At 45.9% G+C, this 225,615-nt stretch overlaps 6 protein-coding genes and 1 long non-coding RNA gene across 10 annotated transcripts; 3 read left to right on the top strand and 4 right to left on the bottom strand.

Annotated features, from left to right (window-relative positions):
• Positions 1-3,347: 3,347 nt before the first annotated feature.
• Positions 3,348-97,841, bottom strand: IGDCC4 (immunoglobulin superfamily DCC subclass member 4). The gene is given in 23 exon segments (XM_063412579.1): positions 3,348-7,333; positions 7,335-7,846; positions 9,422-9,586; positions 16,451-16,685; positions 17,568-17,673; positions 18,139-18,276; positions 18,782-18,952; positions 19,159-19,286; positions 19,948-20,131; positions 20,448-20,555; positions 24,783-25,016; positions 25,619-25,792; positions 27,226-27,363; positions 28,368-28,532; positions 29,234-29,644; positions 30,174-30,329; positions 32,778-32,912; positions 48,499-48,632; positions 53,592-53,733; positions 59,603-59,932; positions 89,467-90,464; positions 93,300-93,507; positions 97,627-97,841. Coding segments are annotated over 21 exon segments (3,897 nt in total). The 5' UTR covers positions 89,576-90,464; positions 93,300-93,507; positions 97,627-97,841; the 3' UTR covers positions 3,348-7,311.
• An 8,795-nt stretch (positions 97,842-106,636) lies between these two features.
• Positions 106,637-131,427, bottom strand: DPP8 (dipeptidyl peptidase 8). 2 transcript variants are annotated; one of them, XM_063412401.1, is made up of 20 exons: positions 131,271-131,427; positions 128,987-129,256; positions 127,410-127,522; positions 126,353-126,526; positions 125,289-125,457; positions 123,989-124,099; positions 123,519-123,647; positions 122,035-122,096; positions 120,901-121,001; positions 119,431-119,608; positions 118,132-118,291; positions 117,291-117,370; positions 116,755-116,907; positions 116,055-116,190; positions 115,128-115,273; positions 114,472-114,618; positions 113,905-114,057; positions 112,138-112,280; positions 111,368-111,479; positions 106,637-110,810 (listed from the first exon to the last, which is right to left on the bottom strand). In XM_063412401.1, the coding sequence occupies exons 1-20, from the start codon at positions 131,422-131,424 to the stop codon at positions 110,688-110,690; spliced, it is 2,814 nt and encodes a 937-aa protein (XP_063268471.1). In that variant the 5' UTR covers positions 131,425-131,427; the 3' UTR covers positions 106,637-110,687. The 2 variants fall into 2 exon arrangements, with proteins under 2 accessions (XP_063268471.1, XP_063268472.1); XM_063412402.1 differs by lacking the exons at positions 106,637-110,810; positions 111,368-111,479 and having other exon boundaries at positions 112,142-112,280; positions 113,921-114,057.
• A 1,404-nt stretch (positions 131,428-132,831) lies between these two features.
• HACD3 (3-hydroxyacyl-CoA dehydratase 3) lies at positions 132,832-143,917 on the top strand. The gene is made up of 11 exons (XM_063412715.1): positions 132,832-133,000; positions 133,450-133,492; positions 134,536-134,609; positions 136,537-136,701; positions 137,606-137,657; positions 138,025-138,135; positions 138,755-138,882; positions 139,383-139,495; positions 139,997-140,103; positions 140,881-141,012; positions 141,931-143,917. The coding sequence occupies exons 1-11, from the start codon at positions 132,914-132,916 to the stop codon at positions 142,005-142,007; spliced, it is 1,089 nt and encodes a 362-aa protein (XP_063268785.1). The 5' UTR covers positions 132,832-132,913; the 3' UTR covers positions 142,008-143,917.
• A 163-nt stretch (positions 143,918-144,080) lies between these two features.
• On the bottom strand, positions 144,081-153,846 carry INTS14 (integrator complex subunit 14). The gene is made up of 12 exons (XM_063412714.1): positions 153,563-153,846; positions 153,191-153,463; positions 151,940-152,047; positions 149,849-150,004; positions 148,749-148,867; positions 148,180-148,322; positions 147,389-147,481; positions 146,751-146,895; positions 146,364-146,497; positions 146,143-146,261; positions 145,725-145,790; positions 144,081-144,894 (listed from the first exon to the last, which is right to left on the bottom strand). The coding sequence occupies exons 2-12, from the start codon at positions 153,410-153,412 to the stop codon at positions 144,643-144,645; spliced, it is 1,557 nt and encodes a 518-aa protein (XP_063268784.1). The 5' UTR covers positions 153,413-153,463; positions 153,563-153,846; the 3' UTR covers positions 144,081-144,642.
• A 37-nt stretch (positions 153,847-153,883) lies between these two features.
• Positions 153,884-168,858, top strand: SLC24A1 (solute carrier family 24 member 1). Its single transcript, XM_063412716.1, has 11 exons — positions 153,884-154,017; positions 155,212-155,368; positions 156,898-157,929; positions 158,598-158,660; positions 159,150-159,258; positions 163,750-163,833; positions 165,463-165,563; positions 166,157-166,357; positions 166,723-166,812; positions 167,681-167,847; positions 168,469-168,858. Exons 3-11 carry the CDS (start codon positions 157,015-157,017, stop codon positions 168,716-168,718), a joined length of 1,980 nt encoding a protein of 659 aa, XP_063268786.1. The 5' UTR covers positions 153,884-154,017; positions 155,212-155,368; positions 156,898-157,014; the 3' UTR covers positions 168,719-168,858.
• Positions 168,859-169,661: 803 nt separating this feature from the next.
• DENND4A (DENN domain containing 4A) lies at positions 169,662-217,982 on the bottom strand. Of its 3 annotated transcripts, none has more exons than XM_063412711.1 (32): positions 217,453-217,982; positions 209,449-209,534; positions 204,718-205,047; positions 203,905-204,154; positions 202,837-202,906; positions 201,138-201,307; positions 200,233-200,471; positions 198,218-198,284; positions 195,207-195,265; positions 194,419-194,563; positions 193,684-193,859; positions 193,084-193,184; positions 191,584-191,802; positions 191,192-191,337; positions 188,004-188,137; positions 187,026-187,161; positions 186,301-186,507; positions 186,097-186,225; positions 185,708-185,852; positions 183,722-183,841; positions 182,111-182,251; positions 180,143-181,230; positions 179,153-179,363; positions 178,307-178,401; positions 177,356-177,531; positions 177,100-177,246; positions 176,461-176,671; positions 175,963-176,217; positions 175,320-175,437; positions 174,508-174,670; positions 173,540-173,604; positions 169,662-173,326 (listed from the first exon to the last, which is right to left on the bottom strand). In XM_063412711.1, the coding sequence occupies exons 3-32, from the start codon at positions 205,023-205,025 to the stop codon at positions 173,190-173,192; spliced, it is 5,628 nt and encodes a 1,875-aa protein (XP_063268781.1). In that variant the 5' UTR covers positions 205,026-205,047; positions 209,449-209,534; positions 217,453-217,982; the 3' UTR covers positions 169,662-173,189. The 3 variants fall into 3 exon arrangements, with proteins under 3 accessions (XP_063268781.1, XP_063268780.1, XP_063268783.1); XM_063412710.1 differs by having other exon boundaries at positions 204,718-205,050; positions 217,453-217,981; XM_063412713.1 differs by lacking the exon at positions 209,449-209,534 and having other exon boundaries at positions 204,718-205,050.
• A 542-nt stretch (positions 217,983-218,524) lies between these two features.
• Positions 218,525-224,686, top strand: LOC134558644 (uncharacterized). Its single transcript, XR_010082386.1, has 3 exons — positions 218,525-218,956; positions 221,836-221,967; positions 224,339-224,686. It is a non-coding gene; the product is annotated as an uncharacterized LOC134558644 (long non-coding RNA).
• The last annotated feature ends 929 nt before the right edge of the window (positions 224,687-225,615 follow it).

Raw genomic sequence — 225,615 nt, 5'->3', positions numbered from 1 at the left:
AGTCTCACAGATCTTCCCTCATGCGTTTCGCTTCCCAGCGCGCCTTCGCGTTTCTCCCCTCAAAGGAGCTCTCTCTTCAGAACCCCCTCACGGGTCTCCCCTCCCTGGTGCCACTTCACGGGGCTCCCTTCACAGGGTTGCTCTCACCGGTCCCCCCTCCCGGGTTTCCTCCACACCGAAGCCCTGTCACTGGTGCCCCCTCACGGGTCTCCCTTCACTGAGGCAGCCCCACAGGTCTCCCCTCACCGGAGCTGCTTCAGGAGTCTCCCGTCACAGGTCTCCCCTGGCGCGTCTCCCTCACCAGCGTCCCGTCAGGTTTCCCCTCACGGGATCCCTGTCACCGGAGCCCCCTCACAGATCTCTCCCCTCACCGCTTTCACTTCCCGGGGCTCCCTTCACGGAGCTCCAGGGATTACAGGGATACATCAGGGGCTTCCCCTCACCTGCCTCCCCTCACTGCGGCAGCCTCGCAGGAACACAGGAGAGCTTGGCTTGTCCCACCTGTGTGCTCGTGATTTTAATGCTCTCCCAAGTGACTCACCTGAGTCAGCAATGCAGGTGTTGGACCAGCCCGCTCACCGTGGCAGAGGCCCCAGTGAGGAAGGACCCAGTAAGGGATGAGCCTGCTCCTAAATCCTGCCACAGCAGGTTAATTTTTCTGCCCTCCTGGCATGAACTAAGGATAAAGTGTCCTTACATGGCTCTCAGCCCCTGTGCCCACGCAGTATTTTGTGCCTTCCAACTGATCCTACCCTGTCCCTTGGCCCATGTTCTCTACAAACATAACTCATGTCACCACCGCCAGCAGCAAAAGCCATCTCTGCAAGGACAGCTCAGTGTTTTGTGGTGTTTGCTTGGCAAAAAAGAACTGAAATGAAATAAAAGTTGATCCTAACGAATTTCTTTCTTCAGACTAAAACCAGATTTTGTGGACTGGGTTACTAAACCCTGTAACCATTCCTGGCAATCTGGTGAAAAACCCTTTGTGAAGAGGAGCAGTGCGAGGCTCCCCTGGATGGTGCACCCTGAGTGTGTCAGAGTCTGCTAACAAGGAAAGAAGACGTCACTACATCTGCTCCACATTAAAGCTTCCTTCATTTAGTGGAGGGTTGAGCTGTATGATGCTGCTTTCGCTGGGGAAGAATTTGCTCTGGCTCCGCCAGCCTCTCGGTAACATCTGAATTTCTGTGCTGTCCCTGACCTTTTGGCACCAGCCGTGCTCTTGCTCCGACTCCCTGGCTCCTGCCATGGGGCCCCATCAGCGTTTCTGTAACGCTTGAAGCCATCATGGACTTGTGGCTGCTGTCACTGAGGATGGCTTGTGGGAATTAATAATTCCAAGAGAAATTGAGCACTGTGTGCTTTACAGGGCTGCTTTCCCTGTGAAACGCAGATTTTGTGTGCTTTTTCTGCCAAGTGCCCTGGCAGGACCCAGGGGCTGGGGGAGGTAGGTGCATGTTTAGGGTATTACCAAGTTCATCCCAACATCTTGCAAATGACACTGGTGACACATTCAGAAATCATCAACTGCTGCCAAACAATAGGACTTATATGAAAAACCATAAAAAATTTTAGGGAATAGGCAGGTTTGGGGCTGTTGGAGCCACCTAAGAGCAGGAATTCAGAGCACTCATGTTTTTCTATGCTCCGTAAGCATGAGGGCTTAGAAAAGTTGCTTTGTACTGGAGGCAGGAATTTGCTTATCACACTGCGAGCAGAAATCAGAGCCTTTGGAAAAGCAGCAGGGTTTACAGGAGCGACAGTGTCCAGCCCAAACTGAGGCTCCAAACCTTTCCTGCAGAGCAGTCAATAGGTCCATTCCTCCATCCCTCTTGCTGCTGAGGGGCACAGGATCTGTCTGTCCATCCTCCAGGTTATCCTCCAGGAGAGCTGCCCTCCGAGGGTATCATTCACCCCTCCCTCCTTGCACAGCAAATTTCCATCAGCTCCAATCGTGCTTCTGATTTACACCAATTAACTGCAAACTGAGGTCCCCAAGACACCATTAGTAGTTTCAGTGGATGAAGTGGGAGATTAACTTGTCTGAATTCACTCCATTTATTATTCTATGTGTAATTGTGGTTACCCTGCTCGCTAACAGCCTGGCAGCTTTCCTCTTATGTACATACATGTGGGGTTTTAGCATCTCCTTCATGGTCAGTGAGCAATGGGGAGTGGGAGCCAAAACTGCGACACCCACTTTGAGGCACTGAGCCCAGAACCATGGCAGCAGTGGTGGGATAACCCCAGGGGCTGCTTCTGGAAGCTGTTTTCCTCAGCAGAAGCTGTTTCCTCTGTGTCTGTTGAGAATCTGTGAAGCAATCCTGCCCACCTCACTGCCTCACACGGCCCCTTGTCTCGTGCTGTGCCACGTTCCAGAGGGCTGAGCTGCACTGTAGTGGCATTTCCAGCTGCATCCTTGCAGTGTGTCGGGGTGATAAAGGTTGGGAAGAGAAAGAAACACAACCAGATGCTTTTTGCTTCTCTCCTGTAACTGCTGTGTCCAGCCATCTCTGTCATCCATTCCATCTCCCCATGCCTCCTCTCAGCAGCCTCCCATCAGCACCCGATGCTGTAAACTGCGAGCTGCAAGAGTGATTTGCAGTCACCCATCACCCCCTCCAAGGTCCTTCCTTGCTCGTTTGTGGGGTTACCTATCATTAGGAGAAAGACTCATCAGAGTTACACAGTCTGACAGAGTTCCCTTTAACCACTATCACAGAACACTGCTAAGTGCAGATTTATTACCTCTGTAATGCAGATAAAATGAGATTTTATGGCTCTGTAGTCGTGGCAGCATAAAGTAATAATGGAAACTATGTACTGAAGTAGGGAATGCATCCCAGGAAGAAGAGAGATGCACAGGAGGTTAATAGTGTGTCCTTGGGCACTGGCAGGTATCCTCTCACCAACCCTGCTGGACACAAGCCACTGAGTGCTCAGCCCAGTGTGTCACCCAGGAGAACTCTTACCACTCATCTGCTAGATGCCTCTGCTTATTTTTCCCATTAAAAAATTCCCCAGAAAGATGAAGCATGAAACTAGACAAATATTTTTTTCTTACAGGAATCAGTTCAAAACTGAGAAAGGAGCAAGCATCCAGAAATGCCTAATGAATCCAAACTCTGCTCATGTCTGAAATTCCAGAAGAATCCCTAAGGAACCAGGTACCTACAATCATCTCACAATCCCAACCTTCAGAGATGAGCTCTGGTACTGAAGTGGTGTGAGCCTGAATGCTGCATTCTGCTCCCAGCACTGCTCCTGCCAGCGAGGTACAGCCTCACACAGCTGAACTGTGAGACAAGTCCCACTCTTTTTTTGAAAAGTTTTTATTAATAACCCATTAGTTAAGGAATATAAGGACAATGTCTTCTTACACTTTAACACTAAAGAATATTTGTGGAGTTAAGAAGAGTCTCTGAAGAAAGAAAGTTATAATAAAGTACAGCATGGAACCAAGCACAGACACAACCTTCAAACAAGATCAAGTTCTGGTTACACATATTTATGCACTGTGCAGAAAATTAAATTTAACTTGAAAATACAAGCAAGGGAATACAGTAACAGAAGTAGATGGTAGATTTCTGCTGGCTAAACACTTCTTTTCTAACAAAAGCATTGATTAGAAAAGACAATGATTCCTTCAAAACACCTATTACTAATGAGATCAAAACCATATACAGTGTTCTAGTAAAATGGTTGTTTTCTTACACAGCAATATTTCATGGTCTGAATGTTAGCTAATAATGTAAAAAAATTCTCAACCTCTAAATTAAAAGTTATCTCATTTGAACTATTTAAACCAGAACTCTGCTGCCTGTTAAGTAAGAAGTCAAGTCAACAAAAAGCTGATAGAGGTTTTTATCTGAGTTGCGTGTTTCATGTAACAAGAAATGAAAAGAAATAAAAGGATGAGAATCGTGACTCTCACAGCAGCATGGGGAATATACAGTTGTGTAGCCAAACAGTAACATTAATACTACAAAATTATGCCAGTGAGACAAAGCTGACATTTTAACAATGTAAAACAATATACACCAGCAAAAAAGTTGAACAGCAATAATCTTTAGTGTTACTGAAAGGAAGAAAATAGAGAAAGGAGCCTGGTGTGCAGGAACAGGTATTAAGAATGACGGGTAATTAAAGGTATCAGCAGTTTGTGTGCCTGTGAGAAATATGCAAGAAAGTTGCTTATTTCATGATAAAAAATTATATGCACTGGTTGTTTCAGCTTTACACATCAAATGTGTATTGTGTGTCTCCTTCGATTCACTTCCAGCTGAGACTGAAAGGTCAGGGCAGGGGGACCTGGGGCACAGCTGAGCTGGGCAAGGACACTCAGCACTCTGTGTGGATGTGTGTTGGTCCAGGGACAGCTTTGGTGCTGCTGGTCAGTGGTGACCCCTTGGCTCCAAGGGAACTGTCTGGATTTCTGTAACTGAGGTCTGGCCTACAAGCCCATGGCCACCACAGTTCTTGGACAGCCAAACACTGCCACCTTCACAGCCCAGTACAGTTTGGTGAAGTGTAACGAGATCAGAACAAGCCTCAGCATAAGGTGACAGAAGTGTTTTGGGGATGCATAAACAAAATTGTTTGTGGTCTGCTGCATCTCCTCGAAGCTGTCTGAGCCTCTAACTATTGTGGTGGTTTGGTGGTTGGCCCAAAGTGATCCAGGGGAATAGTGCCCCACTGTGCCTGTGTGGGCTGCAGGGACACGCAGGGAGAACTTTCAGGCAGCTCAGGGCTGTAGGATTGCTGAAGGCAAAGGAGGGGGTGCATGTACAAGGGAGTGCCCCAGAAACTGTGGCACACTCCTACATCAGCCTCTGTCCCTTCCCCTCTCCCTGGATGGAAAGTGGCAATGGCAACGTGGCTGGGTTTGTACCTCTGCAACTGCATCTGCCCCCAGAGACCTTATTGCCTGCAAAAACACTTCACTGCCTTATCTGTAACCCTGCCAAGTCATGAGTTTCAAAGTCTTGTGGCAGTGGGTTCTGGAGGTTATTTACACTCTTCCTCTGCCCAGGTATGTTTCCTTGCCTTTCTAGCTTCTTGCTTCAGTAGCACACACACATAAACTCCTGCCTTTGCCCGCTCACTGGCACTGATTTCCAGTCTCTGTTGCAGTATTCCAGAGTCATGGCTATTCAGAGCATGGAACAGCATTTCTGAGACTCCTCAAGACACCAAGCAGCAGCTGGAGAAACAGAGCAATCACAGTGACTGGAAATACAGCTGGTCACCAGAAGAGTGTGTCATACTGGGAGGAGATGCTGCCAGCTGGGGAAGCAGAGGAAGCCCCAGGATCCTTCCCATCAGGGTACGTGGAGCCTCGGAGGGTCTCATCTGCTGAAGTGCTGGAGGTAAAAGGGTTGCAGGGTGCTGGTGAAGTGAGGCTCTCCATGCTGCAAGCAGTGGCCCCTCCACCCCATCATCACCAGGAAAAACAAAATCTAAAGTCTTGTATAGGATCCCAAGTTGGCACGCAGTTTCCCCATATACCCTGGGGAGAATTTTGGTAAGAAAAGAGGAAGGTGGACATCTTTTCCTTCTCTTTTTAAACAAATGGTGAGATGTCTGAATCCTCCAGGAAGGCAGACCATTTACCAAACACCCATGAACAGAATTACTGATCTTCGTTAACTCTGAGCAGCTGGTCCAATCTTGTAGCATCCACAGTCAAACCCTGCAAGCCTGGAGCAGGACAGAGACAAGCTACAAAAAGTAGAGACAAGAACTCCCCCAGCAGGCCCAGGCTGAGAGACATGTCAGCAGTAAGCACACAGCATCATCAGGAGGAGTCACTGGGTGATTTTCAAACCAGACTGACTGGTAGGAGACCAAAGATTTCATTTTCATTTTAAAGCCCTGGTGATGCTCTGGTGTAATAAAAAAAAAAAATCCACCTCAAAGCACTTTGGCCAGGACTATCAGAAATGACTGGAAAATTTAAATTGTTCATCCAAGGCTTTCAGCAAGTCCACTGCTTACAGAAGGCTCAGTGCTGCTCTCTGTAAATCAAAACCATCTGAGATGCCTTCACACAGGCACCCAAGAAAAGAGAAAAGAAACACATGTCCCCAGTATCACAGGTTACTTCTGCAATTGCTGTTCTTCTATTTGTTAGTATAAGCTTGTTGAGGAAAGATGGATCGATATCCTGCCAGCTGAAGCAGTCTCCTTTGGCAGCTCTGCAAAACACAGTCCTACAGAGAGACACAACCCAACTCTCTGGCTGTAGGGAAGGTGTCAAGAAACAAAGCAAGAGAGACATCAGATCTGCAGCGCTGTGTGTTAAAGAAGGGTCAACAACCAGTGCGAACGTATTCTTTAGAAAAAGGCAGTATAAGAATAAGTTAAAACCTATAATGGACTATAACAAATGAGTAGATCTACTGTTTTTTTTTCTCCAACAGACATGAGGTAGTTGTGTTGTTAGGGAGGAAAAAATAAAGAAAGAGAGAAGTAGTAAAAATGCTACTCTATACCACACACTATTCCACTTTATAAAATTAAATAATATAAAGATGTTCCAAGGAAATAAAAATACATGTTGTACATTAAAAGGACAGATGTGTACCTAAAATATTAGGTACAAGAACCTACATAAAACAAAGCCCAGGCTGGTGAAAAGACCCAGACGCTGCAGAAGGTTCTATATAGTACAAGTTGTTAGAGGCACTCGTAGAGTGTGTAATAAAAGGCCACTACATCAGCCTGCTAGTAGTAGTTACAGCGGTAGCGCACACAGAGAGCCTGGTAATCCTTCTAACCACGGGAGGGCAGAAAAGGCTGGTGCTTACAGCCCACTGCCTTTGTTTCTGGGCCTTCCACCCCTCCTGGGACTCTGTGCCAGAATTCACCCCAACGCTGCCAGGCAGTCAGTGGTGCCCGGGCACTCCCCGGGGCAGAGGCAGTTGAGAAGGATCCCTTGGTGCACTCTGCCCCTCCCAGTGTTAAAGGATGTCTTGCCAGTTGCCTCGAGGGCTATGGTGAAGTGACAGCCCCAGCCTAGTGTGGGAGGTTCTGTTCCACCGTGGTTCTGTGTCAGACTGTGGCAGAGGGCTCAGTCCTGCTCCCACCAACACCCAGTTCCTCACTGGCTGCAGTGGGTGGGTGCAAGATGGGCCCTTACCAACCCACCTGGCTTCCAGAAGGCCTCTAGAGCTGACAGGTCCAAGCCCTGCTGGTGAGATGCTGCACCTGCCCAGCTCCTGCTGGGCTCAGCCAGCCGGGGCAGGCAGCACCTCACAGGGACAGGCTCTCCTCGTGCTTCAGCTCTGCTGTGATCAAAACCAGATCAGTTCATTCTCTGTGATTGTGGACACATGTTCTCAGATGCTGAGGATGGACTGGTTAAACCAGAGTTACTACAGAGCAGGGCCTCCTCAGGTGCTGTGGAAAGCAACTGGCACTTGACTGGCTGCACATCTCCCCCGCCTTCCAGGATGGAGTCTGAATCTCCACTCTCCACCGAATCCAGACTTTCTCCCTGCCTGTGGAAGCCATTGGTGAGCCCACAGACACAAACAGCCTCAGGTTTGTCAGTCTTTGTGTCGGTACAGAGCAGCTCAGCCTGGGCCTGAGCCTCCAAATCGTCTGTGCAGTCCACCACCAACACTTGGCCAGTGTCCTGCTGGGAACGGGGAGAGACAGGAAGAGCCAGCTCTGCTGAGGGGAGCTCTTCGGGCTCCTGGTCCTCCATTTCTGTCTCTTCACTCTCCAAGGTGTGCAGCTGGGAGTCGTAGTCTCTGTCAGAGGCTGAAAAATCAGAATGGACAATGACCTCTGCTTCTACTTGGTGGAGGCTGGCTGGCAGGTGGCTTTTCTTTGCTTCATTCTGTTATCAAACAGGAGAGAAATTAAAAAAAGAAAAAAAAAGGTAAAGTAACTGAAATCCAGATAATTGAGGCTGTGACCAAAGCAAGCACTAAAATATATTTATTTTTAATCCCACTGAGTGCAATGGGATGTACATATGCCTCTATTAAGCATTATCTTGATATGTTTCTCGGGGCTTAACGTTTAAGAAGCAACTCAAATCACTTCAGGATTATTATTTCTATTTTACGTTTGAGAAAGCAAATCTCAAGGGAGCAAAATGATTTGCTCACAGTTTCTTGGCAGGCTGGAGCAACCATTCCTCCAAGCCTCTGTCAAAGACCACAATTTTCAAATCTCACCAGTCTGTTTCCATATTAAGGGCCAGATTTTTAGAGGCTGAGTGGAGGCAGCACTGTAGGAAACTGGTTTCTGATATGGATAAAGGGGCTCCCTTCACTTTCCTCATTTAATTTTGGCTACATATCACAAAGTGTGTGTTAAAGCCCTGGTCACAGCCTGCAAAAGTCTGTGTAAATTCAAGCACTTTAATTCAGAAGGAAAACAATAAGTTCTGCTCCACAGTGCTTGAGTGGAGCTCAGGCTACAGATCTCCACAAATCTGGCTGACAAGCAGGTCATTTTGTGAGATTATCACTCAATAATTTACCAGACAAATTATTGTAGAGGCTCACAAAGAGCTCTCCAGGCAATCAGTGCTCAGATTCTGGGCTGAGTGTGATGTAGCAGGCAAGAAGACAATTCAGAGTATGGAAGTGATATCCCACGTGTAATTTTTGCTTTCTGTTGAAGCCAACTTTGAGCATCATTTACATATTTTAACACTTTTCTCTTTTGTTGACAAACTCTGATGGGTAAGCTGTGCTGTAAATGCTGCCCTGTAATTGGGCTGTAAAACATTGTCTTAACTCTATCACAATGTTAATTACATCCTGTGTATAATTGATTTTCACACCACTGTCTAGGAAGGAAACATAGGTAGGTTACTCAGAAGTATTTGCTGGGGGGGTGGGTGGGGAATGAACCTTTTCAAAGAATAACCCAAGAAATCTTCTGGTACAGAGTCAGCCTGAGCAGGTGTCAGCTTGCTTTGCTCAGACAGTTGCACAGATGCACACTCTCCCAAACACAGGAGTGCATATTTATTCCAGTGATGCCATATCAGAAATAGGATTTCCTCCCAGAACACGAGTGCGGGGAAAATTGCTCTGCCCTATCTGGAGAAGGGAGTTTAAATCAACCCTTGATCTTTGACTCCTTTTACAGCCAAAAATGCAATCCCTGTCAGGCAAGCACGCTGTAGATCTTGATGACTGTGCTGAGCACTGCAGCTCCTGACTCACTCAGGCTGATTGCTGCTCAGCCACAGCAAAGACTCCAAGCAGGCTGTTGGTGCCTGCGAGGCCCTCAGGAACCAGAACTGCCACAACCCTGCTGACAGCTGAGCTTCTGACCCCACCTGGCCATCACCAGATGAACAAGCCCACAAAAAGTGACTGCAAAAAGGAGAAAGGGAGATGGAGAACATAAACAGAAAACCCACATGAGTCAACAAAGCACCAAAGACACCCACCATGACAGCATCATAAACCAGGGCTTGTAAGAGAAGCTTCTGCCCCGCGCTGGAGGGGAGCTTCAGTGACCCATTGACAGCAGAGAGAGGCTCTTTGGTGATGGTGTCCCCATATCTGCTGATGCTGTTTGTCCAGGCCTGGTTGGCTGATTTATTCCATGAAGACTGCAGGAGAAAAGAGGCAAGAGAAAAGATGCAGTTATCACAGACACGGATTCTTATCCTCATGCACCTGAAATGAGAGGCAGCTTGAAAAAGGAAAATGCAAGTTGGGAAAATACCATAAATGTGGAGAATAATTCTGATAGCATCAAAATAAAAATGCTCTGCAATGGACTCACACAGTCCCTGCCTTAGAACTGGCTTTATTGCTGTTACATGGGCTGATGCAGAGCACAGGGATAAAAGATGCCAGATGGTTCAAAACTGGTTGCATAAAGGGCTTTCCACTGATTCTCAGATTGTGAGGCCAGCAGGTAAATCACGGCACAGACATCATTTAGAGGTCCACTGGAATCAACTCCCTGCAAAGCTGCAACAGCCCAGAGCAGAACGAGCCTATTGAAAAATACCACAGAGCTGGGAATCTCTGGAGCTGAGTGACCACAATCTTTGCTTTGGCACAAGTGATGCCAGAGAAGGACCCTGACCCATGGGCAGTGCCCTGTGTCCTCCAGTAAGAGCTGGACATTCTGCTAAACCACTCACTCTGCAGCACAAACAAGAGATCCTGCTCCAAGCTAGGACTTGGGAAAACACTCTGTCATTCCTCATCAACACAGAGGCACAAAACTGGGGGCCTTGATTTTTTAATTTTTTTTTTTTTTACAACAGACCACCAAGCAATTCTTTGCTCAGCTTTAAATCCCCTGGGCAACCAGTGTTACCTTGTTTGTAGATCTAATTAAATTATATGGGCTGAACGCAATTTGTTCTGGGTTCTTTCAGCTTCCCCTTGCAATAAACCATTGAATGCACACCTCTGTGTATGGGAAGTGTGTGTCTTTAAGAGCTGAAGTTATTTAACAGCTCAGACTATTAGTTCACAGGCAGAAAAGTATTTTCTTTCCAGGTTTTGATTTTATTGAGCTGTCCTGCATGTACCTGAGCTGAGCCTTGCTAGTACTCACATACGTATACACGTCCATGCATAACTCAGATTTAAGGACCACACATTATCTCCAGCTTTGTCCCACAGATGCTACACATTGTGTGGGTACAAGAGAGGTTGATGCAGAGAAGAGGAGGAGAAAATCCTGACCTGATGACAGCGAGTGCACACACGCACAGAGAATACTGATGGTGCGAGCACGATGGCTGTGTAGGGTGAAGATACCCTGCATATCTATTCAAACCCACTGACCCTCTACTGCTCACTGCCAGCAAGAGAAGCCCAGGTTCCTTCTCTGCATATGTGGCTGCTCCTTAGCCCAAATCTATTCCAACCACCGCCAACGTAGCGTGAGTCCAGCCGAGACAGCGAGGAGATTTCTGACATCAGCCTGACCTTGGGTGAGTCATTTGACCTCCTTGTGCCTCGGTCCATCTGGCTGAAAATTAGGTAGAAATACACGACCAGATGTTGTATGTGAGCCAGGCATTCCTAAGTCAGCTATTTAGCAAGAAGCAAATGCTACCTCGTGCTGCCAGGGCTGGCAGAAGGACACTGAGGCGCCTGTGCATGCGCTGAAGGGCGGCTGGAGCTGCTCTCAAGCCCTCTGTCCACCCTCACCCAGGCACCCAAATGGCTCCACACCTTGTGGGAGGCAGAGCCATGTTACATCCCCGCACCACCCCCAAGTCACAGAGGCTTTGCTGCTGCCTCAGGAGCAAATTTTTAGCAAACAAATAGTGAAAGGCCTCATTGATATGCCAACAGCCTGCAGAACTGTGATGTCCAAGCTCAGCACTGTGGCTATCAAACATTTGCTAATTTAGATGTGGACGCTTGAGGCAGTGTCTTTTCCATTTCTCTCTCTGCAATCTCAACAATATATTCTGAGCCAAAAGCCTTCCCTAATTGCTCTGTTTCTAAGTGGACAATCATTAAACTGCGCTTTAATAGCGAGAAATCAACCAAGCGATCACAGGGAGCTCACAATAAGGAATATCTCCGCACGCGAGCGCTCAGGGAGCGCGTTCAATTTGCTTCTGCTGCCATCCGAAAGGCTTTCTGCAGCTCCATCCCTGACTGATGGCTTCTGTGCCTCTTCCAAGGAACATACGTTACTGAGCAAATAGTGCCTGGAAATTTCAGCGCTGAACCTACACAAATCTGCACACATGCACCAAATGTGTGTCCTGTTAGAGATGCCTGCGTGCATATTTGCCATCAGAGAGATCTGAGCATCATACGCAGACACACACACAGAGCTAACTCGAAAACCTTCTTGCAGGCATCTTGTGAATACCAAAAAACGTGGAAAGAAACAGGCAGCTCTACTGCAATCCCCCATGGACCATCTGTTAGCGGAAATGTCAATCTGCCATGTTTACATAGGTTTTGATGACTCTGGGAACAGCCTGTTCAGCTCTGGCTGAAATTGGCTGCAACGAAGAACAAACTTGTTTTGTACCAGTTTGCAACTTTCAACAAACAGAAAAAACCATCAGCCACACAACATGGCCTGTGTCCCACATGTTGTTCGAGCACATTATGTTTGAGAGGGGAAAAAAAAAGCAAAAGACAAATCCCTCTTGGGGCTTAGTCTCTAAGGCTGGGCAGCAGCAATTAACTCTAGGACTATTTTCATCACAGACCTGAAGAAATCTTGTATGCCTGAAAGCTTCACTGCTTTTTTAAGCAGCTTTTTTTTGGTGTAATAAATGATACTATTTCTTTTTACTCAAGGGGAGCTAGTGGGTGGCTGAAAGAAGGAAATATTCTCTTGGTTTTTACAACACAGTAATGAAGGCAAGAAGCAAGGAGTGTCAGTCTAATACTAATATAAAGAGGGAAAAATCTCTTTGTCAGTTCACTGCAAATACAAGAATGAAAACTAATAAAAACATCTTCCAATAAAAGACATTTCCATTACAGCTAAATCCTTATCAAAGCAAACAAGCCTTTTCATTTTAGCCTTTTTATAGAAACTCCAACTGGTAAAAACGTGCCTAGATCGTGTTACCTTCTCAGTGACAAGTCATGATTTCATGCAAATATATGAGCTGAGAATGAACACGTAGCAAAAGTTCAACGCGAAACCTTCCCTGTGTTTTCAGGGTGGTTATTTAAAGTAGCTTGAAGTCCTGTGCAAAACGAGGCTGGGGATGTTTCATATGTACCCAGCTTTTGAGAGTGGTGCAGCAGAGGGAAAGGATTCGTTGCTGAACAGCAGCGGGTGGGAGTGGGAAAGCTCCGTGTCACGCAAACACAGCGACATCCCTGCCTGCAGCTGGGATGCAACACAACACAGACCTCTCCCCAGCAGATAAAGGAGTCTCTGCTCGCTGTCACCAGGAGCACAGCTCTCGTCTGAAGCTTCTCAGAAAACACTGGGACTTCTTTTCCACGCAGAAAAATTTCAATACGAAAATGACAAACAACATGGGTAGATCCAAGTTCCCTGATGTGTTACAGCTTGTGCTCCCCCAGTCACAGGGATGCTTCACGGGAAACGCAGTCCTGTGGGATGGAGGCCCACAGGGAAGGAGAAGGGCAGCAAGCAAGGAAGGCTCCAGCTCACAAGAACAACAGCAAACATTTCCAAACCAAAGTGTTGGGTTTGGCTTCATTCAATGAAAAGCTGAAGTCTTCCATGGAAAGCAGATGCTTTTTAATGTCCTCCCCCACCCTTTAAAATTGCTTGGCCCACAAGCAGGAGTGACAGAGATGTCTGGAGCAGAGCCATTTTATCATCCTCAGTCCATCTGCCAGAGGAGACAGAGCTGCATCACCACAGCCCGTGCACCACTGTGTCATTTATAACAGGGCTACTGAGGGCACCAGGCTGGGGGTGCTTGCAAGGGGAAGAATGTAGGAGAGGAAAATCACCTGTCAGTGTATTTAGAAATCCTTGTATGTGACCGCTGGAAACACAGAAAGGAAGGAAAATGAACACTGAACGGCCAATTGTACTCCTGCCTAATGGAGCTGTGAGCATCCAGAGGGGTCCTGTGCTGACACCTTGGCTGCAGTAGCACCTTGCTGTCCTGCAGGCAGGGACAGGGGGTCCAGAGGTTCCTCTGGGACTGTCCCACCTTCCACTTGCACCATGCTGTACCTCCAGCACTATGTGTAACAGCTCAAGAAGAATCACAGCCCTAAATTTGAAGGAACTGATGATCTTGACCTGAAAATGACCAAGGGGACATCTCACAACCCTTGCCCACAGTTCTTTGCAGGAATCAGTTCCAACCTCAGAGTTTTTAAAGACTTCCTGCCCTCAGTCTGTTCTCCAGTCCCCACACCCGTAAAATGACATTCACTCACTTCTGACTCCATATGGCATGGAGACAGTCCCTTCTTTGTGTCTATCTAACATGGAGCATCCAATCTCCACTGGAACCTCAGGGTCCCACAAGAATAAAAACAATAAAGAATAATCCATGGAATGGTGAGTAATGAGTCAGCACGGGAACAACCTGCAGGCACAGAGCAGCCAATGCAAGTGCCAACCAGCCAACACAAACCAGGTTTCAGGAGAGTAACCTGAGGATGGAGGGACAAGCAGGCAACTGGAGGTCACAGCTACACAAACTGCCCTGCAGTGCCAGCAGCCTCAGCCAAGGGTCTGCCCCAGCCAACACCCCCAGCTCTGTGGTGACATGATATGCTGCTAAACAAAAGGGATCCTTGAGGCATTTCTCACTCCCTCTCTTCTTTGAATAGGACTGCAAGTCATAGTATTCAACCTAGAACACCCTGGGGAGCTTCCCCTTGCCAGGCTGGATAGGAATTTCCTTCCACAGTGATTTTTTCTTTCCTGTGGCTCTCTTGGATTCCTTGCCATGGATTTTCACAGCCCCAACTTCACACAGCACGAGAGAAGAAAAGAGAAGGCAACAAAGGCAGCTGGTCACTGCAGGGTGCAAAGCTCCCACAACACTCTGTTCCAGGCAGGGTCCCTGGGGGTTTCCAGCTTCCGTGGATGCTGGGGGAAGCTATTTGCAGCACACAGGACACCCACACCCACTCCACAGCTTTGACTAGTGGCATTTTGTGTACAAGCAGGGAGATGCACACACTCACAACTGCCCCTGACTTGGTTTACATCCACTGTGGGCAACAGGCACCACTCCAGCCATGTACCTGAGACCTGCCCAACTCCCTGACTCCCCAGCCAGGTAACAACATCACATCACCATCCAGACATGGGGCCTCTTGGCCGTATTCTTTTCACAGTTGATTATACACGTCGGGGTACAGAAAGGAAGCAATGGTGCTCAGGTGGCACTTCCAGCAGCGACGGGGCAGTGCAGGGAGCAGGGTCTCCTGCGTGGGATCACATCTCCCTCCAGTGCCCGCTCCCAGCAACAACAGCCTGTTGCTCCCGGCCACCACTCGATCTTCACCTGCCAGGTCACCCTCCTGGTCGGCACGGGTGACAACGCTCCTCTCCGGGTGGCTGCTTCCCAGTGACCCTTGATTCCCTAGCCACATCCATCAAAAAAAAAAATCCTCAGAGAATTTATCTCTCAGTGGCTGTTCCCCATCCAATTACGGAAACCTGACTGCCAGAGCCATCTCCCCCAAGGCTCTGGTCTGTGAGTGTAACTCTGCTGCTGGGCACTGCCCACTCTGAGGGCCCCAAGCTCTCAGGCTGAGCCCCACGTGGCCAGGCCTTGGCACTGCTCTCCCCAGCCCCACTCTGCACATATCCAAATCTTGGTAGAAGCCCTTACAGGCAGGATTGCTCCTCTGGAAGAGAGATCTGGATATGCTGCCCTCAGAAAGGCCTCACCAAGAAGGGAAATTCCCCCTACCCTGACCTGTTCTCAGGGGTAAGTCCCCATCACTGAAAACATTTGTTCCTTATTTAACTGGAAGAGCTTTAGGAAATTCCTCACACTCTTTGGGCTTGGGTCCAGACAGGCAACCACATTCCCCCAAAATCCATAGATGTGGCTTGGCTGCAAACAAACAGCCTGTCCTTGAGCTGAGTGCTGATCTGCCACAGCACGCAGGGATGGCCACGGGCACAGCTCCAGCTCATGGGGCTAGTAAAGCCAGCAGAAGACTTTGTGTTTCCAAAAGATCACACCTGCACTGCCTCAGCCAGCACGGACAGGGCTCGTGTTCAGCCAGGTACCTGAACTCACCTTCCCTCCAGTGACACACAAGTGCATCGTTGATGCAAACCTGAAATAAACCTGAAATCCCACGTGCTCACAATGCATTTGTTTTACTGAACCTCCTAATTACTTTACATGCTCTCCCCGGGCTACAAAGAGAGACATAAACAGATTAACTAAATTAGGCCAATTAAAGGTTCCCTAATGGAATGAAATGTTTCAGGCAAGCTTGAAAGAGGAAATGGGCAGGGGGGAATGAAAGACAATGCAGTGTCAGGCAAACCAAGCAGGGCAGGAAAAGACTACTTCAAAAAATAAGGTTAACAAAAACCCCACAATTTCACCTCTTGTTTATCTTCAAGAGTATTCCAGTGAACACACTATTTATGGAGACAGCTCCTTTCAGTCCAAGCAAAAGAGAACCCTGCAAGGCCACGTGTCTGCTCTAGACATCACACTTCCTCCCACCATCCACATGCCACAGCAACATGAACATCACTGCTTTCTGCAGCACGAAGCTTGGCAGCAGCTTCTCAGATTGGGGGGTCACTGTCTCAGGAGAGTAAAAGGGATGGTAGATGCACAGGGATCCCAAATTAGATCCAATAGCCAAGGCTGAGCCAGTCACGTTTTACAGAGAGGGGAAATGTGTGACTGCCCAACACCAGCCTGCAGCCAAGACTTCTGGCACTGCAGAGCCAGGACAGGATCCCACCCTGGCTTCCAGCAGCCACACACCAAACAAAGGCTCTTGCCAAAGGTGGGAGCCCAATCACCACGTGCATGGGTCCTTACCTTCCTCTTCCCATGGAAGATGTCCTCAGGGAGGCTGGTGTGCACGAGGCTGTGCACTTCTGCCAGCTCTGTGATGTCCCCCAGGGGCACGGGCGCATCCTCTGGGAGCGGGGACATGAGGGACTCAAGCTCATGAGAGTCCAGGGTGGCACTGGGAGAGGCCACCCCTTGCCTGCTCCGGTGGTAGTACGTGTGGTTGCCAGCAGCCTGGGAATCCAGGCCTGGCAGGGCCTCCCTGAGGGAAAACAAGCAAGAGTTGACATCTCAGCTGGTCCCTGTGCAAGTGACTGGGCCCAAGCCCTGCTCTGCCACTCCTGGCAATATTCTTTATCATCACATCCCATTGTAACACTTTTTGCTGCAGATGTATCTCTGCACCACCTTGGTTAGTGCCAAAGCTCAGACAAATCCTGCTGTGGGATGCAAAGCTGTCCCTCTGCCAGCAAACCCCAAGGGCAGGAGACACCACGAGTCCCAGCACAAGCAGGTGCTCACCCATCCTGGTCCATGGGGAGCTGTGTCACTCCTGTCACCTCTGCTTTACAGGTTAGAGATGAAACAGGACAGGACAGTTTAGTGGCCACGTTAGGATGAGACTTCAGAAGCTGTTTGTTCCAAGTCCTGAGATCTGCTGTGAGCTCAAAGCCCTTCTGAACAACTGAGTTGTTTGCTGCTCATGGTCTTTCCAAATGTGGCTGGATTCAGACCCCTGGGATAGCAGAGGCCTTTGGGCTGTATCCAATCCTCCTTAAACCAGCCTGTCACTCACTGGGAAGTCTTTCATCATTTTCCCAGATGGAAGTTAAACCATTTCCAAACATCCATAGAGCTGTCCAACCTCAGAAGCAAAATACTGCTAACACTTACACAGGTAATAAACTGGTTCTTTCATTTTCTGGGCCTTTTTTTTCTCTCTCTCTGAAAAAACCTCTACTAGTCTATGAATGCAAATTGAACAGAAACTAATAAAAAATAATCAGTGAAAAGATTATTCTAAATATACTCCTTATCCATCCACAGATCCAAGCTGTCCCCTCCACCACATCCCAAGCAGCTCAGCTGAACAGGGGATGCAGCTCACAGTGCTTTTGTCTCCTTTGCCTGAGGTGCCACCCACCTGTGCTTGCTGTTGCGGAAGCTGGCACACATGCAGAAGAGAATGCAGAGCAGCCCCAGGCACACCCCCACGATGATCCCTGTCACAGAGTGGATATCCAGGACATCTAGGAGGGGAAGGAACAACAGCCACATCATTTCACTCTGCTGGGTACAGTGTCTCATGTTCAGAGGAGCACCAGCTGTACTAAACCAAACAGGTTTAAAAAGCCGTCCTAACCCAACCGTTCTGTGGTTCTGATTCTATACATGTAAAACAATAAAATTCCTTGGCAGTGACAATTTAGGGCATCTCTGCATATTCATTAATGTCATGCTACAGCAAGATGCAGGTTGCATGTGCCCTTCCAGAGGAACCAGCATGGGGAAGAGATGAAGTCTGGCTGTGGGAGGGGTTCTGAAGCTGCACATTTGAGGGCCCTGCTGTGACTCTCTGCACTGCCCTGCAGAGAATCCCACCTCGCATCCTCCACAGCGACACCAGGCAATTGCTTGGCAAACAGAAATGTCACTGCTGAAAAATCAGTCTCCAGCAATGCAATTCCTGCCCTGGGGTAAGGAGCAATTCATACCAGACAGCTTCTCCCGGAGGGTGTGCACATCCTTAACATTGGAATAGGGACCGGATCCCACCACTGTCTTTGCTCCCATCTTGAAGAAGTATCTGGTATCACTTTCCAGGCCATGCACTTCAGTGCTGAAGATGTTTCCTGACCAAAAGCAAATCAAAAGAGATTTAAATGTTCTGTTTCAAGAGTATTTAGAGGCTTCAGCAAAGCAGCTGTGGAATTGCTGGACTCTCAGAAGTGAGGGATTTTTTGACATATTTGTGCATTTCATACACCTCTTCAGTAATAATGAACTTCCTGCTTACAGATCCAACAACAGAGATTGCGTGTGATGCTGCTGGCATACATATTTCTAGGAATTACTGGCTGCCAGGCTGCATCTGAGGGATATTTCCTGGATGATAATGGCTGTTTCAGCCCCAGATATGCATGATTTCATGTCTCTCAGCAGCCATGTCCCTGGACTCTCCACTATGACTATGTCCAGCATATGCTTCAAGAAAACTGCCAGGATGAGCTCTTGAATATTTGTCTATGCACAAAGTGAGGCAGAAATCAGGGCAGCAGGACTGAGCAACCAGAGCTCCAGAGACAGGAAAGGAGGCAGGAGGACTGTGGGGTATTACAGCACCTGGAGGAGGCTCACCTTCTCGTGTCAGCAAGGTCCACATGTCATCTGGCTGCGTGTTGTTGGCGTTGTACAGGATGAGATACTCCACAATGATGCCATTGGGCTCCACAGGCGGGCACCAGTGCACCTGGACAGCGTAGGGGTTGAGAGGGTGCAGCCGCAGGTCAGATGGAGGAGTGGAGGGGCCTGGAAGAGACAAATAAAGACCCAGCCTGAGCAGCAGGAAGAGGAGCAGAGCATTTACCCCCAGAGGGGCTCCCAGCATGTGCTCAGGGTTGTCAGAGCTTCGAGGGGGTCTGAGATCACATCTCTCAGGGGCACAGTGGGAGGGATCTGATGGAGACTCAAGGAAAGCCAGGAGAAATGGGGATCTGGCTGCCATGAACACTCACGGTCGGGCAGGGTGAAGCGCTCCACCACGCTGCCGAAGGGCCCATCGATGCCAACGCCGTTGGACTGCACAGCAAACTCATACCTGGTGTAGGGCTTCAGCCCACTAATGAGGATGTCTTCATCTGAGCTGGAGAGAGAGGACACAGCACGAGGCCGTGAACACCTGAGGGTTCTCCCATGTCACCTTGACACCTCACCAGGAACACTCTAGGAGATTATCCTAACTCTGACAGTATTTGATTTTTCACCTAAAGCTCCATCTCCTGCAGCCATGTGAATGCAGGAACACTCAGCTCCCTGGGGCAGAGCAAAACAGTTCCCAGTTTCCAAGGCCATTTCTGATGTATTTGCAGGGAAAAGTGGAAAACAGCCTGGTTAGAGGCTAAAAATGGGCACAAGTATTCAGATGTAAAATACATCTCCAGATTATTAAAACTGCTTAAACTCTAGCAATTTATAGACCAAACTTGAGGGGACCATCCTGCAAATCATGAATGCACAATTGCACCTGGCCATGTTGTTAACAAGTGTGTAAGGTCCAACCACCGCAAAAAAGATGCAGAGATCAGTAAATGATTCCTCAGTATTCAAGTCAAGTCCCACTGCCACATCTCAGCAGTTCTGAACATTACCTGTGACCATGGCAGACATGGTTTTCCATGCACATTTCCATTTCCAGCACAGGAAAGACCCAGGATTTTGCTAAGTCCTGGAAATTTCATGCAACTTCCTCCTGCCTCATGTTCACTCCTGACACAAACAATGCATGGCAGATGAACCCCCTTTACCTGGTGTAGTACGTCACAAGAGAGGCGTTTTTCAGGCCCCAGGGGCTGAAGCGCACGGTGTAGTTGACAATTTTGACTGTTGTGAAGTCAGGCTTCTTCCAGCGCAGCCAGATGGAAGTTGAGCTGTTGGACTCTGCATAGACTTGGACTGGAGGCAGTGGAGGCCCCTTCTGCACAGGGGGATCTGCAGTGCAGCACAAAAAGAGATGTGGAGGTGTACATGACAGCAATGCCACTCACACCCACCAGAACAACCCTAATGAGAAAGGGATATTTTGCTCCTTTCTCTCCTTCCCAATTCCTCTAACGCATTTTGCAATGACTGTTGAAGTTCCCTTGTGTTATGACCTTCCCTATTTTGGTATTGTCCTTTTTGAAGTTCATCCTCTGTACTGCCTCTCCCCTTCCTCTGAAGAAGGAGAGAGGCAGAAGAGCAGAACAACTGAAGCAGAAGCAGTAGCCAAGCAGAAAAGACACAACAATCGAAGGGCGTTTCTCACCTACTGCTGCCGCAGGTGCCTTTTCTGTTTTGCCCTTCCAAACGGCTGCGTACCCATCTTCGTGCTTATTGAATGCCACCAGCTTCACCTCGTACAGCTTCCCAGGAGCTGGAAAAATCAATCAGAGGTGGCCTTGGGTTATTTTTGTCACCAACCCTCCCTAGTCAGACACATTTTCCTTGATCCCGCCTGTTTTTCTCACCATCCAAGAAAGTAGCTTGAACATAATAAATACATTTTTGTTACCTTATACTTAAGTAAATATCAACTAATACCCCAATTACAGCAGGGAGTCCCCCTTTCACTTACAGGCTTCCCACACACAAACACTGTCTCACAGCTGGTGTATGTTATCAGCACAGCTGCTCTTTGGTTCTCCCCTCGCTTTTGACAGAAATTAGCAGCAGGAAATGGACTTGCCCCAGGCCTCAAGGGTTGACCAGTATCCTGGATTCTAGCACATCTACTCAGGATCTCTAGATCTTCTTCTCTTACAAACTACTGAAGAAACCTCCACATGCTGACTCCTCGCTCCACTATGGAAGTGACTGCACTGCACTGTTTATTCCTGAGGAGTGAGGACATTCTCTCCTCCCCCAAAATGCACCTCCTGTTTCTGAAGTCCTTTCTGATTTATTCACTGCTGTGAGGATTTTCCTTCCAGCAAGTCCTCAAATGCCCTGTTAAGTCACTGGCAGCCTTTGTTGTATGGTGTCTATTCTGCCTCCACAGTAGAGCTTCCCTATTTGCAATTAGAAAAGCAACAATGCACAGAAAACTCACACCAAAAACCTGAGGGTCCTCATTGCATGCTCTTCCCATCAGAGAGCCTCGCAAGAGCTGCAGGACGAGGCACTCTGTCTCCAAGCAGGGCTGCCCTGGTCCAAAATCCACCTCCCTCTTTCCTCCAGCCTTTCATCAGCTTCTTCATTTTTAATGGAGGTGTTTAATCAAATAAACAACTTGGGAGATATAAAGTTCTCAAAGAAGACATTCCCTGCAGCAGCCAGCCCCTTCAGGAGCTCAGCCAGAGCAGTCCACACTGCTTTTGTTGCCTTGGCTGCAGCACATTGATGAAGTTTGTTAATTTAGTACATGCCTCTTCATTCCCTGCCCTCACAGATCACTGCACTCTTTGCCAGACAACGTAAGCAGAATGAAACCTTTCTTATTGATGCCAATTTTATTATTACTGCCCTGATTACACTCCTAGAGGCTGATGGTACTAATTACCAAAGGCTTTTCTCTGCTCCACAACACACGCTCGCGCTCAGAATATAAAACCACTTCAGCCACATTTTTCTCCCCCAAAGAATCCCAAAAGCAAACAGAGTTTTGTCTGCCTCCAAGACAGCCTGATCTGCATTTCCACACTCTCCAGCTGCAGAAAAATGTTTCAAACCCACAAAAGGGGGATAAGGCAAAGGGCACTCAACCTCCACGGGCTCAGTGGAACAAAGAACCCCCAGCCCACCTCTTGCCAGCACCACACTCTCCTTCTGCCTGAGTCTTGGGCTGGGCTTCACTGGGACACGAGCACATCGTGGATGGTGCGATCCAAAACGATGAGGAAAAGCTCACAGATGTGATGCAGCTGTGGGCAGCTCCTGTTGGAGAATGGAGTGAAGGAAAGGACAAGTCCTCCATCTCCATCCCTGGGCAGGATCAATACAGCAGCTGCTTACACGTGACACCAGGGGAGCTCGACTGCAAGATCAAGCACCTCACATCCTGAAAATAGGGGTATTTTGGATTTCTCAGGCAGAGGATTGGCTTCAATTTTTATACACGGGCCCAGATGTTCAAGCTCTTAGAACAGGCAAACATAAAACTCTATCAAGCTGTCAAGAAGCTGGTAGGCAGCATGAAAACAGATGTATTTCACTGCATTCCATCATACATTAAATATAAGCAGAATAATCTAGTCCAGATCATTTCAAATCACTAATCTGGATGGCTGCATAATATATCCAATATGCTAAATATGTTGCTTCACTCAGCATTTCAAGGTGTTCATTTGGCCAGGTGCCAGAAGCCATACTTTCCTTTAAATGGAAAAACACTCTCATTTCCAGAGAGTTACCTCCAGAGGAATGCAATCTTCCCTCATGGGAATGTGGAAGACAGGATCAGATCCCTGCAATTTATTTTTCACATACATTATGGCCCTGGTAGTTGCACCTCAGTACAGAGTGTAAGTGCTAGAACATTGCTGAAACTCACTAAGAATTTCTCAGGGAAAATCCCTCTTGGTGATTCAGGAAAGCTTCCTTCTGATTTTGTGGATCATGAAATTGCTGGATTTCCTGTGTGCCTTTGGCCAGCTGCCCACCTCTCTCACAGGACTACAGCACACACTACTCAGATAAGACACGAGGTACCATTACTGATACCATTCTAAGGAGACACAGTTTGCTCCAGAGATTAGCATAAGACGGGAGAAGTCTTCTATTTCAAGCCACACCTCGAACCAAGGCAAGGGTCAGAGTGCTGGCTTCAGTGACACTATGGGGCTGTGGAGCCAAGGGACATGTAGTGACCGCTCTGGACCTTGTCTGCACTGACATGGAACACATCAAATATGAGCTCAGCCTGGTATGCCCTGTGCTCAACCTGGGACTTCCTAGAGAGATGGTCGATGCCCCAAGCCCGTCAGGGTTTAAATGACATTTGAACAGAACTGGCTTTCATTTTTGGTCGACACTGAGGTCCCCAGGCAGTTGGACTCAGTGCCTCTTGGAGATAATCACAGGAGACATGGTTGGATATTTGTTTTTATAGAGGGATCTTAGGAGAGGCTTCCAGTGCTGTGTTTTCCAGGCAGATATGCCTGATCTGGGAAATCCCACAGCTAATTCCCCATCAGCTCAGATCATGTTAGGGCTGCCAGCCCTTCCTGAGACCACTACCCGCTCTGCCTAAAGCTGCGGCCCCAAGTACTGGCACGGGGCAGTTCTGCGCTGTAAAACCAAACCCTTCTAAATCCCAACCACCCCTCCTTGTTTCATGTGCAGACCCCCTCCCCTCCTCAGCACAGCCAGTTCCTGACCCTTCCTTTACTGTACGTGTGCAGGAGCTCATTGTTCATCAGCACAGGGGGAGCAGAGGGAACATCCTGGGCTGGGAGAGACCCGAGCCTGCGCTCCTGACACGGCGAGAGCCGATCCACAGCCGCCAAATCATACGGAAACCATTAGGGCTTGACGGATGCCCAAATTCAAGGAAGTAATTACAGAGGAACAAGCAGCCTTCTCAGCATCATCGTGCCAGAGCATTTGGAACCAATTCAGCCCACTCCCAGCCCCTGCACCGACTGACTTGCCAGTGGTTGGTGCAGTGCGTGATGATGTTCACATGTGGTTTTCTCTGCGCAATAATTACAGACCCAAATTCTTTAGAGAAACTCATCACTGTTAACACTCTCAGTGGCAAGATGGCTGTGACAGAGCTGGGAACCCCACTCAGAGATGGCACGAACAGTCCTCCCAGGTGCTGCAGCCTGACCTTTACACTGTGCATAATATATATGCTATAAGTGTAAGATGAACCAGCACGACAGACACGTGCCCTACAGTCTCCACTCGCTGGTCAATAACAGGGAGAAGCATAAAGTGAGGGATGGAAGAAGTCTAGGGACCAGAAAGCCTCTTTCAAGGATGCATCTGCCATGACTCTCTTCTCTCTCCATCCTGTACCAATGGGAAAATCAATTAATTAATACAATCAGATGTTAGGAACACAACCCCTTGTGAGGAATGCCAAGCACAGTGAGCTAGGCAGGCAGGTCTCACTAATGCTCAGATCTTCTCCAGTCATGGACACTCACTCTTCCATCCCTTTTCCTTTAGTGGGACGTGGAGAAGATTTAGTGGGCTAAAATTAGTATGCTGTAAATTATCCCATCTCTGTATTTGAATACAGAGAGATTTCAAACAGCATGCAATCATGGAGCTCCTTCGAAACAGACAGGGAAGGAGAGATCATTGTCCTGACTGGAGACTTCAATCCTGGCACACTTTATAGTGATGCAATAAAAACACTAATTAATTAAGAACTGCTTATTAGCATATATTAAGTATATTGGTAACTTGGTTAAAATCCCTGCTAAACTGGCATTAGAAGTTTCTGTGCTTTAAACTGCTCAACACAAGCCTCAAGAGGCCCACTCCAGAAAGGATTTTGGATGATCTTAAAACAACTCAGTTGGTCCTGGCCCTATGTATCTCCAGTCATGCAAACAACTGAGACTCTTGGGAGCATCCTGGGATGCTACAAAGGGCAAGAGACAGGCCCTGTTTTTCCACACCAAATGCTAGGAAGATGCAGCTGGCTAACCTAGTCGAGTCAGCTCGTACTGCTTCACTTTCTTCTTTAGTTTTATGGGTCCTACATCCCAGCTCTCATCTTCAGCACCATCCAAAGGGCTCTCATCACTGGACTCCTCTGGGCCCACCTCTCTGTAGTAGAGCTTGTAGCCAGATATCTGGGCATGGTTTGCTGGGGGCTGCCATGTTATCAGGAGAGACTCCATCTTCGCTCGGACTTTCAATTCTGTCGGGGCAAATGGAACTGGAAGAAGAAGACAAGAGAAAAAGACTGAGCCACATGTCTCCGTTTCCCTGGTCCACTGAATATTCCTGGTACTCAGTAGTGAAGGAAGAGTGTAAGGAAAAGGCTGTCCTGAGTGGGATGTCTCCACTCCCTGACACAGAGAGTGGGACAGTCACACTCTACCACTGACTTTCCCAGCTGGGTGACACAGGAAACAATGATGTCACAAGGCCACTGTGAGGATTTCTCAGAGTATTCTGAGGTATCACCATCTTTAACCACTGCTGGAGCCTGGCATGGGCTCGACTCTGTTTGGCAGAATTGTCCATTCACTCCCAAATGTCATAACATTGGGATCTGGAGTTCTGTTTGTTTGTTTCCTTTTCTTTTTTTTTTTTCTTTTTTAAGAGCTTTCCCAGCTGCACATGTTGGGCACAAAGCTCCACTGCCCAGGCAAGCAGTGAGCTGTACAGAGGCTGCTGAGCAGCAAGGTAAAGGTGAGCACTTTGGTCTGACCAAAACCAATGGTTGCAATTCCCACAGCAACACAAGTATCTCTGAAGATGCCTGAAGTTCCTGCACCCCCTGTCCCAAACCCCAGGCATTCCCCAGGCTCCTACCATGTGTCTGGTTGTCTCTGTCAGGAGTCCGATGCTGGGTCCACTCGGAAGGGGCCCCGTACCCCACGCTGGTGCTGGCTGCGATCCGCACTTTGTACACCTTGTTGGGATGGAGCGAGTACAGCGTGATCTGGGTCTCGTTTCCACCCACTTCGATGGAGGTGACCTGATCTGCTGGAACCAAGGGGACACCACTGAACACAGGGATTTCCCAGCCAAAGGGAAGTACAGCTGAGCAGCCACAAGCCTCGTTACCCCCTCATGGTCTGCACACCCCAGGCTGGCTTGGCTTTGCCCAGAGCAGTCTTATGCCACCAGAAGAAAACTGTAAGGCTGGGCAGAGCTGATATTCTGACTGACAACTCCCTTCATCACATCCCGAACTGCAGGTTGCCTTTAGCACCACAGAGCCTGCCCAGAGGGAGCTGTCAGAAACCTCGCTCTGATGATGTGATGGTGGAACATGAGCACAGCTAATGGGAGCTGATGGCATGTTCCAGTGCTTCTCACTGCTGTATTTAAACCTTCACCTTAATGTGAACCAGAACTGTCCAGCAGCCCTGCTTTCTGCAAAATTCACACCCTCATCCACGCCAGACAGAGGTTTTACTGCTCCCTCTTCGGCCCACCCATGTTCATAAGGGTGGTAACAGCAAATTTAAACTGAGAATAGCCTGGGATTTTCACTGTATCAGCTAACTGGTTTTGTTGAAGATTCATGTGGCTTGTTTAGAGTAAACAGAGGTCTTGATTTCAGCTTCCCGTGGTGTTAACTCAGCAAGGAGAACTGTCCCTGCTATGTAACAGTGTATTGCTGAGTGTGATCCCTGGATTTCAAGTGTTTCCAAGGTTTAACGATGCCACTGAGCCATGTGCAGGCTCCAAGCAAAAGAACCAGAGCCAGGAGTCACAGCACAAACTACTAATCCAGTTGAAATACATGGGAACGTGTCCAGCACCTCATCACACTCACCATCCTTCTCTCGGGAAGAATCATGACCCTGGGAAGTGAGAAGCTGCAGAGCTTTGACAGTTTTAAGAGCAAATACCCAGAAGGATTTGCAAAGCAAGCACACGTGGAATTGGAACAGCCACAGCCAGGAGAGGTAAATGTTACCATCCCTGCTGAACCCTGCTTAGCGTGTCTGACAACATAAACAAAATTGGATAAAACTCGGCAATAGAGCAACAAAAACCTGGCCAGGGTAGTTGTTTTTTTTTTCCACAAGGACCAATTTGATTAGACTCCATTTTAAGGAAATCGAAAGCATTTACCCCTCTTCCCCAAGCAGCATAAAGCTCTTCCCCCAAAACACAGTGCAGATGGCAGTGAAAGGCTGCTCATGCAGACATTCCTGGGACAGCACAAACATGGGTCAGGCCACTCTCCTGGGGACACAGCACCTCCGTGATCACAAGAAAAGGCACCTGGAGGTGATGTGAGGTAGCACTGCCATAACCACCAGACAGAGCCAGGCTATGAAGGGGTTCTCCTCCCTTGGGTAAAAGGGGTCCCTGTTTTCAGCTTTGCATCACCTCCCCTTCACATCACAGGCTGTTAACACCACTAGAGAGACAACACAACCCCCAAATGGTGTTTCCCTCACCTTCCTTGAGGGTGCAGTAGTCGATCTTGTACTTGGTTATCTTGCCGTTACTCAGCTCGGGCGGGGGAGGCAGCCACGTCACACGGATGTCACCAGGAGTCATGCTCGACAGGGACAGCTGAGGGGCTGCACTGGGAACTGGGTAAACAACCAAGAGGGGTCAGCAAAGACCAGAGCAAGACCTCAGCACATCTCTGCCAGCTCTCTGCAATTCTCTGTTAGTTGGAGGCCACTACCTTGGCTCTGCCACAGCCACTGGTGACTTGGTGTCTGTGCTGGGGGAACCAACACCCCACAGCCCTTCAGGGGTATCTGAGGATGGGAAATGCTGGACTGCTCCACTTCCAGGCTGACCAGAGCCTGTGGCCCCAGCCACACTGCTCCCAGGGACCCATGTCCAGGGCAAACTGGGCAGGGTGGCACACCCAGCTCCCAGCTTGTGCTGTGCTGTGGAGCACGAAGGAGATGAAAAAGCAAATGGCTCACAGATCCAAACTGCAGCCTGGGAATCCTCACTCCCTTGAGAACTACAGCTCTGGGCTGTGGGCAGCTTTCATGCTTTCAACTCAGCCTTTCAGGCTTCAGACGCACACTTGGGACCACGCAGGTCACCATGTCAGGAGCATTAAAAGCACATAATGCACACAAGGTCTGCCAAAAGCATCTCTGCTTGCCTCTGTCCTGCAGCCTGTTGAAAGCTGTGCATGGCCTCCCGTTGGGCAGCTGTGCTTCTGGCACTCTGCCTCTACTGCTCACAAAATGCTATGTGATAAATGGTAAAATCAACACAAACTACTGGCTCCTAAGGGGTCCGACCTCAAGGCTGCTCCAACCCCTCCAAATTGCAATAGATGTTTCTTCTGACTTGAAATCCAGTCTGGCCCAGAGTGAAGCTTAGAGCAGTATCACATGGGTTAGGTGAAAGCCCTTAGGAGCTGACTGCCATTCTCAAAGGATTCTCACAGGCCCCACCATCAGCCAGGTTATTTTCACACCCTTCATCACCCAAGCTGATGATGGGACCAGGGTGCAGGTTCAGCTATCTAGGAGCTGCCACTACTCTATGTAGCACACTCAGTGTTCACCATGAACCAGGCCAAGGACATTCCTAGGCACCAGTACCCATCCAATTCTACACGCACCATCCTCCAGGGTCTGGACGACGATGGAAGAGGACGTCCGGCTGGCTCCCAGCTGGGAATAGGCAACTACGTAGAAGACATAGTTGGTGTTTGGTTCCAGGTCCTTGACTTGCAGCTCCGTTGTGTCATTATTGACAGCAAACTGGTATTCCACGTTATCTGTTCCTAGAGCCAAGGAAACACTCATCAGCAGGTCAGTGAACTGCCAAGACACTCCTGAAAAAAAATCACTTAATTCACAAGGTCCACAGACTAAATCCACATTAAAAATCACTGTATCTTCTCAAATTTCCCCAGCACCTGCACAGCCTCAGCTCTTATGTGAGTTTTTTGGGCAGAAACTCCAATGCCTCAACATTAATGTCTCCATTTTGACTCAAACTCCTTAATCCATGCTGAAGCAGCTGCAGTTACCAGTTTAATTTTCAGAGAAGCTCTGGCAACAGTTCAGCAGAAGCATTGGCTTGCTGGCTTTTTGGGAAGACAGACCCCAAGAAAGCCGGTGCCTCACTTCAGATGCTGGGTGTGGATAATTCAGTGATTCCCCCTGTACACAATGCAGCTGGTTAATAATGTTAATTAATCACACTCTTTGCATACAAAATCAATATGTATAAAACCAGCAGTGCCTGGTCCCAGAGAATCCAGACAACTCAGCTGTGTGGACACACTACTGCCAATCAAAAAGTTAGAATATGTTGGCTAATCCACAGGCACTGTCACGGGCTGATTCCGACTCCAGGAGAAAATCCTTTTACCTGCAATGAAAAGGGAATTGCCTCACACTTGTCACTAGCTGGGGAAGAAGGTCAACGTGTGCCTTGTACCTGTGACACAGCTGTGCTGCTCAGGGAGGTGACACGTACCCACAGCCCGCTGGTAGTGCAAGGAGAAGCCGATGATCTGCTCGCTGTTGTGCTCCGGCCGCTCCCAGGACACGAGAACGGTGGTGCTGGAGAGGGACACGGCCGAGACCTTCTTGGGAGCGCTGGGCAAACCCTCGCGCACGATCACCGAGAGCTTGGCCGTGGCACAGGCCATGCCCAGGCTGTTCTCAGCCACGCACTGGTAGTAGCCAGCGTCCTCCAGGCCAATCTGGTTGATGACGAGGCTGCCGCTGCTCTGCACCTTCACACGCCCGTTGGACAGGATGGGCTCCCCGTTCTTCAGCCAGTGGATGGCGGGGGCCGGCTCTCCCTCTGCCTTGCACACAAACCTGGCCGTGCTGGCTCGCGTGCGGGAGATGGTTTCAGGAGCCTGGGAGATGCTGGGGGTAGCTGGGAGGAGAGAGGACAATTTAATGCAGCAAGGAGGAGGAGAAAATAGCAAAGCAAATCCCTTCTCCTCCCCGCTCGGTGCTATGTTTTATTCAGTAGCAGCTTTGCTTACAAGATGGGATTTGCCAGGCAGACTCTAGAGGCTTAATTTAGACTCTGTCCAAAAGGAAAAATAAATTCTGTATCAATCATGTGCTGCATTCCCTGATCCTACGCTGTTCTCCCTGCTGGCTTCCAGGATACTGAAAGTTAATTGCTGATAGAGATTTCCAAGGGGGAACCCTGGAGAACAAGAAGAAGGCATAAAATAGTTCAGTAAATATCAGGAACTAAACCCCAAATTAAAGACATGACACTCCCACTGAGAGCTATCCCAACTCGGGCCTCCTGGCTCTAACCTGGCTCCCATTTTACCCAGCATGGGCCACAAAGGCCACAAACCCTTGAGGATCTCCTGGATGTTGATCCATGCAACCCACAGCAAGCTGGTCAGCATTTGCACCTGAGAATCTGCCTGCCCTCTACTCACCGAGGATGCGGAGCTCGGCTGCGGCAGTAACGAACTGCCGCGTTTGGGGTTTGTTGGCTCGGCAGACGTACACCCCAGAGTGATGGGGCTGGCTGGAAGGAATCAGGAGGTTTGTCCGGCCCAGCACAATCACATCTGTGGAAATGGACTTTCCATCTGCAGGAAGAAACGTGCACAAATGTGGGAGGGAGCCCCAGGCTGCCCTTTATGAGGGCTTGTAAACAATGCCAGGATCGCAGCTGGGGAGAGGAGAGATCCCCAAACCCCAGCCCAGAGGAGGATTCCTGCTGGGACACTCCTCAGTGCTTGACAGCCAGCTCAAGCCAACATTGGCTCAAGGTTTAGTTTAGCCTGTAATAATACAAAATGTTATGGTTTGGATCAAATCAGTCTCTGATGCCGGGTGTGCCAGCTATGAGAGCCCTAAGAACAGCACATTCAAGGGAAAGCTGAAAACTCCCATCACAAGCACAGACACCTCCTCCCCTCACTCTTTCATGCAATGTCAGCAAAATTGTTGAATCACTGACAACTCTGGGGTTCCTCCTCCCCCTCCTGGAGGTAAACCCAAATTCACTGAGCTTCCTGATCCACTCCTCATTCACAGCTTGGATGTGAGGTGTCACAATGACACCTGGTGCTCCCTGGGACTCTGGTGTTTATGTCAGAGACGTGGGTCATGAGCTGCCTTCTCCCAATTCTCCAGGCTGGCTGCTCAGCACTGCTGAGTAGGGAAGGAGGAAAGGGCAGCTCGGTGTCGCTGGCCAGAAGCCAAGATGTCCTTCTACAAATTCAAATAGCCCTGGGCTCCACAGCATCAGAGACAGGGCAGAGGCTGATGCTGGGCACTGCACATTCTCAGCATCACTCTGAGGTGAGAAACTCAGCGATATGGCATTGGTACCTCTGATGGGAGACAAAGCCAAGAGCTGGGAGCAAGCTGAGGAAAGGCTCAGATGGGAGGTCTGGCACAAGTCTGCAGACTGGGAGAACCAGCCAATTTGTGCAGTACCTGTGCACCACCAGACCTTGTCTCTCTCCACCTGCAGGTGCACTGCCTGCCTTTACCTCTCAGCTTCAGCTGAGCTCACACAGAACAAACTCCCCACTTCCCCTGTGAACAGCTGCACTGACTTAGCACCATCAGCAGGGAATGTGGCTGAGAGCAGATCCTGTGTCCCCTCCCTGCCTTTTGGGGGTCTTTCCATGGCCTCACAGTTCAGTGGCTGCACACTCAGAGCAGCCAATCTGCACACCCCGTTTGCACTTGAGCGCTTGGTTGGAAAACTGACTGCAGATGGTAGCAATTAGCTGACACCACCAGGGCTGGCAAGAGCCACACTGGCAACCTGGAGGTACATCCTCGGTGTTCCCTACATGACTGATGGTCCAGTAACCCAGCCTGCTCCTTAATGGAGGCTTGGAAATAAACTTGTGTAACTCAGAATGACTTGCACTGTTACTCCATCCTTTTAAATTGAAGAGTCCACACAAGGAAGGAGACTGGGACCAAGCAAACACTTGAAAATAAAGCATGGAAAGAACTGGTTCACGAATTCTTCCCCCTCCGCTGTTGTCTTCCTTCCTTACAAAAAACTTTTGTAATGATAATTAGCTCTAATATTATTTACTTTACGATGGGCATCAGCAGCTCTCAGTAAAGCAGTAAGTGATCTAGCACGGGAATGCTGAGCATTTGTAATTATAAAGTGCATGGAATAAACTAGAAACATTTCTGCCATAACATCTCAGCCTTGCTCATTTGATTTCCAAAGTGGTATCCTCTGAGGTTTTTTTGCTCCTTTTTTGTGGGGAAGAGGAAATATTTTTATATGCTAAAATCACTGCCTGTGGACAAATCTGGGCTGAAAACCAACCACAATAAATGGTTACAGGGGAGAGAAGTCTTAAATTGTGACCCGCATTTATGAAAATGACTGAGAGCCTCTTCTGGAGAGAATCAACCTCTGAGCTGTGAATGTCTTCAGTCAGAGCCTCTGAAATACATTTGATGGATGTGACTCTCAGTGAAGTGACACTGGCATCCAACTCATGACTTTGGCTATCAGCCCTGGGTAATAGCTGCCAGCCCAGCTCATTCATACACCTCTGACAAGACCTAAGCAGCTCCTCATCCTTCCATTCAACAAAAACCTCCTAGTAACAGTCCCAGTCACTCCAAGGATTAACAGATCTTATCAGGTTATATAATCCTGCAAGATAATACAAGCAATTTCTCCAGTGCAATGGGAGATTCCACAGAATCTCCAGTAACCTTGGAGTCCAGGGAGCAGTAGCATCTGACCCCATCTCATGACCTTTACTGCTCCAGTTCACATGAGAAAGACTAATTTAAATCAAAAGGCATCCAGGCACAGGTCAAACAACTATAAATGGTACTGTGTGCTTTGTAACCTTCAAGATTTAATTAGTAATTCCACTTTAGCAAGGACACCCCACACTGTGACACCACCTGTGTCATTAGGTGTCATTGTTACAAGCACCCTTCCTGTCCCAGATTTTTCCTCTCTTAAAAGATTGTTATAATGTAGTATCCACAGGTTCCTATGGACACAGAAATTTAGTCCTGTCCCTCATACTCACCTTGTCGTATCCAGGAGACAAAGGGGGTGGGATCAGCAGCTGCCATACACTCCATCACCACGCTCTCCCCGGCCACCACCGTGGTGTTCTCCGGAGCAGCAACGATGGTGACATCTCCTCCTGCTGGCTGGGAGCCTAATGTCAAAAATTAAAAAAAAGTCTGTTCTTCCAAGATGCAAAGTTGCCAGAAAAAAAGAGCATGTAGAGCCCTGGCTCCCTAGCTGTGCTTCCCTGGGCAGTCTCAAGTGTGGAAATGGCTCAGGCTCAGTTGGGGGAGAAAAACAGGTCTTGCTTTTATATGACTACAGAGTTTTACTAAAGAAACAAACAATCTGCCCAGCAAAATTTACTCTAATCATGTGGATCCTAATAATAAGATTTTCACATGGAAAACAAGTAGAATTTCAACCCAACACCTTCCTGAACTGTTGCTACATGAATGTTTGTTCATTGGATGAAACAAGACACTGCTGTCCTCAGACAGAACAACACCAACACTCACCTTCCACCAAGACATTGGAGCAGCTCAGAAAGAATCCAGTCACTTGGCTAAAGAAATTCTAATAGCCAGATGCTGGACTGTAAACTGCAACACAGAAAGGTCATGGCTGCGTTCTGGCCTTCACCTGATGGTGATCAGTCATCCCACATCTGGAGGAGACAGTGCTGTGCAGCTTGTACGTGCACAGACCTAGAGCCAACACTTAAATCAAGCAAGGTTTACAGGAAGGTCTCCAGGCTGCATTGCACAATGCCTTGAGAATGGGATGGGGATATTCTGCTTGAAATGAGCCTTCTGCCTGTGTCTGCCCACTGCTGAGCAGAGGTTAAGGGAAGGTTAAGGAAATGCCTTTGCAGTGGCCAAATTTATATTGTCAGATGAAAACAACCGGAGCACTCTTGAGCAGACCAGACTGTTCATGACCCTCACCAGTTCCTCCAGCTCTCTCAAATATCACTAACTCTGGGGGACACTTTAGTTGTTATCCTCATGAAGGGAGAAATAACTCCTATGTAGAAGAGTTATGTAGTACCAGTAATACTTGGCCTGCAATGAAAGTTATTCGCAGCAGGTCTCAAACAAATAAAAGCAGGACCTTTCTGAACTCAGTGTATCAAGATGCTGAAGTTCAAAACCCAAAAGATTCAGACAAGCTTATAAAGGACACGTTATCAGGACTGTTAAATATGGTCTCATTAGAGACCCCAGCCCAAAATGTTCCTGACTGGGATACTCTGACTAGGACCCTGATTGTCAGATGCTGAGGGAGATGTCCAAGGAAAGCACTATGTCCTCCCTGCCCAGTTTCATTATGTGCTGTCCTCTAGCACCTGCTCTGGTCACTTCTGGAGATCCTCACTGGCCATTCATGTGGCATCCAAACAACTCACTCATATCTGAATTCCTTGGGGATATGGGCCAGAGGAGCTTCAGCCTCACAGGCTGAGCTGCCTGCTTGGCCGGAGGCCACACCGGGCTGCACTGAATGTGCTGTGCTCAGCCCAGCCCCAGGCTTGGTGCCAGTCAGTCTAAGCAGGGCAGCCTTGCCAAAGCCTTGGTTCCACGCTGAAACGTCCTCGCAGTCCATACGTGCGTGAACAGGATTTCCATCTCTGTGTTACGTGAGCACAGGCAAAAGGAGCCAGCAGAATCCCTGAGGCACCCAGGGAAAGCAGGAGCGAGCAGGAGCCAGTGCTTGTCCAGCAGATGGAAGCAGAGACCAAGGAGCACCCACAGTGCCTGACCTGGGGCAGTGGCCGGACCAGGCTGACCTGCAACCCCAGCCCTGGGCAAACACCAGCAAGAGGAGCTGCCCTGGGGCAGGGAAGAGGCAGGCCAGCTGTCCTTCCAGTGGAATGAGTACCCGACACAGAGGGGTTGGTGTAGACAGGCAAACCCAGTCTCCTCCTGGGCTGGCCAGGGCTTTGCTCCTTCACATCCGCTGCTGCTCCCATTGTCCACATCCAGGGACACCTTTCAGCCTCACAGCCAGCACACCTGGCTGCAGCAGGACAACTTGGGGAACGGCACAGGGACAGGAAGAAAACTCAGCAGATATGGATTCTGAGAACTCACTGACAATCAGATCAAAATCCTGTTCACTCTTAACTACTGAGACAGAAAATGGGCTTAATCCAAAAACCGGCATGAGAGCTTCCACCCCAGGCACATAAGCTCAAGGATCAGAGAAACTCAAGGCTCTCTGCAACAGCAGCTTTCTTTTAACTCCAGATTTAGCTCAACAAAGCACTAAAATCCACAAGTAATCATTAGTCCTGCACAAGAACTGAGCACAGAGACTCCAGTGAGGCCCAGCTTGATGGGTGAGGCTGCTCAGCACATTGTTAATGCGAGGTCTCTACCCCATACGGCACAGAGGGATGAGGCAACGTTGGAGAAAGAACAAGGAGAAGGAGCTTTCCAGCCAGGATTTGGAAGAAAACACATGAAAAAGCATCAGCAACAAAGGCAAAGGGTTTTACAGCAGCCATTTCTGGAAAGACACTAGAGAACTCAACGAGTTGTGATGAGTGAACTGGGGAAAGTGGTGCAAAGGAGCCAGGTGAGGAGCTGCTCTGTGCTGAGCAGGGCTGGATATGGTCACACATCTCCACACAGCCCAGGCTCAGGCCCAGCTCACCCTGCACAGAGCTCAGTGAGCCCAGTCTGCCCAGCCTGGACACCAATCACTGCCTGCAGGGCCATGGCAGCTTCTGATGAAGATGAGCAGGGCAGCAGCCGACACCACACGTCCTGGGAGCAGGAATATCCATGGTAGAACTTCCAGCCTACCCTGGGAGGGAGATTCTTTACCCAGCACCATGGGCTGCCACATACCTGCTGGGCAGGACGTGGCTGAGACACGTCTGTGTGCAAGAAGCTGTCTTTTTCTGCACTGCTGGGGAAAAAAAATAAATCTAGAGTAAAAAAATAACACCAGCCAGATGGTAATATATTCCCTGCCAGATTTCCAAGCAGCTTTGTCTACCAAGCTTAGAGCAGAGAAAGAGAGAAAGCTGCTCAAACCTGACTTAAACACTCATCTGTTCCATCAGGTGCATGGGCCCAGGTGCTGAGTGGCAAAGGCACTTTACAGGTTACAGAAGCTTCACCTGAAGGTTCTTGTCCTGTATCACTTGGTCCCTGACAACTGCCTGGTAGTGCTGTCAGTCACTAGGACAGGGGTTTTACCTTAGTTTCAGCCTTGAAAAACTATTGGGAAAACATTACTCCAGGCCCTGCATCTGATTATTACTGAAAATTATATTACAAACATAAACAATTCTGCTTGTTTTCCCAGTGCATTCCTGGGTGTGTGCATGGATGAATGCCCCTTACACTTCTTGCACACACAGACACATTTCTCTCCAGCTTTGTATTACATTGTGGGTCACTCAGAGCAAGTCCACAAGTCAAGTTTCTCTTCAAACTGAGCCCCTTTGGAGCACATTTTTCCCTTGCCACCTCTCTAGGCTAGTTGGACACAATGGATTGCAAGCTCACCCCTGCAAACTGTGTTTCATTGAGGAGTTCCCAAGAACAGTACTCAGCTAACCAGGGAAACTTCCACACAGGGGATTCCAACACACATCAAAGAGTAAAACCAACGTGAGGCTTTTTGTCTCCACTGCCATTAAGACAATTTCAGGTCAAGAGGGAATATTGTCAGAACCAAAGGGAAAAAAGAGCTGCGGTTTCCAAGACATCTTTCACTGCCTGAATAAAACAGGTCACTGAATGCACCTGCACTGTGCTGGCCACTCTGGGGCATTAAAAGCTTTCACAGAGCTGCTATTTAAAACTTGGGCTTTGAGATTTCTCCCCCTCTGCCAGCTTTGTTTTGTCTCTCCAAGCAGCAGAGCTGCTCCAGGCAAAAGCTTTGCACAGCCCAAGACACAACCCATGGATTCACATCAAAACCATCCATCACTGAGGCCTTTGTGGACTTTCTCCCCTTCTGAATCAGATGGATCAATTTTACCCTCTCTTACTGGAAAAAACACCTATGGAGTGCCAGGAACAGCTCTGGGATCACTGGAAGTAGTGCACAGGACTGGGGGAAATTCTCAGGGCTCTGAAAGAATTTGAGAAGGCAGCTCTCTTCCTGCACAGTTCATTAATCCCTGCACAGGGAGACAACAAAGGTGCTACCACAGACCAAGAGCCCAGACTTACTGATCAGCCGCAGAAATATTTCAAAATATTGCCTGCACTTTACTGTTTCCAAATGACTCACTACAGAGGACTTCTCAGTTTATGTGTTTTTCTACTTTCCTATCATGAGACAGGGGAGTCAGGCCAAACCTGTGTGCTCCACTTTGTTGCACCACTGCTCTCACAGGCATCCCTCAATGCCTGGAGCTAGGTTCAGGGCAGGCACAGAGGAAACACAACAAAGCATTTATGATGATGTGTGTTAAAAATCCAAAAGGAGGTGGGGAGGGGAGCACAGGGAACCTGTGAGTGAGTGGCCAGACATACCTCAGCATACTCCCGAGGCTGCCCAATCTCTGCAAATCCAATTGTGTCATTTCACAGCAAAGGTGAACTCTGAGAAGGGATGTCAAGGGAGGCACCAAGGGGAGCTCTGCTTGGGACAAAGCTCAAAATGTTTATTTGAGCTTATGGCTTGAGTTACAACATCCATCGGTGATTTCCAGTTCCAAGAGTTCATAACTTGGCTCTGTTTCTAATGCATCCATAATTCAAGAGTGATCCTCTCCCGCCTCCCTGCTCTTGTTAGTGCAGAGTATCACCATAGAATTCAGGCAGTGCAACAGGAGGAAAATGCTTTTTGTTCAGCCAATTTGTGATGGTTGTTTGCAGTGACAAGAGGATGACTTCTTGGATGGGAACTAACACCTCTCTCCTGATTCCATGAACACCCTACCTTGGCAAAAGTGCTGGAAGGTTAAACACGACTTGCATGGCAACACATTCAGCTCTCAGCTGTCAGCAGGTCAAGATTTGGAGATCTCTGACAATCAAGCAACAGTCTTCTGTTCTGCGAACTTTCTCACCCTCTCTGGAGGAGGAGCATGAAACCTTATTCATCTCTGAGAGCCTCCTCCGGGAATAGATCCTAGCACTGAGCAGCTGTTCATTAGAGAAAGTCAATGCTGTCACTGCTGTTATTCTGCAGACAATAAAGGAGCAAATTACCCATTGCAAAGCACACACCTTCAAAAATGTGGGCGCTGTGTTTGCAGAGCGTGTCCTACTCCCACTCCCCAGCTCTCTCCCTTTTCTTGGATAACTCACAGACCTCCTGGACTGTTAGGGAAGAAGCTGACAGCAACTGTGGAGGAGAAAAACATCCTCCAGACCTGCCTTTCTCCTCCCTTTACACTGCCCTGGAAATTTATCTGTAATTTATTTCTACCTCAGGACAGGATAACAAGCATGTAAAATCTCCAGGCAAGACTCTTGCCTGGTTGTATCCAAACACTATGGAATATTTGCTCTGGGGGCAATATAAACAATATCAGATCTCATACTTGAGCATGTTCAGCAATTTCTTCTTTTCTAACTGTTCTCACCTGAAAATGGCAAGCCATAGATTTGTAAACAGGAAAGTAAAAAAGACTGGCACAAGGGACTTTTCATAAGTGACTAGAGGAGGTGAGTGGTGCCCTTTTAACACCCTAAATCAGGCATTCCCAAGTGTCCTAAGTCAAAAACTGCCTCTTCTTATCCCCAAATGCAAGCACATATCCTATCTGAAACTTACCATTTACTTCTGGGGGTTTTTTCTCCCACCTTTGCTATATCAATGCCTGCAGCAGTTTGGATCCAAGATCTGTTTTCCAGTCATTGAAGGATGGGATCACTTTTGGTTACAAGATTATGAACTCAATTCCCCAACTTTAGTGCTCTCAGAATTCCTCCTCTGCAGGTTTTGGTTTTAAGCCTTGCAGGATCTTTTAGGTGTGTGCCTAAAACCACAGAAACCAGAGCACGGACAGTGCTGGGACTGCAGAGGTTCTCCCAGTACAATGTGTCAGCACCAGTGCCCACAGAAACATTCTTTCCCTTTCCTTTCCCTTCCTTGGCACCTGTGGAGTATCTAGGTCAGGAAGGGAAGCTGAAAAGGAACTCAGCTTCCATTGCTCAGTGTATTGGAGTAACAGGTTATTTCTGCCCAATAATACAGATGTGCTCAATAAATCAGTTTTGTATTGTCTTTTTACCTCATTCATGTCTTCCAAACGTTTTGTAAGCAATTATGCATTTGTCAATGCAAACAGTGAACTGAAAAGCTGAACGGGGAAGAATTTATCTCCATGTTTTGGAATGGGGAGTCTCTCTTCCTTCTTACTAAGATGGAGCTGCAGCAGAGCAGTGACACATCCTGTCATCTTTAAAGCAGCACACAAAGAAACGTGTAAGTGATTAAAACACAGAAGTTCAATCGCTTTTTAGTGCTATTAAAAGACCTCCACACACAGCACTTGTATCTCAAACTATGATCCCAAAATCCCCAACAAAGAAGTCGCAAACAGATGCTAAAATATATGGTCCAACCTACACTTCACAAAACTGCTCCTCTACTGTTTGCACATACATGAAAAAAAGAGAATTAAACAGATTAAGTACATGTCTTAGATTAAAAAAAGATGCAGAGAGATTAATTAGTTTGGATGAGGAGTGTCACTCCTCAGACCATCACCTGCCACAGCTTTTGGGTCTCTCCACAGAGTGTGGCAGGAAAAGCTGCTCTAGGAACAGCTTCTCATTTGGCTTGAAAAATAGCCTGTCCAACATTTTCCCCAGTTCCACGTCTGTGTCTGGAAGCCCTGGGAGCACATGGATCCCACTCCAGACAGGCAAAGGGGCCATCAGGCAGTCCTCTTTCATTCCTCTCAACTTTCTTATACAGCTGACAGATTTCAGCTCAGAAATTAAATCCTTTAATGTACTAGCTCAGCCACAAGCTGACACCCTGAACTCTCTGTAACCAGAAGCCCAGAAAGAGTGGCAGATTTCCAGGAACTGCCTTGGGTTTTTAGGGGGGCTTTTCCCCCACTCCCCAAACCCTTGATCCTTCAGGCCACGGAGTTTTGTACGTCCAGGGTACATTCAGCTCCGCTGCAAAGCAGTCGGAGTGTGCTTTGCCCACCACTCCAGCTCCTGTAAAGCTGTCAACATTGGCTCTCTGTTTGCGTACACGCATTTGGAACTGCTCCTCATCACGCCAAGAGGGCCGGGAGCCAGCCAGACTGCACGACGCATTCCTGCTCGCTTCCCCAGAGCGCTTGGAAGCGCCTCCATTTGCACCGCTCCGAGCCGGAGCCAGGCAAAATAAACAGGAGGGGCTGTGCCGGCAGCTGCGGCCAGGCGGCCCCACTGCACACAGCCCTGAGAACTGCGGCTCTTCTGCCACAGGCCAAAGGGTTGCACACCTCAGGCCTTCAGGCATCTCAGTCCTCACAAGCCTGAGGATACAGCACAGAGAGTTTCTGAGGAAGCAGCAGCCTGTGGAGCTGGAATGTGGCAGAGGCAATAGGAAACCCTAGCTCAGGGCACGGTGGATGCTGAGACCTAACAGGAGGACTGTGCTGGAGCAGCACTGATAGTGTCATCATTTTAGATAGTAACTACTGATTAATAACCGTGTCTTGGCACATTTTCACAGACTTTTGTGCAAACAAATTCCCTATAAGAAGGTCACTCAGTGTACAGAGGGAGTTGAGCCTCTAGATCAGGTGAGAGGCCAAGGAGAAGTGAAAAAAGGAGCAGAGGTACCTCAGTGTCTCTGTGTGGAGAACAGCAGAGCAGCTTCCCTGTCCTAACCCTAAGAACCACACAGCTTATGTTGCTGAAGCTGAGCCCTTAAAGCACTGCAAGCTCCAGCCATTTTCATGCAGCTGCCAAAACTAGGGACTAGAAAAACAAGGGCTGCAAGAGGCTGTTTGGTAAAGTCACCACTGCAACAGGAGCCTTCACAGTACACCAGGACATCCCATGGCTGACACCCAGTCCAGATGATGTCCCAGCTTCCCCAGGCTCTGGTCCAGTGGTTCAGGACAGTCTCCCGTGGTTTCTGTCACTAACTCACTCTGCTGCTCTGGGCACATCTCTCAGCGTCTCTGGGACCCCATCTGCTCACGGTTCATAACACAGCTATTCACAGAAGTGAAGGTGCAAAAGTAATACCAGAGAGCATCAGAAGACCCTTAACAAAATCCACAGTATCCATGATTTAAATATGAACACCCCCAAACCAGTAAACATGAAATGGCCCTGGGGATATGAGCTTGTCAACCTCTGGGATTCAGTGGGAACATCCTCATGCCTTTTTAACCATCATTACACCAGCTCTGTTTGTCATTATCCTAGGGCAGCACACCACCTTGTAGGATGATACATGAGGAACCTCAAAGGAAAAAAAAAAAAGCTGTAGGGCTTTTTTTTTTTTACCTCCTGCAGAGAAATGACACAGAGATGTGGTCAACACAAGACCATTCTGGCTCACCAGTCACCCTGAAACTCCTCCTTACCTTGCCTTAGTGACTGGAGCCATTTCACTCCAGTCACTTCCTCCTTGTGCTGTGAGGCTGATGTTTCCCAGGGGCTGACACCTATTTCATCAGATCCATTTGCAATTCAGATTTATTTGTAACATCAGATCCATTTGCAATTCAGGCACATCCAGCAGCAGCAGAGAGGGACGAGACTGGAGGCCCTGGACCGTGCAGGAGGGCACAACCTGCTTCCTCTGTGACCACAGCTCCTGCTCTGCCCCATAGCCTCTGCCAGAGCAGCCATGCACAGTCCCCAGAGCTTTGCAAAGAGGAACATTTTGGGAAGGGATCTTGCAGTGTGGTCTCCCTGATGCCAGGTACACACAATGCTTCCCACAAGCGCCACTGCGAACACACAACACGCTGGGAGCCCACAGTAACACAGTCTGGCAGCAAACTGAGACTGCCAACTTGGAAGGGAGAAGGAAAAGCAGATGGATGCATCTGCATTCACTCAGGACAATGCAAATCTGTTTTTCTAGGGAAAGTCCAGAAGAAAAGCTGGCTTTCCATGGGGAAAGATCATCACTGATATCTACAGATTGTGTCAAAGTCCTTTTGCTGGGTGCCACAGAGAACCCTGATCTAAGGCTGTGCATTAAGACAGTGTTTGATAACACCACCTCCCCCTCCTTATCCCATCCCTCTTCTCTCTTCATACTCCTCATTCTTGTCCTCAACCCACTTGGCATTGCCCCTGGCTGCCCCAGAAACAGAGTTGGGCAAGAGCATTTCTGATTCTGAAGGCAAACTCCCAGCTGTGTCCTGAGCCATCCCTGGCATCCAAGATAGCCAAATGAGGGCTCAGAGCAGCCCAGCGCTGCTCCTGACTCAGCCTCCCCTGTGACCCAGGCCCACTCCTCCCATTCCTGTTCCTCAGCACCCCTGTAGGTCCTGGTGGGTCTTGGACACAGGGACATGTCTGCCCCGTGTCAAAAGCAATGGGATTAGACACCACCATGAGCTCTGCTATGCCTCAAGACACTTCCAACATCTCACTCCAGCTGCTGGATGCTGCCAGTGCCGGAGGGCACCGCCAACCCTCGACCTCAGAGAGCTGCTGAGGCACAGCTCTAACACCAATAATTAATAATTAACTAGTGTCATCAGGAGCCCAACCACATCAACCTTCCTGTCCCACAGCCCACTGCAAGCTGCTGACCTAATTATGGTCTCTATTCCTAGCTCCTTTCCAGCCCCCCCATGCAGGCACAGGCTGTCCCACAGCCTCCAGGACAGGCTAGGTGTGATCCCTGTAGTGCAGATGTGCTGATGCACCATCACCAAGGGACTCTGAGAGAACTGAATGGAGCCTGCTGCTTAAACCCTGCTTCAGTCCAAGCCTTACCAAACACCAGCTATTATTTCACAAAGCCTCAAAAGTGCAGCAGACCTGGTTTAGTAAGAGATAGACATGGAGAACACCAGAGGAGCACAAACTATGCCTGAATCCAGACATCCCTTGTCTTCAGGAGCTGGAGGCAGAGTAATACACAAGCCTGGCCACATCTGACAGCTCTTAACGTCACGCACAGCTACCACTGCACGTGGATGAGACCAGCTTCCCCCTGGGACCTGCAAACAGCTCACCTATTCCCAGCCTACATCCCTTGTTCTGCTCTATTATCCTTGACACCTCTGTTGCCACTCACTTTGGTGCCATCCCCGGGCTTAGCTGTTGTGCTTAATGGGAGGTGAGGGCTCTGCATTTTGTATCAAACCCTCTGTCACTGCAGGCTGCTGGAGCTGTCAGGAGCGTGGCATATCATAGCCCCACGGAACTTCACAGACAGCTGAGCTGGAACTCCCCTTGGGCTCCCAGAGCAGGCTGCTGACACTGGAGCTACGAGCAGCTTTCCCTCGGCCGTGTGAGGAGTGTGATGCATCTTGGCCCTGTAGGAACCCCAGCCAAGCAGAGCTGTGTGGTTGGATGGGTGCCTGACACATGTCTGCACCAGCCTTTCACAAGTTTCACCCAATATCTGTGGGCTCAATCCTGTTCCACATGTGGTTGAAACCAGCAGTGACAGGCTCAGTAAAGTGAGATAAAGTTTACAGCTTGTTAGGCAGAAGGTTACTTCTAGCTTTAAAGATCTATTTATTAAGCACGAAATGCTGTGTACCTCCTCCTTGATCTTGCCATCCTCTGAATTCACACTTGCCATGGCTTGCTTAGCACCTTCTGCCACAGGCAGGAGCAACAGCATTTTACAGAATCCATCAGATGCATTATACAAACAGTTTCAGATACCTGCTTCCCAGGAAACAAGAGCTGCAAAACACTTGTAAACAGAGTCCTCATGGCTGAGCTTCTGGGATGTCAAGTGGAGAGCAGTTCCCTTCTTAACTGCTAGTGAAGTGAGAGACCACAAGGCAAAGAAAAATGAGATGCTAAAAGGAGGGAGGGAAAAGTGACAGTTCTGTGTCCAGCATAGGAGGCACACGGAACAGGAACATGGCAATTGCAGGCTGGAACTGGAATGTCACCTTCTCTAGAGATGGTGGAGCATAAATTGCTGGTTTATGCCAACAACTCACAGCAAAAATGCAACTGTGTTATCCCACCCCACACCTTCCCACAACTCATGCCTTCCAGAAGAAGTGTGCCATGCCCACACACAGCTGTGGAGAGCTCTGCCCCCACAACTACACAGGGCCCTGCTGCCCCTGCAATGGGTTCCTGCTGGAGGAAGACCACCCCAATCCAGGTGGGACCATCCCTCTGCTCTGGTTAATGCTGCCCTTCACTGTCGATGGCAGCACACACAGGCTCAACGCCCAGCTGCACTCAGGGAGGTCAGCCCAGAGCAGCACTGACCCAAATCCAAAGTCCCTGATCCCTGGCTGCCCAGTACCTGTGTTGGAAGCCGTGAGGGGAGCAGAGCACGTGGCCAGGGCTCAGGCTGAGTGCCAAGCCAGCATCCAGCACGTCATTCGCACATGCTGGACTGAAAATCCACTTGTGGTAACAGCACGTCTGTTTCTGCAAGGTGGTGGCCAACTGTGAGTGTTGCTCACTTCATCACCACCTTCCCCTCCATCCCTAAAGCTCATCCCAGTCAAGAGCCGTATTTTCCTACAGCCCTTTGGAGCTGGAACCACCCCTGTCCCAGGCTCTGTATTGGTACCTGCAAGGCACTGCAGCGCAAACACCAAAAGAACAAAAAACCTGAAGGTGCTTCAGCTGCCTCCAAGCTCTGTCCCTGTTATCACATTCATACAAATATTTGGCTGAAAAATCCATTTCCTGGGACACTGCTGCAGCAAGCTGCTACAACTGTCAGCGTAAATGATGTTCTGCCAAAGGCAATCTCGCAGTGTCATCTCTAATAACACGGCACTAAATCCCAGCTCGCGGGGGATGTGCTCAGCTGCTGGGAGACTCCTCCGTGGCTCCCTCAGCCCAGACCTCCACCCATTGCCCTGCTCTGTTCTCCAATTCCTGCATTACTGCAGCACAGGGAGATTCTGGTTCTTGCCAGCCTGGTTTGAGGCAAAGCTTTTCCCCACACGTGTCACAGCAGTCACGGCCACCCCATCTGCACAGACCAGGAACAGGGTCTAGAGGACACGAGGAGGGGAAATCCCACATCCACACCTCTCTCTGTACCTGCCCTAGGTGCCCTCCTGCACTAAATACTCATAATCACTCTCCAGACTGACCCATCCCTTCCAAAAGAGCAACTCCAAGGCTATTTATTACATTATCCCTATTTACAGAAATTTAAACATTGTGGAACTGATTCTCCTCTGCAGCCCAACAACAGAGAGGGAGAGAGAAGCCAGGAGTCCTGGCTCTCAAGCACCACGCTTTGACAATCCTTCTGCAATAACCAATAGATATGAAAAGACACAAACACTGAGATCCACACAAAGCAGCTCTGGGGTCAGGATCTCAAATTTGTTTCTCCCACTCCAGTGAGAGAAAACTATTCTATTCTAAAATTGCCAAGTTTTTCAACTTTCTTTAGGGGGACACCACACTGCTTATAGATACTCAAAGGGATTAAAAAATAAGGAGAAATGACAATTTTTTCAAGATTCCCAATGCTTTGCAACTAAAATGAATAGGATAAATTGCAGGAAAGTGAAATTTGGGTTAGCTGTGGGGAGTAGAGCCTGCTACTCTTCTTTGAGAGCTGCATTATGAAGCATGGCAACACTTCTGTGTGCATGTCACGAACCTGGGAACACGACCAGGACACACAAGGAATTAGTTCTTTATCTCCAAGTTCAGAGTAGAGCTCCAGAGCCTGCTTCCAGAAAAAGGAGCTACAAGAAACAAGACACAGCAGACCCCAAGGAAAGGCAGCATGCACAGCTGGAGCCTGGGAAAGCATCCCACAGCCAGCTCCTAATGCCCTTTTTGGCAGAGAGAGCCACAGTGTTCATTCATCACCTGTCCAGGTGAGGGTGAAAGGACAGAGCTGCCAGATGTGTTTGGCACTCCATCCGCTGGGGAGCAGTGGAGATCCAAGGGGAAAATCCAAGCTGTCCCTATTCCAGCAGCAGGCTCCGTTTCAGGGCTGCGTGACTGTATCCCGCTGTCCCGTCTGCTCTCCTCCCTTCCAGCTCCAAACGCCGCTTCCCCAGGGAAGGTCTGGAAATTTGCACCATGAAGTCTGCACAGCCAAAACATCTGCAGCCCCGGCGCTGCCTGCCCTGCCTGGGCACGGCCAGCATGTGCTCAGCCACGGACACACAGCACAGCCTGAACTCCCCCAGGATGGGGAAGTCACACTGCCCAGGGAAACGACACTTTTGGGGTTTTTAGGATGTAAATGATAGAAAGGGGTCAATGTTAATTGCTGTTTTTACTGGGAAAAGGCCTCTAATAAAGGAGATGGAACAATTCCCAGTCATTGTATAAGAAACAGGGAGGGAGGGGGGAGGAACAGGACAACTGGGCAGAAGAGCTATAGGGAAACGGATTCTTTTGCTATGCACAGCCCATTCAAATCCAGCCCTGTCTGGAAGGCAGAGGCATGAACACAAAAAGTTCCCAGGCCTGATCCTTGGAAGCATTTGCATTATCACCAGCAAGCCCCCAAAATCTGCCAGGAGCACAGCCTCCAGTACCATAGCACACCACTGCCAGTGGGCCAGCGGGTAAGGAGACACGAGGTCCCACTGCACAAACCTCTTCCAGGGACCCGGCAGTGCAGAGGAACTGAAAGGCTGGACTGTCACCTTATCTTGGCACAAAGGAGTCCCTGGCCAGGAGAAAGGAGGGAAGAAGCAGTTTAGTTGCTCCTGTCTGCAGACACACAGGAATTTGGTCCCTGAAATTTCCAAATAAGCAATGCTAAATAGCTGTATTTCAGTCTATTGTTCTTTTGTTGTCTGTTTTTCAGTTTACTTTGGGTTTTTTTCCTAGAATTCCTTGTTTTGATTTAGTTGGGTTTTAATTTTCACAATCAGGAAAGGATTTCTGCCTGACCAGTTCACTCCAACTATTATCAGCTGCTTCTGAATAGGGAGGAAAAGACTCCTCAAGCCAGTCCAGGCATCCAAAAATGTGCTCTGATGGTGAAGTGCTGAAACAAAAAAGGATCAATACCATGCCAGTCACTCACGGAGGAGTTTACAGCCTGCACAGGTCACTGCAGTTTCCCATCTGTCTCTGAGATACTTCTCCCCAATTATAAAAAACCCCAGAGATTTAACAGGCATGTTTTTCATCACTATCAGCTCAATCTGGTGAAAAACTCAACCTCACATATTTGTTTTAGCAGCCAGCGGGTGGTGTGGTGCTGCAGAAGAGAGATTTGGGTGAGAACTCCAGGCAGAAATCTGCTCAGGCCGGCTGGTGCTCCAGAAGGAACGCTTCCCATTTAACCTCTTCCATTGCCTCCATTTGCAAAGCAGATTAAACATTGCAGAGCTACAAGATGCAATTATGCAGAATGAGTTATGATGCCAAGGACATCAAATTCACCTTTGCAGCTTGATCGATATTAGTTATCAATAGCACACCAGAGCCAACAGAGGAGCTGTCTCTGGAGTGTGGCACTGCCCATAGGAAGCGCTCCCCTCGGCTCCGTGCTTCATTAAACACACAGAGGATCTGGCAGGGGCTGGCAATTAGATACAGAGCATTCAACTGCTCACGAATTCTCTGCAGATTCCACCCAGATTACCTCCACGACACAATCCATTGATCAGAGGTGTGTTCTCAGGCTCCACAGTTAATTACACTCCCTGCTGATGGATGAACAGCAAAGCCATCGCTGGGAAAATACATTGGGAGCAGAATGCCAAGCAACTCAATCCTAAACAAAGACAAAAGGGGCTGGGAAGGATTTCAGAGCTTTCAAGGTTACAGCTGCCTGCAAGATACACCGGGGGCATGAACAGGAGACAGACGTGGCAGGGGGCACTGTCCCGAGAGAAGGGACAGCTCAGCCAGACTCCCAGCCCTGGTGAGTTTGTCCACTTGCAGGACAGGGACGATGCAAAGCTGGGGAGGCAGCCAGGCATGCCGGGAAGGATGCTGGAGCCCCCCACTGCACTCACGCTGTCAGCTATGTCCTCATGTCCAGACTTGCCCACTGCACTCTTGGCTTACAAAGGAAAATGCACTCAGAGGCTGAGGCCCAGATAGGGAGGAGAAGGACAGCTCACACCCAAAGCCTTACTCCAAAGGCCTGTATCAGCAGAAATCCCAGCTGGGGCAGTTCCCAAAGACCACACAAAGATCTCTGGAGCTCAGCAGAATACCAGCAATATGGACACAGAACACAAGTTGGATGTCACCGTGCTCAGCCTCCTCTGGACTGTGCTGGGTAACCTGGGTAGACACAGCCCTGCCAGCTACTCCAGCCTCCAACTATTTCTCCCACTTCCTTGGGAAGCACCTTTGTCCATGTCAGCCCTTGTTTCTCTTGCTATCCAAGGCCACTGCAGAGAACATCACCAAAGTGTTGCCCTCCCCAAGGAACAAATGGGCTGCCTCCTCCCTTCTAATCACCCCAGAGCACAAAGGAGTCCTTCCAACAGTTTCCTTATCCTATCCCAGCAAAGAGAAACCTTCCATGAAATGCCTTCTCTGCAAGTTTTAACCAAAGCTGGCCACGTGCAGAGCCACACCAGGAGGGGAGACGGTCCCTGGTATTTGAGCCCAGCTCCCCCTGCACACACAATGATTACCTGGCAGAGCTGTGCCCAGCCCCAGGGGCTGCTGGCAGCACCTCACCTTTCACCACGCTGAGGGTGGCATCGTTGCTGTAGCGCCTTCGGGCAGCGTTGGTTGCCACGCAGTGGTAAATCCCAGCATCGCTCTCCTGCACATCCACGATTTGGAGAACACCATTGGGAAGAGTTATAAACCTGGGTAACCAAAAGGAAGAGTGTGAGACAGGCTATGCCTTACCCCAGATATTCATCACCCCAAAGCCTTTTTATCCCTTCCTTTTCTCTGTGTGCAGATCCTGGTAGTGACAGCAGAACGGGATCAGGGAACCTCTGAGCAACCCAACCCATGGTTCTCAAAATGCAGCAGGTACATCCATCACCTCAGAGTCTTCCAAATGCAAAAGCTGCTTTTGGGAGACCAGACTAACAGGACTTCGCTGACACAAACCAACTGAACAGTACAAACCAACTCCACACACTCACACTTCTACATACATATTTGTAGATGTCCCCAAGCTTGAGCACATGCTACAGCCATTTCCAGCACTTGCTTTTTACAAAAGTTTGGTTGCCAGACAAAAAACACACTGCAGAGAAGTCTGAACATCATCTTTTTCTTGCTGGACCTCAAGTACATGAAAAGGGACCAATTGATACACAGCTGCACCTCCATGGGCCAAAACATCCATGACACAGTCACCTGAACCTGCACCATTTCTGGGTTGCAGTGATTCCTTTCCTTCTTTCACAAGTTTGTGGCTTTCACAAGGTGACAAACTCACAGCTGGGCATTCAGTATCCCGATTTGCCCATGGGATGCTACTGGGAAACACGTTCATGGAGTAAAATGGCTACACTGCTCACGACATGAACACAATCCTTGCTGCATTACACTGAACAAAGCAGATGATTAGCAATTAGCATAAAAGTAGGAGCAGGCTGTCAGCATCTCCATTTTCTGCCTGGATTCCTAGATGGCAGCCTCTTTATTCTTGAATGCAAGGCGCAAAGCCTACGTGATCCTTTTTAATTATATATGAGATCCATTTTTAATTGCAAGTCTCTATAAACAGAGCTGCCGAGGTTTGACAGGCAGCTCTGGGTTATCAGTCTTCATTATGAAGAGGACACATTCAAAGGCAATTGCTAAGGGGAGGGATAGCAGCTATTCTGCAGGAACAGCACAAAGACAACTTATAACCACGAATGCCAGTCCTGCCATGCATAAAGATCACAGTTAGTCTAACTGTAGTTTCTCCAGGTGCTCAGATAGCTGGAGCGCCCTGAGTGGGGATCATGGAGCCAGGAAGACCTTAACAGGTCACTCATCCTGCGTTCAAGCCACGGTCACCAACAGCCTGCCTGCTTCTGCAGACATTTGCCTAAATCTGCACTCATGGAAACACCTCCCTTGCCCCAAGTAGTCTGTTCCAGAGACAAATATCCATCTGTGAGGCTTGCACTGATCCTGGACCTCAGCTACTGCAGCTGAGCTCATCGTGTCTTGTCCTCTTCACAGATGATAAAGACAGAGGAGCTACCAGAGCTCGTCCAGTGACCGTTCTGTCCCACTGGAACAATCCCACAGCCTGATTCATGGACACAGACTGGCTGAAGCTTCCCACGTACACAAATGCAACAATGCCTTACACCCCTAAAGCCACATGCCTGACACAAAGATATTTTGCTCAGGACCGAGCTCCAAAACACCTCAGGGGACATGATACCCAAAAGCCCTCATCAGGATGCCTCATCAGGACTCAGGAGAAAGATGACAAATATTTGCATCCTCTCAGCTCCATGGAGGGAAAGCCTCCTACTGCGATAATATTTATTTTTGTCATGCATGTGCTATTTGAGTCTGTAATTAATATCAACATATTTCAAACACCAGGCAAGGCATCTCCCAGCCACAAAAAGACGCTTCAGTGATGTATCACAGATTCACTGAGGCTGGCACAGACCTCTGGTCTGTGGCCTTTCTTCCCTCAGAGCAGGGTCCAAGGAGTTCAGGACCCAGTTTCTCTTGAGGCCACAAAACCTGAGACACTGTGTCTCTACAGAGAGCAGGAGCTGGAAACAAGGGGGTTAAATGAGGAGGCTTCATCAAAAGAGCTCCAGACAGTCCCTTCAGCACCACTGGTAGATCTACTCAGTGCAGTCCATCCTGTTGGGAAAACACGGCAGCGGTGAGGATGGCTCTGCTGGGGAAGCAAGGAGGGAAGAAAAGCAGGATTTCTCTATCCACCACTTTTCCCAGCTGCTCACAAGGCCTCCAGCTCTTCAGGGTCCCAGCAGCCCTGAACTAGAAGCCTTCAGGCAGCCTGCAAGGGCATTTGCTCCATCCCCAGGCTCCCTGCAAGGAAATTTGCCTGATGACTCAGAGCACACAGTTGTCAGAGCTCTTCTTCCACACAAAGGGCAAATCTTTTTGTCTGCTCACCTTCACCAAGGATTAAGCAGGAAACAAAAACTAAAGGACTGACAGACAAAGACCCTGGAAGCAACAGAAACGCTGGAACCTTGGCAGTCCCAGGAGTTTTGCTGTTGACAGCTGAAGGTCAGGATCACAGAGAAGCTAGCCTGGACAGGGGCAAAAGGCAAGCCCCCACCTGGATTACACTGAAGGACAGCACGCTCAGAGCAGGGCCAACTACCACAGTCCCAAAGGCAGCAAGAACAGGGCACACCCATGGAGCTCCTCCCTTCCCTGACAGCACTGAGGGGCTCAGGGCTGCTCACCAGGGCAGTGCTCAGGAATGGAAATCAACCCCACTGCCTCATGTCCAAACGCTGCAACCCTACAGCTCAGAGAATATGCCAGCATTAACAGCCCTATTCCCTTCCTTACCTTCTCCCCAGTGAATAGCCAGCACACCCTCCCTTCCCCAGCCCAAAGCACTGGTCCTGAGCACAGTGAGGAACCTGCAGCTCTGTTGCAGGCTCAGTTTGGAAGCCCTTTTGCTCACAGCTCCAGAGTCCTTTGCATGAACATGAGCCACTCCTAACACAGCACAGAACTAAATTCTACACACAGATAAAACCCTCACTTAGCCAAAATGTGGAAAAATATACTGTGATTGCAGAGCATGTAGTCTGCAGGTTATGGATTTGCTGTGCAGACCTCCAAACACCTCCAGTCTCCAGCAAGTGCTCATCTTGGCTCTAGAGAAAATAAACAGCAATTTGGAGTCTGATGTGAAACTCAGCCAGCACCTAAACCTGAGATGAGGCCAAGAGATGTTGCACACACCCCAAAGCAACTGCAATCTAGAGAAATCCTGTGAGCCACCTTTCAGCAGCTGCTGCAGATTTAAGACTGTGTTTATTCAATGTACTTCAGAGCCAGAACTGCAAAATAATCTGTGCCTTACATAGCGAATTTAGATTTTTGCCCAGAAGAGGGACAGGAAAGGTATTCCAAAACCACCAATGAGCACTTCAGTACCCTTTAGGTTGTTTAAGTACTTTTTTAAGCTCAGCTTTCAGTACCTTTGAGTTGGCATCAAGCTAGATATCTGCATCCAGGGGCAAAGGCTGAAAAGGGTGCCCAAAAGTAAGAACAAGAAAGAAAAGCAGAGGGGGAAGAGGACAAAAGAGGGCGGGAAAGGAAGATAAGATAGGGAAAAAGGAAAAGCAAATAAAGGAAAAGCAATGAGAATTTAACGTGATTATTCCATCCCTCTTAAATCACAAACACTGATGTATTAGCACTGCCCCACAGCTGTATCTTCAGCCTCCAGCCTGATTTTGCACACCCTCCCAGCCCCTCTATTCTGGAATATGAAATCATCCCTCTGACACCTGCCCAGCCAAAGGGTTGCATTTTCACAGGCTCATCCGAAGTGTGCACAGGAGGGAGCCCACAGTAATCAGGCCAGCCTGACATCCCATCCTTAGGCACGATGCAGGGAGGATAACAGAGAGCTCTGGTTGGCAGCCAACATTTCCTGGAATTCACTTAATTCCTTCGAAAGCCGGTTATATTAAATCCAACAACAACTAGACAACAACAAAAAAAGCAAATCCTTCTGAAAAAGCATATTAGCTAGAACATGATTTAAAAAGCAAGATCTGCAGACAGAGATTATGGCCTGGCTTTTACAAGGAAAACAATTTTCAGGCTGCCTGTGATGAAAGCAATCTCTGAGCAAGTAATTTCACAATATCCATCGAGCTGTCTCATTAAAAAGCCATTGTATCTATGACACACTTCTCCCTGCAATCCCTTTTTTTCTGGTTTTTTTTTTCTTCCTTTTTTATTAATTTTCTTCTCATTACAAAGCAACAGATTCCAATGAACTTTTAGATGCCACATTCCAGACACAAGGATATAAGTGGGTACTCTTATAGAAACAGTCACTGCTGCAAAAGTATTTCTAAATTTCCTCCCCTCAACACCTGCCTCTTTTTTCCCTCTTCTGCCACTTGGATTAACTTCCCCAGGAGGGAAACAGCTCCTTCTGAAGCACAGAAAAGGAGTTTTTAAGAGTTAAAGAACGATTCAGGCACTGGTCCCCCGCAGAAGTGATGTCTACAGACAGTCAGTTTATCCCCTCCTCTGTAACTGACTTTAATCAAAGCAAAAATATCATGCTGCAGGACTCCCCTCTTTTCTCCAGAAAAAGAGAATTCAGCTTCTTTTACTAGATAGTGTTAAAACATGGAAGTAAGACAAAGGGAAAAGCCTCCCATTAAAACCACAACCAAAATCAAAGAAAATCCACACCATGGAGTTCAGTTGGGTACGCCCAGGTCAACAGTCCTCACCCCAGGCCCCAAACCCCCAATGTCATTTCACACAAGAGGACAAGCAAAAGCAGTCCATGCCTTGCCATGCCCTGTCCCAGGCACATCCAGGCCTTTGCAGGGTGCAGGTTCTGCACTATAATAACTAGCACAACATCAAGGCTTGTTTTTCCTTTGTGGTTTGAATATCTGGGGGAAAGTTCATTTTATTTAGGTGTTTACAGACATTTTTTTTCTCAGCCCCTTGAACATCTCCTCTTACATCACTTCGTTATCAGGTCCAAACCTGGTCTGTCCCCTCTCTCGTCATTCTACCATTTTATAGAATGATTTCCATGTCCTAAAATGGTCAGGTTTTGCTTTGCTCTTCTTCAAGCTGACCCAAGAAAGCAACCAGGGAGTCACCTGGGTTCTGCTGGCACAGCCTCGTGGTCCTTCTCCCAGGTGATGACAGGGGAGGGCAGCCCCTCGATGCGGCACTCAAACCGGGCCATGCCATTCTCCTCCACTGTCTGTGACTCCGGCTGCTGGAAAAAGCGCGATAATGCTGGGGAAAGAAGAGGGGAAGGGAAGTTAATAACTCAATGTTTCTGCTGAGAAATGCAAACCTCTTATGATGTATGCGCTAAGAGAAAGGCTTTTCTTTCCTGAAGATAGCCTGGAATGGAATTTCCCCCTTTTCTGTGCTCCTACAGACCCTCAGCAACTCTAACAATAGTAACTGAAAGGTTTCAATGTGTAAATTTGCTCCTTACCTCATTTTCTCCTTTAAGGCAACAGTGTGAGAGATTCAGGCAATTTGGCAGTTTTAGCAGTTACCTTCCTAAATTGCTTCCTTGTCTGCTCACTTGCTCCATTTGGGAAGGACACAGAATGAGAAACAGAGGGGAAATGCCACAACCCCAGAGATGAGTTTCCCCCTTGCCTTGTAGCATTCCTGCAGCCACAGGAAATTAAAACAAGGCAAGAGGAAGAACAAACCAGATGTCAAGTTACACAAAACAACTGCCCACAGGCTGGCAGTGCTGGAGACCAGAGGCAGAGCCTATAAGGGTTTTGATTTTCCTTTTCCTGCCTGCAAAAACCAACTTCATCCTATCCAGCAGACGGGAGACAACCAAGGAAATCCAGACACCATGCTAAGAGGAGGATGGATTTCATACTTGCCAGGACACTTGTTTGCTCTCTAAGGCTCACCTCTGTCTGTATATATCTTTCCATAGTAAAGAGGCTGAACTGCATTGGAGACAAAGCACTAAGGTTTGGAATTGCTCTTGGACCACAATCCACAGCTGCCTCATCTTCCAACCCTTCCATGCACACAGCAAAACCCTGCAGCAGAAAACCTCCCCCAGGGCTGCCAGCATCTGTCCTATCCACAGCATAACCTGAAGGCATCTCAGTCACAGGAGGAGTTTTGAATATTCATGGAGGCTTCTGGATGGGGACAGAAAGCCTGTGTTCTTCTCCACCAGAAGAACTGGCTGCTGCTTTATCCATCTCTGTTAAACTGTCTCTGCTGTAAAATCCACCCTGCCGGACAAATCCATCCAACAATGCTCTAACACAAGTGCCAGAAACCCCAAACATGGAACAAGAAACATAAATTTCAGCCAAAAACCTCACTTGAATGCTGGGCTGAGAACAGCACTGTGCTCAGAAGTGACCTCCTGGCCCTAGACACAATTATGTGCTTGTCCCACCACCACTTTCCAAGAACATCCATCATTGCTTTGGATTTTGTAGGACTCCGGACTTGAAGATTTTCTTTGCATCTCTCACACACACAAACATCCATGCACACACATACATGCCTTATTGCATTGTGAGCTTGAGAAAGTATGTAGAGTTTGGAAAATGAAATGCTTTTGCATGACCCATTTTAACCTCGGCATATTCTCAGCTGTCATTAGTGTTTTTCTTTAATTTAAATAGTTATCACATGTTTCAAGCAACTCATTGCTCTCCACAGCAGCTACAGACCAAATTCTCCCACCAGCTGTCTGCCACGTTTAGTTCTTCAATTCAATACAAATGGAATGAGAAATGTTTTCCTGGAAAAATTTTAAAATACATTAATATGTAAGGCCTTAATTCAGCCAACTGCTTTAGTATTCTCAAATATACACTGCAGACCACTTTACCACAGGGTAATTTCTACAAATTACAAAACCATTTAAGTTCATGTTAATAAAACTTGCTGAATCCAAGAGTTTAAAAGAAAATCCACCAAATACCAGTGCATGTTCAGGATGGCACCATCAAAACAACCTTCTCCTGACAGCAGATCCTCTTTCACATTATTCTCTTTCCATCCTACAGGTGTCGATGAAAATATTTTGGCAGGCTCTGGAGGGTCATGTACCCAGGAAGATCATGATGGGAGGCAGGAATCCTTCTAAAAAATGAAATCTGTTGGCATTTCTGTTTCCTCCACTTCACGCAGGTCACCTGTCTCTCTGTTGTTCATTATTAAGTGGCATCATCTTGGTGTACAAAAGGTGACAGAGCCTCCTGCGCTCCCTGGGTTACCAGGCAATAACCTGTCCTGATTATTCCTAGCTATCACCTGCCAGACCTGGCCCTGCAAGCTTGAAATTCCCAGCTGAGAACCAAATCCTGCCCTTTACCTCCACCCAGCCCCATCTGCCCACTGTGCTGGAATGGGCTCTTCAAAAGCCAAGAAGAGCACCCTGACAGAGCCTCCTTAGGCTGCGGAGGAGTGTGACCAAACAGTGACCCTGCTTAGGGAGCGTGGTGTGCCTCTTGCTCAGAGCAGCACACAGGAACAGCCACGCTTCCCAAGGGGAGTCCCAGCTCCTGGCAAAGCCAGGACAGGCTGAGAGCTCTGTGTGTGCTGGGGGTTCAACCCTGGCAATGCCCAGCAAACCGGTTTGTCTGTGAGTGCTGTCTCAGAACCCTTGGGGAGGGCTTCAGAGGCTGAGCAGCTCCATCATACTCCTTTCATAGCACTAGGTTAGGGATAGTGGGGATAGGGATGAGCTGGACAAAAATAGGCTCTGAAAGAAGCAGCCTGCATCCTCCTCCTTGGAGGTGAGTACAGGGAACTTCAACTGGGGCATTTTGAGAACAGAAATTAACACCAAATCAAGGCAAGAGAAGTGAAAAAGTTCCTTTGATGCAGGACTGAGCAAGACCCCTGGATGTCAGCCCTGAAAGGGTCAGGCAAAGACAAACTTGCTGGCTGGGCTCATCACTGCTCCACAAGCATCTGCACCAGCTTGGGGCCAAGATCACAGCACACCGTGATCCCTTGTGCTCCTCCTCTCTCCTCCCCAGGAGTATCAGCGTGGAATGGATGAGGCAGGACACGTACAGCACTTCTAGTGGGAAAAAGAAATCAGGCAAGGGAGGAGAGGACTGGAGAGCAGGTCCTGCCACTTGGACATGCTGCATGGACAGTGCAGGAGAGGCTCCAAAACACTGCTCACCCTGGGCCATAGGATCCTTGGAGGGGCTGTTCTCCTCCCACAAACACATTCTGGGCTGCTGCAGAAGTGCTACAAAGTGAGAGGTTTTTCCACAGGGAGGCAGATGCTTGAGGGGAAAAGGCAAACAAAGACAACACATACTCAACATTATTTTCAACTCCTCAGCTAAGGTTTAGCTTGCAAAGCCATCCTGAGCCACAAAACACCTCCCAGCCCCGTTTCACTGATTATCCTGAACACCTTAATAGGCCACTCAGTAAAAATTACCCACTGCAGGTGAGAAGGTGAAGAGCATTACCGCAAATTGCCCCCAGCGACAGCTGAAGCACCGGGCTCTGCGCCTCCAGGAGTGGGGCAGGCAGCTCCCTCCCCGCTGACATGTTAAACCCAGCTGGAGCCAAGCCGTGTGTGCCAAGGCTTTTAGCTCCGAGCCCAGGGGTGACTGCAGGATGGTGAAACACAGCACCCTCCCCCTCTCCCAGCAGCGTGATCCGTGCAGGAGGCTGTGGGCTTGGAAAGGCTGCCAGCCAGCAACACTACACCCCAGGCAGAAAATGCAGTCTATGCAAGGAATTCAGCCTTCTGAAAGGGGCTCGCTGCTCTCTCCCACAGCGCTTTTCCCCCAGACTCTCCGCGTGCTCGTCCTCTTTGTACCTTCTACAATTATTAGGAGGTATTTCCAAGGTGGAGACAGCATCAGCCCCCACTGAGATCGCATACACCACCCAGGCCACCCCTCTCTAGACGACTCACCTCTGAACAGGCCGGGGGTGGAAGGAGAGCACGCAAAGAAAGTCGTGGGAGCAATTTGCCACGGCCCCCCGGCACAGTGCAGGCACAGCCAGCACAGCGCTCCGTCTGCGGGGCCATATGGCAGCACAGGACTGCTCCTGCTCTCCACAGGAGCCAGCTCCCCACCTACCCAAAACAGCATCTAAAGCCACGTCTAAAATCACAGATACTCCAGAGCCTGTGCATTTATCTGCAGGAAGTTTTTCTGCCCAGCATGGCTCTGCCTACAGTCCCTGGCCTTCACTCACCTATGCCCCCAATTCACAAAATAAATAGGATAAAATCTATAAAATAAATCCCTAAAGTAGGAACAAATCCTAGTCTGCCGTTCCTCAAATCCCAGACAAGCAGGGCACCACAGAGAAGACACACTGTCCACGTGGAGCGAGGATGATGAGAGATGCTGTGTGCTGATTCCTGCTGTGGCCTGTCCCTCCAGGTGCAGGAACACTCCAAACCTCTCCCGTGCTCCCTGCCAGCTGCCACGTGACGCTGGCCCATTCCCTCCAGGCACAGCAAACGTCTTCATCTGACAGTCACAATTACTGTAATTTTCTACAACCTCCCTTGCACAAAATGTTTAAGCTAAATTAAAAGCTTTAACAAATCTTCATCAATGTAGTTATTAACAGGTAGAAAGCTACACCTTCCCACAACTACAATAACGCCCCTGGTACTTCCATGTGGGAGCACGTGAGGCTCAGGAAAACCTGCAAACCCAATTTATCAGCCTGAGCAGCTGCTCGTTTAACAGGCACCCTCACACACGAGCCCTCACAGCCTTGCTCCTCCCTGTTTGCCACGGCCACCACTGCCACGAGGTGTGGATGGGGACCATGACATGGGTCCCTTGGTGGCACACAGGGTGCCAGGGAACACTGGGCAGTGAGCCTTGTGTTTATCCAGCAAAATGCCCACAAACTGAACTGCTGGACCACGGTGGAAGGATGGAAGTCATCACACAGTCACAGCCTTCACGTGCCATTCAACCTGCACCACGCTAGCCTGACTGCTCTGAAAGGCCTCCCCAGCCTGTGGGCTCACTGCTGCCCGGAGCATCCCCTCCCTCCACTGGGAAGCTGGCAGCCCTTACACAGAGGTGCCAGAGCAGCTCTTGGGGCTGTCAGGGGGAGAAGGGGACTCCCACAAGCCTGAAACACGGCAGATGACACCATCAGCACCAAACCAGTGCTGAGCAAGGCACTGCTATGAACACCCAAAGCTCCTACTTGTTACTGCAAGATTCTGTGGCACAGAGAGCCCCACAGCCCTGCATGGGAACCCCATCCCAGGGAAGGAAAGGACCTGCAGGTCAGAAGGACAAGCTCATGGCAGAAATATCACATCCCACCTGCTGAACAGGTTTTCTTCTACTGCCCCATCCTGATCAGCAGTCCCCAAGGCAATCAGCACAAAGAGTAAGCCCATCCACTCCATCCAGCTTTGGATAGACCGTGTTCAGTAACAGGGGAAAAAATGAGAAAACCTTTACAATCCTCACTTGCTCCAGCTGAATGCTAATGGAGCAAGTGCTTTTGCCCAACCCTCGTAACAAATCGAAGTGAGAGATGCATTTCATTAATCAATTCTCTCGCTGCTCCCTGCTCAGAAATGGATATGTTACGTCAGGTGCATGTGTGTGCCATGGAAGCAGCATTTTCCCTGTGCAGATGGTAATAAAAGGAGACATATGAGTACACACAAGGAAAGAGTTCACCTGAAATTCCCCATTTCTGTGAGAAACACAGAAGGGGATGGAGAGAGGCATGACCCATGTACACTCCTCTGGAAAAAATTCAGGAGGGGAGAAGGGCAGTTTAAGTCAGCCTCCCCATTCTGAGATGTCTCCACTGTTCTAACTTGTAAGACACCAAACAATAATCCCAGGACCATAGAAGAGACAGAGCCCATTGCCACTGGGCAAGAGACACAGCACACACTTCAACATAAGTCACCCCTAGAAGGGAATAAATATATCCTAACCGAGGCTATCTGCGACTCAGGCAGGAGCAGCAAAATAAATCCAGCTGGACTAATGACAGCTTTTCTACTCCAGGATTTCCACCTCCTCCCAAACAACACCTGTGTGCAGGATCCCTGACTGCATGCTAAACATTTTCTGAGCATTTTCTTCTGAAGGAAGAAAATCAACAAAACCCCCAGAACACTTACTTGAAAATCTGACTGCAGCTGTTTGACTGGTGACAGTCCCTAGGGAGGTGTGAGACACACAGGAATAATTACCCTCAGCACCAACCCCCTCGGGATATTTACTGTCCTTTGCCACAGCCTGGGATGAGATGAAGAGCGATCCATTTGGAAGCACATGGAGATGTTCCTGCTCCACTAATGGAAACCCATTCTTCTTCCATGTGACATTGAACACTTGCTCAACAGGGGTCAGGTTACAGTCCAAAATCACCACTTGGTTTGGCTCCAGTATCACCTTGGCAGGACCAGCACTGCAGCTCAGCTCCAGAGAATCCCCTTTCGACAGCCTCCCTGCAAAGAAAAGACAGTGTTGCAGTGGGGGTTACTTTCCTGATTTAATCACACCCCAGTTTTACACAGCAAAGGAACCATGGCTAGAGGTACCAGGTGAAATTCAGCCCTGTTGGGTGACCAGCACAGCCCATGACTCCTGTGCACACTGCATTCTCCATCCCCCATCCCTATGGCTGTACAACCTGCACCAGTTCTGCCATTCTCAATGGGCCCAGCAGCCACCCCTGTTGTCCACACTTGTTTCTGTGCTGGATTCAAGCAGAAAGCAGCTGGAAGAAGGTGAAGAGGTGGTAACAGTAAGAGCAAGCACAGAAGATGCAGTAAGAACCCCAATCTCCCATGGCTGCCTGTGGCAGGCTACCCAATCACCTGCACATCAGAGCCTCCTCTGAGGCTGATCAACCCCTACGAGACAATTAAGTGCAAGGAAAAGTATCCAAGCCCCATGTGGCACTCCAGTGCCAATGACCACAACCTCGTTAGAGCAGCTCCCCCTCTTACTGGCAGTAAGAGCTCAAGTCCAGCTGGGAAAGCAGCAGCTCCCACTGATGTTCATGTTCTGGGAAACACAATAAAAGAACAGTTCAAAACATCAGCTGCTGTCTCTGAGCATTTCATCCCATATAGGTGAATCCAGAGTGAGAATGGATGGATGCATTTTCCTCACTAGAAGGGGAAATTGTTAGCAGACAGTACCCAGCACGTGCCCTCAGGCAACCTTCCTGCTGCAGCCAGAGGCCAGAGCAGTGACCAGCAACAAGCTCAGCTGAACAGATCTTGGTCTGGCCCACTTCCAAACCCACGTACTCGAGGGGGCTCCACCTCTGAAACAATGCTCAGCATTTCCTAAAAGAATATTGCCATTAATAAAATGCATTTGCCGTTAGAGTTCTCCAGAGACACTAAGTCAATGTTAGCTGGCAGCGTTGCTTCCACACACCAGCAATTTCAATCTCTGCTGTGCTCAAACCATCACCATCCACTCTTTTTATGGCTCTGCTCCAAATTATTTTGTCACTGCTCCAATCAGAAATGTTTCCTGCCTCTATAACAAGTTTATCAACACTGGATATGAACCACATGGCTCCCTGCCCGTCTCCTATCGCAGAAGGCTACAGATTAATTTTATAGGAATTCAAACACCCTATTAAACCTGCTACTACCTACTGCTGATAAAAGGGCTGCACTTTAAAAGAGTGTGTGTTAAGCATGCAATTAGGGGCAATGACACGCAAAATTACATATGCAGAGAGATGGAATTATTTCAAGGAGTGTGCTGCAAACCGCAGGTGCCCCTGGAAGGAAGGGCCTAACCCTGTCCCCACACGTGGCCAACTCGGTGCCCATGGGGAAGGGAACTTGTCAGGTTTGTCATCACTGCTGGGTTTTACAACGACCACTGAGAACTTGGTGTTGGCCAGCTCTGTCCCTTCAATGATGAGGAGGCCACACAAGAACCCTGCCTGTTGATTGCCATTGTTATGGGACAGAACAGATCCTCTTCTGTCACCTTCACTAGGACATCCAGGGGGCAACCTCCCAGTCCTCAAAGACAAATTCCAGCAGGACACAGAAATGCCCATGTCACAGTCAGCACAACAGCCAGACACTGTACACCTGACAAAGGGGCAGCCACTGCCAACACAGCTACCTGCAAGTCCCTGGATTGAGGGTTTTCCCACACGGATGCTTCCACCATGCTGCCATCCCACACTCTGCAGAGAGGAAGCACAGACAGAAGCAGCAGACATCCCAAGCTCCCAGTATGTACACACCACAATGGAATTCCTGGTTTTTCAGCCAGCACAGCCCTGGCAGGTCCAGGTCAGGCAAATGTCACCAAGTGCCCTCCTGTAGGGCAACCCTGCCTATCCATGTCTCCAAGGGTAGATTGGTCCTTTGAGGATCACAGCAAGCTACAGAACTCAGTGACTCCCCAGGAAGACAGAAGCCAGGGAACACAAAGCTGAAAGGCTGCCCCAGATGTACTGGAAAGACACTGCCTCTGGAAGCCTTTCATGCAAGACAGCTGGTACTAAAAAACTGTTTGAAGTAGTGAGAAATTTAGCATGCCAAACATCTGTGCAGGTGACATGGCCAAGCACAGGAGAGGGTTAACAGCTGGAGAAAACTCAGCTGGGCTCAGGACAGGAGGCACACTCAGATGCTGTCATGAGAACCCCCATCCCTGTGAGAATCCACATCCAGGGAGGAGCAGTGGCACAGACACTTCTCTGAAGGGGTGTCCCTGTAGCAGCTGCTGGCAGCCTGTCACCGGGGCTCAGCCTGTGTGTGCACACACCACTTCTGTGGAGGCAGGGCTGCTACAGCCAAGGCTGAGGTGTGTGACACACAGCTTATTCCAAAAGACTTGAAACTTTGTTGGGTAAAGTCTTCATTCTTTGCCTTTCCTTATAATTTGTCATCTTTAGAAGCTCCTGTACATTGCTTGGGGAAACAGGCTGTGTATATGTCCTATTTTCTTGTTTCTTCAGACAGCAATTAGAACGGCATTTTGCTGAAAATACTCCTTTTCCAAAAGTGAAGTGCAAGGGGACAGCCAGGAATAGAGAAGGGATCTGCAGTGCAGCTTCCCACAGTAAGAAGCAATTATCAGCCTCTCAAACTTCAATTCCTCAAAAAGTCAACTCAACCTGCTTGTAGCAGAATAAGAACAGAACATACTTTCCATCACAGAAAAATAAGTATTTGCTTTTCAAAAACATGTGGTGATGTTTCTACATCCCTAAAGCACCTGGCTTTTTTCCCCCAAAGTCAAAACCTTCCTGGATCCAAGCTTCTACTTGGTTGGTCAAAATGTGTGACCACCCCTCCTTGTTTGTTATTTAACATAGCCTGCTGGGAAGGCCTCCAGCTGGGCAAATAAAATTCCCACCCAACACCAGACTGCTCTGACCTGTCCTGAATCATCCAGCCCTCCTTCCTGCCCTTTTGGCCCCAAAATACTGCAAGTTTCTGGTGACAAGCCATTTGCACACACAGAGGTCAAGCAGCAGGGTCCAGAGTGCAGACTTGGCATTGCAAAAAGCCCCAGTATGACTTTTGTCCCAAGATGTTCAAAGAACTGCATAAACACTCCTTGATTAAGGAAAAAATACCTTCCAGGCTCTGGAAACGTAGGAGGAGGTCTGGTTCAAAACACCGCACTAAATTAGCAAGCCTGACAATAAGATAAAAGCCTCTTCAAGGGAAGGGATCAGAAGAGAGTAAAATTAGTCCAAGTGAGATCAAAGACAAATGAAATCAGGAATGTTAAGTGCTTACAGAAGCTGCTGACTATTTCCAACCTCCATTCTTCATCCTATAGTGACAGAAATGGATCCTCTGGTTAAGTACAGAGCCATGTGCTCATGCAGCCTCTTGCTCACCTCCACCCTCTTACCTGCCAGAGGTGACGCCGTAATTAATGTAGTCAAGGTGGGCATCTAAGACAGGAGCCAGAAGGGCTTTTTACACATCAGTCCTAGGCAGGTGTTCCCGCTACAGACCTGTGCTTTGGAGCTGAACAGCTTTTTACTTTTGACTCCTCCTGGAAGTAGTTTCAGCTGCTGAGCTATTCCAAGGTGGGCAGTAACAGCTTTCAGATCATAAATGCATGTGCAAGTACACACTCACATGAAGATACACATGACGTATTTGTGAATTCACATACACAGAGTTCTGGGGGAATGCAGATGTATTCAAATGCAGAGCATGCCCTGGAATGGAGGGTCTTTGATGTAGCAAGTTAAAAGCATTTTGTTCCCATGAAAATTATATTTTCTGACCCCAGCTCTGCAGGGTTTTTTTCACTCTCCCCTGTGTTGCTAACCCCTAGGCTATATTGTGCATAAAAACAGCCCAGGAGAAAATGTTCTTTTTCTCCCATCTATTTCCTCACTTCCATCAGCCATCCATCCACCTCCGGCATCCAGGCCCAGTGAAGTAAATTAAAAAGCCTCCTGTTGAGTGGCGTAAAAAAACAGGGCGTTTCAAATGAACAAAGGTCGTCAAATCTTCAAGGCACAAAGCTGTCCTCTGCCCTCCACGGGAGCACAGCCCCTGCCAGCCCGAGTTCAGATCCAAGACAGGCATCTGAAATCCACATTAAACCAGCCAACAGCCCTTCCCCAGCCACACATCTCAGCATCCAGCCAAACCCCACTCCTATCATCTCCTCTCCCCAACATCAAAAGGAGGCAGGAATAGCCCAACGTACCACCGAGTAAACGGGAAAAAGAACACATTCTGTCAGGTTTTAATTTCAAATTTATAACTAAGCAGGTGAAGTGTGAGCAAGCAACACAGCAAGGTCTGAGAGATTCTTGACAATGAAATTACTTGGGCAGAGGTGAGACCCTCACAGCAGAGTTTTTACAACCAGGACACGCAATAGGCCAAGCCCATGGAGCTGGGACCTTTCATTCCATGACTAAGAACAGCACAAACCCCCACTTGTATCCTTGCACACAGGGTTATTTCCCTTTATTCCCTATTATCCCTTTCCTGAGGTTTAACCACTTAAATCAAGGTGGAAAAACCTAGACAAGGGAGATGCTTGTTCTGGTGAAATTTTGGCTATCAGCAGTAAACATGTCCTTGAGCTCTGCTACAGAGCACGAGCAAATAAAAGGTTACTGTTCAACAGGAGACAAATGGCTTTGTGCAGAGGAGAACGAGTAGTGGTTTAGTAATTACTGTGAAAACAAAACATTCAGGCATAAACCAAAAAGGATTTAGTGCACTGACATATCTCTGTTTCTTTTCTAGCACAGCTGAAATCACCTGATGCACAGCCCCTGAGTAAGGCCCATAAGACTGACAGAACATCTCCATCAATTCTGTCTCTTCAAGAAACTCATTCAGCTGGGGAAAGCCAAAGACACTTAGGCACACACAAGATCCCAAGGCACAACCACTCCTACAGCCCCCAGCCCACTCAACAATTCCAAGGCTCAGACCTTCACTTCAAGGCAGGGGAGGGCCATCTTTAGCACAGCTGAGTGAGGCCCCGGGAGCAGCTCAAGGACACCCAGTCCAAAGCAGCCAAACCACTGACAGCCCCCAGTGCCTTCCTGCAAAACCCCTCCAACACTCCCAGCCCTAAACAAAGAGCCGAGCCAAGCCAGACAGGACCCATTACAGTACAGGCCTTGGGAGATTAATACTTCACAGGGAGCAAAGTACAAGAGTTTCTAATCTGACACACTTCCAGACCTGACATCACTTCTAGTTCTTGGCAGGCAGAGATTTTCCTGGGGAGCTGTTGTTGTGCTGCAGGTCCCACAGCCTGGAGCCTGGCCAGCACGTTTCCTATTCCATACACATCTGGCACTTTGAAACTGGCTTGTGCACCTTGCAGAGATCCAGCCAAAGAAAACCTTCCCAGGAGCAAGAAAGTGGCTCAGGCAAGGAGAGCAGAGTGCTCGTCGTGTGTGTTCTGTGGGATATCAGGCAATACGAGGAAAGAGCTCCTCTCTCCCCTCCACATCCCACAGGAGGTGGCAGGAATTCAAGCTGCATTTCAGCCTCTGCACTGTCGCTTGCCTTAATTTATGTATTTATTTTGGATGTTGAACTCGTGGAACTCAACAGCACAATTAATCTTATTTAATTGGGAGTGAACAGCACTGAAGAAAAGTGAAGTTACTCCTTCCAAAGGGTTTTGCTACCTCTCAACAAGCCAACTACTGTGCCATTGTTCTCCTTAATGTAACCTTCTGCCGATGCTCTTCAGCGGCTCTTAGAGCTGTAGAAAATCTTTACGTTCCCATTGTCTAATTCAAAGAGTGACTGTACTTCAGTGTGTCCCCATTAAAGCAACACAAAGCTCTCTTTCTTCTTGGAAACTTTATGCATTGACAATTACAAGTCAATAGCTTGGTCTCAGTCTGTTTTTAGGGCAATTGCACTTGGCAAGTGGTGACCCAGAAAGAAATCTGGACTGAGGTCTCCGACAGTCTGCATGCTGGGTGCTCGGCAACACCGGCACTGAAAGCAGAACCGGAGGAGCCCTGGGCTCGGAGCACCCCACTCCCATGATCTCTACAGAATGGGAGGCTGAAAGAGGAGCTGGACACCTAAATCCCCTTGTGCATCACTCGTTCAGCCTCCCCACGGCACAATAAAATAGAGAACATTCTTCCACTAAACCCTAAGGAGGCATGTGAGACAGAGGGGTCAAGATCCCTACATTCCCTACTTAGTTACCAGATGTTACTGGAACTTTCCACCTTGTAACAGCAACAGGAATAAGAAAGTTACACCTTCAACACCCATTAAGCCTCTCTGGAACAGAAGGCTCCTAAAACTAATCTCCAGAGCTGCTGAAAAGACCATTTCATTAACACTTGATATCCAGGCACAGCAAAGCAGTTCCAGTGCTGAGCAGTGCTCACCAGTGGGAAGCCAACCTTATCCTAATTCTGCATTTAAGCAACCTGGATGGTTTATTTAATAATGCAGCATCTCCCACTGCTGCAGGAGTATTTATCCAGCTGGCAGCAAGGGGCTCTCAGATCATCCCCTGTCACTAAGCTGATCCCAGCCTTTCACGAGCAGCTGGGTGCCAGCCTGGCACTGCAGGCAGCAAGAGGCAGCACATGGAGAGCGTCACATTGTCCCCACGTCAAGGGGCCGAGTAGGAGGCCATGCCAGGAGCAATCCCCTCACAGCCTGCACACATCCAGCTGCAGCCATGGTGTAGGTACAGTGTTCTGGTCACTCCCCAGCTTGGGCCTGGGTGCACATTGGTGCTCCTCAAGTCCTGGCACACATACCTGGAAAGAAGAGTATCTAAAGCTGTAATTACAGTAAATAGATGTGCTGGTTTGGGCTGGGATTGAATTAATTTTCTTCACATGGGGAAGTGAATACCTTTGTCTATAAATGTAACACACACCAAGGAAAACACCAAGGAAATAGAACAGCTGAAAATGTCTCCATGAAAGTATTTTTGAAGATGCTCCTAACGCTGGAGTCAACTGAAGCTGTTCATTTCAGCCACCCAAGACCATGAAAGCCACCAACCCACACAGCCCTGGAAACTCCAGCCTAGTAAGGACTAAGTGTTCTCCTGCCTCCACAGAAGCACTGGATTTGCCCAAATAACTGTGTCTACAGATGATGCCTAACAGATAGAAACAAACACCACACCAGCTCTCAAGATCGAGCTCCTTCTCATTGAGACGTGATATTCTGATGTATCCTCTGCAACAAATGGTCCAGAGAAATGAAACAAATCAATAGCAGTAATAATTTATTCATTGTGTTGAATTGTCAGTGGCAATTATAACACTAAAGTGCTTGACTTTCACAAAGGTTAAGCTTTCTGGGGTCGGGGTATTTCCCCCCCCCCCAACCCCAGAAAGGTTTCTGAAGGCAGAGGAAGCCTAGAATTTCAAAATCCAGATTTGCTAAACTCAGCCTTTTCACATCTTCTCCCCAAGGTGCCTCACAGCAGAACAGGGAGAGATGTCCCCGTGTAGAGCAATATAAATGTGAGCCTCCCTTGCACCGAAGGATGCTCAAAGTGCCAAAGTGATGTAAACACTAAAATCCCTGAAAGCCTCTCCCCAGTCCTCACACTGCCTGATCCAGGGGGGACAGAGCTGTTCCTGTGCCTTTCCCAGCCACTCCACACCCAGCACACAGAGCACCCATCCTCAGGCTTCACTCTACAAACATCTCCCAGGCCATGTCCATCTCCTGGCCCTCATCTTTCCCTTCTTAAAAAGCCAATGAGGAACAGCTGAGACGATCCCTGCAGAAGCTGCTGCAAGCACGAGGTGCATGGGGAACTCAGGACAGAGCCCTGGGTTTGCATTCAGAGATTTACAGTGTGGAGGCACATTAAAATTACAAGCTTGAACAAGCGCACTGGAACAATAACACATCAGAGTCCTGTAATTGGGCCCTGAAATACACTTAGTGAAAAATACAGACCAGCTGCAATGCTGGAAATGCTCCTAATGCAATCCAAGGTAATTATTGGTAACAGACCATCAAACAAGTGCATTAATATGCTCTGATCAGAGAGAGAATCAGATGGGACAGTCTGGCAAAGCAGCTTGTACCTGCAAATTATGTAAATGATTTGAAAGAGCAAAGCCCCAAAGCCCTAGAAACACTAACTCTAATGAAAGTTATTAAATGCTATTTTTGTTATCTGCTGGTGTTAACATCAGAAGGCCCATTTGCTGCAGCGACTGTAATTGTGCTGCTGAGGGTCCTGGCTGAATAAGCCTGAGATTTGCAGACTAAAACGACTGCCTTGGATTTGCATGATCTCACCGACACCCGTTTAAACACATAATGACTTCCTGCATTTTTCACTGATGTTGGAAAGGAAACCCAGTTATTTTGCTTTTGTGCGATACACAAGTTCCTGATTTTACCTCATCATACATCTTCTTTATCTGCAAAGGACACAGAGGAGTCTGAAAGATGACCTCGTGTTACAACATTACCTATTTTTATACTTCAACTGTTTCAGTTTAGCATACTTTTAGGATATACTTTCATCTCTTCATGCCTGAGAAAGCGACAAGTATGCAGCATGATACAAGCTTCAGTATCATCCCTCTTGAGAATAGTCACTTAACCAGAAACTAATATTGCCAAATAAATACACAAAAATCCTTCACCTGTGGGCTACAGTTTAACAGTATTTTGTAGCTGTTTCCCCCTGGGTTAATGGCTTTGCATATTCCAAAGATGCAAATATAAATACATTAAATTGAAAAATGTTCAGTTGCAACAGTGAATATTTTATCAGTCAAGTTCTCACCACCCTACAGTATTAAAAAAAAAAAGAAAAAGAAAAAGAAAAAGAAAAAAGAAGGCAGCATACTCAATGCTAAACGTTGGGAAATATCAAACAGGAATGAAAGTGTCCCCACTCCAAGTCTTAATACAGCAGCCAAACTTCCCAGATAATGCATCCTGTCCTCTCTACCAGACAATTCTTCAGCCTTTGTAACTCAAAATTTTACACACACAAAATGCAGTGTAAAGCTGTGGAGCAAGCAGACAGAGCCCATCCTGCTCTCTCATTTTAAAGACCTCCAGAAACTTGGCCTATACTTTACAGTTTCAAAAGAAACACACCTGTAATCTTATTTTCTTTTTTTTTCACATTGCAAGACAGACACATTTCGAGCTTTAGTGGTGCACCCAAAGACTGATCCACCTCCAGTGAGAGCCAGAGGCACCTCCAGTGAGTTTCACAGCTTGGTTCACTGTCCATCTTCCTTCCCAGCATGTCACCAAGGACAGCAAGAAAGCTCGGCAGCAAAGGCAAGAGGAAGAGTGTGTTACAGAGAATGGACACAAGCCCTTTGACTCTGCCCCTGCTTGGGTGCACAAAGCTTGTGCTTGGAGTGCCAGCTCGGCCCCAGAGCCCCAGCTCACCCATCCTGGCTCTCTGCAAAGGAGGCAGGAATGACAACAGCTGCTGTAATTTATTAGTTGTGTCTGTTCATGCCCACCAACCCTCCCTAGGACGCACCACTCCCATCGCAGCCAGACGGAAACGGCGAGCGTGACTCGAGGCAGCGGGAAAAACACTTCTCCATCACGTGTGCTTTCCCCTTCACAGGCTCCACTTCCAGTTGTCTTGCCTGTCATTAAAAGGAACTTACAACCTGCTGCTGAATGATGCACTGTAATCAACACAAACAGCCACAAGATCCCCTGCAAAGGATGTGGGAGCACTGCTCAGCAGCGATATTTATGAGCGCAGGATCCCACAGACCAGAGCAATCCCAACTCTCCTGAGTATTTCCACTATTTACACTGAGATCAGAAAATTAAAATGATATTTTACGCTTAATGGTTTGAACAAGACCTGTGAAGTCCTTCTCCCGCTCCCATTTACAACACAAACGCCAATGACAGAGCAGCAGATGGTCAGAAACACTCCCCTAGAATATTCAGGCGATTCAACTTGAATCTGTGCCCAAATCATTTAACTTTAATGGATTCTTTCATTAACAACCAAAGAAAGGGAATATGGTTGCCAGGACATTAAAATCACTTTTTCAATTATACTGTTATAAAATCGAACAAATTAGCTGTAATTCTTAGCTGAAGCTTAAATGGAAGCACGACTTTAAGAAAGAAATTAAAATTGATTTGGATTAGTGGGCATCAAGGGCTTTTTAAAAATTAACAAGATTCTTATGACTTCATAGCATGGATGGATTAGCTGGAGGTTTCTCTGCCCTGTGCTTGCTACCTGCCAAAACATGGCAGCTGGCCTCACAGCATTCGTTACAGCGGGGTTTAATTAGACTGAGGGGAGAGAATGCCACGATTGAAGCTGGAAACAAAGTTCTAGAGAAGCTGGGTGGTGTCTGAATTCACCTTTTGGACCCAGCCCAGCAGGGTCTTGGCAAAACTCAGGGAAATCATAACCTCTAAGCTTTAGCAGGACAAGGTCTACAGGCCGTAGTGTTTAACTCGGGGTGGTCTTGCAAGACTATACTGGATGCTTCACAAACACAAAGAAAAAAAAAATCAAGCCCAAGATATCTGCTGTAAAGAACACAAAAAGATCCAACATATCACAAAAATCCAAAGCAGGTAAGGATTAACAATGGGAGCAGTAGAAAGAGCAATTCATAAAGGAAATGGGAACTGTAACACTGGGCACCAGGATGCAAGTTACCTACAACACAGAGCAATGGGGTCACACTAGGAAGAAAAATGTCCTTTATATTGTATAATATGAACTTAATGAAAGAGACCTTCACTGAACACAACTTGCACTGATCCTAAAGATCAGGAGCCCTAAGATGTACTTTAGAGAGTCATCCCCCTGCCAGGGAAGGGAGTGATTCGGAACTGTTGCCCAGAAAAAAGAGACTGAAACCAAGCTGGAGACTTTTATACCTGCACTGGACAAAGCCTTTTAAAATTTATTTATTAAAAAAAAGAAAAAAGCAAAAAAAAGAGGCACTAGTGGGAACAATCCTGTTTTGACCCCTGCGAGCTGGACGGGATGTTCCAGCGCTCAGGCTCCACCCTGAACAGCTCCAGGATGATGCACTGCCGAGAGCACCTGCCAGCTGGCACAACTGGCCTCTCTGTAAGGTAAATGCAGCAGAACATTTCAAAACCATTTTCATGAAATCTTGCAACACAAAGCACTTTAGATGACTCCCCTTCACGAGTCAGCATTTCATATTTAGTTATTTCTGCTCTTTATTGCAACACAGCGGGTGGCAATTTGCATTAGTAAAAGCTGGCTGGAAAAGTTAATCTTTCTTTGGACAATCCTGAATATTACTGCTTTGCCATAATCCTGCTGGTTTGTCACCCTGTATCTGGCTTTCAGATATGCCACAGAGTAATGTTCTCCAATAAATCAAGAAGAGCTTTACCCTTTGAACCAAGCTTTGAATTGTAATCGCTGTGGGTCTCCGTGTGCTTGTTAGCAGGTCTTATATTTAAGAAAACAGAAGAACACATTTTAATCCAGAACCTTTCAAGATCCACGTGTCTTTGAGTTCTTTTAATGATTTAAAAATCAGGGCACCCTCTGGTTTTCTGTTAGAACTAATGGCAAGATTTGGCCTAGTAGGGTGGCAACTATGCACACATAACACACACAGCCAAGACCTTTATCTCATCTAGGGTAGGGATCTGAAAAGCCTGGAGTTGGTAAGAAAGGAGACCCCCAGGTGAGACTGCTACTGACAGAGATCTCTCTGCAAGGCAAAGCAGAACGGGCTTCTGCAAACCAATGTTTCAGGCCGAAGGCGACTTTTGCTTTTGCACCACTGCAACGGCACAAGAGCAGGCACATCAAATTCTGCTTCTGCTGAACAGCAGCAAATGCCAGGGTAGGGAAGGGTAATTTCCAGCCAAGAGCACAGGAACTTCCTGCCCCAAACTGCCTGAGCCAACCAAGCAGCACAGACAGCAACTGCACCTGTGAAATCTGTGAAATCTGTGAAATCTGGCCTCCAGGCTCACGTTACCCCCAAGCAGGAGCAGGCAGAGGAACTGGCACTTCTCACCACACCCTAGGCACCAGCACCTCTGTCCATCAACTGTGGGTTAGAAGCACCTACAGGGACTTCTGAATATCCATTTTGACTTGTCTACGAGTAGAAGCTTATTATTATCATAATTATTAGTAACAATTATACAACTATTATATATGTTAATATATGTCAACAGAATAAGAATATTAATATATTCTCTACAGGGTATTTCACAGAATTAATGAGATCTCATAATGAGCCTAACCTCTCTGACATCTTGCTGATACTTATTTCTAAGCAAGCTACTAAATTCAGTGTGCATCTGCTCCTGCATTGAACTGGTTTGCAACTCAACTTGATACCGTAGGTGAAAAGGACGTGAATGCTGATGAAGGGAGGTTTCTGCCTTGCTGGGGGCAGCGATGGAAGAGGCAGATGTACATTTACTCTTGTTGCCTTTATTATCAATCTGGTTCCCTCTACTACAAGCAGCTCTGAGCAGCCAAGTCTTAAACCAGCCCAGCTCTTGCTGCAGTGAATGGCAGCAAGCCCCCAAGAGCTCTTTGCCACTGACACATCAGTTCAAGCACATCACAGGGCTGTCTCTATCTCCAGGCCCAACTCCTCCTCAAGACCTTCAAAGTCAACTCCAGCGTGGCTGCTGCTCACAGCACTGTTTTCCTCGTGGTCTTAGCTGGCATGCAGGGCTTCCCACCCTCTGACACCTTCCCAGCACGCTCAGGCACCACAGAAAGGGAACAAGCACTCTCCCATACACTGGGGAAGAAACCACAGTGCAGTCCTACAACCAGGGAAACGAGCCCTCAGCGTTCTCAGAGCACACCCAGGGACACACAAGGCACCTCTTGAGTTCATTTGCATCCTATCTCCTGCACAAGCTGAGATTCAGGAATAAGAGGTAACTCATTTCAGCACCAGATCCTAAAAGCCCTAATTCTCTAGTAGTCAATTCAGCAGCAAAATTCCCACAGAGAGGAGGATTTAGCCCTGGAGAGTCCAAAACAAAAGGAGCATCTGTGACTGAACCATGAGACCCACAGCAACACCAGTGTAAAAATCACATTCACATGGACTTGATGCTACCCATGGAAAACAACTCTAGAGCCTTTCTGCTGGCAGACCCCATCTCTGAACACTCTTCTTCCCCTCTTTTGTTCTTTTATAGGCTATTTGCATGGAAACAAGAGCCCTGTTTCTCAGCTGCTCATCTCGTTGTGCTGTCTGCCCTTCTTTAACAGAAGGCAGACTTTTCAGAAAGGCTGTTTTCAGGCAAATAGCCTGGAATGACAGAAGAACAGAGCACATGAGCACCTCCCAGCGCCAGTACCAAGCCAGGGATACCCCTGTGCACAAACAGCTTCTCACCCTTTGGTGATGAAAGCTGCTGAGCACAAGGGAAGAGTTCACTGGGAGACTTTCAGAGCATCTCCATGGAAAACAAGTCTCTTATTTCAAAACCATGCTGGGAAGGTCCAATTGTGTGGGATGCAGCATCAGTCACAAGCCAGGAAAAGCCCTGCTAGCTCGAGGTATCCCCAAAGTCAGCACTGACATGTGGCACCATCAATATGAGACTCAGACTCCTTCAAAAAAAAAACCAACCCAACAGTTACTGCAGGTTCAGATTCTGCTCTTGCCCCTGAACCTTCCTGTAACTTTTGCTCTTTCTTAAGCATAATTTTGTTGTTCCAGTGGGGTTGGCTATGTGGAAAGTCTAACCAAAGTGGGGGAAGCTGACAGCGACCTGCTCCATGTATCTAACTTGGAGTGTGAGCCAGACAGCGCTGTCAAAGGGCAAAGAATACACTCTGGAAACAAAACCTCTTTGTTCCTCTAATTTTGTTCCAGTTAAGTCAGTTCAGCTGTTCCATATAACCAGTCAAAAACATTCAGCATTTCCCGAAGTATTTTAAGACTTCAAAGTTGTAGGTTTTATTTTGACAGTTTTAAAGCACATAGCTTTTTTTTTCTCTACAGATTTTTTTTGCATTAAAAACAAGGCTGTTTAATAAATTAAGCTTTACAACAACCACTGCCACTCTGCTTTTATCATGGCTTCAATTAAAATATTGTTTCTTGAAGACAGCTAACGGCTTCTGAGAAAAAAAATGAGGGTGTTTCACTGAGAATGTTTTCAATAGACTCAATTTGTTAAAACTTGTGATTAAAACCAAACTCCAAGTAGGGCACGCTCAAAACTAGGGGGGGTTTAAAGCTGTCCAGGTTTCTGATATGAACTCAAAACTTCACAGCCTCAAATGTAAATTCTTCAAATTTGAAGTATGCTCAAAAATTTAAGCATACCTCAAATGTAAATTCTTCAATACCTAACAATGGAATATGTAGGAAAAAGTGACCAGTCCAACATTCACTCTGAAAATCAGAGGAAAATCACTGTTTAGAGCAGTGCCTGGCAGCTCAGCAGAGACAGGAGCTCATCAGGAGCAGGCTGTTCCAGAACAAAACCTTTCTACATAACCCAGGCAACAGATCTGACCTTTTCATCTACAAAAACCAGTCAGCCCACCAATGGACTCATTACTGGGGGAGATCTGTCCCTCAACCCTACCTTTTTTTCACAGTCCCAGGGCCAAACCTGTTCTGACACTGATTGTCTCCTGTCAGGAAAATGCTGGAACAGCTCAGGGACAAGACCTGTACTGAAACCAAACCTGTCTGAACTCTCCCCGCGTAACCTGAGCTTCACACACCCGCGCTGACATTGTCACTGCACTGAACGGGAGCCAAGAAAGCAAACGAAGGACTCGTGTCTTCAAAAGCAAACAAAAGAGGGTTATAAAAACTAATTAGCTGTTTGTGCTCACTGCTGCTCTTCTCTGCAAAGCTGTAACCACAGCGAGTACATCTCTGAGGGTTTCTCAACAGCAGCTCTGGGATGGTCTGGGCTGGGCCAGCTTCACGGTGCCAGCAGCAAAGGCCCTAATCCCACAGTTTTGAGGTCAAAGCTCCGCTCACACAGTTCACAGTACAGCCCACAACCAGCTGTGTCAGCACAACTGAGAAAGCAGGATCAAGCAGCCGTGGGGACGAAGCTTTTAAGCCTGCGATGCTGCCAAACGCTTCGTATCACAGCCCTGCCTATTTGCATTTCTGCCTTGGGCCCCATCTGTAGCTTCCCATCCACGTAAAAGCTGTCCCCAGGGAGAAGAAAGGCTACTGTCCATTTGTTCAACACATCTCAAGTGCATCCAGCTTCAAATGAAATGGGTGGAAAAACTCTTTTCCATGCAGTTCTGACTCTCTTGTTGTCTGGGGGCAGAGAAGACCAGAAATGGAAGTAGCTGGTCCAGTGGCTTCCATCAGTCAGCACCAGGCACCAGTGCAGCTCCCAAGCCCTCCTAGCCTTCCATACCAGCACCATATCCTCACCATCACAAACACTCACATTCTTAATTCTCTCCTCAACTTCCTCTTCAGATGAAGGATCCTACAAAGTAGGTCTCCAAATGCAGTATCAGTTAAATCACTTTGTAGTAACACATAGGAATATCTTTAAAATATGGTTCCATCCTGTTCCAGAAGTCTTAATGAGCCATATTTTTAGCCCAAGAATAACCTGAAAACCAGCAGAGACACACTGCAGCACTAAAACTATGTCACTGTAAAGCTATTTCATTACAAGCCACGGCTCTCTTTGCACAGATAATTTCTTCCAAGAGCCCAGCTAAGCTGTTACAAGGTTTTCCAGCAGGCACATGTGCAGAGCAGACAGAAATAAGCCTAATACGCCAGGCAAAAGTTGAGAATCAGGAGAAAGAAAGGAATAAACACAGGAGATGGGTCCCTTTCAACACACGTGTCTCAGCAGAGGTCACTGCAGTGACTGGAGCTGGAGGAGGGCCAGGGCACCATGCATGCATCTGTCAGGGATCCCACCCAGCTCCAGGCAGGCATCCTCACACACACACACGGGAACTGCAAGGCTGGAGAAAGCAGGAGCTGCAGCTGACACCACCCAGCCTCCCGTGCCTCACAAAACCTGCAGTGACAGAGTGACTGACACAGCCACAGCAGGCAGAGCTGCACGAGGAGCACAGCACATCCTCCCACAGCCATTTGCACCATCATCAACACCCAGAGCCCACAGACACAAAGACAGAGGCAAGGCCAGGCACCCCAACTTGCTCAAGCTTCATGTGAGAAGCAAGGAGTAGATGAAGTACAAACAGGATCCAGATGTGACAGTGCCAGGCACTCCGAGGACATTTCTGCTCAGGGATTTGAAGAACTCAGCAGCACCCACAGCAGCTCATTCTCAAAAGCCCTGTCCTGCACACTGCACTGCCTGGGAGTCCTGCAGGGCTTGTAACCTCAGACAGGGCTAAGGAGAGGAACAAACACAGCACCCATCATCCACAGTTCTGGGCAGAATTATCGCTCTCTCACTCCTCTAAAGAGAAAACAAGTCACAAAGACACCCCAGGCAAACGCTGGTGGAGTGACACCCTGTCTAACTCAGAAGGACAGTGTGAAACTTCGGTGGCTCTCAGGCTCTAGAGAGAAACTCTAAATTGCTTTTCTAGAAGCTGCACCTTCCCTGATCCTGGAAGAAAGCTGGGGTAAGGGAATACCCGTACACTCCTTATCTCCTTAACATGAGGAAACGAAAAATCTAAAATGGGCTTCTCCTCTGAATCAACTCCAAAGCTATCTCAGAAAAGCCACGTTATCTCCCAGCAGCCCAAACCACTCCTATTTGTTACTGAATAATAAAGCCATTACTACTGAGCAATCACACTATTACACTGTTGTTTTACATGGCTGTAATTTAACAGTTCCCCACTGTTTGCTTTAGAAAATCTGTTCTTGAAAGGTCTATAAAATTATGAACTCTTCCTCCAGTTTGAAAACATAGGCACGAGCAGGGATTTCTGTTTCCTAATAAATCACATATCCCTACTAGTAAACACCAGCTTATAAGAAACATCTTTTGTTTATTGAAAGTAAATAGCATGTGGACATTTTAAACAAAAAGAAGGTGGGAGGCAGAGGGAGACAGACAGATTATGTTTTTCACTATCATTTTGCCTTGTGTCTAAACAAACAGTTCCTAACAGCTTTGTTTTCCAAACCAACTTTCTCCCAGCTGCTATCTGGAACCACAGAAAGGGAAAACAATAATCAAGATGTACAAGATTACTTGACTTTGCACACTCGTTTTACTCAGCAATCAGAGGTCTGGCTACACAAGCCCCAGGGAGAGTTGCCAGGAACAAGCAGCAGCCTTGGAGAGACTGGGTGGCTTCACAACACATCAGTACTGGGAGGGTTCACTCAGACCCTCACGCCGTGCCAGGGGGAACCAGCATTTGCCAAGCTTTTGTGATAAGTCTCAATTTTGCCACAGGAACTGATCCGCTGCCTTCCACTGATCCACAACAGCACAGAAACTTGGAAGATGACTCTGAACAACAGCTTAGAGAGGAGGTCAGAGAAAACAGCTCTTAAAGACCCTTCAGGGACAGCTACCTGTAGCATCTGAAAACAAACTATCATCCTGATCCTTTTTAGCCATAGTTTTTACTGTTTCCATAAGGTACAGGAAGCACAGAGATACTGACCCAAGAAGGCCCAAGAAATTATACCAGGATGGAGGACATTCTAATGTTTCTGAATTTTTCGTCATCTTCAAGATCAAAGACATTAATCATCAAAGATTTTTCTCATTCCTCTGCCTTCAACTGATGATCAAGGCACCAAATATTCCCACACTCCTTTTTCTTGCCTTCTTGCTACACAGTTTAGTGTTACTTAGACCATGTCTACCTCACAAGTTCCTTGCCCACAAGAGATGTAGCAACACTTCACTAAAGTTGTAGGGTGAGGAGAGCTAGACTTAATATTTTGATTTGCTTCACTCAAACAGCAGAAGATTCCTTATATCCAGGCACAAATACAGAGATATGATTTTAAGAGAGTCTCAGAAATGATGTGCAAATACCTGGCTCCATCACAGGTCTCAATCACCACTGAAAGTTGCTATGTTTAACCCACCACTTTCTTAACTGCACATCATGCCACAACCGAACAGCCCCTCCATGGACGATGGTTCAGCACCTTCTGAGCTGGACCTTCACAAACATTACCCAAAAAAGGCATTTGAGGGGGCTCGGAGTCCAGAACGTGGTAGCTTCTCACTTATACCTCATTCACCCCACCCAGGTCTTGCAGGAAAGCACCTGAAGAATGTGCAGGCAGCCCAAGCCAGCCGGCACTGTGGGGAGCAAACCCTCTGCACGAGCCCTTTTGTGAGGCCTGTTTCTCCCACAGCAGCAAAGTCCCTCTGACAGCACATGGATTTTGCTGCTCGTCACAGTGCAAATGAGATAATTAGGTCAGAAAACTTCAAAGCCCTGCCACTGCCATAGGTAATGAGATTCTGCAGTTCACCTGAAAATAAAAATGGAAGGAGAAGGGCAGGTAAAGCTCCTTCTCTACCAACAGCCTGAAGTCTAGATAGCTGTGAAGCCATCCAGGAAACAGCTTAGTCCAGCTTCCATCAAGAAGAGGTCCTTCCTAGCAGCTGGAAAGTCAATGCATGAATATAACCCTTAAAAAAGAGGAGCATTCATACAGGAAAACCAGGGGCACAATACATTTGCCAATAAAACACAAGGAACAAGCAGCCAAACTGCCACATTTTAATCAGTGACAGCCCTCTTATCTTGCTGTGTGCTGGCTTTCTCCTTGCAGAAAGAGACCAGACCAGATCTCTGTTCTTATCTGAAATACTGTCTTCAAAAAAAGGGGTGAAGAACCCTTCTGCAGGGGTGTCACTTTGGTGACACACACTCCTCAGAGTGAGCTGAAAGATTTCACAACAAACAAAACCCCTGGCATGTATTTAGAACTACTCGTTGTACAATTCTGTCTTCTAAAGTTAAGGAAAGAGTCTCTCTTGTCTGCTCTTGATAGGCTGGGGTTCAAGTCTGGAGCGTGTCTTCAGGGCAGGGCGTAAAGTGCCATAATGCAGAGCAGCTACAGAATGTCAAAGAACAGCTCTGGTTTCAATCCTACCAGGCACACAAGGAAATACATTATAGATCCTCTCCCTGCTCCTCGTGCTTTCCAGCGCTCTGCAAACAGCCAACCTGGCCTGCAGAGCCCCTGCAGGACACCTGGATGTGCACCTTGTCACTCAGAGAGGACAAGAACCAACCCTCCCATGCATCAGAAGAAAGTCACCTACTCCCAAGAAGAGAAGTCAGCTTGTCAAACTCCTGCCAACTCTACCGCATTTCCCAGGTAATTGCACAAACCATGAATTAATAAGAAATAATGAGCCAGCACACAGGGGAAGAGAAGACAATTCAGAACAGCAACGAAGAGAACTAATGAAAAAGTAGACTTTAATAGCTCAGTGCAGACGACTGTCACTGCAAGCCTGCATTGCCCCAAGAGAGGCGTCACTTCCCTGGGACACAAGGACACACAAGCCACCCACAGAGCACGGGAACACAGGCAAAGGTGAGGGGGGCTTAGGGCAGCAGTTAATTTTGCAGAGGATCAACAGCGTGGGCAGTCCTGACAAAGCACCAGCCTGTCCAGGGACTGCCTTGTCACCACCCACCACATGTCCTTCGGGAAGTCACAAAGCCCATCTGGGCTTCACTGCCTGGCTACGGCTGCAGTGTCTGACACCAGCTCCCTCCACGGGCGTGGACCCTGCTTTATCTAGACCTGCTCTGCTTCTTTCTGTTATCACCTAACCCCACAGGTATGTTATCAATGCAGCCAGCCAGCCTTGCTGGGACAATAGCAGATAAAAGGGCAGGTTTGACAGAGAAAATAATGAGAGATTGTCAACCCTTAAGTCAAAGGGGTGCTCACAGCTAGATATGCATGATTTTACCAAGGACTTGACCACCTTGGGATTTTAATCCTCCTGGCTTAACTTCTTACCTAGTCCCTTTGAAAAGACAGTATCTGGTTGTGATCTGGAAACTCTTTCAGTTCTCATTGAAGGAGCAAAGTGACCTCTTACAGCTCAGGGATGGTGTTAGGAAAAACAGCAATATAGCAGCCATGTCTGTGAAGGTGGAGGAAAACAAGGAACAGTACAAACTTTGAACATGGTTAGAACCGAAGGGTCAGGATGGGTGAAAATCTGCCCTCCCATTTCCAAACATAAACTCAATCTATCATAACAACAGAAGGAAAATATATTTCATAACCTATTTCAAAAATGCTTCACACCTACTTGGCTGTTTAACTTTCCAGCATCTACAGTGCATTTACCCACTGTCAGCGCAAGTTTCTCTTCAGAGCACATAAATCTTTCTGTTTTCCAAAGCTGCAGCCAGCTGAAACCTGACAGTTTGAGGACAAAGCAGTAAAAGGCCCGGGTCTGCTTCCAAATGGTGAAGGACACGCTTTCGACACACAGTATGAGAGCAGCAGAACTTCTGTGGGGACTGTCACACCACTTTGGGGCCCTCCTGGATCTACAGGGGTACAGGCTGGGATGTGATGCTTCCCCCTGCCTGTCTCTGGGCTTCTGCTTATCTCACCAAAACACACTGAAAAACAACACCTGGACTTGCTTTGAGATTTCAACAAAAACTTTCTCAACAGTGAGAAAGTTTTGCCTCTGTGCATCTGACTGCTACATGAGCGCTAGAGATGGTGGCTGCTCTGGACCAACCTCATTTATTACTAAAACCAGATTTATTTCCATTAATCTAGACTAATTACTGCTGCTCCTCCAATAATGAGGTCTGTTGTGCCTCAGCACATAACACCATGAAGATGAGAAATCCTCATCTTCATAACCAGGCAATTTTGGGCCACTTGGAATAGCTCCTTCCCTACAATTAGAAACAAATGATGAGAATGATATCTCTTCCAGAGAGCCAGTTTTATTTCAGGGAATGCTCTGTGATCATTCTCACATTCAGGTCAACAACAGCCTCACAAAATCTCCTTTATCCAACTTTTACTACTGTTGAGCAGGGATTAACATTAATTGAGCCCAATCCATATTAGCCAAGGATTATTTGTTAGTCACCAGCCTATAATCACTTGCATTTTCTAGCAGAAACCTTTACATCGCTCAGATAACTTGCAGGATAATCCAAGTCACCTTTTCAATGAAATCTTTATAAAAACACACATCCACATCATTGTCTTCCTCCTTCCAAAATACACAATTAGTTCAACTTAGAAAATCCTATAAAAATTAGTTCTGTCAAATTTGCAGTCCAACAAGTTTCTGGTGAGAAGTACTCCCTATGAGGGCAGCATTTTTTTAAACCTCACAAACTTTCAAATACACAAAAAAGTATTCAGGAATTTTCATTTACAGGCCAGCACATACCACATAGCAAATACTATCTTAGCCTTTCTGTTTAAAATCTAACTGGAAGTTACACAGATGTGCCCCATCCTGATGCTTCCTCTGGTTTCCTGAATGTGAGCATCCTGCTGCAGCACCTCAAATCTGCCTCAGCAACAGCTGCTCCACAAAGAGACGCTCTTGGAGCTGAAGGTTTCTTTACTTTTCCCTCGGCTGGCTCTGATCCCATCACATCTGGAAAGCCACATCCAGCACTGAATGGCAGCTCTGCACTGAGCTGGGGGGAACTGGTGCCCCAGGGATCTGCAAAGTCCAGATCCAAGAAGTCAGGGAAGTCAGGCTCTGAACTGAGGCAGTAAAAGATTTCCCCAGCTGAGCAAACACCTGCCTGCTGAGAAAAGCAGGGCTTACTTACTACTGTTACTATTGAAGGCTGAGATTATGGATCGAAAACAGGTGAAAGACTCAAGGACCTTCATGCACTTGGCTCAGTAAAGAGCAGGTTATCAGGAAATTCAGTGAGTGTACACATCCCCATAGGGAGGCTCTTCATACCAGTACCTGTCTTCACACACCCCTATAAACCCCAGCAGGGTGAACTCGAACTGGAGGTGCACATTGCTGAGGGAGGGGTCAAACCAGCTCCCGAGGGGCTGTGATGCACAAGCACCCACAGCAAATGTTTAAGGCAGAAGAGGGTGTTGCTTTTTAAGAGATGCTCTTTTCCAAGCACAATCATTAAACCTGGAACAAGAAACGTCTTGGCTTCACACAGTACAAAAGAAGGCAGCACAATATATTGCTTGCCTTAAACATACTGAACTATCCCGAGTGCCTTCACTGGTGTAAAAAACAAAGAATGATCTGACAGCTCAGCCTCATGTCCGGATGCTGAAGTGTTGCTGAAGCCTTTCACCCCTCACTTAACTCCTCTGCTGCTAAACAGCAAATCCTGGCAGCAACCACAAGCAAGAAATAAATGGGAAGCTCTTCTCTGCCAGCAGCTGAGAGAAACTTCCATCCCTCCCCGCTTTGCATGTAAAGAAAACTCCACAATAGTACTTGTGGTAATGCTGCTCGCCAGATTTTCCACTGACAGACTCTTGAGGAAAGCCTCCAGATAGGAAGTCTGCTCTAAGGACCCTCTTCAAGTGGATGACTTTTGACTTTGGGAACGTATGGTTCATCTTCTTGAGGAACGGTTCCTTTTGTTTTCAGTACAGAGAAAAAGAGTACAAAGGAAAAGAAAGAAAAGTTGCATTTACTGTGACCTAGGGAACACAGAGCTAAATAAATTTGATCAATATTTTGATTTCTCTGACAAAAGCCGCAATCAGCACTGACACAAACAACTGGTTAGCAAGCTGGGGGGGCATGAGGGGTAAATCAAACCAGAGTTTCAAGATACTTATCTTTCCATCACAACAATTGCCACCAATGACAGTAATTTACATGGCTAATGGGCAGTATTATGTTTACAAAACCATTCTTGGGAGGGAAAATCTACACAATTTTTGCCAACCCAGCAAAGGAGCTGGTGTTGGATCAGATCCTGGGATTCTTTTTCTCCTTTTATCTTATCTGAGGGTATTTTGCCCAGACGCCTTGCTATGGAACAACACAAAGTGCCTTCAGAAGTGTCTCCGCAAGCCACACAGACCCACAGGGGATATGACCACCCTCCTGTCACAGCCTGAATTCTCCAACAGCAGGGCTGCCCTAGCCTCTGTGACAAGGGGAAACACCTATCAAGCAGAAAAACAATGGAGCCAAGCCAGCAGCCCCAGCTCCTCCACCCCATATTCTGCACCACTCTGCTGAAGATAACCTCCAACAAGGCCCTTATCTCCCACACAGGGGCTGATCCCATCCCCAAACCACACGCTGACCCCCCAGCAGCAGCCTCAGCACCTGCTGATTCTCTGCCCTCCCCAGTCCTTGGTTTGGTTTTTCTTTTCAAAACTCCCTGTCCCTTTGTTACAGCCTCTTTCAAGGCTTTGCCACAGACAGACAGGTGGCTCTGCCAGGGCACAGAAATGGCTCAAACTGGCTCAGTCCCTCTGGGTTTATGTGACTAGGAGGACTATGCTCATCGCTCCTTTAAAGGAGCACAGATAACCCCAGAAAGGTAAGAGCACATTTTCACTAGACCATCAGCTAAAAAGACACAAAGATTTCCAAAAGAATGTAAAAGCCTTCTCATATGCACAGAAATAAAAATCAGTGAACTCTTTACTAGTTTTAATATCAGAGAAAATTCCACTTTTGTCTGGAAAATACATGCACCCGTTCTGCAGCTGTATCCAACAGCCAGCCAAGAGCCACAGAGGACAGTCCTGTCCCAAGTGCAACACCTGAGGTAATTTTGGAACCTGTAAGCACTGATGATGCTTCTGAAAAGAAGATTTATCAAAGCCCTGTATGCATGAACAGTCAGATTTTGCCAAAACTCCCAGAGTATTGACAGAGTATGGGAAATCCATTTCATTAAGTAATGACCTTTTGGTCACACCAATTAACCTGATCATCTATTGACAGTCAATTTAGAACCGATCAAGGATGCACATTTCCCAGCATACAGAGAAACAAACGAAGGACTTCATCACATCCCCACTGTCAGCCTGACATCGCTTCTGCATCCCAGGTTTGCTCCACCAAGTTCTGCCATCCCAGCACCATTTTAACTGCTTCATTTCCCAAAGTGTTACATTTAACAAGGTGCTAAGCCATCCCAACTCCAACGGGAACGTGGTTCAAAGACCCGAGCAGGAAATGAGACCAGGGAAGTCCATCGAAACAAGGGAAAGAGCCACAGCAGACTGAGCACAAATGCTAGATTTTAATTCTCCCACCAACCCGGGCTGAGAGCAAACCTTGCAGATGCTCACATTTCATTAACACACCTTTAATATTAATGACCTGTCCTCAAGAACTCCATGAAAGATCTGGAAAAAAATTAAAACACGAAAACCAAGAAAAGATAGAATAAACCAGGTTATTCCATAGCTCAGCTGAATTTAATATGGCAATAACAGGCAATGGTGTTTAAAATGCTGATAAAGATTTTTAAATAATTTGAGAACATCTGATACAAAAGTTTCCCTGGAACACAGTAATTGCTTATCATAACCAGCACAAAGTATGTTTATTACCCACAGAGATAAGACTCAGCAGCTGCTGGACTTCTCAGATAAAGCAAGGCCATATCACAACAGCAGGATCACATGGATTAGGAGCAGGAGAGGATCTGACTCAAACAGAGACACCAAAGGGCATCAGTGACACGCACAAAAACATGTCCAAGGGAGAAGCACCATGACCTACACACTCACAAACTGTCCTGACACCTGCAAACACGACAGTGTTAGATTCAGACACCTGGTTTGGCTCTCCCACAGAATTTCCCTTCTCAGCAGCTGCAACTCCAGCAGATTTTTACCTTCCTGCAAGGAAACTCTGACCAGCTCTTCTTCTTTGAAGCCTCCATTACTCTTCAGAATTAGGAAATTCAATGGTGTTTCAAGGATGACTTCAGCATACTAGTGATAGTCAGACAAATTAGAAGCTCTTCAGACTTCCCCCCGTGTCTGGTGGAGGGTTTGGCAGCTCTAGAAGGGCTTGTGAAAACACAGCTCAGTGCTGCTTTCCACGAAGGTGGCAGGTTCAGTTTGAACAATTGTGGATCCTCTCACCAACAAGCTGTTAAGTCAGAAAAGCACAAGCAGCACTTGGAGGTCACTTACTCCAGGGATTTAATAAATGCAAGAAGGGTACTTAGAGTGATGGTGTTCTTCATGTTTACAGTGTGTAACAGCATCCTCTGCTCTGTGGGAACAAGTGGGGAAACTGAGGCAGAGACAGCAAGTGATCAACACAAAGACAATAAAAAGAGCCAAAGTCACAGCAGCTCCAAATCCTGTGTTTGGAAGTGCTTTCACAAAAAGAAAGGAAAGTAAAACAGACACCAAGCTCCATAACATGAATGCTGGTGTATCATAAGTCATCTTTTACAGTGAAAATACTTCAAAAATAAATAAGTGAATACAAGGACCTGAGATTGTGATTTCCTGCAGTTTTGTGTCTTGTGAGTGGATTGCCCAGTCCTACTCAAACAAGGTTCACCATCTGCTCAAAGCTCTTCCTGCTGTTGAGGCACTTCAGGTTGCTCCACAGGTGAGTTTTGCAGTGCCTCTCCTTCAGACCATGCAGAAATTGCATCCTCCTCCTCGACTTGGTCACTAATTTTCATAAACTTTGAATTCTCCATGTCCAAACTAGTTATGACTGACCAGCAGGTCTAGAAATTGTTGGGAAAAAGAAATAGAAGATGGACCCCACCCAGACAACTGGATGGGATAATTACACCTCTTCACCTTCAAAACCAGCTAAAAATACTGTAGACAAGTGGATCCAGTTCCTCTCCAGAAAGTAACAAAATTGCACCAGAGTTGATTTTGGCCCAACATGCACTTGGCAAATACTGATAACAAGGATTTACCATATCCCCTCTAGTATTACAGCTGACTATAAAACAAACATTTGCTTCCTACTGATAACAAAATGACTATGATCACTCAGGGTTTGTAAAGGTTAGGGTTTCTCTGTCACCCAAGGCAGACCTGTAATTCCCAGTGTCCATGCAAAAAACATCCTGCATGTAACACTGGCCTCAGTTTTCCCTCAGGTACCCGCTCACCTCATGCAGAGATACAGTTTGGGATGGATTCCAGCAACAAATTACAATTAGATTAAATATTAATTCCCTTCTTAATTATATAACCATGACTAGGCTTAATGGCCTTGAAGCCATTTAACCAGGAGAGGAGCGTATAAATCGTGCAAGCAGCATCTCTAATGCTGCAAATGCCCAGACTGGTTCACAAGCACCTGGATTTCTTCCCTGGGACAACAGCCTTTGGAAAAGCAGCTCCAAAGGAGGTAGGAATTCAAATCCTCTGGCAAGCAATATGGTATCAGGAGTCACAAACCCATGGGACAACACAGCACTCTGCCCTCAGGATAGCTGTGCATTAGAGTGAGAAAGATCATATATGTGCTGAATACTTATTGATGGATTTCATCCTCACCTTTGACAGAGAGAAGCATCTCCATGTTTGGCTAAAGATGGGCCATAAGGCAAGAGTAGATGAAGAAACTGGCCCAGGATAACAGCAGGATAAGAGTGGGCACTCAGGATAGATGCCCTGTATGCCACAGCCCACCCCAGCACTTCACAAACTCAGGAAGCCCTGGTGCCTCTGGTGCAGAGACACCTGTGTTGTCCCACAGAAGCTGCCTTCATCTCCAAATCAGGCTGCATGCAGGGAAATCATCTCCCTTCATCCTCAGGGAAAGGCAGACTGCCAAATATTTTCTTTTCCAATTCTTACTTGTGCCATTCCAAAGTGTCTCATGTACCACCGGCAGTCATCCACCCCCATGGGACCCCCACAGCAGATCAAACCTGCTAGAGCTGCCAGGAGAAAGTCTGTAAAAAAGGGGGATATGCCCGAAAATGAGCCCATTCTGCTTCACTTTGGATTTCAAGGCAGTGAAAGCACACCAAAAAAAAAAAAAAAAGCGCTAGGGAAAACAGGAGAGACAAGAACCAAGCCTGAGCAGTTTCTCCTTCAGCTTCACACACTAGAACAGAAACACAGAAATGCCAGCAAAAGCATTCCCCACGCTAAAGCAGCCCCTGCCTAGCCTGGAGCCCGGCTGTCACAACAGCCACGGCAACGGCAGCGAGCTCCGAGCTCCGGCACGAGAAATCCCTGGGAAACGGGACACAAGTGAAGCCTCGCCAGCCCTGCGTGCACGATGTTTGGCACTGTCAGTGTCCCCCGTTTCTTGGGGGCTGTAGAAACACCCCTTCCCTGCAGAGCCCATCTCGGTGACACCGCCACGCCGCGGTCCCAGGGCCGGCAGAGCCGCAGCCAGGTGACGGTGACATCCCCGCAGCAGCAGGGACACGCGATTCCTAACAATGGAAATGCCGGCTTCCCCGGCACAGGCTCCCAGGCAGGCAGCGGGGTCACGCCGCCACGGAGAACGCGACAGGAAGGATAAAACAAATCACAACTCAAGTGAGGTGATATCGAAAAAGGAAATCTGTTCTACAGCAAGAGAACTCAAGCACAAAACCAAACTACACAAACCCAGATGGATTTCAGCTGATCCCTCGGATGGAAAGCTCAGCGCACTTCCCACCATGTCCCCTGTAGAGAGCCCTAAGGAAAGGAATCACGACAGCCCCCCTTGCTGGAGTCAATTGAAAAGGGGTTGTTTAGTGCTTGTTTTTTTTTCCTTAAAACCCTTTCCTGCTACTGCAGTGAAAACAGGCTCAAAGTCAGCAAACAGCTTTCAAAAACACTGGATCACATCCCCAGCAAGTGTACACTGGCACTGCTTCCATCAAGTCCAGACGAGGGAAGGTTTTCCACTCCTCTCCTAGGTACTTCATACCCAGGGAGGCTTGAACTTTGGATCAAAACACGTGCGGCTTTGGGATCAAACACAGACTTTCCCAAAACCATTTCAACCCTCTGCCAAATTAATTTCAGATTGAAACAAGTCCATGTTTTTCTTTTCAGAATCAAACCCACCTGTTGGAAAGCACATCCACACATACCCAGAGGCACAGTCCAAGCACTGTGCAGATGCGCTCACGGCCTCCCTATACGAGATGTAGCCCATTGTTAGAAAACAAACAGCAACAATTTTCACTAGCTGTCTAATTGCTTGCAAGAAACACCAAGAAGCCACAACTGCAAATTCTCGCAAAGAGTCTGAAGTTTTGTAGTTGAAGTGGGTTTGGAAAAACAACATCCACTCCACCACCCCCATTTTTTTTTTTCTTTTAAAATCATTGTTCTCCGTTACAAGCCTTGGGATCCACTTAGCTGTTTGCTCAAACACTCAGGAGACACAGCTCCCACTCAGTCCAGCCTACCTTGCTCAGCTGCTGGTGGGGTCGCAGCCTGCCACCCATCTAGGAAAACCCACACTCGCTGGTGACAATGGCCATTGACATGGACCCTTATCCGTTCCACAACAGCCATCATAAAGCTGCACCAGTGTTGAATCATAACCTACCCCTAACGGGAGCTCACAAGGTTCTGAGAAAAAAGAAAGAAAAGAAAAACAACCCTGCAGCCGTCCACGTGCTGTTATTATGCTCTGCTGAACCTGAATGCATCATAAAAGGAATAAAAATGTACAATGACATAGGGATGGCTCCTCCACCACAATACCCTGTTTAGGGGGGGATTTTAAATTAGAGCAAGTCCCTGGCACAAGCTCACATTTTTTGGTGCGGTTCTGCCAGCCTATACCTTTCCAAACCTTTCTCAAGGATGAGAACAAAACCTTTTGCAGGTTGTGCACACGCAGAGAAGGAACCCCACACCCCAAGGTCCGCCAGTTCAGCTGACCCTCAATGCAAACTTCGATGGCAACCACAGAAAGCCACCAACACACCCGGCGGCCGTGTACGTGTGCCCTCGCACGGCGCCGTTTGCGTAACCATTGCAAAACACGAGTGCGAGGAGCATGGCTATTCCTGGGTCACTTCCTTGACCAACGGGACACCTGCCTGCCCGTGTGTCCCATGCCGGTGGGAGCAGGGCAAGGGAGGCGAGGGGCCCCTCCACGGCCTGGCTGGACACTTGGGCCTGCCCTGGGACACCCTGTGCTGGACAAGCGCTTCATTCCCCACCACCCTGGCACAGCCACTGTCCCTCAGGCGGAAACTTGCCACTGTCCAGGCAGAGGCCGCAGAATGCTGATGCAGCTGGTCTGCTGTCCCCCCCAGCCCATACACTGACGGGAGTTCCTGTGGGGCATATCACCCTCAAAGTATGAGGGTGTCACCCCCAATGTCACCCCCCAGATGATGATCCTAAAGGAAGCACCATCTAGGCATGGGACATGAGCACAGCTATCGTCCGACTTTAGGGGAAAGAAGGGGATGGGGAGAGAGGGAGAGCGGCCACGGAGGGACGGGACGGCCACTGAGGGGAGAAAGGAGACGACTGGGGTAAATGGCCACTAAAGGGGAAGGAGGGCTGGTACAGCGGGTGACCGGTCAGGGAGCGCATCCCCGCGGAGCCGCCCGCTGCCCATGTGAGGGCAGGTGGCACCGCAGCCGCCCGCGGGCTGGGGGGCACCGACCCCTTCCCTCCCTTCTCTCCCTCTTCACTCACCTTGCACAGCCAGGACGGCGAGGGCGGAGAAGCAGAGACAAAGCAGCAGGTCCTCCAGCGCCATGTAAGCCCCGCCGGGCGCCGGGAGCAGGGGCCGCCGCGGCCGCATCTACGAGGGGAGCGCGCTCCCCCGCCGCCCCACCGCCATCTTGTGCGAGCGCCCCGGCCCCAGCCCCAGCCCCGCGCTGCCCGCCAGGCCCCGCTGCCGGGGGCGGCCCTGGGCTGCTGCTGCTCCGCCTTTGTCAGCGGCCCGGCCGCCCCTCCGAGGGGCTCCTCCCGCCGCCCGGCAGCGCCCGCACCAACAGGTTGCTGCCAGCCCGCGGCGGGGGGAGCGGCCGCGTTCCCTCAGGGTGGGGGACGGCAGGTGCGGGGCTCCTCCGCCCGCCGGCGGCTCCATAAGCCACAAACATTTATAACATTTTATGTGGGCTTTTTCCTCAATATTTTTTTTCTTCAATCTCTTTAGTATTTTTTTCAGCTTTGCCACGGGTGAGCGTGGAGGGTACCGGGCCGCCTCCAGCAGCCGCGCTCCCCTCACGGTGCTGCCCGGGTCGCCTCAGCCGGCCCCGGGAGTGGCCCCGCTCCCTGAGGGGGTGGACGGCAGGTGCGGAACTCCTCCGCCCGCCAGCGGTTCCACAAGCCACAAACATTTGTAACATTTTATGTGGCTTTTAAAATTGAGCTTCCACCCCCTACGGCTTTAGAGTTTTTCGTCTTTACGGGTTTTTTTCCTGGTTTGCCACGGGTGAGCGCGGAGGGCACCGCGCAGCTCCCGCCGCCGCGCTCCCCTCACGGCGCTGCCGGGGGCGCCTCCCCGGCCCCGCCGCCCGTCGGGGCTGCCGGAGCTCACCGCGCCCAGCCCGGCTGGGCAGCGGGGGCAATCGGACACCAGTGATCGCATCGCCATGGCTTTGGTGGGGTTCAGTTTCGAGGCACGGCTCCCTTCGGGTGTATATCGTTCATCGGTCGTCAAAGCATAGCCTGTGCTTCTCAGCCGACTGTAAAAATAAAACAAATAAAATACATGGTGTGGCATGTCTGCACCCCATCGCTGAGGATAGAGACAGGACCTATGCACCAGCTGAGCCAAGCACTGGAAATGAGGCAAGGAGATGAGAGATGGAGTCCAAAGTTGCTGCCTCCCAGTTTGGCTTGGCTGGGTCCCAGACACAAACTCACACCACATGTGTGTGCGTAAAGCCACAGGTGCAGGTTTAATCCTGAGGGCAAATGATACCAAGTCCTTCTTTCGGCAGTGGTACCTGGCACCAAACACGGGGGCAGCCCCATCCAGAGTGGGTCTGCTTTGCTCTCCAAAAGGATAGGAAGCTGCCCAGCACACAGGCACGTTTTATCACAGCAATGTGGAATGCGGAGGGGGCTTCAGCTATGCAGAATATGAAAAAAGAAACTTTTTTATTCCAGACCCTCCTATTTATTAGCCTGTATAAATGAACTATAAAAACTTAAATGAAACCAGAAAGGCTGTGTGGTGGGAAGCAGGTTTCCCATGAGTGTGAGTTATGCAACTCCAAGTTCATATTTGGCACTGCCAGTACAGACCAGCCCTGGGAGGCAGCAGCTCTGAAGAGATGTGCATGGGGGCTGTGCCCAGCATCAGGAGGGCACTCACTGCGCACCTTGCTGGGAAGGAGTGCGTGATAAGGCCACAGCATTCCACTGGCCCCTCTCCTGCACTGTCTCACTTCCCTGTGGAAAGTGGGTAGTAACATCCATGTCCCCTTGTGCACCAGTCCAGCAGGGAGGTAAAGATTAACAACATCCACAAACCCTTCTTTCTCTCTGAGTCCTTCCCACCTGCTCCTTTAGGTGTGAGGTGCTTTTAAGGGTACTGTCAAATTGTTTTAACTAGGCTATAAAGGAATATCTACTTGTGTCTGCCAGTGGTTTCATTCAGACACAAGTAGATATTCCTTTACAGCCTAGTTTTTCTTCAAATCCCAGACATTTCTCCCTCCCTTTAAGCAAGAAAATTTCGCCTTACAGTCAGGGAAGTCTTGCATTAATATAAATAAGGAAAATTGCTAGTGGTCTACAAAACTGCACATTCTGGCTAACAGCACCTGCCTGTGTAAGGCATTGACCAAGCTCCATGTCAGCAGGCCAAGGTTAGACCAGGCTTTGAAAAACCCAGGTCTAACCCCTGTCTTTGCTCTCTACCTGATCTTAGTGTTACTCGATTCCTCTGTGGCACCTCTTTGTCTTCCTGCACGTCTGTGGAAACAGGAATGAAACCAGTATTTCAACAAACCCAAGCTTGCAAGATATATTCCTTGAATATCTGTCCCTGGGGAAAAGAAAAAAACAGCAACTTGGCAAACAGCCCCCAAACTGAGAAAGCAGCAGAAACGTCACCTGGAGCACCAGCTCCTTCACACTGACAACACCTGTGCTCTGCAGGAGCAACACCAAGTCCCAGCGTCTGCTCACAGAGGTGAAATGATTCCCTGTGGCACTTACAGAGGGAGAGCCCGGTGAAAGAGCCACTTAGGAGATTTGGGAAGGATCAGGTAACTCCCTGGCTGTCAGTCCATAAAGAACAAAGTGACAGCAGCCATGCCAAGAAAAGGGACATTCCTTCCCAGAAAATGGCACTTCTGCCCAATTACTTAGGGCAGCAACCCCCCCATTTATGTGCTGTAGACTCCCCAGCATTCCCATTCCTGTGGATGAGGCATTTCAGCCTTTCAATCGCTGCAAACATCTGACACTTTGAGAGAAGAAAGTGTTACAGGTGGAGCAGCAGCCATAGGCAGGTGTTTGTAGTTCAGCTTTTTGTTCACCCTTTGAGAGACATTATTTCTGTGCTACAATAATTTTTTGGTGAGTCAGGTGTATGGACAGTGTATTGTACACATATCTTGGTTTGTATAAGATCCCAAGAATAACAGCCACTATGGAAATCCAGCAAAAGGTGCTATAAATTTGTCTAGCTCAGCAGTAATTTTGAACATCCAAAGACACATTTTTAGGGTGTGAAGTCCCATTTTAAGGGTCAAAAGCCTCATTTTTCAGGGTTTTTCCCATGCAGGCAGCCTGTAGCCAAAGGGGATCCATGCTTCTGAAAGGCTACTAGTGCAAGAGACCTTGGAGCACAGAAACAAATTACAGAGGGTTCTGAATCAGAACTTATCCAGCCTCTGAATCCAAACCCACATGAAGCAGCCCGTGTCCACTTTCAGCTGGCAACTGTGGGATTCAGACTACCAGGATCTAATTGTACAAGTTACTAAACAAATTCAGGTAAAGAACAACACCTGCTCCAAAAAAGACACCCTAAAATAAAAGAAACCTGAAAAACAGGGGGAAGCCATTTCAGAGAGAAAGCAGTGAGGAGCAAGAAGATTCACAGATTAGGCCCTTTCTCTCCCAAACAGGATTAAATTTTCCAGTCTCAAATACAGCCTTGCTCCGTTTTCTGACCGTCCCTGACTCCAGACGTGTTTTCAGTGCTGAGGTTGACATTTTATGACGGATTTAAGCAGCTCTAATTACCAGAAGAGTTGGCTGCTCTTTCCTTTGTGACGGCATTAGTGCTTGAATGAGCCTGGAGCTGGACAGAGGAAAGGATGGTGCTGAAAACTTAATTGGCGACAACATTAACAACAAAATCAGGGCCCTGCTCCAGCTCCCTGTGCAATCACTCAGGAGTTAGTGCCAGCACAAGGAAAGCAATGGGAATAGGCAGACACAGACATGAGGAAGTTTTCAACAGCAGTACAAAGCTGGATCAGCTCAAACTCACTGCAAGGCTTCACCCTCGGTCTTCCCAGAAAAGGAGTCTCTCAGGGACCTTTCCCACCAGGACTCACTTTGTTCCCAGACTTCTTCTGGTCTGGCAGCAACTTCGATGCGAGAGGGAACGTTGACTTCCAGACGAGGAAAGTGATGGTAGCCTCCTGTTCCATATGCGTGAGCAATGCCAAACAGGAGCAGCTGGTTGCACATAATAACATGCATTGTGTAAGTGAGCAACACAATGAGCAATTTGCTCAACAACCCAGGGACATCAGGACAATTCTGTATCACAGGGAAGAAAGAAAAGAGGAAAAAAACATGTGATGACCAAACCCTAAGGGAGACTCAGCATCCTACACATCCATTTCATTACGCTTGCTCTTATAAATATTTATTACACAGCCTATCTCATCATTCTTCCAGGAATGGGTGTTGTGTTATTGTTATACCCAGGGAGGGCTTTCCTTCTTCCTCTGGTCCTGCTGCAGGCAGTCAGCAGTTGCCAAAGATAGATTGGGAGCAAGAGTGTGACATTAACTATGGAAAACGCTGCTTAAAATGGAGCTCAGGGGCAGATATTGGCAGGTGCATTGTTAGGAGGAAAACGAATGGAAAAGGCAGCACGTAATGAGATTCGGAAGCTTGTATTTAAAATGTGTTCATGGCAAAAGGGATTTCTGTGTGCAAGGGCCCTGGCTGTACAGCCAGAGCCATGGGTGAGGAGGGACTCACACCCTGAATAAACCTGCAGGGATCCAGGATGGGGAGTTATGATGTAGACGGTGCCAGGCTATGGAGCAGGAATGAGAGCAGAGTGGATTCTAAGTACCAATGTCATCCCTCTGCCTGTACATGGAAAAATATCATGTTATAATAAGGTACAAATCCTCCAGCACTTACAAAGCTTTGCACATCAAACTTGGAGTGGGTTTTTATGTCTCTTTGATTGTATTGCTGCCTGGAAGTCCCAGTGCCCTGTTTCTTGCTCTTCCTGGGACTTGCCACACGGGTGAGGCTTTGCTAAATCAAATGAGAATTTGCCTTACACAGAGACACAACGACTGATTCTGAAGGGACCTGACAAGAAAGATGGAGAGGGACTTTTAGCAAGAGCATGGAGTGACAGGACAAGGGAGAATGGCTTCATACTAAAAGAGAGTAGCTTTCGTTTAGATATTTAGAAAAAAATCTTCCCTGTGAGGGTGGTGAGGCCCTGGCATAGGTTATCCAGGGAAGCTGGGGCTGCCCTATCCCTGGAAGTGCCCAAGACAAGGGTGGGTAGATGGAGCTCTGAGCGACCTGGTCTAGTGGAAGGTATTCTTACCCATGGCAGGAGTTGGAGCAAGATGATCTTTAAGGTCCCTTGCAACCCAAACCATTCTGGGATTCTGTGATCATTCAAGACAAGTGACTTGGGTTGGGTTGCTGACAGTCCAATTCAGAAAAAAACACACCAGGACAATCCAGGCTGGGTAGTTTTTAGATTAAATGAATCTATTTCATGTCAGTTATTCTTCCTTGCTGTCACTGAGACTATTTTGTGCATATTTGTTAACCAGCTCATTCACTGTCAGCCACAATCAAATAAAAACCTACTAGAACCATCCCAATGAGCCATAAAGCAGTCGAGTGGAACATCACTGCCTTGTAAACATCCAGGACTAGGAAAAATAATATTTTCTCATAAACAACACCTGTGGACTTCTCCCTACAGCAGTTAGCAAGAACCAATAAAAGTTTTGATCCTAAATACTCTAAATTTTATCCGCTGCTATGGTACCCACTAACTGAGGCTGGGTTTAAGCAGAAAGAGCACGTGTAGCATCAAGGAATACTCTCAGTCAGTGCTGCCGTAAGAAACACCCGGCAGGCTCATTTGTAGTGGGAAATGTGCTCATGTGCCAAAAACAAGGATCTGTTCTGAAGTTTTATTGGCTCTACTGAGCTGGCTATAAAATGGCATGCGGTGAAGCAGGGAGGCTGCCTGGTGCACATCCTCATGCCACCCTCTTGTGGCTAATCCCAGAAAAGATAGTGCTGTACACCCAGGGACACCGAGTAAGTGCCACCATGGCATTTTTGGGGTTTCTTACTCACCACTGATGAGCTCATTATGGGGCAAGCAGGAAAATCCAGCCTGGTGACACTTGAAACCAGCTTAGGAGAGAAAAGTAAGGCTGAGATAAAACCATTCCTGCACTTGAAAAACCTTGAGATCTGGATCTGATCTGAGGATGGGATTTCAGCCAGTCCAACATGCTGACAGCCTGCAGATGTTCATGGATGTTTGGATAGATGTTTGATTTCCACAACCCTGGCTATTCCCTGCTCAGAAACTGGGACCGTATACCTGTCCAGTGAGATACTTTTAGCTATAAAATTCTGTCCTTGCTAATATTTCACACAGAGAACTTGATGCTTTTATGCATTTCTAAACCCTTTTTTCCTTTTACCTTCAAGTGAGTTCCCCAGATGGGCACCAGAAAGTTGACTGGGCAGTTCTCACACCCCCTGTCTCCATCAAGAGTTTACTCAGAAACAGCCAATCTGCCCCAAAAGCAGGTGGTGGCTTTCACAATGTCCTTGGTGCTCTCGTTGTATAATGCAGGCTATTCCCATCCATCAGACAGTTCTGCAAACCTAAATAGATGATGTATTTATTTATGGATTACTGACCACAAGAAAGAGAAGCTTTGCACTATTGTCAACCTCGCAGCCTTCGGTCTCCTATAAATAATGCATCATTGTTCGGTGTTGGTTTATGGTTTAAGTTCCAATGAGCGGCGCGGACCAGCAGACTCAGCAAAGATGAAGGCAGCACAGGGTATTAGGAAGAGAAATGGGACCATCTGACTAAGAGTGTTAGAAAAACAAAGCAAAAATGTAATGTTCTCCGAGTTATTTTAATGTCAACTTCAGCAGACCTGCTTTTACCTCTGAGAATGGCACAAATCTCTGCTTATCCCCTGCTTTTCACTCTGCTTTCTCCCAATTGTGAGCTAATTCGATTTCAGATAAACACTAATTAACACAAGAGGTCACTGCCGTGGCCAACAGGCACCGTTGCAACGTGGCATTCAAACACACCAAGAGATCAAAAGAGCCTCCGCTGCTTCCTTTGAACTACCCAATTAAAACTTGCACAAATAAAGCTATTGTTTTACATCTGCCTTCACCAGGCGGGAGAGAGGGCAGGCAGCTAAGAGATCATTGCCTTTAATTGGGCTGTTTTCCCTCTCTTCTTACAGGTTTCCTCCATGTGGGCTTTTTCTTCAGACCAGTGGAAGAAAATGATGGCCAGACCGTTTGCGATGCAGCGATTACACGGCAAGGCTACAGCAGACTGAAAGCAAAGCCGTGGGGAATCCAATTTCCCTCTTGTGAGCAAAAGGGCATCAGTGCCTTTCTTGGAAGGTTTGATTGATAGCCCTTAAGAAGGACTCATAAAATGTGCCTCTCTCTGGCTATTTAGGCAATTCTCTTTTGAAGATGAAGGAGAATATTAGATTAATCCAACTGCTGTAACAGCATTATCTCCTGCTTTTAAAGAAAACATATTTTATGGCGTCCGCACTCTAAGGGAAACAACCTGCGGCTGCATGAGCCCTGGGCTGGTGCTTTGCTGCTAAACATACCATGGGAGCCTTGGAAGGGGTTTTCATCCAGGTTCTGGGGAGCTGCTGTAAATACCAAACTTGTACCTCCATCCCACATGGACAGGTTGTGGACAACAGAGGAACCCAGGGTAGGGTGGACCACAGGGTCTGAATTCCACTCCTATCCATAGGGGAGCTCACTTAGACAAAGGCAAATTAGCAGGAGTTCAGAGGAAATGCTATGCAGCAAAAGCCTGGGCTCTACAGATTTGTGACATCAATCTTGAGAGATGTAAGCACAGAGCATTCTGGAAAAAATAGATGGAAACACTGTTTGAGTGTCTGGTGTTATCCACCTGGAAAAGGTTTAGGAACTGTCAATGCTGGGGAGCAGAGGGCTGCACCCCTGCCAGAGCACCCTGCAAAGTGTGTCCCACAGGAGGGTGCATTCCATCCTCTCTACAGCAGAGTCACAATAAAATCATCGTCCACTACCCAGAAACGTCCTGAGGAGGAATACTCAGGATGGGAAGGGAATGCAGAGCAGGTAAGTCTCAGGTGGGACACGTCAGCTCATCTGCACCTCTGCCTGCTCTATTCCAGGTCTGCTCCTGGCCTGGGGAATGCAGCAGCTCGTGTCTGGAAAGGTCTGTCCCTTGAGCAAGGAAGAACCAATTAATGGATTATTGCCTCCTGGAAAGAAATGTTATCTCTTCTCATTAGCACTGAAGGGAGTAAAAAATCAAGATTGTGACCACAACAGAGATCAGCCTGTGGCTTATGCTCACCTGTGTCTTAAACTCACCTTCTGAGAATTCATTTATTTCTGCCAAAGGATGAAAAAGGATCAGGATTCCTCAAAACCAGAGCAGTTGCCACGAACTTTTGAAGGTGAGCCCTTTGCCTGGTCCAGAAGCTGTGATGAGCTCTGCCCAGCTTCCAGGTCTCAGAGCAAAGCCAGGGTTTGTTTTTTGGGTTGTAGCTTCCATAGTTCCATTCTTGTCCCCTCATTCACCAGCTGAACAAAACTGACCCTGCAATGAAGAAGCTGCTTTACCTTAAAATACTTCGTTTCCTTGTGATCTACTCCTGGATACTGCAAACACTGCCTTGCTTGTCCCAGGATTTAATCAGATTAATTAAACTGCACTTGTATTAATTTAAATTACAAGTATCTGAGGGCTCAGCCAAATCAAGTGATTTATGGGCCATATCAATCTAATTAATACTACCAACTCCTAAAATAAAAACCTAATAAATGAGTTTATTACACATCTGTAAGATCAACTTATTAGCTTTGGGTCTCTAGTGACACAGCCGATTTGATGGAGGTTTTATATCCTTGTTGGAAAAAGAATATACTTTTCCTTCCCTCTTGCTGTACTTTAAAAAGTCTCTTCTACAGGGCAAAAGGAAAGAGAAAAAAACACAAGCTCAGTTATCAAAACACCAGCCAAGCCAAGAGGTCCCCAAAGTCCCGCTGTACACAAATTGTGGGGGGTTTAAACCTGCGAGTGCCCACAGGAGAACAGTTTATCTGACTTCTTGCAGGCAGAACCTGCCCTGCTCTGTGCCTTCCTGCTAAGCAGCCTGAAATTGCAGTTAGCCAGGGAATGAGGATGCAAAAGGAATAAGAGGAGAACTAAAAGCTTCTCAGAAGCAAATCTGAGCAGGAAGGGGCTGGGATGGTTTAGAAGGCACTGCTCACCAAGGTGACTTTGCTGGGCTGACCTTGCGCTGTCTGCAGCAGTGACTAAAATGCCACTTGCACAGAGACAACTTAGAGATGCCAAAGCTTCCCTTCATCACTGCAGCGAGGGACTTCAGAATTCATCACGGGATTGATTCCAGGGAATGTAGGAGGCACCTCCAGGCCACAGCCCAGTGGAAGGAGGAGTGGAGTAAAGGAGGAGCAGGGCCATGGCCTCGCCCACCGCTCCCTTAGCAGCTGGGCTCTGTGGGGATTGGCTTTTCAGCCACGCTTTCCCTTCAGTCCTGGAGTTCACGCTCGATTTCCTGAGCTGTAAGGTTGTTTCCCTTGCTTTGCAAATCCCCTTGGAGCAAACAGCCATGTGATGGAAACAGGAGCAGGCTCCCTCTCTTTACCCTTCGCTTACAAATAAGTTCTTCAAATGCATTTGTTGTATTGTGTTCAGGATAACAACATGCTCCAGCAAAGAGAAGGAACTGGGAGGCCTTTCTAGGGGAGAAAATGGGACAATTTATGGAATAATTATATAAAGACAACACCATCCTGTGTGTCTGTCGCCGTGATTTATTATAGTTACACAGAAAATTGGCTGCTTGGACCATAAAAGATGGCTGCAGGCAAACATGGACCCCTTTGCTTTCCTCTTTGCCACTCCACACACACAAACTCAATGAATTAACTCAGCAAATTTGCAGTAATGACCCATCATTTCTATTTTAAAAGAGGTGCCAGAGCAAAGGTGCTGTGTGGAGCAGTTCCTCAGACACAGCCTCACTCTCTGTTCCTGCTGCTAAGCCATGGGCTGGCTGTCCACATGGGAAACCTCTGCAGCCCCCCAGCTCCTTTGCTGACGTACAGCAGGGTCTGGGGGCACTTTGTTCCATTCCATCCAGGGTTATCTGGATCACACTGAAGGATTTTTGCAGTACCTCTTGCCTCCTCTCTGGCTGTTCCACCTTTGATGTGCTCCTGCTGTTTTCCACCCTCTTTCCATTCACTGCCCATAATTTCATCACTTTGCATTCGTCTACATCCAGCTGCTTTTTCCATTTACCACTTCACTTGGCTAAAAAAACTCCTGATCCCTCTTGTATCAGACCAGGTGGTTTCTACTGCTTTCCACACACCACTCTGCTTTGAGTCATTCCTATTTATGCTAAAATAACTATGCAACCAAAGGTGCCATTAGCTGTAAGAGCAGGGACTCTGCTTAAGAGAGGACCAGACAGGAGGAAATTTAACTTCCAGCTGCAAGGATGAGAGGATTTGGGGGCATTTTCATTCCTCCTCCACACTTAAGATTGTAGGTCACCCAGAGCTGAGAATTCATTCTTCCAGAGATGTTTTATCATGGGAAAATCTTACAGCTGCTGTTGGGCAGCTCTGTCAACTCTATACCAACCTTACCAATATCTTTTTTCCATAGCTCCATGCTCACACCCAAACAGCCTCTGTGGTCCAACAGCTACATATTTCTTCATTCCAGATCTCAGCAAGAGCTTGTAAAAGTTTATCCCTTTGGTCCATGGGCAACCTGCAGTGTATCCCATCACACAGCCCCTTGTGCAACTGAGGAACAGCCTCTGTTCCAAGGATGGGCCACAGGGAGGCACAACAGCACGGAAAGAAGGGAACTGCCGTGGGACATGGAAAAGGGAGATCCTTAACCCAACCACCATGGAGCCAGGAAAGTCTGAATGTCCCCATGCCCTTCAGCTCTGATGGCAGCTCCCACACCACCCCTCACAGGGTGGAGTCCCCTGGGTTTGTGTGGGTCAAGCATCACAAGGTACCTGGAACAGGCAGGCTAAAAGTGATCTGGAAGGAAAACAGCAACAGTGTATGGGGAAAAAAAGCACCACAGGATGATTTACAGATGATCCAGTTCCCTGCAAAGCCCGGTGGGGGAGGTTATACCTTATGCTTTCCAAAACAACTCCTTTCCAATAATTCCTGCTCATCAGTCGTTAAACTGCTGCTGATCTTGCTGAAAACAATATTTGTTGTTGCTTCAGGCTGTGGGTTGACAATCATCAGCTTCTGCTCATCAGAAGGGTAAAGAAATATCTGTTTTAACTATAGCAGAACTCATTTTTATCCTTCCCCAGAGTAAAGTTACTCATCACCACTCCATGCAGAGCAGCAGGCAGACCTCAGAGACCATAACTTGCAATGATACAGCAAAATTAATTGTTTAATTATAAAATGCTTCGAAGAGGAAATAATTTGAGGTACAAATAGATCGTATTAAAAATAATTATATGCAGGAAGAGCAGGGACAGGTTTTATCCCAGCTGTGGTTCTAGACAGCATTTCAGGGTCATCATAGCAGGGCTTTGGTAAAGCCATGTCTGAATGTGGGGCCAGTTTTCACAGAGAAATTTCTGAGTAAAAGCCTGAACCAATCCAGAAACGGTGCTAAAAGGTACAAAATGGCTGAATTGCATGGAAATGTTTGAATTTGTCCTTTGCTAATGGAGAAACTCTGCGTAATACAACTAACCTCCAGCAGAAGAGTCAGGTCTGGCCAATAAAGGATGAGAAACACAAATAGTTGTGTATAGAGAGAAAAAGTAACTTTTAGTTCAGTACAGTTTCAAGCTGCACTGGAAAGGGTTGTGTTTCCTTCTTAGATAACCTGTATATACAAAAAAGACAGCCAGTGTAATTTAGTACAAGGTCATTGTCTGGCTGCAAAGAAAAGTAAACCTTGATGTGAAATACGATGATGAAATTGGGATAATTAAATCAATAATTCTGAAAATCGTGTCTGAAAGCAAAACCAGCCCAAGGGGCTGATGCTCCCACAGTGACACACACAGGTTTGGGGAGAAATGACCCCTCTGGGATGCTTTGCCCCCTGGAATTTAGGCTCTGCAGTGGCCTGGGCTGTGTTTGCATGTGTGCGTGGGCATGAAGGTGCTCCAGCCAGAACAGAGGAGACAATCCAGGATGGAGAGGACATAGGCTGGGATCCTTCCAGGGCTGGAGAACACGCCCTGCTGGGCTGGAAAGGCTCTGGGAATGTGTTTACTGCCCAAGGCCAGCAGCAGGGCTGGTGCTGCCTTTCCTGTCCTGACTGATGCAATACCCAGCCGGAGCCGTGGACAGCTGCGGCACAGGAATGGGAATTCCTCCTGACCCAGAGAGTGCACAGCAGGGAAGAGCATAATCTCCGTGATTTACAGGCTGCAGCTCTAGTTTAAAATACATTAAACTCCAACTATTTAATTACTGGGCACTACCAAATCACAGAGACAGAGGAGTCAGTCACGTCTGCTAATGCCAACATTTATCATCCTATTTATCTACTCTAGCTTCTGAGACCCATATCGAATCACTTTCCTGTATTAGCTAATAACGGATGAGTTTATTCCTTGTACCTCTGGGCAGCCCTCGATGGATATTATCACACTGCTGGCAGCACACATCCACCTAGGGAGAGATAAACTGGTTTAGAGCATATAAAGAATCATAATCACCAGCCAAAACTCAAATCCAAATCAAAGCCTTTTTCCCTGCTGCCTCCTGCCCCCAGATACTAATTCTCACCACAGAGTAAATGCAAACAGTGCTCAGCCTCTCTGGATGAAAGGCTGAAAACCTCCTGATACTTCTGAGAAATCATTAAATACCTACATTTTATGGTTACAGACACAGAAAAATGAAGTGGCTGGCTGAGAGTGGGGGAGCTCCTGTCTTGCTCACCTGCACAGGGAGAGTGAAAATGAGCTGGTACAGGCATGGAGACAGAATGCCCAGGAAAGAAAATCAGTGGGTGAAGCAAACTTATCCAAGGAAACATACTGGGTGTTCAAGAGCAGTGAGAAGAGAGTGAGAAACTGCCAGGTGCTCAACAAAGCTGCTCCATGTGCTCAGCCTGTTCCCAGTAAAGTCCTGATCAACCCAGCATGATCTTGTTCTGTCTAATTTTCCCACTAGAAATGCTATGCTTTTTATTCTGCTGTGCTTATGCTGCTTTTCATAAGGAAAACAAGTTTAAATTGCTCTGTTTGGAAACTTTCAGCCATCTTATTTTCAGAAGAAATACTCAGAATCCTCTCAGCTTTGCAGTTGTCTGTCCTTAAGATGAGTATGAATAAGAAAAAAAAGAGGCTTTTTCCTCTTCCTAGGGAGTCCAAAAGAAAGCATAATAAAGCATATATCTTTTTATTCCATGGCAGGTTTTGTGCTTTTACTTACATCACTATGATGGTTATCTCATTATTGCTTATTTATGACAGCCTGTCATAAATATATATGAATATAATCTGGTGGTTTATTAACCCCATCACCTTCCAGCTAATTCCATTAGCCAAGCAGGTAATCCTGCCTTTTGATGCTTGACAAACCTGAACACGCTCAGCTCTGACCAAGCGGTCGTTATGGAAAAGGCAGCACACATCCTACCCAAGGAACAGGGAACTGCAGGGAAATCAGGGAAATTATCTGTGGATCTTCACAAAGTCCTCTGGAAGAGTTCAGACACGGAGCTGTCTTAATTGATAGCATGGCCACTTAGGGGACCAGTATCCATAGAAACTCCAGGGCCTTGACAAGATGACAAACAACGCCGCGAGAGCCTAATAATAGGAGGAATAATGAGGTGTGGCCAAAAAAACCCAACAACAACAAGCCAGGCATCTCATGGTATCGAATGGGTGGGCCCAGCTAATGAAAGCCTGGCAGATCTCCGTGACGGCGGGAGGGAGGCGAAGCACAGCTGGAGGAGAGGGAAAAAAAGAGTCGCCAAAGCCGGCTGGGATTCCAGTGCCAGGAAAAGCCCCGAGGCAGGCGGTGCCACTGGGGATGTGCCTGCGGGGCCATAAACCGGAGCAGCATCACTGGGAGCATCTCACAGAAGCCTGGTCGCGCTTTGGAAGAGTCACCCCATTGCCCGGCCTCGGGGTGGTGTTTTGGCCACCGCGGATGTCCAGCCAGGCTGGGGCTCGGGGAGCCCTTGGGAACCGCGGCGGGTGGTCTCAGCCCCTTTTCAGAGCCTCTCGCCGAGCTTTAATCACCTCTTGACCCAAGGCGGGCTCTTCGTGCGCCGCTCGCGGCACAACTTTCCCAGGCGCGCACGCCGCTCCCGGCCCTCGCCCGCCGCTCGGGGCTGCGCGCACGCCGCTCCCGGCGCGCATTGAACCGCGCTCCGCATTGTGCCGGGAGCTGACCTTGCTCTTAATTAGCTTAAAACCGCACAATAAAAAAAAAAGGGGGGGGAGGGGGGGGGAAATCTAGAAAAGGAAAAAAAGCAAGGGGAAAAAAAATAGAAGGAAAAAACCCCCTCGGTAAAAGCCAGTCGCAAATCAAAAGAGGCAACAGTGAGAGCAAGCAATGTGTCACCACAAGTGTCCGAGTCAATGGAAACCTTGTTAGGTGGGGAACAAGGGTCTGCGCTAACAAGCTCTTATCTGTGTTTTTGTTTTCTATTGAAGGTGCATGTCATTAGGAGGAGTGTTAACAAGAGCTCTCAATAGCTTCATATGGCCAATGGCCTCTGAATATTCATGAAGGTGTGAACAGAATGTGGGAAAGCGGTGGAAGAAAAGGCAAGAAAAGCGGCAAGAGGGCTGATTGTGCGGGGAAGAAAGGAGCCAGGGCTCTGTGGGAAAAAGGGATCCTGAATCCCTCAAACAAGAGCGTATTCCCTAGGCAAAACCTGTCCTTCAAGCTGTGGGATGGTATTGATGGAGCCAAGGAGGTGGGATTTTTCTGAGCAGCGCTGGCAAGGAACCAGCTTCTGGCATTTGAGGTGACAGTGCCCAGTTTTTTTTTAACTAAAATCACAGCAGCCACTGGTACCTGTTTTTAGAGATGTGCAAGCCTCTCTCCAGGCTTATCGGATCAGAGGAGGGATCCACAAGGGGGTTTTCCCTGGATGCCAAATACTGAAATAGGGATGAACCCACAGGGGATGGAGAAGACGGGAGGCAAAGGAGCAAGTCTGGATTTTGCTCCGGCACTGTGGTGCCCATCCTGCCGAGGGGAACAACTCATCTACACTCAGACAAAAACATGGAATCACAGAATCAGAGACTGCTTCATTTGGGAGGAACTGTAGACATCATCTCATGGGCAGGGACGCCTTCCACTATCCCAGATTGCTCCAAGCCAGTCCAAGCTGGCCGTGAACCCTTCCAGGGATGGGGCAGCCACAGCTGCTCTGAGCATCTCCATGGCCTCCTCTGGACTCACTCCACATCCTCCTGAAGCTGGGAGCCCCAGTCAGACACTGCACATCTGCTGCCCAGCACCTCCCCTCCTGCACCTCTCTGCATCCCCAGCCCGAGAGAAATCCCTCATTTGCCTCTGGCAAGAGCCCAGCAGGGCTTTCCAGGGGGCAAGGGGGAGAAGGAAAGATGCTTTTCCTACACACCACCTCTGCAGGCTGTGCAGCCACTGCTTCTGCTCAGTCATGGGGCCAGGGATTTCAGCTGGCTGGTTTAACACAGAGCTCTTGCTCTGCTCATTTTGGAGCAAAATTATACTGCAGAGTTGCCTCTTCTTGAAAGGCTCCAATCTCGCGTGTCAGTGCCAGATAAATAGTTTTCATTCAACAAATCAATGAATAGAAACAAAGTACAGCAAAATAATGTCAAGTCATTTCACTGATAACGACAGCTGCTGGGCTGCAAGGAGACAGGGAGAGCAGGAGGGGGTGTGGGGGAATAGATTAAAAAATGTAAAAAGCAATGAATCACAGCTGGGGGGAAAATCATAAAACCACAAGCCACCGCAGCTCCCACACAAACGTACACGGTATTTACTCATCTATTTCTAACAAAACTGCAAGCAGAATAGAAAGGAAGAGAGGGAGGGCAATGGTGAAAGCAAATTGTTCAAACTATCTTTGTTGGAAAAGCAAAAGGGCTTTTCTTCCAGCAGGATGCAAACAGCATTGCTCCAAGAGCTGAGGGAGGGATGCAATCCTGGCCCTGCACCACCACTCCTTCCTCCCACAGGTCCCTACCTTGCTGTTTTTGGGTCATCATTTCCTTGCTGCTGGTTTTCACCTTGGAGCAGCAGTCTGTTGCTGTTTGCTTTTACAAGAGGAAATCCTGATTTTGGGAATTCCCTGGGAAATGTGCAGCCCTGTAGGGCCAGCCCAGTCATGCTGCGTGTCTGTGCTGAGGAGCTCAACTGGACCAGCACTGGTTCTCCATAGGTCTGTCTGGCAGGAGCAGTCTGGAAAATGATTATCCTGAGAAAAGACTTGATGCTGCAAAGGAAAACACAGCCCTTTAATCCCAGCTGCCATTTGCAGTTTTGTTATTAATCCCATAAGATGACAGGAGGGTTAATTGTGCTCAGGCTGTAAATTCTCCCAGGAAAGATTTTCCTGTTGTCCTGTCCCAGACCAGCACTGTGACCCCAAACACTAAAAATACACCATGACTTCAGCCTGAAAGGACTTGCTAAATCTTCACTCCTTTCCCTCAGGTCTCAGAAGCCCCCACGGATGCACACTAAGGATTGCAAACTGGGAATCTTGTCTAGGAATGGGGCAGAGGACACCCGTCTTAAACAGGGGGTGCTTCTCTGTGGGTGAAAAATCAGGAATGAGTAAAACCATGAATTGTATCTGCCTTGAACCGCCCCCAGACCTTCTGGGATAGCACTTTGTGGAACTGGGGTGCCTGCAAAGCCCATTCTGCTCAAGGAGAGACACAGGAGTGAGCACAAGGTGACTGTGGGAAGCGACATCTCTTGCACGGCCCATTCCATTCCCACAGGTTCCTCCAGGGCCACCTCCTCTCCCGTGGCACTCGCCCCGCCTCGGCGAGGCTGCGTCCTGCAGTCCCCGGTGCAACAGCTCCGGCTGGTGGCTGCCGAGGGCTGCGAGCAGCATTCACATGGAAACGCTCAGGAGAGGGAGCATGGAAATAATGCCTGATCCTCCTGATGGGATCCATCTCCCAAACCACAAGGGACAGGAAACGTGGCAAATGCTTTTGTGGAACACCCGACGTGCATCAAACACACACCACTGCTGCTTTCCACAGCGCAACGAGGGCACAGATTTAATTACACACGAGCTCTCCTAAATCAAGGAGAGAGACAGTTGAAAATAGGGTGGAAAAAAACCCGACATTTAATTCAATTTATTTAGCAGCATCTTTATTGCAACAAAGGTTTTGTAATAAAACGCAGCAAAACTAATGTCTCCACTTTACATGATTAAAAGCCATGGAGCTCGGGAGGGGGGAAGGAGGGAGCCCAATAAACCCACTGGAGTGAGACATGCAATTTTGTTAACGCAAACAGCAGGCACTTCATGTTCTCAAATTAAACACCTGAACTTCTACTGAGCAGAACAGCCAAGGAAAAACCGCAGGAAGAGCTCTCTGCCCCTTCCAAAGGGGCACATGGAAAGTCTCTGCAGGGTTCTGGCACTCAGGGAAACAGGCAGCCCCAGGCAGGGGCCTCACCAGGCTGATGTTTCTCGTTCTCAGACTCTGTTATTGCCTGGGCAGGGGTTGGGTGTCACGGCAGCAGCAGGACAGCCGGACACACGGACACACAGCAGCAGCACAACCCACTCCTCCTGGCAGGGAATATGGCTTGGAACTCGGGAATATGAGAATTCTCCATCATTTCCTACCCAGGTTCAGGTGCAGGTGCTCCAGGGTTAAAGCATTACTACACTATCCCACTCAGAAAGTTTTTCCATAGCCTGTTTCCAAATGCCACTAGGAAGTAGAGAATGCATTTTCCATTCTAATATAATAAAGTTAGTTGTTTTCAAAGCATTGCTTGGTGCTTTGAGCTCATTTTTCCATTGAGTTTGTAAAAATTAAGCAGTTCTGGGTAGATACTAATTTTACCGTGTTCTGAATAAAAAGAGATCATTGAGAACAAAGGGAGGTGGGGGTGAAACCCGATAGCTTTGCACATCCCACACTCATGAGGCATCACTGGAAGCTGCACTAAAATGGGGTGAAAGAACGAGCTTTCACCAGGAACAAAACCAAACAACCCAACCACCTCAAAAGACACAAACTGCCTGCACCAACACACAGCAATCTCAGCACTCAGATCCCCATATTTCATCTATGTTCTTAAACACATGAAAACATTCATCTCAAAGACACCTGTGCAATTAAATATCCACCATGCAAGGAAGGCTCAGCCCTGGGCAGACACACCTGGAGGGCAGAGGGGCCTCCACAGGGATGTACCAACCTCTGCTTTGGGAGCCACAGCAAAGGCTCCTCCTCCCACCTCTCTGCTCTACAACCTCCTTTGCATGTGCTCCCCAGGATCTCATTAGTTCTGCTTAAAACTCACGTTAACCAAGAGATGTTTTAACATGCAGGAAGTGACAAAGTACAATCCCAAATATCAAACAGGCTGGAAACCTCCTTGAGTGACATTCCCATCTCCAGGACTGTCAGGTACAGCCTTGTCCTGGTCTGTGGCCACACCAACACTTCGCCATACGAGGTGCAGGGATAACACTCCCTCCCAAAAATAAGGATGCAAAGTCCCTCAGCACTAACACCTTCCTACCTCTGCAGTCTCGATCACAACGGGGCCTTTCTTCACTGGGAATTTAGCTGCACTCAGACTTCATCTAAGGCATCTCTTTTGCAAGAACTACAAAACTCTGGTGATAAATCCTTCCAGCACTTCCACAGGATAAGAGAGCACAGGGTCTTAAAGTGCTTAACTACAGTAAAAAGAAAAGAAAATGGTAGGAAAGAAAGAATCCATAATTTATGTTGCAAAACAGAGCAGTTATAGTATATTGTACTTTAATAGCTTTTTGATATATATATTTAAAACAGTGGAAGGATGCATTATTAAAAATTCTATGTCAGCACTTATAATCACATCCTGCCTCAAATCCAAACCTAGCCTGCTTTACTCACGTAATGTTTAGTTCTTCAGTCCCCCAAAAAAGCACTGTTTGATGAAGGCCATTTTTGTTCTGTTTTTTAAACAAGAGGATCAATTTCATCTTAAAAATGATATACATTTACATTCAAGGGTAAGCACCTCTAGAAAAAGAACAAAAACACCCAAAAAAGGCAAGTTAATTTAATATTGAACAAAATATAAACAACCTTGGAAAAGGTGAATACTATCCATGGGTAATTTTATACATATATGTATATATGAACAGATATAGATATATGTATATATAATACAGCATTAACACGTAGGGAACACAATGGAATTCCAGAGGAACAGCTTATTTTTGTCTCTAGCCACTGTTGTGTTGCACATGTGCTGAGGGTAGCACACTCCCCAGGGCTGCTGCCTTTGCTTCAGCCACATTTAACTGCTAAGAGAAGACATTCCTGGAGCTGGGCTCCTTCCCTGCCGCGCCCTTCCCAAAATCCACCCGTTACTGACCTGCTAATGGTGCTTTAACCGATCCATTGAAAGCACTGCGATCTGAAAGCAGCAGAGAGCCCGAACAAGGCTCCCCACTGCGGAGAGAACTCTCCCTGCACGCCTGGCTTTGGTTATCCCAAAAACCGGACCCTGCTCTCACACACGGCTCTTACACCGTGTAACTGCCCCGGCTCCCCTTGCTTTGGTGCACATGCCCAGCAGTTTAAAAACGATGCGGTTTGATCCGATGCAGCCAGACTCTGTTAAATCCCAGATCAGATTAAACCTGGGATCAAGCTGAACAGTACAAAATCAAGGAAAGTACAAGGTTACAACATGTGGAGTTCTAAGAGCGTAAACACGGAGAGTGATTCCAGATTTTCAGCAGATGAAAAGGAAATCATGCTCTGCTTCTCTCTAGCACCAAAACAGAAGGAAAATGAAGTTCTTGGGTTTCTAAGAAAACCGTTAAAACTTATCAAAGTCTCAGAGGCAAGTCCCAAAGGGAGAATTTTCTGGATTAAAGAGAATAATTTTCTATGGAATTCTATCCTAAATTACCTGTTGCCAGTTAAAACTGCCTTCACACACTTATGCCTTTCAGCCAAGCCTGCTGCTTAGTTAAAAACTCAGTAGCAAAAACACAACTGGGACTGCAATTCCTTGAGGGTTACCTGAAGCTGTACAGAAAGGGGTTCTCAAAGACAGCATCATCATTATCATGCACAGTAGTGCTGGAAAGGACCCAGGAACAGGGGACTGGACAGGGCATGAGCCCCTCAGACATGAGGAAATTCAACAGAACAGTTCATATTGCCTCACATGTAAGGTCTTGCCACATCCTCTGCAGACCTTGGAATCAGAGTATTGAATTTCTAAATTGTAACAGGATGCAAATGCCTATATCATGCTGATGTGAGGGTGAGGAAGGAGTATTGCAAACCCAGCTCCAGAGTGAACATCAGGGAAAAATCTCAACGGGATCCACCCTGAAGCTTGTTTGAAAGTTTACAGTTTCTGCTTTTTAACTTAAGTTAGTTTGCACCTCAGAATAAAAGATTGTTATGCCCATATCACAGTAAAGTATCAATTCACTTCTCCACTGAAATCAAGTACAATCAGGATAGGTTCTCAAGCTGCTGGAAGAAAAGAGAATGATTTATCCTAGGGGAGAAGGAATCAAAGAACCTGGCATCAACTGATCTGAATCCAAACTTTAAATATGTTAAGAGGCAGCTTAAAAGTCTTTCTTCTTAAAAAACAATTAACATCTAGACAGGGGATGTATCCAACTTGTGACCACCTTCTAAGGAGTGAGACACATCCCTTTCACAAAGCATAAAAGCTATATGATAGCATTTAAAATTAATAAAAGTTGTAACCATTCAGGTAAACTCTTGCTGTGTAGTGAGTAAATCATCCTGTATAATGTAATAAGATACCAAGGAACACACTGTAAAAATACATCAATTATGCCATAATGCTTTTAAAAAGTGAAGATCTGGTGCTGTAGAAGTACGTTGTTTTCAGTTTCAGCTCGTCCCCCAAGAGAACACCCATGGTACTGTATTATACCACAGACATTGGATTTTATTTACAGCTTAAACTTGGAGTTTAATAACTAGAGTTATTAGATCACCGTACTTTAATTTCCTGTATGGCACCAAATTGACTTTTAAAAAAGTGTCTGTGAGGGTGTGTACGTGTGTGTACGTGTGGCAGGCACCAGAAAGCAACGTCCCATCCTATTTTCTCTAGTTTCCTACACCTCCCTGTGCAGAGAGCAGGCGTGGGCAGAGCTCTCAGGTCAGTCACAGGGCCTTCATGGCAGCGATGCGAGAGCCCAGGTTCTCCTGCAGGTAATAGAGCAGGTGCAGCTCATAGTGCTCCCCCGACTCCGGGACCCTGATGCTGTGTCTCTCCTGAGGGTAGATCTGAAATGCAAAATAAAGCCGTCAATATCCACAGCAGCTGAAGGTGCCAGTATTTAAATCAGGCACAGAGCCGGGTTCCAAATGTCCGTGGAATGTCCCTGCATTAACTCTGCACCTGAACTGACACGCCTCATCCTCCACTGCCTGAGCCCAGGAGAACTCGCTGGGATCCAGCTGTGCTGGAGGGCTCAGCCTGGCTGAGCAGAGGCAGCTCCTGGCCAGAGCACACTCCTGTTTCTGCAGGGTGGTGTGGCACCCCTGGGCTCCACCTGCACTGAGCCAGCAGGGTTTGATTAAATGCAGAGCCCTGTTCCACGCTGCATGAACACTGCTGCACTGCCTTCCAGCTGCAGAACCTCAGGAACAGCCTTCACTGCTTATTTGTCTAATTTTCTTTTGTTAATTCATAAAACATTAATATTTAAAAAAATGCTTGGCTGAAATGCTACAATTTTATCCTAGAATTCCAAGGTGTCCAGCACAGCCATGGTACAAGTTCCAATTCTGCATTCCTCCAAGACACACACGTTACCTTTACACCCTGGTTCTGGCCTTACCTGTAGGTCATAGGGTTTCCCAGCTCTCACCAAAAAGCTGAGCAAAATACTGGTGTGTGCAAAGTGAACGTTCTCATCCAAGAATCCGTGTAGCAGCAGCAAGCGGTTTGGTCTGGCAAAAGCAAGAGACAAACAGCTCTAGACAGCATCCCACTCACTTCACAGTCCACACACATCCCTACAACAACACTCCCCACCAGACTATTTGCATTGAAAGCAGTAATTTCACAGTTGTAAACTGCTCTGGATAGACGCATTTCTTGAACCTGTTTCTTCCTCCTCTGAAAGTTCTTCCTGCACATGCATACTACAGTCAGACCTTTCATCTGAGTATCTTATTTCTCAGCAATGTTTCCCAGCTTGGACAATATGAGGTCTTAAACCTTGCTGTTGTCAGCTCTTTGGCAAGAAGTCCATGGCCCCATCTTGCTCTGCTATGCTGAGACAGTCTCAGAACATACAAAAACATCCCAATCAACTCATTTTTCTTTAGCCTAATGTGGCTCTAAAGTGGTAATCAAATTAAAAATATGTTTGTCACTTCTTTAGACACAAAATATACTATAAAAGGACTTACATGAAATGGTCTCTAATTATGCAAATGTTCATTTGCATATTAAGTTTATTAGTGTTGGGTACTTTTTTTTAAATATTATTTAAAGCATTTGTGATGAGAGAAATACCAAGAACAGGGAGATAAAAACGTGTCTATGGGGGTTGAACTTTCTTGGTAGGAAAAAGGAGAGGACAAGAGCCAGAAGCAGACTTACTCAGAAGGGAACTTCTCAGCCTGCATGGCCACAGACCCCAGGTAGTAGCCCTGCTCGTTGTGCTCCGGGTGGCCCATGTAGCGCTCCGTGTACCCCGTGTCGTAGAAAATCCACAGCGTGACGGGGGCTCCGGCTATGGCCACCTGCCAGGGCCACGGAGAGAGTGACAACACTGCCCCTGACGCGGGAGTGACAGCACTGCCCCTGACACGGGAAAAACACTGCCCCTGACACAGGAAAAACACTGCCCCTGACACGAGAATAACACTGCCCCTGACACGGGAAAAACACTGCCCCTGACACGGGAAAAACACTGCCCCGACACGGGAAAAACACTGCCCCTGACACGGGAAAAACACTGCCCCTGACACGAGAATAACACTGCCCCTGACGCGGGAGTGACAGCACTGCCCCTGACACAGGAGTGACAGCACTGCCCCTGACACGGGAAAAACACTGCCCCTGACATGGGAGTGACAACACTGCCCCGTGACACGGGAGTGGCAACACTGCCCACCCGACCTAGGAGTGACAACATTGCCCCTGACCTGGGAATGACAACACTGCCCCTGACCCAGGAGTGACAACATTGCCCCCTGACCCAGGAGTGACAGCACTGCCCCTGACCTGGAATAACACTGCCCCCTGACCTGGCCGTGTCCTACCCTGCCATGGCTTCATCCCACTGTAACTGTGGAAGGAGCAAAGCAATCCTCGCTGTCTCTGCCCCAGTTCACACACAGCACAGCTCAGCTGTGATCCACGTGTGCTGGAAACCAGGAAGAGCCCACAGGTAAATTGGAAGCAACTCTAAACATATCCTCTGCAAGGGATGCTGAGGGAAGTGCATTCTGTGAGGGTTTATGGGTCCATTTGCATGTGTAACAGAAACAGCTCCCTAGGACTCAGCAAACTGCCCTACATAGCCAGCAGTGTGCAGAGAGGCTGGTGGAAAAAAAGACTCAGAAAAAAAACCCTCACCACAAAACCACCTAAAACCCCTTTGCCAGGCAGGTGTTTGTAAAGGTAAAAATACAACAATTGTTAAGGATTGAGACAAATAATTATTAAACAGCCCAGTAATATTAAGGTTGGACTTAAAGAAAGCAAAAGTAGCCACAAAGAACAAAACAGATCTCAAGGGCAATAACCAGCTCTTCCCATCCCTCTACCCAAAGGCAGTCTGGCTGTTTACGACAGTGGTCTAAAGTCAGGCAGGCACAAGAACCTCTTTCCAGTACCTCTCCCCATCCCCAGGCTGTCCTCCTGGCTGCTTTAGCAGTTAAATGTTCTGTGTTAGCAGAACACACTGCTATGCAGCAGCACGGCAATTTGATCTGGGAATAGATCAGTCTGCAGAGGAACTACTCTCTCAGGGCCAAAAAGAGGGAGGGTGAGAAGGAGGTGTTGTTTTTCACCAGGATCGTTTCCCTTACCTGGTTCACAACACAAAGAGCTCAGCTGGCACTAAGTGGGCAGCAGTAGACACTACCTAAAGCACCTTCAGCACAGGTGCCCTGAGATAGGTAGAGCTACAGGAGCACAGCTGGCATTGCAAGCTCAACAGTCCAACAGTTGCTAGAATAGCAACTTCTCTCTGAAGTCACGCAAACAGAAGAGTCTTGAAGAAAACAGCCATTGCACTGTGTCCTAACTTGTCCAGAGCAAGCTCCAAGGTCTTTGTGCTGTGACCACCCATGAAAGTCACTCCATTAAAGGTAAAATTCTGTCTGCACCACCAGAGTAGTACTCAATGCATGAACATACCCTGAAGATATCTGACCTCTGTGTTAAAGCCATTAGGGAGAGGTAGCCTCCGTAGGACCAGCCGTGAATGCCCACTCGCTCCAAGTCGATGAAGTCGTACTGTGACGCCAAATACTGCAGCCCTTCCACCTGGTCATCGATCTCTATCTGTCCCTGGCAGGGCAGAGACAAAGTCCTGTTAGTTACAGGCAAAAGTTACATTCTCAGGATTGCCCAAGGTAACCACCTTCAGAGCTTTGGCACTCAGGAGTGATCCGTGCTCAGAATGCAACTGTCCTGCTTCATTGAGCTGCAAAATTGCATCTGTGAGGAATCACAGCCTGCTTATGAACCACCCTGTGCCAGGCTGCAGCTGGTTCACAGCCTCAAACCACAACATTTTATCTTTCCCACCTCGAGCATCTTTCCTCCCTCAACTCTCACCTACACACACTTCCTGTCCCCAAAGCCCGGGATGTCACACGGGCAGTGCTGGGCACCTGTGCCAAACCAGTGCTCCAGTGCTGGTAACACTGCACTCAAACCCACCTCTGGCTGAGAACAGAGGCAGACTCAGAGCCCACTTACCATTTTGTATTTAAAGGCTCCTTCAAACTTCAGCCCTCGGTGGCAGGAGCCCCTGTTGTCAATGACAACGACGACGTAGCCTAAAGAAGCCAGAGTGTTCAGTCGGAAGTACTTGATTCCTTTAAACCGGTTGTTCACCAGCTGTACCTGCAATACAGGAGAGCACAGAATCCAGAGGTCACCTCTTAATCCAGTCTCAGATTTTATTTATATTTACTGTCCTTTAAATGCTTTATACAATTTTATAATGTAAAGTTTTCAAGATCCCCACTCCCTGCTGCAGGATTCCCTCTCCCTGCTATGCAGTACTCCCCAGTAAAACTCAATAAAAGCCATTCTGTGTCACAGGTATGAAGAGCTGAACTGAGGTCCACTGAGACAACTGGAGAGGAGGAGGAGACAGAACTGGGAACAAGGACTACCTGATTCCCTTTTCTGCCAGTTCCAGCTCTGCTACTCCATACCTGTCCTCAGACAAGTGGCAGTGCCTGGATCCATGACCTGGGAACAGTGAATCCTTACAGCACCCTTGGCCAAGCACCCACTCACCAAACAGGCAAAGGCCACCTGCTGCCCTCAGCACAGAGCAGGCAGTGTTCCTGCAGGAGAGCACTGGAGTGACCCCTGCCAGCCCACCCCACTGCTCACCAACTCACCTGAGGGCCTCCATAGATGAAGAGCACTGTGGGGTACTTCTTCCCAGGCTGCAGGTTGTGGGGTTTGTACATCATTCCATACAGTGTGAACCCCGTGGAGCTCTCAAAGGAGAACACTTCAGGGGGAATGTAATCAGGAAGAGGACCTGCCATGGGAGGGAACAGAGAGCCTGGTTTTAACAGGAATGGATGAGTAACACAGCTCTGCTGCACCACTGTCCTGCCACCAGTCTCACTGCAATCCCAGTGGAGCTCTCCCACACTTTCCAGTGGGTGTGGCTGGATCCAGGCAGAGACTGGGAATGCCCCAGCCCCAGGTGAGCTTTCTGAGCCCCATCACATTCCCATCCCTGCTCTCCTGTCAATGACAGTAACTCTTCTCCCCTGACACAGCCATTACAGATGTCCCATCCCTTCCTAATCCCACTTAGGACTTGCTACATTAACACGTGGAAAGCACAGGACATGGAGTATGCCTCAGGTAAGGAGAAATGAAAAGCAACAGAAATCCAGTGGCAGAGATAAATCAGTGGCAGAGAGAAATCCATAGCCCAAGAGCTGTCTCATGAAGACATGAGTAGGCAGCAGAACACACTATTTAAGAAGTGCACCTCCCTCCCCAGGAGCACAGTCTTTAGCAGGCACATCACACAGAGCAAGTGAGTGCACTTAAATCCCTCCTCGAGCTAAAACTGGCAGGAGAAAATTGGTAATTTCCACTCTAAATTCCTTCATGGTCTGTTTATATCCATTTGTTGCTGAGCTGAAAATGTCCCTCCTGTACTTCACACAACTCCTCACACAAGCCTGAGTTTCAGAGACAAGACTGGTCAGTCACAACAGCAAATCTCAAGCAAGCATATGCTGGGATGTCTTTTATCCTGTGATCCTGCTTGTCCTTTCCCTCTTCCTTATCCATGCCATTACCTGCTGAATCTAAAATGGTAGCCCAGAATTCCTTAGTCCTATGAGCTGCATCATCTTCTGAGCCTGTCAGCCGGTACAGTGACACACAGTGGGGGTTCTTCTGGTTACTGTACTTGCTGATGAACATGTCACAGTCCTGGGGGGAAAAAGAAAATACCCTGAACTCCTCGGTGCAGAGCCACAAGCAAGTGATCATTTCTTGATAATTTCTTTTGCATTTAGATCTTTCAGAAGATGTTTGTGGAACAAATTAAACCAGAAATCTGAGCACTTTTGCATCTGAAACACTACAGTCCTTAACTCTCCAAACCCAAAAATATATGTGAAAATCCAAGAGTGGTATGAGGAGCCTGTCACAGACCTTCTTCTGGGCCATGAATTCCCAGCTGGGTTCCCAGAACTCCACCTAATGCTGCCCAGGCTCATCTCCTCTGGTGATTGCTCTCTAGTCCACTGCAGGCAGAGTCAGGCTCAAAGAGTTTCAAACAATTCATCCTGGCTCCTTTTGCCTGAAGGGAGCTGGAGAGCAATGCAACTGCCAGGTCAGGTCTGGTTTCCAGAGTGGTTTAACACATTGACTGTACAACATACAGCAGGGCACAACACAGCCTAAAATCTGCTTCTGTTATATATCAATACTGCCCTGGCTGCTGAGGATAAGCCTGGGCTAAGGCAGAGCAGCCCTGGCAGGCACAGGTACCTGGCTGACACAGCAGGCGTGCGAGAATCCGCGCTCTGTCAGACGCTTCACCTCCCCGGGGCTCTCGTAGTTAACAACGTACAGGTGATGCTCCAGAGGGGAGTCTTTTGTGCCTTGGAAGTACACCAGCTTTTTGGCTTCATCCACATAGATCTGCCAGGAACACAACAAACAGCACATCCTCAATACCCAGTTCTACCACCTCGAAGTCTCCCCCACATCCCTCCTGCCCTGCTCCCATGATGCTGAGTTGGAGCCCAGCAATCTGCAAGGAATGAACCAAACAATTGTTCTCACTGTTTTCCGCTCTGTCAGTTTGGTTCCAGTGAGCAAAGAATTCATCCAGCTCAGAGGGAGAAGAGCAGCACTTTGGGGACCATTCCTTCCCTCCCTGTGCAAGTTCACAAGTTACACAGGACAGAAACACTGTGTATTTTGGCTAAAACCATACTGGATTAATGGATTTATGCTGATCCCTCCAGGGGACCATCTCCCTTGCAGTGTGTGTGGCAGGATGTGGTAAGAGCAAGACTTACGTTGGATCCATGTCTGCCAAGCACTTCCCATTCCCCACTGGTAATTGCTATCTCCTCTTTGATGAGGCACTTGAAGTCACCTGCAAATAGCCAATGTACAGAGATTTTTATTTCTAAAAATATTTTGTCACTTGCATAGAAATAAAAGTTTTATACTGAACAATAGGCAGGCAAAGGAAATATGAGGTGTCAAAAATGGAGAATTTTGCAAGAACTCTGCTTTTATAAGATGATTTCATTTCCCTTAGAATGAGGGAGATCTAGCAAGAAAAAGAAGTCAGATGCATTCAGAGAAATCTAATCAACCCCAGATATAATACTGTGTGGGAAAAAGACCCACAACAGTTGCATGAAACTAGGACCTCTAATAAAATTACGAGTATTTTTTGTGCATACAGAGTTCAGTAGGGGTCTTCAACACACACTAAGTAAGTTAAACTATCACAGCATGAAACTGTGAATTTAAGAACACATGCTGTGGAAAAAAACACTCTGGGAGCTTTGCACACAGCGATTTCCTGCATCTGAGCAAGACCAAGTTCCAGCAGTGAAGAGGAAAAGCCAGCTAAGCCTCACAGTATCACAGGGAGCTTGTTTCCCATCTGGTTTTTGGAAACTTTCCCTTTAGTTCATAAGGAAGGATTGGGGTTAAAACTAAGGCATGCTGAAAACAGAACCACCCCTGCACAATTTCCAGAGGAATGACTGTACACTGAAGTACTTTCGTGGACAGCAACAGAAGTTTCCAATAAAACACTAATTCCTGCCAGCTGGAAGGACATTTATTTCCTCACTGGTCAGCAACAAATGCCCAATTAAAGCACAAGAACAATTCCCTTACTTGGAGCAGGGAGGCCTCCACAGGACCGTTTGTACTTGCTCTCCTTCAGAACCGAGGTGACCTTGTACAGGTGCCGGAAGCCTGTTTTGCACTCCGAGGCAAAAATGAACTCGATCTCATCTTCGTGGGTTTGAGGGAAGACATGGAAGATATCGTGGATCTGAGGACACAGAGCAGTGCATTATTGTTACCAGCAGGACTCGGGCACTGCAGTCACACTAAATATATTCCTTTTGCTGCTCAACACAGGCCACACAGTCCAGGCTAACTGGGTGCAGCACTGTCCCTTACTGGGAGAACCAGCTTCACCTGGAGCCACTGCAGCCAGTGCCACATCCCTGCAGCTCCAGCTCTCTGCCAGTCTAACTCTATATCCTGGTCACCAAACCAATTAAGTTTTTCTGCACCTGCCCTTCTACCTTGGACACAGAGGTGGGTCCAGCTCTGCACACCTCTATCCTGTGCTGCCTGCAAATGAAGGATTATTTAATGATGAGCTGACTCACTCATCAACATGTCAGCTCTTGCTTCAAGGGACAATCTTTGGAGGACTTGGGAGCATTTTTCTTCACAGTATGAGCTGCCAGTCAAGAACCACTTTTGACAGTAAAAATAATGGAGGAACTCACTGCACCATTCTGAAATCAAACACTCACTACGGAGAGAATGTGGTATCTAAGAGAGCACTTGCTGTACAGGGACCATTCACTGGAAGGCTTTGTGCAAGTGTTCTCTGCTGAAAGATGCAACTACGTGCCAGTGATTGATGCCCCCAGGCACACCTCCAATGGGATGTCACTGCAGAGACAGGGATCTTTCTGTGCAGCAGTGTGAGCAGAGGCAGTTTACAGCAGTGACCAGGCACACCATGACTGCCCTCAGCACAGGTTCACCTCCCAGAACATCACACCCTTCATCAGTTCCACCAGACCAGACACAGTTCAGGAGGGGTTCAGTGCCTGTTAGGTGACTCTCAGGACTTTTCACCCAGTGTTACCTTGATCCATCTTTGTGGCCTGCAAAATATTTCATCTGGTGGCACTCCTGGTGCTAACAATTGGCACCAAGAAGCTGGAGAGTGGCACAGTGGGCAAGGGGCTGCCTGGGAACACCAGAGCCCTGGGCTCTGCTCCTGGCTCTGAGTGCTGCACTGACTCAAGCAAAGCAGCTCTGTTTTCACATCCCAAATCTATTCTCTACATCTTGTTTTTACAGCAGGAAGCACTGAATATGCACAGAATTTGCACAATGGGATCACTCTCCTTGGCAGCACAGAAACACCAACATTCAGATTCTTACATTTATCCAGATGTCTGTCGTTTCTTCATAAATAATGAAAGGTGTAACAGAATCTGGTACAGCATCAATAAGTTTCTGTCTTTCCATTGCATCATCTTCTGTGGGGATGAATAATGCAGGAGGGATCAGGACTATCTGAAGCCGAGTTTGGGAGCGATCCAGCAGGATGGACCAGATGCTGTTGAGGACACAGATATTAGAGAAAATAACATGCAACCATGAGTATGACAAAAGTCTGAAAGCCTCAGTAGCACTAGGCATTTTGAGGGAGTCAAGAATAATCATATGCAGATTAGGTCACGTGCAAAATTTCACCCACATAAACAAATCTCTTCCATAACACAAGAACCTATTTCGCTTCATTTTAATATTGCATAAGCACTGCAAGTTCAAAAGTTTAACTCATTCTGTTCTCCCCAATTTGAATTGTGCTTCAAGGGAGAGAGAGAAGAGAAAAATCAGAGGGAATAATGAAGCAGAAAAAATGTCAATTGAAATTTCAGGATGCTTGTGAAAATACTATTGTTAGATCTACACCTGGAAGACAATGATTCTGGCACCCAAAGGGACCAGCAGCAGCCCCTGCCATATTCTGATGGCTTTACATGTAGCTCCAACAATAATTCTGCAAAAAGCAGGATAATATAGCAAATGTGTCCCTGGATTTCTTCCACATTTGGATGGGAAAGAAACTGAAAAGGTGAAAGCCATCTTTAGATTCAAAACCCGGAGGAGTGCACTTCTGGAAAACCATGGAATCATTTGGGTTGGAAAAGACTCTTAAGATCGAGTCCAGCACTGCCAAGCCCACCTCTAACCATGTCCCCAAGGTGTCACATCTACACAGCTTTAACGTCCCTCCAGGGATGGTGATTCCACCACTGCCCTGGGCAGCCTGTGCCAGGGCTGGACAACCCTTTCAGTGAAATATCCTTTTGGAGAAGCTTCTGGTGAGTTAGAAACACTGTACTACATCATCTACAGGGTTAAAATGACATGCAAATGTAAGTAGCACTTACAGCAGGTTTTCTGATCAGTAAGTCTGGTCAGCAAGGATGGTCCAGTGGTTAGGGCGCTAGCCTAGGGCCTGGGGGACCTGGGCTCATTTCTCTCCTCAGCCACAGACTTCCTGCGTGACCATGGCAAGGCACTTAACCTCTCTGGGCTTCAGTTCCCCATCTGTAAAATGGGGACAATAGCACTGCACTCTCTCTCACAGGGATGCTGAGAGGACACACACATCAAAGGCTGCGAGTGCCCAAACCCAAAGCAGTAGGGCCAGGGAGCAGAGAAAGACACAAGGAGGGCTCTGGTTGGCTTTTGGAAAAATGGTTCCCTCTGCACAAACAAGTCGGTAGCAATGTAAAAGTAAAAGCAGGCTTAAGCTGGAAGAAGACAGAGACCACTACAATCTGCTTCTGGCTGTAGGACCCCAACCCCTCTGAGCAGAGACAGGATTAACATACGCACTATTTTCCTTCTGGCGTCCACCCAGCTCTAGCAATGTACTCTACTCCTTCAAAGAGGATCTCGAAGGGCTGAACTAGCTCTTTATCCACAACATCTGCAATCTGTTGACAAAGCAGCAATTCAGTGACACTGAGATGAACCCCCACAACCAGTTTTTCATGCACGATGAGAGCCTGGACACAGAAGATTGTTTCTGTGCAGCTTTATGCAGTTTAGATTGTTCAGCCTTTGCAACACAGGGGACTGAACCCTGTCTGTATCCAGACCCCAGCACAGCAGGAGAGCTGCACACAGCCAGGGCTGGGACCAGAGAAATCTGGATGCTGCTCACAGACCCACCATTCATCTCACACAACTCATTTGAATTCTCAGCTCCCCCCTGTAAGGGGGAGGTGATTTGTACAGAACTGTTTTGTAGGATTTTTATGGATAGGTGCTGAACACCCTGCATGACACCCCGGTATCAATGTGGTTCTAATCCCCAAAATGCAGTGCTGCAGTCTGTCCCTGCTGGGACTGGGAACAAGTCCCAGTGGTATCCAAAGGGTCCTGAAGGCTTTCCCTGCCTTTGCTGGCTGACACCAGCATCACTATCCCAGCAGGTGACTGCTGATGGCTGAAGTAGCTCTAGAGTTGGGAGAATTCCAGTAATTTATGGCTGTTAATGTATCTGTTTGATAAGATTAATTTCCCATCTGTCCAAAGATCTTGGACTGGGCTGTGGAAATTTCGGCCTCTGTTTAAAAAATCCCAGGGCAAAAGCAAAGTTCATCTCTTTCCATATGTTCATGCTTGTGTAAGGTGACACACTGTATTTGCAATCCAATTTTCCCAATATCTGCAGCCAATCAAAGATCAGCCACATAAGAAGGTCTAACATCCACACCTACAGTACTCTGCTCTGCAGCTGAGTTCACACACAAGTGGTAGCAAAGAAAAGCACAGCCTTGAGAAATACTGCTGCACACTGAGTATCTGCACAGGAATAAGCCAAGGGCACTGCCTTCAGAGAAGCCAGGAAGCCATCACAACCAGGAAAGTTTCTTTGTACAGAACTGGAAAATGAATTTAACCAAAGAAAAAACAATCACAGCAAATAAATGTATTTGGCAAACAAACAGAACATAGACTTACTCTGCCTTCTGCATTGATTGTCACTTCAGAGATCTTGAAAGTGACCTTTGGATTTGCTGTACCTATAAAAACAGATGTTAACAGTCAGGCATCAATTGTTTGCTGTGCATTATTGTGGTGTTACTCATACAGGACTGGAAAAGGCAAACAGCAGAATGTTCTTTGATCAAACAGCCTCCCTGCATGTCTGAGAGACAGCACAGAACCAGGCAGGGAAAAACCAAACTGCAGATGTGAGGAGATTCAGAGGATGTAATCCTGCAAACTGATCAAGAGCTAGGCTGTCCCAGTCAGTCTTTCCTCCCACAATCAGGGGATCCATTTACAGGGTGGAAGTAAATGCTCAGAGTGAAGCTTTGCTTCACTGTCTGGCTGTTATCCCAAGGTGATACAGAAAGTGATCCAGTGCTCAAGAGCTTCTGTGAAAACTAAACCTAAAAACCTACTGCCATCACTAGTGCCACTATGATAATAAAGCTGCATATTGTTTAGGAGATTTGGGCTTTGGTTAGATTGTTTTCTTTTCATTGAATAGCGCCGTGGCAAAATACTCTCAGAAATCTGAGCATTCACAAGCACCAAATAACCACGAGGTGTCACCTCTTGCTTCCCAGCCTCACACCGAGCCTTTCTCTAGCCTTCACACAAGTAGTAAATCAGGAAAAGCAGAAAGCTTTTCTAGTGAATCCACAAGACCTGAATGAATTCTGCAGCTTGAGAAGGTCAGCCAAACAAAGATATTTCTCAAAAAAATGAATATTTCAGGAGTGAGGAAAGAGAGCAAACCACTGTTACCTGAGCAATGCGTCCTGCTGTGACAGCAGGGACATCTCAGAAGGGTTGAATTGCTCAGACTTGCCCCACACCTGACAGTGAATCAGCCCTCAGCAGATCTGTTTAAATCCCATTTCCCTGCTCCCAGAGGCACTCCAAGCCTGCCCTCAGCCCTTCACTGCTGAAGCCTCCAGATCATCCACTTTCTGTGCAAATGTGACACAGGTGCTTTTCCTGGCAGGCTGCAGCAGGACAGGTTTGCTGTTTAAAGTCCAAAAGCAATCCTGGAGATCAGAGTCCTCCAGAACTTGAACTGCCAGGGCACTGCCAGCAGCTAAACAGAAACCCTTCCAAACCCCAGGAGGCTGTAATTCTGGAGCTGCTCCCTCAGAAACACAGGGCTGTAACAAGAATCAACTCCTCAACAACTCAGGTCTTCCCAGAGAGTGGCTCAAACAGTGACAATGAGAGAGGGTTCCTGCCAACTCCTGACACGCAGAGCCCTCAGTAACCACACGGCTGCAGTATCAGCACAGTCACCAGTGACTCACCCAGCCTCCAGAGCAGCTCCCCAAACACATTTGCACCACCTGGACACCAGTTCAAAGAGTACCCAACACCTTTCTGCTCTGGGCTTGGAGAGTCACTGCTGTCAGGCACATGGAATAAAATCGGTGGGTTTTTTTTGATGGAAGGTTTCAGGGTCTCACCAGTTTTGGGGTACCGGAAGGAATCTGTTCTTCTTGTCTCCAGCATGGGTGATGTGACATGGATAATTTCCACCTCGGACTCATCGTTTTCTTCATAAAGAATTTGAAGAACTTTACCCCCATCCAGTGCTGTAAATGAATTAACATTATAGAATTACAGAACAGAATTATCAGTTGTTGCAGGCAGCAATACAGTCTCAGGAGCACAAGCAGATTGTAAGGATGAAGAAAAATCCAACAAAGCCTGTGATTTATGTTTCTTTAAGCAAAACACTGAGACTCCTACAACTCCCACCACTGCTGTGAGAAGGGCAGTCTCTCCGCCAGGGCTCACAAGGCCCCTGTAAGCTGCTCTCTGCTGCAGACAGCTCCAAAGGAGGCCATTCCCAACTTGCACAAGGATAAGTAAGAGCAAGGGAGAGCCCTGCACTGGTCAGAGCCTGTCAGACACGCTGGATCCCCACACTTACTGGGCTGGGCCTTTGGGCACCACCAGTAGCCAGTGTATCTGTCAAACTCCTCCTGCAGCACAAAAGTGGCCACGCCAGCAGATTTTGGATCCTCCTCAACGTTGGCCAGCTCTAAAAAAAGACAGCAAAGAATTAGTTCATGATGTACTGCAGAACCAAACCAGTTCTGCATTTTCCCAAACACAGCCCAAGCTCACCCCCAGGGAACAATTACACGATAATAAATCTGACTTCTCAGCAGATTTGTTTTCTGCTTCCAGCCTTCTCTGTTCATATATTTAGGGAGGATTTAATCCTCTCTGACATGGCAGCATCTTTTAGGAAAGGAAAGCCATTCTCTCTTCTTACTTCTACCTAATCAGGCTCTCAATTAGTCAAAGAAAGAGAATGTTTTCTCTATTTGAGTTCAGTGAATTGGAGCTACAACTCTTAAGAAAATCAAACCCCCAAACCTTTCTGAACAACTGAAACCAAACACATGAACATTCAGAAAACTGGAAGCATCAGTTTTTCATTCACTGTTCGAACCAAAAGTAACAGACTTACATAACATCTCAACATGATGACATATCCATAGGGCTTCAATATTTTTCCTGTTACCCTGGAGGTAACTTAGCAGCACTCCATAAATAATTATCTGAGAAGGAGTCATTGCTACGGCTTATTTTTACTGTACTTACATAATATTTTAATATTAAACATTTAAATAGTCTAAAGCATTATTATGAAGTGTCATAAATTTCAATTGACTGAAATTTAAATTGTATAGTTTAAATAAAAAACGAAATTGATTTTTAAAGTGTTTTATCCCCAATTTCCCATTTTCTTTCTTCCAGGATAAATACCTAAAACAGAGTTGAGGAGGGTAAGAAGTGAGAACCTAAGTTACTGAGTATGAGGGGCCAGCAGAAGCCCTAGAGCTATCCAGAAACTGCCTAAATTGTTTCTAAAATTTTCTGCAGTCTGATTTCACTGACAGAAACTTTCCTCCAGCTCTATTCCACCCACAGCTCCTCCACTCAAAAAAGGCTGTTCCAGTGAAAAGCAATGTGCTGTGCTTCAGGAGAAGAACCCCTCCATATGTATCCAACAAACAACTCTTTCTGACAGATTGCACAGAGCAGGGAAAAGAATCATCCCACAGTATCTGCACTACAGGAAGTCTATGAATGCAACAAGCAAGGTGGAATAAACAGTGGCCATTACTCCATTTCAGGAGACCCTTTAGTGCCATTGTTCAATACAGTCTAGCAAGAACTAGTGCAGAGGAGGCAGAGGAATTTAATTCAGGATGCATTACCATTGTGCACAAACGTCAGCCTCCTTTCTTCCCTGGATTCTATGTTAGATATCCAGATGTCATTGCAGTGGATAAATGCAATCCAATTTGGATCAGCTGGACAAAGTTTGGGATCCATCCGGATATTTGGACAACTGGTCTCTACCAGAATGGGTCTTAAAGGCTGTTGCTGTTGGGAAATAAAAAACAAAAAAGAAACATTGTAAGATATAACCCAGGAACACATCCACCGAGTAACCTGGATTTCAGATGACCACAGTAGAGTGGACACTGACTTCAAATACATGTTTAGGGAGGAGTCTAGCCACTTTACGCACAGAAAAATACTGTGCATATTTCACAGGGCAAGTTGTGCTTCTACCATGGTCCCACCAGGCCTCTTTCCCCAGAGCTGAGGATCAGCCCCAAATTAGAGGGCAGCTTGTGTAGAGAAGCCTGGCACACTCTTAAAAACAGCACCCTAAAAGGGGCTGGCAGAACATGCAACCTTGTCCTCCAAAAGCAACTCAAGAAACAGTAAATTACCCTGACAACAGGGTTAGACAAACACCAGGCATCTATTACAACAAAAATAAATTATTTCAGCTTTGCAGGTCAGCTTCAGCCCCAGCACAGTGAAGGCTGCTTGTTCTGCAAGTTGTACAGTCAAATGGTGTAAAAATGGTGTAAAAATGGTGTAAAAATGGTGTAACACATCCAGCACTGACCACAGAACAGTGACCTGGAAACCTGGGGACAAATGTTGTCTCTGACGTGATCTCTGACTCCATGGAAGAGCACAGAGCCTTTTGTTGCTTTTCATGGACACTGCTAGTCATGAAAAATCAAACAAATCTGGTCTCCTGCCTTGCTGCCACAATTTTACCACTTCTTCTAGCCCTGCATCTGTTTATACAATCATGGAAAGATCCCCCTGTGGATAACCCTGCTTCCAGGGTTTTCAAGGTCACTTCCTGTGCCAGTGCAGTAACTGCTGCTGATCTGCTCTTTGCTCTCACTCCAAGCCAAAGGAGGTCCTTGCAAGAGCAAAGTCCTGCAGGGAGACAGAAGGTGAGTAAACTCACGGTGAATCCATGGGGGCCTCCATCTTTCACATGATAAATCCCACTCCCTGCCTGGAACAGGAAGGTGCCACTCTCTCTGTGGTAATCATAGGAGGCGATCCCAACGGTGCCGATGCGCTTCCTCTCCCGCAGCAGCTCCTCTTCCCGCGAGTACATCCCATAGTCCAGGATGGCCTGAAAACAGCCAGAGAAGCCAATCCACACCTCTGCTCTGCATGCCTTACTCTGCTTCCAGGAGCAGATGGCTGAGCAGACATCCTCCTCCTCCGGAATCCTGCTGCCGGCTGGAAGCCACTCCTGCTTTGCCTCTGCCATCAGCACTCGTAGGTGCAGGCCACGATCAGATCCCACACAACTGTAAACTGACAGCCACTCCTCCCATAGCAAGGCCAGCATTATCCCCCATATTCCCTGGTATAGGAAAGCCCAGACTGAGGGTCTGTTATTTCTAGAATGAGCAGAGAGGCTTTGCTCACTTTCACAGACATGCAGTGACTAGTCTGGTGGGAGGAGAGCACAGCCGGAGTTTCACGTCTGGCTGACAGCCCCGGGAAATAACACGGGGAAAAATCCACCTCATTCCATGTGGGGTTTGTCCCACCTCCTCCAGCCTGCCATGCAGCATGGGATGGGATGGTGCAGGCTTGCTGTGTGCAGCAGGGAAAAGGGAATCCACGTCCCAGTGAGTGGGAAAGGGATCCTCTGCTCCAGCATGAGTCATGGAGCCACTGACTGATCCTCGGGGGAATCATCACTTCCCCTGCAAGACAGCAGGGAGGTGACTGGAGACTCCAGGCTCCTCCAGCAATCCCCGGGATCTCACAGCACAGAACTTGATGCAAATTAGCACTTTCCATCTCTGCCAGCACAGGAGTCACCCAGCACACAGACAGGATGGAACTCCAAACAGAGAGAAAGCTGTGCCTCATTTTGGGATGGCTGCAGGGTTGGCATGTACAAGGAGAATCTTCACATTTTTAAGAAAATAAATTTCAAATTTTCACACTGAAAACCCCAAATCCCACGTGCTTGAAGCAAGAAAGAAATCAGGACCCACCGGAAAAAGATCCAGAAGAGGCTTCCAGGAAAGCAGCAGGACAGCAGCTTTGTTTATGGTTTTGGGAATTTCAGAATAGAAGAGCGTGTTCTCCCTGTTCTCCCCAGACATTGCTATTGTGAAAGTGAGGTGAAAAAGAAGTATATTAGCTTTCTGTTAATAATCCAAACACTCTCAAAGGATGCCCAGTTTCCCAGGCCCTTTCTGCCAGTGGAAGTACTGATGGTCTGTGCACTGCAGCCTGACTCTGGGAATTCCCTGCTTCACAGAAGTGCAGCTCACAGAGGAGGCAGAGAATAATGACACCCAGGCTTACCCCATGCTGCTTGAAGCACTCTGTGTCTTCTTACTGCCCTTTCATTCCGTAAGCTTTATAAACCAAGGAGGCCTTTTGTGCCAATTCCCCTGTCTGGGATACACAGCCTGTGTTTCAAAGGTACCCGACCTTCAGGGAGGATTGAACATCCCTGTCCTGCTCCTCTCTCTCAGTGCTACTCAGATTTCTGAGGGCTCCTGCCCAGGCACATGGGGATCAGCCCAGAGGGAGCCAGGTGTGCTCCAAGGCAAGGCCAAGCCTGATCTACAGCTCAAGAAGCAGCACTTGGGAAACCCCAGGGGAATCAGCCTCAACCCATCCAGCTTGAGCTCAGCATCATCCAAGGACCATGACCCTCATCTTGTGACAAGAAGAAAAAGAGTAGCAGTTTTCTGACTCTGTCACTGCACAGCACATGCAAAGACCCTGTGAATCACAAACCTGAGCTTAGGCAAGAAGCCTAAGTGGCAAGCAGTGGGGCTAGAACATGGCTCTGGCTCCCAGGCCCCTGCTTCAGCCACTGCTTCTCTCCCTAATCTAGGTTTTTGTGGATTTATGTTCAGCTACTGCAGCTCCTGACAAAAGCATTCCTCCACCACAAGGCCTGCTCCAAAAAGCCAGAGGGTTGCTCACAGTATCATTTATGGTGCCAAATCACTTCTATCAAGTGAACATTAATTAGTGAAACAATGCACAAGTGAGGCCCTGAATCCAAGACAACAAACTACATGAAGTTTTTTATTATTAAGACCAAAAACGTTGAGAAAAGTATTTACTCTTTAAGCTGCCCCTGACCTACACTGCTAGTTATTTCCCACAGGACTCCTGGAAAACCTGCTCCATTGGTAGCTGAGGCACAAAGGACTTTCAAAATTCCACTTCAAATCCCTGCTTTGGATGGAAAATTTAAAGGAGAACAAGGTTCCACCCAACAGCTGTAAAAAAAGGAGATAAACCTGTATAGCTTTTGGAGAGAGTATATATACTTGGAGTGACAGAAAAGGGACTGAACAGACTTCCAGCTTGGGAACGTGCCCCAGAGGCCACTTCCCAGTTCTTTCCCAGGCCTGATGGGTCACCTCCAACCACGCCACTCCCGTGGGAGATTACCTCACAAGTTTAAATGAGACATTACGATCACAATCATGACTTTGACCAGCCAGTGTGGCCTGGAATCCCTTTTGATTTAACTGCCAGGAACACCCAGCTGGAACAGTCAATCGCCAGCAGCCCCGCAGTGACACTCTCGCAGGCAGCTCACCCAGATAGTAGATCCTGTCGGAATGAGGTCCCTCGGGATCATTTTTCTTCACAAACGTGAAGTCATGAGGGGCTTTTGCCATCATGTATCCATGATACTTCCGTGTATCCGTGAGCAGTTTCCGAAGCTGGCTCCAGGAATGCCTCTCGACATAGAAAGGTTCCAGTTTTGGCTGCTCCTCTCTCGGGACCTGCTCCTCATGACCTGCAGTCTCAAAGATTTCCAGGCCCGGCTGTTCAGTTTCCATGGCTGCTGCCATGTTGCATGTTTCTGGAAAAAACAGAACAGCAGAGCTTCAGCTCCAGCAAACTCTCACTGCACACTCCCAACACGCCCCACAGCAAAAAATGCTTTAAGAAAACCACCCTTTCACGTGGGGAATAAAACCCACAGCAGAAGGAAGAGAACTAGGAAATATTCTTCTGCTCTGAAAAACAGGCTGGCATCACTCAGCCTTTCAGAAGGGACTACAGACTTCATGGAGCCACAGATTTATTGTTGTGTTTCCCATGCCCACACATACCAACCACTCATTTTAGGTTATGAAATGGATAAATTCTTTGCCTTTAAGCTCCCACCTACTTCTTTCCCTCTGAGACCTCCACAAATCACCTCACTACACTGATTCCAGAACAGGGGATGATTAGGAGAGGAGCAAGAGCTGGGACAAACAACTGCTCAGAATAAGGAACACTGATAGCTGCTCTGGAACCATCAGGCCACACAACAGGCTTAGGCAGCTCATGTCCTTATTCCCTTTTTTCTCCCATAACTTCCTAGGTTTGTTTGTATCTCCTTCCAAACTAAGCTCAGAAGGGTCTAGCAGTGATCAACACTATTATATCATCCCAATTACAAATATCAGAAGGAGAACACGGTGAAAAAAGCATTTCTCAAATGGATTTATCTGCAACACAAGTCTTATCTGCCCCACAGGCTGTTAATGCAGCAGATATCTCTTCCTGCAGTCAGCTGGGCTTTACAAAGTGTATCTGAGCTGAAACTGTCAGCCCAGACGTCTGGCAAGAGGAAACCAAATCCTCCCACTGCAAATCCCAGAGCTGAGGGCAGCTCCAAAAGGGTCCAAGCTCTGAACTCCTGTCACACAGCTCATTCCTGGAGAGCCCAAGGTGTAGGATTGTCAATACTCGAAGGGAGGGAGGCAGTGTCTATATATAGCATGGAAAGACTGCACAAGTGTTGTGTACGCCGCTGGGGCACAGTATGTTGGCCTGAGCCTCACAAAACACTAATACAGCCTAAATAGAGCATTTCCCTCGAGCAAACAGGATCCCTGGAGCCCACGGCACAGGCTTGGGCAGCTGGCAGAGCTCTGATGGACTGCCTCTCCCATGGCTCTCCAGAGCAGCTGGGACATCTCCCCAAAGAGTGAAAAAATAGGATCTGCTCCTTGACACAAGCCATCGAAACGCAAATAGTTTACTTTCACCTTTGGCAACACAAGCCAAACAAACACGGGTCTTTCTTCTGCTCACACTATTTACAGCACGAAAATCCAGAACAAAAGAGCGCTGTCCAACTGGAAGGAGAGTCCAAGGCATGCACCGAGCAGTGCATGCACCGAGCAGTGTCAGCTGCTGACGAGACAGCGTCAGGAACTGACAACGAACCCTCAAACCTGAACTGCAAACCTCGTTTCATCTGAAGAATTCCAACAAAGAAAAAAACCTCCTTTCCCCACCTACCCCCAGATGCTGCTATTTCTTAACCCGACCTACTTCTCGCAGGAAAAGGGATAAAAACCGAAGAGCAGCAGACGTTAACGAGCCAATAGCAGCGGGAACGGCCACTCGGCACGGGAATGTCAGCCCAGGGTGATGCTCCCGGGGTCCCTCCACGGCCGGGGGCAGGTCCCGGGGGGGACGGCGGGCAGATCGCGGGGATCCCTCCACGGCCGGGGACAGATCCCGGGGGACCCTCCACAGCCGGGGGAGACCTCGGGGGGCCCTCCACGTCCAGGGCAGATTTCGGGGGGCCCCTCCCCGGCCACGGGCATATCCCGGGCGAGCCTACACGGCCAGGCGCAAATTCCAGGGGAGCTTCCACGGCCAGGGGCAGATCCCGGGGCGGCCCTAAGGCCGGGGACAGATCCCGGGGGTCTCTCCACGGCCGGGGCGGCGGCCAAGCCTGGCCGGGGGCGGAAGGCCGTGCCGCCCCGGGTCAAGCCCTCTCCTCCCGCCCACCTCAGGAGTCCCAAGGCCCCCAGGAGTCCTCCCCGGAGCGCTGCCCCCTGCCCGGCCCCCGAGGTCCCCACGGTACTCACGGCGCTCCGCGGCGGCGCTGCTGCCGAGCCGCCCCGCCGGGCCGCTGCTGCCGCTGCCGCTTCCGTTTCCGCTGCCAGAGCGGCCGCGGGCAGCGCGCCCAGCGGCGAGGGCGCCGCCTGCCGGGCGGGAGGACCACGGGCGGGGACGCGACATCCGCCGGGCACGGGGACCGGGACACGGGACACAGGAGCCCCGTGCTCAGGACTGGGATAAACACACACATACGCTGTGCACCGGGGTCAGGTCGTGTAACCCCACCAGTGCACAGCGATCCTGCAGTTCCAAAAAGCGCTTTTGTTTCCTCCCCCTACAATGCTGCCGCCTCCACACAGAGATGCTTCCCACAGGGGAAAGAAATTCCCAGCTGTAATAAGGAGTGTTAAACCCCGGGCACACCCAGGCTCCAGCAACGTGAGCCCCTCAAATAACCCCGGGCTCCAGAGCTGTGATCCCCCAGCTAAATGTTTCTATATCCCTGAATTTCCCTTTGCAAAGCACAGTATATTTCTTCAAAAGAAAAAAAAAATTTGACCCCCTATGAACCAGAAAAAAATAACTTTTGTGCAGGTGCTCCCTCCTAAATGCACGTGCAGGTGGAAGCTGTGGGTCACACTGGGATCTGAGGGCTGGTTTTCCCCACACGCTGGCCCAAAGGGTCTGTGGGGTTTGTGTTATGAAATAAACTCTCCAGGGGACCATTGCTACAGCTCACCCGACCTTCTGCGGCAGCTTCACAGCACCAGCGGCTGGCAGGGGGTGGGAGTCCTCGTCCAGGGGCAGGATGGGGCAGGGACGCGGTGTCTCCACACCAGAGATTCACACGGAAAACCCTGAGGCTGGGAGAGGCCACACCAAGAAGTGTCTGAAGGAAGATGGATTTGCACTTGGGATGAGGATGGCCCTTGTGTGAGCTGCTGAGTGAGTGGTAGACTTTTTGGAAACAAGACACTGCTGTCCTTTTTTAGCCTTAACTAATCATGGAATAGTGTGGGTTGGGTGGGACCTTAAAGGTCATCCAGTTCCAACCATAGGCAGGGTCACCTAAACCAGGTTGCTCAAAGCCCCATCCAACCTGGCCTTGGACACTTCTGAGATGAGGCTGCTACAGCTTCTCTGGACAACAGAAGGTCCTGGGGCACACAATAATGACAGTGTAAGAGTTTTAACAGGTTGGGCCTCATGGCTGCAGGATTCTAAATTCTGATCAGCCTCTCCTGTCATGGCTGAGATGGAGTCAGTCTCTTCTACCAGGTAACACGATACAGGACAAAGGAAACAGGCTTAGGTTTTGCCAGGATAGGATTAGTTTGGGTATCAGGGAAAATTTCTTCACAGAAAGGGTTGTTGAACATTGGCACAGGCTGCCCAGGGCAGCGGTGGAGAGCCCATACTGGAGGGATCTCAAAGCCGCAGGGATGTGAGGGCACGGCTTAGCGCTGGGGAACGCTTAGGTTGATTTTGGCGGGCGGACACCGCCGTCCCTCAGGGACTCCCCGCGACGAGGCCGCCGCACCCCCTGAGGGAGCCCGGGCGGGGCCGCCCCGCCCACCCCACCCCCGGCGGCGCGCGCAGGCGCGGGGCGGCCCGGCGGGGCTCGGAGCGCGCAGGCGCGGGGGCGCCGCGGCCGGTGCGGGCCGGGACGATGGCGGGGCCCAGCCTGCGGCCGCACGTGCACTGGGCACAGCGGCACCGCGAGCTCTTCCTGCGCGTGGACCTCAGCGACGTCCGGGTACGGCCGCGACACGCGGGGACACCGGGGGGGACACCTGTGGGGGCTGGGGGGCACGCTGACCTGGGGACACCCGGCAGGGAACACCTGCGGACACGCGGGCCGGGACACCTGCGGGGGGTTGGGCGTGGGGGGGACACTCACCTGCGGGACCCCGGGGGGAAATCACCTGCAGGACACCTGGGAAGAGTCACCTGCGGGACACCTGGGAAGAGTCACCTGCGGGACGCCCGAGGGGGAGACTCACCGGCGGGCGGGGAACACCTGCGGGACCCCCGGGTGCCTCCCCTGCGGATCCCCGCGGGCAGCGGCAGCGGGGGGGTCTCGCAGCGGGGCTCGGCGGCCCGGGGAGGGCTGCGCGGGCGTGGGGCAGGGGGCACCCCCCGGCTGGGTGCACTGACCCCCGCGGGATCGCGAGCTGCCGACTAATGCCTGTTCTCCCTCCGCAGAACCCGGACATCACCATCACCGACAATGTCCTGCACTTCAGAGGTAGGGGCTCCTTCGGGGGGTCTCAGCCTGGCCCCCACCCCGGGGCTGTCCCTGTTGTCCCCATGGTCGGGTGCCTGGTTGCCATCAGGGGCAGGAGCCACAGTGCTGGGCATGTTCAGATCTGTCACCCTCCCACCCACAGCCCTCTGTGTTCCAGCCCTGGGAACCACAACAGGCCCTATCTTATCTAACAAGAAAACTCCAACCTCCCATATTTAAATACCAGTGGAATTTGCATATATCCTTCCCATCCTGGGCCAGCCAAACCCCAGAGATAACTCACAGCAATTTTTCCTTTCACAAAGACCTTGTGTGCAATTCTTATCGAGCCTCCACATCAGGAACTGGTGCTCCATTTGGAAACTAAAGCAGATCTTGCCCTGAAAGATGGGTTTTTGCATCTGGCCAGCTGCACATTCCAGCACCACGGAATTTTTTAAGATGTCTCATTAGGAGCTGCTGCCTCCTTGGTGAGCCACAGCCAGGCCATTTGATAGGAGGGCGTTGCACATCGTGTTCTCTTTGGGATCAGCTTACGGCGTGCAAGGGTGGGAATTAAACAGAGTGTGCAGAGTTTTGCAGCCCTTCCGGGGACAGGATCAATGTGGGAGATGACAAATGAACCCTGATAAGTGTCCCTGTGGTGCTGGGAGGGGCTCCCCACATCACCGTCCTACACATCCAGCAGCACCCATCTCCCTGGGTGCTCCATTGAGCAGAGGCTGGATCACCCAAAGGTAGGAGATTTTCAGCTGGATTTGAGTTATCCATGAGCAGTTTTAATCCCCTCTTTTGGGAATTTGAGACGCTGCCTTCCTGCAGCAGGGACCCTTTTCCAGCATGGTGCAGACTTTAGCTGACTCCTGCATCTGCCGCTCCAGGCAACATTTTGGTGTCTTCCCTGTTATTGTGTGGTTTCCTCTTGCCTCTCAGGAAGGCAGGAAGAAAGTGCTATGAATAAGTGCTGGATATTTCTATCCAAAGCATCCTTTGCAGGTGGAGTGTGTGGAACCTCACACTCTCTGTGAATTCTTGTCTTTTAGCCCAGGGTCACGGTGCCAAAGGAGACAACATCTATGAATTTGAGATCGAATTCCTTGAGCCAGTTGAGCCTAAAGTAGGTATTTTTACTTCTCTAATTCTTGCAAAGAAACAGTAAATTTTGAAGAACTTGGAAAATGGCTGTGCATAACCTTCCCAATATACTGTTTAAAATTTTCTGATAACTCTGTAACAGCCATCTCTGTGGCAGTCCTGTGTGCCATTGTGTTGTCTTAATGCAAATCACCTCTCTGGAGCTGGTGCTGGCATGGACCAGCTTTAGTAGACGCTTGTCACTTGCTACACAACAGTTCTAAGTTTTTTAAAAGACTTAAAGCAGGAAAATAATGGGAGAATCTGTCTGTGTGTTGTCTGGTGCAATCTTGACTGGAGATCAGGGGATCGTTGTGCACTCAGGGTGGTATTTCATTGCTTCTTTTGTAGCTCGACAACAGAAGAGAGTCAGAAAAATTCATGTTTCTGTTGTGGCTCCTGTTGCAGAAATCTTTCCGTAATTTCTGTTGTAGTCTGAGTGGAAAGAGCTTGGCTTGAAGAGCCATCCCTCTGTGTTACTCACAGGTGGCTGTGAGGTCTGTCCCTCGCAGGGCTGTTAGGAGAGGAGAACTTGGGCTTTGCTCCTGGGGTATTTGTGCTGCTTATTCCTGGCTGAGTTTAAATAACTCCAGTCAGACCAGGAGCCACTGTTCACCTCTGCTCCTCAGCAGGGTGGGAGACCACTGGAGGGTGAATTCCCAGGCTCTGTCAGCAGATGTGGACGTTTCTGGTGTGGCTCCTGCCAGGTGTGGAGTGGCAGACAGTGAACAGCTCGTGGTTCCAGGGTCTGCCTTGTCATCTGCCTGGCCCACAGTGTGGGAGAGGTGTCTGTCTCTGCCTGTGCCTGTCTCCTGTGCTGGCAGACACGGGCTCTGCTGTGAGCCAGGCCTAGAAGGCAAGTCCTTGCCTCTGCAGAGCAGCCTCCTTCCAAAAGTCGTCACTCTGAGTCACTGTGGAGGGACTGGGGAACAGACTGAGCTCGGTGTGACTACAGATGGTCAGGACCAGCAAGTATCACAGTCCAGGCTTTTCTCCTTTAGTTTGATGTGCACCAGAAGTTCCCCTTGGTGGGGCCAGGCTGGCCAGCAGTGAGAAATGGAGCCTGTGGCAGGCAAGGATGAGGTACAGTAGCTGTAAATTACAGCTGCAGCCTTCAGATGTCTGAGGAGCATCCAGCCAGCCTTGACAAGGCAGAGCTGGTGTAATGTGCTCAGTGTGGAGTGCAGGTGGTGCAGCAGTTGCAGCTGGTCTGAGAGGCAGTGCCACGTGGAGCAGCCTCAGTGGTCAGAAGGGTGGGCTCCAAGGTGACAGTGCCATGGGCTCCAAGGTGACAGTGCCGTGGGCTCCAAGGTGCCAGTGCCATGGGCTCCAAGGTGCCAGTGCCACGGGCTCCAAGGTGACAGTGCTGTGGGCTGTAAGGATGGAGAGGTTCTGGGCTGCCACTCTGCAGGTGGAGAGCTCTTCTAGGGGGGCAGTGACCACTCTGCCTGGTCCATCAGCTCACCTTGTCTCCAGGTGTTCCCTAAGGCTCTTAGCTCCTTCTCTTGCTGCAGCAGGTGTCACATGGAGTCCCCTGTTTAGACACATACTTGTGGCTGCAGGCAGTGTTATTTTTACTGCTGGCTAGAGGAGGTGGGTGGCTCACAGTACCGAGTGCAGGAGGGTGTAAAGCCAAGATCAGGGGTTCTAAGGAGGCTGGCACTGGGGTCTCTGCTAGCTCTGGTGGGATGCAGTGGTGCTGTGATATGGGCAAGCTGCTCATCAAGTCCTGCAGCCATCACAGCTGCCATCTTCAAGTGGACTGTGCTTTGCTTCTGTGCCTTGGGTGGCAGAGACATGTTTGTGCTGCAGCAGTTGTGTCATCCCTCCTCCTTGACACGGGGAGCCTGGGTATCAACTCAGTCTCAGAGCTTGTTTCCTCAGACTTCTGCTGCTGTGTCTGCCCCCAGCCTGTGTGCAGGATGACCCAAAGGCAGCTGAACATCACCGTGCAGAAGAAAGAGAGTAACTGGTGGGAGAGGCTGACCAAGCAGGAGAAGCGCCCGCTCTTCCTGGCGCCCGATTTCGACCGCTGGTTGGACGAGTCGGATGCTGAAATGGAGCTGAAGGAGAAGGTCAGTCCTGTGGGCACTGCAGCCTGTGCTGCCACTTACAAAGCAAGGACAGCTGTTCTCCTGTGCCTGAATCTCCATTTTTCATTTACCAGGAGTTGCCTGGCCTGCTGATTGTTATGGCCGTTCTATATAGAGCTAGTTAAGTGTTTCAAATTGTTAGCAGGAGTTTGGAAAATAGGCACATTTCTGGTTAGAACTGGAGGCTGTATGCTGGCTCCTTGCATGTGCCCCTTGCCCAGTGTCCTGATCCAAGGAGGATCATGTCACTGTGCCATGTGGAGCCCAAAGGACTGAGTCCTGGGCATTGTTTGTCTTTGGGATTGCTGAGGCTTTCCTGAGCCCCTGCTGGTGCATTCACACCATCTGGTGAGCTTCAGCAGCTTACTGCGGTGGGGAGGTGCAGGATGGACTTGGAAAAGACTTGAACAGACCACACTGCTGCAAATCCCTTTTACAGCAAACACTGCCCTGTTCCCCTCTGCAGCCACGAGAGCACAGAGCAGAGAGGGGCACTGCAGTGCCAGGACCCAGGGGCACTGGGAAAGGCAGGCAGAGAACCTGGGCTGGATGTTCTCTGTTCTCTTCTGGTTGCTGGTGGGTCATGCAAGAAACAGCACAGTCATAACTGACAATTAACACAGAAAGCAGAGGCTTTTTCAGCAAAAGCATCTAATTACTAGAACAAACCACACGGTGAGGGCAGGATAACTGGTTAACACCCTCTGGCTTTTACTGTACTATAATTTCTGGATGATGAATGTGCTGTTTTATGCTGGTGAAAATTTAAACCTTCTAGCTACTGGCTGTTTGGCTGAGTTTTAAACCCACTAGCTTTGCAGTAGTGTAGTTAACAAATCACTTGCTAATTACAGTAAGTCTTTAAAACCTTATCCTTCATCTTAAGGAAGAAGAAAAGATTAACAAAATGAAAATAGAATCCAGAGTCCCAAAGGACCGTAAGTAACTGCATCTTTTTAGTGGGTAAAGTGGGATTTACAAAGTTTGTTCACACTGTGTGAACCTCAACTCTTGAGGAGCAGTTTTGAGTGGCTTGGTGCATCTTGCAGGGGGATCTTTGTATTGTGAGCTATGAGAAATTTAATAAAAATGGACTGAAGTTTCCAAGGAATGTCAAAAATCTGACTACCAGGAATTGAGTTCTGGCAGATGATGGCAAAAGCAGAGCCCCCAGTGCACTCAACAATGCTTTTATCACAATCAATAGCTTCCCTTTTCCTTGTAAGCATTATTCTCAGAAAGTCTGGTTTGCAGCTCTATTACCATTGTACTCTGCTCACCTGATGTGTTTATTATTGATTTTAGCTTTCAAACACCTGAAGAAGGGATACTTGATCATGTACAATCTTGTACAGTTTTTGGGATTCTCTTGGATTTTTGTGAACATGACAGTACGACTGTTCATCTTAGGAAAAGGCAAGTCATGAGCACTGTTTTGTTTATATTGGAGGGTTTGAGTTGATTTTCAGTGTTGTTTTTGAGAGTTTTTAAATAGCAGAATCTAAAGGGAGACATATTTAGGAACACAAGCATGAATGCATTGCCAAAGAGCACAGTGAAAGCCTTTCAAAGGTCATCAAAGTGTCAAGGGCAGGAAAATACAATCCCCTTGTAAATCACAGCTGTGTACTCTGTGAGTGATACTTGTGCTCTGCCAGGATCACTTCTAACAAAATCAGCTGAAGCAAAATGTCTCTGTCCCTGCAATGTTAATGTTTTTGAAAATGATCTGGACAGAATATTTTGTTTTTGAAGCAAGAACAATCCATTCTGTTGAGGTACAGCACTATTGCCTTTTTTGTAAAGCAATTACTGAAATAGCTCTTGATCCTTCTGTATGTGAAATGGAGCAGTGTTTCTGGCCCAACTGCTGTGAGTTCAAGATAAGGCCTATAAAGAACTTATGTAATTATGCATCATGTTTTTCTCAAATGCAACTAGAATCCTGTTATCACAAGCTGTGCTGCTGCAGCAGCTTCCTGAGCATGGAAATCCCATTTGTTCTCTAAAATGATTGGTTTCCTGTGTCTTACAGATTCTTTCTATGACACATTTCACACTATTTCTGACATGATGTATTTCTGTCAGACCCTGGCATTAATGGAGATCATGAATTCACTAATAGGACTGGTCAGATCACCACTGATACCTTCTGTAGTGCAGGTAATATTTTTAAATTCTTTTCCTTGCTCTTACGTTTAAAGTAAATGTTTATTTTACACAAGCGTTGAGACTCTCCTAAAATAAGTGATGCAACCTCCCTGGCACTGGACTAGAGGGTTTCTTAGTCACGAGGCAGGAATCCCTGCTGCCCACTCCTGGCTGTGGCAGGCTGTCTGTCTCCTTCCATCACCTGGCTAAGGGAGTGCAGGACAGCAAAAGCAAGAAGCTGATAAAAGTACAAGATTTTGGTTTGGTGCCAGTGCCTTTTATCCTGGTTGTGGCTGTTGTGCATAAAAATGAGGATGGGTGATTAAAGACTGCATCCTTGGATTGTACCTAAATACAGAGCAAGATCCCTACGTGTAAGAAGCAGTCACAGCTCAGCTGTGAGTTCGTTGTGCGCTCAGATGTGTGAGGATTGGATATCTTGTGTTTCTGGCAGCAAGGACTTGCCCTTTTGATGAGGAGTGAATGTCCCTTAATATGTTTTTCTTTAATAGGTATTTGGAAGGAACTTTGTTTTGTTCGTTATCCTTGGAACCTTGGAGGAAATGCAGAGCAAACCTGTGGTGTTCTTCATATTTTATTTCTGGAGTATCACTGAGCTGTTCAGGTTGGTGGGATTTTCCTCCTGCCAAGGGTGCAAATAACAAAGTGGTTGTTCCCAAGAACTCTGTAAAGAAGATTTTGATCCTTGTATTTTTTGGAAGAGTTGGACCCAGAGGGTGAAAGCTCCTTGAGTCATGGACTGTTCAAAGCCTTCCTTCTTCTGCCAAACACTGAGGCAGGGCTGGAGTCCGAAAGTGATACTGCCCTTTTGCTTTACTTCTTAATTTCTTTGTTGCTTTGAATTTCCATTGTTAAATGAGGTCTTTATCTTTGAAAATAAGTTATTTTGAAAGGTTTATTAGGCAGCCAGGCAGTTGCCTTCATCCCTGTGTTCAGACTGGCCTGAGCTCTGTAAACTGCCCAATAACCATCATCATCCTCAGGGACAATGCCTTGAATATTCTTGTGGCATTTGGGAATTGTGTTGAGCACACAGTGCACATACACAAGACTAATTCTAGTAGCAGTTTCCATTTTAAAGTGTCTTTTTCCCCTCACACTGCAGGTATCCCTATTACATGCTTTCCTGCATTGGAATTGAATGGAAACCACTCACCTGGCTCCGTTACACAGTCTGGATCCCTCTCTACCCCTTAGGGGCCTTGGCAGAAGGTATCTCCATAAAACAGTTTACTAAATAATAAATTTGAGGATGGGAAAATAATTCAATCTCTTTTTTTGGCAGCTGGACTTTAAATAGTAAAATAGAACAATAGAAATAGATTTGCTTTGAGGTGAACCAAATACAAGCATTTTGTCTTTCATAATGAATCAAATATTATTTTCAATCTGATGTGAAAAGAACTCTTCCTTTTGGAGGAAAGACTCCCTTTCTGGAGGGGGAAGTAAAGGCAACGAGGGGTTGCATGAAGAAATGGCACAAGAACAAGCTGCACAGGATCCAGTGCTCACTCCCCTCTGCTGGCCCAAAGCTCTGTCTGCTGGGCCTGACTTTCTCAGCCTGGCCTGGGTTCACGCCAGCCCCAGGTCTTGGTATTATCTTGGAAATCACTGCAGAGGACAGGCAGGGGCTTATTCCTGTGTTGCAAACCCGTGTGTGTGAGCCAGGAGGAGCTTTGGGCATTGCCCAACACGGAGCAGGGGCAGGAGAGTGCCTGTTTCATTGCTGGGGGTATTTCTGGATGGCAAATCCTGCTGCCACAGGCCCTGGGGCTGCAGCTGAGCATGAGAACAGCCTCACAGGAGAGGTTCACTGCTGCACCCCTCAGCCAGGTACTTCCCACCCCTCCTGCATCTTCAACACCTTCAGAATTGCTGTCATTAATCAGCGCTGGCAAGTGAGGAGGGACTGTGCTGAAATAGTTGGTGTGGGCTGGGTAATTACATATTTTATCTGCACTTGGTAATGATGGTGACCTTTGCTTTCAGCTGTCTGTATTGTTCAGTCCATTCCAATCTTCAGTGAAACAGGGAAATTTAGTCTGGGATTGCCAAATCCACTGAACGTCACAATCCAGTTTCCATTTGTGCTTCAGCTATATCTTATAGCCTTGTTTTTAGGTAAGTATTTAATTATGTTTCTCAGTATTGAAATAAAAAGGCCGGTTTCCCCTGAATAACTTGATTTTTCAAAGAAAATGAAATTCCTGCATCTTGGGGACCATGGAAACACAAAATTGCATTATCTTTGTGGATTGTTCATTTGTCAGTGATGGAGGGGAACACACCTCCAATGAGCTCTGATTAGCCCTCCAAAAGGGTGATCTTGGCAACAAATTAGCAGCATAAACTTGGGTTAAAGGAATAATTTTTACATGTATTTATAACCATAGTATATCTAGTTTCACCTTTTAAGGGCTATTTGAGCTTTGGCATGATGTATTTGCAATTGAAACATCATTTCAAATTAGAGTAATTTAGTTAAATGCTGAGGTATAATCACAAGTGCAATGTGAAGTCACGTTTTTCCAGGGAACAATATAGAACTCTCTTTAAATAGTACATTTAAAGAAGAAAACCTGCTTGAGACACACTGGGTTTCTGGTGTTACATTTGTAAACACAATTTAACTTCCTTGTACCCACACCCACGCTGGGTATCCACACCTCACCGCAATCTAACCAAGGATTTTAAACTGAACTTCCACCAGATTTCTCCTGCTCACAGACATTGCTTAAAGCCACCCTTGAGTTGAGTTTCACCCTGAAATACCTGGTTCATCCTCAGCTGTGCACAGCTGGTGTCACAACTTCTTCAAGGTGACAACTGACCTCCTAAGCAGCCCTTTACCAAACAGCCTGTGCAGCAACTCCTGCCTCAGCCAGCAAGAAAATACCTTTCACTGCTGTACACACCCCTAAATAATTCAATGTGTTGTGTGGTGGTTGGGTTCTGTTATTGTTTTTTTTAGATCTGGTACAGCCATTTAGCATAAGCAGATGTAATGATGTCCTACCTAAACACTTCATTCTTTTCCAGGGATATTTGTAAACTTCCGTCACCTCTACAAGCAAAGGAAACAGCACCTTGGACCAAAGAAGAGAAAGATGAAGTGAAGCAGGACTGCAATGCTTTCTTATCTCACTTGGGGACAAGATAAGCCTCTAATTCTTACGGTTTTACCCACTGTAGTGCAAAGAATTTTGTAAAATGAAATGACCACGCTAGATTTCATGATTTCATAGTGAATTCAGGTAACATTCCCTTATACTGGATTTTGTTCCCTTTCCATCATCTATGCATGGCATTTACCACAGAACATTTAAACTTGTATCTTGTCAACCAGCATATTTAGAAAGAAATCCTATTATCTGCATATGATATGCTTATAATCAGTGGAGCAGCACTAACTAGAAATAGTGTTTATCTTTTAATTGGAGATTTGCTCTTTCAATATTGCATGCAGATAGGGCTTCTGATGTGGGATATGCTCTTAGCTGGCCCGTGCTGTTCCTGGGAGGGATCTTGGTGGCAGGAGGAGGCACAGGCTGAGGCCACTGTGCAGTGTTTGGCTGTTTATCAACCACTGGGAGAAATTTGCTCAGCACATACCCCCCTCTTTTTCTTCTGCAGCATTATTGATGGTGCAGAATTAAAACTGGAAGTAGCTAATGCTGATTTAAGTGCTTCCAACTTAGCCTGTTTCTAGTTGAGCCTTAACAGAATAGGAGCTCTGGGTGGACCATAGCAATGTGTATTCCTGTAGCAACACATCCTATCGAGTCATTAGGGAAAGGAAGCTGCCACTGAGGGCTGAAATGCTTTCCTGGTGTGTAGAGCAAGCACTGAAACGTAACAAAACAAGGGAACATAGGTACCAGCTTTCCCCTGGCACGTGAACCCCAACAGAACTCCGTCCAACCCATGCAAATGGAGAGTGTGGAATTCTCATTGAGATGGGGCCCCTCTGATCCATCCTGCAGGGCTGGGGCTCCTGTGTTTACAGCCTCCAGCAAGGCAGCAAAGGCACTTTCCTACCTGCATTAGGGGCGCAGCAGAGAAGGTGGTGTGTGTGGTTTGACTGGTCCCTGGGGGGATGGAAAAGGGAGTTAAATAAACTGTATTATTTAGATAGCACATATCAAATCTTAGTAAGGGAGGTCCCACACAGGGTTTGAAGGACCCTTTTCTCTTTGCTTGCTTTAACCACCACCAAAGCAAAGCTCTCCCCACATTCCAGGTCATTTGCTGTCTCACCTGGAAGCCTCTGGCTCAACTGACTTTATTTCAACACGTCCTTCTTCACACCGAGCTTCCCGTAGCAGATCCCAGATCCCTCTGGCCTCCTTAACCCAGTTAGGAAAGGTACAGAAAGTTTACTCTGAACTGTGCTGTGGTTATGAACAGGTTGTTTCCCAACTGCCCCTGCCCCAGGGCACTGCAGAGCAATGCCAGCAATCCAGAACAGACACTGAAGCTGAGATTAGCTTAGTGCCATGTCACTCTTTATCTTTTTCTACTGTAAAACAATATGAACCCTCCAGAAAATTATTTTATATATATTAAAAGTAACAAACAGCAGAAGGTTTGTGATATGGACCCAGTGCTTGTTACTGTAAAAGAAATCCTGTTGTAAGGGGACTTTAACAAAGAAGCAGTACAAGCTCCACGCTGCATTTCACAGATTGTGTTCTGTCAACAAGAGGCGTGATACAACTTCTCTTTGGGAGAAGCACAGCCTACTTTACTCAGGAGAGTTGAGCACTATTTACACAATATTTCACTCAGCACACACTGTACCTATGTTTGAAGTTTGTGAAAGGGTTGAATTAGCTGAGTAACAGAACAGCAAGGATCACTTTCATACTTTAATTTCTCCGCTGGGCATTTAAACCTCTGTTATGAAATCTGTATGTATTCATCAGTGAAACTGTGGTACCTAGTGCAAGCTGTCATGGATCTTACACTACTGAATTTTAGTCCTTCAGAAAGAATGTGTTTCTATTAATAAAGATTTACAACCAAATTTTGCTTTAGTTGTTTGTTCTTTCAAATTATGCAACCTTCTGAGAAGTTGTATGATTTGATATTTAACTTGAGATAAGGAGCTGGCAGCTGAGCCTTCACCAGGTCAGTGTTTTGGGCCACACAGCCTGGTTGCTGTGAAAACAGAACAAATCCAATTTACATTTTCATAAAGAATTACCCTTTATTTGTATTATGTAAATAAAAATCCATATGTCCCAAGATCAAGTTACTTTCAGAAGCATAAGCACTGCAATGCAAGTGATAAGGCTCAGTACAGACTGTCTGTCAAGCTGGGCGTAAAGTCAGGGCCCACACCCCAAAATCAGCGCTGTATCTGCTCTTGCAGGGTGCTTCTCACACCTTTCTTTGGACTAATCAAGATGTTTAAAGTGTAGTAGCTGCCTTTTAGGATACTTTCACCAGTGAGCTCAGTTACATAGTAACTGCATTTTGGGGAAGCCAAAGCCCAAGAGCTGCCTCCAATGGCATTTTTTTCTCTCCTCACATGTACCAAATAATTTCCACCCACCATCCAACACCATCCCTGGGTTTGGGACACTTTCCACAGCTTCCAGGTCTGACCAAAAGTCACAAACGAGCTACGTTTGTTTAAAGAGCACTGATGCAAAACTTCCCCGTTTGGATAGAAAATTCTACAAAATAAACAGAATAAAATTTGAACCACTTGAGCCTTAATCCAGAGCAGCTCCCGAAGTGGAGACTTCACATCCTCTCAGTGCTGCTGCTGGAGAAGTCAGTCTGCAGGGGAGCGATGTTGTGGTCGTAAGCGGCGTACTCGGAGGCGCCGCTGCTGGCCACCTTGAGCTGCTGGGCGGCGTGCGTGAGCTGGAAGGCGGCGTCGGGGTGGGCGCTGTCGGGCAGCAGCGTGCACTCCCGCTCCAGCATGTCCGCCACGCCCTTCAGCAGCTCCAGGAAGCCAAAAGCCAGGGCTGCCTTCCGCAAACGATTCAGCTCCTGCAGAGACACAAATCCCCCGTTACAGCTACTCAAAGCCTTGACATCAAACTGTATCTGTGTTTAAAGGTGATGTTATGGTGCAGGTGCTGGGAGCTGCCCAGCTGCTCGTGGATAGAAAATCAGGGCTGAGGATGATAACAGTGGTCTTCCCTTGATCCTGTCCTATAAACCTCCACTTCTTCCTTCTGTGCATTCAGCTATTGTACCTGCCTGCTTTGTCTGTGTCCCAGCAGGGCTCCAGCTTAGGCTTCACTGACTGCTGCCTTTAACCACAGTGTCCAGTAAAACGTGGATACATTGATTTTTCTTCTCTATAAACTGAACAGTGCTTATGTGCACTTAGGCAGGGTATTCATTCATCAAGTCTCTGGAGACTGCAATACCAAACTGCTTCAGCACTGAGCTTGCAAGAGGAGTAATTACCTCCAGCCACAGTCTGGTTATGGATCATTACAGTGTGGCCAAATGTGCCTGGAACTTTGTCTTTCTCTGCTTCAGTTCTAGATAAAATGGAGAAGACATTCTCAACACTCAAAATGACATCTGTGTTCCTATTGCTCTCTGATCCCTCAGTTAGTTTCTGCCTGGACAACAGCATTGTTCATCATGGCAGTAGAAGAGGTCATGAGGGGCACTTGTAACAGGACACATCTGTGCCAGAAAATGCAGTGCCAGACCACAGAAATGAGACCCCCAGTCTCACCTAACCAGCCTGTAAGTTTTTGCAGAGCACTGCAAGCCTGCACAGAACACACAGTGTGGTTCCTCTGCCAAATGCACCACCATGACCACAGATCAAACTCAGGCCAGCCTGGAGTGTTACTCACTTTATAGAAGGTTTGTGTTTTTTCAGGGAGTTTCCTTGCATTTCTCAAGATCTTCTGTACATCTGTCTGCAGAACAAACAAACAAACAACTTGGCAGCTTCTGGGGGAAGCTGCAGAACAACCCCCAACTCTTTATGGATAAATTATCCTGACCATTGACAAGACTGCATCTCACAAAGGCTGAAACATAACTGGTAATTACAGTAAATCCAATAAACCAAGCCAGATGCTCCGCTGGAGACACAGCTCTCATTAAACATGCTATGCTTTCTGATTGCATTTTAATCACGACATTGTAAAGAGGCAGTGTTTATAAAAATGAAAGAAAAGCAATAAAGCAATTACATTAAATGGGCAAGACATGCACAGGCTGCAGCTCCTGCTGCTCCAGGTAAAGCAACACAACCTGCACCATTACCTGGAGGCCACTGGGTTTGATCCAGACAGTGACATTCTGAGCGTAGCTGCGCTTGTTCTTGGGCTGCAGAGGGAAAGGGCTCTTATTGTCATCCTCCCCATAGGGATTTTCTTTTGCATCTGGGAGGAAAAAGAAATGACAGACTCAGCAACTCAGAATTGTCAAGATCGTTCACACAACACTGAATGTGTAAGGGTTACTCAGAGGAGTGTGGCCAGTACCTGAAATGGGGCCAAGCTGTGCCATCTTCCCCAGCCATGGGAGGGGCTCAGGACCAGGTTCAAAGAGTGACATCATGAGGTTTGATTTCTTCTTGCTATCAGCTTGTGAATAAAGCATTCCATACCACTCTGGCCTGTGGAAAAGAGCAAACCCTCAAAGGCTGAAAATCTTCCAGCCCTCTGCCTAGAATGTGCCTCCCTCTCACTGTGTGGAGGCTCAATGTTTGCAATTTGTACTGACAGAAACAAATCTGCAATTAAAAATCCACAGCTTAGTCTAGCAGTGCAGAGTTCTGCACAGAATACAGATATAAATAAGCATAATTTATAAATAAAGCCTAAATGAGCAAAGTAGGAGATTTTTCAGGCAGACATCCAGCTCCATACCCCAACTGGACGAGAGCCACCATGCCTTCCACTTTCAGGCTGCCATGTAATAAAACACAGAAGTTGGGGATTTTCCCAGCAATCTGATTAGCTGAATTCTCATCTTCAGTGTCATCTGTGATCCCAGGTCCCACCTCATCTCCCTCTGGGGAAGAATCAAAGCAAACAGAGAGGAAACATGAGAATAAATTCAAACACAAGTTCTGTTTCCATGACACCGCCCTTTCCTGTCTGCCTGCAAGAGTTAATTAATACTTCTGTAGAACAAACAGCTGCAGAACAAACTGCTTGGGCAAAGTGGCACAATAATGACACATAAATATTCCACTGTATTGTACTCAAGGGCATTAAATATTCATCTTGCACCACGTATTTCATGGCTCATTATTATTCTGAACTGTAAGTTTAGCATGTTCTGTTAATAATGATGTTGTAAGAGCCCTGGTCCCTCTGTGAACTTCCCAAAGAACACAGTATGGAAATACAGAGAGCTTGTGGTCAAGGTTTTAATTTTAATGCAATCACACAAATATGACATCTGGTGTTTTGATAAAGCAGAAAACCTGTGCTTGCAGACTAAACCACACTCCAAGGGAAGCTTGAAGCAGTTTCTGCTGAAACAAACCCAACTTGCTCACCTCTGTTAAGTGCAATGGGCAGTACCAAGTGTCTGGACAAGACAGGAGGGCTGGAGATGTCTGCAATATCCACAAACCCAACAATTTCTAGATCTGCAGGGAGACAGATGTAAATCATATTTAAGACAGTTTAAGTCATATTTGGCAATGTATTCAGAGGCAATTTAACATCACCACTTCTTACCCCAGGTTTTCTGAATCAATGACTAAAGGCAGCACAAGAGAACCCAAGCTCAGCCTGAGTGTAGAGGTGTTAGTGAGTTAGAAATACACCAAACACACTTTTGGAAGATGACTTTCAGCACTCACAGCTGCCCAAAGCTGTGCTGCTGGACAGAACTGGGCACCTTGACATTCACATTGAGCACAGTCCATTGCTGTCTTTTAAATTCAAAAGAGAAAAATCAAGTACCTGCTGCTCATGGGAGCTGTGTCTGCTAAAGGGAGGGCTGGGAAGGTTTTTCTTTGCACAGTTGTTTTTAAAAATAATTTTTCCTCCCTGAAGCTTTTGAAGGTGTTTATGGAATGCAGCCTGTGGCTGTCTTCCAGTCTCTACCCCTAGAAATTGGCACCCTGAGCTCTTCCCTGCCCTTTAACCAGGTACACGTGGAAGAAGCAGGATGATATTTTTGTCCCCTGGTGGCACACATACACCAAAAATTTACACAAATAGAGACTGATCCTTGCAGAGACAAAGTGGATGAAACAGTAACTACACAGGATGAGAGGTGGCAGTGAAAGGACAGAACTCAAATGGGTTTTAGTAAAAAAAGCAATCAAAGATTTGTTACCTGTATTAATTGCTTTAGGAATGGGGTCTATCTCCTCATCTATAATGAAAGGCTCTGGTCTGGGAAATACTTGCACATCAGATGTTAAGTGGCCACACTTGAGGACAGCATGGAATGGTGTATAAGCCAGGTCTATTAGCTTTCTAGAACACAGTTATTAAGGAAAACATAACACATATCAAATGAAAATAGTTTGTCTAAAGCACACTCATTTAGCTCCCAAACCTTTTTAACTACAGTTAATTCAATAGTTCTAGTGTTGCTAAATTATGAAACAAAGCAGCATTATCCCACTCATGGCAAATGAACAGTAATTATGGAAATTACTGTCTTCTATCTGCCAAGCATAAACAGATGCTATGGTTTGGTTACAACGACTAAAATCAATATTGACCATAACCAGTGAAGGTCGAGATGAAATTACAGTTAACAAGATCATAAAATTAAAAAAAAAAAAAGGAGTTTAATTAGAATATCTCATATCACCAGATTTCCTATTGTATTTGTTTTCCTTTTGAGATACCACCTGGAGACCTTCCCAAAGGTCTGTTATCTCCAAGTGTGCTCACCCAAACATGGACTGCACATTCTTCAGGCACAGGGGGCCATCAATGGTGAAAATCTGCCCTTCCCCATTGTTTAAATCAATGAGCCGTTCCAGGCAGTCCAAGGAATCTGTGCTTTGAAGCTGCAGAAAAAGAAAGGGAAATATTTTTGTTGAGTGTTCTTTTTATTCTCTTTCGTACTAACCAGTATTTTTAAAGAAAATATACACAACACAGCAAAAAGCATCTGATTGGATGATCCCGTGATTTTTTTGTTCTCTCTCCTTTCCAAATAAACCAACATTCTTTGTCTCTATTAAGAGAAATAACATTCTCCTATTACTTATCAGAAATAGATGATTTATTTTAAATATTTTCTCAGTTATTTTGAGATGTAAATAGTGCTTCACCAGCTGAATCAAAAGGATCATCCTTGACAGACACCATGAAGCTGAGATATCTTATTGATGCCTGAGCAGAAAACCTTTCTGTGAAGGACACAAGAATACAGGTGTCAAATCAAAAGCAATGCTATTAATAAAAAATTAATCTAAGGAATATTAGTCAAATAGGCTTATTTTTAAGGAGTGTTTATGCAGCAGAATTCTAACTCCTGTGAAGATTTTTGAAGCTGGGATTGAAATTTGCAAGAGAAGGAGGAAGGAGGAGGAAAATTGACTCCTTTCCTTCAAAACTAAGGGAAACTGGTTTGAACACTGGCTTGGAGGCTTCAGTTTTCCCCTCTCACATTTCTACACAAAGCTACTGTATTTCAAGTGTTGAGCATCTTTGCAACATAAATCATCTATTCAAGAATTCAACTGTAGATGAAGAAGAGCCCCAAAAGCATTCAACATAATTAATGCAGTAATAATAGAAACAGAGGAATTAAAATTCCACACTATTCCCCAGGGACAAACTGACACGATTCATAAAGATCATGGTAATAACCCAATAGCAGTAGATAATAACAGTGCAATAATAAACCTTAAATTCTCTTTTACCCAATAACCAAGCACCAGAACATCAACCAAACCTCAAGCACAAGAACATCACCACAATGTTTCGTTTTTAGTTCAGAGAATGCCAATAATTATCAAATGCAACAAAGAACAAGACCTCACCTCTTCCAGGTTGGCCATGCACATGACGTAGAGCTTGGACGGGAAGGGGAAGGGCAGCGGGAACCTGTTGCTCTCGCTGCGCTGGCTGTGAGTGGCCAGCGAGTGGCGCAGGGAGCCTCTGCCGATGCCCAGGCAGCCGTCGGTGACCAGGACAACCTGCGGGGACCGGGGACACTGAGACACTTCCCGCGGCACCGGGCACCTCAACACCGCGGGAGCCTTCCTGCTCCCACCCAAAATCCCGGCCCCCACCCCAAATCCCGGCTCCCACCCCAAATCCCGGCCCCCACCCCAAATCCCGGCTCCCACCCAAAATCCCGGCTCCCACCCAAAATCCCGGCCCCCACCCAAAATCCCGGCCCCCACCCAAAATCCCGGCTCCCACCCAAAATCTCGGCTCCCACCCAAAATCCCGGCCCCCACCGGGTCTCCTCCGGCGAGCTGGGCAAAGAGCTGCAGGCAAAATTTCCAGGAAAAAACCCCACGTAAAGGAGAAACTGAAGATATTGAACCCTCGTGATTTACACGGTGTGCACGGCAAATAAACCTTTCTTGGCATTAGGAAATTGCACTAAAATTTGCATCTCATACGTTTCATTTTTAAGTGTACGCTAGAAGCACAGTGACTACACAGCCAAAAGCAGCCTCTTGCTGTTGGACTCGAGGATTCCAGGTTTATTTGTAGATGGATGATAAAGCCCATTTCTTCTGCAGAATCTGGAGAGCAATCAGCCTCCACTACAAGCCATGGAAACCTCAGAAAGGGGTAGTACTAGTGATCTCAATTCTTTGCAAATACAGAGGCAGTACGTTCACATTTTGCAGAACTACTATAGCAAAACCACACACTTTTCCATTCAGTTGCACATCCAGAGCCAATCCTTGAGGAAACCTGCACTAATTACAGTGAATAATAGGATTATTTACACTCAGCTGTGACCCAGTCACTTCCTGAGGAGTAAAAGAGCTGCTCCTTCAATGCTGCATGGCAACAGCAGGCAGGATTTCTGGCTGGTAGGGAAGGAAAATCCAATTCAATTGAAACTCCATGTGTAATTGCTACATCCAGATTTGTACTCCCCCTTCATCCTCAGTCTCTCTCACAGTCTTCTCAGACCTGGTGCTCACCAGTGATGTTTTCCACCACTCCAAGGCTGCACAGTCCATCCCCCAGTGCCCTCCACCACCCCAGCACCTGAAGTGCCAGTAAAGTGAGCTATGACACAAATGAGAGACAAAATAGTTGAGGGCTAATCTCTGCTTGGTTTTCACATCTTTCTTGTTCTTTGCTTTGAACGTTTTTTGCTGTTCCAAGGTGCCTTTTGTCCGTGTTGGATGATGAAGCACTGCCTAACCAACAAACTTCAATCCTTTTTCTCCTTAAGGAATTTTGCTTCAGGCATCTTCCCAGCTCACTGAGCTGCAAAATCACTGAACTTTAATCAAGTGTCTCAGAAAACCAAACTCTGCCATAAGAGGCAGCAGATTTGGAAGGCTGAGAGCTTGCAGGGCTGAATGGGGGGTGTGAGCATGCCAAATGACTCATTTGGGAGAGAAGTCACATCAAAACACACTCAGCAGCAGCCCCACGCTGCTGGCTGAGCTGGAATTGTTACAAGCCCTGGAAAGCATCAAGGATAGAGGGGAGAGACTCCTGCAGGTGGGACCACACCCTTTCCAATGGAGTGAGGCTCCTGGGACAGCAGGCTGCATCCAGATCAAACACCAGCCCTGCACAACAGCGCTCCTGAGCCACATTTTAAAATCCACTGCACTGCAATAACACCTTGGGCAGGAAACAGTCTTCCTTTTTTTTTCTGCTGAATCGTTTTATAAAGATCACCTTCTGCTCATATTGCAGGTTTAGCCAAATTCTAATTCCTTGTGTTTTTGCAGCACCAGCACTCCTGAGAGCATTCCAAACTTTCAAATTACATTTACATTTCTATGTGCAACTCACAGGAACAGAATCAATCACAGAATCACATGATGGTTTAGGTTGGAAGGGCTCTTAAAGATCACCAAGCTCCAGTCTCCCTGCCAGGGATAACTAAACATGCAGTGAACTCAAAGCAGTGAAATCAGCCATACCTGGCAAGGAATTGCTGCCCCCCACTCCTGCTGGACAATATTGCAAACCCCCAGCAGCGCCGACTCCAGACAGGTTTTGTCATAGTCATCCATGTTACTCAGGGCTTCCTGCAGAGACAAACACCACATCACTGCTGGGGGAACATCCCTGCCAGGAGACACCCAGCAGACACTCACAGCTTTGAAAGAACTGTAACATTATCAACACGGCTCTTTACGAGTGTAAAAACCCCTTTGTGTGTCCAAAAAAACTGAGGCAGCATCTAATGGGAAATATTTACCTGAGAAAATCCTCGCAGGTGTCAGAGCAGCTCAAACTTCTCAAAGATTCACAGAGCCCACAGGGAGTTTGTCCCACAAAAACTCTTTGGCACAGAGAGAGTAACAAACCCAAAACTCACATCTGCATCCAAAAAAAAGCTTTTCTCCTAACAGTGAAAACCCCACACTCAACACGGAATCACCAGGGTGCAGCTGTGAGATGAACTTGCTAAAGGAGCCTGGTTGGGCTCCTGGCTTGCAAAGTTCCTCAAATGAACTCTTAGGGAAGTGAAAATAAACTGGAGAGGATGCACTGGCACTCTCCTGCTACACTGCAAATGTAAGAGAGAACAGCTTTCAAATCTCTTTGCCCAATGGCCAAACCCAAACCATGGTGCCCTGTGGCAGCAGTGTGTCATTTCCTCCTGCATGTGAGGGTCAGATATAAATGTACAATTCTTACTGGATTCACAGGCTCCAGTGCCTTATTGCATCCATGTGGAATTCCCCTCTTGGACTTTCTCCTTTCCATTTCCTCCTCCCAACATCCCACCACATCTCCGAGGCCTAAAATCGCTTATTCTCACTCCTGCACTGTTTTTGCTTCCACACACAGCAGCTTCTCTCTGTCAAATCCCTCCACTCAAAGCCTTTCTAAATGGTCCTGTCGGCTGCATCGTTCTTCAAGAGCAAATCAACAGCTACAGAAGATAACAGGGACAGCACAGAGTCCATCAGGCAGCCCTTCCCTGCATCCCGTTTTAGAGTCAGCCACACCCAGTGCTCACCTGCACAGGTGCAACTGGCCAAGCTCAATGTTCCAAACCCCCTGATTTCACCTACCCTTAAAATAAGGACAAACCCACTCAATTCAAGACGTTGTGCACAGGATGATACCAAATCACACAACTTCACTGTGCTCTGGTGGTGCAATTGGCTGATTTTTTAAAAATATCGATGCTTTATTGCTTTAAGTGTTGACACCCCTACCTGGAGTGTGTTGTAGTCTCTCGTGAAGGGCACCATCAGCTCCCAGAGGGATGAAAACACCACCAAGGCCGTGAACTCCAGCTTGTAGTTGGTGGCCATGTGCTCGAAGAGCATGGTGAGCCCGTGGGCAGCCAGGTGCTTGCGCTGGTACTCCTCGGAGCCCTCCACCGCCACGGGCCGCGTCATGGACAGCGACACGTCCATCACCACCACCGTGGGCATGGCGAGCCCCCTCCGCCGCCCTCACGGACGGCACCGGCCGGGACCGCCTGCCTGCAGCGGGAGGGAAAGGCACAAATCGTTAGCGAAGCTGCATTGTGGAGCCACGCGTCTCGCCCCCTCACGCTAACCCCGTGGAGAAGCGACATTTACCCTTTTCCCCTCAGTGTGGGACCGAGCACAGATTAAGTGAATGCACGCTGAAGCCCGCACAGCATTTCCAGCCGGGTGCAGCGCAAGGCCCGGACACGGCAGGAGCCGAGGCTCGCTGGGGAAAGAGCGATCGGGCAGGGATCCAGCCCTCCCTACGAGGCTTCGCCCTCAGCGGGGCTGAGCCCGGAGCGCTCCCGGGACGGCCCGGGCCGAGCGGCGGGGCACGGAGCGGGGCGGAAGGGAAAGGCTGCTGCACACCGCCGCCCGCCGCGCCGCCATGCGTCCCGCACGGAAAGCGTCCCCCGGAAGGCGCGGCCCGCGCGGGAAGGGCCGCGCCTCACGCAGCCCGGGAGGGCGCACACCGCGCGGGAAGCGGGAATGGGGGATGTCCGTGCTGGGGGAGTGTGGTGCCCACAGAAAATGTGACCACAAATGACCGCTATGTGTGGAGAAGGGTTTGTGGATAAGCATCCCGGCTGGGCAGTGCGGCTCCTTCTCCTGGTTCTGTACTTGTGGGAGTGGGTGGGGGGCGGCAGGCGCTAAACTCCAGTGCAGAACTGGGATGTACTCCTGAAGCTGTGTGTTCAGACAACAGTTTGCTTTAAAACTAACAGAGCGTCACAGAATAGCTGGGAAAGCCTTCTAAAATCAAGTCCCAGTATGCCCCCAGCACTGCCAAGGCCAGTGTGAGCCACATTCCCCAGGTCCACATCCATACAGCTTTTAAATCCCTCCAGGGATGGGGTCTCCACTGCTGCCCTGTTCCAGTGCTGGACAACCCTTTCAGCAGAGACGTTTTCCTTAATATCCAACCTAAATCTCCCCTGGTGCAACTTGAGGCCGTTCCCTCTCCTCCTGTCCCTGTTCCCTGGGAGCAGAGCCCGAACCCCCGGCTGTCCCCTCCTGTCAGGAGTTGTGCAGAGGCAGAAATTCCCCCTGAGCCTCCTTTGCTCCAGCCTGAGCTCCCTCAGCCACTCCAGACCCTTCCCCAGCTCTGTTCCCTTCCCTGGACATGCTCCAGCCCCTCAGTGTCCCAAAATCAAATCATAATTTTCTAATTCCCCTGTGGTAAATCTGACGATTTAGGTTCTTGTAGCTGCTAAATCCTTGGCCAGGGATGTTGTTATGTAGCTGTGGATCTGGACCTTATCAGTGCCACACAAGAGCCACGGGCACAATCCCCAGGTCCCTGCTCTCTGCCTCAGTGCTCCTGGCACAGGCCCTGAGGGATTTTTCCAGGAGTCAGTGAGTTTTAAACCTCCCTCTGGCATTGCAAAGTAGACACATACTGTGGCAAAGACCAGCAGAGCTGCTTATCTGACATCTGGCCTGTCAGCCACTGGAGAAGCCCCAAAGTGCAGTTCCATGTGCGTTGTTTAGAAGTGTTTATAAATGTGATTTACCCCTTGCCAATGCCGTGAGGGTGATCCGTGTCCATGGCTGGTGCTTCAGTCCAGGAGCTTGTGAAGGGGATAATCACCTGCCCTCACACTGAGAATAACCTGTGGTAGCAGACAAAGGTATTGGCTTCAGAGATAGACCCAAATCTATACAATACTATTTAATCTTCTTAGGGGCTGTGGGTATTAAAGTGGATTGGGAATTCCTCCGCTAACATGTCCTTCACACCTGACCCGCTCTTGTTTTAGGACTCTGCCAGCAGAGGAGACATCCTGAAAATGGGATCATTTTCAGCTGCCTCTCTCTGCAACAGCATCTCTCATCTGGCTGTTAAGTACCAAAGAAGCTTCCAGCACTACACACAACCCCTGGAGCTCCCCTTCCTCCTGGACAGACCTTTGGAAGGTAGGCTGGGGAGGTTTGTTTGATTGCTTTGGATCTTGTGTTACTGAGACAGGAGGTGAGAAAAGGAGTTTATCAGCAGCTCACCAAAACTCACAAGATAGAGAAACAATTCCTCTGGTCAGGAATTGTGAAAGGCTGGAGACGTCTTAGAACTGACTGTAGCTTTGGATATCTTTCTGCTTGCAAAAAGTCTTTTAAGCTGCTCCTTTTGGAGAGGAGAAGTAAAGTCAGTGTTTAAATAGGAGTGTGTGCATGACTGTGTTCTCTCTGTGCCATCCCTTTAATTCTCCTGTCTTTGTTAGGAAGAGTTATTTTCTCATAATATGCAATTTGTTACACCTCTTGTGCAGTTCTGCCACATGTATGTTTTTTTTTTGTATGAAAAGCAAAGCTTGTATCATCTATTTATCTAAGTATTCCCATGACCCTCTCTTACTGTTGCCTTAGTGATCCTCCCAACTATTTAAATTAACATTGCCTGTTTTGCAAGAAATTTAGGCTGATAACTTCCCTGGGTGTTATGCAAGAGGATAAATGTGTGATAACTTGCATGAAGAGCTTATCTGAGAATGGTTTAGAAAACTATGATTCATATCTAAAGAATAATTCACAGCTAAAGAATAATGTAACGTGCCCACTCTGGGGAAAAAAATAATCCATGAAGAGTATCATTCTAAGGTAAAACATTCGAGCAGTGCTGAAGGATAAATTCTGTCCAGCCCCAAAACTCTGCCCCTGTGCTGTCACAGCTGCAGGCACTGTCACTCTGGCATTTACAATTTCTCTCCCTTTCTAAATGCTGTTCACATAATTATGCAAGATATGCTAATTATCCCTAATAAAAGGTATGATTACAATTCCACTTTGCCAGTTCTGATTTCTAGAGAAAGCCCTGAAAAGATGTAGTCATAGAAACAAGTGGCTGCTCAGCACCCCCAGTTTTACTAGAACCACATTTTCCTTGTGCTCTGCTCAAACTGAGGGATAAACCTCACCCTTGCTTGGATGGTTTCCTGGGGAGTGAAAGGCTGGAAAGCCACGGAGCAGCAGCAGTGGGAACTCTCAAGCACTTTTCATTCCCCTGCTGAGATTATTTTGGTGAATAATTGGTTTAGGAGGGAGGTTTGAACAGCTTGATCTTGTCTTCAGAGCATCATCTTTAGCTGGTTCCTTGACAGAAGCTGTATCCACTCCTTCTGCACAACAATGACCCAATAATATTACAGAACAACAACTGGATTCCAGTAAATACAGTCCTTAACAGCTTCTGGATATGGGCATTTGGTGGAATCAGAATTCAGCTCGGATTGGAGTGCCTCAGCCAACTTCTCTCTATTAAGTCAAACCTTTAATCAGCATAGCCTGCAGTCATATTAAAAAACAGCCTGAAATCCAGATCTAGAGCTCTCTCTACTCATTTAAGTCCATTTCTTTTTATTGAAAAATAGACAAGCAGTCAGTGAAGTGCTGCTGCCCAAATGGTGGAAAGTTGCAGTGCTTTGTTTTTCACACCAGATTTTCTTTTGCAGGATTCCCCATTTTGTGCTGTGCAGTTCCACGCCTGATGTTCCAGATCAGCCAACTGCTGAGCAAGTGAAGTCTTCAGTGGCTTCTGGACACAGTTCTGAGTTTTGAACCCTTAGGAAATGCATTTGCCACGGAGGAGGCGGCTACGGAGGAACCGAATCCTTTTCTTGCTTGCCATAGTGTTGGTCCTCTCTTTCTACCAGCTCCAGTTCAGCCCCTCTGCCCTTCCAGCATCACACAGAGCCCCCCAACCCATGGACCCTGCCAAAGTGACCTCCAGGGACCTCCCCAGCAACAAGACTGCTGTAAGAGGCAATGCCACAGCACCCCAAATAAAGCACTGTATCTATGTGGATCCTGAGCCAGCTGTGCCCACGTCAGTGGCTACACCACCACAGCAAGAAAATGCCAGTGAAAGCTCCCCAGATGAAAAACCACCCTATGAGTCCAAAGGAGAATATCCCCAGGACCTGTTCAGTGTGGAAGAACGCAGGCAAGGGTGGGTTGTACTTCACATCTTTGGCATGATGTATGTGTTTGTGGCCTTGGCCATAGTGTGTGATGAGTATTTTGTCCCCGCTTTGGGAGTGATCACTGAGAAGCTGCAGATCTCCGAAGACGTGGCTGGAGCCACCTTCATGGCAGCAGGTGGATCAGCACCAGAACTCTTCACCTCCCTCATAGGTGTCTTCATCTCACACAGCAATGTTGGCATCGGGACCATTGTGGGCTCAGCAGTGTTTAATATCCTCTTTGTCATTGGCACCTGTGCCCTCTTCTCAAGGCAGATACTCCACCTGACATGGTGGCCCTTATTTAGAGACATCTCATTCTACATTGTTGACTTACTGATGCTCATCCTGTTTTTCCTAGACAGTGTCATTGATTGGTGGGAAAGCCTCCTTTTACTGACTGCCTATGCCACATACGTGTTCACCATGAAACACAACGTGTTCCTAGAGCAATGGGTGAAGCAGGAGCTGATAAAGAAGCTAAATGCTGTGCAGGCAGCATCAGCAGAGCATATACAGAAGGTTGGTGTCCTTAGAGTTCAGAGGGCAAGTTGGAAATACCTTTCTAGTGTAAAGCACAAAGAAAAACTGCATCTCCTTCACAAAGCACATATTCGAAGCTCAGAATACAGGTACTGGTCAATAATTGTGGTTTTAGAATGAGGGAAATGCAAACTAGAGAGAGTCTAAGAAACTGGAGAATGTCACTAAAAGGGAGTTTTACCTGTGCAATTACTAAATGTCTCTTAGCTGCTTTCAAAGATAGGGATTTTGCCTACTTGGTTGTTGTAAAGAAGTTTCAGAAAGAACACCTGCAGGAACACGGTCTGGCAATAAGATCAGACAATTCTTGTAAACGGGGGAAAAGACTTCTGTCCCAGCCTAAGCCTAAGTAATGCTAATCACTGTAAAAAAACCCCAAAAACCCTTTGCACATTCACTCTGCTGGCAAATGAGTAAGGATACAGATGTTTGGAGATGAAGTCTGGGTCTGTCTGTAGCTATAGGAATCAGTTGTGAGTCTGCCCCCACTTATCTGCATCCTCACTGGGAGGCTGTAGGTAGAATTCTCTTTTTCTCAGAAACCAGTGCTTTTAAGGAGGCTTTTTTGTCCTTCAGCAGGTCTGAAGGATCATTAGGTCCTGAAGCAGCAGAGGTGATTGTTCATTTCTGTTCTTCGTTGCTTGCAGACAAGCACAAGGGCAGCTGTAGATGATGGAACAGTGAAGCCACCAGAAGTGAAGAAGCTGCAGGTAGGTCTAAGCCACTTCACAGGGATCTGAAGTCATGGTATTTTGAATCTCTGCCCATGTCAGGTCATAAATAAAGTGTCATCTCTTGTGTCAAGAAACCTGCACCAAAGCCTGTATCCTATCTGGCACAATGACCACAGTTTGCTTAAGAGGACACTTGGCTGAGTCCTGTCCTTCCAGGAATTTTTATAAAATTTAAGAGACAGCCCAGGCTTCCCAGGTGGATTTAACTAGAAGAGTGCTGCTTGTTCTCTGCTACAAAACAGGCATACAGAAATTCAAAATGTGACTCTTCTTACCTGGTGTCATGGCCAGATTTCCTCCTGGGCTCTCACAGCAGAGGCTGGAGGGGTCGGTCCTTCCCCCAAACAAACACTGAACAGCTGATTCCTCTGCTGCTGTTGAATTGCTGCCCCATGGCCTGGAGAGGCCCTGTCTGTTGTAGAGGACAAAGAAGCTGGAACTGACTGGCTTTGTGCCTCCCCACAGCCCGGGCCAACCCTGCAGCGGGGCAGCAGCTCGGCCTCCCTGCACAACTCCCAGATGCGCGGCACCATCGTCCAGCTCATGATCCACACCCTGGACCCCCTGGCAGAAGGTGAGTGGATGCTCCACACCACAGGGCCTTGGGTTCACAGCCTGGGAAGACAATCAGTGTTTTGGGGTCAGCAACTCACCCTTGGGATGCAGCTGAGAATCACAGATGGTGTCAGGTGTGGGAACTCTGTGACAGTGGGATGTGCCTCCTCTGACTGCGTGGCTGGCAAGGACAAACACCTCACGTTTTGGTCCTGCCATATCTATTTTCCTGTGCCAAGCTGGTTACTGCTGTGGCGGTGGCTGCTGGGGTTCCCTGGAAGTGGTGACATCTCCCATCTCTGCTGTCTCTCTGACTGGAGGGGCAGAAAATGTGAGTTATCAGCTTCCTCTGTCCCATAGCACATCCCATCTTCCTCCTCTATGCTCAGACCTCATCCCAGCCCTGAAACAGCAGCACAAAAAGAGGTTAAAATCTTTGAAGAATTATCTTTTTGACTGGTTAAAATCCCAGCTGAGATTCTAATTGTGATGGTGAGGCCGATTCTGTGTGATTCAGGCTGACATCTCTAAAAGCCCACCTGCACCGTGGTATCATCACTGCCATGGCAAAGCGTGCCCATAGCCCTGTGCAGGCAGTGGGGGCTCCCCAGGGCCAGGGAAGGACCAGCTCAGGTCAGAAACCCCTTTTAAACTGTCCAAGGTGCAGAGAAACCTCATGTCCAGACAGACCAGGGTCTTTGTACACAGCCTTTTTTAACATGTTGCTTTATATTAAATCTAATCCAGTCATACCGTGGAGGTTTATTTTCAAAGCAATAGTGAAGCACATTTAAAAAAAAGATTTTGCTTCCTAGCTTAGCAGATGCCCAACCCCTACACTGCCCTACTTGTTCTAAAGAGATTATCTGCTGCCCATTCAAAGAGAGACTGAAGCTAAGCAGATCAACACCTCTCATGTCCCTCACAGAGGTTACAAAGAGGACTCTCCAGATCAGAATCCCTGCACAAACTGATCGAGGAAACAAAGGAGGTTGGAGGAGGCCAAGGCAGATCAGTGTCTGCTTGGACAGATTCCAGTGAAGACACCCAATGTGTTATGAGCAGTAGCCTAACAAGAGCCAGACTCATCAGGGTTTGCTCCTTGCCTCCTGTGCCTCCAAAAGGTTGCATCAACAGCACCAGGACAGACCAAAAACCTTCCAAGAGGTTGTGCCCTTGCCTTGAGCATCAGACAGTTACAGAATTGAGGGGCTGCTGCCACTCAGAGACCTCCCAGCACCTTCTCCTCCTTCCCACACCTCTAAATGTCTCTGTGCACTATCTGCCCCCCAGGCCACCACAGGCTTGGCTTTCTGGTCCAGGCTGGGGCCCTGGTGAAACTCTGGACCCCTCAGCAGAAGAGTTGTGGGGGCTGAGGTTGGCAGCCAGGCCAAGGAGAGCCCCAGGCAGTTCAGCCCAGAATAGGCTGGTGGGAGCTTTCCATGCAGGTGCAAATCACTGTCCTTGCTGAAGAGGCTGCTGTTCCCAGGCCTTGCGAATATGGAATAAACAGGACTGGGGCCCAGTTGGGATCTTCTCTCAAAGACAACTTCTCTACTCATTACACAGAATCACAGAATCATTTAGGTTGAAAAAAACCTTTAAGATCATCAAGTCCGACTGTTCCCCCAGCACTGCCAAGGCCACGTGTCCCTAAATGCCCCTTCTAAGCATCCTTTAAATCCCTGCGGGGATGGAGACTCCCTGTGCCAGGGCTTGAGAACTCTTGGGGTGCAGAAAGTTTTTCTGATATCCAAGCTAAGGCTCTGCCGGCAGCCCGGCAGGGTGCGAGCCGTGTGCGGCAGCCACTAGGTGGGAGTGTGACCGTGTGTTTGTGGCTCTGACACCGCAGGGACCGTGCGGGCACGGGCTGCCACAGCCTCTCCAGAAGCTGCTCATTTCCCAGACCCTTTACTAATGCCACTGAGTAAATGGCAAAACCTCTGCCCCAGGTACGTGCCTGTCCCACTCAACGCTGTGAGAACAGAGACTGCGCCTTATAAAATATAACAATAAAATTACTGATATTGCAACAGCCCAGCAGTCAAAATCAAGGAGCCCATGTGACAAATCCTGTGTGCCTTGTAGGAGAAACTCATTAGCATTCCATCATTTGTTATAAGAGAATCATGATACAGAGGGGCAAAAGGAATCAAAACTTTTTTTATACTTCCACTTTTATACAGCAGAATCGCCAATCCTTCAGGTTCATGCCCAATTGTAAAGAAAAAATCCTCCCTGCTGATTGTGTTGTCAGTCTTGTTAGGCTGACTGTTAGAGCCAAAGAATGAATTAAATGTGAGAGCCAAATTCAAGGTAGAAGCTCAGCTGCCACCTGAAGTCCATCCTGGATGCTGTCAATTCATGGGACAAGAATTCTCCTGAAGAGCATCTCAGGGCCATTGGACATGTCCTGTGTGCTGGGTTCTCAGCCCTGGGGACAGAGCTGCCAGCAGTGAGAGGGACTGAGAGGGACATTGCCCTGCACAGCTGATCCAGCACAGCCCGGACTGAGCCCATGGACATCCTTCCTCCTCGTGCTGACCCGCAGATCTGGCCAGCTTAGAGCCAGCTCTGCCTCCAACCTCAGTCCCTCCTTCAGGAATTGTGTGTCAGATGAATTAACACCCTTTTGAACAAGGCTGATCTCATGAGGACTGGACAGTGGCCTGGGCCTAATCTGTTTATCCTGACAGAGATGCTCCCGGGCTCCACTCAGCACTCCCAGCCCGTGGCCTGGCTGAGGGCAGCCAGCCAGGAGCTTGAATTTCCATAATCTCAGGCTGAGCCCGACCGCCCTGACCCTGCTGACAGGAGCTTTTGCAGTAGCTTCAGGGAAAAGCCAAACAGAAGGATGCACTGCCCAGTGCTTAGAGGAGACTGGGAGCAAAAGTTCACCCCTGCAGTGAGGGATGGGCATGTGCATGAGCACAGGGGGAAGGAAGCCAACACTTCACATCCCCTCCAGTGAACTTCAGTATTGATAAGGAGATGGAAGAGTCAGGCTCTTGAGTCCCAGCCAGCTTTTCAAAGGAGAAGAAATAATCATTTAGATTAGAAATTCTTACCTGTAAGGGTGGTGAGGCCCTGGCACAGGTTGCCCAGAGAAGCTGTGGCCGCCCCTGGATCCCTGGCAGTGTCCAAGACCAGGCTGGACAGGGCTTGGAGCAGCCTGGGATGGTGGAAGGTGTCGCTGCCCATGGCAGGGAGTGGAATAGGATGAGCTTTAAGGTCCCTTCCAACCTGAACCATTCTGGTATTCCATGAGCATTTCATCCCAGTCCAGCCATTCCAGTGCTCAGTGGAAATCCCAGCTGGTGAAAGATGTTTCTGTCAGACAGTAGCAGGAATCTCACCAGAGCAGAACTTGTCCCCTGAGCTCTTCCTGTCTGACATGGGCCCAGTTATTGGACACACAGCAGAATTTACTGATTTTCACAAGGTTCAGCTCAACAATAGTTCTGCCCACGAGGCTGGACCTGCCATTTCCATTATTTCAATGTCACTGTGATTAATGAAGTGGCAGGGCCCTGCCCTTGAGGTATATGACAACAGCACCTTCTGGGTGTGTAGTCAACAACACAGTAGATTAAATCAGTGTGATAAAACTTTCAGAGGAAATTAATTCACAAGCCAAACACAGCGTTGGCCAATTCCTTCTGGCTACTGCCCATGTGCAAACCCAGTGACTCTCAATCACTGGGTGTGCAGCTCAACAGAGGACATAGATTAGAGCAAAACAGGGCTTTTCTTTGAGCCCGTTCTTGTTCACTTTCACTGAGAGTCAGCAGTAAGGTATTTGAGCAAAAAACAACTATAGAGACAGTTTCACAGTTCACTGTAATGCAGTAAAAAAGCAGCTCAGCTGAGTAAAGCAGAGCTTGGTTCAGAGTTGAAGAAGCCCTCAGCAGTCTCAGAAATAGAGCACCAGACCTGTGCTGATGAAGATCATCTTTCAGACAGCCTGGACCATGCTGAACCTGGATACCAGGAATTTAGACCACTCCAGCAGGAGACACTGGTGTATACTTAGAAAAATCAATCGTTTTCCAGGGAACTGGAACATAAAAGGTGTTTATTTTCCATTCCCATCAGGTCCCCAGGCTGTAAGCAGCACCCTAAAGCCTCCTTAAAAGCCACATGGCAGGAGAAAAGTGTCGCTTTTAGTTTGCTCATAATCTAGCCTGGAAAAAAATCAATAGTCCATTGGGAACAAGATGATATTGCACCAGAACTCCTCATCTGTTCTTTTTGCATTTTCTTCCTATGAAGTACAGATATCCTCTGTATTACTGACCTGGAAAGGATCTCTCATTCCTCTAGATTCTCTTTAAATATTTCCATGTGAAATTGCTAGTGCAGTTGCTGTAGCACTAAGGAGTTAAATACAGCAGATGTGACCAAGCAGCAGCAGCCAAAACCTGGGCAAGAGCATGGGTGTGCTGGGGGAGGCAGGTGCAGGGGCCTTTGCAGTGACAGCCTGTGGTGATTGTGTCCTTCTCACCCACAGCAAAGTTTAAAGACAGGGTTGACTTTCTGAGCAACATGGCCAAGGCCAAGGCTGAGACCCTGGAAGGACAAGGCTCCCAGCCAGGTGAGTGCAGAAAGAGCCAGCACTGTTTGCCTTGTTTTGCACTGCAAGCCCTCACCTTCCCAGCACGCAGAGCCCAAGGGCTGGCAAAGAAACCCTGGGGTCTAGCACAGATTTTGGGCTGTTGCTGGGAGCAGATGGCTGCTGTAACAATGCAGCAGAAATCAATCGATGCACGTGGGCAGGAGCAGCCATCCCCAGAGGAGCTGTTGGTGAGGCAGGGCAGGGAGAGCTACAAGGATGGACTGGAAATGGCCATGGAACAGTGCAGGAGGGAAATCAGGGCATTGCAGACAGCACCTGGGTGCTGCTGGTCTTTGGTAGACCCTGCAAATGAGGTGTTTGTTAAAACAAAGTTCCCTCATACACTTGCAGAAAGGCACAGAAGGTTCTTCCACTGTGTCTATAAGGGACCTGCGCACCCTTTCTTTAACAGAATCACAGAATCATTTAATCATTTGGTTTGGAAGGAACCTTAGAGACCATCCCATTCCACCCCCTGCCATGGCAGGGACACCTTCCACCATCCCAGGCTGCTCCAAGCCCTGTCCAGCCTGGCCTTGGACACTGCCAGGGATGGGGCAGCCACAGCTTCTCTGGGCACCCTGTGCCAGGGCCTCACCACCCTTACAGATAAGAATTTCTAATCTAACATTTAACCTAGATCTGCCCTTTGTCAGTTTAAATTTTTTTTGAGTTTTCTCTGTCACTCCTGACACAAAGGCTGCCTTGGAGCCAGAGCTGACCTGTGCTGCAACAGAGATCTCTGCTGTCAGCAAGGTTGGAGAAACCAAGAAACTTTTGTGTGGAGAGTCCCAGCTCCACACAACACAGGCACCTGAGCACCTCCCAATGCTCAGTCTCACAGGTGAATGAGCCCAAACTTGAGAAAAATACTGTTTAAAACCCAAGTAAATTCTTGGTGTGTGCTATAAACACCACACTGAACTTCACTCCCTCATTCCTGCTCTGTGTTATTCGTATTTCTGCTCTGCTCCCAGAGAGGTTTCCGTGTTCCTCCTGGCTGTGCAGGTTAATGCAGGAACAGCAGGACAGTGCAGTCATTTCCTTGTATGTGTCAGCACTTTCCTACTTGCTTTTGAATACCCACCAAACGATCAAGGATTAAAGTCTGGCAGCACAACCTGGTCATTTCTCAGAAGCCTTGAAGAGTATCAGGTCCCTGGAGAATGCCATGCTCTACGGAGGGAGGGGGGAGCTGGAGGGAAACCCAAGAAGCAAAGCTTTACAGCCTTTCTGGGTTTTGAGGGGTTTAATACAATCCTCAGAATCCAGAAAGAAACCAAGAAATGCTCATCAGCTGTAGATGAGGTGATCAGCATTTCCCTGTTACACATGTGCCCCTTACAGCAGCTCTGCATGGAAGGTCAGAGGAGCACCAAGGTCTCATCCTACTCCAGGCGGGCCAAGTTCTGCCCAGATTTACCAAACACAATCACAGCACTCAGGGAGGACACACAACAAACCTAAGCAGTCTGAGGGTGTTTAACCTGCAATGCCACCAGGGTGACAGGGAGCTCAGAGCTCCTGCTGGCCACAGGGAAGCTTAATGCCTTGAAGCCACCCGTCCAGGATGACTGAAACCAGCATTCCTTCTTATTGCTCTTGCAGAAGGGGAAAAGAAAGCACCAAGCACCGTCCAGGTAACTCCTGGCACTGACTCTGAGCCCAGCAAAGACACAGAGAAGGCAGACGTGCCCCAGGATGGACAGGTACCAAAATCAGGAGCACAGGCACTACGTGCCATCCAGGCTGACCTTCCCGTGTACTTTCCTCCTTCCCTCTCCAGAGCTGTTGGGACAGGACCCAGCCCATGTCACTGGCATCTATAAATAGGCTCTGTGTGTAGTGATTGAAGATGCTGGCTGAAACACTTTGGCTTACGAACACAAATTGGGTCCAAATTCTGACACCAAGTGATACTGGAGAGTATTGTCCTCTCAAATGACTCTTCTGAGGTCAGAGGGTACTCCAGGGTAAGGGGAGAAAGAGCACTGCCTGTCCTGTGCTCACCAGCAGACTGTTCTGCTTTGGTCCCCAAATCCATTTCAGGTGATGTTTTGCAGTTCCAATGAAAAAAGGTTTTTCAAGGACATAAAATATTTGTGTCTAAAAAGTGGTTCTAGTTAATAGATGCCCATTAGTTAACAACACACAGGTGCTGGGTCCTGTCTCACAAGAGCTGTGGCTGCCCTCAGCAGGTTACAAATGCGAGCTCTGCTCAGGTGAGGCCACAGTGAGTAACTGCAGCTCCTTGTTAGTGTGAAAATATATTGGCTTTTTGATTTTTTATCCTGAGACACAGCCCCCGTCAAGCAGTGACACATCAGACGACAGCAGCTCTGACACCCAGGAGGACAGTGATGGTGACAGCACAGAGGGTGACGAAAACGATGAGCCCTTATCTCTGGAATGGCCAGAATCAAGGACAAAACAAGCAATTTACCTTTTCCTCTTTCCCATTGTCTTCCCTCTCTGGAGCACTCTGCCTGACGTCAGAAACCCAGTAAGAATCTATCTTCCTTCTGCTACTGGAGCCATTAGCTGAGCTATAGATTTCCTCTGGGCAGGAGTCTCTGGGTCCATTTGTCCATGTCTGGAGTCCTTGCGTAGTTGAAGGGCTGTTACTGCTGCAGGGAGTGGGACAGGAGCCCCAGCTGCAGTGTAATGTCATCCCAGAGACTTAATTTAATAAACTACAAATTCTAGCAACTACAGGTCACCTAATCAAGCTGAAAGACAGCAAACAGAGACCAGGGTCCAAGTTAATGCAATCAATTGCAGTGAAGTCTTTCAGGTGAACAGTTTTCAGTGGGGACTGTTAACTTCCCTGCAACTTCTCTTTTGTTTTTTCAAACTTGATTTCAACAGGAGTCCAAAAAATTCTTTGTCATCACATTTTTTGGATCCATCCTCTGGATTGCTGTGTTCTCTTATCTCATGGTGTGGTGGGCTCACCAGGTGAGAGGTTTTGTTCTTTCTGCAAATCCCCATTTCAAAACAACTCTATGGAGAAGGGACAGTGTTACTGTGGCATTTTATCTGATGAATTACAGGTGCAGTCATCCATCACAACAGTAGAAACTTTGTTTTGTTAGAACCCAAAAGGGAATTTTTGATTTCCTTTTTTTTTGATTTGACAAAGATTCATTCATTTCTGAGAGCTTCCAAGGGAGTTTGTGCATCAGTTAAAGGAAAAGCACCATCAAGACTTATCTTAATTCTGACTTTTCACTGATGAATGTTTCTCTGCAGAACATAATTATCCATTCCCTAATTAAAATTCTAGGAAAATACAGGTTCTGATTCTGGAAGCTGTTAAATCATCTTCACTTCCCCATCTCAATGTTCACCTGGTATTCTGGGAAATAATACTTCCATCTTGTAGGATCAGCCCCCAGTCTGTATTGAGTGATAAATTGCACATGCAGAGTAGAGCTGATCATGCCATAAATCTAAGGATTGTCATCTCCAAAGGCCTTTACATCTTGCAGAGCTAAATTTATTTATATTAAATAAATATTATTAAATTTGCAAATGTAGACAACATCCAGAAGAGGACTGAGGACAGGAAAACTGCTGTAGCTGACTTGACCTTGGCTCAGTGCTGGCATCACTGTAGTCAGATTTCCTACACTGCAGAGCAAATCCAGAATCAACAGATGCAGTAAAATGGAATTTTTCAATCCTATAAATCAGGAAAATGCTGCCACATTTAAGAGACTTGAAATATTTTAACTCAAATATGGCACAAACCCTAACACTTGCACAGAGCAATTGTACCCCATGTTCCATTGCTAACAGCCCTACTCGATGTTGTGTTGATCAGGTTGGTGAAACAATTGGGATTTCAGAGGAAATTATGGGGTTAACCATACTGGCAGCAGGCACATCCATCCCTGACCTCATCACCAGTGTCATCGTGGCCCGGAAGGGCTTGGGGGACATGGCTGTGTCCAGCTCCGTGGGCAGCAACATCTTCGACATCACTGTGGGGTGAGTGCCACGTCCATTTCTGCTGAAACACAAAGTTACCTGCCTTGAAACCAAACAGGCCTCAGGTAATTTCATTTTAGCTGTAGTTAAGTGAAGGGAGCTGAGCAACCAGTTCCTTTGGAGGAAACCCAACCCAAACCCAGCCAGGAAAGAAATCTGTTATAACTCAGCCCACTATCTTCACCCAATTCTGAATCAACATGAAATTACCAAATTTTCAAGACAAAAATGCAAGAGATCTTTGGCTCATGTCCAAGCTCTATAGAGGCAGGAACCTCATCTGGTCACTCAGAGACACTCAGCTCCTGGGGAACGTCAGTATCTGTGCCTGGATGTCCCATCCTAAAGCATCAGGACATTTCCTTATTATAGCACACCAAGACTCTTAATTCTTAGCAATTATTTTCCAACCATTTTTCTCTTGGATTACATTATGATAGTGCAAGCATTATCCAAATGCAGTTTTGACAGAACAACATCTAGTTTAGATTTATGCTGAGCTATACTGAATACAATCATGCATTTTTTTCCCTGTAATAATTTGGAAAAATTGCTTAGTTATGATGCAGAAAATGAACTGCCTTAAAACATTTACTTCAATTACTTTTCCTTTCCTTGCAGCCTGCCAGTTCCCTGGTTCCTTTTTTCCATCTTCAATGGCCTCAGCCCCGTGGCAGTCAGCAGCAATGGTTTGTTTTGTGCAATTGTTCTCCTTTTCCTCATGCTCCTGTTTGTGATTCTCTCCATTGCTGTCTGTAAATGGAAAATGAACAAACTACTGGGGCTCACCATGTTTGCTCTTTACTTCGTGTTTCTGATCATCAGTGTGATGTTAGAGGACAAGATAATTTCCTGCCCAGTATCTGTATGACATGTGGACACTTCAACATGTGTGAGGATCCAGCAACATGGAAAGGGGGTTGAGGTAGCAGTTGTTGTACTGAAAAAAAGCAACCAGAATTGTAACAAACTTACTGAAAATAAGATACCTTTAACATGCTAAAAAATAAATCAATCTTAAGTGGTGTGTCAGCCTCTAGTGTTTTTCTTTAGGATCAGAACAGATACTGAAATGACCAAAATTAAATAACACACATTTAGGCACTTGTGGAAAGGCTGATACAATTTAGATGCATCAAATTTTCACTATGGCTGATCCCCTCAAGTTCAAGGAGCTGAATTTCACCACAGAATATTTACTCATTATAGGAAATTTTTAGGAACACACTCTAAATTAGTTAGTAAACTGCTCAAACTCCCTGAAATCAATGAATTTTACTTCAGTGGGAAGAGAATCAGATGTGGCTGCACCTTCATGGAACTGCTCTGCTTAAAATCCCCCTGTGGACACACAGGCTGCAGCTCAGCAGAGAACCCCCTCAAACTGCACTGAGCTCCTGCCAGATCTGTACCTGTACCTGGTCTTGCAGGGCAGAGCCTAAAATTCCTGTACAGTGCCACCAAGTACAAGCGTGATGTCACCTGCAACAAGACTAAAAGGCTCAGGGGTTAGAACAGCACATGATTTCTAACCACAACTAAAGCCAGGAATCAAATACAACAAGGAGTTGAACTGCTGAAGGTTTGTTTTCATCCTGACACTAATCTCTGACAGTTACAGTTTATTTAACCAGCACTAACTCCTCTTGTTAGCACTGACTTCAACATAGACAAGATGAAAAAATGCCACTGCCATCACCAAACCTGAGAGGTTTATTGTTAACACCTCCTGGGAGCACACAGTGTGGTTAAGAGTGTCAGATGTTTCTGTCACTCCAATCAATCTAATAAAATGTTAATGAAAATAACCAGAAAGATTTTAAGCTTTTTATTGACTCACTGTAAAACTTTTTTTTTGGATGAGACAGAAAAAAACCTTAACATTGTGAACATTGACTTTGCATATTTTAAAGGAACTACAAACCAAAGCAAACATCCAACATACTGGTTTTTGGTAAATAAAATTTAAACATTACATATTTACAAATCTACAACCATTCATTTAAAAAGTGCTGCTTGCAGACTAACAAAGTACCATTTTTAAATCCCAGTGAGATAATATCCAGAAATACCCCTCTCTATTATTATCATTTGCATCTCCCATTTGTTACACTAAGATTTTACATGCAGGAATTTTCTCTTTCTTGGGATACATATAATTTATTTTGCCAGTGGAAGTCAAATTCATCAGGCTGTAACTGTACCAACAGCAAACCTTCTCAAATGGGACACAGCAGTGTCAGAGAAACAGCACAATTTCTATTCACATTTCAGTATTTCATCTCCAATAATTATTCCAGTGGAACCATCAGTAAAGCAAAATATATATTGCACTGCAAATGTAAAACCTTTGTTTAAGGTATTGGACATAAGCATTATTTAGTACACAAAAGGAGAAAATTCAGTTTATACAAAATTTTAAATTGAAAATATGTCTCAAATATTTTATTTATTCATCTTTGTGGTATTGGAAAATATAGTCAAATTGCTTTTCTAATAAAGGACAGTGAGATTTGAAAACTGTTTCAACACTGAATTGTATGATGCTTAAAAATTATCGACCTCAGGATACATTTGGAACATTATGACTTGAATGAGGAAAATTTCCCACCTATAGTATGTTGTTATTCCAACTCTATTTTTATATATTTCTACAGTGGACTGACTTGCAACAGACTTGATAAAACAATTCATTAAGTATAATGATTTCACTCGATGAGCTACTACGTGATAGAGTAATTTAAAAGCACACCCAAATTAACATTGGCAACGCTGGGGATGCAGCACAGGGACTGTGTGCAGGCTGCAGGGACAAGCCTGTTCCCAGGGCAGCATCCACGCCCTGACAGGGCTGGGGATGTTGGAGAGAAGTCAGACTGGTTGGGTTTATGAGTCTGGAGGCAGTTGGAAGTCCTTACAAGGAGGCTGGGATGGAGGAAGGGCCACGTGTGACAGGGGTGCGTGTCTGGGGACAGGGACCGGGCTCGGCTCTTCGGCCACCCCGCAGCGGGAGTGGGAAGCTGGGTCATAGCTCAGCCCTCTGACACCCCACGGCAGCTCTGGAAAAAGCACTTGCTCTCTCTCCTTTCATGGCTTCAAGGTCCTACAGAACAGTGGCTGCCCCAGTGGCAATGGGAGACAGAACTGCAGGGATGGGAACACGACCTTCCCCAGGGCACAGCCAGCTACGAGCTGAAGTACAGCAACTACTGGAGGCAGGATTTCCATGGTGTGCAGCATTCCTACTGTACAGAGCAGAGCAGCCATGCACGAAGGGGGACTCACAGGGAATGTGTTCAAAAACAGCCTGCTTATTTCACAATAGTCCAGAGGAATGAGGAGGGTATCTCTACCGTGTACCTGGGTGAAAAAAGGAGCTCCATTTCATGCACGAGGATACTGTACAAGTGTGGCAGTACAAAAGAGCATCGCAACTTGTTAAAATAAATAAAATGTGAAAGATGTTGTGAGTGTAGCATTGCTAGCTCCACCTCAGGTGGGGGGATACTTTCCAAAAGGTCAGCTACATAATTAGCAGCATGTTAGAGAAGAGGCATTACCTGATGGGAGCTGTATCCAGGACTATATCCTGCAATTATCATCAGCACATACCTGCAGCTCTACACACTTGCAATCCTTTCTTCTCAGGCCAGCTTCTTACAACTTTACAGAGGTCTGGGAGGAGGTTACAGAGCTTCATAGCAGCATTACTTTTCATTTAAGCCTCTAAGACTCATTCTATTTCACTTAATAGAGTAAATGTGAGCTATAAAGTTTATCACCTTCCTGCCTAACTAAATATTGCTGGTTCATTATACTTGCAAACTAAAGATGTTTTTAAAAACAACACCTACTGGTAGGCAGACTGCAATATAAAATCTAATGCAACAGTTGAATAATTGGAAGTATTACAACAGCAATAACTAAAAGAAATTAGAAGTGGAAAATCATTAAGATTACTTAAAATAAAACTATTTGTTAAAGCATGATTTAAATTTGTTTAGGGTGTTTTATACAGTTCGATGTCTGTTTTCCCACCTCCACACAAGACTTCTGATATTTTCCCTGTAGCCTGCCTTCTGGTGAGGAGTTGCTATGTGACTGAGAGCACAGAACATTTTTTAAATGTCTAGAACAAGAAAACATGAGGCAAAAGCCATGACTCCACCACAAGGACTGATATAGCACTTTTCCTCAGAGGAAAAAAAAAAGTTGTTTTGCCTGTGAAATAGAGACTGAACATTCCAAGTATGTTTAACTAAGCACAACATGCCCCAATAAGTCACATTCCCTAAAATTCCCTGTAGCAAGTTTGTTGGATGTACTTGAGTTAGAAGCTTTGATGGGCATTATGTGGTTGAAGTGAGTGTTTCAAACACCACCACCAGGACTCTGAGCACTGTGTGTTCATGGAGAGCTCACTGCAGGCCGGCGTTTGCTCCATGTCACATCTGGAACGAGGCCACACTAACAATGCCAACAGCTGAGACTGGCTGATTCCATAACAAAACCCACAGGACTCCTCAATGTGCTTTCCCTTTCCTAGGGAGTGGGGAGGGAGGGGAACACGAGAGGAAGAGGTGATTTCTACACAAGTGTTTCACGGAGACATCTGAATATTTGTTAGAGTTTTGTAAAATTTACCATACCTTCCTTCTGATTGCTGTGGTAACACATTTTCCAAGTGTGCATGAGAGAAATCCTGGATCTCCAGTACTGTCTAGGTGAAGATTAACATTTTCTATTCTGCTTTAAAAACAAATCACTCTTCAAAAAGTAACTGGACAAGTTACTATAAATAGCAGTGTACTGCAAAAAAAATAAGCACTGTATTGCTTCTGCAGCAAGTCCATTTAAAATTCACTCCAGTAATTTAAAAAAATTAAAAAAATATCAACTTACTATAAACAATTTAAAATATGTATAATACAACTTTGTATGCTCTTCATAACATCATGAATATTCTATGTAAACAATAGATTCTGAAGAATTTCCTTCGCTCACATTAGTTTCAGTGCATTGTTTCTGTCCACCTGTTACTTAATTTTTTTTTTTTAAGGGAGCTGTAATACGTTGTCCCAAGTCAGAGAACTGATTTTGTTTAGAACCTGCCTCTCCACACACTGATTTGCAGAAAGGACAAGGGACAAGGGAATAATATTTGGCCCATTTTGCTCTCTTTCCATCTCCACAACCGCAGCCAGGCCGAATTTCCCGAGGCCTCCTGCCACAGTCCATGGCACACACATTCCTGAACACTGAAGACTGAGATGTTCCTTGTGACTGAAGTGGTTATTTTACACAGGGACACGTCACAGATATCACCTCTTTAGCCAGGTATATTAAAGATATGGTTCTCCAAAAATCTTCCTGCATTCCATCACGCCGGTGCTCGGCGGTCTGTCGCAGTTGTGAGTGCTCTTCACTTGACTGGCCGTGAGGCGGTCGTAGGCCATTTTGTACTCTCTGTCAAAAGCATCTGCAGGAGGGCAAAACCAGCTTCAGATAACACCACCCAAATGCCACAACAGCTGCACTTATCAGCACAAAATACCTGTGAAGTCCTTTTTACTTGGCACTTACCATAGAGTGGCACACATCTAATCTACAGATTATTTTTTTCTGGAAGCTGAACAACTAAGTTGGCATAAACTCATCATCTGTGTTCATTCAAATAGTTGGCAGAACTCACCTATATCAATGTTATCTCTTCCCAGGGCAACAAGTGAAAGAAACAGTATTTCTCTGTAAAGGCTCCTGAAATGGTGAAAAAACCAATTTATACACTGCACTGACACAGCACAAAATCTCTATTAAAAACAGATTGAAGCATTTTAAGACAACTTATTAAAGAGGGATTTTGAACATGTATCCTGCTTGTGCCTCCAAATTATTGTCATTTCTGAGCTCTGGAAATTGCCCTGGATTCTCCAAATATGGGTATCACCCATGGTAGGTCCCCTTGAAGTTGCACTAAGTGCATGCAGAGAGAAACATGCACTTAAACACTCAACAAAATTCCACAAAATTTCACCATGCAAGGAATTTGCTTTTCTGCATTTTCACATTAGCTTGAAAAAGCAGGCAGACAAACAAACACCTTGTCAATGCTCCGGCTCTTGACAAGCCTGTTGTATATCCTGGTATAAATCAGTAAATCCAGGCAAGAAATGAAAATTCACAGGAATTAATGTTCCCCAATGCCACTGCTAATAGAAAAAAACCCTGCCTAAATATGAGACATAACCTCTTCTTTTAGCTCATTTTCTGTCCTCTACTGAAGACTTAAAAACAAACCCCAAATCTACCCACACACCCCAGAAACAAGTGTAGGGTTTTTATTTTAAAACACCTACTAATTTATAAGTGACATTCAATAACAAAATATACACATATATGCACAATCCCTAGTTCCCATTGTTCAGAGGTAAGAAAAAGAGGTGGCTGTAAAGGGGAAGGGGAGAGGAAAAAGAAGAAAAAACGGAGAAACAAAGTTTGTGAAAGTTAGCTTAAAAAAAATATTACCAGAGTGATAAATTTGAGAACACTGGTGAAAAACAGTGCTTTTTTTAAAAGAAAATGCACTAGGAAAATATAATTCACGTTAATAAGCTGATTATTGCCCAACTCTGCTCCAGCTGGGCACGTTGGTGGTCTCACCTCTGTCTTTTAATGTGTGGCCACTTGTTGAGCCTCTCCAGTATCTGACTCATTGGTCCATACACATCGTTCATCTTGATGCTTTTCACCATACTCCTCAGGAGCTCCTGGTTAAAGGAGTCGTCATCCTTCTGCAATAACTGGACCATTGGGTACTTCTGGGCTGGAAAACATTAGAAAGGCTGTGAGAATAAATAGATTCTTTGTGTAGCAAGTATGGAGTTGTGAAAAAAAACAATCTGTGAAAATATTGACATCTATGGAGTGAACAAAACATCAAGTCAAAAATTGATGTAGAACACAAAAAGCACATAAGAAAACTCAACAGATGCAATGGGCCATGAGCTGTTTTCAGGTGTGTGATCCAACACCAGCAACAAAACTCTGAGTAAGCAAATTCTAAAAATAAGAGTATGAGCTAAGTGGATGAACAGCATCAATGAAATGTCTTCCCTTTCATTCCTCCCACCCCAGTGAAGAAAAAGCCACTGGCAATACCAGTCAATGATTTGAAACAGAAATGCTGAAAACTAAAACTTGTTCAAGCAGTTTACTGCTAAGCACAGAATGAAATTCCCTCCCAAAACAAGTCACCCAAACTGAGAATAGCAACACCAAAGTTAACACTCACTCTCAAACAAAAGAGTGCGATTTTGACCTGCAAGACAAAAAGCAGTATGATCAAAAATCGGTATTGTAGCTCATGTGAAGTATCCACAAAGACATCCTATCTCAACACACATGCTTCAGCTGCTCAGAATGAGAATTGTTCTTAAAAAATACCACCAAAAGGCACAAGAAAGAAAACTTACTCTGAGCATTCCACAGAATATACAGAGGCTGCCTCGGATCCTGATGCAATTTCATATTGTCCCATAGCATCTGAATAAGAACATATTTACTGTCCTCTGACATACAGTTCCGTGGAATCTGAACAGGAGAAAGCACAAAGGCATTTTATTACAAAGTCATGGCAAAGGAGTTCTGTATTTAACATCTATCTCCATATCTCTAGGTCTCAGAGTAAAAAGTTTTGCTATTGAAACTACATACAGAAAGCTAAATCTGAACAGGATCATCAGTGACATGGCCAATGAGTGTTTTGCCTATTTTCTACAGTCCTAAAATCTAAACTTCCTCCTTCTACTGCTTAGCTACTCAAATAGCAAAAAAACTGATTAGCAACTTTATCCTCCTTGAAACTGAGGATCACAAATTGCAGAGGGATGAGTAAGAGCTAAGCACTGCCCCCCACAAGACTGTTGAGCACAGAGTTTTAAATATCTGTTTCCAGAGTTTTAAATATCTTCCCTCAGCTGACACACTCTTCACCAAGTCAGGACTGGGCTCAGCATAGTGCAAGACATTTCTAAGAGTTACTTAATCATGTAATGATTTCCTATATGGGAAAACAATCATTCCTCATACATCAGTGTTTCCTATCAGATCCCATACCTTGGAGTTCTTATTGCAGTGCTCAGAAGAAAGTATTAATCCTGGTAAGTTGCTGGGCAAGTCCAGGCGCCTGAAATACCACACCAAATTCCAGAATACGATGGGGTGATGATCTACAAAGTCTGCCACTGTTATTGCATGATCCCCTTCATTTTCAAGTAAGCTTTCAAGCTCTTTCCACACCACGAGAGGACTGAGGTAAGGAACTGTTATAGGATCAGGACTAGGCAAGCGCCACTCCAGGCCCAAGGAATCCTGCAGTAACAGAAAAAATGCCATTAAATGTAACTAATCTAATGAGTGTAACTGTCTTTACAAGGCCTTATAAATGCTTTTGTTCCTGTTGACACACACCAACATCTAAAAGCTACAACTAGCATTAGTTTAAATAATGTAACCTAGTATTTACTGTAATTTAGGAAGGCTAATGCTGTTACACATGCCTCTAATCTACAGCAAACATGAAAAAATGACTTTTAAGGTAGAAAAACTACACACTGTTGGTCCTTGCAAAGTAGCAGGCAGGCTACCAGTAGGAATGATATGGCTCATCTTCTGGTTTTCCTTCTCATCTTCCTCCAAAGGACCAAAAGTACTGATGCTCCTTGCTACAGGGTGACTTGTACATTCTGACCCAGAGGCATTTTGTCTTCTTCCTGAGGGGATCTGGATACTTCTGGCATAAACATTGTCATGCTGCTTAGATTTGCTAGAGGAGAGGAAAAAAGAAAAAAGAATCTCATCTTTTTTTGTTTTACTCTGAGTCTCCAACAGGTACACAGACAGAAATAAACTGGAAATAATGGACCTGACAGTTTGAATTCTGCCTTGTTGGTCACCACACTCATTCATGTTACAGTGCAGGATTTATTCCCCTTTGCACTGATGATGAACACAAACATCCTCAAAAGAGTTCACAAAACTTGCAGAATTACAAATGCCAACGTGAATTTTTATATCAGGCAGAGAAGGCAGGATGTGGCCAGCTGAGAGACAAGGGAGAGGAAGCAGAAAGATCCTCTCTTTGATCAATCTGTCCGCTTCAAAGAATATAATATAAATTTGTTTCAGTTGATTAAAATACATGCATATGCACAGAGAAGCTGAGGGATTTCTAGGCAGGAAATGCATATTTACCTATTTGAATTGATATCCTCTTGGACAGACATCAGGGATGGAGTGAGGCCAACAGTGGCTGTGGTGTTACAGGACTTCCCGCTCTGATTGGAGAACAGGGATGGGAACTGCATATTTTCTGTAGATGGGCTGGACTTCAGAAAATACCTGCAGGGAAAGCAAAAGCTTAACATTATCCAAAAACCCTAAATCTCAACAAAAAGCACTTCTCAATATCAGCGTTTAAAATTAAGGAAGATTGAAATATTGTTATTACCGTCCAGGCCGCCGAAGATCTCGGATTTCTATACTTAAAAAAGGCAGAAATAAATTGCCACAGAAGGGACATGTGGTGTTGAGATTTGAATCATCTGCTGTCCAGCCTGCCATGATTTCTTCATCGTGGACCAAACAGTCACAAGTCCGACACCGAGAACAGCTCGAGATGAGGACCTGCACAGGGCAGAACAGAACCCTCTAGAACATGTGCCCAAAAGCTACTTTTGTGTCACAAGCACTTTAAACTACAGCTGAAATCTTTGCCCTCTGATGAATATTCCTCCCATTTGCCTACAAGTGCATCCTCTTATTGCTTCTTAAATGAAAATCAACCAGATGTTTAATAATATTTCTATTAACAATAAAATGTTATCTGTAATCTGCAAGCATAAAAGTAAAGGAATATTTATGCAGCTACATAAATTATGATTAGAATTTAAACACTCTTTTGTGACTGTCACAATTATAGAAATGGCAAAAAAAATGCAAATGAACAGTCATTAACCTAAATCCAGTGAGTGAGGGCAGGGAGCAAAGAAAAAAGTGAAGAGCCACCCAAACCAGCCTAACAGTGAAAGGAAAAATGATCTTACTAGAAGTTACACCAAGAAATAGGTAGTTCTCTCCTCTGTAGTTTTAAGTATCCAGTGCTACTTCAGACTTGGTATTTTCACTTTGAACAAGTTTATCTCCACAAGGGATTTAGATGCCTGAATTCAATTGCATCCAAAAGCAAACTCTTGAGAACCGAAGCTTTAAGGGCCAAAAGATGTGACTGAAATAAAGATCTTCCTAGAGCAGGATTTGAAATGAAATCTACTTTGTGACAGAAATAACCATCTGTCTTTCAGTGTTTTAGTTTGAAGCTCTGAACTTTACCCGAGATACAGATAATATTTAAAGACAAATGCTCCAAGTCCATCAATGAAATCAGTAAATCATCCTGTACCTCCATGGCGTAGTTCTGGAACACGCTGGTACTGCTGGTGCTGCAGGAAGACACCAACTCTGATTTGTCAGGTAAAGGGAACTTGGAAAGAGAACCTGTTAACAGAAGAAACCCAAAGTACACCAGTTATTCAGAAAATGCATTTTTAGCACCCTGTTCTCCTGCTGAAACAATACTGCAGTTATAATAAAATGTGTGATGGGAGATGCAACAAATGAGATGCGCTGGTACAGAACTGTGGAGTGTGAGGCTGCCATCTGCCCAGCACCAAGCAAGGCAAAAATAAAAGCTACCAACAAACAATTCCCATATGTTCACTTCTCTGTTAACAACAGTTGGTAGCTCGGAAACAAATTTTAAGTAATTCATAGCCACACCTTCTGTGTGGACAAAAACTAGGGAAGGACAAGAGATTTGTACTCCAAATTACATCAGAAAGTGATAGAACAGTCATGACCAATTATCCAGCACAGATTAGAAAAAAAATCTACAGTCTGTCTGATAATCAGCTTCAACAGTGGCATTTAGAAAATTACAATGGATTTTTAAAAAGTATTTTTACTACTTTCAGAAAATAGAACCACACCAATGAAGTTACCATTACAATATTTTTATGGATGTTTTCTGGAGCTGTACAACTTACACAAATCAGGTGTTTACATGAATACTCAAGGACTCAAAGGGTTCCTGTTTGAGTAAGAGTTTTCTTTTAGTAAAAGAAAAATGTACATCTTCCACAAAAAGGACTAATGGCTAGTGTGATCCTAAAGTGAGAATTATGAAAGAACACCTTTTAAAACTGGATTTGTTCACATTGAAGAATGCCATGCAAAAGCTGTCTCTTACCACACTGGTCAAATTGCTTAGCAGAGCTATCATGGGAAGCTGAGCTTTCCAGGCTTGTCTTGCTGATGCTAATTCCCTTAATTTCTGCTGTGGTGTTCTCCTGAGGAGAAGCACTTTCAAAATCATTGCAAACATCTTCATCAGTGAGAGAAGTAGATTCTGAATCCAGGGCTCCAAGAGATGAAACACTTGCTCGGTCTGAGTTTTGATCCTGAGAAAAGAAAACAAGGTCCAGTGAGAGGATGAAAGAAAAGTAAAAATATTTCCAGAAAACAAAAAGGGGCAGCCTTCTTTGTCTCAGTAAATTCCAGGCATGACCCTCCATCCTTGGGGGCTCACAGATCTGCATTCAGAACTGATGCAAGACAAGGTAAGTCCCACTCTGGGTTAAACAGCTACACCAGGATTCCTCTTTAGAGTCTCCTAACAAAAATAATTAAGTGAAATCACACCCATTTTAATCCTGTGACTTTTTCACCCCATTGCTACAAGAATTACCAGCAGCTGTAGGAATACATTAGGAGAGACAAGGCAAGTGTCTCCTCATTCCCACAGACTGGGAACAAAAGTAATTTTTGTTTGAATTGGTAGCAGCAAACAACATTATAACAAATGACCTCAGATCAAAATTAGCTTTAAATTATTTTGGCATCCATTACAACCATATTTCCCCTTATTCATAAAAGCAATAAAGACTTCAAACAAGTATTTAAGTGTTTTTTCTTTAGGTTAAAGAGGGAAGCCAGAGCAGTCTTTGTCCTGTCAACACACTTATGTTCTCCCATGAAATATATTCAGAACTCAAGCTAGACTAAAATTTTATTCAGAATATTAAAATTAGGATTCTGGTATATCAAACATGACTAAAATAATTTAATGTACATAGCCTACAACGACATATGTCATGCAAGGGATTCATCACACGTGAGTCAGTAATTAAACCTTTACAAAGTTTTTTCCTTAATTTACAGGTTCTTAATAAACATTTACCTTTGCAGATGCAGCATACATTGCAAATTTGGAGTACCACTTGCTTGCTTTCTCTGCAACCCCTTTTCCAGCAGAGAACATGCTGCTTTTCAGAACATCAAACTTGGGAGTCAGCAGCGTGTCCAGGTTGAACGATGGTGATGACACGAGTGTCAATGCACTGGTGGTGTCCTGCTCCTTGGCTGGGCTGTTTGGGGAATAAGCTGGGGAAGACCAAAGCCTGTCCCTTGGCCTTTCCTCATTTTTTGTGTGGTAGCTCTTGGATTTGGTTAGACTGGGTGGCCTTGGGGAGTTTGGGGGAAGGCTGGACCTCCTACAAGGCTGGATGATGGTCGGGCTCCTTTTATTGGCGTTTCTGTCATCGAAGGGTTTTTGCAGCTCAATGCTTGGGGCACGACTGGACAAAGGGCTGCTCATGTTGTTCATGTACATGACTATTTCTTCAGCTAAATCTCTTCTTGCAGATGGAGTAGAAACACTTCTGTCATCATCATCCTCCTCCTCCTCTTTCTGCTGCTCTGTCTCAGCAACCAGCAGAGACAATGGATCAAATCCAGTTTCAACATCTGTTTTTTCAACTGGTTTTACTGGAAAGCTGCTCTTTCTTTGCAACCTTTTCGATTTTTCACTGGAAGTTTTCACTGCAGTAGGTGTTTCAGGTTCTGCATCCAGGTCTTCCAGATCAAAGATAACAGGAGATTCTGTTTTATCTGTAGAACTGCAATCAAAGGCTGCATCTTCATCGCTGGATTCCTTCTCCAGGCTTTCTCTCTTAGACTCTAAAGAGGAAGATCTGATATTCAGAGTTTTTGGCCTTATGCTTTTCTGTAATGCACTAGACAGAATTTTGGCATCAGCTCCCAGTTTTTCCACCATTTCTCCAGGGTTTGCTTCCTGGTTGATTCTGTTTATCATGAGTCCCACTAAGCCATCTCCACTCAGGTTCCGGCTCCTGCTTTCCCATGGCACCTCCCTTAAGTCAGCTTCCACTGCACTGTTGTGTCTTTTTCTTAAGGATTTACTTTTTAGAACTTCTGCTTCATTGGCATCCTCAAAAGATGATGTAAACAGCAATCCTACAGAACTCTCTGAAAAACAGATGGAACAAGGTGCTTTATTTGTTGGCTGTCTAAATGAAAGTACAAAAGAATCCAAATTTGTCTCATCTTCAAACATTTTACAACACAGAGATGGAATTCACTGTGTTGTGCCAGAGGTTGAGATGTTGAGCTGACTATGGTCTTAAGTTTTACGAAGGCACAGAAAATAAAACACTTAAGAAGGAGTAAAAACAAACATCCTAATGAGCATTTTGAGACATATCATGAAGTCTCAGCTGTATTTACTTCCCTCTTTTGGAGACATTGCTAAAGGTTTGGAAGCCAAGGATAGCACAGGTATTGAGGAAATTGTAAAAATAAGCATCACTTTCTAACTTCACGATTGAGAAGCAGAGCCAACAAAAGGAATTCTCGTCAGAGAAATCTCCATTGTCTTGCCAGAGCATAAGGATGCAGACTTTAAAGTATATTACAATATTTCACGCATAGCTGACAGTACCATAATAATTAGATCTGACATTACTAAAGACTCATGAAAATGTCTGAAAGTGTCTCTTTAATCTGTCTGCACAGAAACTCCTTGTCCATCCTGAAAGAATTTATTACTTGCTGGAGATGGTAATAAAAAACCCAAGATTTTGGTGTTTTGTAAGATGTTAACTACAGCGAAAAAAAATAGAAAAAACAAGAAAAAAAAATCTGGAAATGCAGAATACTCCCATGCATCTTCCTGACACAGCAAATGCTGACTCCAGCCTAAACTCCCTCCCCCACTTTTCATCAGCCACTGCTATTACAGCAATAAAATACTGCAGGTTCAGTGGACAACAGAACTTAGGAACAGTGCTCAGAACTCATTAGTAACTCATTAGTAAATTGGACATTTGTGTGTTTTCCCTGCACTCACCCCTGCTCCCCTGTGCCGCGGTGTTGCCAACGGTGCCGTTGAGCCGCACGATGCTGGAAGGGGCTTTGCCATTCCCCGAGCTCTGGTAATTCAGTCTGGGCAGGCAGTCCCCACTGCCTTTTGTGCTCTCCACTTCAGACACTGCAGACAGGAAAGGACAGAGTGTTCTAGAACCCAAGGAACACCCCTTAAATCTCACTACTGGACACCTCACACAGGATTAAGCGACACCTTGTTGCTCCCATCCCATGAGGCACAGGCCGGTATCTGCCTGGGCTGAGGTTTTCACTATGGAAATTTAACTCCCAGCATTACATCTGGAATGTTCTAAAAGCTAGAAATTCCATAAGCTGCTCTATACAGAATGCAAAAATCATTCCAAAATATGTGGTGGTTGTGAAGACCATCCCTGTTCCCTTGCATAGAAGAGGTGTAAGAGTATTTTTCTCCTCCCTTTGCAAGAGCTCAGCGTTACACAGATCTCATTTCCCCCAGGGCTAAGCAGGAGAAATGAAGTAAATGTGAATATTCATATTCAACTCTTTTAGATATCAAACAAAACCTCCATTGGAGGTGACTACCCAAAATAGACAATTACTCCTTCTAAGGAATTTCAGGCAACTTTAATATTATCAAGTTGTTTTCAAAAGTGCGAAATGTTTTAGCACATCCTATTATTATAACAGAGAGCCACATTTGTCTTAATTACAGCCAAAAGTAATAAATTAGGCAAAATTAATTTTCTGCATTCTCAAAAACTTTAGCAAACATAAATAACTTGGTCTGTAATCTTACATGTATGTTCTCATGATGATGGGTAAGACAACTTTTCAAGAAAACTGAAGAATAAAATACAAGTGCTGGAAGCAAGATTGTGGTGAAAACACTGAAGCAACTTATCTAAATCTGTATTTTCTCAGACTTTTATATCACTTGACAATGGGATAGTTAACCCAAATAGTAGGAGAAAGCCCACTGAAAAACTTAAACAATTATATTATTAGGGGAACATTTACTAAGAAGGGTATTTTCCATGAATATACATGGAAATCTGTAGTGCTTATATGATTTTACTACCCAATTTGATCTTTTATGTTCTTGCATGAAGTTGATGCAGCTCAACTGCAGTTGAAGGAAACAAGAGCAGCAGATGCAAAACCTGAAGAAAAAAACCCCATTCTATTCTGAAGCATCTCCCAAACTGAGAACTCCATGGAGCTGGGTAATTTAGACCTCTCAGACTTGCAAGATTTCAGCTGCTCTCCTCTTACAGGATTTATAAAGGAACCAGACTGGTGGAAAAGGCTTTTCTGTACATTATGCCTATAAGGCAATTTCATTTTTTTAAAAGACAAAAACATTAGGCTATAATTATCATTAAGCCTTTATGCTCCCATTATCATTTATTTGAAACAGGAGAGAAAAAAGAACCGTAATTTTCCAAATGAAACCATTAGACATCCAGAAAATTACACTTGGAGAAAGAACTTCAGGCATAAACTGACATTATCACACACACTCAGTGTGAGGAATCAGCTGCCCCACTGAGCTTTTGCTGGAATCCTTATTTATCCCCAATGAACCAGATATCTGTATCCACAAGATACGTACAAGAACTGGAGTCACTTTCTCTCTTGTCCTCCTTTTGTTCTTGGATGTCTTGAAGACAAGTTTTCCCTTGCTTGGCTTCTTCTTTGAGTGATGTGTTATTGGCAGTGTCTGAAAGTCCCCCTGTCAGTGCAGGGCAACATCAGAATAAAGACAGTTATGGTATTTAATAGTGTGACATTGTTCAGAGGAATAAATTGAATACCAACAGTAATTCAAAGGCCTCTTATCAAGAACATTCCAATTAACAGTGAACATTTTATCACCCAAAAAAAAAAAAAAAAAAAAAAGGATTGGCTTATTATAGTATAAACACTGAAGTGATGCTTTAGAGAATGAAATCAAAGGGGTAATGGGAAACATTTCTTTTTAAATACTAAACTAAAGCACAGTTTGACTTTAATTCTGTTGCCTGGTTTATTTGATCAAAAGGTCACATCTTTTCAAGAGCTCCAAGAGGCATCTAAACATGCTTTCATTTTGGGGTAAAATGTTTCTCAGAAAGATAAATGTTAATGCATGTGATCCTCCTGGTTTTACTCTAGAAAGTAAAAAAAAAAAATTCAACAATGCAGTGCCAAATATGAGTTTGTCTGCAAACTGGATTTAAATAAAAACAACCAACATCACCCCCACCCCTCCTGCAAACATTCAAGCCACTTATCTGGTCACTCTCAAGCCAAAACACTGCCCAAGTGTAATTAATAGTCTCTCATCAGGATCAAGAGGGTCTAACATAATTGAAAGTTTCTCTCCCTCTTTTCCCTAAAGAGGCTGCACTGAATGGCTACAGACAGGGTAAAAACCAGGCTAAAAATAAGAAAATATTCTGGAATTTATGGGAGTGTTTTTTGGATTTCTTGAGGAGTTAGCACACATTCCAGCTAAGAGACTTCATGCAAAGTAATCTTGAAAAATCAGATGATGTCAAAAACAAATGCTATTAATTATAGAAGTGACAGTTATTTCATTAAGGATTATTTACACTTACTTAGTTTACATGGTCTGAGTTGCAACCAACATTGCTAAGCTCTTGTACAGTGCTTTGCATGGCTGGCTTTCAATAAAGTGCTTTATCAGGAAGCTCAGCTCCATGAAGAACAGGCAGAAATAAACCAAAATTGTTCAAGGCCATCCATAATGTTAATGACAGAGCCAGAAGTAGGACAGGAGTCTCTGGAGTCCAGAGAAATAACCTGGCTATAAGGCATCATATATGTTCTGTTTGTCAGGGCAAAGATTTATTTGTACACATTTGGTGTCACAGACCAGCCCTGGCTGGAAGGACTTTGAAAGTTGAGTCAGATGACCCACATACATTTATAAAAGTATGTTGTAAAGGTTTTCCAAGGTCAGCCTGAACTAAACTGAACTGATTGCTGCTTTGCATTTACAACGTACTATCGTGCTTTACTACCAGGAAGTTATAAATACTATGGAAAGTACCTTTAAAAACTATCAATTACAGGCCATATGACCATTTGATGTTCACATTATCTAAGGCTTTATCGGAAAAAAAACCAGAAGAAACCCCCAAATTTAAAGCCTCACATATTTTACTTATACTCTAGATAAAAACAAACAAGACCATTGCAGGTGGTATGCAGAACCTGCAATCAGTACTGCAAACTCAAGGACTAGATCCAGTTGCCTCTTAGCTAACATTAAAAAAAAAGAGAAAATAAAAAAGGCAAGGCTGGACAGAAGTTTCTGCTAATTATAAGCCTGGTTATTGGATGAACTAGGATAATTATCACAACTTTCAGTTTCATATTTAGTTTCCATTTATTTTGTGAATAGTTGATACAATAAATGAACAGATTAGTTCAGATTGAAGGCCAAGAAGAGGCTGCTTTTTAAAAATTTTGCAGGATCTATTCAGCTTTTATCTCTAAAACAGTTTCATTGAACTCACAAAAGAAAGACTTTTGAAGTAACTTTCTTATCAATATGAAAATATTTAAAAAAGAAAGGATGTGAATACTCTACCAGGAACAGACGTATGTGCAGTGCTTGCTGGTAGCTTCTTCAATGCTTTTTTAAACTGTGCTATTCCTAAGACAACATTCCGTATTTTCATCCAGAGGAAATAACCACCTCGATTGCTTGAAGGCCAGGTGCTCTCCAGAACAGCCTATTTTGGAAATATCAAACCAAATAGTCATCCTCAGGAACAGTCAGGTGTGAAAACTTAAATTTCAGACTGAGTTACATTGGCAATAATACAGCAGATTCCTAAACCTACAAAACCCAAACCCACAAAACGACTATCTTGCGTTTATTTATCTCACAAGAAATGACAGAATCACACCTGAACTGCTCTGTTATTTTCCTCCCTCCTATTTTCTGGATAAAGAAACCTTTCTGTCCCCCCCTACCTTGTTGTAGTAGCCGTAGGTGATGGCGTTGGGGTCGATGCCAGCCTTCTGCATCTCGAAGAGCACGCGGACGGCGAGGACGGGCTGCCCGTACTGCCCGCACAGCTGCATCAGCACCCTGTAGCACACCTGCAGACACACAGCAGTGAGCCCAGCACCTCCACCTGCACACCCAGCCCTCCTCCTGCACCCTCACTGCTCTACCTCGTCAGGGGGGTCTATCTTCTTGGTGTGCATTTTCTGCAGCACGTCATAGGCGGTTCTCAGAGCCCTGACTTTGGAGTGGCACACCTTCACGTAGGCGGGGAGGCAGATGAACCACAGGCCGTAGCAGTGACGGAGCAAACACCGCGACCACATCTGGGGGATGGAGGAGTACTTCTTGGCAATTTTGTGGGCAGATTTAATTTCCTGGAAAGAAACACAGATTACTTATGTGTTTATATCTATATCACACAAAGCTACAGGTACCATTACATCTATGGAAATTGCAACAGTAATATTAACAATATAATAAAGTGGGAAGGAATATGAAAGCAGTGAGTGATACCAAAACAGTCGCTGTGTAATATTCCACTGCTAAAACCTTGCATTTATTTAAATCTCTATTACTTTGAAAGTTGGAGTCCCTCAAAGTTCTGGGCAGTGAAAAGCAATCAAAAGTGGATGTGGAAAAATTCATGGAGAGCAGTGTGAAGAATAAGGGAAGGGACAGGGACAGCACAGCAAGCAACAATCTGTACAAGGGGCCCTTGTAGGATATGGTGCAGGCAAGAAGCACACCCAAAGAACAATTAACACAGTGACCCCACAGTCACCAGACCAGTGAAGAACTGAAGAACCATCAGGCTGCAGCCATTGCCAGCCAGGCTTTACAGGCAAACTCAAGCTGTCCCCTGCCAAAGCACCTCAAGAACACCAGCAGGTACCTGTTTAGTTCTTCTGAACATGGGTGATGGGCTGTTGGGGCTACTGGCTTTTGAGGAGAGTTTGTTATTTGGTGCTGTGAGAAATCCTTCAGGTCGTTCAAACAGTTCTAGCTTTAATACTGGAAATCCATTATAGCTGTAAGAGAAATGTGTCAATTGTGGTAAGTCAGCTCCAAAGCAAACATGTCACATAATAGCAAAGGAAATCAACTACAGTTGCACCAGAGGCTTCCCAGGAAATAAACAACAAAAGTAAACCTTTAACAACATCACTGACAAAGTGGTTCACTAATCCCTCAGCATGGGTTCATATGCCTGCACAGTCTCAACCTGCTATTCAGGTGAGCAACTTAAATTGATAAATGTATTTACTGTTGTAGCATTTTCTTTAATTAATGTGTCAAAAGCATTAGTATTGATTCTAGTTAATAAAACAAAATAATCTGTGTGGCTTAGTCCCGGGTGAACATCACATGACTGAGGTTTATGAAAATCAATAGGAACAATATCAAACTATCTAAAAGATTAAACCAGATTAGATATAAAAATACTTCTCAGAATCAATGAAGAACCCAACCAACTCATCTGACATAATTACTAAATTAGTAACACTAGCTTCCAGTGATTGTTTCACATGTACTCTCTCTTTCCAAAGAGTATCTGCAGATTGTATCATTATCTGCACCAGCACCGCAGACTGGGCCCACTAATTTCAACTTTAGGCTTAAAAGGTGTCAACAGCACAATGTAATGTGATCACTGCCAGCTTTATTAAGTATTATTGCTTCTGTGTGCACACACACAGAATTAAAACTTTAAAAGAACTGCACGACAGCCGTTTCACACACACCTTTTACTTGAGCAACAAAGGGACAGGAACAATCTGTACTTCCTGATTCTCACAAGAACCTAGAAATTAAACCCTACAAGGGCAGCTGCCAGGAATTTGGCTGGCATCCTGCAGTGTCCTTAGGCTACCTGTATTGTAGAGGGTGCTCTTCCCCGTTTGGCAGGTGAGGGATCTCAGGGGGCGTTATGAAAACTGTGTGCTCACTCTTGTAGGACTCATCCAGCTCTATAAGTCGTGTTTCCCCAGTTTTGTCCATATCTATCTGGAGGAGGAAATTAAAAGAAGAAGAAGTTACCAGGGGCATTGTATTTTCTGCTGCTAACAGCTGGATGATCATCAGGACAGAGTCTGCATTAGCTTCAAGGAACAGCATCTTAAATGCAAGGACACCTTGCATTATAATGACAATAATAAGTGTTGCATTGGTTTTGTGAACTTCATCCCAACCCATTAATCAGTGTTTAATTGTATAATCTCAATTGTCTGTTTAAGTAAACATTTTAAGTAGTATGTAGAGACTAATCCTTCTGAACACAAACACTTCTAGAACAATGTTTCCAACTGCAGCAGTAACTTGAAATTTATTTTTAAATATAAAAATAAGAGCTGTTTTCTCCCTCTTAACTACTGAATACCAAGCTTTATCAAATTGTCTGATGCACACGGAAGGTACTACCAGCACCACCCACAACTGCAGTCACTTACACAGCATTTAATGTCTTGATAGTTTGCAGAGACTGCAGAAATACAAATGCACTCCAAGAGAATGGAATATAAATGTGTGACCCTACTGAAGTTAAAGGGAGACAGGCATAGCTTTGTTTTTCTAATTTAAATTACTTTAACGGTTTAAATGGCAACCAAATCACAGCCAAATGTTAGAATACTTCAAAGAAATGAATAAGCAACCTGTGGAACCCAAGAATTAATGTTTTTTCATGTCTCAAGAGTTTGGCAACAGAGAGTTAATGTATAAAAAGAAGCATGTTCCAGTTCTCTCCCTCCAGTGAGGTACAAATATAACAAGTAGTTTCAGTAAAATTCTTGAATATTTAAAGTTTGATAAACATACAAAGAGGTGTCCTTAATTACACATTTTGCTGCATGAGACAGATGGAAAGCATTAGCAAATTGAACCAGCCAAGCAGCAAGAACATATGGCTCCTGAGAAGAAGCAGTAAACGAAACCTTACTTGCAATTTAAATACTTCTAAGGATGTAAAAATCCCACAGCTACAAGTTTTACCAGTGAAACATAATAAAGCCAGTAGTCTAAATGTGTGTCAAATTGAGGTAATTTTTGAATTCCTGGAACAATGAAAACTTGTGAGACAATTTCACTGTATCTTTCAGTTGACAAAATGGGTAATCAATTACAATCTGCTGCTGCTGTCTAGGACCAAATAACAGAGAAGAGATTACTCCTCATCTTAAACTATTCTCACAAATTATTCAGGGCAGGGCTTAGCTGATATTTTATAGATAACTAATTTCACAGTACATAAAATTTGTCTCAAGCCAGTAGTCTGTAACTACCAGAAGAAAGCACTGTATCACCTTTCAACTCATGACATCACTCTCTCATCCAAAACCCTGTCAGATACTGGTTCACCTAATAAAAGATTGAAATATAAATATTTGCTTTACTGGAACAATTCAATTTTGATATCTGGTCTTGGCTACAGCTCTAGTTGATACAGCAGTCCTTGGCACACTTCCTTATTTTGACTCTGTACATTACTGGTAAGAACAGTATCAGAAATTAGGAGAAATCAGGGAGGAGAAGCAGGAAAGAAATGAGGCAAATGTATCATTGTGCAGAGAAATCCCACATGGGAACCTGCTCTCTCCTATCAGTGAATCTCCAGTTTCACATGCAATTCTAATGGCAAATCCTGAAAGCATTGCAATGCCAGTGCCTCAGTTTCCCCTCTGCTATCCCTGGCACAGAAGTAGCTGCCCCTCAATAACCCTGAATCAAATCCTCACTGCCAGTAATGGCAGTTGGAGAAGTGTACGTGCATTCTGGAAAATTTGCTCTCACCAAACTGCCAGGAGCATTTTTTATAGTGGAAAGAAGCTGTCCAGGGCATCAAGCAGCAAAATACCTGGCACTAGAACAGACAAGTCTCTGTTTCAGCTGTATAAATGGCTACTTAACCTTTTCTAAAAGGTGAAAGCTCCAACTGCTCCACACATTACGTGCAGTCTCACAGTGACATCAGCACCCTAAGCATGACTTTTTTGAGAGAGATGTCTGAGTTCCCAGACAAGATAACTTCAGTTTCGGGCATCAACTTCAGCACCCTCAAACCATTCTATAAAATGAAATGCAACAGATAGAATCTGACACTTACACAATCATTGCATTCTGAATTAAAATCCTTTTTAACATCAGCCAGAGAACTAAACTGCAGCACAGAGGAAACCAAGTGCTGCTCAGCAGTTCAGTCACTGGCATCTATTTCTGTCTAGGAGAGCTCTTGTTTCATGCACAAATTGGCACATGGCAAAGCAAGCACTGTATGTTGAAAGGTTTCTAACAGAGCTATGGGACTGACTCAACGTTACAGAAATATTTGTGATTAATTCAATTTACAAGCCATGAATACCTGCAAGTCATGCTACAGAACTGGGAAGCAGAGTTCTGAAAACTGTTACGACTAAAATATTGAGAGTAGCAAAAGCTATAAAGAGCATTAAATATCATTATCCCATGCTTTTATTTCACTGTTTGCAGACTTCTTTTCAAAATAGCTCCTTCTAGCTCTTCTGCACTTCCATGGAAAAAAGTCATAAATAGGAACTGTAAATAGCAGTTATCAGTGTTCAGTATTAATTCCCATGGAACAAACAGCAGGTGACCCACTTTCCAGGAAACTCCAGACAACTACAGCCTGCTTAAACAGCAGTGTCCCAGAAAAGAGTGCTACAGGTAGCCAAGAAGAAAGATGACAACAAGGTGTGGAATTTCTTATAATATTCATAGAAATAGAGATGCAAGATTCTGGGTTTCAGTTCAGTCCTCCTTGCACTTCTTACAACAGGCTAGTATTTCGGAAGTTTACATACCAGTGAAGATTAGCACCTCTAATTTTTCTCATGATGTTTTATTTACATTCAAGAATTTGTAGCAAAAAAATGGAATGAAACCCAACAAAAAAAGGTAAACAGAAGGCTAAAATGATAAGAAAATATGAAAGTAAAAGCAAAAACAAACTTGCATTTCAAATACAAGTACTTGTATTTGTACTTTATCAGATAAGGCAGACAACAGCAGAAGTTAAACACTGTATTCACACTGAGACTTGCTTACTTTATCCACACAGTCATCAAAGAAGGCAAGGCTGGCATCCTTGTCACTGACAAAAGAACATTCCTCAATGAAGCGAATGAACATCTGGGTTTTGGTCATCAGGGTGTAGAACTTCTGATGGGAGCGGTCTCTGCTCTTGAGAAACCCTGCAAAGTGCAATCAGCAGCACTGTCAGAACACCCAGAATGAAACACCCCTCACCAGAGCCCAGTGTAGATTCTGTTCATGTCCAAAAGCATTCCTGCAATCTTTGCCACTACTGTGCAATTTTGCCTGCACTTACATTTCCCCCATCATTTACAACACTAACATGCAACTGTTTTTATTCTGTAGATAAAAGAAAATAAAAAATAATAGATTAATACACACAAAACAAGTTTATAACTTTTCACCTTGTAGCTCAAAGAGAGAACTTGCATCTGTGGCTGTTTCAGAGGGTGCCTCTGTTATTGGCCTGAGATAAGACCTGTAACCTTTCAGGATTGAAGCCATGAAACAGAGAAACGCTTCCTGGATCTCCAGATCTAACAGATGCAATTTCTTCCCAGAATTAAAATCATAATCATTCATTGCCAATTCCATTAATGCATCTTCTCTTGGTCGCTGTTGCACTGTGAACAAAACAACACTACAGTGAGATCACTTTTTTCCCCCTCAATACTGGCCAAAAATATTCTCTTTATTTTACTAGATTCAGTGATTACTGAACTCCATTACATTTGAAATAAGTTAAAATATACCCAAATTTAATCAGGACATGAGACAATGGATTCAGCTTGACCTTCTGTACCTCACGTATCTGTGGCTAACACCAAAAGCAGGATGCACTGGTCAGCACAGGAGTTACTACAGTAACAGAACCAGTGTGGACAGAGCTTTAAAAAGCCCTCAAAGAAAGCTGTTTGTAAAACCATGTGAAAATTTAGACAGCAGCTGATTAAAAAGCATATTTTCAGGACAAACACATGGATGGGATGTACTTTTTTTGATTGTGCCTCTCATTTCAAAAAGCAGACAACACTCATTAAATACTGACATAGACAGAAAATCACCACTTAGAGGCAAAGTGGAGCCATTAAAACACAACACTGCAAAATGCTGCTACAGACAAAATGTGGCTCTAGCAAAACCTGCATTCTTTAATTAAGTACTTGTATCAACATTTTAAAACCATCAGAACTCTAGCTGAGACCTGACTGCTACACACAGAGTTTGGTAACATTCCAAAAACATCTCAGGAAAGTGAAAGGATGGTTTCACCACTGTCTTTCCACATCATAAAATTATAGCCAACCTTACCTCGATATCATTTTTAAGCAACCTACTCTGTAATAAGATTTAAGTTCACTACAACTGTATTTTTACATGCAGAACATCAGGTTTTGATTTTTTCTAAAAAAACCCTTGCAGAAAAATATATCAAATTTCTGAAGCATCAGATAATTTTCAGATAATTATTCATTTTAGGTGAGGTACTATTAGCTTGAGTGTCAAAGTAATTCCACTTTTAATTGCCAAGACATCAGAAAACTTTAAGCAGACCTTGAAGATGAAAAAAAAAAAGTCTTTATTATGTCCTGGCCTATTCTTTGCTTTGCTTTCCTATTCCCTTCTCATAGAAACTCTGCTCTTTTTCGTTTTGTATGAGGCTAACATTAATAGGAAAGGACCTCTATTCAGTACTGCCTTCATATAAATATGAAGTCTCCTCTGTCCCAAAAGTCCCCACATAGTTTCTAAATCTCTGGATTTAGAGCAGAGATTTTCCCACTCTGTAAAAGTAAATGTTTAGTGGAACTGATAACTTTGGAACATATTGAATTTGCTACATTTATCTGTTTTTGTGGCACACTGTGCTCAGTGTAAAGCTTACTATGTACTTTCCCACTCACATTCTGCCAGTTGCTGATATAAAGTATTTAAAGTGTTCATCAGATTTTTACAAGGTTTCTTTGGTAAGATCTTCCATGCAATAGCTTTCTTGTCTCCAGTTCTGGAAAGAAAAAAACAAAGTAAGCACACACTGGAATGTGTTCAGAGCATGTTCCATCCAACCAGAGAAAGAGGCTTCACTCCATTAGAACTGGACTGAGAAGGATTGCAAACCAACTAACAAAGTCAAATTTGATTTACTGTGTGGAGATCTGATCAGAGCCATCCAACCAGTGCCCCGTATTTCAGGGTGATGATTACACTGCCACACTCTTCACACTGAAATCAATCCAGTTACAACTCACCAGAGGTAGATTAATGGTATTAAGCACCTGTTATTGCACCAGCAACCACCACTCATGCCATGTTCTGAGCTCTAATTACTTAGGTAATTATTACATGCTCTAAAAACTGGCATGGACAGAAGGAAAAGAAATTGAAAGAAAAACTAAAACACCCCTCCAAGTTTTGCAGTTTTGCCAGAAAGCCAGTTTTTGCTTTTGAAAATAAGAAGCAGAAAAAAAATTAACACAGAAGAAAAACTGGTGATAAAAACTTACTGAGAAATGGTGTTGGTATCCAGGTCAACACAGCTGACATCGGGTGGGGGGTCATAGAGATCAAAGTATCTGGAATCAATTCCCACTATGAAGGGGCACGGGGCGCTCAGCACGTCTGCCAGGGCCAGGGGACACAGAGGGATATACGGGCACGGCCAGTGGAAGGGAAATATCATCTTGGAAAACACAGAGACAAAAACACAGGTTAAACACGTGCAGCAGGGCCTATGCAAGAATATACCACACCTCACTATCTCTGAAATTATTTAACATGGCAGATTGTTATTACTGAGAGTCTAGATGTAGATTGTTAATTAAAAACCGCACTAATTCCTCTAAAATTCGATTTGTAGGAAAAACAACTTCAGAATCACAGATTACACACAGCAGAGACAGCAAACAATGCTTAGTGATTACAGGCAGGGAAAATCATGCATTTAAAACTCCAGAGGAATATATACAGTGCCAGTTGGGAAAATCAGGAACTCTTACTTAATGCACTGTGATAATCAGACACTTATTTACAATATTTACACAAAGAATCAACAACAATTTATCTTCTATCTTCACAGGATATCATTACAACAGCAATTTTTCTCTCTAGCAATCTTCACTCTAATTCTTATTTTTAAGTAACCTCTAAGTTTAACAGCACCAATACTAAATCTAGATTTTATCTCAGAAGCATTTTCTTTCAGCCCTTTTCCAGGTGTATGACTAAAAGCTGGTACTTACAGAGACCAAAGCCTCTGTCACACTCGTGAGGACAGAAGGTCGCAGTGAGTGGATGAGGATTTTATGTTCTGTCACAGCAAACACCAGCAGAGTTACTGCATTTTCAGGTCCTAAATTCTGAAGTAGTGTAGAAAACTTGCCACCACTGTTGCAGGACATAAACACACCGGTGAGTTACAAGGGACAGTAAAAAAAAGAAATGTTCAATAATAAAATAAATGGAAATCTGCAAATCTTTCTTTTAGAGAAGATTACTTGGTAGAATACTTGGCACACTTCACTGTCCAGTGAGGAATGGTTATTTCCCAGCAGTAACCACAATTCCTTGAGACTTGACTCAGTCTAGACCATTTTCAAGACACAGGCATGACAATTTTTCTTTTTGAAAAGCAATTTACAGAGAGACAACATGTGTTTCTTTAATCAGTCTCTTGCACTGAGACATGGAAGTCAAGACAGTAATAGAACTCCTTCAACTCCCTTCCAAAATAAAAAATTGAACTACCTTGGGAGCCCAGGGATCAGCTCCTAGAAAAGGGATCTAATAATCCATGTTCTTCCTCAAGAACTACTAAAATGATTTTAAACACCCCCCATATACATTGTAAATTAAATGTGTATCCTTGTCAGGGTGCAGGTCTAATCACATGAATAAACTTCAGATCCATCAGCTTCCAAAGGCATCAGACAAAGTGAGTTAATTTACACAACTGCAACTCAAAACACCAAATCTTTTCCATAACACAAATCCAAATACATCTCACAATTAACAAGATACTGCTACTTGCCTCAGTGGGAGTGGTGATGACACAGGCTGGCTAAGAATCAGGTTATCATGTGGAGATAGCTGGGGAAAGATATTTTAAAATAAATTATTTTTATTGTGAACTTTGAAAATATAAATTACACAACTGTAACAAAGAACACTGAAAAATAATTCAAATTAAGCTGAATCTTGTATATCTCACTTGTGCATCACTCTAAGAAGTGCTGTGCAATGATATGCACCAGGATCTTTTAGTAAAAACTGGGCAAAACATGATCTTCCATTCTTGGCCAGAACTGAATACATTGCATATTCATAAAGAAGACTTTAAGCTAGCTAATGCTGCAAAAATTTGAATATATGAACTGCTGAAAAATGAAGTCTTCTGTACTTTAAGAGCTGTGAGAACCCATAGTTCATACACAGCTTTCAGGAGCTGGGGGGAATTCTTTCTGGATTTAGGGGTAAAGAGAGGGATAAAAATTCATAAAAGGGAGAGATGGCAGGTCATAATGTAAAGCCATATTTTCTTCAGAAGACATGAGAATAAGGCTCTTGGCTGGTAGAAACTGCTCAGCTCTGATAGAATCTTGAAAATTAGCATTAGTTGAAGATGCAAGAAGATCCTATTAAATCACTTTTCTTTCTTACAGTGACATGGCATCGAGCAAATCATTCCCATATTCAGCATGAACAGGAAGACTCAGGTAAGTACAAGAACAGCAACAGAAATCAGTTTATCAAAGCTCAGGGGATGTTTCCAGCCATGATAAATCCAGGGTAACAAGATACCAGCTGGCTTAATCCTGCCTGCATTTTCTGCTGTATAAAAGCAGTAGTAATTCAGCTACAACTCGTACAATGGAGCTGCAAGTTCAGCCAATTTTTAGTAAAATTTCAGGTTTAGGGTGTTTCACCACTGCAGGTGAGCAGGTAACAGAAGCCAGAAGACAAGACTGATGACACAGAAACACAAAGTGCCCTAATGCTGTGCCTGGAGACCCACCAAGCACAGGGAATTACAGAGAGCCTGCAACGCTCTCCCTGCACGCCTCACACCCCAGCTCCCTGACAGATGTGGATGGCCACACCACAGGCTGCATTTGCCAAGTCAGTCCCTTGGGAGCACCAGCACCATTAGCTTGGTCAGTGGGAGAATTCAGAGGATTCATTTTTTCAGCCTGAGGCAAACCTTCATAAACCACCCTCTGAAAGGAAGCATCAGCCTGATGTCCTCTGACTTCTGTGCTTCAGCACAAGCACATAAACACAATTAAACATCTATTCAAGGGGCACATCTCCCTCAGGCAGAAGGGGCACTTATTACCCCCAGAGGCAGAAACATCACTCCACATGCTCCTGAGGTCTGCAGGTGGTGATGCATTAGCACAGCAGCCTCTGTGCAATGAGGGGATGTGGGACACAGATCCAGCAGATCTCAGGTCAGGGGAACCCATCAACACTGGCAAACAGGAACATTCCAGAGCATTTTACTAATGGCTATCACTTCTTTGAGACTTAAAAGTTCAATTGCTTAGCAAAAGACTACCACTTTTTCCATTAGCAGGCTTCAGAGAGAAATGGAATCCTGAAAGTTTGCCATTTTCAATGCAGGCATTTCCCACACTGATTTTGAGGAAAAGTCTAAGGTACAATCACCTGTGATTTTATTCAGTGCAGTTTCAAACACAACTTAAGTCCCTGGAAGGAAGAATTTATTCACAGATCTCAATTACCACTGCCTACAATAAAAGCAGTGTTTTCTCCATCTGTACTATCAGCTCCTAAAGCTACACTAATTTAATGCACAAACATTTTGAAAATAAAATATAACAGACATAATTTTCACATCACTTATATCTAAATCTTCAGACTATGTTCTAGGACACAAACTCATACATACTTTGACAAAATTCCCTAAAATTTCAGACTAAACCATTAAATGCTCTTCTCTGAACTAAATTACTATCTCTGTAAATAGGTGTTTAGTGTTTCCTAGTACAAATATTTTATTGAATGTGAACAAAAACCCCTTAAATAAGAAGTAAAAATGCTGGGTTTTGAATTGAAAAAAATCAGAAGGAAAAGGATGTGCAGGATACAGTTTCAGTATAACTGTTCTCTAATCCCTTTTCAGTAACAGTAATAAATATCACTCCTTTAGAATACACTAAAGAGGATCTTCAATATTCAGTTCATGCTAGAGAGACATAACCCAGGATTGTATTTGCTCTGAAAGACTTCACTACCATATGGGCTACACAATTAAGGCTCAGAACTCACAGGGCTCTCCATATTTTATGTTATGCAAGTAATAACAGAGAACAGCATCATTTTGTAACTACTGAATCAAACCACAATTGGTAGAGCACTGGGACTGCACAGAGCTCTCTTTTCTCTGCAATAAAAACTTTAGCACATCTCTACCAAGTTCACCTCTTCAGGAGGAAATAAAAAGATTTAATAACACTTCAGAAGTCCTCCAGACCAGGATTTTTTCTCTCCTACGAACAGGGCTGGAATTTCCAAGAGCAGGTAGCAATTCCTGCAATTATTTCACTCCCACACAGCCCTGCAGGTAGCTCAGAGCAAGGGCCGGGTTTGATAAACCTGGGTGTGGCTCTGAGAGCACAAAGCCCTTTGGGAAGAGGGGCAATCATGGATACACATTTCACATCTGGTTTAGGTTTATTTATTTACTTTACACTCAGCCTTCATACAGCAGCAAGAAGAAAACAGTTCAAAAGCTATTGCAAAAATCAGACCAGATGCTGACTTAGAGTAGTTTTCATTAATTTCCATATACTCTGAAAAAAAATTAAGTTCTAAGCTCACTAAACAGCTTCTTGTAATAACTCACTAAAGTCATTAACTAAACTAGAAACAGAATTCTAACAGATTTCTCACACAACATGTAGAAATTTTGGAAAAAAATCCTGAACAGAACCAAATTGAGAACAAAAATTACTTTTTTCCATTTATTAACCGGTTTTATCTTCACCTTAGACAGTTATTAAAGAAAATTACACTTACCTGCACTAGAATTCTTGGCCTCTGAGGGGATGGAAAAGGTACTTTATGCATGAAATGGGAAATATGTCTAGAGGAAAAGAAAAATACTGATTTAGTAGAAATTAAGCTTAAACTACTTTACCTCAAGACAAAATTTTTGACAGTAAGAGAAATTATTATATAAAAAGGGCACATACTTACTCAGAAAACAGAGCAAAAAATCCCAGCACCTAAACCCTATTGGGACATTCTGACCTTGAAAACCCATTCTTCTACTGATCACAAGAAAATGGCAGGGCAGATTCTCTGCCAGAACATCTCACAAATGCCAGAATCTCTCACAAATTCTATTTGTGAGATTGAAAAATTACAAGGAGGGTTTTTTTTCCCATTTGTAAAGTAGAAATACCGATGTTTGAACATCATAGTCCCATTTTATAATCCTGCTTCTGACAGAGTTTGAAATAGCACTACACCTCAGAGACTAGAACTGGTTATTTGCAAAAAAATATTCATGGCTGAATATCAAGGAGAATCATTAAGCTCATCCATTTTCTTCAGTTCTAAATACAAAATGTTATATAAAATTGCTGATGAAAAAGCTTTAAAGTTTTTTCACATACTACCAATACAGAAAAATGATTTTAGAATTTGACAAAGTTCTCAGTTTCATGAATTTATTAAACTTACACAAGTTGTAGAAGTGTAATTCCACATAATAGATGCTTTCACATGAAAAGAACCTGAATGGGGTCAGTAAAAACCCATGAGAAACAGATATTCCATCCCAAACTCCACCTTACAGCACAGAATTCACCAGGATTTCTACAAACCTTACCAGTACTATGACACAGGCAACTCCATTTGGTAGAAATTCAGATAAACCCACAAATAAGCACTGATTTGGGGTTTATTTTATCACCATTCTATAAAGATTGTGGCCAAAAGTGTGGAACATGTCACACAACAAGGGGAAGCTGCTGCTTGCAGCAGCTGGGCTGACTGAAAATGTTCAGGTACTTGTGTGGCCAGACAAACCCTTATCATCATTAAAATCACCAAAAGAAGTAGGCTGGATACTACATTATAATCCTGTATTTAAATTATCCACAGTAAACTGACCAGTTTACAAATCAGAGAAATTAAAATAAATCCATAAAATCCAAATTGATAAAGCATTTCTCTTATCTACTTACTTTATTCATTCTCAAAAATTAAAACACCAAACCCCTGAGCTTAAAAACAAAACAAAGTGGTTTTATCATTGGAAGTTTACACTATCTGAATTTTCAAACAAGTTCAGTGATGGGAACTGTAATAATAAAGGGGATAAACAATCCCAAGAAATACTTAATGCATAAAGTCAAAGTCTCCTGAAAGTTAATATTGAAGTTGAAGCAGGAAAAAACCTGATGTCTAATAAAACAGAAAAGCAAATATTGTATTTGAAATCTGCTGCATTAAAAGATTACATTCTCCTAGAAACGTTACATGGTGTTACATAGCAATTACAGGTATCGACCATTTCTTGCTGTAAGGATTTCCTCGGCATTTTATCATGTGAAATCCTTTATGTGAGAAAGAAATTAAGTTTATTTATCACAAATAGAAGATAATTACTAGTGCAAAATATTCAATCTGCTTTATCATCTCTCATTACACTACAAATAGGCATTTGAAAAAATGCAAATCTACTCATTTAATTCTCCTAACTTGATGTGTGCAAGATTAAGAAAGGATTTATAATCTTGCTCTTTTTAATCACTATGGCTAAAGGGTGCAAAGCTAATTAAAACAGGTTTCAGAGACCTTTGCAGGCACTTAAATCACAAATAAAAATCTGGACTTTTTCAGGAAGCAGGTAAATGTATGTTTTATCAAAGGAGAAAAGTGCAGCTGTTATATTTAATGTTTGATGAGTAAAGTAAGAAGGATGTTACAGGAAATTTAGAAAAAAAAACCCCAAAAAACAACAAAAAAAAACCCCAATCTCTTATGAACTGAAATTACTGTTATGAATTTTGGAAATTACTTACTTCTCAATGGGGAGGACATGTGGCCCAGAAATGGAGTAACGATACAGAAAGGTAAGAAACTTCTTGAAAGCATCAAAGAAAGGCCAGTGAGAGAGCAGGCAGATGCATTTATTTGTCTGCACTGTTCTGCACGTGTCTTTTCCCTCGACGGCAGCTGCTAATCCTAGCTGAGATTTTTGTTTCTCTGTGAGGTTCTCTTCAGGATACAGTTCATAAAACTGAATAGCAGCACCATATACCTGCAAACACAGCATGGATGTCAAGTCAGTAATTCTGCCTCGACCTTCAAAGCAATCTAAGAAACTCCAAACACACAAAAAAAATCAAATCTGTGTTACTGTTTGAAAAGATACATGAATGCATCATCTTTTGAAGCAATCCATTCTGGAATATTCTTACAGCTGTGAAAATCCAGACTGTCTATTATTTATTTAAAACATTTAATGTTATATGAGAAAGAGTAATTTACAAAATTTATTTGAGAGAAAATTAATGATTTTAAAGAGTACAACTGCAGTCATCTGCTCCCCCAATTGCCTTTAGAGCTATTTTAGGAATCCTTGATGCACAACTCAAAGCCATATCCCCTGACATCCAATTTACTTTTTAGAACAAGTATGTACATGCAAGGTCGTTTCCATGCTTGCAATAAAAATAGCATTACTTGCATATATATGCAGGCCAATTCCATTGCTCTCCAGTTTCACAGCTAACAGGAAAGCAGAAGAGCTCAGGTTTATCATCAGCTGAAAGTACTGCAAGTCACTCCTCAAAGCAGGCTTGGAATCAAGCCCAAGAGAATAGATTTAAGCTCATCTATGAAAACATTCATTATCATCATCCTGAACAGATAAACAACCAAATTTTTTCAATTAAATTAATAACTTTTTAGAGTTTTAAAATACCTTTTCTGCAGAAGCTCCAGTTAGTACAAATGTAGAAAAAACTGGGAGGGGGTATTTACTGTTAGATGGCCAACATTCAATTGTTGCACCCATAGGGAGACAAAAAAGAGGCACAGATTCTGGTAATGGGAATGATTCATAATCTTCTTCAGGATATCTGCATATTAAACCTATAAATAGAATGAGCAAAGAGGCAGTTACAGAAAAGCCAGCAGAAACAGGTTTGTAATAGCTCATTCCATAAAATAATTGCCAGAAAATTCATGTATGAGCACACAGTAACTTCACAAGATGAGAGAAGGTGCAAATAATCAGGCACAGGGAATAGCTGGAAGGGGCAGACACTCCCATGACCTAAGGAGGAATCACCTGACTAAAGCCCTACACTGAAATCATACCTTCCATTCTAGAAACTATTCATAACTGACTTATCTTCTCCTGTTCTCAGGCTGTGTGTATCTCACCTGTTATTACATAATAGTTCATATTCATCACGAGTACGAGCAAAGATTTAAAATTTAGTTTAAAAAAAAGGTAGCGTGAATAACTGAGAAATAAGACTGATGCTTTCAACTATGACACCAATGAATTCTGGACAACAAATGTTCCCTGAAAGATGTTAGATATTAGGTAGTTTTTTAATGCCAATAGAATCAAATCAATTATGCTGATCCACCTGAGCTGAGGACTCCTGTGCTGTTGGGCCAATGAGTTTAGACTTATTTTAACCAAAGCTGTAAAACATGAATATCTGAAGCAGAGGCTTTTAGCACACAGGTCCTCAGTTACATCAGAGGCTGTAGCAATCCACCCTGTCTGACTGCCAGCCCAGGGGACTCCACACCAAGCACAGACACCACATGAAAGGATTTAGGATTTCTCTCTGTTAGCACAATCACTATGTTTCTAACAGAAAGGGGAATATTAATAAGCAATAAAAATTTGTAATCAAAAAGGGCAGTGGATCCCCTCATGACAAGAATCAGAATTTTGTGCAAGCTACCATCAGATGTGGGGCCTTTTAAAATTTTTATTTGTTTACAAACGTACTGTCAACCTTTCACTACGTCCTGAACTCCTGTTTACAGAGAGTAGCCTCTAAAAGGGACATAAGTGGATTAAAGCTTAAGTGTGAATCATGCTCATGACTTGTATGCCAAACAAAATCAGGGTTTAAAAAAAAACCCCAACAACAAATGCAAAGCCAACACATTTCATCAGTCATAGCAAATCTAATTCTGTCTTATAAATAAAACAATAAAATAAAGATGATACATGATCCAAAAATACTTAAAGAGCTCAGTGCGAATGATGCTCGAGGCAGTGTGGAAGTCTGCAGGATTCTTCAAAATGTTTCTTAAAGAAAGTGATCATGAAAATGCATCAAATAATTTCTGTGGTGTTTTCTTCTGCATACACACACACATCCTTAACAGACAGTTACCAGTAACACAAATAGAGGTGGGAGACACCCAGGTTTGTAGAAACCTATCAAAACACAGCTGAGCTTCCCAATTAAACACAAATTTTAAAACAGCATTGTAAGGCCTCTTTTCTGACATGATTTCAAAAGAATTCTTTGGGTCCTTTTTGGATAATGCAACATAGTGTCAATTCTTTAGTACAAAATGTATTACACTACAGATGAACCTGGACATCCTGAATTGAAGATAAAAAAAGCTACACAGTAGTTACATACCAGCTTTATATGATATGGTGTTGGTTTTTGCCACAGACTTTTTGTAACATAAATATACTGCTGAGCCCCACTGTAAAATAAAAGAAGTTACTGGATTAAGTGATCAAGTATAACAATGGACATAACAGAATATAATTAATAATAATGTTGATAATTTTAAGTATTTAAATTCTCAATTTCTGGACATGAGAATAAAGAACAGGGAAAGCCATGGAACAGAAAAGAGCAGCACCCATACAGGGAACTCAGAGCTTCTATAGAAGGGAGAAAAGTGCAACAAGTTCCACAAGACAGCACTCCCACAACCCAGTCAATATGGGGACTAGCAGAACTGAAAAATTCATTGGTTAATGCCTACAGGCATTGATTTAAAAACAAGCACAAATCAATTCCCATGATCTTTTTCACATGATCCCACTTGCAGAGCAGTCAGCATCCTCCTCAGGACCCTGCAAGAGCCAGCACATGGGACTGCAGATTTAACCAGGAAACACTTAAATATTCAGTTCTGCAAATCTAAGTGCTGTGAAACCTGTGTATTTTAGCAGGTCAGGCTTTGGAACCATATTAAACATTTAAATGTGCTTACAGTCAACAGCTCCCAACATCATTCACATACAACTTACTTTAAATAAGAAGTTTGTGAAACAACTGAGGAGAAAAATATTTATAAAATAGCATTGTAGGTAAAGGGAGGAGTTGGAAAACAAACAGAAGCTGGTTGCTAGATATGGAATTCCCACCACAGCAGTAAAGGCAGTGTCAGAAACAGCCACATCTGTAAAACCTCCAGTTTCACACACGTACACAACAGGTTCTAAAGGACCAATGCAAAGATGCTGGAGTCAGCACTAAAAAACCCCAAACATTTGCTCTAAGGCTTCCAGAAAGACTTTGTTCCAAGCAGGAACAAAGGAATGCAATCCTCCAACTCTTCCAATACTTGATTTATCTTTGGAGACCTCTTATGACGACTTTTCACCAGGTACTCCAAACGCTTCCATAAGTGCTCCACAAACGTCACATCAGCGAGCACTGAGTGTCCAAAGCCCAGCTTCTGGATCTTACCATGCTATTGTTCAGATTCTTGTCCACCTTGCAGAAGGTGTGTGGAGGAGTCTCTCCCTTGCTGGGGATGATGATGCAGATGTCTGTGACAGCCAGGGTGTTCTGGGTCATGTTCTCGGAGGCCCTGCGGTAGGTGATGTACACGCGCTGGGACGAGGCGTTGCCGCTGATGTTGGCAGCCCGCCCATAGGGGGTGCTCCGGATGATTTCACAGCCTTGCTTCACTCTTTCTTTCCCATCATATAAAACCCTGGTTAAAAGGGGATGGGAAAAAGTCAGAAGGCATGTTTTTAAAACGCTGAGTTTTAATCACAGCTCTTGTCTCATCTCTGAGCAAAACATTTTTACTGACAAGTATAGATCACGTTCTCTCCAATTGTATTCTAACAGCAAAACTCCATGATGAAACTATACTGGTATTCCTTGCATATAATTGCTTTTAAGTGTTTTGTTTACTGCAAAATGTGTTATTTTCAGTTCTATTAAAGATTCATGGCCTGATCCTAAGAATGTCATATAACTTATCTCTTTCCAATCTGTACTAAATAGGTTAAGCATCTTATCACAATCTCAATATATACATTAAAAAATAAAAATGGCTTTGAAAACTCCAAAATGGGAAGGATTAAACTTGTCATTAAAATCCACTCAGCATGTATTTTCCCTTCCATACTGTGTTACAGTACGCTCAAGTCAACAAATATCTTCCTGTTTAGAGTTTTGCCTTGTATTAACAAGTATGGCATTTCCGTAAACCCGCCTTAGTCAAATCAAACTGTGAAAATCACCCGCTGGAACAGGGAAAGCACTCACCCCAAATCAGTGAGTGGAGGCTTATCCCTCCCTCGGCGATAACAAAGGTACATCTGCGGCCCCACCAGGCTGCCGTTGTTGAGGTCGGCAGACAGGCCCGAGGGAGTGACATCTATGCATTTATAGCCCTGAGGAACCTCCTCCCCCAGGGATTTATTGAGCACTGTCACATCTGTGATGGGTTCTTTTGGTTTGGCGATTTTATGGCAGGCATCGTTGAAGTGGATCTCCTCCTCCAGCGGCTTTGAGATATCCGTTAGTCCCGCGACAACAAAGTAATCAGCGACACGGGCCCCTTTGTCTTCCATCTTCCATCACAAGGTGTTACAGCTTCTAAGAGAGAAATACAGGTCAGAAATGATAAAACTATGGTTATTTTTAAAACCAGAAAATCACAGCCTGCAAATAAAGAAAATGCTTTCTGCTCTCGCATGGAACATTGAGAAATGGGCTAAAATTGTTTTTCCGAGTCACTCATATGTGCTGGAATCTTGTTAGAGTAGCTTCAGGAAGTTTACTGTCATCAAGTTCCAGACTTTTTAAACCAGACAAGCTATTCAAGACTCCCTTTTGTTGAATTAATTTTGTTTGGGTGCAAAATTTTATTGCAAGGGAAACTGTTACCACACAGGAGTTTCAGGAGCTTGCTGACATTCAGAAACTGAACAACCAGAATTTAAAACAGTTTGAATAGTTGGTACAAGACTTCAGTTTTCATGTAACTTTTATTCCCATTGCTTTATCTCCCTTTATTTCTTGCTCTAGGTAGCAAGTATTAAGCCATATCAAACTTCTTGCCATCATGATTCTTGGACTGGACCAAGATTTTTCTTAAAACAAAATAAATTCAGACATTCCTAGCTGGTAATTTGGAAATCATGTCCCAATTTGATAATGTGCATTAATCAAATTGTTCCAAGCTGGCCTCATATGTCCAGCACCAGCCCCTGCTCAAGCAGGAAGATTGTCAGGCTGGTCACCCCTACCAACCTCATCCACCAGCACAAGAGAGGCAATTCCCTCTTCTTGCACTTATTTTGTAGGTTGGTTGTGTTTTGCTGGACTGGCTTGAGAAGCTTCTAAAGCTGCAAGGAAGTGAGTATAAGTTTTTATTGTATCCTTATTTACATTTTTCTAGACAATGCCAAGAAGAAACCCCAAATTATCTAACTTATTTTTCTATATGGCTAATAAGCACTATGGGACACTTCAGCAAACATGATTACTGGCAAGCAATCATCAATATAGAGGAGAGGAACAGTCTGAAAATAACTTCAGCTTGTGTTTGAAGAGAGAACGCAGTTACAAAACTTAGCTTAGTTTAACCTACATTCAGTTATTCCAAAAACATCTGGAATATGTTACTCAGCATATGTATGAAAGTAATAACTACAAATTCAAACTCCTCCCTGAGTAATATATTCAAAGACACACAAACTCAACCTCTGCATATGCTGCCCATTATCTCTGTCCATCAGGCTCCAGCAAACCCAGGCAGGCTGAGAACAAATGCATGCGGAGAAGCAGATGTTTAACAAAGTATTCTTAAACTCTGGCATAAACACTGGCATCTTTCAGCTAATATGACTGAAGTTTAGGTATTTTGTTACATTAACATTCTCTGTGAAACTACATTATAGCTATTGTAACATTGAGGTTTTTTCCTTTTCTCACCAGCGTCATTTCCCAGCAATACACTGATTTTTGGAGTGATTCATGATGCCTTTTAGGATGAAATGAAACTAACACTTCAGTAATCAAAAGTTGTAGAAATGATGGCTGTTAAAACTGCAAGCAGGACTTGTAACTCCAGTGTATTAACAGCACTACTCCAGTTTAATCAGCCAAGACAGCATTACAAATAAACAGAATGATGACCGTGTGTATATATATATTATATTGAAGAATCATACCTTTACACTATTTAAACCCCACCATTATTCCATATAAAGTTTATACCAAAAGTCTTAAATTTAAACATTCATTTATTCCCAAAAGCACTCTCAAGAAAAACTGGGACAAGCTCTCCTCGTTTAGAGGCAGTTAAAATTAGAATCCCCTACACACAAACACCTGCTATCACATAAATTTGCTTCCTAAGGTTATAGCACGTAATACACAAGTCAGCAAGACTTTCATAATTTAATGCAGATCTTACAGAAGAGGGGGAAAAAAAGGCCTGGCTGATGATGTATTATCCTTTCAGATTTACCCCATCCCTGGAAGTGTCCAAGGCCAGGCTGGACAGGGCTTGGAGCAGCCTGGGATAGTGGAAGGTGTCCCTGCCATGGCAGGAGTGGAATGAGAATCTTTAAGGTCCCTTCCAACCTAAACTATTCAAGGATTCTACAAGAGTTTTATGTTTTTGTCTTTTGATACAAAGGCTAACAGCTGAAAATGGGATAGAAAAGATAAACTGCAGTGGTATTTTAGTCTAAGGCTGATTTAGACTTTACTAGAGCTTCTGTGATACTCAGATTTTCAGCATCGGGTTACTGGCAGAGCAGATCTATATGCAAACTTTATGTTAATAGACCCTAGAAAGAAGGTATAAATTGTGATCTAACTCAGTGACAAATAATCATTCTGTGAAGAGCACTCCACATAAACTGATGAAGAATTTCTGTGGAAACTCCTACTATGAAGCCATTCCACACTGACTTTACTCATATATCTTACTCAGTGAGTAGCAGTTGTCCCTCGTGGGTGTGACTCTCAGGACAGCACCTGAGATAACCCTGGGATGGGGACACACACCAGTCCAAGGAGAGATTTCTCCAGAGCTGCTGATTCCACAGCAGGACCTGTTTCCTTATCTCCCTTGGTTTGCAGCTGCTGTGGAGCTTTATCAGGTAGGAACTTTGATACTGTAATCTTTTTACCCTCACTTATCTCCCTACAACATCTCACCATACTGCATGTCATCCTTGAAGGCAAAAACACCCCCAATCCAAACAAACATAAAAAACACAGCAGAAAAAGTCACACTGCACAAGAGGCTTGCTTGAGGCAGCTGGTTCCAGATAAAATTCAACATTAGGAGTGCCAGAAGAGAAGCTTCCACTGCTTCTCTACACTTCAGTAATCTGGGGACAAAAGGCTGCACTTCAAAGGCAATGCCATGGGATCACAACCATGACCTCCTACAAAAGTCCCTGGAAATAAGTGCAGTATGAAGTCTTTGAGCCACCTCATGATAGTGATTATTAATGGATGTCAGACAATTAATACAACTATAAACTAAGCACCATAAAGATCAGAAAGAATCAAAACATCCTTGCAAACAAAGTCACGTGTAAAAAAAATATTAAACACACACACTAAATCATGACTATATAGATGAGAGCTTTTTGTAACTTCTAAAAAAATGGGAACAGGGAATCAGATAATCTCTCAGATCCACAAACTATTAGCTTGATTACTTTGCTGAAAGACAAAGGGTAAACACAGTTTCACTGTTTATTCAATGTAATTTTGTAACATCCTATTTTTTCATAAACATTTAGGAAATACTAATTAAATATTTTTGCTGCTTGCCACCACTGTTGTAATTCATTCAGTGTCCAAGCTTTTTGAACAGATCACATTCCTTGTTCAAATACTATAAGAGGAAAGCACACATCAGCTTTTTGCCATCACATGACCAGAACTGATGTGGATGAGCCATATATTCCATCTGTGCAGCAGGAACAGGCACGATGCTTCTCAAAGTACACTTTACTACAGATGCACTACAACATTTTCATGGAAAAATACACAGATCTAATCCCTACAACCTGCTCCTAACCCAGAGAATTTTGCAGAGATAATTTGGAATTGGCTGCAGAACAGAAGAGCTGCTCCAGCCATGCCAGTTTTGTTCCAGGAGCCAACTTTTCCAGACAGCAGTGAGGACCATCTGACCCCATTAAAAGAGTTTCTGCCAGTCCACCTCTGGCAGACAAATACAACAACTGCCTTGTAATATTTTAATCTGCCTTGTTGTAATTCTCATTCCTTCCTGCATTTTTCTTTGAAAATATTAAATTGCTTATTAATTTCAGTTCCTAATTAGATCCATTTGCTGTCTAAACCAGGTGATATTTCATTTTGTTAGCCTGACTCCAAAGATGTTCCATGTGTAAACAAGCAATGAATGTCTCCTAGAATAGGCTGGAAATCAGTGCAGGGCAATCCTTTTTAGAAGAGTTCAAAGCTGCTGATTTATTATTTTTTTAAGTATTCATCATACAATAACATTCCAAGAACTTACTTCCTTTGAAGGAACACGAAGAACAGATGAACAAAGACACAAATCAGAGGCTAATTATTAAAAATTGCCAGTAAAATTCTAATGGCCCCCAGCATCTCACACATGTATTGCTACATCAGCCTGTTGAAATAACCAACCCACAGAGATGTGTCAGCTGGGCATGCAAGAGCAAAGAGGAGTTAACTGGATCAGTCAGTCCTGCTCTGGCTGCTCAGAACCACTTCTCAGACATAACACCACACAAATCACATGGGGGTTCAACAGTCTCAAGACACGGGAGGAACTGCAGGAAAAAACTTCACCCCATCTCTGTACTGCCAGAACTGCCTGGCAAAATTGCCAGACAAGCCTTTTCCCCCTCAGTATTTTCTTCACAGCAAGCAAACAATTCTGGGTACAAAGCAGAAGCCCTCTAATTTCACAGCAATTCCCAAGGCAGAACACCAGCCTTTTGCCCACTGTCCCAAAGTGTTCCCTACCTTTTCATCAGGGCATTGCTTCTACACTTTTCCTCTCTTGCTGTCAGCCAGGCTTTAACATAGACTTCTTGTTAAAGTTTCATTCCCTATAGAAACAGTAAAAATAAGAATCAAACAATGAACACATTTGTTGAAACTTACTTTCTGCACACTTCACTGCACCAGTCACATGAAATGAACACTGTGGGTTGCTGTAGGACTCCTTGCTAAGATAAGGTTACATATCACTTCACTAAAAAGTAAATGAAACCAGACTTTAAAGCTAAGAAAGAAAATATCAAGTTTTATGCTGCGTTGATATTTTAGGAATGCAAACAATACTTAATGCTTTAAACCAAAATAAATCAAAGAAGAGATGAGCCAGCCACTTCAAATTGCTTCACCTCTTCCATTATTTTCTGACGATCAATACCTTCTGTGTCCATTCCTTGTGTTAGCCAGCTATCAAAGTGCTCTCTCAGCCCAAGAATCTTTCAAAATCTACTTCAAACCATTTTTCTTTGCAAGATTTGGATATTTAAGCAGATCCTTCTTACTCCACAATCAGCATCTTTCATCTGGTCACCTTATCCCAATTCCTCTTGCAGCAGGTGATACAGTCTTCTTGCCCTTTACTGCCACAATTCCTAATTTTTTCTTAAGATGTGGTGAACACCAGCATGGCCACTCTTAAACACTGGTATCACCAGAGAGAGCTTGAGCTGGTGTTTTACACCCAGGAACTTCCCCAGGAGCCCGTGCTACATTGAAGCATTTGAAGCAGCAGTTTTGCACCACAGGAGTGAGGATAGCACCTCACACTGAGACTCAGGGCTCCCAGAACAGCTCATTAGCATCAGCAAGGCTGCAGTCAGAAGTGAACTTTTTTTAGAGGAAGCTTCTATTCCCCAAGACTTGTAGAACACTCTCAGAAGATTACCGTGAGAAGACTGCAGCAAACAAAGCATAACATAAGAGAGGCCGGGAAGAAACACATCTCAGGACGGTTGATGCAAACCATGAAAGATTTGCTTCCATTCCTGATGCGGAAAAATCTAGATTTCTTTCTAGTGGAAGAATATAGGAGAATTAGATTATCAGACCTGTATTTCTGGGATCACAGAGTTCAAGGTTCTGCTCATAACCCCCATGTACAAGGCCATTTCTCTGAGATCTCCCAGGAGCAATCAGCACTGTTAGTTCATTACTCTGACAGCCCAGAGCGCTCTCAAACCCACACAGCACCATGGACCTGCACCAGTTCTAGCCAGATACCCTCCAGTATCTGACTTTGAACATTTTCACACAAAACTACAAAGAGGGAATGCAGCCGTAGCACAACAGAATTTTCTCTAAATACATAATCATTGACATCAAGCTTACAAGAGTGTCAGAAATTATAAATTTTGGGATCACCTGCAGACCTCAAGCACGGCTGAAAGAGATCCAAGAATCAGGCAGCATTAACATATGATTAATTTCCCCACAGACACCAAAGAACTTCTTTTCTAGTCAACTCCATGGAAAACTAGTGAGGAGACTTAAATGAAAGCAAAAAATACAGATGTAGGCATCACAAGGAGCACAGCCAGGACTGCTACCGGTGTACTTACGGCTCTATTTTGTACTCCCTGCAGAACTTATTTACAACTAGTTTCTTGTCCTCTATGTATAGAGTAAAAGATCTACTTTTTCAAGAAACAAGAATGCAAAGGACTTACATCATTACCCAAATACAAACTGAACTTCTCACAGCATTTTCATTTTTAGTAGGACGTTGCCCATACTTCTTCTTCCCATTTCCTACCACAGTTAAAAAACAGCAACAGAGAAAAAAGGGCTAAAGTGATAAATGGCATTTCTAGACCCTACTGCACACGTCTGCACTCAGTGATGTTAGACAACACAATAATTCCCAGGAAGCCAGCAGCCTGCACTAAGCTCCCTTTGACACTGCATTAGTTTTTATCAAAAAAGAAGAAAATTGACAATAACCCAAGAGAAAACCTAAGATTTTTCTGCCCTGCATCACTGGACTGGAAATGCTACCCAGTGTTTTGCAGGCCTGTTCACAATCATCTGTACCAAGTCATGGTTTTACATCTCTGATCCAAAAGCTGAGGAGATAATCAAGAGAGCTCGGAAAACTTGGCAACAAAGGAGCTCTAAGAGGTGCTGGGAAGCAGAGAAGTGCTGGATAAAAGCACAGGAACAAAACAAAAGACCATGAATTTGGGAGAAGAAAATAGGAATGTAGCCAAGAACTGAGGGACAAGCAGACTTGTTCAGCAATGCTGAAGAAAGATAGATTAGGCCTAAATTCAGAGGCTAATCTAGATTCTGCAGGATGAGTACAGCAAAGAAGCAGAACAAGTGGCAGAGAGAAGGCAAGAAGGAATAGACTTCACCCCGAGGGTGAGATCAGGCATCTCCCACATCTTCTACACATTTCTCCCTCACTCACCAAGTGTTCTATTTGTTTGTTTATCAGCGCTGTTTGTAGACTCAGTGAAATCAAAGTGTTTACTAGGAGGGTCTAAAGGCACAGGCTGCTTTGGTGATCATTCAACCCTGCTTATAAAAATTCAGGAAAGGGATGTTCAAGTATCCCACAAGACTCATGAACGAGACAAATCTCAGTAAGGCCAGTTTGAAAACTCCCACTTTTCTTTCTAGATTACAGTATTTATGGCCAAAATGCACCACCAAAAATGGAAAGGATTTCTCAAATACAACTGTGTTTGTAGGGAGGGATGCAGAAAACAAATTGTAGCAAACCAGGGGGAGGAAAGCCAAAATAAGCACTACAAAATGTAAATATTACTTCATCCAAAGCACAGTTCAGGAGGGCAGCTTGTCCATGTTTTTGTACAACTATTTACTATACAACAACCTTTTAAAAGGAGAAGTCCCCCAAACCAAATGTTCTATTTTTCTTGGCACAGTAGATAAAGGCAAATGAAAATAGAAGATCTGCCAATATTGAGCTTCAAACCCAAAATCTGCAACTGAAAGTGTTAAAGTGCATCAACCAAGAGTGACAGAAGTGACCTGCTTTCACCCTGCCACATTTGAGCACACATGCCAGCCTCAGCTTTGTTTTGAAACAGGCTCTACCCTAAATTAAATTTTGAAATCATGGTGAGATAGAAGAAAAGACAGGTGTGGATTGTTTCTATCACTTTTGGCTACATTTAAAAACACTCTTGGAGCCTTAGAACATTTTATATGATTTTTTTTCCTTCGGCCAGCAAAAATGTTCCATAACATGAGAAAATGGGACCCAACCACACTGCAAATTATAGACAAGGACAGCCATGCACAGACTGCATCTGCAGGGCTGGGAGTGCTGCCTGCAGATCATTTACACCCCACTGGAAAGGTTTAATGGAGGGATATCACTCACTAATGCCTCCCCCAGCCAGCAAATCTCTACATCCACTTACCAAAATGTTCAGCATCCATTCCACAGAAAAAAAAAAAAGAGTGCAAGTACCACCACCAGCTCAGCTACAAATACATCAATCACATATTGCTGGGACGTTTTCCAGCCAGCAAAGCAACAGGAAACAACATGAGGGTCTCCCCCAAAAATCACCATAAATTACCTGAAGAGCAATGATATGCCAAGGTAACTGCTGTTGGTGCTGATGAATTTTGAGAATAATTTCATGGGCCCACAGGTTTCATCTGAAGCTTAAGTCAAAACCAAAACTCAAGAGTCCAGCCCACAAAACGCTTCTCTGTGTTTGCATAAAGCTTGCACACAAGGTGGAAGCTTTCTCTTGGGATGTTTTTATTTACATACATGTACTTACAACTCATACATTACACATACTGTCTGTTCACTTTCATTTCAGACGGCCAAACTGAAATAATTTTATTAATTAGCATTAATGATTTTCCTGACCCAGATTTTTAAAAGTCAAGATTTACAGTAAATATTAAACAGGGAGGATATAACTGGCTAACTTACTTCTAAACATGCTCCATATTCTTCTCATCCCATTTTTAGACCCAGTTCCTCCTCGTTTCACTCCCCTCCCATTATTACTTAGTTCATTCTATTTAAGCCTCTACAGTAACCATTATCTAATATATCCATTAGACACATATACATTTTTCATATACATATTAGATAATGCAATATATCTTACATCTAATCTATTGAAAAGGTAAAAATACACCGTTTAAAATAGTCAGGCCAGCCAACACTTTCTGAAGTCTTTCATTTCCACTTCTCAATTTCCTCTGGGTGCCGTTTCTGAGCTCTTTAGGGAACTACCAGTGACTAGTTCTGCATCACAGACTGCTACTGAAATGAGTGTTATAGATCAAACCTCTGGGCATCACTGCCCCACACAGCCTTCCCTGCACGGTTTAATTTTGACTCTGGAGTCTGTGGGAGCACTTCAGAAGCTATTTCACAGCAGCCACAGATCAGACTTTCAAACCAGGCAGACACAAACCTGAACCGAAGGACAGCTGAGAACATCCAAGGATTATTATGCCATATGACTTAATTACTGACCAAGTAATTAATTGTTAGAAACAGCTGATTTTTAACAACAGTTGAACAGTGGTGATGCATTCACAGCTTACACATATTCATCCCCTGCCTGTTGGCTGTCCCTCAATTAAAATGAGGCATAGCTGGCTTTAGCTTCCACAGGATTTGCTGCTCTTAGTATGGCAAAAAAAGTCATGATTTGTGTCTCCAGTAGCAGATATTATTTACATAGAGAATTGATATATAAGTGAAGGGACCAAGGGCACTTTGTGTGCTCTTGTCACCACCCAGTGAAGCTACAGCAGCAGGACAAGGGACAGGTGATCTCTGCCCACCACACCTGCACCCCTGCATGAGGGCAAGCTCAATCCAAACTTTCTCCAAAGGTCCCTACATTTTTACAGGTTTGGTTTTGGAGGGGGATTGCAAAGTGGGGAGTGAATAGCATGATTTGGATTTTGGGGCTTTTTCTGTTTGGGTTTTTTATGAGTCATCTTAACAAAAGTTTGAAATTTGAATACATTCCAGAGAAGCGTGATTGAAATACTGTAACAAGCAAAATAAACATAGTGGAAATACACCAATCATCATAAATTGCATCATGCTTTGATAAGGCACTTGTACAGAAATTATTTGGGTGTCTTTTTTTTTTCGTTCTTTCATTATTAGTATTATTCAGTATTATAGTTCTTTCCAGGAAACTTCAGAAAAAAGGTGGTTTTACCACCTTCAGAAATGAGGTGGTTTTACAGCAACACCTGTATCAAAACCTTTTCTACAGGAACCCTGTCACACAGCAACAGAGCTGGAAATCACCAATAACCCAAACATACATTTGAACAACATTACAAGGCCTATATTGACTTTTTATTTTTTAATCCAACATAAACTGGGCAACATTTGGCCTCGAAGTTTCTGGTCATGCCAACACCATATTTAAAAACTCTGGTCAAAGTTGAGGAAACGACAAAAAACGGAAAGAAGGCTTCCTGCAAGTCTTTATTTCAGGAGATGAATTTAAGATTGAGAAAGCTTTTGACTAAGTACCTATTGTACTCTTCCCATTCCAACCTGCCTGTGTTTGGCCAGGAAGCACAAATGTTTCTGCAGCCACTGTTACAAAAAGCATTTCAGCCTACTATGACTTGCAAAACTAACAGCAACTCAGCTGCTAGGGAGCATGATGGAAATAAAAAAGGATGTTGAATATTTAAGTGACGCTGCAGATTTCTTGTTCCCGTATTAAAACCCCAAGGTTACCAAATCCCTTTATCATTCAGCTGGGTCTAGGAATTGTCATCCTCTCTGAAGAGTCACAAGACAGTTTTCTCCACCTATCACACACCACAGCAGGAATTAACCTAGAAATTAGTAAACCCTGAATGCAAAATCCTGCAGATTAAAAACTGACATACTGGCTTCTGGCAGTGCCCACAATTCCTCTTTAAGAGTCACACAGAACAGCTGTATTAGTTACAACCTCACTCCCTTTAGGGACCAGCCAGCTTTATCTTCTACCTTTCTACTTTCCCTTTCAAGTACATATTTGAAATAGAAGCAGGTTGTTGACATTGTTTCTAAGGCTTGACCTGCATCAGCTCTGTTCACCTGAGCCCTATAGTGTGTGCCAGGCTGTGTCAATATTTGTGCTTTTTCTAACTAATAATTAACTCTGGCTATATTAACTAGATAACCGCTAATATTGCCATTAACACATATAGTAATTCCATTAAGCACCATACTGGGGTTATGTCATACAGAACAAGCTGCTCATGAGAACCACAAACCTGCAACCATATGGCTACAAAAAACATGAATACTCAGAGGTATGAAAACCTTAAATATGGGAAAACATTTTTTCAGTAAGTCCCTGTTTACAGAAAATAATCTTGGTGCTTTTTGTCTTACTGCTTGCAGAAGCAGAGCTTACATTTTGTGCTGCTTTCTAACAAATTCACATTTTAGAAGAGGCCATTCAGTAATGCCTGTTCCAAAGGAGCAGAAGCCACTCAAACTTGAGGAAAGTACTCACTCAGCTGGAACCCAGCATTTCCAGAAGTGAAACCTGTACATCACTGAAACTCTTAAGGCTGTAGAGAAGCTTAATCTTTTTTGTTCTGTCTTTAAGGCTCCATGCAATTTTCCCCTTCCTCAAGCTAACCACAGACACTCTAATGCTCTATTTTTGATAATTAAACTATTTCAATGCCAAGTCACGATAGGCCCTAAAACAGCTCTCTTTACCAGAGTTCCACTTTAATGCTCACTTTAAATAAACTTACAGACTCCTCAATACTCTGAAAGCTAGATGAAGTTTCTCCAATACTCTAAACATATGTCTTTTTTAAAAAAGATGAGAAAAGCAAGAGACTCTTACAAAGTAAGACTTGCATGCTAGACACACAAACCAGAAATAATCCCTTTACGCCCCCTTGACCTTCCTTGGCTAGACTAACTCAATTAGTCTCCCTAAACCACCAGACACTTGCCAGGGTAACATATTTGTGTTTAATCATTCAAAAAGTGAAATATTATGTACTGTAATGTAACACTTCTTACGGAAACCTTCAGTTGAGCAACAGTTCCAGAAAAAATTGTGAAATGAAGTAAAAAGCTGTCCAGAACACCATACCACTCAGTTAATTCAAAAAAAAAAAAAGAAGTTTCAGAACTAGGCAGAAAGTCAAGACCTGGTTTTTAGCAAAGGAGAAGCGGCACATTTTTAAACGCAGTCTGTTTGAAATAACTTCGGAATAACAACCATCACAGGGAAGTTACTGAATACCATCATCCCCTGGCCAGCAACTTGGGCTACACGCAGACCTCATGACAGAATGACGATAAAAATGCCAGGGCTAATTTCCACCACCGTGCCCAGCGCGCCGCATTAACCCGGGTATAGGGTAACCCAGGCTGCCGAAGGGAAAGCGGGACAGAAACACGCACCGTGAGGCTGAGCACCACGGGGCAATTCCGGCTGACGCAGCGGTGCTGCGCGGAAAATCGCACACGGATTTGTGGGGCGCGCACACACACGCGGGCCGGGGGAACGCGAACACTCGGGGGTCTGGGGAAGGCACAGATCCGGGAGCGGATCCAGGAGCGCACACAGGGATCGGGGGAACGCGCACACACGCGGATCCGGGGACACGCACACGCCCCGGCCCGCCGGCGAGCAGCCCGTACAACATGGCAGGTCGGCGGCGACGGCTCGGCCGGCCCCGCGGCCCGGGGAGCCCCTCGGGCCCGGCCGGGGCTGGCGGGAGCCTCGAGCCGACGGGCACAAGGAGAAAGGAGAAAGTTTTCCCCCCTCCCACCGCGGCCCAGCGGAAAGTTACCGCTGCCCCCGCGCCGCCTCAGCCCCCGGCCCGCCAGCGCCGGCCTCCCCGCCCCCGCTGACAGCCCCGCGCCCCTTCCCCGCCCGCCCCACAACGCGGCAGCGCCCGACCCGCGGCATCGCCTCGGAGAACCCCCCGGCCCGCGCCCCGCGGCGGTGACAGCCCCGCCGCCCTCACCTCAGGCGGGGGCCGCGCTCCCCGGGGCGAGGAGCGGGCGGTGAAGGGGTTCGGGGGGCAGCGCGCTCGGTGCCCGCGCCCTTATCTCATCCCAGCGGAGCCCGGCTCGCCCCCGCCGCCTCCCGCCGTGTGGGCGGCTCAGGCGGGATCCCCCCTCCCCTCCGCCGCCATCTTGGCTGTCACGGGGCGGGGGAGGCGGGCGGCGACCCGTGATCGCGGCGGGGCGGGCGCGGGACGGCTCCCGCCGGGTCCGCGGCTCCTGAGGGGGAGGCGGCCGTGCCCCGCCGTGCCCCGCCGCCCACCGGCTCCCTCCCGAGCGCTCCCCCGCGCACCGCGGGTCCGCCGCTCCCGCCTTCCCCCTCACAGAACGCGGCCCCTCCGCTCCCGCCTTCCCCCTCACGGAACGCGGCGCCGGCGAGCTGTGAAGGGGGGAGCGAGGCGCCCTGAGTGAAAGCGCCTAAAACACAGCGCGCAGACCATGGGCTCGGCTCTGCCTCCCCCCGCCTCAGCGCTTTAACCCAGGCGGCATCTTTAATTTAAACAGAAATCAATCTCCGGCCCAAATAGGCCGGGATTTGGCTCACCTGCGGCGCCCGTCGCCTGGACCCGGAGGTGGTGCTGGCTGTCTGGAAAACAAGGGATGAGAAAACCGAGGGATTTTCTGTAGGCTTGATGTAACCCGCAGCAGGCTGTTGCATCAAAGACTAGAAAAAGAACCCGAGACAAAAATAATCTTTTAAGAGCGTGCAGCTAAGATTAGTGCAGCGTGTCAAGATGTTGCTGAGCGCAACAGAACGAGTCCTCCTGCCTGTACCCACACAGAAATAAATACTACTTTTCTGGCACCTTGTCCACGCAACCTTGAGTTTCCAAATTTTATATCAAAGTGCTGTTTAGGGATAGGTTCTAACCATACAATTTTGAGTCTGAATTCAGGCTTACCTCAGGTCTCAGTGTTTGGCTTGAGGGTTTAGATGTGGCTCATTATAAAAGGCATAAAATTCATATGAAGTTCCGAATTTGTAAATACTGTGAATTTATCAAAACTGAACTGTAAATACTCAGATACGTTCAGACTTACTCTCTTGGCTTACCTCATCCCTCTGAAAATCTCACCAAATAGGAGCATATAAAAGCAAAAAAAGTATAAAATAACACATTTTTCCCACATGCTTTTATTTTCTGAATTGTTTATAGCAGAAATGCTGCTCCTGATCCCCCCATCATGTAGAAATGTGGTGGCTGGCACAAGTCTGTGTGTACCTGGGCAGGAGCACCCATGTGCAAGCCTGCACTTGCAGGCACAGCTCTGTGCTGCCAGGGTTGATATTTGGGAGCTGAGTCTGTCTTGTTTTTTTTTTTTCTTTTTTTCTCAACAGGCAGCAAACCAAGTAAGGAATGTGTCAGGACTGCTAGAACGTTGCCCATGCCTTGTGTTTCTGCGTGAAATGCATTGCTAGCCACACCCATAAAGAACTTGTCTCTCCCGACAATACACAGCTGGGTAAGTGAGAGACCAAGAACCTAGAATGTCACTGTTCACTACAGCAAGATGCTCTGCGTTCAGTAGCGTGTCCTTGAATTACTTGGTGTGCTGGTAGAGACTTTTCTAAATCAATTTCTGATCTATTTAAATCCTGGAAATGCTTTTCAAATAAATAGCAATACTGAAGTCCATCTTCTGGGTGGTGTTAGTAATTTTTGATATGCAAACTGTTCTGCGCTGTCTGCCTTTGCTCATTTTTCAGGTAGGCATAAATTTTAGGCTTCAGTGTTAATATCCAAGATTAATGGGTCTGTTCCTACTTCTAAGAGTATTGTTACAGCTGCCTGTATACTGAGCAAAATCCCTGCACTGATGTATGAAGAGCTCACTTTGCAGGGTTCAAGTTCATAACCATTAAAATATTCTGGACTATTTCGAATGGAAACTCATTTTAGTGAAACAGAATTCTTAAATACTCCCTGGCAGTTTTCACACTTTTCAGCTCTTTTATAAGTAAAACGTTGTGTCTTTGTTTTGCTGTTAATTTGTTTCCCTCCCCCTTTTCTGTCCTTCTAGGACTATCTGCATTTAATTACACATTGTGTCAATATCAACAAATTGCGGTCAGGGACGGGGTTCTGTCTCTGCAAGGCCTGATACAAACACCAAAGTAGTTTCTGCCCCATACTGCTATCACAGCTAACAGTGCTTATCTCTGTCCTGTCTTTCTTGTTCTTACATCTCCCCCTCCTTCCCATCCTGTTCCATCAAGCCTCTGCTGCATTTTCTCCGTGACCTACCTGCTGCTTATGCTCTTGGCTGTGGCACACTTTCTTCCCCACCAGCACATTTAATTGCAATGTTCCATTTCATTATTAGCTTGTCACCACCTTTATCAAGTCACCTTTCCTAACGAATCTCACTGCGAAGCCTTCCTGCGTAGCTCGTCATCAATTTTCCACTTTAAGGCTCTTCTAAAGCCACGTGCAAAAGGCCCTATGAAAAATCGTGACTAGTTCTGTATTTATTTGTGAATAAAGAGCAGCATCAGTGAATAGTGCTACTGTACAGGCAGAGACAGATTTACTGTTTGCCCAGCTCCTGCCAGGCTCATTGCACAGAGATGTGTCTATGTGTCACTCACACAAAGCCTTTCCCTTCCCAGGGATTTTCGGGATCTCCGAGCAAGGATCTCTACTTGCACATGAACACCCGAGCCCAAGATCATTAACTCACTGAAGACTACTTATTAATTCCAGTCAGTGTTGGATCAGATTCTTGTTGTGCATAGTAAGCTAATTACCCAAGTTAACAACTGCGTGTAGTGCAGGTGGGCAGGCACCAAACACGCTTACTGTGGGATTCTGCTGCCTCTCCAGTGCAGGGTGGAGCCCTGGCAGCCAGATTTAGCCTCCCCCGTGCAGCCAGAGAGACACGCAGGCTCTTTATGGACCAGCAACCACAGAACGATTTTCTTCCATGTTACAACCCCAAATTTCTAGCTTGTGGCACTGGAGTAATTTCCAAAGTCTGGTTTAGCTTATTTTAAGTGCATTTTACACATGGGTAAACTCAAGCAAGGCCGAGGACAAGTGGCAGATGGTCAGTGACAGAGCCAGGAATAGAATGGAGAACTCTGCTGTCCCAGGACATGATTTTAAGAGCCTTTGTCCCAGGATTGTGAGCTTGATGATTTATAATTCATGTGGCTTAAGAAGTGCTTTAAAAAAAAAGAAAAAAATAATGAAGCTATCACTCTTCTCAGTTTTTCCTGGCAGAGACTGGCTTCTATAAGCAAAACAATTTTACTTCAGTTCCTTAAGTGTGCAATTTGGGACTTAATCTGTTCACTTTCCTACCAGTTTTATGCCTTTTGAACTCGCTTGGCTGTGCTGTGTGCACTGCTCATTTACCTCTACAGGGGAAGGATGAACCTCCAAGAGAACCCAACAGAATACCTTTCAAATAGACCTATCTGTAACCTTGGTAAAAATAACTATGGGGATAATGATAATGGATAATTATAAACTCCATAACTGGCAAAACAAACCCCTGCATTTCAGAAGATGAATTGCCTTACCCTGTCCAGTAACCCACTTTACAGTGCAGTAATGGGTCTGCATCCGGAGGGTTATGCAATGAAATAGAGCCTTTGGCAAGCTGGAATCACACTGGAAATGAAGTGACATCTTCGTGGGTTTTTCATACATGCATATTTGTAAATCTGGAACTTATCCCTTTTGACATAAAGAGACCGACCCAGCTTGGAATGATTAAATTCTAGGACAGATTATGAAATAATAAAGCATTTGAATATTATGGTGCAGCAGTACAACAGCACAGTCACCCTTCCTTTTACTGATTCAAATGTAATATCTCTGAAAAGCTTTTTGCACTCCAGAGAAACTACTGACTATACATTATGAAACAGGAAATAGACTATCATATGTGTATAAAAAAAAAAGATTTTTCAGGCTGTTCTCTAGGTAAAGTAATTACTGAAGCAGCTTAAAATATGGGGAGATGAAGCAAATACAGGCCCTGATCCAAAGGCCAGTGAACTCAGCAGAAGCACTGGAGTAATGTGTGTCATGAATTACAATTCACAAACGCAAATAAAGAATATTACTGTATATGTGTATGGACAAAGCCTAATTGTCTAGCTGCAGTATCTAGGCATTCCACTTGGATAAAATGAGATCTTTTTCTCCAGCAGGTAGAGCTTCTCAGCAAGCACGTATTACCAATATTTATGGGACAGTTTGTGGTCCCAAAAGCACAGAAATGCTGGGAAACAAAAAGGCAAGAAAATGTACCCAAGGAGGAGATCCAGCTGCTTCCAAGTCATTTCTATAAATAAAAAACTGATGCAAACTCATTATCATTTCCCTTTCCAGCACGGATTTGCTTCCTCAAGATTTCAGAGTGTGCATCTGAGGACTTAGGCGACGTCGTAAAGTTTCCCTCGGCAACTGCTAAAATTATTCACGAGGCACTGCAGCATGGCAGCAGCTATCAGCTCTGGAATGGTGAGAGAGGCAGGGCCCTTGGTGTTAGTCAGGGAGAAAACAGTTGTGCTTGGCTGTGTTGCTTGGGTTGAGGTGTCAAGCAAGTGATGCCATCCATCCCTCTTGTCCTGCTGTTAGCAGGCAATCCGTGTGTACAGCTGGAGCACATTTCTGGAATGGCTCTTCCCCTGGACTCTGGAAGCTCCCAGACAAATATCTGCAGCCCATTTTATGAGCATGGGACAGCAGAAGGGTTGCTTGAGGATGGCCCAAATCCTAATGCACCTACCAAAACCAGCTTGCTGTCTGTGCCAGCACTAAACTGGTTCAAGTATTGCTGTCATCAGTAATGCCAGATAACAAAAGCTGCTCTTTGTGGAGTAATATCAGGAAGGAAATTGTGCATGCAGATTTGCCAGCAAAAATAACAGTCTGGGGCTCTAAATGTACACACTGATACTGCTGGTTTGTTGCTATTTTCAGCAGCTCCTGTTCCCTCAGGGGGGAGAGGACTTAACTGCTATCCCTGCTGTTCATGATCAGCCTTAAAGGTTCCATGTGGATGCCTGCTCCTTGGCCCATCTGGGGGTGATTTCTGCAAATAGCAGTTTTCCTCTGGATCAGTATTCAATTCATCACCAGAGCCACACCACAGGATACTGTGGGGCCATAGAAAACCACTTTCCTTCACTGGAGATCTCTAGTGAAGAGTTCGTTATTATTTGCACTTTTATTCACCTTTGAATTGTGCCCAGGCCAAGCAATTGTATTCCATGTAGCTAAACCTTCCCCACAGTTTTGCCTGACAGGGAATACTTCAGGCTCTAAACTCCTGTGTAGTCCTGCTGTTTAAAGTTTTTGTATTTTGTTCCAGAGATTGCTTATATCATGACGGGTGAAGTATATCTATCACTTAACCACTTCTCAGGAGTACTATTAGGCTTAATTAATGTTTGTAGAACACTACTGAGATTCTCAAGAGAAGCAGCTATAGAAGTGCAAAGGATTATAATTAATTTAAAACTAATTTTTGAGTAAACGGCTAACAACACTTAAGCTGAGATTCTCCAAATAAAACTCATTTATTTGATTCTTAGACAAAAACATTCAGAAGTCTGGGTTCCATTTACTACTTCTACTGTATGATGCATTTTGATTTTTATTATCCTTCAATATCCTTTGATATGTCCAGGCACAGCATACACCTTGTTTTAGTTTAGGAAAAACTGCCCAACACATGTAAGTCAAGTAAAAATAAAATTAACAGAGTAACTAAATTAATAAGCTCAAAGACAATCCCCAGCACCATTTGTCTTTAGTATAATAAGTGTTTGAACCATAAAGTCTATAATTAATATTATGGAATAATTTCCATATTTATTTATAAGGCACCTCATTTACATAAATAGTCATTATCTGGAAATAAAACCAGATCATTAAAATTCTAAAAACTGATTGAGATCAGTCAAGATGTACCGAAGAGATTTGCTAAACTCCCTGTTTGAAACTGTTCTGAGACAAAATCTCTTCTCCCAAACAAGCTTCAACAGGACTCTGCTGTGGAAATCCAGCAGTGCTTCATGCACATGACATCATCAAACAGAACGGTTATTTTGTACGTGAGAAAACATTGGGTCACTCTTCTCACCAACTGTCATGGAGAGTTTCCAAGGAGCTGCATCTGACACATCTGCACTGAAAATCTGACCCAGATTGTAGCTGAAGTTCTCCTAGCACAGATTTCTGCTTTTCTGAGATTCCACAGCATGTCAAAATACTTTTCAAAATACTCATTTCAAAATACTTTTAATGCTTACAGTATCTTCAATACTTTCAAAGTTTTGCATCTAATCAGAGAACACTTCATGCAGAAAAAAAGAGAAGAAATGGCAGTCTTGTGTTCCTATTTGCCAGCTGTATTGACCACTCCTCAGTTATTAGCCAGAGAGTCACAGGTATTAAAAATTATGTCCTGCTTGTCACAAAGAATGCATCTCTGGTCCTGCTGTCAGTGCTTTTGTCTTTCAAGGTCCAGAGTGCTCTCGAATAGATTTTTTCTAGATAGAAATAAACTCACAATTTTTTAAAAAAGCTACAACTACAGAAAGTATTTTTTAAAATTTGCAATTGCCCTGAAAAGTCAGACCTGAGTCTGCCCTTTTTCAGTGTTAGATACATCTTTGAAGTGTAAGTGCAAGCCCAGTTAGGCAATACACCATGATTTCCTTGCTAATTCCTAGAGAATGGAAATTGGCTCGAGTACTGAGTCATGAGGATTTCATCTCAACACAGATATTTTTAGTATCTGTTATTTTATCTTGGGTACTTCTAAAATCTGTATCACTGCCCAACTCCTCTCCTAATTATCTGAAATTCTTTTCTTCTGTAACAGCTTTGGAATGTGCCCTTCTATTATTACAAATCCTGGCTGCATTGGACTGGGTCCTAGCTGCTCATCCATCGATCGGGTTAGGTAAGAGCGCCCCTGTTTAAAGCCCCAGCAGCTGCCGAGGAACCAGCAAACAGAGGAACAACACTGAACCTCACGGTGAGTCACTGTGAATGTAGGTCAGCCCAGGCTCTGCCCTCTGCTGAGCTCTCACTGGGTCGGCTCCAGCTCACCTGAAGGAGCCCCAACCTCAACAGATCCCCCAAAATAAATTTTGCTTGTGTTCCTTTGCCATGCAGCACTGCCACTTCTATGGGGGAGTTTAGAGCAGATGAGCATTTTCTTAGCAACTGAGCGACAACCAAGAGCTGAGAAAGGCTAGGAGAGAAAACACAAACCAAATCACCTTGAGAGTAAAATACACAACCTGTTTAACCCAATTTGTGCCAAATAACATTATAGATCCACTCAATCTCAGCCACTTGAGGTTCCAAATTGATGTGCTAAGAGCAGAACGGGGAGGGTGATGTATCTGCTCTGATTTGTACCTGGGGAGACACTCTCCTGCAACAGTCAGGTGCTCTACATAATGAGGTAGGCAGAGAGAATTGTGAATTGATTCTTAATTAAACTGCTTGATCACCTCCTTGGAAAATGTATCACCAAATGTTGATGTGCAGAAAGTGATTTACATAACCAAGTTTGAATTTGACTCATAATATAGTACAAAAGTACCTTAATAAATGGCAATTTAAAAAAATCACACTCTCACTCTTGACACAAAAAAAGAGTACTTCCAGTATAAATAATGAGATGGGAGGAAATGTCCTTGGCAAGTCAATTTGTTCCATGCTGCTGATGGTTCCTGTTAGTGACAAGGATTTTTTTTTCAAAAAGGAAACAATGGAAAACAAATGCAAAAGCATTTACCAGAAGGCCAGGCAATGGCAGCTTTTCCAAAATGTCAAGTGTGCGGAATAGAGTCAATTTAAGAGAGAATTAATTATTTAAACTGAATTAATGTGACTACAATGAAGCCCTGTTAAACCATCTCATCCATCCTGCTTCCAACTGTGCTACCCCTTACAGTCCAAGTCTAAATACTGTGACCTCAATTTTCAAACACTTCAAACAAAAACTCTCTTAACCCAGTCATAGTACCAACATGTTGCTTTTTAAATATATTTACTGCATCTCTTCCAGGAACTCACCCACAGAATTGTGCTCACCTTCTCCACATTCCCAACTCATACAGATTTGACTTCTGGGTCCTCTTTTCC

The sequence above is a fragment of the Prinia subflava genome, chromosome 15, assembly GCF_021018805.1.
Source record: "Prinia subflava isolate CZ2003 ecotype Zambia chromosome 15, Cam_Psub_1.2, whole genome shotgun sequence".
Classification (NCBI taxonomy): domain Eukaryota; kingdom Metazoa; phylum Chordata; class Aves; order Passeriformes; family Cisticolidae; genus Prinia; species Prinia subflava.
Note: the sequence above shows the minus strand (reverse complement) of the source record. Positions and strands in the feature narration are given on the sequence as shown.

Bases quoted from the DNA above. Each gene is read 5' to 3' on its own strand.
- DPP8 (XM_063412401.1), bottom strand. From the start codon at position 131,424: ATGTCGCGTCCCCGCCCGTGGTCCTCCCGCCCGGCAGGCGGCGCCCTC. The intron at 118,292-119,430 runs GTAAGAATCTGA...CTGTGTCCTCAG, and splicing joins CGACAGACATCTGGATAAAT to ATCCACGATATCTTCCATGT. The intron at 114,619-115,127 runs GTGAGTTGGTGA...CCTGTATTGCAG, and splicing joins TCATCTATGGAGGCCCTCAG to GTACAGCTGGTGAACAACCG.
- DENND4A (XM_063412711.1), bottom strand. From the start codon at position 205,025: ATGGAAGACAAAGGGGCCCGTGTCGCTGATTACTTTGTTGTCGCGGGA. The intron at 202,907-203,904 runs GTAAGATCCAGA...TTTATTTTACAG, and splicing joins AGAATCTGAACAATAGCATG to TGGGGCTCAGCAGTATATTT. The intron at 181,231-182,110 runs GTGAGTGCAGGG...TCTGTTTTTCAG, and splicing joins CGCGGCACAGGGGAGCAGGG to AGAGTTCTGTAGGATTGCTG.
- HACD3 (XM_063412715.1), top strand. From the start codon at position 132,914: ATGGCGGGGCCCAGCCTGCGGCCGCACGTGCACTGGGCACAGCGGCAC. The intron at 137,658-138,024 runs GTAAGTAACTGC...TATTGATTTTAG, and splicing joins ATCCAGAGTCCCAAAGGACC to CTTTCAAACACCTGAAGAAG. The intron at 141,013-141,930 runs GTAAGTATTTAA...ATTCTTTTCCAG, and splicing joins TCTTATAGCCTTGTTTTTAG to GGATATTTGTAAACTTCCGT.
- INTS14 (XM_063412714.1), bottom strand. From the start codon at position 153,412: ATGCCCACGGTGGTGGTGATGGACGTGTCGCTGTCCATGACGCGGCCC. The intron at 147,482-148,179 runs GTAACAAATCTT...GTCTCCCTGCAG, and splicing joins TCCTAAAGCAATTAATACAG to ATCTAGAAATTGTTGGGTTT. The intron at 146,498-146,750 runs GTATGGAGCTGG...TCTTTTCCACAG, and splicing joins GTGGCTCTCGTCCAGTTGGG to GCCAGAGTGGTATGGAATGC.
- SLC24A1 (XM_063412716.1), top strand. From the start codon at position 157,015: ATGCATTTGCCACGGAGGAGGCGGCTACGGAGGAACCGAATCCTTTTC. The intron at 158,661-159,149 runs GTAGGTCTAAGC...GCCTCCCCACAG, and splicing joins CAGAAGTGAAGAAGCTGCAG to CCCGGGCCAACCCTGCAGCG. The intron at 167,848-168,468 runs GTGAGTGCCACG...CTTTCCTTGCAG, and splicing joins ATCTTCGACATCACTGTGGG to CCTGCCAGTTCCCTGGTTCC.